The sequence below is a fragment of the Pygocentrus nattereri genome, chromosome 12 (genome assembly GCF_015220715.1).
Source record: "Pygocentrus nattereri isolate fPygNat1 chromosome 12, fPygNat1.pri, whole genome shotgun sequence".
In the NCBI taxonomy this organism is placed as follows: domain Eukaryota; kingdom Metazoa; phylum Chordata; class Actinopteri; order Characiformes; family Serrasalmidae; genus Pygocentrus; species Pygocentrus nattereri.
In genome coordinates this window covers 23,207,694-23,492,693 of record NC_051222.1, presented here as the reverse complement: position 1 = coordinate 23,492,693, position 285,000 = coordinate 23,207,694, and the positions used below count along the sequence as shown (strand labels likewise).

General features: G+C 39.8%; 8 protein-coding genes and 1 long non-coding RNA gene across 23 annotated transcripts in view; 3 read left to right on the top strand and 6 right to left on the bottom strand.

Moving 5' to 3' along the window:
- The window catches only part of grin2bb (glutamate receptor, ionotropic, N-methyl D-aspartate 2B, genome duplicate b), a 143,004-nt gene extending 63,860 nt beyond the window's left edge, over window positions 1-79,144 (bottom strand). For 3 of the 4 annotated variants that reach the window (XM_037543379.1, XM_037543380.1, XM_017699105.2), the window contains exons 1-3: window positions 78,346-79,144; window positions 74,144-74,761; window positions 51,172-51,732 (exon numbers count right to left, since the gene is read on the bottom strand). In XM_037543379.1, coding sequence (XP_037399276.1) covers window positions 51,172-51,732; window positions 74,144-74,170 — 588 coding nt within the window. In that variant the 5' untranslated portion in view covers window positions 74,171-74,761; window positions 78,346-79,144. Of the gene's footprint in view, window positions 1-51,171; window positions 51,733-74,143; window positions 74,762-76,121; window positions 77,148-78,345 lie in introns of those variants that run through there. The other variant, XM_017699103.2, reaches the window with a different exon arrangement.
- A 15,301-nt stretch (window positions 79,145-94,445) lies between these two features.
- LOC108428237 (activating transcription factor 7 interacting protein) lies at window positions 94,446-146,602 on the bottom strand. 9 transcript variants are annotated; one of them, XM_017699100.2, is made up of 16 exons: window positions 146,313-146,602; window positions 128,398-128,481; window positions 104,810-104,872; window positions 103,472-103,857; window positions 102,920-103,277; window positions 102,246-102,430; window positions 101,728-101,874; window positions 100,431-100,505; window positions 99,494-99,546; window positions 99,186-99,247; window positions 98,367-99,038; window positions 97,708-97,751; window positions 96,780-96,837; window positions 96,544-96,636; window positions 96,182-96,213; window positions 94,446-95,580 (listed from the first exon to the last, which is right to left on the bottom strand). In XM_017699100.2, exons 4-16 carry the CDS (start codon window positions 103,838-103,840, stop codon window positions 95,107-95,109), a joined length of 2,622 nt encoding a protein of 873 aa, XP_017554589.1. In that variant the 5' UTR covers window positions 103,841-103,857; window positions 104,810-104,872; window positions 128,398-128,481; window positions 146,313-146,602; the 3' UTR covers window positions 94,446-95,106. The 9 variants fall into 9 exon arrangements, with proteins under 9 accessions (XP_017554589.1, XP_017554582.1, XP_017554590.1 ...); XM_017699093.2 differs by having other exon boundaries at window positions 96,182-96,216; window positions 146,313-146,601; XM_017699101.2 differs by lacking the exon at window positions 96,544-96,636 and having other exon boundaries at window positions 96,182-96,216.
- A 3,045-nt stretch (window positions 146,603-149,647) lies between these two features.
- Window positions 149,648-166,521, bottom strand: sept3 (septin 3). Of its 3 annotated transcripts, none has more exons than XM_017699091.2 (10): window positions 166,423-166,521; window positions 163,095-163,331; window positions 162,010-162,138; window positions 158,866-158,947; window positions 158,545-158,682; window positions 157,717-157,834; window positions 155,363-155,458; window positions 154,966-155,062; window positions 152,670-152,721; window positions 149,648-151,021 (listed from the first exon to the last, which is right to left on the bottom strand). In XM_017699091.2, exons 1-10 carry the CDS (start codon window positions 166,499-166,501, stop codon window positions 150,889-150,891), a joined length of 1,161 nt encoding a protein of 386 aa, XP_017554580.1. In that variant the 5' UTR covers window positions 166,502-166,521; the 3' UTR covers window positions 149,648-150,888. The 3 variants fall into 3 exon arrangements, with proteins under 3 accessions (XP_017554580.1, XP_017554581.1, XP_037399520.1); XM_017699092.2 differs by lacking the exon at window positions 166,423-166,521 and adding an exon at window positions 164,649-164,871; XM_037543623.1 differs by lacking the exon at window positions 166,423-166,521 and adding an exon at window positions 164,490-164,508.
- Window positions 166,522-176,184: 9,663 nt separating this feature from the next.
- On the bottom strand, window positions 176,185-179,618 carry LOC108428187. The gene is made up of 2 exons (XR_001857908.2): window positions 179,408-179,618; window positions 176,185-178,690 (listed from the first exon to the last, which is right to left on the bottom strand). It is a non-coding gene; the product is annotated as an uncharacterized LOC108428187 (long non-coding RNA).
- Window positions 179,619-183,558: 3,940 nt separating this feature from the next.
- LOC108428186 (serine hydrolase-like protein) lies at window positions 183,559-197,263 on the bottom strand. Its single transcript, XM_017698985.2, has 13 exons — window positions 197,211-197,263; window positions 196,321-196,378; window positions 194,661-194,804; window positions 194,237-194,350; window positions 193,719-193,760; window positions 193,087-193,106; window positions 192,915-192,989; window positions 192,141-192,250; window positions 191,946-192,025; window positions 190,493-190,527; window positions 189,067-189,143; window positions 184,894-184,972; window positions 183,559-183,966 (listed from the first exon to the last, which is right to left on the bottom strand). Exons 2-13 carry the CDS (start codon window positions 196,376-196,378, stop codon window positions 183,838-183,840), a joined length of 963 nt encoding a protein of 320 aa, XP_017554474.1. The 5' UTR covers window positions 197,211-197,263; the 3' UTR covers window positions 183,559-183,837.
- A 5,587-nt stretch (window positions 197,264-202,850) lies between these two features.
- serhl (serine hydrolase like) lies at window positions 202,851-215,406 on the bottom strand. Its single transcript, XM_017699088.2, has 12 exons — window positions 214,273-215,406; window positions 212,613-212,756; window positions 211,972-212,085; window positions 211,617-211,658; window positions 210,931-210,950; window positions 210,752-210,826; window positions 209,585-209,694; window positions 209,408-209,487; window positions 206,698-206,732; window positions 206,248-206,324; window positions 204,546-204,624; window positions 202,851-203,392 (listed from the first exon to the last, which is right to left on the bottom strand). The coding sequence occupies exons 1-12, from the start codon at window positions 214,328-214,330 to the stop codon at window positions 203,261-203,263; spliced, it is 966 nt and encodes a 321-aa protein (XP_017554577.1). The 5' UTR covers window positions 214,331-215,406; the 3' UTR covers window positions 202,851-203,260.
- Window positions 214,976-218,279, top strand: trappc5 (trafficking protein particle complex 5). Its single transcript, XM_017699090.2, has 3 exons — window positions 214,976-215,062; window positions 215,537-215,808; window positions 216,346-218,279. Exons 2-3 carry the CDS (start codon window positions 215,539-215,541, stop codon window positions 216,640-216,642), a joined length of 567 nt encoding a protein of 188 aa, XP_017554579.1. The 5' UTR covers window positions 214,976-215,062; window positions 215,537-215,538; the 3' UTR covers window positions 216,643-218,279.
- Window positions 218,280-220,965: 2,686 nt separating this feature from the next.
- mcoln1a (mucolipin 1a) lies at window positions 220,966-251,942 on the top strand. Its single transcript, XM_017699087.2, has 15 exons — window positions 220,966-221,208; window positions 232,543-232,784; window positions 233,622-233,786; window positions 238,274-238,430; window positions 239,307-239,388; window positions 239,497-239,593; window positions 241,902-242,001; window positions 242,730-242,836; window positions 243,053-243,202; window positions 244,071-244,172; window positions 244,546-244,668; window positions 244,854-244,970; window positions 247,033-247,122; window positions 247,765-247,895; window positions 249,546-251,942. Exons 1-15 carry the CDS (start codon window positions 221,166-221,168, stop codon window positions 249,580-249,582), a joined length of 1,743 nt encoding a protein of 580 aa, XP_017554576.1. The 5' UTR covers window positions 220,966-221,165; the 3' UTR covers window positions 249,583-251,942.
- Window positions 251,943-259,014: 7,072 nt separating this feature from the next.
- Window positions 259,015-285,000, top strand: part of si:ch211-214c7.4 (mucin-17) — a 29,407-nt gene continuing 3,421 nt past the window's right edge. Inside the window, exons 1-5 of one of the 2 annotated variants that reach the window (XM_017699085.2) lie at window positions 259,015-259,100; window positions 273,807-274,518; window positions 275,212-275,293; window positions 280,374-280,543; window positions 280,753-283,377. In XM_017699085.2, coding sequence (XP_017554574.1) covers window positions 273,915-274,518; window positions 275,212-275,293; window positions 280,374-280,543; window positions 280,753-283,377 — 3,481 coding nt within the window. In that variant the 5' untranslated portion in view covers window positions 259,015-259,100; window positions 273,807-273,914. Of the gene's footprint in view, window positions 259,101-259,359; window positions 259,654-273,806; window positions 274,519-275,211; window positions 275,294-280,373; window positions 280,544-280,752; window positions 283,378-285,000 lie in introns of those variants that run through there. The other variant, XM_017699084.2, reaches the window with a different exon arrangement.

Genomic DNA, 285,000 nt, shown 5'->3' with positions numbered 1-285,000 from the left:
AGGACTATTTTCACATTGAAATTGTCTACAGTACATCCTTTACAATTTCTCCACATTTCTTTAATTTCTTGCTATTGAAACAAACAGAACAATATCAGAAGTCTTCAAAGCGATCACTGCAAAATGAAACTTGAGAGCCAGTATAATAAATTGCATCATTTATTACATAAAACAATGTAACTGTGGAGAAGTAAAGTTAATAATTGATTGAAATATTGTTTTGAGGATTGCTCCAAATGACTTTTTTCAGGTTCTATTGTGATGACCAGCGTGATCTATTTGGGACTGTTTCACCTCTCTCAGGCCTCTATCTTCACTCCTTTAAAAACTGATAGCTCTAACTGTATATTATTTTTCACTTATCTGGTCATCCCCGTCTGACCATCTCTCAATTTTGTTCCCTCATAGCTACTGCTTATTACCACATGCAGTGCATTATGTAATCTTTTCATCGTTTCTCACACTGTCACTCATTTATTTCTGTTCTTTTATCATTTTAAAATTAATTTATTTCCTCCTTTCTTTCGCCACATTTTTCACCCTTTTTGTCTCACCACTTCATTAATCGTTTATGATAACATTACACAGGCCTACGCTCTCAACCTGTTCCTCTTTTGTATCTTCTTTTTTTTATCTCATTTTCTCACCCTCTTCTAATCCTCCTCTCAGAACTAATTCTTTTCACTTCTTCCCTATCAGTCAGCTCATCCTGCTTCATCATCTTGGCCTACCTTTCTTTAAGAACCCCCATCAGTCTCTAATCAAACGCACGCCGAATTAATTACACGTCACATGCGAAGCATAATTAACGCCAACGACCTTCATTCCCATCAGATTACCCCCTCCCCTCCATTCTCTTTTAAATCTAATTTTTAAAAAAGCCCATCTTTGATTGAAACATGAAGCTATTTCCGTCCAGCGGAGATAATTCATTTATTTTTCCCTCTCTGCCTTCCATCTTCTCTCTTTCTAGTCTTTTGTAGAAGCGCCAGAGGGATAAACGAGGACACTCGAGGCCAAAATGACGTCTTCTCACCTGTTTTTCTCTGTGTGCATTTACAGTATATCTATGTTGTCCATACCCATTTGCTCACTTCAACTTTTTGAGAAGACTTAATGGGAAAGCCTGGATGATTCAAATCACTTAGATGTAGTCATTCGGAGTTGAAGTGGTTCACTGACATACTGGGCGATTCCTTTTTAGTGTTGGGCCAACAGTTTTAGGCCAAGCCTTCATCTCAAAACTATTGTAAAACAGTGTCTCAGACACCAGGCAGTGTATTCATAACCATGTTGCGTAATATCTTTCTGTGAGGCATTAAATGCTTTGGAAGTCTGGTACTTATAACTACCACAGTGAATAAGTTTCTCCAGAAATGTGCATTTCATATCCAACCACTCTCTTAACCACTTAATTACACTGTAATTTTTAAACATTGCCGGAATTCCCCTTTAAGACTAGCCACAAAGGTTCTCTGGAATAAAAGAGCCACTTTTGGTTCTCTAAAAGTCATTCAATGGATGGTTCTTCTTTGAAAAAATATTTTACAATTTTAAAGAACTTCTACATAATATAAAGTCTACACCAATTTAATTATTTTCCTAGAAGTATTTCACCCAAGAATCATTTTGGAACCTTTATTTTTAAGTGTGTGTGAATGTTTCAATGAATTTGTGGATATCATGTTTGAGGTTGTTGTAGCAGACAGAAATGTTTCTTTTTTAATTAATGGCATTATAATTAAAAATATTTTATTCATAAACCAAAGCATTTTAAAGACAAAAACATCTTTGTTAACTTTTCAGAACAAATGCATTCTTTTTCTTCTTTATGAATTTCTTTTATTTTTATAAAACTGCATTAATGATTTTGAACTCATCGTGGAACCCATGACCCCCAGCTTCATTAACGTATGGCCCTTCTTTGCGCTTATGTGTCCTGATAAAACATCGGTAAATTGTTTGTACTTCGTTGCCCTACTGCAATAATTGATTCTGTCTTGTTCTCGTTAAACAAAGCCCACAAGAGTAAAAGATATGAAGCCCCCATTCTTCTATAGCAGTGGAGCCAACCTCGATAGTGACAGCACATCCCAGAGGAAAAAATTCTTTCTTAAGTTTGTCTCAGAGAAATAAAGCAGATCTCAATATTATATTAATGAAGGATCACTGATTTCTGAATTGCTTCTCCTAAACCCCCCTTAGGAAAAAAGAGGAGATTATCATCAGCATTTCTTTTTAGACGTCCTAGTGATGAATCAGAATAACATGAGTTCTCCATTTGCACTGACAGATGACGATACACTTTTCTTATGGAAATATTATTTGGCTCAGACTGGACTGAGACGAGTCAGACACAAAAGAGTTAATATATGTGACAATATTCTGATCAAAGTGAGAAAATCTAAGTTTTATTTCTCAGTGGCCAAATTTCAGTCTCACTCTGAGTATTAAACTGGAATCAACAAGAGAGGTCCCTGAGATTAAGAGGAGATCTCCTTTACAACAGTTCTTTGTTAGCTAACATTCTTAGGTAATATTAGCTTACTGAATATGTTCCACAGACACTTAACACAAATAACTTTTATGAGCGCTATTATATTAAATGTTGGAGACTTTTCACACCAGTACAGTACACCTAAATTTAGCCCCCTAGCGCTCTGCCCAAGCTGCAATTTGAAACAGCATATAAAGTCCAGCTATTCGAAAACCATGAGCATTAATATGTAATTCCCCTCCACCATGCATACCAAGTTCATGCTTCAGACTGTCATAATGATTTGTTATACCAGAAAACACATTTCCACTGCCCCTGGCTCTGGAGGCCCATTCTATCACAAATTTTAGTATTTTCCTTGCTTTAACAAACCAACTTCAACTCAGTAAAGGATTGTTAATGAGCTGATTGGTTGGAGCAGGTGTGTTGGGAGCAGGGAAAACACTAATATTTTCACAATAACAGCACTTACAGTTAACTGGGGCAGATGTAACAGGACAGAAAGTTCAACAGACCTGTGGCAAAGGTGGCATCCTACAACAGTGCCACGTTTAAAGTCACTGAGCTTTTCAGTATGACTCATTCTGTCTATATTTGTCTATCAAGACTGCATGGTTATGTGCTTTAAATTTAAACATCTGTTAGCAATGGAAACAGCAACTGAAACACCAGAACTCAATAATTAGGAGCAATATCCACACATTTTTGGAAATAATAGTGTAGCACAAACTCCTACTGCACCTGCACCAAAAGATACAATAAGAGAGATACTCATATGAGAAAGAAAACTGGGAAGTACACAAAAGTATGTGGACACCCCTCCTAACTATTGAGTTCAGTTATTTCAGCCACCCCCATTGCTAACAGTTGGATAAAATTAAGCACATAGCCATATAGTCTCCATAAACAGGGTCATACTGAAGAGCTCAGTGACTTTGAACAAGCTACTGTCATAAGATGCCACCTTTGCCACTCATCAGTTTGTGAAATTTCTGTACTGCTAGATCTGCCCCAGTCAACTGTAAGTACTGATATTGTGAAATGGAAGTGTCTAAGAGGAACAACAGCTCAGCCATGAAGCAGTAGCAGGCCACAGAGCTCTGAAGTGCCTAGCGCCTATCCTCTATTAAATCACTCAATACAGAGTACCAAAGTGCCTCTGAAAGCAACATCAGCAAAACTGTCAGAAGCTTCAAGAAATGGGTTTCTATGGCTAACAGCTACACACATGCCTAAGATCAAAATGCACAATGCTAAGCGTGTAAGGTGGGGGGTGGGGGTTGAGTGGTTTAAACTCGCCAGCTACTGGGCTCTGGAGCAGTGGAGGCCTTCTCATGGGATGTATAAACCCCAAGGTTTTGGAATAGGATGTCCAGCAAGCGCATATGGGTGCCCCACATATGTATATGTGTATGTGTATATGTGTATGTACAAACAGATTTGTCAATTTTCATTCTAATAAGGATTACAATGTTTAAAAAATAAGTTTAATGTCTTTCAAAAGCACATATTTTCCAGCTGACAACATCTTACTATTTCTAATTTTTGGAGATCTGGAAACCCAAACTGAAATTTGCTCAAATGAGCCAGCTAGTAATCATGTTAGTTCTAAGCAAGGCTCCTGAGGTGTTTCTAAAAATAGACCACCCTAATGTGTTATGGCGGCTGTATAAGTGGCAGCTCTTTGTCTGCGAATGTAAAGAATAGTCTCTGTAGCTGAGGCCTGTCAGCAAAGAAGTATAATGCCTGGAAAACAAAAGCAGGACACCTTTGCACCTTATCTTTGATGTGGAGGCAGCCAACGGAGTGAGTTGAAGTGTGAAGTGAAATTTGAGTGCTCCCCCCATTTCATGTGGGGTGATGGCAGCCATCACTGCCTTGAAAACAACAAGCAAACAGCTGCGTAGGCCTGTGTGTCTCCGCTGCGAACTAATAAGATTTAATAGAGCCACCATGTTTTCTGCTTATCTAAATGAAGTAGGGTAGCTTCTCCACACTAGCCGTGGGCGATGACCTCAGTCATTTTCTGTCACAATGACCTCTTTTTCTCTCTTTTTGAGTTTTTACAGCCTTAAGGTTCCTCGGAGGGAAATGAGACCCGAGGCCCTCGACCCCCTCCTCTGCTCTCCTCTCTGATCCCTCCTCCTCTACTCGCTGGGAAAATGAGATCTGCTCATTAATTGTTGAAAGTGTCTCTCCCATTATGATTCTGTTATACGATGGTTCTTTTCTTCTTGCTGCCACCTTTCTCTCTTCTGTCCGTCATCCCCTTCTTCCCACCTTGCCTTCCCTCTCTCTCCTTCTGTCGTTCATTACCGAGCCTTCGTCCTCCTGCCTTTTATCTTAACTTCTTTACTTTTCAGTTACAGGTCAACATCCCTACTTGGTATGACATCGCTTCCAAGTTCAATGCCAAGTTTAATCTCTCTCTCTCTCTCACTCACACACACACACACACACACACACACACACTCACTTATCTCTCTCTCTCTCTCTGCACCTTTGTCTTCTTCTTCCTCCTCTCCCCACGCTAAACTGTTCCATGTTATCTTTGGTGCATTAACCACATTAGCTGAGAGCCAAACACTGTAGGTTCTGTTGGGAAAACTCTTAAGTGTTTTCCTTCCCCCCTCTGCGGATGGGGAAAAGGTTTGGAACTGGCTCCAGTGGAACGATATAATCACGGTCAGGTATGTCTCTCAGCCAAGATCTGATGTACTAAAAACATTTACACATGTACAGATTTGTTTTTGTTCTTTGTCAGGCTGCAGGCTCATACATTTATCCCACGTTATGCATATCGTTGTTGTCGGAAGAAAACCTTGTATCTCCAAAATAGTAACTTCACAGGAGATGGAAAAAACATACTTTACTTTTAATGTAAGTCAATGGAACCAGAATATTTTCCAAGTCATTTTTCTTTTGGTCCATTCATCATGAAATTTACACACAATGTAAAGGCCAACAGGCTTTTTCAAATTATGCCAAAAACTGAAAAACGACAAAAATGGAGATACAAGGTTTTCTTCCGACAGCAACTATATGTAAGTATCTGTATGTTATAGTTGGGCCGATGTTAATTTCCGATAATTTACATGTTAACATTGGCCGATGCCAGTATGCGATAGGGTTTTTTAGGCAAATGCTAATGGTAGTTACCTCAGCTAATTTTAATATCTTAGGCTTTTTCAGTTTGTATCTTCTTGCTTGAAAAACAGCCAGTTTGTGAAGAGGAAGTGAAGTTATACCATGTGTCACAGATGATGCTGTACACTTTATTTAGTTCAATTTATACAAGCAGAGCATGAAAATTAATTTGAAATAAGATTTCATTGGCTTTCCTGGTGCCTCAGTTGTCAGGTTGCTTCCTTGCTCCCCAGTGTTACAACATCATTTGACCAGGGGTATTCAAATATTTGCATACAACTGTAAAATGCATATAAGACATATTACATATCTTATTGCTTATTGCTCTTGGCTAAGGTTGTGAAGGTTACTTGAAAATAAGTTAACACTTCCTCCAACATACATTTTAATTACATTTCATTATACATTTTTCAATAAAATATAATTTGACTAAGGGTCAAATTACTACTACTATATTTGACTTTGTCAAATTACAAACCTACTATACAATAGGTAGTTACAATAGAAAACTCAAAATAACATGACAATAATACAAATAAACACAAGATACAGCAAAAGTAACAATTTCCTGTTTTTAAAACAGTATTTCAGAAGTGGTGAGCTTCAGAACAAAAGTCAGAAGAACACAGGTTTGGTTCACTACTTCTCCACTGTATGGATTTGTTAAATTAATTAAGCACATTATTGATGAACTAAACAAGGTATTGGACTGAATTAATACTGGGCTGTCACAAGGAGAGGTTTGAAAATTAACTGAACAGACTGAAATGCCTGAATAGACACATTTGAATAAAATCACTACTTATTATATTAGTCAATTGTATTTATTCCATCATCAGCAGTTTATTAGCAAATAAACATCTACTGCCTGGTTCAATTTTTAAATGCAATTTTAAATGTAATGTGCCTAAACCGTTTGTATCCAAACCTACAAGAAATGATGTTTCATTTCCTTTTGTAAAAAGTACACTCTTAGACTTACAGGTTCTTTAATAAAGGCAATGGTTCTATGAAGAGAATGTTATACACGGTTTTATATAGAACCTTTTTGAAAATGTTTCTTTATAGCACTAAAAAGGATTCTTCTATTGTTGCAAGCTTGACATTATAACAATAGCAAAAAGGTTCTATAAAGAGCCATACACAACAATTCTCAAACTATCTGAAGAGCTATTTCACCATGCAACAGGCAAATCATTTGTTGAGTGTTCATGGCTCTATACAGAACTATTGTATTTACTAAAGAATCTTTTCAAAAGTGTATTTCACAATGAAAGGAACACATTGTTGGTCCTGTAGGTTAACCTACTTTCTCCTCTGGGTTTAAAAACAAAGTCAGGGCATTCTTGGCTACAGACAGCTTGTATGGCTGGTGTTTTTCTGATAAGCACCAAGCAGATATAGCTGTATTTGTCTATCCTGATTCAACAGATTTATGCACAAATCGTGCATAAAGCACACAAAGCATAATAGGAGTTATGAGTCACTGTGAACAGCATAGTGGGGTTCGGAACCGGTGACACAGTTGCAGAGAAGGCGGCGATGAAGGCAGTGGCGGAAAAGGTGATAATGATGAAGATAATATAGAAAAGAATGATGATGATGATTATAGCTGGTGGTGATCATGCTGTGGGTAACATCAGAGTCAAAGGTGGCAGGCATATCATCAAGGTGAAGAAAACTTGTAGTGATCATGGGTGTCAACTTGGTTTAAACATGGGGTGGGGAGGGGATTTTGATGGATGTTTAATGTGGGGTAAAGACATCGAAGTAAGAGCAGATATCATGAGCAAATACATGTGAAATAATTCATTTCGTTATCATTAAAAAAGATAAAAGCAGATAATGTGATCACTTTGCACTGCTGTCATCAAGTAATACTATGAGCAGATCACAAACCAGGAAACTGCTGCTCTGCTCATAATGTTAACAGAATTATTATTTAGTGAAAATTTAGTGTGTACTGACAGCAATGTGGAATGACTTGGTTTTCTTTTTGGTGCTCATGTTAACAAATCTTTGACACTGGCAGCATGATATTTAGAGAACAGACCAGGACAATACAGCAAAACAGAGGGAAATAAGGGAAATAAAAATAAACTGAAAATCAAGCAAAACTTTAAAACAACTTGCATTTTCCTTTTTTTCTAAACATTCCATACAGAAACAGATTTCTTGGTTGTTCACCCAGTTTGAAACTCACAATCACATGTCAGAATGTAGTTGAGGGTAAATAAATATACAGCGCACTTTTACAAATCATATTTTTCTTGAGCAAAGTAACTGATCTGACATGTGGTATCCATATCTGTAGATCTTTCTTGCTGAAGTCCAGCACATGTGAACTGTCGCTCTTTTGCTACTTCTCTTATTCCACATGAATATGTGTCCTTGGCTTGCCAGTTATTCAACACTAAGGTCAAAATACATTCATGACACGATTCGTTTTCATTTTCAAACCTTTTTCGCGGCCACAGCACATTTACAAAAGTCCAAACTAAAGCACCCCAATACTATATAATTTACACTTACACTACACTTTCAAGCCTTTTCATATTTTTTCGGACATCAGCAAATCTGGCAACCCTGCAAGTCGAAAAGGGAATCCATGAGTGAAACACACACATGTGTTTCTGGCTACCATAGCAACCTTGCATGCTTAAAACCCCTACTGTTGTTGCAGTTTCACTAGAGCAGCTGTTATAAGACCACTACTGTGGCTTTTCTCAAGATTTAATTTAAGCGAATGCCCTGATGCCCCCTGTGGTTTGCGCCTGGTAGTGATGACAGTCATAAAACGTAAAAATGAAAACTACAGAGCTGGCTGATATATTGTCTATACTAGTATTGCTATTACCCAACCACATAAAATTTTACTTGTAGTAACACTAATACATGAAAAGGTTAAATGTCATATGTCATGAGCCATTAAATGGATAAATAAAAGCTTCTTTACTGTACATCCGGCTCATGTCTAGGTAACAAAATAAAACAGTCCAATTAAAACACACTATAAAAAAGTGAAAGTGAAACTACAGACAGTCAACATTTCACCCACCATTTAGATTTGTTTACTGTATTTGTACAGTTTTGTCCCACATTCCTGTTTGGACATTGTACAGCTCATATGTGCTCTAATGTGTCTGCCTGGCTATCTAAGGGCTCTCTGTTTTGATACGTTACAGTTAAAACTTTAAGCATACTGTAGCATAGTTACAAGAAGAATAGTGCTGCTAACAGTTACATGCACTTATGCCAGTCGTTAAGACTTCAAAGATGACAGTAATCAAATATCTATTCATTAGATTAGATTAAATAGATTAAATTCAACTTTGTCATTGTGCAGAGCACAGATACAAAGCCAATGAAAGTGCAGTAATAGACTGTGCAAATACAAATAGTGCAATAATACTAGGACATTATAACATTTCTTGATGAACTAATTTACTAAAACACAAAACAACCTCATTGCTGGAATATTTGTGCCAGAAAAAGATTAATATGCTAAAACAAGCAATTTTTCAACTGTATGATGAAAAACTATAAAAATTAAAGACCCACTCAAATTTCCCAGTATACTTTGCAAATAACAGCAACTGTAAAATCCCACATTTTAACACAGCTTATTTTACAAGAAGCGTGACCTGTATCTCCCAGAATGCACCACTTCCTGCATCAATCTGCTGTATTTAAGGAATACAGTATATTACTGTAGGATTTCTGCTGTAAATTTACATCAGTTCTTTGTAGTGCCAGCTAGGTCATGTTTTAAACTCGTTTAAATATGTTCACAGAGGACTTATAGCACATGTACATCTACATTAGCCAGAGTGCAACACATCAGCATCAGAACTTCTAGGTGTGCTACTATATTTTCTATTACCGAATAAATGATGCACGAGGCTTCCTTTGTTGCTGGATTCACTGTGATTTATTCAGTGTGTGCGCCCAAGCTCATTTATTGTGCAGGTTAAATTGACAAGAGTTTATTACTGTTTTGTTTAATCAAAGAAATGATTAAAAAAGGGCTGATGTGTGACTCATTCATGTGTTTTCTTATTCAAAAAAGTAATGAGAGAAACTGAATGAAAATCTAGGAGTTTTTGGCTTTGTTGTTAGATCACATCACAGAATGCACATCACATTCAACAGCAGTTCATGAGACATCAAGGGATTAATGGAGAAGAGCAGATTAAACGGCACATTTTTGCGCAGGCCTTCAGGTCAGCAACAACTCTTAAATATCCTCTAATACTATGATTCCGTGATATATTTGGTAAATATTATACCTTTGAGTTTTATCACTACTGCAAAGCAACATTTTTTTTGTAAGTTTCGTCTGACTGCATTTTAGAAGCTTCCCACCCGGCTCTCCACTCTAGAGTAGGTAAAGTCGCAGCCCTATTTGCAGCAGACCAAGAGGAGCCACCCCTGCCCAATTTAATGAGACTTCCTGCATCTCACGAAGAGGTCGCAGTTACGCTTCTCTTGGCTCTCTAACTAGGCTTTGGCATCGAGTGAAAAAGAGAATCCGCCTTCCTTTCATTAAAACAAGAAACCTCTCTCTTTAATCCTCACTCCCAATGGCCAAATTTCAACTGTTTAATCTTTTACTCTACATGTGTGATCATATTACTGCATATTACTTTATTTTCGATATTAAAATCCAAGCCTTGGTCAGAGTAATTTGGCTATGTTAATGACTGAAACGCTAATGACATCTCCCTGTTTGGGGTGGCTAGTGTACTAATACGCAAACATTTTTTACGGCCCACAAATTCACCATTACTTTGCTGTGTGTAAAAGCAAATGGAGTATGAATAATAGAAAGCCAAATCCCCCATTCACAGTAGCATAATGACAACTCCCTAATGCTCTTTTCAACTATGACCCCAAGAGGTTTTCATTCATTCTTATTTTACAAATTGAATAGATAGAAAAGGAAAATGAAACTAGGCCTGGGTAATGTAACGGCGTATCAAATTTGAAGCGTAACAAATAGCGCATTGTCATAATGTGATTACATTAAAGTAGATCTATTCCTGGTCATTGATGGTGTCTTACATCATACTGGCCCAAAGTGCATGACTGTACTGCTTAGGTCTTATGTATGTTGGCCCACAAAGGTGTCAGAATTGACCATGACTTGTCAATTTTCACTACTGAGTATGATATTGAGTATGTAATCAAACAATTTTGGTGACTAATCAAAAAATATTTTGAAACGTCCATAGCCTACTTTTTTCTTGTATTTTACTTTTTTCCCTCGAGGTCCGCTTATAACATTTGTGTGGTTTTATGTATGAAAGATGTTCATAATTTATTTTTACATGATCCTCTCTGTATCCTTTACAATTAAGCAGGGTGTTAACAACTGTGTAACAAACTGTGCATTCAAGACTGATATGTAAATTTTCTGTTCTGAGTTCTGTTCTGATTGGCTGTTCTGAATTTTTTCTCATTCAAAAAGCAGGCAGAGCTGAAAAACTATTAAGAACCTCTATGTGAATAGGCGGGACTAAACTGCTGTGGGCTGAATAGGCCGGATATATGTAAATGGATTGGTTCTCATGACCACAGAAACAATGAACTTTAACTCTGAACTTCATTTACACATTACTTCAAACTCCTTTATCCAAAAAGTGAGAGAAATTTGGTTTTACATGATATGGGTACCTGAAAGAATGAAGAAAGGAAAAATACTACACTGCAAATGAAAATTAACCTGATAATGTCTGGAATGCTGTGTTTCCTCTGGTCCTCATATTTTCTGCAAGAAATTTTTCAAACTGATCAAACCAAACGTTCTATCATTTTTTCCTTATTATCATATTAAATGCAATCTTTTGGTCATATAGATACAGATGTTTAACAAAGCAATAGAACATCCAAATTTGAATTTGACTGAAAATAAACAGTTCCATGGCCTTTTTTCCCATCAAACTAAATTTAGTTGATAGACTACATGGATTAAAGTAAAAACACATGCAGCCAAATGTAAACCATATAAATGTGAATTATAAAAGGTGAATTTCAGTCAATTCATTTTAAACTGAGCAGTTAAGCACAATTAAGTATTCCATTTTATTCCATCAGTGTTGAACTCACAGATAAACCCATCCAACTCACAGCCTGTAGCTTCTAACCATGCTAAAGTGACTGTCCAAAGGGGTGATTTGTTTATATTATCTTGATAAAAGCCCACATTTATTATACTGTGTCCTGTGCGGTGGGTTTATAAAATCCAATGAAGACATATCCAGGCAGCAGAATAGTAGAAGTAGGCTTTGATGACTAGCATGTATACACAGGAACAGGAGAGCTCAGTATCTCTGCAATATGTCCACAGCAGAAGCATGCAAGAATAGCCTTTGGGCTAAAGTGACTCTCTGACCCTTCCTTTAGAGTACATAAGTATGCAGTCACGCAAATTACCATGGCTACCCAGGCTCCCCTGCAAAAGCTCACGGGCGACGTGTGTCTCAATCACAGTGTGCAGCAGCGCATCTGCATAATGCAAATAGGGCGATGGGAACATGATATGTCTACACAGAGAGAAAACGAGGAAGAGGAATTATGGTTGATATGGCATGACGCACGCCTGGCAGCTAAACACACATGGTAATAGTACATGTATTACTGTATAGGCAATTCATATACAAACAGAATTACACTAGCTTACATACACACACATACATACATACATACATACATACATGTTCTCTTAACCCTCTTAAGTCTTCCATGGTTTATACAACATCAGTAGGGATCGGAAGGCATGAAAATTTCTTATTAACATATTAGCTTGTCCGTAATGTGTTCAGCTACGACTCTATAAAGCATTTGGTAAAATACACTGAAAAACAAACACACATTGTAATCATTTCATCACAGATGTGGCATTTTTTTTTTTATTAAGTAGGCACTACTACTGTATATTGTTCACTGTAAATGGGTTGCCTTGTTGTGTATTTTGCAGGGAGAGTGCAGTAGTGTACTATTTACTTCCGCTACCAATTTCACAATGTTACTTTTCGAAATATTGGAAAATGTATGTTTTATTGCTTAATTTGCAGTATACTTAAAATCACTGAGTTTTCTTCCACAATAAACTCAGTACTTAAAGCTTTCATCTTTGAGAGAGATTTTTTCAGTAAGGGCTTCTTGTCAGCTACACATCCTTTCAGACTCATAGTGTTGAGTTGTCTTCTCACAGTGGAAGGACGGACAGAAACACCTGTGAATCTTTTGAGATCTGAAGCAAGAGTGGAGCTTGATTTTCTACCTTCTTATCTTTTCTTATCTGATGGTCATAGTTTTTGGCAGTCTACCAGGCCTTGCATGGTTATTAGGAGTCAGTTTTTTCTTTAATAATTTCATATTTTTTTAAAACTCTTTTTTGCCCCACTTATTTTCCATTTACTTCATTATGCAAGTATTATATCTAATCTCCTCAAAAACTTGTAAAAATTAATAACTTAATGGCTGTTTTGAAAGGAAATAAAATAAAACAAGGGTGGTACCTGACTTTTTTCTAGAGTACTGTATATCACTGTTGCATCCACTGCAAAATAAATGTGCAACAATACAATGCATCTTGTAGTATTGTAATGTATTGTACTACATTGCATTGTATTACTGTATTGTGGCTCTGATTTTACCTCATGGCTACTGTGATAGCTTGTGGCATATATGCACTATATTGCCAAAAGTATTCACTCGTCTGCCTTCACACGCATATGAACTTGAGTGACATCCTCTTCTTAATCCATAGGATTTAATATGATGTCGGCCCACCCTTTGCAGCTATAACAGGCTTTCAACAAGGTTTATAAAAGTGTTTATGGGAATTTTGACCATTCTTCCAGAAGCATATTTTTGAGGTCAGGCACTGATGTTGACTGATTTGTCACTCCATAGAACACGTCTCCTCTGCAGGCCAGTGGCAGCACTTTACACCACTGCATTCGACGCTTTGCATTGCGCTTGGTGATATAAGGCCTGGATGCAGCTGCTCGGCCACGGAAACCCATTCCATGAAGCTCTCTACGTACAGCTCTTGAACTAATCTGAAGACCACATGAAGTTTGGAGGTCTGTAGTGATTGACTCTGCAGAAAGTTGGTGACCTCTGCGCACTATGCACCCTGCATCCGCTGACCCCGCTGTCATTCTATGTGGCCTACCACTTCGTGGCTGAGTTGCTGTCATTCCCAGTCGCTTCCACTTTGTTATAATACCACTGACAGTTGACTGTGGATTATTTAGTAGTGAGGACATTTCCCTACTGGACTTGCTGCATAGGTGGCGTCCTATCACGGTACAACACTGGAATTCACTAAACTCCTAAGAGTGACCCATTCTTTCAACAATGTTTGTAGAATACTTTTGGCAATATAGTGTATTTGCTCATAGCTAACGTGTTTGTTCAGGGCACTATAAAGTGAATGGATTGTACAAAACTCCATTATGCCATACTGAAGTCACAAATATTCGGAGAAGGACGATAAAAACCGACATGATGTACTGCTTGAGAAAAATACCACACACCTGCTTCTAGCACAGAGGCATACGTGCTTACACACATACACGTGTAGATGTGGTTTCTTGCTGTGACATAGATACATGAGCTTCAGCCAGACTGAAATAGGTTGTAATAACATGAGAACTAAAAACACTTCATCTTCTGAAGACACAGACAAACACACACACACACACACACACACACACACACACCGAAGAAATACACTTCATCTTTCAAAGCAACAGCTACCGCCGCTTAGCATCTGAGCACTACAGATTACCAAAACCTACATCAAACACACACACACACGCGTACGACAAAACACACCGTACAGCACACAGGCTTCATCAAACAGGCATGTGTGCACACACACATGCACAGGCCTGTGCGCACACACACACTACTGTGCAAAAGTCAGAGACCACCCTTCAGGTTTTTTCTGAAGTATGAATGCAAGCTTTGGTTGACTGTGTAAATGGCTTGATATGCATAGTTCAGTGCAGTGTATTTTCTCTTGTTAGCTGTAAAAAGCCAACTAAGCAAGATGGTTAATCAGTCACTTTAGCTACTTTGAACAAGTACATTATTAGTTGCATTGCATTAAAAAAACAGAATTAAATTGTTAATTGCAATTACAATTTTTATAACAATCATCATTTAAAATGTCATGATTGAGAGAGGCTTCCTTCTTTCAAACGCAAGATCAGCATTGATTAAAAGTTTGTAATTGAACTTTAAAGTTTAGCTTAATGGGTCTAGAGTATAAAACCAGTAAAAGGTCTACCATTAAAAGTCTTCCTACATATTTATTCAAAAGTCACATCTGCATCCGCCATTCTGAATCCTAAAACGTAGTGATTGTAGCTTTACAATGAACCTATAATTTACCTCATCTTTACTGTACACTACATGTAGTCACTGTAGGCATGAGTTTCACTTGTAACTGTGTAGTGTAACGTCATCTCAGTGTCGATACACTGAGATGAAAAGCCTCAGCACAGGGTTTAAAAAACCTCTCTATTTCACTTTCTCTTTGTGCCTTTTCAGCCATTGTAGGTCTATCAAATGCTCTCCTTCTCTCCCATCGTCTCTCTGCTTCCCCCATCACCACCACCACCCCACTCTTGAAAGAAGCTGTGAAGAAGCTTCTTTCATCCCTCCTTTATCCTCCGATGAATTCGTAATCAAAAGAGATCAATCTTTGGGGCCTAAAATTAGCCTCAACGCCACGTTCTAATCACAAAGAGCCCTCCTCACATCATCTCCTGCTTTCTCCTCGTCCTCTCCACTCCACTTTTTCTCCCCTCCTGCTGTGACAGATGCAGAAGGGGAAAGAATGTAAAAAATGCATGGATGGGTTGCAATGCATAAATATGAAGGTGGTGATTAGATCTCCAAAATGCTAACTTTACAGAAAAGGAAACCTGATCTTAAACTACAATTGAAATCATATAAAGAGACTTTTACACAGATAATACTGCATATTTTCTATTGGTCCACTCATCAGTACGGAGCCCTGCTGGTGACATCCCATAAAAAATAAAAATAATGTGTGGCCATAACTTGTGTAAGACAACCAATTTGTGGCCATGACTTAATAAGGCGTGCAAACAAGATCCTAATATGTAGCCACAACTTAAGGCATCGGAATTACATAATTAAGCCTAATTAATTATGCAAGATGTCACCAGAAGGGCTCCGTACATCAGGAAATTTCCACACAATGTATAGATTGTCTGTGTATACCGGTGTGTATTGTCTATATTTCTCAGTTCACATTATAGTAACACAGTCATAATAAATACAGTGCAGTTGTATGCAAAGATTTGTACATCACTGGTCAAATGACATGTCTTGTTAAAATAAGTTCTCATTTTACAGAGAAAATATAAAATAAGGCACTTTTCTGCTAATTTTAGAGCACAATTTCTGTTTAACTGGTGTTTAACATATTGAAAAAAATAAAACATAACATCCCATAACTTGTGCACAGCGCACGTTTTAATGCTGTATTTTTTTTTCACCAATATGTTGAATTGAGCAAAACAACAGTAACTAATGTGTTGAGAAATGTGTTCATATATTTTTAATTTAAAAAGTCAACAAAAAATGTAATTTTACCAGGGGAGCACAAACCTTCAGGCCCAATAGGCCTAAAAGTGGTTGGTGTGGTGTAGTGGTTAACACATCTGCCTTCTACGCTGTAGACCAGCGTTCAATCCCCCACCTGGGTAAGCCCTCTTCACTATACCAATAAGAGTCCTTGGGCAAGATTCCTAACACTACCTTTGCCTACTTGTGTAAAATGATCAAATTGTAAGTCGCTCTTGATAAGAGCGTCAGCCAAATGCCATAAAAAAAAAATTCCAGTTCACCCTTCGTCCCTACCACTTGGCCCTTAGCCCTCTGTTTCGCATATTCACATCAGGGTGTCCCAATCTTTGTTGAGATAGAGGGGTAGGGCGAAGTGTTAGGGCTACAAGGCCCTGCAAATGGAGGTCTTTCAGAGACACACTCCAAATAAAGTGCTATGGAGAAAAAAAGAAAAACCAGCAAGACGGCTGCACGAGCGACCAAAGAGACACATGAATGTTAGAATTTTCTCTGTTAAAAAAAATACAATAATCATTGTATTGTCTTAACGTCGTTTCAATGTATTATGGTCGTTTCTTAGTAACACGTACAAAAAAATCGCTAATAGCATGCTAATGTTTCAGTAGCTAGCTAGCTAACTTTCCCATTCCACCTTAAATAGTCCAGCAGTAACTACAGACCCCTGAAGTGCCAGAATGTAACTGCTGCACTAATTAAGGTGGAACAGGAAAATTCGAATGAAAAGCTGGCGATAACTGACTTCAGCTTCATATCACCAAAGCATTAGCGGTGGACAGTAATAAATAACTGTCTTATTCCCTCTTTGAAAGCATATCATGCCCTAAAAAAGCCCAGCAGCGAGGAGCTGAACTTGTCTCACTGCAGACGGGCAGAGTCGCCGACAGAGCAGCGCTAGTAGCCTGTTAATTAAGCTATTTATTTATTTAATTTGAGGGTTGTTCTATTTCGTAGGGCCAGATTTTAACCACTACCCCTTGTAACTCAGTTCCTATGGGTTAGGCTGACACTCGAAAAGAAGGAGTAGGGGTAAAAAGAAGAAATGGGAATGGGCTTTAGAGTCTTTGGTGCTCAATTCCTCACCAAAGATTGAGGACAGAAAGAATAGAGATACATCCAGTTTTCTTCCTTAGCTTTACATTATTCAGCATTTAACCTTTTATATTATATGACATTTCTGTTATGCTGTAAGCAGTTTCTTCATGTCATACTGTACATGTTACAATTTCTATGGGTGTAAAAATGCTTCAGTGCGTCCTGCTGCACTGACCTGAAGGCGGCCATTCAACTGAAATGATTCTGAAATGTTACACCTGATTGTAATTGATTCTAACAACTGCACATTTTTTTGGACAAAATACAATTCTAGTGTTATTTTTGCATTTAAAAATGCCCCTAAAAGTTGCTCAGTGCATTCTTTTTGTTGTTTTTACCGTGAGTGTATTTTTCAATATAATTCTGAATCAGGCCAAAATAACAAAATTGAGTCATGATGAAATGTGAGATTTTAGGATGCTCAGGATTGATTCGTAAATAATCATAGCAGAATCGAATCATTGAGGTCAGAGACCTACACCCTGAGGGAAACAGGGGCCGTCTTACTGGAACGTATGCCATTCACATCAGTGCCAATATGTCAGGCATGTCAGTCAAAGAGTCAGTGTTTGAGAGAGGCCAACATGAGGCAAGGCGGGGGAGGGGCTGACAATAATAGGAAACAAAAGAAATACTCTGTGAGCAAGAGCAAGGGAAAAAAATGAGGAGAGAGAGAGAGAGAGAGAGAGAGAGAGAGAGAGAGAGAGAGAGAGAGAGAGAGAGAGTGAGAGAGAGAGACTGCAGTTGAAAAACATTGGAAAGGGACAGTAAGAAGGTGGAATCAATATGTTTCAATGACCTTCGACCCTGCTGCTTAATTAAATTCTTGCTGCTTTGGAGTCCATTAGGCTTGTTAGCAAAAGAAGGGACAAAGGCAATTAATCACTTGCTGACATGCGCGAGTCACAGTGGAGGACCAACACACACACATTCACGCAGTCCTATGCAAAAGTCTGGGTGCTCCTGGTCCATTTACACATTCTGTTGACTTTCTAAGTGAAAGTAAGTTAAACATCCTCAACAGAGGACACACTTCTGCACATTCTATTGCACTGTACATGTTATTATGTAAAGTCAAGCTCTTTGTCGTTCACATAGAGAAAGTGAATTTCTCTGTACAATGAATTTCTCAATATTATATGTACTACCTAATGTACTATACAGGAGACATCACATTCTAGGGCATGTTGGACAGCAGTGTCAGGGCAACATTTGGCAAAAAAGATTTAATGATATTTAACTATATCGCCACTGTCAGAACAGCAGCTCATATTTCCAGAAGAAATATAACTGGAAAATATTATAACCTTCCAAATGTTTTCCATACAAAAAAGAAAAAAAAAGAGTAAATGTAAATTAATAAAATTATGTAATGGCATAATTGATATTCATATAGCTACTTGCTACTATACAGTTTATAAAATTACTCTACACTGGTTGCTGTTGCTGTACACTGGCTGTATCAGTGGTTTTATTTTAAGCACGCATCCACCAAACAGAATTTAATGGTACACTTCTGTAAAATGTACTGCACAATTTCAACTTTAAACCTCAGTTTAACATATTGAAAAATAAATAACCATAAAATATAAAATGTGCCATAACTTTTGCACAGGCCTCATTTTTATGACAAAGTCAGCAAATTAAGAGTAATCGTGCATTACAATGTGCAGAAATGTGTTCTTTGTGAAGGATGTGTTAACTTATTTTCATTTAGAAAATCAACAAAACGTCATTTGACGAGGGTTAACCAAACATTTCGTACATAACTATCATGATAACTATGGCTGCACAATGATATCAAAATCATATCAATATCAGTAGATAACTGCTCAAAACAAAATAACACCATCAGTCAGATGGTTCAGTGTGACCAATATCTGAAATTGATATTTGATGTTGTATTTATTGTACTGCAGAAAAGCAGAAGGTTGTGCGACGCTGGGTTAAGGTGCTAAAACATCTGCATTTTTTCATTTTACAGGATTTGTAACACTACAGAAATAAATGTTATGTTTCTCTGTAGTACTGACAGATTCAGTCCCAATTTCTACATTTTATATATATTTATGCACTGGCATCAGCAGATATGTACAAGAAAAATATCAGACATTGGCATCGGCCCGCAATTCTCTATATCGATGCCTTCCTAATGATAAAAATAACATATTGCCACAGTGTCCACCCCTGCTACAAAGAGGGAGAAAAGGAAAGAGAGAAGCAGGAGGAATGGAAGCAATAGAGAGCATAATAATGGTTGAATGGTTTGGCAATAAGAACAGTAATAGTGGAGAACTGCACAAAGAGAGAAATAAAGGAAAGAGAGAGCTGGAGAAAGCGAGAAAGGGAAAATTGAGAGGGGGGTGGAAAAGAAAATGAAAGCGGCAGGGAGAGAGAATAACAGGCAAGATGGGGAGAGATACGTGCATGTATGTGAGTACAACTGCAGTAAGGTCGATGAGCATGAGCTGAACACTGTTTAGAGCTCATTCTGAGGTGCAGGAATCAGTGTGTGAGAGTCAAGACGGCGCACACACACACACACACACACACACACACACTCAGAGAGCGAAGTGGTGATGCAGCAGCTAAGGGCTTGTTCTGTTGCAATGTTTACTGTTTAGTTCTGAAAGGGACAGATCCATTAAGTTTCATTAGCTTAATGAATTAGAGCTATTTACAAGGCTGTGAAACCAAGCAGCGCACTGAATATGCAAAAATGGCCCCTTTTATGAACAACTGCGTGTATGTGTGTGTGCGCTCTCACAAACCTTCATTCACCCTCTGCCCTCTAACATACGTGTGTGTAATAAGTGTGTCTCTTGTGTGTCTCTAAACTCTTTCATCTTAAATGCACTCACTTCTAATCAAACTCATACCCTATAAACACTCTCTCTCTCTCTCTCTCTCTCTCTCTCTCTCTACCAGGAGACATGGCAAAAAACACAGCTGGAGATGCAATAGGTGCAAATTTTAGCAAATTTCCATCACTAGTCAATGATTAACCGTTAACCCCTCAAGCTGAAAGAGGTCATCTGTGTTCAGTTCATTACTCACTATATAACTTACTAATTTCATTGAGATTACTAAATGATAAATGTGTTTGTATGTGTGTGTGTGTGTGTGTGTGTGTGTGTGTGTGTGTGTGTGTGTGTGTGTATACATGTGTGTGTACACGTGTGTGTACTAGATATGTTTGGCATCTGAATTTGACTTCTTTAGTTTAGCCCTGGAGCTAAAAAGTCAATTTAGGAATTAATAACTAAAAGTCAAGTCACCCAAATCTATTCTGTAAATACAAAAAGAAAACCCACTCAAACCACATCCAGGTCTTCATTAAGGTTGACAAGTTTGCACCGTGTGATGTTAGACACAGTATGTCTTACTGCAAACTACAAAAATGAACAAAACTTCACCGTGTAGCTGAATGTAGAGAGCAGCCATTTTAGTGGTGTGCTGAATTCCTCCACAGAATCAGGCACTCCTTCATGATGATGCGCGCCATGCAGACATACAGATGCTAGACTACCTGATTTTTGTAGTTATTATTTACAAACATGTATCATCAGTTTGAAAATTCACACTCATAAACCTTAGGGGTTATTTATAAAGAGAAATGACAGAAAATGCAAATATGCGCACATGCATACGAAAGGGAGTCAGAATCGGCTCAACATCTGTTGTTTAAAATGACTGGCCCCAGTTTTCAGTTACTCTGACATTTTGGAAGTGTGGAAGTGCAGTGCCCGGACAATCTGTGATGCGCATATAACAAAAACACAACTGGATGAGTGAGAAATACGACTGACACCCTCTGCCTTATAAAGCTAGGTTAGGTCAGGAGTTGACAGTCCAAATGTTAAGAAGAGCCATTTTGTCCTTTCAACAAAAATCAAAGCACCTTGGGAGCCACAACATTTTATGTCCAGTATGCCTCAGTATGTGCTGATGTCCTAGTATGGGCTAAAAATATAAACAAAATTGCAGACTTACTTTTCTCTGCTTTAAGCTTTAGCTATAGCTGATTGGCATTTCCAATAGGAATAGAACAGTTTCAAGTAAAATGTCTCTCAATGTTTGTCTGTTTTACAAGGCTGAAGCGCTTCTCGTTCTTCAGCTTCTTGTTCGAATTTTCCCATTCAATCTTAGATTCTGCCTGACCTGCCAAGATGTAAATGCAGCATCATTTAAGGTGGAACAAGAAAATTTGAATGAGAAGCTGACTTCATCTTCACAGCCTTTTAGTGTTTGACAGTCTCATCTTAAATCTCTCTCTTTGCCTTTTTGTTAGCTACCAGCTAGGCAAGACAACATTGCTATGTGACCTGCAGTCTGCACGCCGGTTCTCAGTTGTTGAGAACCAGCGCTTTCGTGCTATGTTGCACACATTGGAGCCGAGATACGGCGTCCCGTCTCGAAGATATATGACTGACACAGCGATTCCTCCCACTCTCCACAATGAGACCAAAACCAAAGTTACAAAACCAAAAAAATCTAAAAGAAAACAGTAGAACTGCTGTAGCATGTGCTGTGTGGACTTCGATTACCACTGGATCTTATGTCACCATAACTGCACATTTTAATACAGATGAGTAGCAGCCAGTGCCCCAAACAAGAGCAGTGAATGAGAGCTTTCCAGTTCACTTACCACATCTCTTCCATTTGTTTTATTAATAAAAAATATTGGAAGTAAATTCATTATGGATCATTACAAATGCTTTGCTTTAAAAGTACCAAGTCCTCACACAGTGAGAAAAAAATCCTGTATATAAAAAAAAAGATGCATCAAGATGCATCAATAATCGTTTTATAATCAGATCGCAGCCTTTGAATTGTAATTGAATACAAGCGTGAGGTGCCTAGAGATTCCCACCCCTATTGTGCCATCATTTATTGGCCACGACAATGCTCAGAAAAGCATACTGTGACATCATTTATCACCACAGCAATGCTCAGTGAAGCATACTGTGACATCATTTATCACTACAACAATGCTCAGAAAAGCATACTGTGACATCATTTATCACCACAACAATGCTCAGTGAAGCATACTGTGACATCATTTATCACTACAACAATGCTCAGAAAAGCATACTGTGACATCATTTATCACTACAACAATGCTCAGGAAGCATACTGTGACATCATTTATCACTACAACAATGCTCAGAAAAGCATACTGTGACATCATTTATCACTACAACAATGCTCAGTGAAGCATACTGTGACATCATTTATCACTACAACAATGCTCAGAAAAGCATACTGTGACATCATTTATCACCACAACAATGCTCAGAAAAGCATACTGTGACATCATTTATCACCACAACAATGCTCAGTGAAGCATACTGTGACATCATTTATCACCACAACAATGCTCAGAAAAGCATACTGTGACATCATTTATCACCACAACAATGCTCAGAAAAGCATACTGTGACATCATTTATCACTACAACAATGCTCAGAAAAGCATACTGTGACATCATTTATCACCACAACAATGCTCAGTGAAGCATACTGTGACATCATTTATCACTACAACAATGCTCAGAAAAGCATACTGTGACATCATTTATCACCACAACAATGCTCAGTGAAGCATACTGTGACATCATTTATCACTACAACAATGCTCAGAAAAGCATACTGTGACATCATTTATCACTACAACAATGCTCAGGAAGCATACTGTGACATCATTTATCACTACAACAATGCTCAGAAAAGCATACTGTGACATCATTTATCACTACAACAATGCTCAGTGAAGCATACTGTGACATCATTTATCACTACAACAATGCTCAGAAAAGCATACTGTGACATCATTTATCACCACAACAATGCTCAGAAAAGCATACTGTGACATCATTTATCACCACAACAATGCTCAGTGAAGCATACTGTGACATCATTTATCACCACAACAATGCTCAGAAAAGCATACTGTGACATCATTTATCACCACAACAATGCTCAGAAAAGCATACTGTGACATCATTTATCACCACAACAATGCTCAGTGAAGCATACTGTGACATCATTTATCACCACAACAATGCTCAGAAAAGCATACTGTGACATCATTTATCACCACAACAATGCTCAGAAAAGCATACTGTGACATCATTTATCACTACAACAATGCTCAGAAAAGCATACTGTGACATCATTTATCACCACAACAATGCTCAGTGAAGCATACTGTGACATCATTTATCACCACAACAATGCTCAGAAAAGCATACTGTGACATCATTTATCACCACAACAATGCTCAGAAAAGCATACTGTGACATCATTTATCACCACAACAATGCTCAGAAAAGCATACTGTGACATCATTTATCACTACAACAATGCTCAGAAAAGCATACTGTGACATCATTTATCACCACAACAATGCTATCAAGTGATATCATTTATTGTCACAATGATGCTCAGAAAACCATAATTTATGGCTATGACAGTGCTCAGTAAAGCATAATGTGACATCATTCATTGCCAACTACGATGCTCAGAAAAGCATATTGTGACATCATTTATTGCCATGACGATGCTCAGAAAAGCATATTGTGACATCATTCATTGCCATGACGATGCTCAGTAAAGCATAATGGGACATCATTTATTGCCAACTACGACGCTCAGAAAAGCATATTGTGGCAATTTATTGCTACAGCAATGCTTAGAAAACCATGCCGTGACAATTAATTGCCATGACGACAACATTTCGTCACATTGTCTGCCCCTACTCCATCCCTTGCTCTCTCTCAGAATGTTTCCCCCCAAAAAACCCTCCACTGCATCTCTCTTCCTCTGCTTTATCTGTCTTTTCTTCATTCAAGCGTTCTACTCTTTCGTCCTCAATCCTCTATTGCCCAGGTTTTCCCACTATGAGTCTCACTGTGTCTTTTATGTACACACACACAGACACACACAGTCACTAACCCTCTTCTTACATCTGTTATCCCCTGCTTCCCTCCTTATCTCTCCACTTCAGTTTTGCCACGCTTCGCCCCCCCCCCCCCCCCCCTTCTTTCTTCTTTCTATTTAAGGAAATAATTATTTTGCTAAGTTTTTCAGTGAAGGAAGTCCACGTCTCTGTAATTGTAAATGAAGATACCCTAAGCCCCTTCACCTTCTCTTTCTCTCTCTGTTTGTCTCTCCTTGTCTCTCTCTTTTCCCAGTTTGAATTTGAATATCTTTCTGCTCCAGCACTTTTCTGACTAGGGACAGCTGCACTGTCAAAAAACAGAGAGAAAAAGGAAAAAGACTGAAAGACGGAGACTGCTGTTCAGGCTGTGCTTTTGGCAGAATGGGAAGAGTTAGTATTGTGAAATTGATAAAATTCATAAATTCACAAACAGCCCATGGGTCAGCAAGTGACACTACTGACACAGTTCATATGCACAATTGCATTTATAGCTACAGTATCCCTACCCTACTGTATGACGAGAGACAGAGAGAGAGAGAGAGAGAGAGAGAGAGAGAGAGAGAGCAAGCAGGAGAGAGAATGTGCTAGAGAGAGAAGGAGAGAGCGCAATAGGAGAGAGTGGGAGAGAGATTTCTAATTCAAAGAGACATGCAGCGTTTCCGTGGCAACGTGGTTTCCATCGTAACGGTCTTGCTAAAGATGCCATTAGAGTGAAAAAATACCCACTTGCACTCCCATGCACTGTACACACACGTACACACACATACGCATAGACGTGCACACATGTAAAAACAAAATGGCACACAGCCGCAAACATATTCTACATTCCAAACAACACATAAGTAATAGCAGCACTGAAAAGCCCCACCACACACAAAATTGAACCACACACAAATTCACATATACAATAACATATATGGGTTTTTTCCATGTAAAAATAAGCAGCTTCATACATTTAATTCAACACAAATGAGATATGCACATGTCAGGACTGCTGCACAATTTTTACAACCAAATTCAATGATTTGTAGTACACTTTTGAAAGGAAATTCAGCATTTCTACATATTAGTCATTAAGATGTGAGTCATTTAGAGTGATTCAATGTAAAGACCTGCCATGTATACAGAAACCTACCAATTCCTATACGTTTTCTTTCTAAAATATAATTAAGGAATGACTCAGGCATCAGGCAGCAAAGCACACTTGTAGTCTTTTCATAGAATTTCTGTGATGTAGCTTCAGGATGAATTAAACACCTTAGATGCCTGGTTCTTATCACCATCACTGTGAATAATTTTGACTCATTTCTAGAATGGGGAATTTCAAAGCTTAAACCACTTTGAACTACTTGGTTTATGTCTGAACCACTTAATTATGCAGAAAAAAGGTGGAAAAATAAGAATAATAAAAATACAGTATATTTCAAATAATATATTTAAAAAATAAACATATTACAATTCCCATGATGCATAATCTCAATTATGGTGTGTACTTATGTCTATTTTACTCAAACAGTGGTCATGTTCGGCCAACAGCATTAACAATGTCAACTGGACATTTTGTTTGGTGAATTAATCAGGTGTGTGTGTGTGTGTGTGTGTGTGTGTGTGTGTGTGTGTGTGTGTGTGTGTGTGTGTGTGTGTGTGTGTGTGTGTTTTCCGTTGTTTTCCTCCAGGGAAAAGAGTGATTGGGCCACACACATACACACAAAAACCCATAGTTTCCAAAGTGCTGAGCAAACTACATACATATTCCATAGTGCTGAATGGGGTGTATAAATATTTCATAGTTTACCAGCCATTAACACACTGCAGCATTTGCTTGGGTTTACTGGGTTGGCATGTTCTAAACTCTTGAGAAGGCAACAGACCTCAGCTAACCACATGACTGATCTTTGAAGAAGACTAGGAGCAGTGTGTAATGTAACTGCAAAATCAGGGAGACCAAGGGGGCAAGTTCACCCCACTTTTTCAGCACTATGCAAAATATAATAATAGCCAGTCATCAGATGGCTACCAAAAATAGTACATAGCTTATTTTTCATAACATAGTTTTGAAAGGGATATTTCCATAAAATGTCCGACATCAGTTAAATCACATTGTCATTGAAAGCTTTTGCAGAAAAAAAAAAAAAGACTGGCAGTGTAAACCGGTGCTCAGTAATGCAACAAGCCTAACCTCACTACTTTTAATTTGAACCAACATTACAAGATTATGCCTGTTTACACTAAAAAGTGTCCACTTCCATCATCTTTATGTTTAAAAGGGGACTCCACCAATTATTCCACATTTCTGCATAATTCAATTGCTGACATGTAATATATGCAATACATGTAATCAAATATAACTTTTATTTACTATCCAAAACCACCAGTGAGCCTACACAGGTCTTCTGATTTTCATGTAATGTTGATAATGGTAAAATAGTGTTAAAATAAGTTTTTTTGGTTACTATATTTCTGCTTGGGATCTTCAAAAGGTATTAAGCTATTCAGACATCTAGTTTTCACCACTGCACAGAAATTATGAAGAATCAGTGGAACCCCCGATTTAAGGTGTATCTGACTTAACACTCTTACAGATCAATACTTACGCTATACAAAATTATCTTTTTACTCAAAATATACTATATTATATATCCCAATCATTGAATTTAGGTGTTTCAATCACTTCCATGGCCATAGGTGTATAAAACCACCTAGGCCTGCAGACTGCTTCTACAAACATTTGTGAAAAAATGGGTCGCTCTCAGGAGCTCAGAGAATTCCAGCGTGGTACCGTGATAGGATGCCACCTGTACAACAAGTTCAGTTGTGAAATTTTCTTGCTACTAAATAATCCACAGTGAACTGTCAGTGGTATTATAACAAAGTGGAAGTGATTGGGAACGACAGCAGCTCAGCCACAATGTGGTAGGCCACGTAGAGTCAATGACTAAACACCTCCAAACTTTATGTGGCCTTCAGATTAGCTCAAGAACAGCATAGAGAGCTTCATGAAATGGGTTTCCATGACCGAGCATCCAAGCCTTACATCACCAAGCGCAATGGAAAGCGTCAAATGCACTGGTGTAAAGCGCCGCCACTGGACTCTAGAACAGTGGAGATGTGTTCTCTGGACTGACCAATCACGCTTCTCCATCTGGCAATCCAATGGACGAGTCTAGACTTGGTTGCCAGGAGAACGGTACTTGTCTGACTGCATTGTGCCAAATGTAAAGTTTGGTGGAGGGGGTTCATGGTGTGGTGGTGTTTTTCAGGAGTTGGGCTCGGCCCCTTAGTTCCAGTGAAAGGAATTCTTAATGCTTTAGCAGACCAAGAGATTTTGGACAATTTCATGTTCCCAACTTTGTGGGAACAGTTTGGGGATGGCCCCTTCCTGTTCCAACATGACAGTGCACCAGTGCGCAAAGCAAGGTCCATAAAGACATGGATGACTGAGTTTGGTGTGGAAGAACTTGAGTGACCGGCACAGAGTCCTGACCTCAACCTGATAGAACACCTTTGGGATGAATTAGAGCGGAGACTGTGAGCCAGGCCTTCTCATCTAACATCAGTGTCTGACCTCACAAATGTTCTTCTGGAAGAACGGTCAAAAATTCCCATAAACCCACTCCTAAACCTTGTGGAAGACCTTTCCAGAAGAGTTGAAGCTGTTACAGCTGCAAAGGCTGGGGTTCGACATATTAAACCCTATGGATTAAGAATGGGATGTCACTCAAGTTCATATGTGTGTGAAGGCAGAAGAGAGAGTACTTTTGCAAATATAGTATATTTCTATATATAGCTTACATGTGGCTGTTCTTTTTAATGTGAGATCTAACATCTGCTGCTTGTGTTTTAACATTTTCTGCATTTTTTACAATGCAAATTCAGTCAAAAACCTCTTCTAAAGTAACATACACAATTTCTTTTATTTCAAACAACACAAGCGTTCAAATCAGATAAAGTTCAGATAACAAAATTCAAAATCAGTTGGAATGTCCATGTTTTCTAATAACTACACCCATCCTCATTGTGTGAGATTATTTAGGATTTAGTACTTACTGAATGATCATCTTTTGTGTGTTTGTCCGTTTACTTATTCCGTTACTTATTTATGTTACTTATTCCGTGTGCGCGTGTACATGAGTGACTCACTACAGACAGAGCAGAGTTCCTGCATGTCTCCTGTGTGCATGCGTACGGGTGTGCGTGTGATGATTCAGTATGGACAGAACAGAGCTCCTGTCAAAACAACAGCTGAGATATTGTTATGTCATCACGTCATGCCACTGTCCCTCCTCCAACGAGATGCCAAGTTCTAGTGTTCATTTGCATTTCTCCAACAAGTGCCCTTCGGCTGCTATATTTAAATGGCCACATTATGGCCGGACCTCGCAGAACGTTCCGGAGATGAAGGGCAAGATGGAAATACTCCTGTCTGACGGCAACATTCCATTATTCAAAAGGAGCCTACATGTTGAATAGAAAAATGTCTGAAGAGCATTGCTTTTTCTTCAGGGTTTGGTGACGGAACAATAAATTAGAATACCAAATATTACGCTGAACGCTATAAAATGTAGGACTGTTGGTCATATACTAAGTATACGTAAACAAAAAAAATTAAAATTATCTACTTTATATTGCACTGCTTTGTAGTGGTGGTCTGAAAACATGAACAATTTGCACTCTCACAATCCCACAATGCACCGCAATAAACAGATAATGTAGACTGAATTCTATAATTAACGTTAACATTACGTTAGTCTATGAAATCATTTATTTGAATCTGTTCCTACTATGATGCTCCTACACTAGTGTTCTATAGTGTTCCCTGTCTTTTAATATGGATGTACATAATACTCCCTATAATGGTATTCTATATAGTGCTTCCTATAATAACGTTCTACACACACACACACACACACACACACACACACACACAGACACATTCTTATTATCTTAGCCACTCATCCTCTCAGGTTGGGGGGTCCTGGAGCCTGTATGTTCTATAAAGTGCTCCACAAAATATTTTCCCATGTAATCTTCCTGTACCAGTATTACAGTGTTTCATATAGTAGTGTTCTTTATAGTGTTCTTTAAAATGGTGTTTATTTTCCCTATAGTAGTTTTCTCAATAGTGCTCCTTTAATAATGTTCCATAGAGCATGTCCTAAATTAGTGCTCCATACAATAGTGTTCTATATAGTGTATCCTATAATAGTGTTTTATATAGTGTATCCTATAATAGTGTTTTATATAGTGCATATTATAGTTTATAATAGTGCTCTATACAGTGCTCCGTAGGGATGTCAATAATGTGTGAGTTTAAGATTAACCTTTTTAAAATAAAAGAACATAACATCTGGGTACAGCAGTTCGGTAAAGCTGTAGTATACCATCATTTTTCTTTTTGTCATGAAACTATAACTAATCTAGCAATAAGAGGAATGTGAATGTCACACAAACTTTACTGTCTAATGCTATTTTGTCTGTGGCTGCTTAGCTTGATGTCTTTTGTCCTAGACCACTTCGCTTTAGGCCGCTTCACCTAAAATCCAATTGTCCTGAGACCTGAAGCCTGATGTCTGAAACTTAAAGCTGTGGTTTGAGAGTGCCCTTAAATGTACACCATAACACAGACAGCTTCTTGTACAGGCATGATAACTGCCTGCTACAATAGCACAGCATGCCCCACTCTCTGTGTGTGTTAAAGAAGCACGGTGTTTCTAAAACAAGCTCATCTACGTAACGTAGTAGGACATTCTGTTAATTATGCCATCTAATGCAGCTGCATTGTTTGAAAACCATGGTTACTGTCATCTTACTCTGAATTAAAGTTTTTTTTTTTCCAAAATATTGAATATTGAGAATACCAAATTATAAACAAGTCGAATTATGAATCAAACTGAACTGTTGGCTGTATTGTTAATCCTCTATACTTCATTAATCCTCTAGGTATAGTATAGTAGTGTAGAAGTACAATGTGGTAGGATTTCATCAGCCAATGTGTCTATAAGTACAGCTATGCTTGTGTTTGGGACTACCAGTGTCTGGCTATGATCTGGCATAAAATACATCAATAAGTGAACTTTTTTTTTTGTTGCTATTGCTAATTATAACCACAGTGGCCCTGGAGTGTAAGAGTTGGCCCTGGAGTATAAGGTGTGGGTGTGTGGGTGTGTGTGTGTGTAAAAGGTTAGAGTGTGTGTGCATTAAAGGTTAGAGTCAAGTTCAGTGCAGAGGGCTGGTAAAATCACCACCAATCACATGTGCAAAAGACCACCTCTCCACCTGTGCACTTCTCAAGGGCCTTAGCAATTTACAAATCCACTCTGAGGTGTGTCTGTGTGGGTTGGCAGAGGGTGACTGTAGATTCACAAAGAATCTGAGAGTGTGTGTGGCTGGTGGTGCTTTAACAGAGTAGATGTCTTGAGGGAGACTGACATGATGTGATGGCTGAGTTCCTTCATATATCAAACACACTGAGCTGATTCAACCTAGCCTGCAGATGTGGTGTGTGTGTGTGTGTGTGTGTGTGTGTGTGTGTGTGTGTGTGTGTGTGTGTGTGTGTGTGTGTTCTCCAGTTGTGTATCTGTGTCTTTTTTATTGTGTGTGTGTTTGAGAGAGAGAGAGAGAGAGAGAGAGAGAGAGAGAGAGAGAGAGAGAGAGAGAGAGAGAGAGAGAGAGAGAGAGAGAGAGAGAACAAAAGGTGTGTAGAAGTGCCAGTGAAATCTTATATTGGCTATATTCAGGGTTCAAATTGAGTGTGGGGTGGGGGGGTGGGGGGCGTTCAAGACCTTTATTTAAGAGTAAAGAGTGCCCCCATAAGTGCCCACATAATTCAAAAACAGAGGTTCCCTGTTTTTCCTTGAATGAAATGCAAATTTTATGACAAAATGAATGGCTAACATTAAGTGTCTTTTCCACATTTTAGACTACTTCCCCACAATAAACTGTAAACCCAGCCTGAATATACCATTTAACCATACAGTCCAGTGCACCAAGCCATGGTTTAAAACTCGGGTTTAAAATGAGAGAACTTTGACCACATCTCAAACTGCTGAGAAACTTCAGATAACGTGACTTTAAATCAGAAACATCCATAAAGAAAATGTATGCTGTAAGCAGCCAAGCCAAAAGACAACAAATATTAGGCTGTTTGAGAATATATGATGGAAAATGTTCAGACTAGGCTACATGTCTTTTTGTGTAACAACCAACATAAGACCAGAATTTTGTCCAGCAACCTCAACTGCAATTTAGATTTACCTCTGGTAGGACCCACCAAACCTGCATCCTGATAACTGAATTTATCTTTACTACCTTAGTAAAATATATTTTAGCTAACAACTGAGCTAAATAAACCAGGCTAGGTGGGCTAAAAGGCCTCTTTGCTGTCTCTTCCTATCAGCTTCTAAAAGACACCACACAAGACCACTGTGCAGTATCACATAGCAGATACAGAGCAAAGTGCAGCAATACCTCATAGCAAGTATCACAGTAAGACCATCAATAAAAACAAAGCTCACATTCATTTTTACACTCTTTTCATACATGTTTAATGGCATAAAATGATCATTATGAATTCAGGAAAATATTAACTATCAACTAACTATTCACAAATGGTCTTTTTTCAGGTTATAAGATATTAGGTAAAAAGAGTAGGCTATAGGGCTGATTGAGGTAACAGACTATTAGCATTTGTCGGTTTATGTACTTTGGGTCTTACTTGGGGTGAATTTCAAGCCACATGTCATCTACTATGGCTTTTTGTGGTCTCATTCTGGGTTTACTTTAAAGCAGCATTAAAGTCACCTTAAATCATCATTTTAAAGTATTACCGTTTTTTTATGTATTAACATCACACACAGGGGCTCAAACAAAAAAGAAAAGTCAGACTCAATGTTTAGGTCTTATATTCAACATCAACATTATACTGACGAAGATATGATGACAAATGACAATAGCAGAAAATTCACTTACTTCCTTGCTTGTGTTGTTTACCCAAATTATTGAAAGTTCTCTTTGAAAGTTATTTCATTTGCAATCATCAACTTCATCAGCACAGGAAGGGAGGCTGAATCACAACCAACATTGTAAAACATACGGTGCACAGTGCATGCAATTATCCATTCCAAATGTCCAAAATTTAGTACAGCTTTAATGCAGTCATAATAATGGATGCTGTCATGCAGGGATATGTAATAGTTTTCTCAACTGACTGGTTTTCTCAATCAGTACAAAATCTTGATCAGACGTCCATCCGTCCATCCATCCATCATCTTCCGCTTCTCTGGGGTTCGGGTCGCGGGGGCAGCATCCTAAGCAATGAGGCCCAGACCTCCCTTTCCCCAGCCATTTCCACTAGCTCCCTGGGGGGGATTCCGAGGCGCTCCCAGGCCAGCTGGGCGATATAGTCACGCCAGCGTGTCCTGGGTCTTCCCCGGGGTCTCCTCCTGGGTGGACTTGCCTGTGACACCTCCCAAGGGAGGCGTCCAGGAGGCATCCTATCAAGATGCCCGAACCACCTCAACTGGCTCCTCTCGACGTGGAGAAGCAGCGGCTCTACTCCGAGTCCCTCCCGGATGACCGAACTTCTCACCCTATCTCTAAGGGAGAGTCCAGCCACCCTGCGGAGGAAACTCATTTCGGCCGCTTGTATTCGCGATCTCGTTCTTTCGGTCATTACCCAAAGCTCATGACCATAGGTAAGGGTGGGAACGTAGATCGACCAGTAAATCGAGAGCCTTGCCTTATGGCTCAGCTCTTTCTTTACCAGAACAGACCAGTAAAGAGCCCGCATCACTGCTGACCCAGCACCAATCCGCCTGTCAATCTCCCACTCCCTTGTACCATCACTCGTGAACAAGACCCCGAGATACTTAAACTCCTCCACTTGAGGCAAGAGCTTATCCCAGACCCAGAGAGGGCTCTCCACCCTTTCCCGCCTGAGAACCATGGCCTCGGATTTGGAGGTACTGATCCTCATCCCGGCCGCTTCAAACTAGGCTGCAAACCGATCCAGTGAAAGCTGAAGTTCACGGCCTGATGTCCCCAATAGAACCACATCAAGTGCAAACAACAGCAATGTGACCTTGAGGTCACCAAACCGGACACCCTCCATCCCCTGACTGCACCTAGAAATTCTATCCTTAAAAATTATGAATAGAATCGGTGACAAAGGGCAGCCCTGACGGAGTTTAACTCTCACTGGGAACGAGTCTGACTTACTGCCGGCCATGCAAACCAAACTCCTGCTTTGTTTGTACAGGGCCTAAATGGCTCATAGCAAAGAGCCATGTACCCCGTACTCCCGAAGCACCTCCCACAGAATACCCCGGGGAACACAGTCGAATGCCTTCTCTAAATCCACAAAGCACATGTGGACTGGTTGGGCAAACTCCCATGAACCCTCCAGAATCCTGGAGAGGGTAAAGAGTTGGTCCAGTGTTCCATGACCAGGACGGAACCCGCACTGCTCCTCCTGAATCCGAGGTTCGACTATAAGCCGGACTCTCTTCTCCAGTACTCCTGCAAAGACCTTACCAGGGAGGCTGAGGAGTGTGATTCCCCTGTAGTTGGAACACACCCTCCGGTCCCCCTTTTTAAAAAGAGGCACCACCACCCCAGTCTGCCAATCCAGTGGCACCGCCCCCAATGTCCACGCAATGTTGAAAAGGCATGTCAGCCAAGACAGCCCCACAACATCCAGAGCCCTGAGGAACTCAGGGCGGATCTCATCCACCCCTGGAGCCTTGCCACCAAGGAGCTTCTTAACTACCTTAGCCTCCTACCTTAACTACCTTCGGCCTCAGTAATGGACAAGCCTTTCCCGTGTCCCCAGACTCTGCCTCCTCACTGGAGAACGCGTTGGTGGGATTGAGTAGGTCCTCAAAGTATTCCTTCCACTGCCCAATGACGTCTTCAGTCGAAGTCAGCAGCACACCATCTCCACTATATACAGTGCTAGTGGCACACTGCTTTCCCCTTCTGAGTCGCCTGACGGTTTGCCAGAATCTTTTCGGAGCCAACTTAAAGTCACTTTCCAAGGAAAGTGACCGAACTCTTCCCACACCAAGGTTTTTGCCTTGGCAAGGACTGATGCCGCAGATTGCTTGGCCTGTCGATACCTGCCAGCTGCCTCTGGTGTTCCACAGGTCAACCATGCCCGATAGGACTCCTTCTTCAGGTTGACGGCATCTCTCACCTGGGGTGTCCACCACCGGGTTCAAGGATTACCGCCCCGACAGGCACCAACTACCTTGCAGCCACAGCTACAGTCAGCCGCTTCAACAATGGAGGAGCGGAACATGGCCCATTCTGAGTCAATGTCCCCCACCTCCCCCGATATCTGGTCAAAGTTCTGATCGAGGTGTGAGTTGAAGATCAATCTGACAGGTTCTTCTGCCAGATGTTCCCAGCAAACCCTCACTATACGTTTGGGTTTGCCTGGTCTGACCGGCATCTTCCCCCACCACCTGATCCAACTCACCACCAGGTGGTGATCAGTTGACAGCTCAGCTCCTCTCTTTACCCGAGTGTCCAAAACACATGGCCGCAAGTCCGATGACACGACTACAATGTCAATCATTGAACTGCGGCCTAGGGTGTCCTGGTGCCATGTGCACTAATGGACATCCTTGATCAGACGTATTCCTACAAATCTTGACCAGATTTATCATTTTTTCAGACCTATTTTCTGATTTTTCTTTACTGCTGTGTAGTGCGCTATTATTGTTGATTGAGTTATGTTTTTGTGGTGGTAGATAAAGAAGACTGATTGATGGAGAGGAGAGAACCCTTAAGAACTTGGACTGGGGTTCTGGGCGGCTTCTGCCTGTTGCTTTAAGGTCAGACGTCAAGAAGAACACAAGCCACAGCCACGTTGGAAGCACTGAAACTGGGCAGGGAGAGCACACGTGGCCAGGGAGCCGGCCAGGCGGACAGATCCTGTCAAGGCCAAACTAGCTGGGGCAGCAGGTATGATGAAAACGGATTATAGTTGGATGTTGGCTGGACTGAATCTGCAAACTGCAGGAGCAGGCAGATGACTGGGGGGAATTCAGGAGAGAAGAGACCGGGTCTGTGGCGGAGTAGCTGGTAGGTGCACAGGTGTCTCACGGATGATTGTGAGAACTTTGTCACGGGAGACGGAAGGTGGTGTGAATTTATAAAGCATTAGACTGGAAGGAGAAGGGGTTTCAGGCATGTTCCTCCTCCCAAACTTCAGTTATTCCATAACTATTTTAATATTGTCAGTGAACTAATTTCTGACTTCAGATAATAGCATTGTACATGCACTCACAAGGCCATTCACAGATGTGATGTATGCTGAAATGTTTATTCCCATGAAATTACTGGGAAAAATTAAGCTGTTAATGAAATAAAAACTATTAAGACTTCATTAATGATAATTAAGAAGTGGATTTCAGAAGTTAAGCTACTAACTCCATGTGGTTCACTTCTGCATTGTTGCGGCCCAGTATCAAAACATCTGAGGCCCGGTGGTTGGGAACCTCTGAGCTAGATTTCTGTTATAATACAAAGACAAAAACAGAGTAAAGTCTGTATTTTAATCACAGTGTATCATTTCTCACAACATCACAGTATCCAACAACTTCACGGTATTTTACGTGCATATTGTGCCACCCTAACACTGATGCAAATTTACTTCTAAGAAGTACGTATAAACCAGTATGCACTTACACCTCCAGCAACATAGAGTCTGCAGGTTTGTACTGCCGACTTCTGAACACACACACACACACACACACACCCACACACCAAGCCTTGTGATCTTCAGCATGCCTGGTGTCTTCACGACTTTCCTCTTTGATCTCTCACACACACTCATACTTAGACTCCTGTGATCTTTGAGGAGACACACACAGACACACACATACACACACACAGACACTGAGAGCACAAACTAGGAGTGTGCCACTCAGAAGCACCATCAAGAAGCAGCAAATGAAGAAAAACAGAGAAACAGAGTGTGTGAAAGAGAGATAATATAAAGTACAAGCAAAAGAGGAACAATAGAGCAGTGGAAGAAAGAGAGAGAGAGAGAGAGAGAGAGAGAGAGAGAGAGAGAGAGAGAGAGAGAGAGAGAGAGAGAGAGAAAGAAAGAAAGAAAGAAAGAAAGAAAGAAAGAAAGAAGGGAGCAGAAAGGGGGTGGGCAACGTGAATTTATGTTCAGTGACTGTAACCATGCTGTGAGTCTAGAATATTCAGCTCCTTCAAAAATAAAAAAATAAAATGAACATAACTAAACGTAACATAAATAAAATGTAACACTAAAAAAAAAAAACACCACAAAACAGCAGCAGCAAAAAATGTACACATATGTGCTTCTAATATGAAGCTAGCACTTCACAACTTCATAGGTTTCAAATAATTTGCAGGAAAGTTGTAGAAGAATGAAAACATTTTTCAGATTTTTGTGTCCAGAATGAAGAAATGAAGTTACACTAAATAGTACAGAGAAATTTGATTTAAAATCAAATAGCAGGGTAAAATACCTGTAAACACAGAAGCCAGTTATGCTGTTTATCATTTAATATCTTCATGTTCCTCCAGTGGGAGGACGTAGAATGTAAATTTATATGACTGGTCGAGAAAAAATTTTTATTTCATTTCTTTTGGTTCATTCTTCATGAAGCGTTATACAGTGTAAAAGGGCAGCTGATATTTTCAAATTATCTTTATTATGGAGCTTTATAAGTCTTCAATATGAATATGAAAGCAACTATATGTTTTACCAGCAAATGTTTTTTTTTACTCTATGACAGCAATACAGGCTGAACTGGTAAATCTAAACATGTGGTACACGGTTGTAATAACATATAAAATGTATCTTAACCTAACCTTTAACCAGACAATCACATATTATGACACAAAACATATGATGACACATAACTTTCTATGAAGAGAACCCATGAAAAACTCAAAGAAAACCCAAAGGAAAATGAGAGGTCACAGAAACCAAAAAGCATTCTGTGAAGCTCTGGCACTGTCGCAACCCTAATTCTGTAATAAGTATGTTTCATGTTTGACAATCCACGTGACAGTTACCAATCATCAGTAAAGCACAATCTAACTGAAACTAGTTGAATATAACTATAAATAAATAGAAATCAAATAAAATCAACCAAATATTTATTTTTGCCCCTTATAATCATCAAAACACTACTGTATTGGTCAAAATGTTCATGACATTTGAGCTCTGTTAACTATAAGCAGACGTGATGCTCACACACACACACACACACACACACACACACACACACACACACACGCACCTCTACACCTCTGGGATAAAGCAGACCCCAGCATGGCTATTCTACAGATCACCAGCAGGAGAATGACAAGTGGAGAGGGTGGAGAGGAGAAGAGAGGAGTGAAGAGAGGACAAACGCAACAACAGAAAGGATGGAGAAGAGAAAAAAGACAGGAGAGGTCAAGACAGCAAGAAAGAAATGGAGAGAGAGAAAGCGTGGGCTGTTTTTGCATTTAAACAAGTCACAGAATCACTTAACACTGAAGCACACAAACAAAACATGATCATCTCTCTCTCTCTCTCTTTCTCTCTACAGCGTCTTCATTTCTTATGTAGGTTACATGCCTCCTTAGGATAATGAAGTCAAGCAACAAGAATGGGGCAAGAAATAAGGGGATAAAATAGAAAATGCACAGCTGCGTGGGCAAAACGTGAGATAGAGGGAGAGAGAAAGAAAAAGAGGTAAAGAAAGAAAGAGAAAGAGAGAGAGAGAGAGAGAGAGAGAGAGAGAGAGAGAGAGAGAGAGAGAGAGAGAGAGAGAGATTGAGAGAGATTGGCAGGATATGCAGTGAGTTTAGTTAAGAAGCCAATCCTCTGGGACTCATCCTCGCTGTAACACAGGTTTTCCTGCACCGAATCCAACTATTATCTCATAACACTGAAATGTGTAACATAATAGAGACTCTGCCCAGCCTGGAAACTATTCATGTCTTCATGTGTGATACACGCATACATACACACATACACCTTTAACTTTATATCTATGTATTTATTTGATGGGCATTTTAGCCATTTTTGCTATTTGAATATCTTTATTTTGAAAAGAATTAAAACACCCAACAAGAAAATATTTTCTATTGTTTTAATGATGAATATTTATTCACAACACTTGTATTAAAGATATTTCCATTTATAGCTCCATTTTCCACTTTGCTTAATGTAAGCCACAATATCAACTGTTTTTGTAGTTCTACACTGCATGCTGAGTAAAAACATACAAACTTACTGTTCTTTTTTATATATAAAATTATACATGCCTTATTTTAATAACTGATCAAGTAAACAAACACATTTTGAATGTCCATATGTTTAAACAACCACAAGTATTCCTAATATATCAACGTCATCATATTCATATTCAATTTCATCATATTCGTCCATGTTACATGCAATTACACATTTCCACCAGAGAGGCCTCCAAATTTCCAAATTTTACATCGTATAGCTTTAAATTTTCATTAAAGTAAATGAGAAAAGCTGGACTGGCCCACAGTTTGTTTTAGAGGCACATAAATATACACTAACTGGCCAAATTATTAAGTATTTATAAGAATATTAAGTATGAAGTATTTATAAGTTTAAGTATAAACATTATTTGTCCATTTTGCTACATAGATTGTGTTGGTCATCCTGTAGTTTGTCATCAGTGGTCACAAGACACTGCCCACAGGATGCTGTTGGCCAGATGTCTTTGATTGGTGGACGACTCTCAGTCCAGCAGTAACAATGAGGTTAAAAAACTTCAGTGGAGAACACCACACTACTGTGTCTGATCCGCTCATACCAGCACAACACATACATATAGTGAGAAGTGTAGTTTCTCAATGAAGAGACCAGGCCAATGTATATAGGTTTCACATACACATATATATATATATATACACACACACATATATACACACATTAATATATGTATAAACTAGTGCCATCAAAGGTAATGCAGCTCACACAGTGTATGTTGCCAAGTTGTGTAGTTCAATCATCAAAGCACAAGTATGACGTATCATTTACAAGCAAAACACACTGCTGATGCCATCAGTACCAGTGATTCAGGAGACTGCGCTGCACAGTGCTCATTGAAGTACATATCATCCAATGAGCAATTTTATAAATATTTATATATTTTCTGCAAATGTCTACAAAATTTCTATTTATTTTCTGATTTGAATGTAGAAAGTGAGTGTATTACAAAATATGCTGTTTTTTAAATGGAAAAAATCTCACTTTAAGGTCACATTTGAGCAAATGAGACCAATATGACTGTGATTAACTACACAGATGAAGTAATTGTGATTAATTATTTTAATAGACTGTCCTAATGTAGACATACATCTATGCATTAATGTAATTGAATGTTCTACGTGAAGGCCAACTGTATAAACCTTTCTACACATTTATATTTATCTGTACATCATCTTTACACTGAGCACTTCTTTACTTCTTTAGAGAAGGGGAGAGAGAGAGAGAGAGAGAGAGAGAGAGAGAGAGAGAGAGAGAGAGAGAGAGAGAGAGAGAGAGAGAGAGAGAGAGAGAGAGAGAGAGAGAGAGAGAGAGAGAGAGAGAAAGACAGTGCATTCGTTCTTCCATGCCCATGTGTGTATGTGTGTGCATGTCTTTGGAACTCATACAAGCCTAACACTGCCAGCCCATCCCAGGATTACACCACAGCTCCCTAGCAACCACTTGGAGCTGCATGGCGACGGCTGGCCCCAGGACAGCCAGCCCATATTGTGGAATGGAAGCATAATTCTTCCAGATTGGCTTCACCTCTTGCCAGTGGCCACTGCATTGTCTTCCACTGGCCCAGCTTCCAGACAATAACTATGATTTAATACAAAGAGGATTATTATAGTCACTTTCTAATCAATGGCGTAATCAGAGAGAACAATGGCGCTGTCATTATCTCTACGATACAGACTCAAACAACATGCACGTTACTTACTGAGCCATTCAATATGGGGAAACTCTAGTGGTTATGATGGAACCATAACATGAGCGTGTGTCATGAGGCTTTTACACTCACGTTTGGCATTGTGTGGAGAAGACAACAATGCCAGTTTAAAAACACAAGCCTGCCTATAGCTACACTGTTACAGTTACATTGATATCAATGCATCCCAAGACTAGGAATGCTGATTTAGCCTGCAATGATATGAATCGTGGGGGTGGCACAGTGGCGTGGTGGGTAGCGATGTCGCTTCACAGCGAGGAGGGCCTGGGTTCGATTCCCCGGCTGGGTGATCAGGGTCCTCTCTGTGTGGAGTTTGCATGTTCTCCCTGTGTCTGCGTCGGTTTCCTCCCACAGTCCGATGGACTGGTGACCTGTCCAAGGTGTATCCTGCCTTCCGCCCGCCGAAGACTGCTGGGATAGGCTCCAGCACCTAACCACCCCCCACCCCCACCCCCCACGACTGCGAAAATGGATGGATGGATGGATGGATGATATGAATCGGCCAAATACAAAATGAGTTATCAGTTTTGCATTTCACAATCATAATCTGTTCATTACCCTCATAAACACTTTATAAACATACTTTATCATAGCTATGTTGCATGTTAGTCTACAGTATATGCTGCATACCTGTAACATTTCATCTCAAGAAGTTATCGTATTGTCTTGTACTTCAGGCAGTACAGTGAATGTCTAAACCAGCTGTTCTGAGGTCAGCTGGGAACCAGTCACTGCTGACTGAATAGTTTTGGCTCCAAATTGAATCTCCAAATTGAGTCTCATAAACACCGAACCTTGGTGACCTCATGCTAGTTAAGAAAATGAAGGGTGCTGACAACAAACCGAAGGCTTGAAGCAACAGCACTCACAGAAAACAAATCAAAAGCCACTAACTTAAAAAATGAGGCTTAATAAATATTTTTCCCCATTTGGAGTCGGCCTGTGAGAGCTAGGCCTCAGAGTAGGCTTCTGCATTATCGGAGCGCTACTGTTTTCACATTAAATCTCACGAACAGAGGTACGTGAGAAAACCCTTCTGAAACTACCAAGGTCCAGCCCTCGCTGCCCTCGTAGCCATTTACAGTCATGTTGGAATGGTGTTTTTAAAATAAATGCCACTTGGGTTGACATTGCTTCCTAACACTATGAACTAATACATTTTTAGGTATTGCATCAATATCCAGATACCTTTTGGGCCCACTGTGTATTTATAGAATAACCAGCAACATCTCGCAAGTCAGTCTGTGTGTTTTTCTCGGTCATTTTGTTTCATGTGTTAAATCTCACACTTTCTCTTCTTTCTCTCCTCCTCTTATCTCTCCTCATGTGAACTCTGCGTGTACATGCATGTGTCTCTGTTAACCTGACCATCCTGTCTGATGTTACCTCTGCCTCTCCAACATCAGTGCCTGAAGCTTCTTCCAAAAAACTCCCAAAAAAAGGAAAAACTTCTGAAAATAGACTCTCTCTCTCTCTCTCTCTCTCTCTCTTTCTCTCCTTCTCCCTCTCTCTCTCTCTCTCTCTCCCTCTCTCTCTCTCACTCTATATTTCCTCTTAGTATCTATCGCTGCTTGTTTTTCCTCCATTCTCTCTCTCTCTCCCCCTCTCTCTCTCTCTCTCTCTCTCTCACTTTCCCTCCCTCCCCCCGAACCCCGGCATCCTTTTACACATATATATATATATATATATATATATATATATATATATATATATATATATATATATATAGGAATGTATGTGCCAGTGGTTGCCATGCCAACCAATTCAGCCCACGGAGACAGAGAGACAGAGAGAGAGAGAGAGAGAGAGAGAGAGGGAGGTAATTATTAAGAAGAAAAAGACAGGGTAGAAAACACTCCTCAATCCCCTCTATTTAACCACCTCCTCCTGTGGCATGTCACACATCTCCTTCCTCCCTCCCTCTCTCTTCCTTTTATCTCCCTCTCCCTCCTTCTTTCTTACTCTATCTATCTCTCCCTCACTTTTTCTCCCCATCTCTTTCATCTCCTCTCTCCAACCCCTTATTTTTATTGCCCTCTCCATCTACTTCTCTCACTCCCTTTTCTTTTTCTCCCTTTTTCCCCTTTGCACTCTTTCATTCTCTCTTTACCTTTCTCTCTTCCTCACTGACTTTCTCTCTTTTCCTTTTTATTGCCCTCTCCCTCTACTTTTCTCACCAACCCCCAACCCCACCACCCCCACTTTGTCTCACCTCTCAACTCTTTTCCGCTCTTTATCTTTCTCTTTATCAATCTATCAGTCCCTTTCTCTTGCTCTCTTTTTGTTTACATGTTTTTTAGCCCTCCATCTGCATCTGAACCACATTCTCTCTCTTGTTCTCCCTCTCTCGCACATTTTCTCACATTCTCCCTTCCTTTATATCCTTTCCTTTTGCCTTCTTTCAGCACCTCTCTTCCTCTGCCTCTTTCCATTCACTTCCTTTAGGTTCTGTTTAATTTTGGGTTATCTGTTTTATGAATTCCTCTTTTTTTGAAAACTTAACCGTGTTGTAATTGTATGTTGAAAAGCCTCCATTATTTCACACCCCCACACTTTGTTTTATAACATCCCCCTCTCTTCCTTCTCTTTCTTTCTCTTCCAACTCTCTTTCTCTCTATTCTCAGTCTTCAGTGTGGTTCTATTCTACCCATCTCCCGTCTCCAGCTGGCATATTTCTCCTTCCTCTCTCCTTCTCCTCTTCCGCTTTTTTTTAATACGCTCGTTCAGCAGTGGTTACATTGAGGTGATCTGGCCTTTACAAGCACATTCAAAAAAGACGTACCAGTAAAAAAAACAGCCAGAATAAAGACTTCTTCCTTTTCAAAGCAGGAAGGCAAATAAAAACACCAATAAACATCAATACAATGCTCTATCTGTAGAGTAAAGCATCCATTGAAAGTAAATACCCAATGTAGATTCTTGCTTGTTTAAAACTGTGCATTTATGCATTTCATATTCTGCATCTGTAATGAAGAAAAATGATCACACACACACACACACACACATTTGTGTGTGTAATTTATTTTTTTTTAAATCCATTAAACTCATTTAAACTAATAAAATATGTTGCGTATATGACCACTCGAAGGACCTGATAACTGCCACAATCAGATAATGATCATATTATTACTGCATATATAAAAAAAACAAATGTGTGCATAGCAGTGAAATATCACTGATATTCTGTTGATTGCATAAGTGTCTTGCCTGTGTAAAATCTGTGGTGTAACAAATCTGTTGAGAGAAAATGAATATGTATTAGCTCACTGCAGCCTAGAATTAAAATCAACTAAACACTATGAGAGCTTTCTACGACAAGTGGGAAAGCGAAGGAGTAACTGCTTGACTCAATCTTAACAATCTTGAATCATTACACTACACATCTAACACGTGTGTGTGTGTGTGTGTGTGCATGTGTTTCAGTTTCCATTAAGCATGAACACAGATATGTTACCTCACCTGGTAAGCATTTTTACATTACCACACACTTGCGAGCTGTAGATGATTTTGAAATGACTGAGAAAGCTGTAAAACATCGAGAATGAAGTTCCTGTGAATCCTTGGAAATTTTAATAAAACATACAAGATACTTTCAGTGTGTAGTTTAGAAGATTTAAATCGACACTGTATATGTTTTCATAGTATGTAACATGAATTATTAAAATAACAAGAGATGACAAACACTTGAGCAATAATGTATATGAGTAACACCTGTGTATCATTTGGCAACCTCTAAAAACACTAGGTGAAAATGCTCATGGCAAACCTCACCTCTATCACATTAAAACCAATTGGAAGAAGCAAATTGGCTACTTGTAGCATCTTGACAGTAGCTAGGGTAGCTCACTTGACTTGGATCAAAGAAGAGATTTCTCAGAGGAAGATGGCTGCTAAATGAGAACGCTTTCTCACTGGAAAGGAAACTGAAAATGTACTGTCACCACAGAAATCTGACTAAACCTAAAAGAAATGACCATTTGAAATCTGATCAATCCTATATTGCTGACTGTTGCTATCTGACAAAAGTCATTTGATTTGTGCTGTGAAGCCTGTTGAATTATGTGTGCTAGTACGTCTAAAACTGCGTCAAAATTTGTTAATATTGTTAAAACATCCATCCAACGGCACATGCAGTACTGACACATTATTACTTAAAGAGGATTTGTTCCTTTCTCAAACCTCAAACAAGCTGTAGGTCAAACTGTGGTATCATCCCTAATTGAATATTTCATTCAATATTTCTTGAACTTGTATGTGGAATGAAATGTCATTCTTCAGGCCCCATGGTGCTACACACAAACATACAAAAGATGCACGACATATTTCTAACATCTCCAAGGACAGCTCCAAGTCAAGTTGACTTTAGTTTACTTGACATTCATTTGTTTAACTAGTGTTAGATTTGGATAACAGTTGCGGCTCCAATTTGTAGTACCAAAACACAAAATAAAAGCTTAAGAATGTTAGTCTATACTGTATCTGCTTGCTCTGTTGAGCTAATGTTATGAGTTATCAGTTGTTAACAACTAAAAAATAATAATAATAATAATAATAATAATAATAATAATAAAGGTAAATGCTAGCTAGCTAGAAGTTGCCTTCATATCCATCTTTCTTAAAAGCCTTTTGTTGTGGAAGTATCACATCTGGTCAATGCTTCAAAAACTCATGCCAAGAAAATGACGTTTCTACTTAGCAAAACAGATAGAAACATGTGGCATTCTGGTTTGACATGAGAAGTAAGCCAGTCCCATCATATAACTAAAATGACCGTGTCAGTTTCTCTACTGCAAAGGTTACATGTAGTGTTATAGCTTATAAAGGTAATGAGGTGTCTTGAGTAGGATGGCAATTGAGTTTTACAGCTTCTCTCCCCACAGTTGAACAGGCACAAGTCCAAAATGTTTACAAATGGTCAATTAATCCTTAACATTTTACAGCGGTCATCTCTGACACCAGCCCAATTTGTCATGGTGCGGTGGGTGGCGTCCATTCTATGACCCATTCAATATGCTGATGACTGTGTGTAGACACAGGTGTGTCTGTGTGCGTGTGTAATGAAGTGGACAAGATGTCCAGTGTGAAGATATCCTGCACTAATTCTATTAGACCTTTACAGAATTCTTTCCTTGCTTCCTCAATGGCTTCAGAGGAATAAATGATATTTTAATGACTGTGTGGCCTACCCATGATAATGCTGGCAACATTCCCTAGTCCCATAATACCTTGCATGAGTTATGGGACAAATGTCGGGTCAAGGGTAATTAATCACTAAGTTAACCACTGATATGCATTTATGTCCAAAATGTGTAGACACAAAAACACAAAAAAACAAGTATGAGTTGACAATCATCTCCATTAACTCTCTTAGGATGTAAGCAGGATGGGGGAAAAACAGAAGACCATACTGCTTTTTTGGTTACTTAATAGTATTTAGCATAAGCCAGGGGTGTCCAGTCTTATCCACAGATGGCCAGTGTAGCTGCAAGTTTTCTGATGACATGTTTAAAGACTTAGACCAACTGATTAAACAAGTAGAATCAGGTGTGCTTCAGTTTGTTTGGAGTGAAAACCTGCAGCCACACTGGCCCTGAGATTGGACACCTCTGATTTAAGCCATGGAGAGGCTACCCCAAGTCTGGGGTGTTTTTAATGTAGTGAATGAACAAGTGAATTAATTAAAAAAGGAATCTAGCCTAAGGGATACACACCACCACTCCTGGGTAGTGACCGAATCAGAGTCAGTTCCAACAGCAGATGTTGTAGGTACAGCAGCAGCTACATGAAAGCTCAGTAGACAAATACAGAAAAAAATGGAAACTTTAAAACTTGTAATATGGAATACATTTTGCTCAGTGAGACATTGTTTTTAAACTAAAACCACAATCTAACCATGAGTCTAATTTTGAGCAGGATAGCAGACACAAACTGTGGAAGCTAAATGTCTAACCCCAGCATAAAGCATGATTATTATTAACAGCATGCTTGACAGTGTTCACTAGCCAACCACTGTGCCTGTTTTCTGATACAGGGCTCACTATAATCAATTGCTACTATCCAGCAGAACTTTGAAAGCATTCCTATTCACTGTTTCTAAAACAATTTAGACAACAGAGACAACATGAGTCCAGCACCATGTAAGAAATGAAAACTCACAGCTTGCATTTTATCTGAAGCATTAAATGAGCCATTGCGTGTAGCATTGAGATTGTTAAAATGGGTAAGGATCACATGTTTTGTAAAGATGCTACAGCAATAAAACATGTTTTTGTAATTTACATTTTTACAGGTTTCTGGAGGCCTTAATCTCGATCCAAACTTGACAAATGTCAGTTAGTCTTACTGTTGTGTATATGGTCCTGGTTTGTGGAAAGAAAAGCCATCCTTTATATTTTTGCAACATTTCTGTCACTGCCTGACACTGGAACAAACAGCAAAGTCAGAAGTGCAGTCTTGAACCTGTCAAGTGCAGAATGTAAATCAAATGTTTATATTAGTTCATTATGCCACTCAATACTGAATTAAATATGTACTTACATAATTACATTTGAATAGAACAAACTATCTAAAAACTAAAGTAATAACTCTCAACTTCTAAGGGTTATTAGCAATAACACTCATGTGTTTCTCTGTGGGGTGAATAGGTGATATGCAACTGTCTCTCTCACACAAAAAAAAAATAAAAACATCATATCAAGCATTTATGTATGGAGTCATTGTGCTACACACAGTGTAGAGAAAGTTTAGCTCCCTATTAAGCAGCCTTGAAGCATTACCACTAGGAAACAATACAATACGAGTCACAGTGCAATTTTACCAGAACTCCCAAGAGCAACTGAGTGAAAGCTCTACACCAAGTGTGTATGATTTTCAAAACAGTATCAAAAGACTGAAAAAAATGTAAACAATGTATGTAAATTTAAAAGTATATTGTTGATACACGTCTCTGCCTCTTCTGATGTTCTCTCATTTGAGTTGAAATTACTGTCAATAAAACAAAGCATCTGTGTACAGCCTCTCAGAGTACAGAGGGCAGGAAGGAAGGGAAGGCCTTACTCTATGCATGCACCCAGGCTCAAAAGTTTGGGCTTTCTTTCTGTTGCGTATAAAGTCTAGAGCAGTGGTATTCAACTCGGGAAGGTACAGTTCCATCAAATGTCTTGCTTACAAAGATCCAGATAAACAAACTAAAGAAGGTGAATGGCAAAAATGGTTGCCATTAATGGCTGAACCATTAAAGCAGTTCCGGTCCTAGCTTTCCCACAGCCATAAGCAAAATCTAACAACTAAACTTCTTCATTCTCTGCCAAACTGTTGTACACACCCCTACATTCCCATTATAATCATCTGCTGTTAATCCAGTAGCTCTTCCATTGTTCCACTGTTGAAAACATTTACCTTTAAAATTTGCAAAGATCTTTATAATCTATTGACAGCAGCAGCATGCTCAAATTTTACCTTCATTCTGTGGTTAGGGTCACCATCAGTGAGCTCATTAGAACGACCCACTGGGAACAACAGAACACAGCCATGTAGTGGTAGGCCACGTAAAAGTGACAGAGCAGGGTCAGCGGATGCTGAGGCACATAGTGTGCAGAGGTCACCAACTTTCTGCAGAGTCAATCACTACAGACCTCCAAACTTCATGTGGTCTTCAGATTAGCTCAAGAACAGCGTAGTGAGCTTCATGGAATATGTTTCCATGACTCAGCAGCTGCATCCAAGCCTTACATCACCAAGCTCAATGCAAAGCGTCGAATGCAGTGGTGTAAAACGCCGCCACCAGACTCTAGAGCAGTCGAGATGTGTTCTCTGGAGTGATGAATCATGCCTCTCTGTCTGGCAATCCAATGGATGACTCTGGGTTTGGCAGTTGCCAGAAGAACTGTACTTGTCTGACTGCATTGTGCCCAGTGTAAAGTTTGGTGGAGGGGGGATTATGGTGTGGGGTTGTATTTCAGGAGTTGGGCTCGGTCACTTAGTTCCAGTGAAAAGAACTCCTAATGCTTCTGCAGACCAAGAGATTTTGAGCAATTTCATGCTCCCAACTTTGTGGGAACAGTTTGGGGATGACTGTGCACCACTGCACAAAGCAAGATCCATATAGACATGGATGAGTGAGTTTGGTGTGGAAGAAATTCACTGGCCTGACCTAAACCTCATCTAACATCTTTGGGATGAGCTAGAACAGAGATTGTGATCCTGACCTTCTCGTTCACCATCAGTATCAGACCTCACAAATCCTCTTCTGGATGAATGGAAAACACCACAGAAACACTCAAAAATCTTGTAGAAGGCTTCCCAGAGGAGTGGAAGCTGTTATAGGTGCAAAGGGGGGGACCAACTCCATATTAATGCCTATGGACTTAGAAAATGGTGTGTCATAAAAGCTCCTGTAGGTGTAGTGTAGGTGTCCCAATAATTTTGTCTATATAGTGCATATATAGCTGACACACAGCCATTTTTTACATATGTTAATAGGCTTTACTGTAGAAATGCTTGGTTTGGTCAACTAAAATTTCTAACTGGGTCTCCAAATGGGCCACAGGCTGCCTGTTGATGACCCCTTTTCTAAAGGTTTGGATTATTTTGTCAGAACTCTGGTTTTTATTTATCCAAGCTATATTCTGTTTGATATCTAATGCATTCAAGTTTTTTTATGTCAAACTAATCTGCGTGGTATATAATCACAGTCTATGATCACACACAATGTATTTATAACAAAAATATCAAAAATCAAACCAAATTTTATTCAACCTGAAATTATATGAATTGTTATACCAACTGATAACAAATGACTGAACATGAGCAGACTGATAAAAGAACAAAGTCAATATCAAGTTAACATTAGTGGTCATAAATTTTACATCTTAAGAGAAAGAATCAGAAGAGGAGATGATGGAAGTGTACTGAAATGATGATGTTTCCTGATGATGCCTAAGTGAGCATTATTATAATCACTGTAAAGTTCATCTGTGGTTAGGTAACTCAGTGTTTTTTAACATTTCAAAATGCACTCATGTTGATCCACAGCTGTGATTTGTTTTTTCCATTTTTTCTACCTTGTTCTACCTTTTTTTTTCAAAATGACAAAATAAGTGTGTTCGACTCCCACTCTTTTAGTCAGTGGCATTTGCTAAAAGTCCTGGTGACATTTCTTTTCTTCTCTCTCTCTCTCTCTCTCTCTCTCTCTCTCTCTCTCTCTCTCTCTCTCTCTCTCCATGGTCGCTCCTATTCATTCCCCTGCTTTCTATAGAGTAAAACCAACACAGACTCTTTTAGTCTGGCTCTCCATTTTCTCTCTGGCCTCCCCCTGCCTGTTTATCCCTCGCTCTTTGATTTTTCCCCCCTCCTTCATTCTCTCTCTCAGTCGTTCATCACATTCTTTCAGTGCAAAAAAGCAGTAGAGTATTGGTAATAGCAGAAGTGACAGTAATACTAATATGAGCCTATGAGCCCCATTGCGTCTCTGACCAGCACCACACATCTTCACACTTTCACTTCAAAGCACTTTGCTCGGTTCCCTCTGTGCAGCGTTAGCTGCGATCATCAGGCCAGATAAAACAGCCTTGGACACAAACGCTTTACCACAGCACGAGCACTGACTTCTGTGACAATGCGATGACCTTGGAGATTGATCCAAATAAAAGACACAAAAATATATTTAACACAGACAGAGAGAGAGAGAGAGAGAGAGAGAGAGAGAGAGAGAGAGAGAGAGAGAGAGAGAGAGAGAGAGAGAGAGAGATAGACAGAGAGAGAGAGAGAGAGAGAGAGAGAGATAGACAGATAGAGATAGAGAGAGAGAGAGAGAGAGAGAGAGAGAGAGAGAGAGAGAGAGAGAGAGAGAGAGAGAGAGATAGACAGAGAGAGAGAGAGAGAGGACTAAAGAGAAGCCAGAGACCAGAAAGTAAAAAGTGAGATGAAGAGAGACAGCAAGAGACCAAAGCATAGAGAACAGTGAAGAATGTAAGATAGATAGATAGAGAAATGCTGTGGCAGGAGGCCAAACAAAAGAGAGAAGAAAAATGAATAGAGAAAGAGACACTGTAGAAGCAGGAGACCAAAAGAAGGGGAGGCAGAAAGAAAACAGAAACAGTACTAGATAGAGACCAAAAGACAAAAGAAGACAGACACAGAATGAAAGCAAATGAAAGAGGAAAAAAGGAGAAAGACAAAGCAATAGAGATAGCAAGAGAGAAAGTGAATAAAGACAGAGAGAACAAATGAGAAAGCAAGAGCAGAGAGAGAGAGCAAAATATTGTGAGTAAGAAAGTTAATGAGTTAGGGGGTAAGACAAAGGGAGAGAAACAAAAGAAAGCAAGAAAGAAAGAAAGAAAGAAAACTAAAGAGAAACTGACTTTAAAAGAAGAGACTAAAAGAGAGGGAGAGAGAAGCTGGAGACAAGAAATAAAGAGAGAATGGTAAATAGAGGAAAAAAGAGAAATGGATAAAAATGCAAACCAAGACCATGGGACAGATAGAGCAGAAGAGGGAAAGATACAAAGACACAATCAGAGAGAGAAAGAGCCAGACAGAGCATGAGAGAGTCCAAAAGAGAGAGCAAGAAAGAAAGAGTGCAAGAGAGAGAGAGAGAGAGATAGACAGAGATAGACAGAGAGACAGAGAGACAGACAGAGAGATAAACAGAGAGAGAGACAGACAGACAGACAGAGAGATAAACAGAGAGAGAGAGAGAGAGAGAGAGAGAGAGAGAGAGAGAGAGAGAGAGAGAGAGAGAGAGAGAGAGAGACAGACACCCAGCAAGCAAGAGCAAACAGAAAAAATTGACCAAGCAAAAGATGGACGAAGCTCAATGAAGACTGAGCACAACAAAGAAAGCCATTCGATAGCTGTACCTTGGCAGCCATGATCATGGAGGAACCCCCGCGGATGCCCAGGATGGGGATGTGCGTCTGGGCCGAGATGAAGTCCAGGATCTGGGCGATGGCCTCCTGGTCAGTGTCATCTCCAAACACTACGCCCTGCAGCCAGTTGCGGGACATGAGGGCGCAGATGCGGTTGATGATGCTCTTGGGGTCAGTCTCGTTCATGGTGACCAGGTCCACCTTAGGTGGCAGCGGCACATGCAGGAAGTCCTCCTTCTCCAGGCCCTCCGCCAGCGTCACCTCACTGGAGTTTCCCACCAGGATGACAGCAATGCTAAGGCCCTGAGCGAACTTGGGCGGCAGTGGTGCCGCCACCGGGTTGACTGCTGCCGGCGGGTAGTGTGGTGGCCCGATGATGGAGTGGCCACGGGTGCTGCTGCTCACGCCCCCAGCCCCAACTCCACCGGCGGTGGAACCGCCTCCTCCACCCCGCCGTGACTCGCAGGCCGGGAGGAAGAGAAGGAGCGAAGGAAGGACGAGGAGAGAGAGGCGAAGGCTGACAAGCATGGCCGACGATTGAAGACGCAGTCCCTGGAAGAAGAGAGGGAAGACAGCGAGTTTAAAAATTAGATGTGTGCTCTTTTTCATGGTCACATCACCACCCATTACCAACGCGTTGAAAGAGATTTCTTGGAAAATCCTTTAGAGAAATCAAGATGCTTTAGAGAATTCACATATACACACTGAGTGCATGTACATGCACCTAATAATAAACTGAAGAAAACTGACACTGATCAACGTGTTTACATGCACTTGAGTAATCAGATAATGGGAAATTCCGAAATTCTAAATGAGTCAGACAGTAATCCGATTTCTGCTTTGCAACTGGCCAGTAAACCTACAGAAGATGTGATGTAAACATAAATGTAGAACTCAAACTTCATGCTGTGGCATTGCGCCACTTTACCTGAGACTATGAACACATACGATCTAGATGATAAAGAATATTTAAATGCTTCATGTGTCTCACAGCAACACAGCTTGCTTATTTTCCTGTATAGCAGTCTGTTCCGTACATGTGCAGACTGAGAAATCAGAAAGAAATAAGAGTAAGAGTTTACATGCACTGGGAAATCTGATTACTGAGCTAAAACCCATTTCTCTTAATCACACTTCTTAATCGGATATATAGATCAGTGTATGGTGTTTACATGACCATTTAAATAATCAGTACTGCAGAAATCCTATTTTTTTTGTCAAGTAATTTTTTGAACATTTGTATTGGTCCGTTCATCATGGAAGTACAAAAGTTTTGCAGAATAGCAACAAAGACACACACACACACGCGCACACGCACACACACACACACACACACACACACACACACACACACACACACACATTCATTCTATGTTTTGCATTCATTTACTAGGTAAGTGAATCAAAGCAGTAGTTAAGGTCCACAACTGCTTCAGTATGCTGAAACGGTATATAGGCTGAGTTAAACGCCACTCAAATGAATACAGGTAAATATTTTACCATAAACTACTGGAGTAAAATCTATTTCAACTTCATTTTAGCTTGGAGACACAGGTGTGAGTAAAATTTTTTTAGTGCAGTTTATATTTATATTTCATTGGAACGAAATATACTTTCATTCAATTTCTTCTATTTTATGTAAACCAGTTACTTGGAGAAATCATAATTCATTTATTTAATGTCCATTCAGCTTTCCAAAAGCCAACGCACATAAGGCAATTGTTTTCTAAGCCACCTGAGTAAAATTAAATAAAAAGAGTAGATGCAATCTTTTCCACAAACCATCTGATTAAAAGGCTATTCAAATGAGTAAACAGAATCATTTCCATAAGCCGTTTGAGTAAAATGCAATGAGAAAATTAAATGAGAAAAGGAAACTGGTTTTATAAGCCATGTGTGTAATTTGAGTTAAATGCAACTCAAATGAATAAATTAATTATTTTTTTCCAAATCCATTTGACTAAAAGGTTTCTCAAATGAATAAGGGCAATCATAATTCCACAAGCCAGTTCCATAAACTGCAACTTAAATGAGTCAGGGCAATTATTTCCCATAAGCCATTTCAGTGAAATGCAAGTGTAATGAATTGAGGCTACTGCAGTGCATTAACTGCCATGAAGTCACTGGTGAAGTTTTATGGTTTGATGCATTTATTCCTAAGGTGAGGCGTGCCCTAGATGTGCATTTGTTACTGGCTTTTATAGTTTTGTAATGCATAAATCATTTGTGTGAACTCGACCTTGAGTTTCAGAGTGTGTGTGACTGTCTTGTAAAGCAACAGTGAAACACGCTCAGCATGAGAGCTTTTAAAGACATTGATTATGAAGCACAATGAGAAGTTTGTTTTTTTTTCCAAAGGACAGTGAGAATAGCCGTGAAATAGAGTGAGAGACGGATGATGAAAAATAGCGACAGACAGACAGAACGAGTGATGATAAGAGGCAGAGAGAGTGCGTATGTATGCGTGTCACCCACAGAAAGTGTTTAGACAGAATGACACACCAGTTGATTGATTGGCTGACAGAATGGCTCACACACATTAAAACACAGATCGCAAATTTGTTTTAATGTAATGTTAGAACATGTTTTATATGCGTCACATATGTATTTTTTACTATATATCTATATATACACAAATCCCTGTTGTCAGAAAACAAAACCTCATATCTCTATTTTTGGGGTTTTGGCCTAATTTGGTAATCTCTGTTGTCCTTTACCTGGTTTATAAGGTAAGGTTTTGTTCCCATGGCAGAAGCTATATATATATGTAAGGGAAGCAATACCATTAATATATATATATATATATATATATATATATATATATATATATATATATATATATATAACCTCCCACTTCTTCAACCTCTGCAGCAATGCTGGCAGCACTCATGCATATATTTTTTGAAGCCAACCTCGGATATGATGTTTGGCCTGTTTGGAGTGGAACCTGTCCTGGAAAACCACTGTATGACCTTGGCCAATGTGCTATAGCTCAATTTCAGGGTGTTATCAATCTTCTTATAGCCTAGGCCATCCTTGTAGAGAGCAACAATTATATTTCTGCCATGTTGCCATGTTGAATATCCAGTGGCCAGTATGAGTGAATTGTACCCAAAACAAATTTAACAGCCCTGGAACCTTGTAACTCTAACGAGTCACATGACACCAGGGAGGGACAACGACCCAATTGGGCACAATTTGGACATATTTCACTGTGACGTGTACTCACTTGTGTTGCCAGCTATTTAGACATTAATGGCTATGTGTTCAGTTATTTTCAGAGGACAGTAAATCTACACTGCTATACAAGATGTACACTGACTACTTTAAGTTACATCCAAGTTTCATTTCTATAGTGTTGGCCCATGAAAAAATATAATAAAATATTAGCAGAAATGTGAGGGGTGTACTCACTTTTGTGAGATACTATATAGCATATATGTATACACACACACACACACATCGCTGCTGTCAGAACAAAATCTCCAATTTTCAGTTTTTGACATAATTTGAAAATGTCTATTGCTCTTTACATTGTGTGTAAATTTCACAAAGAATGGACCAAAAGGAATGGTCCAAAATGACTTGGAAAAACATCTGGTTCTATTGACTTACATTAAAAGTAAAGTAGGTTATTTCCTTCTCCTGTAAAGTTACCATTTTAGAGAAACAAGGTTTTATTCAAACAACAACAATATACATTAATATAATATGAGTCATGTAAAAGTGCTTGTGCTGTATTTTGAATGCAGCTGTAACACCTTTACCAAAAAGTCACAGCATCCTTATACACAATTCACTGCACTAAATAGTGAGTTTCCTTTTACTTTTGATGCAGAACCTTTTTGATTCATAAATTTAATACACCAGTTTGAAACATTTAAGAATATAATGTTATTTACACTGGCTAACAGAAAGTACTGGAAACTAGTACTAGTGTGCTTCACACGTTCATTTGGCCCACACTGTGTGAACTAAAGGTAAAAAAAAGCTAGCAAAAATCGTCCAAAAGCCAATTTGGTTGTGCAGAAATCATAATCCAAATTAGAAAGGCATGACTATTTCACATATGTGTGTATGCACACACAACCAAACACACCCACATACACATACATATAGTGACTGACTGATAGTAAATGTCTCTCATATACATCTATTAACCCACTCTCTTAAAAATCCACCTGTCTCTCTCTCAGACTCTCTCTCTCTCTACCCATTCTCATTCTCTCTACTCATCCCCCTCTTTTTCCCCTCCCTCTTAGCCTTCTCTCCATCTTTGTTCATTCCTTTTGAAGTGCCTGAAGAGATCTCGTTATTGTTTACTGCCGTTCTCATTAGCAGCAATGCAGGGAAAGACAACCACTTAGTCACTACCAAATGTGTAGTGTGTGTGTGTGTGTGTGTGTGTGTGTGTGTGTGTGTGTGTGTGTGTGTGTGTGTGTGTGTGTGTGTGTCTTTGAAGCTCATAAATCAAAATCAGTCACAAAACTAAAAGAGCTTTTTGTAAGAGGTGTGTGTGTATATGTATGTTTGTTTTTGATTTATCTCAGAACAAAAAATGTCCTGTCTTTGTTGGAAAAAACTTGAAAAAAATGATTTTTTAAAAGTGTTAACAAATGGTGTCCTGTCTTTGTGAAGTGCTTTTTACAAAAGCTACATTTGGGATGTTTAATTGCTAAATTCAGATGTTTATTTTGGTTACATTGCCACAGGTGTTTAAAAGCATGTGGCCAAGCAGAATGCCTTTACAAACACTTGTGAAAGAATGGGTTGCTCTAAAGAGCTCACTGAATCATTTCAACAAGTCAGTTCGTAAAATTCTTCCCCCCTAGTTACTCCACAATCGACTGTGAGTTGTATGATTGAAAAGTGAAAGTGCTCAGGAATCACAGAAACTCAGACCATGTAAAGTTACAGAGGGGGTAGCCAAGTGCTGAGGCGCATGCTGCATAAAAGTCCCCAACACTCTGCTGACTCAATAACTTCAGAGTTCCAAACCTCCTCTGGCATTAACATCAACAAAAAAAAAACTGTGCTTCATGGCATGGTTAATAACAGAACAAGCAGCTGCATGCAAGCCTTACATCACACAATGTCAAGCGTTGGATGGAGTGGTGTAAAGCACACTGCCACGGACTCTAGAGCAGTAGAAACACATTCTGTGGAGTGACGAATCACACTTCTCTATTTGGCAGTCTGATGGATGCATCTGGGTTTGGTGAATGCCAGGAGAACGTTACCCACCTGACTGCACTGTGCCAAGTGTAAAGTTTGGTGGAGGAGGGATATTGCTATGGGGTTGTTTTTCAGGGGTTGGCCTAGACCCCTTACTTCTAGTGAAGGTAAATCTTAATGCTTCATCATACCAAGACATTTTGGACATTTGGACATCGTATGCTTCCAACTTTGTGGGAACACTTTGGGGAAGACCATTTTCTGTTCCAGCATGACTGAGCCCCAGCGCACAAAGCAATGTCCAAAAAGGTACGGCTGGATGAGTTTAGTGTAAAAGAACTTGACTGGCCCTCACAAAGCCCTGACCTCAACCCCATCAAACACCTTTAGAATGAACTAGAATGGAGACTGCAAGCCAGACTGTCTTGTCCAACATCAGTGTCTGACCTCACAAATGCTGTTCTGATTGAATGAACAAAAATGACCATACAATGACCCCGAAATCTTGTAGAAAGCTTCCCAGAAGAGTGGAAATTGTTATAGCTGCAAAGGGACCAACACCATATTATTGCCTATGGATTTTGAATGTGATGTTATAAAAACTCCTCTAGGTGATACCTTTAAATCAAGGCCAAAAAGAGATGACAGAAATAAAATAACTCCCAGGACCATGAAAGCACTTGTATTTAATGCCACAGTGTCAGCCCCTTAAGAGAAACACTATCAGTAGGAAAGATACTGTCAACACACACACACACACACACACACACACACACACACACACACCGCACTGAGTATTGTGTGTATTTACATTTATCTTCTAGGAAGATTATTTATTTGTGTTAGAGTAATTACACTTTCACCAGATTCTGTGGTCTTGTTCTACCAATTTTAACTCTATCAAATCTAACATCTAGTCAGCGATGAGCCTTAGTTTTGTCCCCCTTAAATCATTAAAATGTTTCATTAAAAAGTCGTATGAACATGCATGTCCACGTTGGACAAATTAAAGGTCAGGATTTGCAATTAGTGCTTTCTGGGGACTCCTACTGTTTTGTGACAGTTTCTGAGTGAGTGCCCACAGATCTGATCACTGAGAGCTTATTACTGATTTGGGTCATCAGAGTAATAAAAGGTGCCTGCAGTGCAAAAGTTATTCCTATTCATGTTTCTCCTTGCTCAAAATGGCGGTTTGTGACAAATAAAATCTATGTATTTTGGTTTTGTAACGTCATGTTCTTCAGTTATTCAGTTCAATATCAATATTGCATTGGGAAATGTGTGTGCAGTTACAGCCCTTGTGTGTGTGTGTGTGTGTGTGTGTGTGTGTGCGTGTTGACAGTATCTTTCCTACTGATAGTGTTTCTCTTAAGGGGCTGACACTGTGGCATTAAGGGGAAGAACATGAGCCCAGCACTACCAAAAACATGACGAGCACTCTGGGGAGGATGAGAGGCGAGGGAAGGAGAGGAGAAAGGGGAAAAAAAGAAAGAAGAAGATGAAGAAGAAGCGGAGGGATTACTCCGAAAGAAAGGCGGCTCTTACAGGGCTAATTATTGGAGGTTTGTCAGCGCTAATTGCAGGTACACATGCTAATTGTGAATGCGCTCACTTGTGTTGAGACGGAACGACTGGAGCGAAGGAGGAGGAGAATGAGTGGGAGGAAAAGAGCGAAGGGAGGGAGAGGGAGAGGCAGAGCGGGGGGGGGGGTCTAGGAAAGAATGAAACAAGCACATACGGAACATAAAAAAACAAAAAAAAAAAAAAAGAAGGAAAGACACCAAAATGTGAGGAAACTGGGAACAAGGGTACAGTAATAGGTTTAAAAAAAAAAAGAGGGCAAAAAATATAGGAAAGACTAAAAAGGAGGGCGGGTGTAACAGTAAGAGTCATTTAAAAGAACTGAAATAATCAGATGAATGAAGGTACAATAAATAAAACAATGCTAAATGAAAGAAAAAAAATGACAGTTGCAGCAGATGGAAGGTGACAAAACGAAGGAAAAGAGAAAGAGAGAAAGTGCTAGAGGATGACAGAAGAAAGAGAAAAGAGGCAGAAGAGATGTGCCATTCGGTTTTGCCGTTCAGTTTAGCAGCGCTTGGTATCCATAGCAACTATTCAAATGAGCCATCCTCCACACACACACACACACACACACACACACACACACACACACAGCACTATACTGGTACAGTTTCAATTTTAACAGCCTTAAATTTCTTAATAACAAATACTTTCACCTTTCTACTTAAATAGAGACACTAGTAATATTCTCAGATTACGGTGTTTCACACACTGATGATGGGGAAGATTTCAGGATCTCTGAATAACACTCTCTCTCTCTCTCACACACACACACACACGCAGCACTCCTACACATTTTCTTATGAAAAGCTGTAAGCCCCATGTTGTCGCATGTTGCACGACTTCCTGCTGATATGATGACGAAACTCAGCATCTTGTCGGCTTCCAAGTGTTCACATTCACAGGCAAAGCACATGCACACATATACACACCAATTTATATTTCCATTCATAACAGCCATTAACTACATATTTTAGGGATGGCAAAAAAAGGAGCAGATATTTTTTCAGCATTTAATTTGTACCCTTCTCTTTCTTAAAGCCTCTAATATTGCTTTCAGTTTCTCAAAGAAATCTAAAGGGACATTTTTCCACACCTCAGTCTTAGAAGTTGGTAATATTTCCTGCTTCCCACAATCCAAGTAAGGGCTTCTTGACAGCTAAACATACTTTTAGACTCATAGTATTGACTTGTCTTCTCACAGTGGAAGGATGGACACAAACCTGTGGATTTTTTCAGATCAAGAGTGGAGCTTGATTTTCTCCTCTTTATCAAAGATGAAAGCTTTAAGCACTGTCGTTAATCCGATGGGGACAGTTTTGGTGGTCTAACAGGTCTTGCATGGTCGTTAGGAGTCTTAAATTAATCTCAAATTTATTTCATTATACATATTTCTTAAGAAGCCTGAGAAAGAGTATTTTTCTTACCCCATCTTGAGTCAGTATATTGTCATTGTCATAAAAACTATGAGATAAAAAACAGTCATTTTATAGGAGAAGGAAAAAAGTCCTTAAATCAGTTAACACTTTAAACTCTATGAGACCGGCACATCAGCCCACACTTCAAATCCTAACTCTGGTAACCATAGAAATTATACCTGTACATATTAATAACTGAATAATAAACTTAGACTTGAAGGGGTTAATGTAACTTGTGTGCTGGACCATTTTTCACAACTGATGCAATATAAACCAAAAAAGCAAAAAATAAAAACCCTCAATGATTTTTTAATGCTACTGATTTTCGACTATGGAAGACAATATATCAGTAAAATTTCAAATAGGTTGCTTAAAAGAAATATGCTTCTTCTTGTTACTGAGCTTTTGTTAGTTGCTTGTATAACTGTATATGAATTTGAAATGTCTAACATACAGAATATCCTGCCACTTCCTTTACACCTGGAACAGGGAAGTGGCGAGTTCACATCATTTATAGCATGTTCTAAAATCACAGTGTACTGCGCTGTATTTACACATGAAAGCGTATTCTGGTACACACGTCGCATTGTCTGATGTACATGCTTTTAGATGAAGTCTTAAATCAGAGGAATATTTCTCATAGGTGACCACAGAGCATACGCTTCTTATAGACTCCAGTCCGACACAGAGGAGATAACGCATGCTTTCATCTCATACAGCCTCACTGAAATGGCCAATTAGCATCTCATCAGTCATTTTATCTCCTTCAAGCAGTTTCATCAGACTATTAAAATGAGCATTTCTGTATACAAGTCAACCATTCTGCTGGGCACAGCTGTCAAATATTGTGGACAGTTGCAGTTAGATGCGTTTATATTAGGATGTATCCTTTACATATTTCTCCGACATTTCAGTTTTTAGGTTAAACAGCGGCCTTTGAAATTAAATACAGTTTTACAGGAATAGTCCAGCTCTTCTGAACTTAAGCTGTAATTAAGGTGTAATTAATCCTAAGGTACGTGTACTTAAAAGTAAATAATTTATAATGGACAGCCTATTGTGTGAAACATGATGGAGCTGACAAAGAAGGAAAAAGTAGTACCTAAAAGCATTTACAACAATAAAAATGCAGCGCTGTTACCTGAGCCACAAGGGTTCAAACTAAGCTTGAAACAAAAAAAAAATGTATTTGAAACCATCAGCAATGCACAATTAGCCCACTACAAATTACATCATTTATACAGACTGTGGTGTCATTATTCATGGTAGCCATGGTAAATTTTAGTTTGTCTTAATTAATTGTCCAGTACATTAGCTAGCAAGATATGCCTCCCCCCCCCAAAAAATTGTGTTTAGAGCCCTTAAGAGTCGGCCCTGACCATACTTTATAGAGAATGGTCATGAAAGCTGAAAGACTTCAAAGGAAAGATGCTGAGGCACTGTGGGAAATGTACTGTTCTGTAGTGTTCACAATGTTTGTGTTGTACACTACCAAAATTCAAAGTGAAAACTGGAAACTATAACTTGCGCCTTGACTTTTTATCCCCTCTTGATTATAGTGGAGCATGGCAACATAATACAGGTGAACATACCCCAGGTCCACTGACACCCATGATACTTAGTAAAAACAGAAAACCTGTTCATTTGAAACACATTTATGATAGAAGCCAATGAGCAGTAGCTTCAGAAAGCCACTGGATTATTCCTTCAGATTAGTTTTTGGATAAATACCAAATGTAGTTTTCTAAATGTTATTTAATAACCTTATGAAAGTCTCATACTCATGCCTTGACTGAAAAAGAAGTTAGCATTTCCTATAATAATTTAAACAAATGTACAGAAGATTTAGACATCAACCCGAAAGTTCTTTCAGAGTTATGCATAACTGTAGCCACACTTCAGTGTGCCATTACTTCCAGTTTTCAGCTTTTTTGTGACAGTTCTACATGTGATCAGGTAAACATTAGACAAAAATTCCAACTGACATTGGCAAGTTAATCAGCAATATATCACTGTTGTCATATCAAAACCTCAAACTTCATTTATTTCATTTACACTATTTGAAACAGTCTGCTGCCTTTACACTGTATGAACATGTGACCCAATACAATTAGTCCAAAATGTCCCGCAGTAAAAGCTGTTTACATTAAGACTGCTTTTTCCTTCTCCTACAAAGCTACCATTTCGAAGATATGAGGTTGTTACAATATTTATGATCATAATTTGTGATGTACTAGTACATGATCTCACAATACTTTAGAACTAGTTTGAGACATGAAGAAACTGCACTGGTGTTAAGCTGGGAGTTTCTGGAAGCCTATTTTAGATGAAAGCAAGCTGGTCCTTTCATGCTCCATTGGAGTATATGGGCGATATCTCTGTGCTCCATGAAATGCAGCTAAAATCTTTGCGGACCACCACAACAAAGTACAAACTAGTTGAAAAGCGAGCTATTTTGTTAAAATTAGTTTAGCCTTGAAGTCATGGTAGCACAGCATGCATCTATCTGTTCTCAAGCTCACCGACATGCTAACTGGACACCTGCTGGGAGACCTTCAATGTTTAAGTGTAAAAGGCAGGCTAGACAATAACTTTCAACCATTATACATGTTCTCACCCACATGCACTCCCTCGTGGTGATGTCTTGTATCAGTGTCCCTTCATGTTCCAGTTGATGACACTCTCTTGATCATCTCGGACACATTTGAGTGGGGCCCGAGGCCTAATTTCTGCTGATTGGCTGCAGATGAGAGACTCGTTCCAGCACTGAGACCTAATTGGCTGCAGATGAGAGAATGGCCTGGGTCCTGAGGCATCATTGGCTAGAATCCTGAAAGATGGCCCAAGGGGCCTGGTCATGTCCACTAGAGCCGGCCAAGATGACATTTACAAACAGTATCGATCTGAAGACCAGTCGGACCAGCAGACTACCAGACCACGCAGGCACATAAACACATACACAAACAGGCACAATCAGGCCAGGCCAGTGCTGACGGAATTAACTAGATCGCGGCCATATGCCAATGTGTCTCCCTAAGTAATCAAACATTTGAGCTGTGTAATCTGATGAGCTGTGTGTGGATGGAGAGTCAGGACAAGTGTCCATGAACAGACTTAAAAACAATGGTTCTTCTAGGGTTCTTAAGTAAAGAAAATGGCTCTGTATAGAACCAGGAACACTCAAAGAACACTTTGCATGAATAAGTGGTTCTTTGCATCTTTCAGATTGTTGGAGAATATATTGTATATCATTCTATATAGCATCAAAAAGGGTTCTTCTATTACAAGCTTGACATCATAACAATAGAGGAACACTTTTTGGTGCAATATACAACCCTTGCCTGAAAGTGCCTGCCAGCTTATGTTTTACATTCCTTATCATCAGTCTAAAAGAAATGTCATGAGGTGCATGGCATTTGACTGCTTCTTATCAAACAAACTGTACGGATAGGGATGTTTATGGTCTTTGCTATGAATCTATAACATTTTCCATTCACGTATCATGTAATAATGTTGTCCATAAAAGGAAGCTTTAGGAAGCTCCTTCACTTTCCTCATGATCTTGTCAGTGTCATTTAGAATGTCAATAGATGCAACTTGCACATTTTTGTTTTTGGAGCATTAATATGTAAAAATAGGTTTTTTAAACTTTATATTAAAATATACATAATGTAATGTCTGAATATTTTTATCTTTAACAAGTTAGTTCTTTAAACATATGTTCATTCATGCTTACAAATGCATCATTTTTTGAAAGTATATTGAATAACCTAAAGTCTTACTATTTCTAGAAATTGCCCTCACTGTAAATCTTTGGCTTATCAATGACCAGTTGGTATATTAGTCAGGTACGCCATATCTGTATGTGTGATTGGAGAAGTATTCATAAAACTGTGTCTGTGTGTGTGTCTGCTTATACACAGTATATCTCTGTTTCTTTCATTACATTTACAACACGGATAAGCACACTTTTCTCACAATCCTTGAGCTCAGTTCTTCCTGGCAAGGCAATAAATTATGCATTAAACAAAATGTTTGTACAAAAACCCATTGCAGGTTTTATCCCATCCCCAAATTAGCTCTGTTTCGGCTTGGGAGGAAACCCTCTGATAACAACCCGAAACACCATTAACATTTATTGATGTATTTATACAAAATGAATTCGCAAGTGCTGATTCAATTCAGGAGCAAAAATAAAAACCACAAACAGAAAAAAAATAACTGGATTATCAGTGCTAAGTGATGAGTGAGGTTTGTAACATTTTGTAGGACAGAAAATACACGGAGGGAGGCGTACACATGCTTATGCGCACACACAAACACAAATTCACACTCACACATCCTTACACACAGCGTTTTGAAGTGGTGCATTGCGCGAGTGGGATTGCGCTTGTCTGGTAATCCAGTTTGACACTATGGAGGTATGCCGCCTGCCTCTCTCAATCACCAAATAATTCCCTCTGCTGAACACACACACACACACACACACACACACACACTAATACGCATCCAAACACAGCAAGACTGTCAGAGCTGGAGAGGAAGATTTAAGTGGTATATTCCTTTGCTCATAAAATAAGCTCAATTACACAGATACACAAATACAAGCGTACATGCAAAGACAAATATACAAAATTGTAGAAATGAGTCCAGTTATGTGCAGACATGCACACATAAATTTAAAAATTCTTGGCCAAAACCGAAATTCAGGGGGCACTTGGCTGAAAAAATGACAAACAGAAAACAATTCATATAAAATAAATGTACTAAAATTATTTCAGTACATAACCTACAGTATATGTCATGTAATCCACCATCCTCACCGTCAGAGAACTGTTGGTCAGACAAGGCAATGAAGTCCATACTTTTTTCGGTTAGCCTTGCACTTTGGCTCTGGCTGTGTGAATTTTTTCATCATTTCAAAACTGTGGCTACAGATCAGTGTCTGCATGCTAGCAGTGACTTTATTTTCTGCTCCTGTTGTTTTACTGTATTACTCAGCGGGATCTTGTTTCCTGTTGTCCAAGTATCAAACGTGTAATGAAGAAGCTCTTAAGTGTTTGAACATGAACAGAGCAGAGTAAAAAACAGCATTTTAATCCTATTTCTCATTTACTCACATTCATATTTCTTTTAGTAATAAACATAAATATGTATTAATATAAACATTAGATTTTGACACATGTGCAGTAAGCCTGTTTGATCTCTGTTTTGTGCTTAACCATTAAAATATCCATTAAAATATTTCTCCTGCGGTGCAGCCCTATTAACCAGCATTGCTTTTTTTTTTTTTTTTTTTTTACACACAGCTCTATGAGCTGAATGAAGTTGTGTGTGGGCCTCAGGTGTTGGCCTTTCACTCAGAGCCTTTATGAGGGGTAATGGAGCTGTGCCAGACAGTGCAGTTTCACAGAGAAGATTCTGCTAAATAAAAGGGAGAACAAAAGGAAACAAAAGGGAAGAAAACACCACCTGAAAGAGTCAAGTAGGAAAATCGCAAAGCAAAAAAACTATGAAAGTGTCACAAATACACATATTTTCAAATACAGTGTCATTTTTCATTCTGATGTGAAGACAACACCTGATTTTCAATAGTGAATCTCAAAACTCACAACCCCAAACAAAATCTATGAGTAAGTTCAGAACAAAAGCCCAGTCATTTGAGCATGAATGCAAGCACAGAATAAGCAAACTTCAATTTTGTTGATTTTTCGTTGTACTATAATTGTTATACTCAAAACAGCCAAAAAAAAACTTGTTTTGTATGCTGTGCTCGTGAAAAATGCTTAGCTAACAAGCTTCTAAACAGTTATATGTAGATATATGTCTGTATCATAAATTCTTCTCATAGGTCTTCAGAAAGAGGCCTGACATGAAGGCAGATTTAAATCATTCTACAAAAAGGACTTCATTCTACAGCTGTTTTTCAAACACGTCTGTGTGATCAGTTAAGAACAACATATTTTGTGTGCCTTCTAGTACTACCAGCTATCTGACTTAACACAGGAAGCATGCTCACATTTTTAATACGAGCATATGGTTTGATTACATAGTCCAGTATCAGAAATATGCTATATTCTTGTGGTTATATTCTGACAACTTAATGTGTTAAAACAGCCAAAAAACATTACTCAAAGCCTCATTTAGTGACAGGGGAGGGGCTGTCCATGCAGTTTCTTTATAAATAATATAATAAACACACAAATCTAGTTAGTTATGTGTGTGTGTGTGTGTGTGTGTGTGTGTGTGTGTGTGTGTGTGTGTGTGTGTGTGTGTGTGTGTGTGTGTGTTGGGAGGCTTGTTTGTGCTGTTAGTACATTTCAGTTTCAGACTTTCTTTCAATATCCTGCCTTCCGCCCGAAGACTGCTGGGATAGGCTCCAGCATCCCCCCGCGACCCTGACGGAGAAGCGGCTTAGAAAATGGATGGATGGATGGATGGACTTTCAATGATGCACAAGTGGTGCTTAAATCTCAACACGGCCACTTCAACACAAACACGTTCAAACGTGAACCTGAGAAGATCTGGACTTCTGAAACAGAAAAGTTCTTTGCATCATGAAAGAGTTCTTCAGAATGTCCTGTAGATGGTTCTATATAGACCTTTTTAGAAAAGGGTTCTATACAGCACCCAAAAGGGCTCTTCTACGTAGAACCATCTAAAGCACATTGTCCATCTATCTGAAGAACCTTCTCAAGAGGCAAAGAATCATTTAATCATAAAAAAAGGGTTCTTTGAGGCTTCCTGGTTCTTTATAGAACCATTTTCTTTACTAAAAACATTTAAACCACCTTTTCAAGAGTGTACAGTAGTCTGAGACTCAGATTCAGTGATGAAACAGTGCAAATAAGGATGTATTCAAATGGGAGCTGTGGGTCGAAGCAGATATCTGACGCTTTTTAATCAGCATATCTGCCAGTGTCAATACTAATGCCCACACATACAAAGTGGGCAATGTGATGGCATTTTATCATTATTGTGATAATTTATGTTACAATATGCATTTCTGAGATTAACCACATTTCATTAGAAAGTGAGCAAAATTTGTCCTATTTTATTTGGATTTAATGCAGCACATTTTAAAAAACACTGAAAAAGAAACACTGTACTTATAAATGCATTATTATTTTTATAGCCTTTTTAGCATATGGCATTACAGGTTCTATTTTGTCTGAGACAACTTATTAAATCTCAGAAAAACAAAATATGACTATGCATATTGAATATTGTGAAAATGTCTTTAATATAATCTTTTTGCCATATCATCCACCCCTACACACAGACACAAACAAATTCTAACTTATTCATGTATGTGCGCAGACAAGCAGCCAAGTTACCTTTTGCTGTGTTTTCGGGTCAGTTTTGCACTCAGAATCAAATTTTTGGCTTTAGCTTTATTAAAAGATGATTACAATGAAACGGTATCACTGCCATCTCTCACTGTCAGTTAGTACAGAGCTCAGTTTTTATCTGCCATCTTTTTTGGTGATTATGATTTAGATATGTTTCTGAGGCTCGCGGCTCCTGCAGGTCACACTACAACCTCTCAGGTCTTATTCAAAAGCCTCAGCCATTTTCATGAGCTCTGACAGGGAGAAAAACAGTGAAATGAAGTGTGTTATCACTGAAAAAGAAACTCTGAACTCTGGCTGGTTTTGAAAAAGAAACTCTGAAGTCTGGCTGGTTTTGTGATTATATACATTTCCGTGCAAAAAAATGCCCAAAATGACAAATCTTGCAGACAACCTTTTATAGAAAGAAGGGTCAATATTGTTCAAACAGACTTCAAAGAGGTGAGAAACATGGCCAAGCTGGTTTGTGTTTAATTTGAGACCAAATGTTCTTAATATAGTTTAAAACTGTAAAAAACATGATTTTGGGCTTGGCTCATTTTTTTGCATGGGTCTGTCTGCAACTACCACAGTATACAAAACCCTGATTATTACCAAAATCAATTAACAATAAACATGTTGAAAAACGAACATATGCTAGACTCATAAATTTTCTTTTACTCAGTTTATGTGCTGGAAATGACCCAAACACACTTGCTTAATATATACTCACTTCTTCTGACTGTATTTCAGTAAGGCTTTAGCCAGTCCAGTGTCTACAAAATGAGAGAGCAAGTGCTCTACTCACACAAGCACAGTACATAATAAGCTGTTCACTCATGTGTACATGGTGTTCATTACAATCAAACCAACAGAACGAATAAAGTCCAACAATAAGCAGAGCTGAAGATTTGACCTAACCAGTTCTTTCTCCTGGTTTATGGTTAGGGTGCAATTTTGGCCAATACCAATGCCACTATGATTACAATATCACTGCACGTTCCTAGACGCAAATGCAAATGATTTAACCGGATGTCTTAAATATTTTTAAAACATGAAAAACTCTACCTAGTAGGTATGTAACTACGCACATATTTTTAGGTTTAGTCTCAAGATTTAATATGCTCTTCAATATTCTGTGTGTTACGTACTGATCTAAATACTAAATACTACACAGATTGGTTTTGCTCACAAAAAGAATTTTATTTCAAAACAAAAGAGTTAAAAGTAGCATGCTCTTGTGCAAAAAGATAATCTTACAGAACAGATATAACTGTGTAAACAGAACGGATGCAATCTCGCACTGGCAGTGGTTTCCATGGTAAATGACAGAGAGACAGAAGAAACCACTGGACTACTTTAGGGAAAAGAAAGTTATCAGGAATAGGATTCTTGTTATCTATCAAGAGCACTAGAATTAAAATTATTATTACAGTGTGACACCAATACCGCGATAGACAAAGGGACATCTAGTAGTGTTCTCACCCTAGTGAAAAGTAGTGTGCAAGTAGTGTGTGAGTGGGTGATTGGGGACAAGCCTGTTGTCTCATGGTATCCATGTGCTGATCTTCATTTGGCCTTAACGAGGAACAGCTTGCTAATTAATTACCCATGACCAATGGGCAGGGGGGTGATCCCATGCTCGAACGTGATTGGTTGAGGTGGAAGCAGGCCATCACTAAGCCCTGAAGGGATGAAAAGATCCTTTACCCAAAAACCTGCTCCTCAAGCCTGAGATACAACAATCAGTGCATATGTGTGTGTGTGTGTGTGTGTGTGTGTGTGTGTGTGTGTGTGGATACATTATGTTCATGTAGCGTATGCAAACAGCATGTTCTGACAGTGTGCATACTAGTGGCAAAGCAGATTAGATGCTTGGTCCCATTTTTCATATCCCCTCACCAGTCTACCTTTTGTGTACTGATGAAGGGTGGAATGATACAGTATTAGAAAATGTATTTATTAATGACATTAACTAAGAATATAATAAATCAGATTAACTTTTCTGGAAACTTAAATATCATCAAATACTCTAATAATTTGAAATATTTGGAGAATATCACAATATTGGGGTTTAACAATACTGCTCAGCACTATCTCAGGGGTATTAAAGGAAGTGAATGAGTGATTCTAACATTGGGCCTCACTCACCAACTGGGTTCTTAAAACCCACTAACACAGTTTTTACACAAGATTCTGACATTCACCACTATGCTCTTATGTGCAATTTGTTCTTTAAGGCCACAGAGGTGTGAACAACTCTATGGTTTAAGAACACGCCATGAATTTGATGCGCACCTTTTCTTAAGACCATCATTTGGAACAGTTTAAATCACTGCTAATTAAAAAACTACATAATGTACGCATAGGTTATCAATATTAACAGCAACTACTGAGACGTTTAAACTATAAAGAAATATATACTAAACTAGCGCTTTAATATGTGAGCATGTGTCAAGATATATGAGCCATGTCTAGAAGAACAGTGTCAAAACTCTTGAGGACTGGTGCCAAACAAGGAAAAACTGCCTCAGGATGGAGGAACCAAGGTAGCAAGTTGAAGCTCCCTGACAGGGATAGATGGACATTTGTAACAGGACAATTACTGGAAAACAATGAAGAATAAGCAATAAAATAACTGTAGAAACCAGTTCCCACTATTTTAAAAGAATATTCTACTGTTTTTCAGCCTAATGTCTAACTGTCCCATCTGCAGCATATGGATGATTACCATGGACAATAATTGTAACTGCAATAACTTCCCTACACTTGCAAAAAAATAACTCATTCACTCAAATTACACTTGTGGTAGAGGCTATATGAACAGTTTCTTCACCTGCTTAGTAGCTGCTATTATTTCTGTGTTTATAACGCAGATGGAGAATATGTGGAAAAACAGCAGTCAATGGATGATATATTGGCATTTTTACATGACTCAAAACTAGGGCTGTTTGGTAAGGGCCAAATATAATATCATGTTAAATATTACAAACAAGATATGGCCTGAAAACATGATATGATAAAACACATATTTCCATGTGTTGCAGAAGGGGCTGTATAATCTTACCCAAAAGAAAATGGCATAAACTTGACAGACTGCATTAACGTCCGCGATTTATCAGAATCCCTGCAGAATATTTTGTAGCACTATTTGCATAGCGAAGCATTCTGCAGGATTACTTCAAATTACACTAGGATTTTAAAGAAGTTAAAAAATAATATGCAAGAACATTTTGTCTTTTACTCCTTTTTATCCAAATCTCAATAGTTTTTTTTTTGTGAAAAAAATGAGGCTTACAATTTACAATATTTGCATTTGTAACATGCTATCCAAGATGTTGGGCCTGTCATCCTTAAAGAACAGTCCAATACCCAACTAAAAACTGCCAGCATTATTGGCAAAACCCTCCATAACACATAGCTTAATAAGCCACTATAATTATCAATTGTCAAAGACATTGTGTGTGAGCTAGTCATAGTCCCTTCAGCAGAAGGAACAGAGCCAGGTTTTCCTCTAATTGTTATGGAGGTGCAAACAGGTGCACATTAATAAACTGATAAACCATCACCACAGGTGATGCAGACACACACAAACACACACTCACACACACGCTAACCTAAATCCCCCCTAATTGGTTGGTCAATGTTGTTAAAGCCGCATGGATGAGCCCAGTTCAGGATAATGACCTTCATGTCCATCAGTCCATCTCTCCCGCTGACACGAGAACACACACCATCGATCAGAAAGAACAGCTCATCTCTAGCTCACACACACACTAACAAATATACAGGCGCTTTGTGTGCACAGTCATGAGGAACATGAGGAAAACATCAGCACGGCAGCCGCAGCTCGTTCAGCATTGTAAAGAAACTGTGCTCTTTCTTGTGTCCCCCCCCCCCAAAAAAAAAGGAACGGCTGCAGAAAATGTCTGCTTTGGTGTTGCTTCGCTTGTAACTTTGCAGAGGATGGATACGGTGCACCGTGCAAAACTTCTCATAATCGCAGTATTTGAAATGGTCCCCCTGAGGGAGCACTTTATAGAACATTATTAGAAGGAGCACTACAAAGAACACTATTACAGGGAGCACTATACAGAGCTCTATCATACGAGGCACTATATAGAGCACTACTATAGGAAGCAATATATACAACACTATTATACCGAGCACTATACAGAACACTGTATAGCTCTCACTATTATCTATAACACCATTACGGGGTAAGACTAGGGTGCACTGTATAAAACAATCATAGGAAACACTGTATACCCAACAGTATTAGTGAAAATTCTACACAGAACACCACTACACATTTAAAACACACTGATAGAGGAATCACTACATGGAAGACATTACTATTGGGAGCACTGCATAGAAAGCTATTACAGGAAATACAATATAGAATACAATTATTGAGAGCACCATGTAGAACACACTACTTTAGGAATCACTACATAGAGAACATTCTACAGAACCCTAATAGAGGAAACACTTAGAGAACACTTATCAGATAACATTCTACATAGGACAAATCAGGGTCACTTCACAACAGCAAAGAAATGACTTCTGGGTGGATAACAGAGGTAGTGCTGCACTGATACAACAGGATTTAGTTCGAATCCTGAGACAAATTTAACCAAGACAGAAAAACAGAAAGCTTTTCTAAACTGACTTTCCCAGGTCAAAAACGTATTAATACTGATAATGTAACTATTAAGGTGCACCAGTCACAGACTTCCATTCTAGTGTAACAATTTAATGGTCTTTCTGATCATTTCATGTCTCTTAAACGCATCCCATTTGACTAAATGGCTAACCTTCTAGTTAGTTAGCTTACTTTATTGGCTGACATGAAACATCGCACTACACCGCACACGCACTCACATTCAATTTACACAGAACCACATGTAGAATCAAATAAAGCTTCATTTTTATTTGCCTGTTGAATCCTCTAGAATTCACAAAGTAAGATTTCTAAAAATAGCAATCAACACATCAAGATACCATCCTGGACTACATTCTGATGCGCATGTCATGATCTTCATCACGCAGTAGTGCTTAGCAACATCATTTTCATCTGATGGAAGCTTAATTGCAGTTGGCTTTAGCAACAGGTGTTACAAACACAGAGGGTAGCAGCTGTACTTGCTTTTGAAAGCTGCAAAATGGGAAAAATGTAAGTAAAATGCTTTACATACTTTGGTGCATTTGCCATTACAGCCTCAAGCACAAGATTTTACCACTATTGATGATGTTTTGTCCACGTTTCATTTATTAAATTTATTGTAAAATTATGACATTAACTGAGCTTTGTCCACTCTGTCCACTCTGGTACATTTGTCGTTTATCAGGGTAAAATCTATGGAAATGTGCCCTCAAAGGTACAACAGTGGTTTTAAGGTCAAAATGTGTACCTTAAATAAGTTTTTTTTTCCCTAGATGGAAAGTACACCTATTGCACCTAATGTTCTAAAACAGAACAGAATTATAAAAAGCCTGGAGACGAGACGGGGTGCGTGGAGACAATACAACCCTTATACCCTGTCTAAAGATAGTGAGATGTATCCTTGAGGGGTTCCACCCCAGTGAGAAGTGTGGTACTGCCCCAGTGGCAGTTTACTACGTTTACTTCTGAGAGCATATAGACAACCTTTATGTGCACAAACACTCTGATTTGATCTACAAACACACTTTGTAATTTCTTTTTTAAAACGCTATGAAATGTACATATAGATCAACCATAATGCACTGAAAAATCAGGCACTGAATACAAGTGTCCGTAATGTAAATAAAGTGAAAGATAAAAATATACTGGTTTAGTATGTTTAAATTTATTTAAATGTGTATGATACATTCAAAAACTAGCTATATATTACATCAAGATAACTGTGTCTCTCAGTTTACTTTTGGCAGAAACGGTGCTGATGCAATGTATTTTAAAGATGGGAAAATGATACCCACACAGTACGAATCAAACATTTTTTTAAAATGTTGAAGCAAATTCAACGTACATTGTTTTTTAAACGAAGTACAGGTAGGAGCGCACTGGATGTTCTCCACGGTTTTGAGACACCACTACAAAATGGAACACTTCTGAAATAGCGCACTAATGGCGTGGACAGGGCGCAGTTTGGCTGTTGCCACAAACAAGAGGCAACAGTTTAGAACACTAACAGTTATGTCACAAAAGGGCTCCGGCATTGCCCCTGTGTTCCGTTGCCACGCCAACCCAACTTCGCGTTGCCACGCCAACAGAACCTCGAAGTGATGCTGGGGAAGATTTGAAAGACGTTCTCGCTCTCTCTTCCTTAATCCCTCTGGTGCCTGTCAATCAAAGGCGAGCGTGACTGGCAGCAGTGCCGACCCCACTGAGCAAGGGTAAAGCAAATCTGTCACCTTACATTAATAAGCAAAGGGAAGTCAGAAGGCAGGGACACATCATCAAAGATTTCAGGCTAGCTGACGAGTCCTACCCCCTCACACACACAGACACACACACACACACACACACACACACACACCGCCTCCGTCCCTCAGAATGAGTTCATTAGTTCTGTGGAACACAGCTTTGAGAAACAGAACAAGGGATGAGAGGGCAGTGCATCCTCCCTCTCTCTCTCTCTCTCTCTCTCTCTCTCTCTCTCTCTCTCCCCCTTTGTTTCTAGTTAACCCACTTAGTTGCGATGTCTGGACAAGACTATGGGCACATTACTCAAGCTTGAAAGAAGGCAGCACGACCAAGAGCAATTTGGGAGAACGCCTGCAGAAGAAGACAGTTAGGCTCTGAATATCACACACACACACACACACACACACACACACACTCGTGGCCACATATTCACCAATTCATTCAACAAATAATTCGAGTTCCAAAAGAACGGAAGATGGCACTGTGTTAAAGAGACAGATGGAGGGGTAGAAAGAGAAAGTAAGAGAGGCATAGACAGAGAGAAAGCAAGACGAAGAGACATAAAGAGAACAAGAGAGGGAGAGATAGAAGTGGGATACAGATAAATAAAGGGGGAGGACAGATGAAGAGAGCACTAGAGAGAGAGAGAGAGAGAGAGAGAGAGAGAGAGAGAGAGAGAGAGAGAGAGAGAGAGAGAGAGAGAGAGAGAGAGAGAGAGAGAGAAAGCAAGCTAGAGAAAATAGATAAACAGAAGAGGAGTGAGTGGGGGGGCAGAGTGAGAGGTGAGAGTAACAGAGGGATAGACAGAGTGAGTGGGTGAGTGAGAGACAGCAAGAGAGGGATTATGGTGCGCATGTGTGAGACAGACAAAGAAAGAGAGAAAGAGAGAAAGAAAAACTTTTGGACAGAGCTAAAGAGATGGACAGAGAGATACAGAGAGAGAGGGGAGTTAGAGAAAGTGGCTCAAGGAGTGAAGAAAAGTGAGTGTGTAAATGGACAAGAGGAAAAGGACCAAGGAAAAAAGGAAAGAAGGGCTCATTTCTTACCTTGAACATTGCCAGCCCGACTATCATCCTCTCTCCTCAACTCTGGCATGATGATGTGAGCTGGGTCTCCTCTCTTCCTCTCATAGCCTCGGATGGAGGGATGACTGACTGATGAAGCAGCGCGAGGGGGTCCGCAGAGGGAAGGAGGACAAGGTTTGGTGTGAACGGGTGCTGGATTCAGACTGCAGCAGTTTGGCCTTACTGTAGATCCAGATGGAGGTTTGAAAGTAACAGATGAACTGAGTCAAGAAATTAATTAAGAAAAAAAAGTCCAAAATATATGAGTCACCACGTCATGAATTAGACCAAAAAAAACACAACTAAGAGCACGAAGCGGGAGGTCTCAGCTCTTTCAGTCACTACATAAATAAAAACACACTGACTGTCACACCTGAGGTCTACATCTCTGTAGACATGTCCTTCATAAAAAACCCCAACAAAAGACACACAACTGGCCTCCTAAACACACTTCTGTCCGTTAGCTTCTTTCTGCAGTGATGGAGTAAAAAGGTTCGTTTTAAGGAAAATCGGAGGTTTCTTCAGCTCCTGGGTTTGTGAGGTTCTTCAGCTGTCAGTAGTTTTGTGATTTCCACCTGCGTCGGTCTCCTGATGGCGTCACTGGAAAAAAGGCGGGAAAAAAAGAAACCCGTCAAATAAGCACGCGAGCAGAGCTGGAAGGAACACGGGGTTCGCTGTGCTGAGCTGAGCTGAGCTGAGCTGAGCGGCTTGGTTCTGGTCGGTTTTACGTTCTTTTCTCACCATGTCCTGTGATTCCTCAAGCAAAACGCAGCACCTGTTGGTTATTTGAGGGCATATTGGGGTAATTAATGGATATCAGTGAAAAAGATAAACTCTGGTTTGTTCCAGTTCAGTCCATTCCATTCATGTCCGCAGTCGAACGGTTACATTTCAGCTTGTTTGAGCTCAAACATGAAGAATGGCTGAAAGGTGAGTTTTATGACTTATTTTATCATATTAAACTCATTCTTTTTGTCATTTCACCAAAACGGCAGAACAGAATCCAGGCTTAACTGTAAATAAAAGTATAAACTATAAAATAATAAGAATAGGTACTATTAGAGGAGCACCCAAGGTATAGCTTTACAAAACTTCACACCAATCTGAGCAAGTTCTCAACAAGTTCCTTATCATACTAAATATATATATATATATATATATATATATATATATATGTGTGTGTGTGTGTGTGTGTGTGTGTGTGTGTGTGTGTGTACATATATATATATATATATATATATATATATATATATATATATACATACACACACACACACACTTTTTTTTTGCTGTGGTTGGAACAAAACCTTGCATCTGTTGCCTGTTACTCTTTACATTATGTCTAAATTTCATGATGAATGCACCAAAGGAAATGGTACAAAATGACTTGGACAAAAAGTCTGGTTCCATTGACTTTGTATTGAAGTAAAGTAGGTTTTTCCCTTCTCCTGTAAAGGTAGATATAAGGTTGTTGTTTTTTTTTTCTACAACAGCGAAATGTACATTGTAGGCATATTACCATATAACACTCATATGATGTGTCATGACATCTGAATCCACCTAAATGTGATGTAAAACCCCGCAGTAAAACTATTAGCTGTCAGTCCAAATACAATCTGGTTGAATTTACATATTATGGGAGATCAGTTAACAGGAAACATTTTAGGAAACTCAGTTTAAGTAAATGTTCGCTGTATTCTTTCTAAAAGAGCTCTAGAAAATATTGCACAGGCTCATTACTTTCAGTGGGAAAATTGAATGAAATAACAGCTTTATGGTTTAGTGCCTGTAAGCTGAACATCTCATTACTTGAGTCCACCCTGTTTAGTCTGTGGCCTGGATGTTCAGAGTAGAGTCCAGTGATTGACTGTTGTGTTTGCTTTCCGAACCCACAGAGAACACACACAAACATGCACACATACAATAAATGGGTGTTAGCATGTCTTCTTGTGTTACTTACCATTCCAACCATTTCTGCAGTGTCTCAATAATGTCTGGGTGATGTTGGGAAAGACTGGACAAACAGCACAGAGAAAATACAAGAAATGCAAGAGAGTCTCCCCTGACATGTCCGTCTAGTCGAATCACAGGCTTTCAAAAGACGTGAAAAGTCCTTGAAATTCAAGAAAAATTGTAAGTAGGAACGTGGAACTGAAATAGTAGCTATATAAACCTGATAAACCCAACTGGCATGTCACTTGAATGGAATGAAACCAAAAAAAGACAGAAACTAAATGGTAACCAGCAAACCATAACAGGCAAAAAACAGAATTAGAGAAAGAGGAAAGTGACGGTTTGAGCAAGAAATAGATAGATGAAATGGAGAGGTACTCCTAGTTCTGTGTGATACTGCTAAAATTCAGTATCACAGTGTTTTCCACATACATTACAGTATCAGATATTGTTTAATTTTGCTTTAATAATGAGAAAAGTGTTTCTGAAGTTAATACGTCCACGTTTCCTGAATACTGAGACACGGATAATGTAAAATAATGTCTTGCAAACTTAACATAGCTTGTTTTGATTGAGCTGTTAAAATAATAGCAAAGGGAGCTTATAATTTGCACCACATTTTAAATGCTAACCACACTGAAAACATACTTCCAGAACAGAAACTCTCTGTTTATTTAGTGTGTATGTATTCAAGACTTTGCTTTCAGAGCAATCTGAAGCACCCAGTAAATTACATTACTAGATACCATAAGTGAACAAAACAGAATAAAAAATGTAAAAGCTACAGAGACAGTACTTCTAATCGAGTAGAATGTTATCATGGATATAATATTATCCAACAATACCTCTAAAACCCAAAATCAATATCACACTGTGACGCCAAAACCACTGCACTGTTATTAATTGCATCTGTATATTACCCAGCACTAATCCTCACGTTTACCATATTTAGTCTATTTTTACCAGGTATAGGGACATTAAACATGCATACAAAAGTGCAAGATGTTAAATGGAGATACTAGATGCATTTCTAAATAACAAAATAAACTGAAATATTTATGAATGAATTAGTGAATGGATGGAAAAAACTTTGTTGTTGTTTTTTTTTTTCAATTCTTGAAATGTTTTTTGTTCCCCTGCCATCTGGGACACAGAGGCTTTGCACGTCAGCTGATCGGGGGACCCGCGAGAGATGGAGCGAGGAGGGAGGGGGAGGAGGAGAGGAAAGGAGAGGGGGATGATGATGAGGAGGCCAGAAAAAGTGTAAGCTCGCCTCCCAGGTGGTAGACGGGGCGGAGGAGGTGAGGGTGTGGGGGGGTAAATATGAAGGACTGACACATGAAAATTAAACACCCAATCAAAAGGGATCTATAGCAGTAGAGAGGCCAAAGCCAGCTGTGAATGATGAGGGGAGTATGAGGAAAAAAAACGAAAGAAAAACACAGTTCAGCACGCTGTCTGATGAGTAGATACTGAGAAGAACTTCACACCATTTCAGACATTTGTTCCAGAAGGATAATGATACTGAAAACTAGGGTCAGAAATTGAGTATGAACGTTGATGAGGTTAGTGTCTTTCATTAACTTGAAGCAAATGGTTAACAGTTTTGTAAAACAGGCTCCATAAATACATAAAACAAGCTATTTTTGGTGTCTCAGGCTGAAAGCCTACCTAAATGAAGGCAATCTCTGTTGAGTGAATGCCTACATAACATCTTGAGCAAATGAAAGCACGGCTTCGTGTCTGCTTCTGGAGGCCTGTTGAATTAAACGACAAACTGCTTCACACTGCAGTAACAGCAAATGCCTTTACTTCAGTGGGTGTGGTGATGCCTACATTTAGGCCCAAAACAGAGACTAAAGATGGACTAATGGACAGGACAGAATGAACATGTGGCTATTTATATTTATGTGGTGACTATATGCATATGTAGCTTCAGGCCAACTCTGTGCATGTGTTTCAGGAGAAACAGAATGGCCCTGGACTGGAGACCTCTTCACTTAAAGGACTACATAGAGAAAATGGAGGGACCTTTGTGGGGATGGACAGTGAACAGCAGTTGGAAAGATGACAAAGTTTGTTTGTTTGTCCATTTGTTTCACGCGTGCAAGGCGTGTGCCAAGGTGTGCTCTGAGTACACAAAGAAAAAAGGGACGCACAGGTACACACACACACCCACGCACACAGACAAAACAGGTCGGACAGACACTAAACAAGTCGTTGGAACCTACCTAGAGGAACTTTAAAGCGTCCAGCAAAAAAAGTGAGGTGGAAAAAAAGGGGGGCAGGCAGTGGAGGAGCAAGAGAGGGAAAAATAAAAGGAAAAGGGGAGGAAAAGAAAGGGATGAGACAACTTAAAGGAGGAATATGCTCTTTTGTTTTTGTGTCCAACTTTTCATTCAGTGAGCGGCGGAGCGTTTTCAGAGGAGACGGTTACGGAGAGAAAGAGAAGGGGGGCGATGGTCCGAGGAGAGATGATGGAAAGGAGGGCCGGGTGATGGAGGGGAGAAGTCGGAGCAATAAAAGAACCAAAGAAACGAGAGAAGCCCCTCTCTTCCCCTTCCTTCCTCTCTCCAGAGCGGGTCATAGGTAGGCGAAATTGTACACCAGGTAGATGGAGAAATAGATGAGCAGGCAGATGACGGAAAGAGCGAACAGGTGGAAAGACGAGGCGCCTGCCAGCACCACGATGAGGAAGAAGAAAAAAATGAAACGAAAGAAAAAAACGAATACTCCAGCGCCTTCCGTCTTCTCTCTCGTTCCTTGCTCACTCTCTTCTCCTTTAGGGGGGATCGCAGGTGATTGAGGCTTTTTCTCTCTCAGTTCACATTCCTGTTCTTCTCATCGTTTGCATTCCTCTCTTGTTTTCCTTCTTTTTTTTTCCTCCCCTGTATTTTTTTTCTCCCACCCTCTTTTGGCTTGTCATAAAAGAGTCCTCCGTTTTAGAGTAGGAAAAATAGCCCTTTTCCATGAACAGTGAGTGAGGCAGGGGAAAACTGGAGGAAGAGGTGCTAGCGGTTGTGCTGTCTGCCTATGAATGCCACAGCAAGAGTCTCTCTCTCTCTCTCTCTCTCTCTCTCACCCTCCCCTCACCAGTAAAAAAGCGAGGGAGTAGCAGAGAAAGTGAGAGGTTGAAGGAGAGAGTGAGGGGTCCCTCTGCAGGTTTAGAGGGAGATTGAGAAAAGGGGTAGTGTTAGAAGAAAAGGTTCATAACATGCAGTGCAGAGTAAAAGTGTGAATTGGGTTTAGAGTCTGATATACAAGACATTTAGCTCCCTCCACTGGTCAGGAATGAGCTTTTTTGCTGCAAGTTTCCAGATGCTGCAGAATTCAAATGTAGTTTTCACTAACTTGATGGTTGTATCTGAATCTCCCATTTTGGGTATGAATGGATTATTAATCTCTAGCTGTTAATTTAAAGGCTTATTACTTAGCAGCTACTAAAAACAAGGTGACATTCACCATTTCAGTATCTTTCAAAAAAATCAAACCTCCTGCCACTGATTTAAATAAGAACAATTCTACATTGACAGACAACAGGCACAGAGGCGTGGCAGTGCATGACAAATGGAAAACGTTCAACAAACGTTCAACTTTTGAAAGAATATGCAACCATGCGGTAACCAGTAGAAGACAGTTTAGTGCAGGGCTTTAGTTAGTCATGTCAAAATTGAGCAAGATGGAGGAGAAACAGTCACTGCTGCCAGCTCCAGAGCTGTTTTATGTGTGCTATATTTTCTTTTGGTCTTGTGCTGTGCTGCTTGATAGTAGTTTTGAGACGTCATGAGAGGACATCTTTGGGTAGGAGCATGTTGCTTACTAGCTTCTTTCCTCTGATTGTACTAGGGTTGCCAAGCCAGCCTGTAACGCCGGGGGGAGCGAGGAGGCGGAGGCATATGCGGAGATAAGCGAGTTTTATTATGGGCAAATCCAAAATCAGGGTCAAGACGGTCCAGGTTTAGGTAACCAACACAAAGAGCATGAGGGACAGACATGACAAGGAACACAGAAGTCCTAACACTTAACAAAAACTCTTCAAATAATACATATACTACACACACAAGCCTTACATCAAACAGCACATACAAACATCAAACAGTACAAAGACCTGTGAAAACAAAGGGCAAACACGGGGCTTATAAAACACAGGGATAACGAGGGACAGGCGGAAAACAGGTGACGACAATCAGGGGCGGATTCACAAAACAAGGGGCCGGACTAGGAAACCAAAACAAAGAGCACTAGACCCAAACAAACACACATGGATTGGACTGGGAGGGGCCAATCGTGACACAGCCCTGTAAAATTTCTAGACAGTCGATCAGTGTTTTGGTGCTGTACTAAACTCAAAGAGCAGACAGATGTCTGTTTAGCTATTAAAATTAATCCTCTCAGGTATCGCATTGCAATGCTGCCTAAACATTTCACCAAAACTGCACATTTTTAGAATAAATGTCCCTACATTGAGGATAATCTGAACATGACAGACCCATTCTTGTATCCATTCAGATAAAAAGATACAGTTTAAACTTCATAAGAAACGTCTGTAGCAATAACATACAATTTATTCTTAATGAGCTTGGTCACATCCACCTGAGCCTCACATTGAGATGCTACTGAAGGCTTGATGAATCAAATCAGGTGTGTTAAATGACATTTATAAATAATTAAAAGTTGATCAGGGTCTGTTATCAACAAAACAGGAGTGTGGAACTCCAGTCCTAGAAGGCCAGTGTCCTGCACAGTTTAGTGAATTTTGTGCTCTAACACTCTTAGGCCTTACAAATGAATTTAATAATGGTACAAATTCATTTAATAATGTATATGTTGCTTTGGCTTTCCTTCACACTGAAACCACTGAAAATGCTCCCAGAAAACCGCATTTATACAATGTAGCATGAATAGAGGAAACCAGAGACTTGTAAAAAGTAGCTGATCTCTATGGACCTAAGATTGACTCCTGACTGGAGGACAAGTTTGTTCAAATGTTGTTGTGAGCGTTATTTGTTTTGACCATTCTTTTAGAATTGAGCATAGCTGTGTACAATATTTCCTGCATATAAGAAAAAGCACTTTGTGTTCATTACCTTACGACACACCTTTGCAAGCTCTATGACTTGATTTTATCACTCAGCTTAGCCACCTTTGCTGGCATGTGCCACAACAAACCACTTGTTGGAAACTGGGAACTTTGTGACTTCAACAGTATATGCATGCTTAATAAAGCTGTTTATGGCCTCTGTGTTTCAGCATAGATGGATTTTTTTAAAACAACCTAAAAATGCTTATTTGAATCAGAGTTGTTTTTTCAAATCACAAAACATGATTTCAGCACTCACCTGATTTGAGATTGACTGAGCAGACTGTACTGACATGCCACAGTTTACTAATGTAAGCAATGTGACACATTTAAATCTCATGTTTAAAGCTATAAAATATAACATTTCATTGTATCTTATTGCAAGATCGAACACTGCTTATTAATAACATCACCATTTTTTTCAAATAGTTTTCACTGTGTGTAAAGGATTATGGACGATTGATGGTCTAGAAAGATATATCATTGGGTTACCCAGAAACAAAGAGTTAATTTCTTGGCCACATTGAAGAAATTCTACTTAAGGAGCCAGCCTTCAGTAACGGCCAAGAATTGTACATTTCTGCAGCTACATCCTTGGCTTTTATAAAGAGGCGAATTGCTTATTGAAGCTAGTGATTAAATGCTGAGTTCAATCAGGTGTCCTTGAGCAGGTAAATCACTGAACTGTTCTGGACACTAGACTTCCAGGACTGAAATTCAATGCCCCTGAGAAAGACCATTAAGGCTTTTACCACATAAAATGTCAGAGTGAAAGCACATTGCAAAACAATCAAAAAATGTCTTCTTTAAATATTTTTAAATTTAAAAAAATCACTGCTTGCTTCCTAGCGTATGTCTTACTCTGTTTTCTTATGTGTTCTGTTCTTTTTTGCCTAGTTTCATTTGTTCTCTTTCTCAGGAACTCTCTCTGATCCTGGCCTGATCTCATCCTCATCCTCTTTTGATCCTTCCTTTTTTTTGGCACCTGTCGTCCTCTCTTGTCTCAGCTCAGACAGTCCGCCTCTTCCACTCATTCGCTTGTCCTCTCAGAAAAGAAAATGACAGGAGGTGGGGTTGATAAGAGATGAAGGGATAAAGGACTCTGTCTTCAAGCCTAAAGTTTTTCTGTTTCTGGTCTGGTATGTGGGTTTGGTCTGTGTGTAAGGTGGACTATATATATCACACATCACTGCCTTAATTTGATGGGTCTTATTCAGTTTGAGCCTTTACTTTGTTGTACAATTCTAATGGTTACAATAAAAGCAAGCACTGTTAAGCTCTTAAAACCATCATTCCAAGAGATCAGTGCCAAATAGACATGAACATTTAGATTTTTTTATCCTGCATACCATCAGCTACATATTGTTCTGACCAAAAAAAGTTTTCCTGCCTCAGTAACCATTTTTATATTTATGTGCAAAATAACAAAGCAAAAGTGAAGAATTATTACAATTAATTTCAGATATATGCTTTTATGTTAAATTAATAAATGTTAATATGAAAACAGATATACTTTTGACCTATATGGACCTGTAAAAGGCCTAACGTCTTAAAAATAGTTTTGTTTTCCGCAAAAAGAAACATTATTTTAATGATGAACTTCATTCATATATTTAACCTCTTATGCTTCAGGGTATAATTTGGTTTGTCCATCTGAATTCACATGACCACATCTTAAGGCAACTTATTCAGTAACTGCATGAAATAAATGCAAATTTTTGTTTTATTTATTTATTTATTGTAAAAGCTCCCCTCAAATTAACAGAATGTGTTTTATGCTCATACATATTGCTATATGCTTGCAATTTACTGTTGAAAGCCAAAAATCTCAGATGTTTGTATTATTTTATAAAAATAATTTTTACACAGCAGATCAGTGAAGAGACGCCATCTGTTTATAGTTTATATCCCAGATTTTTTTGAGTTCCTTTTCTTTTATTATAAGGGTTTAAAATTACATTACACACCTTTTTGACAGGGACAACCATATGACACCCACCTTTTGAATGTAGCTTATGAAATATCAAAGTTGTGAAGAAAATGATGAAGTGTATTTTGGAACCACCAGTGGTTCAACTGAAAAAAGTATTATTGACTAGTATGATGAAGCATTCCCTTTGTTATGATAAATTATGCCACAATTCACCTTTCTTGACCGTATCGTGGTTCTCATCAGTTCTTCTAGAATGCTGAAAAACTTTATATATCATTAAAAAGCATTCAGATCAAATATAAAGAGCCTGCAAACAACCTGTGTATAACAACTGCACAAAACTGCACAGTAACAAGTAGCTGCCTCATGTTTCTTATTAAATTCTTTATTTTACAGTAAGAGCAGAGTGCAAACTAATGTTGGAAAAACTTTTCCTCAGGCTTCAGGAAAACTTAATAACAAGAAACTATATCATGAAAATGTCTGAAATTATAATGAAGTTCCACCCACTCTTACTCCTGGCCAGTTCAAATCCCAGTTGTAATCGGGTAAAGGAGCGTAGATGTGAACACATGACATCCTACTGACACCTAGTGGTGAAAGCTGAATATAGTAGAATTCTATTAAAAAGACCACTTGGTTCTTCTGCAGACACATAGTGTCGGGCAGTGTGGTGGAATATGGAGCAGACAGACACAAAGGGGAGGTAAAAGGTCAACATGTTACTGCGAAAACGTGTTTTTGAGCAAGGAAAACAAACTGTAGCTCTCTTAGACAGTTCTGTCATATCTGTCTAAACATAAACCGTTCACAAAATTAATCAAGTGAAACTGTTTATTTCATGTGTAGTACATGTATACTGTACTACATGTAGGGTGTAGCATGGTGGTCACCAATTACGGACCTGGAGATCTGCTTTCCTGTGGTGTTTAGTTCAAAGTCTGCCACACCTGCGCCAGCTAATTAGATGGAGGATATAACAAAATCCTACAGGAAGAATCTCCAGGAGGGTGGAAGGGGACCTCTTGCGTAGGTATTAGTAGTCAACCAATATACAGTTTTATAAGAGTTGTTGAAGCCAGTTTATAATTATATGATGTATGCTTTTGTACAATGTATTTATTTTTTAAGTAATACTTCCTTTTCAATCAAATTCCAGTAATTTGTATCCCTCATCAAAACAAGGAGGCACTTTACTAAGAAACCTTAAGAAGTTTGGAAGTGTGTGTATAGATTAAATATTTTCATTTATACACCAACTTTCAAACTTTTCAGTGTCACTTACACAAGGAGTGTTTGTTATCGAAACTCCCGTCCGTGCTCTAGACAAGTAAAAATCTTTTGCAGCAGTTAATTCTGACTCCAATTACAATCTCAAAAAAATGAGAACTATTCACATTGTTTTCTGAATTTTGAGCTTTGTCATTTTAATTAAAAGTGCATTTATACTTCTGTTCAAGATGTTTTGCGTACCTGCATCATTTTTAATTGAAGTAACAATACTTTAGTCATGGATCCGTTTTATTTTCTTTTGTAATGAAACAGATGTTTAACTCACAGTGAATTCTCCTCACTGGTAGATATTCAAAATAGAATTTTGTTATATACAATTAAATTAAAATAAAGCATAATCATATGTATTGCAGAATACATTAGCTATTTATCAATATCTGCTTAAGTTTTATATTTTATACAACATATGTTCTTATATGTAATATATATGTATATCACTGTTGTCAAAAGAAAACCTTGTATTTCCAAAATACTAACTACAGAAAAAGGAAAAAACCTATTTTTCTTTTAAAGTAAGTCAGCGGAACCGGACTTTTTTCCAAGTAATTTTAGGCCGTTTCTTTTGGTCCAGTCTTCATGAAATTTACGCACAATGTAAAGGGCAACAGACATTTTCAAATTATGTCAAAAACTGAAAAAACAAAAATGGCGATACGAGGTTTTCTTCCAACAGCAGCGATATACATGTATTACATTCAATATGTATATAAATATGAAACTGTTGGTCACAAAGGTGTAAAAAGTACAAAGAAACTGTACTTACGTGAAAGTATGGTTACTGTTATCTCAAGTACAATTCTTAATAACAAGTGCAGGTATGGAGCCAAATACTTGCAGAAGTCAAAAAGTAACTACAGTGGTACAAGCTGATCAACCCCGACTACTAAGTTTCAACTAACCCTTTTTCAACAAATTTTAAATTCTTATAAAATTGAAATACACTGAAACACTAGGGTAAATATGATATGGTAACATATTGTGACAGGCATAACCACTGCATAGCATAGCATTAGAGGAAAATGCTCATTTACTGAAAAGCTAACAGTCAACACCACTCAGTGAAGGCACCCATGTAAAATTTGGACCAGTCACTATCGGGAGAGGTCTCAGAACAAATGATGTAGTGATTAGGAGTTCAGGGGAGCGGCTGGATCCTGAATACACTTAGTACAATCATAATCACAAGGACATAGGACATTATTTCTGCCAAGCCTCTGCCATTACTGGCTGCTCCCATGATTGCCAAAACATTTTGGATTAGTAAAATTTAGGACCATATCAGTGCAGTCCTGGCAGGATGAGATGACATAATATACATTATGTCTCGACAGAATGACTTTAAGAGAACATTCAGATTTGCAGTCCTAAAGTACATCATGGTACCATTATTTCCCCAAGTACCTGTCTGTCCATTTGATGTAGAAGAAAATAGGACTTACTGGGCCAGGCAACTTTCTTCCACTGCTCCAAAGTCTGGATGGGGTTACCAAGGGCACTCTGACCTGCTAGACAACCTCATACTCAGCCGTGTGTATTGCCCTGTGTGTTGTGACACATTCCTCCTGCAACCATCATTAAAAATTTCTATGACTTGTGCCACAGTAGCCCTTCTGTCAGTTCAGACCAGACAGGATAGCCTTTGCTGCTCTCGCACATTGATGAGCCTTGGGTGCCTGAAACCCTTATGTACTCACCACTGCTGACCGGGAGCACCCCACAAGCCTAGCTGTTTCAAAGATGCCATGACCCAGTCATCTGGCCACAAAACATTTTCTTTTACATCATGTTGATGGCCAGGTACACATGCTCCAGGGTGCACTCTGGGAGGAGGAAAAGCTTGTGAAGGAAGCGTAATGCTCTGGGCAATGTTCTGCTGGGAATACCTGGATCTGGGCAATTATCATTACCAAAACATCATTGCAGACAAGGTAAATTCCTTCATGGCAATAGTATTCCCCAGTGGTAGTGACCTCTTTCAACAGGATAAAGCGTTCTGCCACTCTGCACACATTGTTTGGCAATGGTGTAAGGAACAAGAGGAAGAGTTTGAGGTGTTGAACTACCCTCTAAATGCATCTAAACTCTCAGATCTCAATTCAATTGAGCATCTGTGGGAACTGCTGGAACAACAGGTCCAATCTACAGCGGCTCCACAGGGCTAACAGGGCTTAAAGGATCTGCTGCCAACATCTTGGTGCCAGATACCACAGGGCACTATCATAGGTCTTGTAGAGTCCATTTGTCAGATTTATCTCATTTGCGAACACTGCATCTAAGATTTGTCCCATTCAGTGTTCTGGAACGCTGTCGGTCATTGAGGGAAAAAGAGCTGACGTGCAACTATCCCTTTAAGGTTTAGCCAAGTGTTATGCCAAAGCTGTTTGAGGATGCCATGTTTTGCTTTTTGAATGATACTGTGTTAAGAACATTGACCGTAAGACAGCCATTGTTAATAGCAGCTTTTTGAATCTATTCCATTTAGCTATGGATAAACATAGCAACATAAGAACTCAAACCACAGCATCATCCCAGTCATCCCACAATTTTAAAAGTGAACTGTATTTGAAGGATTATCAGCAATATAGGTGTCCTGAGCCTGATGAAATTCAAAGAGATAAGAGCTTGAGAACGGATCCTTAAAACTTCAAGGTTACTAATGGTCTAAAGGTCACTTTAAGGTCACTAACGGCTAAGTGCTTTATGACCCTCTTGAAGGGGAACTCCTCTGATTTAAAGAAATTTACTCCTCGTACAGCCAACCTGAATGGCCACGTCTCACATGCTCCCATGGCAGAGTAAGTAGAGGGATGCTACAGTACATTTTAAACCAAAACTTTAATTGCAAAACAATGTGTCAGCTATCAGGCAGTGTATTTATAATCATTTCATGTAATAACTTTCTGCGAGGGAGCTTTTAGAGATGGATGTCTGGTTCCTATCACCACCACTATGAACAATTCTGATTTTTTTAAGGTTCTCTAGAGCATTTTACACTAAACGACTCAGAATGACTTTGTTTACAAATCAACCATTTAATTATGGCAAACTGTTGAAAAATCAGTGGAGTTCCCCTTCAACCATACACACATACATATATATATATATATATATATGTATGTGTATATTATATATACACACCCTTTACGTTGTGTGCAAATTTCATGAAGGTTCCATTGACTTACATTAAATCTAAGTTGTTTTTTTCTTCTCCTGTAAAGTTATCATTAGGTGAACAGTACATTAGTTTTTCAGAACATTTACAGCACATTTAGGCTGACTAATTGATTAACTTAATTAATTCACAATAGCTTCACCAGCTTTTCTCCTCTATGAGTTTTGATGGTTTTTCAGATGATTTCAGTATAGTTTACAATAAGTGTGTGTTCTCTTTGTATTGTTGAAAGATCATAAATATTTCCTGGTTTTACCCTGCATGGACCACTATGACATGGTCTTAAATTTTACTACAGTCATTTCCACAGATAAGGCTGATGACGTGACACTGCAGCATCTGAGATGTTTTGAAAAATCACTAGAGCAGCCAATTATGACTAAGGCTCTGAGGATAAGATTGCCCTAGAGGGTTATGAGAATCCAACCACCTGGTCTTGTATGACTGGAAATAACTGCCCCAGGGAGTTGCCAAGGTGGCCACTGAGTGAACAGACATTCCTATAACTGACTGATCAGTCAAACATTCATAGAGTGCAGTCACCCCAGAAGTGTTCTCTCAGAACACATCCCTGACATCAAATGAGTATTTTGTTTTCCTCCATTTATATTCTGGTGGATATCACATTCTCCCACTCAAGCCCCAGAACTGGACAATGTATATTTTCATGATGTTACCATTCATAATCCAAAAAAGACACTCCACAGAAAATCCATAGCCTACATGACTATTTTAAAAAAGCTGCACATGCCTGTATTCATATAACAGTGAGTCTTGTGACTACCTTAGTGCTTTCCTTCCACCTCAGATTCCCATGTTTGTATTTAAAATGATGGTTTGTACCCTAATCTACTCATGTTGACTCTTTTTGTTTAACATGGGCACATAGTTAAGTGGCAAAGTTGTCGTTCACCTCAGTGCAAAAATGTCATTGCTCAAGACTGTAGATTGGGTAAATATTATTGTCAAAAAAGAACATGTCTTTGTGTCTTATTTGAGCCATCCAACGTGTGTCTCCTTGCAAGTTGAACTGCACAAGGGAGACTGTCTTCTGTTGTTTGATCCACAGGCCTGTCAATCACTTTATAGCTTCAAAATGAAAATTTATCCAAAGTAGTACAGAAAATTGTGTGAAAAAGCTGTGACTCCAAAGACCGTGCTGTAATATTTGAAGCAAAAGCTCTTGAATAATACAAAATACACAGCAGGTTAATAATAATACTAATAATACTACTTATAATAATGATGATAAGAACATTTAATTATTAATAATAAATTATGATAATTTACATTATTTACTTAGAATTATTTATAATTTGAGGCTGATTTCGCTCTGGTGCCTTTTTCGTGTTCTCATCTCTAATTACATTCTAAATATATTTCACAAAAACTAATGGTGGAGGATCTCTCCATGGATCACCACCTTATTGTGGTGGAGGGGTTTGCGTGCGTGAATGATCCTAGGAGCTATGCTGTCTTGAGCAAAAGCTCCTGGTAGGGTCTCCCAGGGCAAACTGGTCCTAGGTGACAGGTCAGACAAAGTATGATCCATAATTACCCTTATGAAAATAAAAATAAAACAGGACTTGTGTACCCTGCCTGGATCAGGGTTACCGGGGCCCCACCCTGGAGCCAGGCCTGGGGGAGGGGCTCGCCAGCGACTGTCTGGTGGCCAGGCATTTACTCATGGTGCTCGGCTGGGCCCAGCCCGAAGGAGCTACATGAGTCCCCCTTCCATCTACCCACCACTGATGAGAGGGGCAGTAGTAGGGGTTCAGTGCTTTGTGGATCGGGCAGTGTCCAAAGGTGTGGGCCTTGGCGTTCTGATCCTTGGTTGCTAAAACTGGCTTTTGGAACTTGGAATGTAACCCCACTGGTGGGGAAGGAGTCTGAGTTGGTGCGCGAGGTTGAGAGATACCGGCTAGATATAATCGGGCTCACCTCAACACACAGCTTGGGCTCTGGGTCCAATCTCCTTGAGAGGGGCTGGACTTTATTCTTTTCTGGAGATGCCCATGATGAGAGGCGGCAGGCAGGTGTGGGCTTTCTCATAGCCTCCCGACTCTGCGCCTGTATGTTGGGGTTATCTCTGGTGGACAAGAGGGTAAGCTTCTCTATGCCTTCGGGTTGGGGAACGAGTCCTGACTGTTGTCTGTGCTTATGCACTGAACAGCAGTTCAGAGTACCCAGTACTCTATACCTTAGAGTCCTTGGGAAGGGTGCTTGAAAGTGCTTCTCCTGGTGACTCTATTGTCCTACTGGGGGACTTCAATGCTCACGTGGGCAATGGCAATGAGACCTGGAGGGGTGTGATTGGGAGGAATGGCCTCTCTGATCTGAACCCGAGTGGTGTTCAGTTTTTGGACTTCTGTGCAAACCACAGTTTGTCCATAACGAACACCATGTTTGAACACAAGGATGTCCATAAGTGCACATGGCACCAGGACACCCTAGGCCGCAGTTCAATGATGGACTTTGTAGTTGTGTCATCGGACTTGCGGCCATGTGTTTTGGACACTCGAGTAAAGAGAGGAGCTGAGTTGTCAACTGATCACCAACTGGTGGTGAATTGGATCAGGTGGTGGGGGGAAGATGCCGGTTAGACAAGGCAAACCCAAACAAATAGTGAGGGTTTGCTGGGAAAGTCTGGCAGAAGAACCTGTCAGATTGATCTTCAACTCACACCTCCATGAGAACTTTGACCAGATATCGGGGGAGGTGAGGGACATTGACTCAGAATGTTCCGCTCCTCCATTGTTGAAGTGACTGTAGCTGTGGCTGCAAGGTAGTTGGTGCCTGTCAGGGCAGTAATCCTCGAACCCGGTGGTGGACACCCCAGGTGAGAGACCCGTCAAGCTGAAGAAGGAGTCCTACTGGGCATGGTTGGCCTGTGGGACACCAGAGGCAGCTGGCAGGTATCGACAGGCCAAGCAATCTGCGGCTTCAGTCGTCGCCAAGGCAAAAACCTGGGTGTGGGAGGAGTTTGGTGAGGCCTTGGGAAGTGACTAAGTCGGCTCCGAAAAGATTCTGGCAAACCGTCAGGCGACTCAGAAAGGGAAAGCAGTGTGCCACTAGCACTGTATATAGTGGAGATGGTGTGCTGCTGACTTCGACTGAAGACGTCATTGGGTGGTGGAAGGAAAAATTTGAGGACCTTCTCAATCCCACTGACACATTCTCCAGTGAGGAGGCAGAGTCTGGGGACATGGGAAAAGGCTTGTCCATTACTGAGGCCGAAGTTGCTAAGGTAGTTAAAAAGCTCCTTGGTGGCAAGGCTCCAGGGGTGGATGAGATCCGTCTGGAGTTCCTCAAAGCTCTGGATGTTGTGGGGCTGTCTTGGCTGACATGCCTTTTCAACATTGCATGGACATCAGAGCAGTGCCACTGGATTGGCAGACTGCGGTGGTGGTGCCTCTTTCTAAAAAAGGGGACCGGAGGGTGTGTTCCAACTACAGGGGAATCACACTCCTCAGCCTCCCTGGTAAGGTCTATGCAGGGATACTGGAGTAGAGAGTCCGGCTTATAGTCGAACCTCGGATTCAGGAGGAGCAGTATGGGTTCCACCCTGGTCGTGGAACACTGGACCAACTCTTCACCCTCTTCAGGATTCTGGAGGGTTCGTGGGAGTTTGCCCAACCAGTCCACATGTGCTTTGTTTATTTGGAGAAGGCATTCGACTGTGTTTCCCAGGGTATTCTGTGGGAGGTGCTTCGGGGGTACAGGGTACATGGCTCTTTGCTACGAGCCATTCAGGCCCTGTACAAACAAAGCAGGAGTTTGGTTCACATGGCCGGCAGTAAGTCAGACTTGTTCTCAGTGAGAGTTAGACTCCGTCAGGGCTGCCCTTTGTCACCAATTCTATTCATAATTTTTATGGATAGAATTTCTAGGTGCAGTCAGGGGATGGAGGGTGTCCGGTTTGGTGACCTCAAGGTCACATTGCTGCTGTTTGCAGATGATGTAGTCCTATTGGGGACATCAGGCTGTGGACTTCAGCTTTCGCTGGATCGATTTGCAGCCGAGTGTGAAGCGGCCAGGAAGAGAATCAGTACCTGCAAATCCGAGGCCATGGTTCTCGGGCGGAAACGGGTGGAGAGCCCTCTCTGGGTCGGGGATAAGCTCTTGCCTCAAGTGGAGGAGTTTAAGTATCTCAGGGTCTTGTTCACGAGTGATGGTAAAAGGGAGTGGGAGATTGACAGGCAGTGATGCAGGCTCAGCAGTGATGCAGGCTCTTTACTGGTTTGTTGTGGTAAAGAAAGAGCTGAGCCATAAGGCAAGGCTCTCGATTTACCGGTCGGTCGATCTACGTTCCCACCCTCACCTATGGTCATGAGCTTTGGGTAATGACAAAAAGAATGAGATGGTGAATACAAGCGGCCGAAATGAGTTTCCTCCGCAGGGTGTCTGGACTCTCCCTTAGAGATAGGGTGAGAAGTTCGGTCATCCGGGAGGGACTCAGAGTAGAGTCGCCGCTTCTCCATGTCGAGAGGAGCCAGCTGAGGTGGTTCGGGCATCTGTTTAGGATGCCTCTAGGACGCCTCCCTCAGGAGGTGTCACAGGCAAGTCCACCCAGGAGGAGACTCCGGGGAAGACCCAGGACACGCTGGCATGAGTATATTGCCCAGCTGGCCTAGGAGCGCCTCGGAATCCCCCCTGGGGAGCTAGTGGAAGTGGCTGGGGAGGTCAGGTCTCATTGCTTAGGATGCTGCCTCCGCGACCCAAACCCTGGAGAAGTGATGGATGGATGGATGGATGGATGGATGAGTAACCAGAATTCATTATGTGGTGAACTGTCATGTATGTGATGTGTTCCCTTCAACACATTTACAAAAATGTGCTGGGCAGATCTATTTGCACCACACTTTTTAGATTAGCTTTTGGCACCTGTGCAGTCTTGTGTGTTCCCGCTATCCATCACATAACAAGCTGATCAGTAAGTGACATGATTGACCTCAGCTGATCCACACCGAAAACAGCGGAACGACTAGATCCAGCTTATATATAATGTCAATGAACCAAACACTACAAACTAGGGCTGTTTGATTCTTGACACTTTAGAAGGTGGACAAACACACACAGCTAACTCACCCTCCTAGGACAAAATTCAAAAACAACTACATGCTATGAGAGACTTTGCAAGGCCACACCATATGGCAGCCAGTGGAGAACACCACACAGTCACAAAGAGTCACAAGAATGTTCACATCCTATGTTTTACATACACCCAAAAAGAACAAATATAATTCCATCTCCCTACCTTTTTCCGAGTGTACAGCCAGACACTGAAGGATGAGTGACTGCTACCCACTTCAGACCAGCTGCCCACGCCCCAGATACCGCCACCTTCCTTGGACTAGCTGCCCATCCTACAAGTTTTCATGGACTCCTAGCTATTACTACTACTACTACTACTACTACTACTACTATTAGTAGTATAATAACTTTGTAAATAGCTTGACCAGAGGAGGATAGTTTCCCCCTTGTGAGCCTTGATTTCTCCCAAGGTTTCTTCCTCAGCTCAGAGGGAGTTTTTCCTTGCCACTGTCACCCCGGGCTTGCCAACCTTGAGGTTTTTACATTCATGTTAAAACTTTGTCTTTACTGGAATTCTGTGAAGCTGCTTTGTGACATCAGTGAATTCCAGCATGGTACCATGGCTAGGGTGCCACCTGTGCAAGTCCAGTCATGAAATTTCCTCGCTACTAAATATTCCACAGTCAACTGTCAGTGCTATTATAACAAAGTGGAAACGATTTGGAACAGCAAAAACGTAGCCACAAAGTAGTAGGCCACATAAAATGACAATGTGGTCAGTGGATGCTGAGGTTGTCAACTTTCTGCAGAGTCAATTGCTATAGACTGCCAAATTTCATGTGGCGTTCAGATTAGCTCTAGGAGAGTGTGTAGAAAGCTTCATGGAATAGGTTTCCATGGCTGAGCAGCTGCATCCAAGCCTTACATCACCAAGTGCAATGTGAAGCGTTGAATCCAGTTGTATAAAGTGCCACCACTAGACTCAAGAGCAGTGGAAACGTTCTCTGGAGTGCCAAATCACGCTTCTCTGTCTGGCAATCCAATGGACGACTCTGGGTTTGGCAGTTGCCAGGAGAATAGCACATCTGACTGCATTGTACCAAGTATAAAGTTTGGTGGGTGGGGGGTGGGTTTTTCAGGAGTTGGGCTTGGCCCCTCAGTTCCAGTGAAAGGAACTCTTAATGCATCAACAGACCAAGAGATTTTGGACAATTTCATACTCCGAACTTCATGGGAACAGTTTGGGGATGGCCCCGTCCTGTTCAAACATGACTGCGCACCAGTCCACAAAGCAAGATCCATAAAGACATGGATGAGCAAGTTGTGTGGAAGAACTTGACTGACCTGCTGATGTTGCTTCCAAGGGCAATTAAAATTCTTCAGTGCGCAATTCAACAGAAGACAGGCACGGTGTACTTCAGCACTCACCAGTTCAGCTTTGAGTTTTTGCAAGGTCTTCCACTTTTTTGGATGAGCTGTTGTTGCTCCTAAATGCTTCCATTTCACAGTAATAGAACTTAATTGACTGGGAGAAAACAGGACAGAAATTTCACAAACTGACTTGTAGCAAAGATGGCATCCTATGGCAGTGCCATATTTAAAGTCACTGAGCTCATCAGTATGACCCATTCTACTTGCCAGTGTTGTCTACTGAGATTGCAAGGCTAGGTGCCTAAATTTTATCCACCTGATAGCAATGGGTGTGGCTGAAACACCTGAACGCAATAATTAGATGGTGTCCCAGTACTTTTGTCTATGTAGTGCATTTAGTTGAAGTGAACACAATTTATAAAATGTAATACATCAAGAGACAGAGGACTTTTGTTTTCAAGTCAATACCTTTATTTGAACGTTGTTCTCAGGGTGTCTGGTTACCAGACAGAACATTACAAAAGCATTAATGCCACCAACGTCTTTCTTTGTAGTTTGAAACCAGGCCATATTATGGAGCATACGTGCAATGTATTGAATGTCTTTTTATTAAAAAAAAAAATTATCCTTTAAAAAAAAAAAGAAAAAAGATTAACAGACCAAATACAACGTATAAATATCTGACCTAATGGTTCAACACTTAACTCTGTACAACCATTCTAAACATGGAAAATTCCTTTCAGGGGAGGATTCACACTGCCAACTCCAACGTTTCCTTAAAATAATGTCAAACTGAATAGTTTGCAAGTCTGTTTTAGTGTATGTGTGAGATATATATATATATATATATATATATATATATATATATATATATATATATATATATATATATATATATATATGTGTGTGTGTGTGGGCGTGCGTGTGTGTGTACACTGCATGTTTGAAATGTCCCATCCCCCACTTGCACCATTTCTAATACCAGAAAGGTCTTAACTAAACCAGCAGTCTGATGTACAGTTATCATTCAATTTTTTTCCAATGTTTGTGTATTTGTCCTTTACGCCAACTACACCAACTTCTTCTCCAGCCTTAGCTACTCATCCAGCTCAAGAGGAGCCCGAGGACGGCGGGTTGATGACGTCTGTACACTGCGGTTCACAGAATGGCCCAAAGCGTCCATACACATCTTTAGCCCTCACAGCGAAGTAGTAAGTAGAACCAGACACAAACTGAGTCAGAGTGCAGGCCATGGGCAGGGGGAGTGCCTTCACTTCGCCAATCTTTTTCCACAGTGACGGAGATGAGGCTGCACCACCAGCTGCTGCCCCCTGGTGGTCCTGATGGTAAGCGTATAGGTGGTAGCTATCCACTGCTGCGCAGTTGCGATCCGTTTCAGCTACACACCAGGACAGGACAATACCGTTCTGACTCTGGACACGGGCCAGCTTCAACTGCGGCTGCTGGGGTGGTGAGGTGTGGGCAGCCTCTGGAGGCAGCCTTGCAGGAGGAGTTGGGGCTAATGGCAACGGAGGAAGAGGAGCCGAGGAGGATGAGCCCGGACGGGATTTAGAAGGCAAGTCCTGGATGGACACAAATAGTGAATCATCAATCCAGTGTATGACTTTCCTGAGTTAATATGTTCACATTTGTGTGTGTAAGCAACCCATATTTATTAGTGTAAACAGACTTCCTGACTAAACAACCTATACACTCAAAGTCTACACCTGACCACAAGTATCCAATCTTATTCCCAAAGGTTGGTGTGGCTGCAGGTTTTAACAGCAAACATACACTGGAACATACTTGATTTCACTTGTTTAACAAATTGGTCTTCAACACTTTGTTGGGACGAAAACTCGCAGTCACATTGCAGACAGGCATCACATTGCAGACTTCTGATCATTCTTATTACAATCACATGACCATGCATCAGGTTTGGCTGGGACCACATGAAAGTGGCTTAAATCCATTTTCCAAAAATGTTTAGCTAAAGCACATGTACACATCACACATTTGTTCAACTTCAGCCATGTATAGTGAATATAGACAAGTAAGACAAGCTACAAAATGTTGCTTGTATTAATGATACATCTAATTGTAGGGGAAAAAAAGCATTATAATTCATAAGTTATTTTTCTCTGTCGAAAATTGCATTGCAGAATTGTAGTTGCATGTACTCACCACTGAGGGTCGATGCTGCACTGTGGAGCGACCTGCTGAAAATGAAAAAGAGTAAATGACAACCGATCTCAAATAGCAGCCATCTAGCTTCATTCAAATATGCACCTTTACGAAACGCTGTGCAATTCATATGTACATAAAATGAGAAATTATCACACAGATTTAACCAGGGTAAGAGAATAAAATAGAGTAAGAGGGTGAAAGATCGATGTGAGACAGGAGCAAAGAAAAAAAAAAAAATAATAATAATTTAAAAACATGACCGTCACTTACCAATAGGGATGTATAGGTCTACAACACAGAAACAAAAGAACACAGAAAAGAAGAAGGGAAAAAAAAAAAACCCAAAAAAAAAAACTCACCAACAGAGGTGGAGCTGACTAACGGGGGTGGCCCTGAGAGTCTCTGGGTAGAGGTGGTAATAGAGGAAGCAGTAGCCTTCTGCACACCTGTCACTATAACAACACAAACCCACACATAAAGCCAGCCGGACAATGAGGGAGTGAAGGAAAACGAAAATAACCACAACACAAGAGAAAAATGATAAAGGGTAATGGAAGGGGAAGCACAAAGGCAAACCAATGGTGTGGCCTTTTACCTTGCACATCATCATCATCCTCAGTCAGGTCTATGAATGAACTCTTGGGCCGAGCAGACTGGGGAAACAACAGAAAGCAATAAACAACAAGCAGAGTGATAAATACACACACGAAATTTACGAGGAATGAAAAATGTAGGAAGTTCAGAAACTAATCACTTGTGGTAAAGACTCCAGTAGCACTGTTACTAGGTAAATTATTAATTAATAAATTTAACATAAAATTTTGGTTCACACTGAGACAGGGGTAATACTGTGGAGTAATTTAGTTCACTACACAAATGCAAGTTAACCAAATTTTGTACTGTTTTCTAGGTATTCTTATTTGTCAAAAGATCTGTGTATACAAAATCTTTTGAGAGCCCACCCCTATTGCACATAAAGGCCATTCTAAAAACCAAATGTGTTCTAATGGCTCCATTACTTGCACAGTGCTTGGACCCCGGTGGTTGCCACTTATGATAGAGGTTCATTTAGCTCTCAGAGCAATTATGCCAGTCCACAGAAATGTATCATCAATTTTAGAAGCAGAACAAACAAAAGATGGTTGTCTTTGATGTCAGCAATGACCATGTACACATGAACCTTTGTCACTTAACATTTGCAAGCTACTAAAGAAATGAATCCAAAAATGAAACTGATATTTTTATTTACCAATCAGAACCATTTTTATTCATATGCACGTTGGCTGAATAATGACCAAGAATTGCTGTTGCGCTGCGTTTGCCAACAGAAATCTACGCGAGATCCCCTCAATGTGGCCCACTTTATCAAAACTATAAAATGATCAAATCTACACAATTCACGTGAATGGCATATTCATCATTCAAAGCAGTGCATTTTGCTGAAAGGCAATGAGTTTTATGTATGAATTGAAGAGTGGTAAAACAAATTTCCTAACAGTGAAGCTTGAGCATACTACACATACCTGAGAAGGCGATTTGGCTGGAGTAGAGTTAGAGGCTTGATTATCTGCAGGTGAAACGAGAATGACAAAGCAAGATCACACCATGCTCTCGTAAAGCATGTGGAACAATTACTCAGATAAAATCCATCAATAGTTTGAAACCTAAGGAATGCACATACAATTAAATGATTATTACAAACGACTTAAAAACTAAATGGAAAAAGAACCACTGGCAAACACAATCATAAATATAGTCAAAATGACATCTTTCTAGTACACCACATAAGTCAAATTCCATGTCTAGAAATCACAAAATTGGTCTCTGCGCATTAACAAGTGTCTGTAATATTTTGACCCATCTCAGACACGATGAGGTTTCAGAACAAAAAGCGCAGTTCTAAGCATAAAGTCAGCTTTTGTTTTCTTTGCACAACGGAGCTCTTTCAAAGATGCTTGCAACATATTTAAGGCTCAGCAGGTACTGAAGGAAACCACTTGATGCCAGCATGTGGCCAATTAAAAAGTGCTGATTTTTTAAAGGAATAAGCAAACAGACTAAAGATTTTACATGTACAATATGAACAATATTATCAACGATATTTAAAATGGACTTACTGGTAATCTTGAAAAATACCAAACAGTACTTTACACATTGTAGAGGTGCAAACATGCACACACACCTGTCTTAGAGGCCATTGCAGATGCAGAAGGTGGACAGGTCGCGGCTGCAGCCGAACCTGTTGCTGCAGGGCCTGTGGTTGCCGGGGACGACGAGGCTGTAGCCACTCCCACCACAGCCGCACACTGCGTTGGTGTGCGGGCAGTTGTCACGGAAACAGCGGCACTGGGTGAACTCACAGCCCCTGAACCGCCCTGATACATTGACCTTCCTGACGACATCTGCGGAGCTGTGGAGGATGACGATGGTGAGGAAGACGAGACGACATTACCCGCCGACTTCTGCAGGATGATGGTGGTTGTAGCTGTGGTGGTCTTGGCTTTGTTAAGATTGTTAACTGTGGCCAGTGAAGACACTGGGATCAGACCAACACCCCCCGCTAAAGTCCCTGCTTGTCCATTGGCCATGGCCAGCGGCAGCTGAATCAGCAAAGGCTGGATGGACATGGACTGGCCCCCTGATGTGGCCGTGTTTGTATTCATGACGCCTGTGTTAGGGCGGGTCTGCAGCAGCAGAGTGCCTGGCTGGGCCTGGCCGGTCAGAGAAGAGGTAGAGGAGGAAGGGGTGGAGCCTGTTGTTGTTGAGAGGATTTGAAGGATAGGGGCAGGAGCAGCCAAGGCAGAGGATGTTGGCGTAGTTGGAGTGGAGAGAGGTTTAAGCTGAGCTGGGGTAGCTAAAGGAGGACACAAAAAAGTGTTTTATCCAAGTTTCAAAATGTAAAACAATTTTGACACCAATTCAGAATTAAATATGATGCCAGAATCATGAATGCAAAAACATGCAAAACATTCCAGACCCTAAATTTAAGACCAAATCTCACCTGTAGTGCTGGTTGACCCTGGAGCATTGGGCTGCTTCGGATCTAGTGTGGTCCTTTCGATGCTAAAAATAAACATTAAAACAACATTAAATCAACTAAACAGCAAATGAAAAATAAGCCAAAAAAGGTGAAAGATCAAAACAAAAGTTTGGGACACTACATGTAAATGTAGAAGTATCTATTTTACCCAGTGAGGAGTCTCGCTACTAATTGTGCTTTGAAGAGGAGCAGTAAACCAAAGTGAACTTGAACCAACAGTTCTCTCTAAGGCAGTTAAATCAATTAGTCCCAATGGAGAAAGTGCTCACCGCTGAGTTGCTTGGATGGTGTTGGTTGTGGCAGTGGCCTTTGCAGCAGCAGCCTGCAAAATAAATAAAGACATTTAAAAAAGGTAAATTTAAAAAAAATTTAAAAATCCATTATTCCATTTTTGCTTACTCATGCATTTCCTCTCATACACAAATCACCAAAAAATTATAAATGAGCCGTTTTAAAACATGTTTATTTACATGGGCAAATCAGATCATTATATGAGCGCAAGCAAACTTCGCATGTGTTTCCAAAAGAATTGGTAGGAGTGGGAATAAATTTGAGCATAAACTTGACAACCAATAAATAAATGAATAAATAAAAAACCTACCACAAAGCTATTAACAGCATCATCTACAATATCAATTAGAAGAAAAAAAAAAAGACAGAAAAGAGCAATACTAATAATTTAGGCACACAGTAATCCAGTACAAAAGTCGACTTGCTGCAACTATTCCGTGTCATTTTATTACACTGCTTTTGCTTTATACTACTGATACTGCCAAAAAACACCACAAGCAAGTAAGTGCAGAAGCATTTCATATGCTGTACTAATACAGCATTTAAAATGTTATTTTACACAATCTCCCATTTTATCCTTTCCATTTCTCGTAATTTTAACACTTAAGCTTGGTCAGTAGGGGGAGTAGTGTGCTCAGTGTTCAACCTCAAACTCTGCTTACGAGAATAGCCACTGGCGAGATGGTAAATGCTGATTTTTTTAAAATTTTTTTATTACTGACTATCAAAACATCCACATGAATTAGGGCTTGCTTCTTGTAAAAGATGCATAAAATTGGTGCTGGCAGGGTGGTGCTTATTATAAAATGAAATGGATTCATCATTTGTGCTCAAAACCTTATTCTTTCATGAATACAGGCCAGCGTCAAAAGTGGGCTTCCACTGATTTGCTTTAGCTACAAGACACCAACTCACCTCTTGAACTTTTTTAGAATTTTCTGTTGCCTGATTAGCAGCTCCAAACTTCTTGGACAGTCGTGAAATCTTAGCCTGAAACCAAAGACAAGTGCAACAAGTGTGAGAACAGAAATCTAGCACAATAAGCTTGTTAAAATGATTTGAGGCACTCAGTAAAAAAAGCTAAAGCTGCTAAGACTTGGGTTAGAAAAGAATCTAACTAGAATGTGAGGACGTGGGGCTCCTCTAGTGCTTTAGCAATTTGTAAATGGACCGTCAAGTGTTTTCCCTAGGAGTGTGCATCCCACAATGATCAGATTCACGCTAGAGTGCCCAAACATGCAACGGCTAGGAATCTGCTGTCATCTCCGGCACTTGACATCACGATTGGACAGCGAACAAGAGTGGTGTTTATGAACGATGATCACAAAGGCAACAACTGGCAGAAGCAGTATAAGGGAGATCATGATATTTCAGCTTGTTTTTAGCTTCTAATGCACATGCAGTTCATCTCAAACTTGAACGACCCTTAATTTGTTGACCACAATGCAAGGAAGCAAGAGATTATTGTCCCAGGTTTGTGTTCCGTCATCAGGTAAGAAAAAGGTTGGTCTTTGTGAATGCACATAATGCTACATAGTCGAAGGAAAAAATAAATACATTTAAAAAACCACTGCAAACCAACAACAAAACCTCATTCGAACAGTGAAGCATGGTGGAGGCAGTTGAATTGTATGAAGGAACAGAGTGGTCTGCAATCATTGCAGAACCAATTAATCCCAAATTTTAACAGGAACTTTCACAGCAGAACGTCTCAACATTCTGAATATCAATTCCTGTCTGAAAACTTACAAAATGAGTGGTTCAAACAGAAATTCAGTCTGAATTCAGTCTTTGTTCATTGTTAGAATTGGCCAGGTCAGAATTCTGACCTGGAATGCTGTAGCAGGTCAAAACACCTCCAAAGCACTGCACAAGATTAGGCCAAGATTTGTGACAATAGTGCAAAATACTAAGTCACAGAGGCCCAGATACCTGATCATTTCTTTTACTACAGCTCAAAGGTAGGTCACATTCCAGTGATATGGAAATAAAGTTCAATTCAAATGGTTTACAAACTCTCTCACAATAACATACACCCTCTTACTCACTATAATTCTGATAAATATTCATTCTTGTGAATCATTTATATGCTAATGTATGCATCTTCATCCAAGTCTCAGGTTTGTTCACAGCAATCTATGCTGAGTTTTTCTTTCATATCATCAGGAGTAAAACTAGACAAACACACAGTAGGTCCTGGGTCAGCACTCACCTGCAGCGTGCTGATGTGTTGAAGAGCATTTTGCTGTTTGGTGACAGAGTCTATCTTTTCCACCCGGTCCTTGAGCTCTTTGAGATTGTGGTCAAACACGGTCAGCTGTAGCACCCGCAACCGATCCTCCACCAGCTGCTGCACCACCTGAGAGAATGGATTTGAACAAATGACTTAAAGAACTGAAAACACTAACAGATGCAAAAGATGCAAGTGGAGTCAAAACCGGCAACATCGTTTAAACAGCAAAAGTTGGATGTTAGTGATTTTATAACCTAACACCATTAATCATGATAATCACTGCAATACAAAGACTCAACTGGCTAATTGCTCAACTTGTTTGAGTTAAATTTTATTAATACAGAACTATTATATGCAGTTACGTGTGTTATAATGACATTGTTATGAACATTGGTTTAACTATCACACTTTAGAGCCCTAAATATCAGTTTTATAAATTGAAATCCAGTATGGGTCACATGGCCATACTAAAACACTCATATGATAAACAAGCAAACCTTTTCAAGTTTCAGGCGGCTGCCTGCTTTGGCTGTGATCTTCAGCTCCAGCTGGGCCTCAAGCTCCACTCCCTCCACCCTTGCTCTCTTCCCATCTCTCTCCTCTTTAATATCTACATCTTTTCGTCCATCTTTAACCCCTTCTGGCGAGAATGACCTCTTCTTAGCTGCGGGAGTGACATTACCTGTTTATGACGAAAGGAAATGCAGTGTATTTGCTTTAGAATGTACAACGAATATAAAATTTGGATCCTTGATTTGTTGACAAGAATGTAAGACGTGTATTATTCCAGGTCGGAAATAACAAAATGATTGTGAAAACATGATCATACTTTCAAAAATAACCATGTGGTTATATTAAAGACAGATACTGTTAGTGATTTAGATGGGTGTGTCCTAGCCAAGCCAAGATTAGATTACTTTCCAGCTCGTCTACAAGAATAGTGTCTATTGAACTTCAGGGGCGATTGTTACATAAAACGCAAAATTCAACTGTACACAACCGTTAGCACAGCATAGGTTTGTAACTCCACTGCAAGTTCGGACTGAATGCCTTGATTGTTTAATATACATGTGGTAGAATTATTTGAGCACTACCTGCTGGTTTTGAAACAGAAGTATTCACTCTTTGTTTCTTCACATTTTCTATTGCTTTTTGGAAGGGCTCTATTTACCTGTGCCATCTGCAGCTTTACATCCTTGCGCACCCTCTGTCTCCTTCTTCTCGTCTTTCACAGCATCCAGATCCATCTTGTCCTCGCTCTTCTCTTTCACTTCATCCCGCTCTCCCTGGCCCTCATCTTCCTCACTGAGAAACAGGAAGCCCTCTTTCACTTCCGGGTCACATTCCAGGCCAGCAGCGGGAGAACCAGAAGCAGAGGACGAGGAGCTTTTGATGCCTTTCTCCTCCTTTTCCTCTGCTGAACCGTTGTCAAGTGGGGCGCCATCTGTATCCATGGAGGCGGTCTCTCCATTGAACAGTTGGTCTGCAGGAGTCTTTTTCGGGTCACCATTCCTGTCAGATTTAGAGGTCTGAGAGGGAGAAAACGGACTTTAGTCACATAATCACATAAGGAGAGAAATGTGCAAATATGTATGGTAACACGTTCCTTGACTTCTATCTGTAATACGTGGCATGATTGGTTTGCGCTATTACGCAAACATGTAAACAAGCTGCAGAAGCGATTTCACATCAAACTTCTCGCAGTGCCAGACTGTGCACTCACTTCCATCTTGTCGGTGTCTGCTTCCTCAGTCTTCTTTTCGTCCTTCCTCTCTCCTTTTTTCTCCTCACTTTTGCCCTTCTCTGACCCTTTCTTCAAAGAAGGTGAGGGCGATCGAGAGTCGGAGAGAGAGGGAGACTGCCGTTGCAAGTCTTTTTCCTTCTCTTTCACCTTCTGTCCATCCTCCATGTGGGTTCCATTCACCAGCGGTGTTTGCGGCCGTGAGGAAGAGGAGGGGGAAGACGAAGAGTTGGAGGCCACATTGGACAAGGTGCTGTGGAGCGCTTCCAGCTGTTGACGGTCACTCATTTTCATAGTTTTCCGGGCACGGAAAATCTTCTTCTGAGGCTCTTCCGGCACAGCGACTTCCATTTTTTCACCTGCGTAAACTGGAGAGACAGACAAAGCGGTAAAGTTATTCACTTTTTTCCCTATTTACCGAAGTAAAAATAAAATAAAAATAGGCAGATTTTCCCAAATGTTGAATTTAGCCTAGTTACATTCAGTTCAGCAGCTATGTAAACCTCATTTGTCCAAGACCACCATCCTTGCTTCTAGGACACTATCTAGGAAGTACCACTAGGTGGCACCCAACAACCAGATCAGACTTTGCATTGTTCTACATACTTCTGCTGCCTTTTAACACAACAAACTACAGCTGCCATTGTCGCAATGCCACTCATCAGCAGTTACCCCGCCACAGGTCAAAGTTAAGCCCTGAAAAGGCATTTAAACCTGAGAGAAAAGCCTATTTAGCCTTTAACTACACCTGAATGTTTGCTTACAGCGTCATCTTCAGCAGATTGTCTCAGCAGATCAGACAGTATAAAGCTAAGTCAGTGGTGAAATTAAATAAGACATAAAACAATCCTGGTCCCCTATCAAATTGCCACAGTAACTAGTTAGCTCCTCAACAGTGGCAGAGCAAAATGCTTCTGATTGAAAAGCTGGGAGGGGGTGAAATCCCAGCATTTGTCTCCTCCCCCTTCAACCTCACTGGTCCAATGCTCACCCAATCAGGACAGCAGGTTACAGAGTCTGCTAGAGACAACAGAGGGTGCACATGTAATGCTGTGATCTTGTAACAAGTTCCAATTTCGGTATGAAGCTCGGATTCAAGAGTGTGTTTATATTTCTCTCTCACCCTAGTACAGCAGAAAGTACCAACACTAACCAGAATCATTTACTCAGGGCTGCGCGTGTCCACTGTGAAAACAGAGGATGGGTACAAATAATGAATGTAAACAAAATGTTTAAGAATATAATAAAAGCTTTTTTAAAAAGTCCCAAGATTTGATCCTCACAAAGCCACGTAAAGCCCGCAAACTCATTTTGTCTCACCTTACTGCTGTGTTCCTCAGTACCTCCCTGTTCATGGATTTGACCACAGGACTGGTCCAGAATCTGAGGGGGGGGGGATACATAAAGAAAAAAAAAAAAAGAAATTTGTAAAAAATGTATGCAATGCATAGTAGCACTCAAACCACAGTTCTACTAATCAATGCCTGAAGTATCACATAATAATGAACCCAGAGCAGAAAGTGCTAGCACGTTCCTCCCATTTAAACTGAACTAGGAACCAAATGTTAATCTAAACAAATTAAATCATGTTTATTTTTGTCAACAGCAAAACTACTGTCAGAATAAGAATAGTGCAAAAGGCCAGCAGTCGAGTGACTCAGCAATAATGGCTAAATGACAGAAATCCCTGCCAAATACTACAGCAGCTACTGCTTTTAGAGGTCAGTATTGCAACTATCAGTTCCACTGATGTCTACATGTCTTCCTAGCAGAATGTTGTATATATTTGCACAAGTTCAAATTGAGGACAGGTACTGCTAACAGTGTGTTTAACACAATCATATTTTTGTAGTAGTCAGACTACGCAGCCACCATAGCACTAGACAAAAAAACGTCTGTTGCATATGTTAAAAAAAAAAAAAGGTAACATACATAACCAGACAAAATTATACTCCGTAATCTCTAAATTAACTTCACATTTTTAATGTAGCTCCACTATGAACACTTGTTTGCATTTTTGCTCTCATATGGTGCCAGAAGATTAAAAATGCATGTCTTCCATGTGGCTAGAATGACTAATTTCATCAGAAGTTATTTATCTTTGTGCTTCTATTCCTTGCCAACATAGAACACCATAGGCAGAACACCAGAGTTGCACCCAGAATAACTTGAGCCTCTAGCCTGCATACAAATTAGTCTACACATAACTCATTCCATCTGTCAAATCTGCCCTATGTTGGTCATAGTTACCTCAATAGATGTTTATTTTCATCTCCCTAATAAAGACAAGAGGTGATCCCTGCATTAATATGCAAGAGCAGCCTTCTAATGTGTATAATTTATCTTTATGTTGATTCCCCTCATTTGTGCATCTCTGCCAGCACGTCACAACTACCAGTGAATATGACAGGCACTGCAAGCTTAATCCATGCCGCTTCCTTCGCATGTGAAACAGCCAACAAGTCGCTGCATTGCTGCTGCACTGCTGCACAGGCAAGCTGCACTTCTGCTAGTGCGCATGGCCTGGCCCCTAAATATAGCAACATCTGCTCCTGCACTGTTTGCACAGCGCCTCTCGCTTCCTGTCAGAACGTTTGCATTCCATCCCCAGTGTCTGGTGTCCATGGCAACCAGCTCAGAAATTTCATTTTTACTTATATCGTGTTGAAGGTCAAGGAACGAGACGGGCTAGCTTTTTTTTACTTAACGCTACTAACGACAATTCACTGAAGGGAGCTGAAGAAACCTGCATTTAGATCTTCCTGCGAAACAGCATTCGATACAAACCCTGAGATCAGCTCAAAAGGACTGTAAACTGCAAGGTCACTTGCAGGATTAGCCATTAGCCCACAAGCATAAGTGCATGGCTTGCAGGAAAGAAGAACTTCGTAACCTGAGCGACTGATCTTGGTGACCCACCACGCAATTCAGACTTGCCCAAAAAAGGTCTTCTACCTTTCTGGAACTTGCACAGCTATTCATACATTTAAGAGCTTACACAAGCATAAAAACGTCCTGTAGTAAAGAAGTAATGTAAAGCCACTAGATTTCTCCTTCCTTCCTCCATTTCCCCTCTCCTGGCTCCAGAGAAAGACTTTCCCAAAAAAAATGGCTGCTAGTCGCTAGCACCATCCCCTTTCCAATATTGTTGTTCATGGCACACATCCTCTGCGCTCCCCTCCCCCACAGCAAAGGCAGTGAGGAAACAAGCGTCTCTCGCTGCAGGGACTCGAGATGGCCGCCAGGGCTTAATTCTCTGCAGCTGCTGAAGCTGAATCAATCCTGACAACGGCAGGTCTCGAGCTTAGCATGCTGAGAGGATGCTAGCGTGGTGCTGAAGCTGCTTTTGCTACTATTTTAGTAAAAGAAAATTTTTGGTTTGTCTTAAGGCATGTATTATTTTCCATCCTCCACATTTTAATCCTCAGCTTTATCCCAAGAGGACGCTACAGGATTTCATTCCGTAATATATCTTCAAAGGAAGTTATTGTCGCTAGTACCTCGGTACCGCAATGTTCTAGTTCTTCATAGCCTTTTGAAGAGTGTGCTTTGATTTCAGCCTAGTCCGTCAACCATCAACCTTGGTCCTTTTACATCCTTTCGGAATCTGTGTAGCTAATGCAGTAGTTAAGACTCTTATACAGAGTGTGTGTATCCTGGAAGTCTAACAAATGAGATGATGTTCAAGCAAGAGCTATGGAAAATTTGCAAATTCAAATAAGTGACTGTTCACACAAGTGGTAAGCATTTATGCTCTTCAAATATCCTTTAGCAAATAACCCAAGTATTAGCTCCTGAAAGACTGAGTAGAAAGTTTATCGACTGATCATATTCATGTTTCAAATAAAGAAAATTGCAAAGAAAAAAGAAAGTTCTCAGTTCTGTTAAAACACCACAATCTCTGCAATTCCACCATCTTCCTGCCTTTACTTCCCGTTTCAGACAGAAATATAAACAATCAGTATTCACTAGCATAACTGCCAGAAGAGCCAGGCAAAAATTAATGCCCTTGTCTTACCTATATAATAATTATCATAAGAAATCATTAAATAGAAAGCTAGACTAAAAGAAAACTGCATGTTTGCCAATTCCTTTCCCAAAGAAACCAGTTTCCAAGAGTGTACATTCTCTGGTGAGGAGCTCTATATTCAGCAGCCCAAAACCATGGAGAAGCAAATCCGTCCAAATCCACACACCAATTGCCGTTTATCGCAGTAGTCTACAGCCTGCAAGAAACAAACACAATCTGGACCTTTACGACCAGACCACAACCCAAACTTCAGCAGACATTTCAGGGCCATGCATCAGTATTTGAGAAAGATAAAGTAACTGGAGACAACCATGAGAAATCTTGGGCTAAATGTGGGTCGTCAGCGACTCAGAGTGGAGACAAATTAAATATGAAATTCCTAAACCAATATAAAGTATCGTAAAGGCAGAGCTCAAAGTAGGGGGCGATAGTGAGCTCATCAACATTATCCGACAGACAAGCAAAGCCATTAGTACATGGCCGTAACAAGCATGGCTGAAATGTCAATCATATTTGTATCAACACATGATCCCTAGAAATAATTATTCATCAACATAACTTAGAAATCTAAAACTTGTAATGTAATTTTTTTTATTAAAACAACACCTCTCAAACTTGATGCAGTATCCACCCCCCAAAAAAAAAACCCACAAACATTTTAGTAGACCATGAGTTGTTTTTTGGGCTAAAAAATTTACTTACTGAGTCAGAGAGGCAAGGCCAAAGAGGGCAAAATCAGTTGAAGTAATATCCTCAATCAGGTCATACATATAAAGAACCCAAACCCTTCAGTAATTGATCTGGACCATGCAGAACTGCTGGCAAGTGGGAAACTTAAACGCCTTTATCGATGGTTTCTATAAGGCAGGCATTACTGGTGCTGGAACAAGCGAATGATGAAGAGCCTGAAGAAACACGCACACTCTATGCCTCAGAATCCATGCGATCACATTGAATACGTCATGCATGTCTAGGTAGTTTACTGCTTCCGAACACGTTTTGCATTTCGCCAAGCTTTCATCAAGCTTTCCATCTTTTTCATAAAACCGGAAAAGGTATCCACCCCTTGGCGTGCATTCCAAAAAATTAATATCAGGCTACCAGTAATGGTTAATAAAGATGTCATTGGATAACTGCACTAAAGAAAAGGCACTGAACAGTTATGTTTGGTGACTTTAGTCAAAATTAACACAGGGACTGTAGACCGACCTTAGGTGACCACACTGGTGTTGCACAAAAATTTAGAAGTACACAGAAGAATACTCAAGTTTTATTATTTCAAGACAACTACAGGAACCTGGCAGGTTTGCGTGTCAGATGAGGCCGTTTTAGATGAGCTAAAGAGTGAAGTTACCAGAGCTGAAGGGTACAAACACGAACGCTAATCGGCATCTTTTCTCTTCAGTGGACGATGTGCCAACACGTTTGTTCATCACAGAAATATATTCCCATTATTTCTGGACCTAGCTAACATCAACTAGGGCAGTTAGTTTAGACAGTGATAGAGCTACACTATCTCTGCCTTTACAGTTACATCCTTAAAAATAAAAACACATTAAGGCACAAGCGCAATAATTTTTTATTTTATACACACACTTAATTTGATCTGCTTTAGATTTTAATCTGCTTTCAATTCTTTGTTATAAAATGTTTTCTGCGTAAACAAATGCAGAATTAGACTTCCTTTGATTATTTTTAAACGAATGCTAAGAAATTATACATGACCCACTTTTAGAAACGGAAATAAACAGAACATCGCTAATCAGAGTCCATACAAGCAAGGCCAAGTGGAGCTTAGCTTTAGTTGGGAACTTCACCACAGAGAAAAATAGCCTCACCTGCTACTCTTAGTGAGGAAGCAGTGCATACATTATAGTTCACTGAAGTTCTTCTCTTACATGCAGCACATTTAAATGATTTTAAAATGATTGTTTTGTGATTTTTTTTTAAAAACTCAACTAACCTAGGTGACACTTTTGTTGGCTCAATCAATATAATAATTCACAATTTACGGAATAACCTTATTTAAACTCGCATCAAAATATCTTGGACAACATAAAACAAAAAGGTTTAACAAAATAGTACAAGTACAAAAACTAACCCCTCCCCCACTGCAGCATAGTGCTCACACTGCAACTGCAAACGTGGAAAGTTACAGGCATGGATCGTACCACTCTCACAGTGAAGAGGGGTGTGGAATAGCACAACTCAAATTTAGCACAAGAGGGAGCAAGAAAAAAAATTCCCATGATCCTTCACAGACTATAAACCTGTAGCCTGTAATTAATTAGGCGTAATTCTTTTTTTAAAAATCTCCAACAACATGACTTTCCTCCACACATGCACAGGAAATCGAGGCTCTCCTTTGTGAACATGAGAGCACCATGTTTAGCAATGCGGGTAAAAAGGCACAAAGCACAAGCTCCTCCTTGTACACAACCCCTGATCGAGTGATCTCACAGAGCAAGTGAATCATTCCAGCCTCTAGATTTTTCTACAGTAGATGACATGTTTTAATCCACTGAATTCCCCAGACAATGGAGCGTGTTAATCTCAACATTGTCACACATTTTACAAGATGCATCAAAATTCATCTTCTAATATTAGAAACAATCTGCACATAAGCCAGTTGGAGAAAACTGATTAGATTACACAACAATTAAAAAACAGATTAATAAATAATAAAAGATTACTAGTTAACCAGGAAAAGGCGCAAGAGTCAACATGCAAACAAGGTAGTAACCTAGCCTCTCCCAGACTAAAAAGCACACCGGTTGTAGGCTCAAGAGACAAAGAACTGGAGAAGAACCACTCAACTAGCAGTCATACTGTTGGGTAGAGCCCACTTCTCAGGTGTTGCTGGTAACGCCACAACAACATAACAACACTGGCACAGTAATAGTGCAAAGCACAACACTAAGAAGAAAAGGAAAAAGTAAACCAAGCACTGGTTCTGTCAACAGTAATCTCCTGATGACACATGTAAGAGGGCAACAAACAATCGGACACAACATAGAACGTTTTTATCTATAGCCAGAGACATGGCGTAAGGAAGACTAACCCCTCCCACACTGCTGCACAATGAGAGTGGAAAATTACAGCTAGCCATGGATCATACCATTCTGGCAAAGAAGAGGGGTGTGGAGCAGCGTATCTCAAACACAACAGTCGGAGCAAGACAAGTTCTCATAACTCTATTTAGGCTACAAACCCGTAATCTGTAATGAATTAGATCCCATTCATGTGCAAGGCTAAAAAACATGACCTACTACTATATAACTGCGTTATAGCTAGTGTTTGTGCAGATTCGGTAACGGCACGGCATAATCGCGGCTCTCCTTGCGGAGATATTTACACAATGTGTGTAAAACTTCTTTAACCAAAAGTTTCTTCTTACATAAAACCCCACCTCCAAGAGGGTTGTCTCCAACCACTAGCTTTTACCAGTGGTCAGTGGCGAGTTTCAACGCACTGATTTCCCCATTACTGGTCACCCAAAACAAGCTAACGTGTTAATCTTGTTCCACTCGTGCGAAAAGTGTGAAAGTCAAGATTTAAAATAAATACTAATTACTATTTAATATACATTTCCCTACCCGAAAACAAACAAAAAGTGATAGCAGTTTTCATTGTAAATGTTCCAAATCAACATTTTATATATATAATGTGTATGTGTGAGACGGGGATCTGAAGGGGGAGGGGGCCTTAACTTGTACCCTATGACATGCTTACAGGTGGAGCATCGGTTTTGAGGTGTTGCCGTTAACGCCACAACAGTGTATGACGACTGAAACAGTCATAAACAGAAATACAACACAAGGCACAACACAGACAAAAACAAGACCTGGTTCCACTTCTCATTACCAATCTTCAGAAAACATTTTCAAGAAAGCAAAACATACAAAACATATTTAAAACAAAAAATTACATTACAAACTGCAGAAATCTGTAGTCAGTAACAATGTTGTGTAAGCAAGAAGCCCAACCCCACCCCCACCCCTGCAGAGTGGAAAATTACAGCTAGCCACGGATTATACCATTCTCGCAAGGAGGGGGGTGTGGAACTGCACACCTCACACTCAACACAAGAGGGCGCAAGAGAGAATGCCATGTTTCTTTGCAGACTACAAACTCGTAGCCTGTAATTAATTGAGCCTAAAAATTTACACAAGCTCCAGGAACGTGACTTTGCTACTACATAAATGAGTAATCGCTACCGTTGATGCACAAATCCTATGACCTGTTAAATGGCGAAAAAGGGCACCATCTTGCAGGCACGTTTAAACAACATGCAAAAAAAAAATTGCGCTCATTTTATGATGTCAAAAGCAAGATACGAATATGAAAAAATATAAAACAATGAAATGATGGAAACGAGCAAGAAAATGTAAACATAAAAACTAACCTCTCTGAATTCTCACTTCCTAGTTAGCCATGATCAGTTGCGAGAGACAGCAAGTACTCAAGGTAGCAAGCTAGCTCCTCTCAGACTAAAGGCCACACGCTGTGCAGGCGCAAGACAGAGAGAACAGGAGGGGGAGGAGGCCTCAACTAGGACTCCACCACACGCTGCTGGGTGGAGCACACTGTTTTCAGGTGTTGCCATTAACACCACAACACAGTGTAAGAACACTGGCACAGTAACAGTGCAAACACACCACAAGGCACAACCACGAAAAAATGTCAATTAAGTCCTGGAGCTCATCAACAACAAGCAGCTTCACACTGAGGATTTCATGAGAACATAACACAGAAAACGTCTCTAAAATCAGCCTAAAACATCAATTATGACATTAAGTAGCTCCATCTGTGGCCAGACAACATGGCGTAAAGACACAGACTAACCCCTCCCCCGCTGCTGCACAGAGAGAGTGGAAAATTACAGCTAGCCATGGATCAGACCACTCTCACACAGGACAGGGGTGTTCAACTGCACAGCCCAAACTCAACACAAGATGGAGCAAGACTAGTTTTTGTTGCTTACATAAACTTGTAGCCTGTAATTAATTAAGCCAAAAGGTGTTAAAATCCTCCAAGAACACATCCTACTACTACTATATAACTGTGTAATAGATCATGTTTGTGTTGAGCCTGCTATGGCACAGCATATGGAGGCTCTCCCTGGTGTATGAGAGCACGGTCTTGCAGACACCTTTGAACAAATGTGCAAAAACTTTGTCCTTATACACAACCCATGTTTCAGTCATCTCAACAAGTACAGCTCCAAGCTCTAGAGTCCACTGAATTTCATCCAAGATAAGCTAACGCCTCATTGTTTTCATGCATTACTGTCAGAAGACAGTGTTGAAGAGGACAAGACAGCCTTTTCTCTAAATTACAATAAAAACACTGCACACTACAAATAAATCTGTAGTGAAGAACAACACTAAGGAAGCAGACTAACCCCTCCCCCACTGCTCCACAAAGAAGTGGAAAATTACAGCTAGCCATGGGCCATACCACTCTCACACAGGAGAGGGGAGTGGAACTGCGCAAGTCCAACTCAACAGAAGAGGGAGCAAGACATGTTTCCACCCAATTCCTTACAGACTATAACGCTGTAGTCTGTCATTTACTAGGCCTTAAAGCAACACAGGCAAAAAGACTTGAAGCCCAATCTCCTCCTTCACATACAATCCCTGATCTAGTGATTTCACAGTGAGAATAAAGGGTGTCACCCCAACTGCTAGCTTGTTTCCTATACAGCATGACTTACACTGAATTCTCATGACTGGCAGCCCAAGACGAGCTAAACAGGTCAATGCACCGAGTTTTATTACACGCTGAAGATGAGCCGTGTCCGAAGTCAATGCGTGCTCATAGATTTTAAAAAATAAAATTACATCGCAACGAATGATGTATGACACTGTCTCTATCAATAACCACAGAAAATCAAGGCGAGGAAAGGAACGAAAAAGATTAACCTCACTTACTAGTTAGCCATGATCAGTTGCAAGAGGAAGTATGCACTCAAGGTAGTAAGCTTGCCTCCCTCAGACTAAAGGGCACAGAATATGTAGGCGAGAAAGCCAGCCAGAACTGGAGAGTGAGAACTCAACTCTGACTCCAACATATGCTGTCAGGTGTTGCACACTAATCAGGTGTTGCTAAAGCACCGTGTAAAACACCGTCACACTGACTATGCTAATACAACAATGCTGCATTAAATTAAAATAAACCATGGAACATTAGGCCCTTGATCCAAGTCAGTATTAGGCTTCAGACTACATATTATTTAAGAGGGAAAACAAACTAAATCTGTACAAATGACTTTAAAAATATCACATGCACACAAGACGACAAAACATGCTGTAACACAGAAGACTAACCCCTCCCCCACTGCTGCACAAAGACAGTGGAAAATTACAGCTAGCCACGGATCGTACCACTCTCACACAGGAGAGGGGTGTGGAACTGCATGGCTTAAACTCAACACAAGAGGGAGCAAGATAAATCTGTCCATGGGAGTGTCAGTCGAATATCACTTAGAAAATGACCTTACTTCGCTGCCATGATCTATTTTCTACTTGGGTTAACATGCATTTAGCAATCTAAATACACAGCCCAGCAAACAGCAATATGCTCTCACAGCTGCACTCCTGCCCAGGCATACTGATATCAGCACACTTTGCTCCTGTGATCCAGCTGCACATCTGCCATATGCGGTTTTCATTTTCCTTATATACAAGTGATCTCAGAGAGAGTAAAGCGAATCACTCCAACCACTAGCTTTTCCCTATAGCGACTGACTCCAGTGAATTTCACCCAATAAAAGCTAACAAGTAAATCTCGCTGCCTTCATGCAAGAAGCAAGCGCATTATGTCCAAAAGCCCTGATGACAATTACATGTAAATAGCGAAACAAAATGTCTGAAATCACTACAAAAAAAATCGTATAGCCTACTTTTGTGCTGTATCTATAGTCAAAAAAGGATTGCTTTAAAGCAGAAGACTAACCCCTCCCCCACTGCTGCACAGAGAGAGTGGAAAATTACAGCTAGACACGGATCATACCATTCACACATAGGACAGGGGTGTGGAACTGAGTCAAATGAGCTTTCCCTCAATTCTTTACAAAAAATAAAAGCTGTAGCCTGTCATTTATTAGGCCTTAAAACAGGGACAAAAGGCATGAAGCAGAACCTCTACCTTTCACAATCCCTGATCCTGCGGTCTCACAGTGAGAGTAAAGTGGGTCACTCCAACTGCTACCTTTTCTATGGAGAATGACTTACACTTAAAATTTTCATGGGCAGCCAACCGAGACAAGCTAAATGTTAATTGCACTACTTCTGCTTTTACGCTAAAAGTGTGTCCAAGGTAAGGAGTTTTTTTTTTTTTTTTAATTCCCTTCACTTTTCATTCTGAACATTTTGATCACACAAAACCATTGAATTCTGTGTAATACAAATCAGGAACCATAGAAATCAGACAAGAAACTGCCCTCAAAAAATACAGATTAACCTTTCTTAATTCTCGCTCACTAGTTTGCCAAGACTACTTGCAAAAAAGTATGCGCTCAGACTAAAAGGCACATACAGGGAGAGACAGGGAGAACTCAACCTGGACTACGACTTCCGCTGCCGGGTGGAGCACAGTTTTCTGGTGTAGCTCTACAAACCACAACACACTTTAAGATCCACTCACCAACAACGTAACTACAACACATTGCATAACACTGCAGCAGAAAAAACAAAACCTTCATGAAGCAAAATCAAGCCCTGATTCAGACTGTATTCAGGAGCATAAAAGTACTGAATATAGCTAAAATATTGTACAAAAAAAAAGGCTCCATCTGTAGTTAAGAATGCTGTAAGGTCGAAGACTAAACCCTCCCCCGCTGCTGCACAAAGAGAGTGGAAAATTACAGCTAGCCATGGATCATACCATTCTCACACAGGAGAGGCGTGTGGAAATGCACACCTTAGACTCAACACAAGAGGGAGCAAGACCGAAATCTTTCTATGGGTGTGTCAGTCGTAAAATCTCTTAACCTTTCAAAGCCATGATCTGTTTTTCACTTAGTTTAGCATGTTCTTAGAAATCTAAACACATAGTGCAGCACATCATGTCTCTAAGAGCAGTGAGCGCAAAGGACAACTTCACTTCAAATAACCTTCAAGCAAGCTGATCATCTGGTGCGATAGTGAAGTACCATCAGAGGTCCAGTGCTTTACTGAAGTAGATCTCATAGCAGAACTCATGTCCAAGCTTACTGATATCAGCACGTTTTGCTTCAGTGATCCAGCTGTATGTCAGCCATATAGCGTTTTCACATGTAGGCTTGTAAATTCTTAGAAGCCTGCAAACCAGTTGTTCCTCTGCTGACGTCTGCATCCTCAACAATGGTTCTGTGTTCCCACCCTGGTCTCTCTAAGACAAAGTGATTCCACGTAGTAGCACGTAAAACCGCAATCAATACTTCTCGCCCACAGCCAAACCTTTCAACAAATGTCATTTTAATGCGCTTTTCCTAGGTTTCGCATTTTCCCATAAAGTAAATAAGGCCTCAGATCAATATTGGAGCTTTATTGTGACAGATTGCAATTGTTATATAACTTGCAATATATTATTACCACATAAGTGGTCACTTTTACATGGCCTGCATTATTTTTTACCAAAATGATTAAAATGTTCGTTGGATCATGCGGATGCTTCAAATCATCCAACCATCCACAAACTCTCACCTGGAGCATCTGACTGTCAAGATGCTTACAGTACACAATTTTCTAATGTTCAGTTAAAAATAAATAAATAAATCATTTGTATATTTCAGCAAACCCCACCCATAAATCACCAACCCAAAAATTTAGGTTGGAGGTTATATTTGCAACATAATATTGAGTTTTGCAGAATAGATTGAAGGGTTGATCGGATATGTATTGGTATCGTCCAGTTTTCAGTCCAAATATGCAATCGGTGACGGGCTGATCTTTCTTTGCCTTAGCCTGTGAGATGACCGATGACATGTCATAAAAGCCATATCTCATTGGAGGCGCCAGAATATGCCTGCTGCACCGTTTAAGGTAGAATGGTCGAACAAGAAGTTGGCAAATAGGAAGCCAACTTCAGCTTCATCGTTCCGGTTTCACTAATGGAAAACTTTTCTTGAAGTGTATTACATACTTGGCTCCAATTTCACTGTAATCTCACTGTGTGAACATATAGAGCTGTAATTAACGCAGTTTGCTGTCAAAATTTTAAGGATGTTTTTGTTAGCACATTAGCATCTGAGTGTTAATCTTAGCTTGGCTTACACTGCACTAGCTTCATAACCTACAGGCATTGGAAAGGAATTGCGATCGCATGCCAGTTCTTTACACTGCATAGTTAAAAATCCATCTGTGAAGCAGGTGGACTGGTTTGTCCATTAAGTTGCGCTGGTTATTGCAAAGGCTATGCTAGTATGAGGCGCCAAATTATACCTGCTGCACAATTTAAAGCTGTCGAAAAAGAAGTTGCCTTCAGCTGTTCATCGAGAGTCGAAAGGCATGATGAGGAGGCTACTCTGTGCATGACAGGTGGGCAACAATAACTAACTTTAGCCGTTTCATAGAGCCTTAGGTCAGTATTGTTTTGTCCCATTTGCTAATCTTTGATAGCTAATCCCAACTCGTTAGCTTCACAGCAACTTTTTTTGTTCATACAATGTTTGCAAAGGGTTTTATGACCATTAATATCTAAAAAAGCACTGAAGGGAGGGTTGTATTTGTTGAGTTCAAATAGCAACAATCGTATTCAGAATCACCAACAGCACCTCTGAATGTGGCATCCAGCCCACCCTCGATCAGTACCAACTATCAGCCGTTTGTCAGTTTTGACCACAAAAGCACTGCCCCTCAATCACCAATATCTTCCTATGTTTTTTCTGAAATTTGTTCTTAAAGATCGTAAAGTCAACATCAGATTTCGTTCTTTAACTACAGAATCGAGTGAGAGTAGATTCAATTCTTAACTAAGAACAAATCCCAATTAAGGGGGGGAGGGAAAAAAAAAAAAAAAAAAAAGCACCGATAGGCCACGGATGGTATTATATACCTTGTGTTTAGTCTTGCAACCTAGACTTCTATCTGTCCGTATTATTTACCACCTATATACTACGGTTGTGCATGTTTAAACATGTAGTATTCAAATATCCCAACAAGTAGAGATATACAATGCTATTGATAAAACAAAAGCACAGATGGGTTAGCATTTGTTTATTGCATGCAGCTAGCAGGAGAAATTATCCATACCCGATTGATTCGTTATTTGCAAGCAAGCACACTCAAAATCCATTTTCATAAATGAGCAACATGTGAAGAAACAACTCTTTATGAAACAATGACATCAAAAAGAAAACCCTTTAAAGACAGTATAGGCCTTTGTTACCATGCCGCTATGTAGCCGTCTGTACACTAAGTCCAAAAATAATAAATAATTCAGGATTTATTTACTGCTTGCAAACACACAAGCCAACAACCTCATTGCCAGCTCACTGTGCACTACTATATTTATGTTTAACTACAGATTCGTTTATTTCTCAAAACATCTTTTATATGGTTCTCTCGGTCCAAATTTTCACCCAACAGAAGTCAGGGTTAAAAGGGGAAAAAGAATTTCTGGGCTTAGAGGTTACCCTTTCCCAAGTTGGCCAGGGAGTCCAGCCGAGTGTCAGTATGTGCTACTCATTACCAGATTTCTGTGGCAACAGGCTCCCCAGTGAAAGCAACCCAAAACACCGAGAAAATCCATCCAGCAGAGCCCAAAATGTGAGAAAATTCATCCAGCAGAGACTGCAGACAAGTCCCCAAAGGTTGCATGAAAGGTTTCAAAGTCCAAGCACTGCAACTTCCATTTAAATTAGCTCCATTTTCAAATCTGTCTAGGCTATATTAACACAAATCAATAGAGTCTGCTGTCTGTAACCATCACAGTGTTCACTCAGTTGAGGTTTGTTCTGGTAATCTCATGGACAAAGCAGATTCAAACACCTCTTCTCAAGCTTTCATACCTTGACCTACTTGTACGAATGTACCTTAGGCCTTCCTGTCCTGAGGAGCGACACAAACAGCAACAATTTAATTTAAAAGCGCTAAACACATTGCGCGTTTAAGCTAGCGGCTTTCATGGTATCACTCAGGTCAAAGCTAAACACACTTCCGAATGCACAGACAAACACGCAAAACATATAGAACATTAATGACTTGACCCCATCCCCCAAAAAGTGAAAATTCCAAAAAGTGCAAAATTAAACCCTCCAAAAATTTTAAATCCCATCTACAAATGTAATTTTAAGGCGTCAAACCAAAAAAGGACAAAAAACCTTGAATAATCCTTGCTTAAACGTAGGCCTTCATTAGCTTTATAAGCAGGAACGTGAGCCAAGAGCGTGAGCCTACGGTCCCACTATGGTCCAAAGAGCCACAATATGTAGGCGGAAGCAAGAAAGCAGGAAGAGCAGGAAGAGAAGGAGCAAGAGAGAGAGAGAGAGAGAGAAAGAACAAGAAAGGGGAGGGGGAGCTAGGACTCTACCATGTGCTTTACAGTGTTGTTTAGTTACAGCAGAACATGGTGTAGCAACACCCGCACATGATAAACCAACACAACACCCTAATCCAGAAGCAAATCACACCACACAAAAAAAAAAAAAGAAAAAAAAAGGCCATGAAACCTTGGGTCAAACCATCTAAAACAAATTTCAATTCAAATTCTAGAGATTAATATTTGTCAACAAACTAGTTCTAGATCATCTTTACAAACATTAGACTCCAAATGTGGCTTTAACAGAGGGCGGAAAACAGGGAACTGGAATGTGGCGGACTAACCCCTCCCCCACTGCCACATGGCAAGCACAGCAAAGTGTAAAATTACAGCTAAGCACAGAGAGCATACCATTTTTCCCCAAGCAGGGGTGCACCCTTCATTCTCAGCATGAGGGGGCGCACCACTGAAATCAGATGCTTCACATGACTAGAATGGTACCCAATGCTAAATCTGAAGCAAATAACATAACCCAACCAACAACGATGAAAAACTGAGCCCAAAAGCTGAAACGGACACACAAGCTAAAATACCACTCAGACCAAAATCTCTGCAAAAAAACAAGACATTAAAATTTAGGTGACAAGATGAACAATTCCCACCATGTCCAATCATCTGTTCATGCTAGCAGCTCCGCGACTCCAACAAGAGACAGCATAACAGCAACATGACCAATTTAACTAAGTGACAAACGGACTACATTCGGTACACCTAAAACACTTCATGAAGCCAATAAATCACGCAAATAAATTAAAGACACATATCAAAGAAGAAATATATAAAGACCTGCTACACAAAAAAAAATAAGTTTGGCTGAAAAAAGAAGTGTTAAAAAAATAATCTAGAATGTTAACCTGTGCGAGCTTCAGAAGCAGGCCATGAACATTCGCAAGAGAAAGAGCGAGAGCGTTTCTAGCTGACGTAGCGTGCTCAATATATAGGCGAGAGGACAAGGGAGAGCGAGAGCGAGAGAGAGAGAGAGAACAGGAGAGGGAGGGAAGTTCAGCTAGGACTCTACCATGTGCACTGGGGGGGAGGAGGACATTGTTTGTTGTCTTGCCAGCAACACTACAGCGGTGCTGAAGCTCTCGCACAGCCACGATCCCAAAGCCGATACCAGTTGCGCGATTACTCAGTATGACACATTTTCTCTCTCATGTGACAGCTTTAGCAACCTGGGGTCAGAAAAAGGAATTTAACCTGCAAACTCAAATGGTCATTTGAATAACTCAAAAATGTATAAGGGGAAAATTGAGATTACTTTAAAAACAAAAAAACAGCTCATGTGCCACTAAAAAGAAAAATGAACAATACACAGTAAGAAGGGGATCACCATCCCCTCCCCCACTGCAGCAAACTGCACTGAGCAAACAGGATGGAAAATTACTGCCAGTAACAGAACATACCATTTTCGCAAAGCAGAGGGGGTGACAGGATGCACTACTCTGACCCAACACAAGAGGGAGCAAGACAAATCCATCTGTTTATTAAATAAAGGACCAAAAATCGTTAAATCAACCACTCTCATCATAAGCATTCAACTATACAGCAGTACACAAATGTGTTTTTTCCAGTTAGTTCTAACCTGCACCAACTCTACAGCAGCTGTGCCCAACTCTGGTCAGTGTTGGAGTACCCTGACCCTGCACATTTTGGTGATTTCTCTGCACAAACACACCTGATCCAAGTAATCGGGTAATTACCAAACTCCCCCTGAGTTGAAATGGGTGTGTAACAACAGGCAACACTGAAATGTGCAGGGTAGGGAAAATCCAGGACCAGGGTTGAGATGCACTGGTCTGCAGCATGTATGGTCTTTAAAAAAATAAATAAATAAATAAATAAAAGTGCTAAAAAGGGTTCTTTGGAGCAATGTCGTAGAAGAACCTCTTCTGGTTCCCTCAACTTTTCACTGGATGGAATCTTTTATGTAAACGAGATGCACAAATGCAAATAACCTTTTTAAGGTTTAGCTAAGCCAAGAATCGTTGAGGAACCTTTGTTTTTAACAGTGCGGGTCAGAATATCCCAAATACATGCTTGCTACTATAGACACTGTTTGTGCATTCCTCAAAAGAATTGTGGATTCCGCCGACAGTCAGGCTGCCCCTTTGCCGGAATTAGTAGCAAACCTACGCAATGTAGTTCAAGGTCATTTTTAGCATTTATTGCAGACGTAGACTTTGTCGCAATATTAGTACCATTACTAGCTAGTACGCTAGATTTAAGCAGAAGCATTGTGTCTTAGATTAGAGATTACCTATTTTAGATCCGTCTTCTTGGGTTACATTTTGTCTCATGTTTCCTTGGTTTTCAACTGTAGAGGAAATAATGAGAAGCCAGTGCTTGTTGCCAATGCAGCATGTCCTTGGGAGACAACAGCTTGTAGATGTTCTGATTATGAGAACGTGACCTTTCCCAGCTGCCGTTCCACTCACTTTCTTGCAATACTTAACCAAAATATCATTACGTTCTAATATTTCATGCAATAGTCAATTCTGACCACACAGTCTTACTGGTAGAAAAGTGTCCATCAGATACAACAGCATTTTCTTTTTTAATGACCTACATTACTGAGCTACAGTTGCTAAGTAACAACTCTAAGCGACCAGCCACTTAGAGTGGAATATGTTTTTGATGAAAAAATATAAAATATATTTGAAACCATATTAAGGGCTTCTGTACTTAATTCAGTTCTTTACTTTGCAAAACTGCTGCATAAAATGTTATTTCGTGTTATTTCAAAAAATTGTTGCAGGTAAGAATCTGCATCCCAGCTGTGATGGCATAAAATGACGTCCATCCCCTCACTAGATAATACCTGATGTACTGCTACATTTTGGGATACCGGAGACAACTTTCTATTTCACTTCTTTTCATGTCTGACCATTTATTTAAAATGACAATACATACAGACAACTACAGAAATACCACAGATAACAGTAACCTTGCATAATAACTATAAAATTAAATCATCTTTAAAGAAGCATTTACTGGACCTGCACAATTGTCCTCTGTCGTCTTCTTTCCTCCTTTTTGTGTAATTCAACAGTTCGGAAGTTACATTTCTGTCCTAGTTTTTTTTTTTCAGCAGACAAGAAAACTGGGTTTCATTTAAATATTTAAACCAATCGCCTAACATAATTAAAATTGCTAGTTTAAAAATGAACAACTTAGGAATGGTTTGGTTTAGCATTGCTGCGTTACTGACATTCCATACTACACTCATTAATTAGCCAAGTTGCAGCTGCCAAGTAGGAATAAACTTGGCCTCTCCGAACAGCAAGACAAGACAAGCCTACAGATGCACTAGATCAGCATTGATAGGGAATAGGTCTGCAGCCATTTAGGCCTAGCCCTCACACTTGACGAATGGATAAGATCTGTTCATTTTATACGGACATCTCCGTAGGTCGTCTAATTCCAGGTCAGCCTGCAGCTGGACTTGTTTACCTTGGCTTTCACTTAGCTTTTTCATTGCAGATCAGTAAAGGTTGATGTTGCACATATGGAAACAAACATCCAGAGAGTCTGCTTGTTCAACATTCACAGATTTTCAGCTTCAAGGGTATCAGCTCTGTAGCATAATTCTCACTCGCACATTAATAAAGATGAAGCACAAACATGAAGGCATCTGGTCCACGCCCGTTGCTCTGGTGATCTCTTGAAGATCACTACTGCCACACGGCTTAAGCATGTCAGCTATAAATAATAAACTGGAAACCGAGAGATAACTGGATAACAATTGCAAAGTATAAGCCATAAGATATAAATATTCATCCTGTGCAACTGATCATTTCATCTACTGGCATGAATTCTGAATAAATTATCTACCAAGTCTCCCAAGTTCAGGAAGCTTAAAGAAATGCTTGCACACGTTTGTGCTTAGCACAAGGATAAACCAAATCTTCAAAAATTCTCTGGATAGATTTTAATATTACTGTTCAAATTTAATTCAATTCCTTTTGTACATGTAGGAATTACTACAGGACTGTTCACCTGCTTCTTCAATAACAGTCTTTGTGGATACCTGCTACATAAGGTATTATCTTTGATGTTTGGTCATCTTCGGTCACCAAACAAAGGGTTAACCACCTTCGACTGAGAAAGGTAGCTGCTCTTTATGCTAACAGTCATTTTCGTATGAATTAAATAGTGCTTTTGGTCAAGCCCTTGTTTTCAGGCTCATAGTAAAGCAAAACAGCACGTGTAAAGAGCAAACATCTAAAGTACAGCTTTAACCTATTACCAAACAACTGACATTAGAAGTAGGCCACCAGGATGAAAACAAGGAGCCAGTCTCGGATCGGCTTTGATTTAACCACAGGAGCGTCGCAAAACAAGGGAAAACGGTGGGGGAAGGGCAGTCTGAAATCTGATGCCGGGGACATACCAAAGGTTCAGGGACAGGGGGTGGGTAGGGTGGGTGGGAAGTGTTTGTTTTGTTGAGGAACATGTTTTTTCCTCACACATGACTGAGAAGTCATATGTAATAATACTACAAGAAACAGTGCACTCGCACTGATTATGAAAGCCCTTTCTTAAAAAAAAAAAGCAAATCTATTATTTAATGACAAAATAATCTGAGCACCAACCTAATACGCATGAACAACATGCTATGTTAACAGTCAAGCTTCATCCTTTGCCATGAGGTTATCCTTTCTCCCTTTTCCTGACACACACAGAATGTTGCATACCAAGCAGCAGGCATGGACCATACCATTCTCAGTATTTTGTAGGGGGGATTACATGTTTGCAACACCAGAGGGAGTAAAGCAAAGCTACGAAAACAGGATATTAAAAATAAATGCACACACAACATCAGAGGTAAAAAGATTTGTTGGGTGCACAAAATTGCACAAGTGTTGTACTGCTGCAGTGCACTGACACGCAGCTGACATGCAGCATTAGACAGAATGACCTCACTGAAACAAAGTGAACCCAACAGTTGAGCCTGAGTGAAAGCTACATTCACATGTACAAGTCAAGTAATGTTGGCTATCAGTGGTGTCAAGATAAGCACCATTGGCCAATCAGACATGCAGCTGAAACCAGTTCAAACCAGATGAGACTAGTTCCTCTCAGAAATAAACCCCTCCCCTCGCACTGTAACAAACAGCCCTGCTTCTGTGATCCCTTTTTGTATGAGTACTCAGCATGCTGGTTAGGTTATAGCAAGGTATTCTGGTTTTCTTTAAGAAATAATCTTCTAAATAAACTTGTAATAAAATTATCTATAGATTGTTGAGACTTCAACTAGAAGTAGTTGACAGATATAGACATAATCTCCAGAACGGACTGACAGAAGTCAGTATTGTTCCAACAGTCCTTAGAACAATGTTGATACCTACAAAATGAAAAGCTTCCAACAGCAGAAAACAGGATCTGTAGACACAAGCTGGTAGCTTTGAGAGAAGATTCCTTCAAGAGCCCTTCCCTTTAAAGCTACCATTTCATGCAGGCAGCCTTTCAGTGCAGTGACACAAAATGGCCACAAGCTCAGCCATAGCTTACGCAGCTGCTCAGGGAATCTGAATCAACAGCTGACAGAACAAAATGCAGAAATCCCCAGCACTTTGATTTCATTTCTGATTCTCATCAACTTCCCATTAATGAGATATTTGGTCCAAGACAGTTCCTCTGAGTTCTTTCAAAAGTGTCGTTTTATCCTTGTCCATCTCACCTGTACTTTCACAACTCATGTTGTCTTGCTATTCTTTCTCTTGATGCATCCTCAGTGGTCACTACTCCAAAAATGGACCCAGCTGTCTTTGCTTAAGCAAGGTGCATTAGTTGGTTACATTAGTAGGTTTGCCATCCTTTTTCCCCTACAGTTGGCTTGTTTTTTCCTGTATATCCTCGGGACCATGTAAGGAAAGTTGCAAAGGATAATTGAGGCACCCAATGGCTTTGCAGTTCCTGTGTAATTCTGCACAAAAGGCTTCAGCGCTACAGGATGGGGGTTCTTAAGAGCCTGTAAAAATCTTGTGCAAGTGCTTCTCACAGAGGTGGGAAAATAGTACTGGTCCACATGATGTTGCAACAATGCTAATTCTGGCAATAGCCAATTTTCCCTACCTCTATACCTCTCCCTCTTATTTGGATGTTTACCTTTTTTGTGACTTTTTTCATGATATCCTAGCCATACTAGCTCTATTCGCTAAGAGTTGCACACCAGGGGGCAGTGAGCACACTTGCCCAGAGCAGTGGGCAGCCCTATCCACGGCACCTGGGGAGCAATTGGAGGTTTGGTGTCTTGCTCAAGGACACCTCAGCCATGTACTGTCGGCGCTGGGGATCAAACCAGCAACCTTCTGGTCACAGGGCCAGTTCCCTAACCTCCAGCCCACAACTGCCCCTTTTATGGATCATGTGAACATAAAAGAAGTTTCAAATACCAAGAGGAGTCTGAAATCATCTTGCATCCCTATGTAACATCTCAGTATCTTTGTTTGTACTGCCACTTTTGCCTCAATTTTAATCAAGTAATATATGTATTGATACTTAATGCTCATGAAAGGTCCATGTGTACGCAACTTTAACCTCACACATATTATAAACAAAGGCTGTTCTAAAAACTTTGCCCATCATTTGTGTCCCACTGGGTGAATAAAGCACACCGTGCCTGGTCCCCGATGATTGCCATTTGCAATGTAGTTGGTAGATAGCTGTTTAGCTCTCATTGCAGTTACAGTCCAAAGAAATAAACATGTTCTACGTATGTTTCAGACATAAACAAATATGCGAAAATAAAGCCAACTAACCTCCAATCACAAATTTTTTTAAGTTTCAGTAATTTTACCTTGGTTCTGAATGATTGCTATGAAAATGTAAATACTGTTTTTGTGAGTTTGTTGAATAATAACTGAGTGGCACATTCAGTCAATGTTACCAAAAAATACAAGTTTGCATGCATTGGTACGCTAGCTAGAAGTCCCTTGCAAAATAATGATACCACTCCCCTGCCAACACTAAATATATCTCCAAAAAACACTCTAAAAACACCTAGATTGAGTGTAAAATTTAGTGTTTCAATCCACATTTGCTATCAGTATGTGTTAGCATACATGTCCCTGTAGACAGTGTAGTAGAGGTATATCAGAATGATGTGACATTGTTTTAAAAGAGGGACAGATGAAACAAGGCAAAATATTTGACATCACAGTCTTCAAAAACAGGACATCAACCCATTTTGCACAGAAAGTATGCAAGCTTGATTAGTTCCACTCTGATCAAGAGCACAGAGGGAAGATGCAATTGAGGAAGGCCAGAAATGCATGATGCATTTTAAAAGGGGATCAATAACTTTATTTTAACTGATGCTGTTTAAATTAAACAGAAGCACTTAAATGTAACCTTTCAGTAGCACGTTTTCACTACGGACAAAGATTTAGTTTTTAGAGATTGTCAGGAAATGACAGCAACTGAATTATTTTACAGATGAAAAGAATCATGACAGGACCTTGTTCAAATTGGTAGTTACATCAAAAATTCTTTCTATTTCATACCTACTGACACTGACTATGATTTTTCATGGTCATTTCATTTGTGTTCAAGAGATTTTCTCGTTCAGATTATTTTAGATTTCCAGATAGCTGTACTTGAAACTAATTACCACAGATCAGATGTTGAAATAATCTGATGCTGAACTTTCAAAAAAATTGAATTTTTAAATGTCTGAAAAGCCCAGCAGTGCTATGCCATGTTACTTTTAATAGCAACTAATTCAATTATCAATAGAAAGTAAGACTGTAGCTGTCTGTTCTCTTCATTAATTCATCAAAATAATTTACAACCCAATTTCCCAAAAAGTTGGGGTGCTGTGCAAAATGTAAATAAAACAAAATGCAATTACGTGCAAATCATTTAAACCATATATTTCATTGAAAATTGTACAAAGACAACATATCAAATGCTGAAACTGAGAAATTCTATTGTTTTTTTAACAATAAATGCCCATTTTGAATTTGATGTCAATAACATGTTTCAAAAAAAGTTGGACAGGGGCACGTTTACCACTTTGTTTCATCACCTCTTCTTTTAACAACAGTCTGTAAGCATTTAGGAACTGAGGAGACACTGCTGTAGTTTTGAAAGTGATATATTTTCCTATTCTAAATAGTTCAGGGTCTCCTTTGTTTTTTTTCCATTTCATAATGCACCAAATGTTGTCAGTGTGTGACAGGTTTGGACTACGGGCAGTACTCTTAATACAGAGCAATTCTGTTGTAATACATGTAGAATGTGGTTTGGCATTGTTTTGCTAAAATAAGCAAGGCCTTCCCATGAAAAAGACGTTGTCCGAATGGCAGTATATGTTACTAAAACATGTACAGATCACTCATTCATGCTGCTTTCACATGTGTGCAGGTCAACTATGCCATGTGCACTAATGCACCCCTTATCATCATGAATACTGGCTTTTGAACTGTGCACTGAAAACAAGCTGAGGTGTCTTTAGCCCAGAGGACACAGTGTCCATGATTTCCCCCCAAAACATTTAAAATGTTGATTTGTCAGACCACATGACATTTCCACCTCCCCTCAGTCCATTTTAATAAACTCCGGCCCAGAGAAGGTGGCAGCATTTCTGGGTCCTGTTTATAGATGAGTTCTTCTTTGCATTTCAGACTTTTAATTTATGTTGATGTAGTGACGGACTGCACTTTCACAGACAGTGTTTTTCAGAAGTGTTTCCGGGGCCATGCAGTGATTTCCATTACAGAATCATGTCCGTTTTTAATGCAGCGCCATCTGAGGGCCCAAAGAACATGGCCAGCATGATTTTTTATGTATTTATTTATTTTTATTAAGTGTTCTTGGCATCAAATTCAAAATGGGTAAATATTTTTCAAAAAACAATAACACGTCATGCAATGATATGCTGTCTTTGTACTATTTTCAATGAAACATATGGTTTAAATGATTTGCACATCATTGCATTTTGTTTTTATTTAGATTTTTGCACAGCTTCCCAACCTTTTGGGAAATGGGGTTGTATATTTTAAAATAACAAAGGATTGAGCACAACAACAGCAACAAATTTTCCACATGCTTCCCTAACCCATCACTGCTTTATTTAGATGTCTAGACGGACAAGTGATTGGAAATGTCTTACCAGTCCAATCTGTAGAGGGTAAAGAGAGTAAACACACTGTTCTCCTCATGAGCTTATACTCCCTTACTTTTACCATGCTCTACTATTGTATGTGCGTAACACACACATATATACTCTGAGATACTGTTTGAATGTTGTATTTGTTGTTAGATATCATGTCGTTAGATTGCCAGAAAACAAAAGGAATAACACAACCTTTCCTATCCAAAGAAAAAAAAAATGGGAAAAACAACTTACCACAAGTCACTTCTATCAGTAGATTATTACTGCTTATCATGAAACGACAAATCACGTAGAATGTTGAACGCTGATGGGCAGAACCTAAGAGGAAAATACAGAGGTGTAAGTTTTAAGGAGTACAAAAAAAAAATTAAAAAATACACATATATTGTAACTCGTTCAAATCACTCTTTCTTCACAACCAGAATGCACTGTCGTAGCAAGAAACTGAGCAGTGAATTTCAAATCAAAACATTTATTGTCCTCTGTCGTTAACCAATCAGGATCCTTCCATAGCAACCCATTTAAAAATCTGTCTTCTGGTTCAGAACAGAAAACATTTCCTTTGAGAATGACTTATTTTTAGATTCAGTTGCAAAACAAAATAGACTCAGTTAACCTAAATCCCGAAATATCAAAATAATCAAACAGACAACTAGATTTTCATATGTAGTGAACAATATTAAATACAGGATTTGTCTGAGGCACTTGTCTATAACTTTCACAAATCTCAACATTAGTCAAAGTAGCATTGGTAAAACAAATGAGGGAGATTCTAATGCCTAGTGTAGTAGTAGTACAATCGTAAATTGGTAAGCTCCCCTCCCCCCAGTTAGCCATTTTATTCCAGCTCTTTCTTGCAGTAACCTAAAATGGCCACCAGATCAGCTGACAAGCTGTGAGGAGAACTGTTCCACTGAGCACTGCCTGCACCAGCACAGTAACACGCAAGAAAAAAAGAGGGGGAAAAAATCTAAACGCGTCTAGCCCCATGCCTTTAAATTGCTCCACAGAGCAGGTCAAACTAAAATATGGTGTTTATATTTGAGGTCCTTATTTCAGTATTCAGAGAACAGCCTGTTTCAAGCCTGTATGAATCTTAACAAGTCAATGTCCTATATCCCTGTCCTTTGCTGCGCAACGTATGTTCCCAGCAAGTCTTTCAAATATACAGCGCTCCCATTAACGTTATGCGCAAGTGCTTTACACAGTTTCTGTGGTCACCCAGATTCTGTGAATCCAAACTAAAGAATAAGAGGATACCTGACACAGTTATCCAGAAAGTCAAAGGAAAGGGCCTTGCCCAACACCTCCGGCAAACGGCCTGATCATCTGTCAAGCGCGCAAGCATTAGCAAAGAAACTGGCTCCACCAAAGAGTGCTAAGGTACAACGTCTTTTGCCTTTAAGAATGAATACATTAGTATAAACAACCCAGAACTGGGGAAAATCTTAACCATAAATTCTTGTTCACAAGTCTCCACGGTCATGTGTAATTGCTTAATCATTGTTTTATCACTGTAATTGCTACAATAAAAACATGTTCTTTGCTCCTTCTACTCCTGCAAAAACATGCAGACTACAGACCTCCCGCTGAAAAGCCCATTTCAAAAGTTAAAATTCAATAACACTTTCATTTTGTAAGCCACTACTGAATGTATTGCTTCAGGATCTATTAGTCATTATGTCGGCAACAAATTCAGGACAGTGTGAACTCAGTATGAATTGAACGAAAACTGTAAATTAAAAATTTGAGCAGCCAAAAGGTTTTCTGTTGCCTTGTTAGTTAGGCAGCTAACTAGCTAGCTAGGTCAGTGTAGCTCATTTTTAAACGAATTAGTACTTTCCATTTCATGTACTAACGGTAATGGAGCCGCTGCGATGTCTGTGCGATGTTTCCGAAAGATTTATGACATTCTTTTTACATTATTCAGCTTATTCTCACATCAGTTTAAAGTGGACAAAAACTCAACTACAACTGCAGAAGGGCTTTATTTTGCCTTGCTAATTATGCAGCTAATTACCCAGCTGGGTAGGTAGAAGCAGCTAATTTTAAAGGCTAAGATTTTATGTACTTTGCTTTGAATGAATGGCTACAATGTCTGTTAGGACTTCCAAAAGATTTATAACGGACCGTGAATTTCAGCGTAATCTCAAATCACTTTAAACTTTCCTCTGTTTAAATAACGGAGCGGCTTGTTAGATAGCTAGCTAGCTAGATAGGAATAGCTCATTTTAAAAGCAAAGATTTAATAGTACGTTCCACTGTATGTACCAGCGTTGAGTGAATGTCGGTGTTTGCAAAAGATTTTTGATGGTCCAAAAATTTGAGCTTATTCGCAAACCAGCTTAAAAGATCTCTGCTGTTCAGCTAACAATGCAGCTAATTAGCTAGCTAGCCAAGTAGCTGAAATCAAGTACAACGCATATTTTTAAACTGCTAATCAAATTTGAGTGCCAGTATATCACTTAGAACAAATCCAGCAAAAAGCTATTATCGTGCGTTTGGCCAACAGTGTTATGCAGCAAATGACTGCAGCAAAATTAGAAGATAGGAATAAGTTAACTTAGCCTGTGAATGGCTGTGGCAAAAGTTTGCAGAACTTACATATTTAGTATGTTTTTAGCTGTAGAAAAAAATCTTCACAGTAAAACAGTTTACAAGAAAAGAGAGACACGTGTAACCTTTCAGGGGTGCTCAAATAAAAACGACCCTCAAAAGATTTCTGTCAATTGATTTGCAAAGTACAGGGCTGACTAGCTTCTCTACGATCTGGACAGCAGTGAAAGGAAAAGGAGGGAAGGTGGAGGTGGTGGTGGTGGTGGTGGAGGGAGGATGTCAGAAAGTACCATGTACTAAGTGCTGGGGTGTTCCACATACATGCACAGAAAACAGCCTCTCACCCAGTCCAACAGCAAAACTGACCTTTAGCAACAACAACAACAAAAAAAAGACAAATTCCAGCTGGACGTTGTCTGTATAGCCACACCCGAAACAGATGACAAAATGAGAAAATAGCCAACAAAAAATTAACAATACAAGGGGAAATTTTCTTTGTATCCAACTGTTACTCTACAAAAGGCTACACACTTAAATTGGCATTATACATCTGGAGCAGACCCAAACAGAGCCGGCTGAGTGGAAAAGTACAGACCTGCATGGACCATACCACTTCACAAGGCACACAGGGGAGTCAACACGACAGGAAGCCAGGAAGAGCCACTAAATTTAGACATAGGACCTGTTTAAAATTGTTTAAAAAATGGATCAAAAAATGATTTGTGGCTGTATTTGAAAGTGTTTTTTAGACAACTTTCCAGCATTCACTCTCTGAACATGGTTTACGTTTCCTTAATGAACAGTGGGGTTTTCCTCATGCTGAATGCAAATGCGAATAAAGCTCGACTGTTTCTTACTCAGCGGTGAGCCAAGAGGTATTCCTGAGTAATCATAATTTTAAGTTGAGGAGTGTTTGCAGTTTAGCTGATATTCCGACACAGCAAGAGAAAATAAAGCGGGTGGGGGAGGGGCAGCTGAGGTTGGACTGTACCAATTGCTTTCCAAGGTGCCAGGTGACAGCAACAATCACTGAGCAACGGTAAGCTACTATTTATTATTGATATCAGTCATGAAAGTCTCAGTGGTTTCTAGTATACAGCAAATTACTGGTGTAAGCACATACAAAGCACAGGAAAACACCTTTTCTGTAACAAGGGGAGCAGTCTGAATGCTAAACAGCTCTACCGAAGACAACAACCACATCAGCAACATAGAGCCCAACAGGATTTAGTACAAATGTGAAACTCTGAACACTTGGACTGCCTCACTTTGGCACAAAGCGCCCCTCCCCCACCTTAAACAAAGACCGCCAGGAAAACATCACAAGATTTGTAGGCATTACCATTTTTGACCACCAGGTTGAAGATGATTATGTTATCATAAGTGAACGAAACTCAAATAAAGTATTTCAACACAGATGATTATCAGTCTGGATGGTATTGGTTGTCTCACAATTTCTTGTGTTTACCATCGTGTCTTGGCAGCCTTGGGTTCAGTGAGTGCAGAGAGCTGTAACATATTTTGGTTTGGCTCTGGCTAGCTGCAGACACTAAGGCCCAATCCCATTTCATCCTTCATCCCTACCACTTGGCCCTTAGCCCTCTGTTTTGCATGTTCACGTCTAGGTTCAGGGTGTCCCAATTTTTGGCAAGATGGCTGCGCAAGTGACCAAAGAAACACATAAATGTGAGAATTTTCTGTTAAAAATGACAATAACGTAGATTATTAGATTGTATTATCTTAGTTTAATGTCGTTTCAATGTATTACGGTTGTTTTCTTCATAACAAGCTTAAAAAAATCGCTAACAGCATGCTAATGCTTCAGTAGCTAGCTAGCTAACTTTCTCGTTCCACCTTAAATAGTCCATCTGTGTTGACCCCTGAAGTACCAGAATGTAACTGCTACACCATTTAAGGTGGAACGGGAAAATTCGAACAAGAAGCTGGTGACTAGCTGACTTCAGCTTCATATCACCAAAGAATTAGCGGTAGGTCGCCTACAGAGCACCACTAGTACCCTGTTAATGAAAACAAACACAAAAACAATTAATGAAGTAATGTTTTTTGTTTTTTTGTTGAAGGTTGTCCCATTTCGTAGGGCAAGATTTCAACCACTACCCTAGTAACACTATTCCATGGGGTTAGGGTGACACTCGAAAACAAGAGGCAGGGGTAAAAAGAAGAAATGGGGTTGGGCCTAAGCTGTTCTGTATTGTTCCCACAGGAGAACATCTCAACTTTACTTTGTTATTACGAAGAAGCCAACAAATCCCACTATTTGTGTAGCCAAGCTACACAGCACTTTCTTTCTTATTATAATAATCGCTAGCTAATCATCACATGGTCACACAAAAAATTATCGTTAGCAATATCACACCACATTTATGCTGTGATATGCTTTATGAAAGTGGCAAACGTTGAGTGAGCGTGGTGCTGGCGAAAGTGGGTTTTATTATTAGATTATTAGAGGAGTGCTTTATCAGTGTAGATTGTTTATTTAAGGTGGAAACATGAGGATGCTGCACTCTATTACTGTTGTATAATACTGGGTTCATGTGGAATTCAGTAACAACACATTTGGTGTCCGCAGATCTCAAAAATTATACATCCGGTTTATTCCACTGCTTCAGTCAACAGTACAAGTTTGGAAAATTGAACTCTTGATGGATCGTTTCATTCAGCGCTGCGGACCATTGCTGCTTGCAGTGGCAGAATTTTCCATTACAGCTCCACCAAAAATAATGGAACATCTGTTTCGCCGTCGTCCATGTACCGCAAACATGCGAAAGCAGCATATGTTCCAACTTCACTATGTGGTGAACTGAGAGGCTAATGTAAGCCAGAAGTGCTAATATCACTAGATAATGGCACTCCGAACAAATCTCCCCATGTAAATAGGCAATGACAAAGCACTAAAAAAAAATTACGGCAACAACTTTTTTTAGCAAGCATGTTGAGATGGTTTGGACATTGTGTTGAGGAGGAATAGTGGATATATTGGTCAAAGAATGGCAGAAGGAGAAGAGGTAGACCTCAGAGAAGGTTTATGGATGTAGTGAAGGTGGACATGGAGATGGTTGGTGTGAAAGTAGAGGAGGCAGTGGATAGGGCAAGATGGAGGCAGAGAATCCGCTGTGGCGACCGCTAAAGGGAGCAGCCGAAAGAAGAAGAAGAAGTTGAAAGAAGTAAAGAACAAACAACGCAAACAAGCAGCAATGACAAAACCAGAAAGTTCCCAATATAATCAACAAAGCTGTTCACACCAAACACAAGTTTAAGAGCTACGTCTTTAACGGATGTCCCGTTTCTAATTTTGACATCTTGCATCGTGCTGATGTGCCAGGTTAAATAGGCCAAAACACGGTTAAACTAGCCAAACACAGATGAGGAGAAACAGCACCATGAGGTGGGGAAGAGTGAGCTGACCCTTTCTCTAATTTTTATAAGGTTTCAGTGAATAATACCATGTTTTCTATCTGCTATGAGCTACTGGTATTGCTTTTTAACGTGTTACACCCATCTGTGCCAGATCGGAGATATTTTTCTTTGCAGAATAAGCAAATAAACCTTCTTGCTAATTCTTTTTGTGTCATAATTGTACCAAAATCGAATAATAAACTGTGATGTAACTGGTGGTGTGATGACAATAATACAATTAAGATCACTCTATGCCATGAAATATTGGAAAAACATCAAGGTAGTACTCCCTCTTGTGTATTACTTCATGATTTAATCCATGAATAATAATACAGAATAACACAGCTGTGTCAGCAGTTGACCAGACTAGTCATAGAGGATCACAGTATGCTTCTAAAAGCAGCGCTTTCTCACAATTAAAATTTTTTTTTACATTATCAGTAGCTACCGTTTTCATTCAAATGTTGGTATCACTAATACCGAATATGCAACAGCTCAGTATAAGTCTGCGTTCCTCTACCTCTCCAGAGTGTAATCCAGGAGGGTTAAGTGAGAAGCAGTGGTGGGGCACAGAAGTACAGAGTTTAGTATTTAGACTTCTCCAACCTGCCACGATCACTGATGAATGATACTGTAATTAGCTGACTTCCAGGGGAACTCCGCAGCGAGCGTCCAAGACTGACATCGCTGGTTTAATCATAAAATGCAGTGATGAATTAATCACTCATTAACAATCTGATAGAGACTAATTGCTGTTTTTGCTTTTGATTAATGCCATATCTGGGATGTAATGAGAAACAAAAAACTTTGAGGTAATTAAGCGAATAACAGCTAGCAAAGCCTTGTAGTGGAAAAAATATCTTTGTTCAGCTGTTGGCCAATCAGGAAGTGCTGCTGCTGTGACCGGTTGAAACCAGCTCAGGCCGGAATTTTCCTCACTGAGAGAACAGGAAGCTCACTTTACACCGCTCTACTGAATTCTCTTTCACACTAAAGGCAGACGATTTTGTTGACGATCCTGTGAATTTGTGTCCAGTGTCTCATTTTTATGCATTTCTCACATTTCCAAGACAAACTACATCACATTTTGATGGCTCTACAACACCTCTGAATCAGCCTCAAGGCTGCTTTCACAGCAGGAGCTGTTGAAGCTTGATCAATCGCTCGATCTATCTATCTATCTAGCTCTTCTTGTACTGTACTAAAAGCTTTCTGTACTGGTTAAATAAGCAGCTTCTGTGCGCACTGGAATGTGCATAACCATCCCCCACGTTTATTCCAGACTTTCATGCAATAACACAAAACGGCCACTAACGTAGCTGGCATGCTGAATGATCAGTGGCTCTGCACAGAAAACTGTAAGGACCACATCAGTATTGTAACAATTCAGAATGATTTTCAGTAGCTGGGCAAGAATATTTTTCTAGACTAGACCAAACGCAATACTTGCTTTTTGACACAGAATAGACCACCAGTGAAATTTACTTCACATTATCAGACTTCAAAAATGATGTGATATCTTTAATCTGTGTCCAGGAAACACTGCTCTAATAACTCTACTCAAGAAGGTGTAGGTCTCAGACAGCCACCACTCTGGCTTTCTGCTCTGGCACCATGTTCAGGAGTCTATGCATTGTATTCATCTTTTTTTTTCTTCTCCCAGCAGCATTTTGGCCATTTCTCTGGGTATTTAAGCTGCGTTAACAGTTCAGTGTTACAGTGGCAGACTATCCCACCCAGACATCTGAGCTCAGTCCATCAGAGGTTATATAAAATAGGTTCCACAACTCCCTTGTGGAAGGTTAACTCTCCTCTAGAAATATGTAAAATCAATGCTACTGCTCTAACCCAGCGCTTTGTAATTAGCTAGGGTTAACATGTTACTTCACATTCTGTTATTTATTTAACTAAAGATTTTTTTTCACTTTATTTCTTTGCTCCTCAATGTGAATCACACTGCTAGATGTAAAAAACAAAATATTCTGCTGAAACTTTTCTGTCTAAAGGACATTTTTAGCGAAAAGTATATAAGTTACTACCCTCAAGGGAGCATTATCAAGTAGCAGTAAGAAGCATAAATACTGTAAAATAGATTTTATGTCTTTTTAAATAATAATTTAAGTCTTTTTTAATGCACCACACATTCAGAACATCTACATGTGCATCTGCCATTACACATAATTAGCACTAATGAAGAGTAATTCATTTTTAAATGAAATTAAAATGAAATGGCACACGTAGAATACTGATCCTTCTCAATCACAAATAACAAACAGACGGATTGATATAGCAACACAATTCTGAAGGACTGATCTTTGACCATAAAGATGGGCCTTGCTCTAATTCGATCTATGATGTAGTTGGACAGAGAGAGAAAACGCATGATTAAGTGTGATGACGCAGGCTGTCTGCGAGGTGCAACGCGAGGCATGAGTGAAAAATAATATGTGGGAGGGGTACTAAACTAGGCTCGACTGCTCAATGTGTTAAACTCACTAAGGCCTCATTGAAACATGCTTCAAAATCTGAGTAAAGAAGGTACATCAAGCTACATGCATCTGGGGCAAGGCTGAAGGAAGTCAAGTTCTAGCCAGATGCTGTTTGTTAACAATTTACCAACCCACCAAATCAAGGTATTTTTCTCACCACCATCTCTGACACATGGTCATAGTATGCATTAAAATAATACTAATAATACAAGGCAATCTAAGCATGTTAAAATAATGACATAAGTGGAAACTCCACATTACAGGCTAACATGGACCTGAAACCACGCACAGGAAAATGCAGGATGCAGGAGCACAGCCAAACTGTGCAACAAGGACATGCACAGTTATGCCCCTCCCCTATGTGAGCACAGTGAACGCAGAAGAGCAAGTGGAAAATTACTGGCAGACGGACTGTACCATTTCAGAGGACACGGTGGGTGTACCAAATCTACCAAGATTAACTGTGAATATAAACACTCCTCAATATCGTCTACTACACAATGTGCTCTAAAGCAAATGCAAGTGGATGAAAATCAAAACATATTTCCATACAAAAACACCATGTTAAAAAATTTACGGCATAACGCCTTCAGAAAAAATATAAGCTGTTTTTGGATCAGAAATACTCTAGTAGCAACAATGAAACTAAATTTGGAAAGAGAAAAAGAGAGAAGGAACGAGAGAGAGAGAGAGAGAGAGAGAGAGAGAGAGAGAGAGAGAGAGAATATAAACACCCAAATCCATGTGTTACTAGAATAGACTAGCAGTATCCTTTATAGGAGGCAGAATAGCTGAAGTAGGGGTGCACTGAGGCACTGAGGTACCAAGCCAATACAGCACAAACACTCATAAATTACACTTTATCAACTAACCAAACTTAAGGTCTGGGCTATATAACAAAAACAATTTATATGTACACACACACACCGGCCATTTTATTAGGTACACCTTGCTTGTAAAAAATTGGACCCCCTTTTGCCTTCAGAACTGCCTTAATTCTTCGTGGCATACCTTCAACAAGGTGTTGGGAACATTCCTCAGAGATTTTGTTTATTTATTTGAGTTACTGTTGCCTTTCTATCATCTCGAACCAGTCTGTCCATTCTCCTCTGACCTCTCACATCAACAAGGCATTTTCGTCCACACAACTGCCGCTCACTGGATATTTTCTCTTTTTCAGACCGTTCTCTGTAAACCCTAGAGATGGTTGTGTGTGAAAATCCCAGTAGATCAGCAGTTTCTGAATTAGTCAGACCAGCCCGTCTGGCACCAACAACCACGCCACGTTCAAAGTCACTTAAATCCCCTTTCTTCCCCATTGTGACGCTTGGTTTGCACTTCAGCAAGTTGTCTTGACCACCTCTATATGCCTAAATGCTTTGAGTTGTGGCCATGTGATTGGCTGATTAGCTATTTATGTTAACAAGCAACTGAACAGGTGTACCTAATAAAGTGGCTGGTGAGTATGTATATACACACTATATTGCCAAAACTTTTCACTCACCCATCCATATCATTGAATTCAGGTGTTCCAATCACTCCATGACCACAGTTGTAAACCAAGCACCTAGGCCTGCAGACTGCTTCTACAAACACTGGTGAAAGAGTGGGTCGCTCTCAGGAGCTCAGTGAATTCCAGCGTGGTACTGTGATAGGATGCCACTTGTACAACAAGTCCAGTCGTGAAATTTACTCACTACTAAACATTCCACAGTCAACTGTCAGTGGTATTATAACAAAGTAGATGCGATTGGGAACGACAGCAACTCAGCCACAAAATGGTAGGCCATGAAAAATGACAGGGGTCAAGGGATGCTGAGGCTGCGCAGAGGTCGCAACCTTTCTGCAGAGTCAATCGCTACAGACCTCCAAACTTCATGTGGCCTTCAGATTAGCTCAAGAACAGCGTAGAGAGCTTCATGGAAGGGATTTCCATGGCCGAGCAGCTGGATCCAAGCCTTACAATCACCAAGCGCAATGCAAAGCGTCAAAGAGCAGTGGAGACTCTAGAGTAGTGGAGACTCTAGAGCAGTGGAGACTCTAGAGCAGTGGAGACATGTTCTCTGGAGTGACGAATCTGGGTTTGGTAGTTACCAGGAGAACGGTACCTGTGCCAAGCGTAAAGTTTGGTGCAGGGGGAATTATGGTGTGGGGTTTTTCAGGAGTTGGGCTTGGCCCCTTAGTTCCAGTGAAAGGAACTCTTAATGCTTCAGCAGACAAAGAGATTTTGGACAATTTTATGCTCCCAACTTTGTGGGAACAGTTTGGAGACGGCCCCTTCCTGTTCTAACATGACTGCACACCAGTGCTCAAAGCAAGGTCCATAAAGACACGAATGAGCGAGTTTGGTGTGGAAGAACTTGATTTGCCTGCACAGAGTCCTGACCTCAACCCGATAGAACACCTTTGGTTGTACATCAGCATCTGACCTCACAAATGCGCTTCTGGAAGAACGGTCAAAAATTCCCATAAACGCACTCCTAAACCTTGTGGAAAGTGGTCCCATATATATTTATCGATAATGTCCATGAAATCAATATGTAGAACTTATCACTTTTTCCTTCAATTTTGTATGCATGAGCATTCTTCGCTAGAGCCCATAAATCAGCGCACCGATATTACCAGTCGATATAACGCAGTTGCAGAGAAATTGGTACCGGCATTTATAACAACCGATAAATGACGAAAAGCAGATCCTTCAACTCTGAGTGTTGTTGTGTGTTTGTCCATCAGAGGGGCGCTGTGCAACTTCCCTATTGGTAACATACACATTTGTATTGCCATAAATCACAACAATCAGCAGAGTCGAATATTCTGCGACAGAGATTGTCTGTGTTCATGGTAAGCTGATAAATGCCCCATGAATTATGTTAATAATAATGATATTATAAAAATAAAAAAACCCTATCACTTCTTAGCCTAAATAACCCTGGCAACATTCATGACAGCCATGCCTGCTTTTGCTGCAGTAATGCTAAGCTACTGAAAAAGTTGACAGTAGGTTATTTACGAAACAGTAAACAAACAGCAATCTCATCATTTCTCCCTAGCTCATCACTTCTAAAAATTCTCTGGCAACATGGTTTACAGCAGCTTACACCACTGTTCATAGCTAAATTAGGTTACCAACAAAGCTAACTAATGCTTTATCTCCTGTGGCTCTACATCTACAAAATCAGTGCAGATTGAGTTACTGATATCTGAGCTTTTGGGAAAGATTTAGCTATGAAATGCAGGGGAGAAAGTGTGCATTCTCCTTTCACTTTCCCAAATCCTGCACACTTTCACAGTTTGCCCATTAAAATTAAAGAACTCTTTCAGATATTCTGCCCATAGTTTTTGTGTTGTTTCTTCTTGTCACATTGTGTCACTTCTTGTCACTGTATTATGTCATGTAATCTTCATCTTAAATAACTACATATAACAAATGTTGGGGAAATACTTTATGTATTTCTGAAGAAAAAAAAAAAGAATATCAGCCAATATATTGCATTTTTAAATCCTAAAATATCGCAATCAGTATCGATTTTAAAAATCCTATATCAGTCTGGCTCAATCCATCATCCAAAACTCCAGTCTTGGCTTTACTTCATTTAAATACACAACAGTCAGCTGTGGGAATATCATTACCAGAAGTAGTACTTGTCATTCTGAATTATAGTCTAATCTTTAATTGTCATGAGGTCCGTGGATTGTTTTGGATTTAAGGCACTGAAACTAAATAAAAGCAGTGAATAAATTTTAGCCAGTGTGACTTCAAGACGCAGACACTGGGCAGACACTGGGTAACAGCCCACTTTTAAAAGGTAGTAAGTCAGATATCCTTGTCTGTTTGCCAGCACACACAAGTGCAAGTGTGTTTTTGCTGCAGCCTCATGGCTAACTTTGTGGTCCTACATGATGTATTATTTGAGGCAACTGCAAGGGTGACAGCGACGGCAATGGCCAAGATCAGAATCAGGTGGTTGTGGCATGTGCCCGTCCACCCAGGCCCCGACCCTGACGGCCATGAGAGACAGCGGTGACGAACCTCGGCGAGGATGGCAGGGAGAGAGCCGCAAGTGTGGAGGGGCGGAGTACAAATCCCGAGTTCCCCCAACGGATGCGAGTCACGAGAGTGATGGTGGGAGGAGGAGGACGAGGATGCTGGTGCCGGCCATGAGAGGCACCAGAGCAAGTCCCGAGCTCCACCGGGTGGCCGAGCTGCCAGCTGGGGGTGGTAATGAGGAGGCAGAGCGGCAAGCGCTCATTCCCTCTCAGCTCGGATGCTCACACAAGGCAACTCACGAGAGGCAGCTGATGCTGATCTGGCTGGCAGTGCGAGCACCTTTTAAAAACAGCTGAAAGTGAAGACAGAGAGGGACAAGCAGCACCAAAAAGAGACTTAAGAAGAGCTTGAGTAAAGTCTAGTAAGTTAAAAGCCACTGAAAAGTGGCCAGTGTAGCATAGAGTTGGTTTTGGTTCTGTTAGCTTTGTTCATCCGATGCGTGATTAAAGAAAATGAAGGCTGCTGCAGCACTGCACTGCCTCCAGCATCCTCCTTGAGCCCAGGGTAGTACATGCGGTGCTACTGTGGTGCTGATGGAAGAATGTTGAAGATAAATGTAGTCATTTTCTTGCACCATAATCTGGCATGAAGCACATGTAAACATATCACACAGTCTGCCACAGAATTAGACCAAGATTTTAATGGCATCATCTCATTGTGCATCTAATAAAGTTGTGAGACAACTGGCTTAAGAATGTTCTTCTTATCTCTGGAAACCCAGCAATACCACAGACATTTGTGCCCAAGAATCCACAACTGCTCAATTTGCGAGTGCACTGATTGTGATTCATAGATGTCTGTTACGTCACATACACAAAGCTGGGTAGCTATCACCCTCCACAAAGCCTGTTAAGGTGCCCTGAGTGGCAGACATAATTGGCTTACAAAGAATCACACCAACCTTTTGTTACATGCCTTTTTTACCAAAAGGCACATGGTTTACACTTAGTTAGTCTTCACCCTAATCGAGTGTAGGCCTTATTATGAAGAGGAAGCTGCAGGAGCTTAACCTTGATTTGACGAATCTGAAGTTTCTTTGCTCTAGCAACTCTCAGTAACTCTCTTCCAAATCGTACTCCTATAAAGAACCTTTTAGAGCAGCAGGTATACTGTCACTCAACAGTCTCCGGGACAAATCTCACTTTGAGGCATTCTTATTTCCACTTGCTGCTGAAAAACTGGACAATGAACAAAATGTGGATGTAAGTTACCACTTGACCTGGCTGTAGTAGCTCAGAATGGCTTACTTGGTAAAATAATTGTGACTTCGAAATGCATCCTGGTGCTCCAGCAATATACTCAGATCCTTGAAAGTAATCTTATCAACTGTACCCACTTCTGGTACCTGATTACTGCCATCATACAGTCACCTCAAGCGATCACAAAAATTACAGATGACAAAAGTTTGAGAACCATGAGAAATACAGGCAGGAATTACATGTTGTCAGCTGAAATCTAAAAAGGTCTGCTGGTTGGCCGATGGTTGTGAAGACTTGTGGTGTTACCACTGATTGTTCCAGTTGGTCTGTTGCAGATTCTGCATGTTGTTTTGTTCAAATTCAGGGCATCACCCCTTTCATCAGGTTTAGATCCAAGGACTTTGCAAAACAAGGGCACTGAGCAATTTTCTTTTGAACAACATCCATCACTTTCTTCATAAGCTTGCTATGGCACAATGGATGGGGTCATATCATGTGTGCATCAAATGTTAGAAACACAACACTCAGAGGCCAGGTGACTGGGCACTGCAACAATGCAAGATCCTTTGAAGATCCTTCGCTAAAATATGGAAACATGTGAATTTGCCATCTATAATAATCTAAGAACCTAACACACATACTTGGCCATTTACATACCCACTAAGCTAACAAAAGACAAGTCTTGTTCCAGTCTACTCCAAGAAAATCACGTTAATCACTTTCTAGGGCATTCTCTAAGCTCTTTTTTCAGGCAACTATACTGGTTGAAGATTTATCACCTTAAAATTGTACCATCCAAACAAATCAAGCCTTTAATGTGGAACTTCAGAAAAGGGTATCTTGTTGTCCACACAATGTCTATGGAAAATTAGTTGTCCATGTGAAGACTGAACATCTGCACTGTAACCAAATGCTTTAGCTTTAAAAGCAAGTACACAGATCTAGCCAGACCTATAAAATGTGTGAGGCAGTCTCAGAAGCTTTGGTTTTCACTTTAAAAATTACATCTGAGTTACCCTCACCATTCTTTATCCCTTCTCCCCATCAACCTTGACAAATGTCAAACGCTGATCCATAGCACGGCTGGGTCTAGAGCAGAAGCAAAAGGTTTTGCTGGCCTTTAAGCAATTACAGAGTTAATACCAACTTATACCCTGCTACACAAATATAGTTACAATTATATGGCATATACCATGAACCATGACAATGGAGGGAAAGGACTGGGACAATTTACCTCACATAATCTTGCTAACAAAACACGTTCAAGCTCCTTTCACATATGTACTTTTACGTGGGAATTCAATAGTAATAAAACAGTGTTAAAGGCGTTAACGTGAACGCAAGAGTCAAAATCCTGGGACAAGCCCATGTGTGAACAGAAGCCAATATGACACAGCAAACGTCAAGTATTATGTATGGTTCTAGTGTATTACTGCTTGAGAGAAGTGACAAAAAACTGCTCTGTTGTTTTCCTGCTAATACTCCAGAACGATGCAGCATCGCCAACAAATGGAAACACTTATGTAACCTTTCACAAAAGATAAAAACGTGAGAGTGTGTTTTGTACATGATTCAGAAATTAAGAAGCTGTTGGCCCTTCATGTTGAGGATGTTCTGCTTTATGGGAATTTCACACAAACGTCAACGTGTGCACCCCAGTAAAACAACACTTAAGCCCTGCAAATTAGGGCTGTCCAGAATACTGTTTTTGGGGCGCCATAGATTCGGGAGTAATCAGCAGCATATATTGGAAGCTTCAGGGATCCACGCCCGATGCCTGTGTTGAAAGAACATCCGCAGTTTCATCCGCTGTAAAATTCAAATTTCCAGGTTACCTGCTTTCCTTGCAGAATGCTGTAGCTCTTGCGGTGCGGCTTCACTTCGTCTACTAGGCCAGCTAGCCTCTCTTAGCAGCAGGACAGGGGTGTAACAGCACAGTGCATGCAATAGTTAACGAGGGGCATACATTGTGGCCCTAGTAAAGGTCCAGTACGGCAGGGCACTGTTTGCAGTTGCCCTGAGAATATATGCTGTCCAGCACCACGTTGGGGTTTTTAACAGTGGAATTACAAGTAAAAAACCGTGCAAGAATGTGTTGACAAAACATGCTGTGGTGTTGCCATGCCGTGTTGTAAGTAGTTGAGTGTTTTTAAAGAGAATAAATGTTTACGTTGAGCTGTTTAGGGTTTACTCATACAAGGATTTTATGTTGAAGAGCCTGAACACAGGTGGATGATGGGTTTTCAAGAGTGGAGCTTTTAAAATGTTTTTAAAATGTTAGCACTGGAAAGGCTGAGTTTCTTCTCTCCATGTTTGGTGTTGTTTTCAGTAAATTAAATATAAAGCTGTGTTACAGAAAGTAAAACAGAGTCATCTAAGTTTCTCTCGAGAACCCAGAATGTTACAACATTTGCAGTTCGTCTTCACTGAGAGACAAAAAGAACATCTGAAGAACATCCAAAATTAAAAACCGAATACCTACCCACCAATAAACGAATATCCGAACAGTTAAATATTTGAGTCCAGCCCTACTGCAAGTGTGAATGACGCAAAGCCTGAACATTAGCTATAAAGGCATGTAATCTACTGAGTTCTGAGTGTGAAAGGAGCTTTAGTCATATGCTGCCAACCACCCACAGACAGTAGATGTCACTAGAGCAAGGACAGAAGCGATCAGTAGGGCTGGCAATCAGTCCTGAAATTCGTGGCTCGATTCCAAGGATTCTGGAACCGAGAGTCGACTCCAATGCTTTGTAATCTATTTTAAACAATGAGTTTCAACTTTGCCCACAACCACGTAAACACAGAATATGGGGTAGCATGCTCTCAGTCTAAATCAACTGTCAGTCATCACATACACACAAAACATCCACATTTTACTATAAACAAAGTGGAAATCAAAGCAAAACGTTAAACTTGTAATGAAAAATTGCTTTGCAATCAAACGATTCCAGACCCAAAACACCCACTCAGCTAAAGGAGGTGAGAGAGAAGAACAAAGTATAGTTTAGCCAGTCACTGTTAGTCAGCTAAGTTCATTTATCTAGCATTAGCTCTCAAAAGGTCCTCACTACGGTCAAATATAATTAACATCGTGCTGTTTATTTTTGCCAGATGTTCGTCTCTATGTATCTTTGTTTTTTTGGATTGAGATGTTGAGTGGAATCGAGTCTTGGAATCGAATTCATTGATTCACACCACTTCGAATTATTATCAGAGTTGACTCCTGAATTTCAGACCTTAGCAATTATGCTCAAATTTTGGTTCTAATTCTTTGTTGCACTAATGACTGATTACTTAATTGCACGTACTATACATTTTGGACAATTAGCAATTAAACCAATGGCGATCATGGTACAAGTCACTCCTTATGAAGAGCACTATTTTAAATGTCTGCTGTTTTTGCAGAATTAATTTACAGAATTACACAATCTGTCGTTATACGTGTTCGTGTAAGCTAATTGGGTTGCTAAGTTAAAAAAGCACAGTTCTTGCGTTTGAATGACTTGAAAGGCTAGTTTTCGATATACTCCAGGGGACGATAATGTTTCAGTGTTAAACAGCTTTAAAGCAGTTTCAGCTTAAGCAAGAACATAGACGTTCTATGACTTTCCCCAGGTTTTATAGTTCCAAGATAATAATAATAATAATAATAATAATAAATATTTAATGAGGACATAGTGCCCGTGTAGTGAGCACAGCCATCCTGTTTACTTTCCTGTCATAAACTGCACATGCTTTGACATCTAGTCCCAAATAATTTGGATTTTTTGACATCTTTCTATGCTCCATATTTAGAAAGTGCTCTGAAAAAAACCTGAAATTTCTACCTCGAGATACTAATTTTATGCTTGGGCTAATTTGAATCGGAATGCTCAGAATACTCAAAAACACTCTTAAAAACGTTTAAATCTTCGAATGTTAACGTAACTGGATGAGGTAAAAAAATAAATCTTAACTTTTAATGCATGTTAACGTAATGACAGTCATTTCCACGCACTTCTACTGGTCCATTCATCAAATTTTCACTCAATGTAAAGTGCAGCTAGCGTTTTTAAAATTCTGCAAAATAATTTAAAAACAAAAACAAATTCGTTTTTGTTCCATATTTGTTTACTGCGACTCGCTTTGGACTGAAAATTAATATTCAAGAACGAAGCTGAAGTAAATCTACAGCAGGCAGCTACTATACGGGCAGTACCAGCTACTTCTGACCCACTCGGGTCTTAAAACGGGTTCTCCTCAGACCTAAACCAGCACCAGAGGACAGCCAAGTCGTCCAAACGTAAGCGGCTCACTGGCTGAACTGCAGCCAAGAGCAGCAGGTTGACAGCGAGTAAGTGGAGCGTTTTAAAATGTAAACATGAACGAATTCAAACGCGAACATGAATGAACCGAAGAAGCCGAAGCAGGTCAGCCAAGTGTAAATAAAGGACTCACCCAGTGCTTTGACCGGCCGGTCGAGCGCGTGTTCTCACCAGCGCTCGGGGAAATGTGACCGTAAAGCGGAGTCAGCGCAGCGTCGCTGTTTGTTTACATTCGGCGATTCGATTCGTTTTCGGAGTTGGCGAACGCGCGCGGAGCTTTCAGCGTGAGTCGTCAACGCGTGGTGGTGGTGACGGAATCAGAGACAGGCGGTCACACGAGCGCACAGTTAGACTGACTGTACACACAGTGCGGCTGTGTCTGAGTCTGAGTGAGTGAGTGAGTGAAACGGTGTAGGAGCCGGGGCGCTGTGAGGCTGTTCAAAGGCGGAGGGGGAGGGAGGGAGGGAGGGAGGGAGAGAGGGGGAGGGAGGGAGAGCGCGATTTCGCGGGAGAGAGATGAAAAAAAAGAGGCTGAGGGAAAGGAAGGACCTCCTACCACGCCGACGGCGTCAGCAGAAAACGGTGTCGACATGAAACGCGATCTACCGGCTCATTAAGCCGTTACAGCAGCGCCGCCTCGTTAGCCGCGCTTTCATATCCACGGCGAATCTGAATTCAGCTCCTCGTCCACCAGCTTTGCTCGAACTTCCCGGTCCACCTTAAATGGTGCAGCAGGTCTACAGCCTGCCCGAGGCGCCACCATTTAAGGTGGACCGAGAAGTTCGAAGAATAAGCGATCAGTAAAGCGGCTTCAGCCTCTCGTAGCTGGACGGACAATTTCTGCGGGAAACTTCGTTCGCAAAGCTGCTCTCCTTTAGCATTAGCACGCCCGCTAGCCTAGCCTCTGTCCCCGATTAGCCGATAAAACTGATTAATAATAATAATTAATTATTAATTATTAATCCTGGCAGGTTTTATTATGCCGAGAAAGACGCTAGTAGTGTTAATGGGCAGTTAACGTTTTAGCATACGCTCTTAAAAGATGGTTCTTTAGTCAAAGTAACCGTTCCATTTAGAACCACGAGTTCCTTATGGAACCCTTTCATGCTTATAGAGTTCTTTGCATAAGCCTGTATGTTCTATGTGTTGCATGTTCTGTGGTTCTATAAAGAACTTGCACCACTGGGGGTCCTTCTGTTGTTAAGGCACGACGTTCTGCATTTCACCATGCAGAGAACCATTTAGAACATATGGTTCTGAACAGAACCTTTGGTGAAGAACCCTTGAAGAGCCACCTTTTTCAGTGTGTGTTTGTTTTTTCTCCTTAACATTTCATGTGTAATCGTTTCTCTGAAGCTTTGCTGAGCGCTTTTTATTGTGATCGTCCTGAGGAGACACCCCCCCCACCACCGCCCCCGGCCCCCCCGCCCCCGCCCCCCTGCTCAGTGCCCCTCCTCCTCCTCCTCCTCTCTCTGGCTCTGGGCGCCTGGCTGCTCTTCAGCGGCTCCGTCGACCCCCCGAGCTGACCACTCAGGAAACAGGCAACGCCGTCGAACCTCAGAAACACCGAGCTAATGAAGTGGATTCTGGGGAAACGCGGGATCCAGTGGATCATAAGAAAGATTAAAAGATTAAAAAGAGAGAATGTCTCAGAGGAGGAGGAGGGCATGAAGACGGGCGGGGGAGGGGGCGGGGAGGGGAAGGGGGCGGGGCCTATCCAGGCACATTGCTTTTGCAGCAGCTCTTTGTCTAAATTAAAAACTTTCCTGGACTTTTTTCAGTTTCGCAGGGGCACGTATTCCCGAGGAACAGCTGACAGAGGATCTGTGTTCATAACAGAACTGACCAAACAGACATTCTGTAAAAACGCTCTCAGTTCCCCGCCTCAGCGTTCACACCAGGCCAGCATCACGCCGGTTTATTCCTGCTGCTGCACTGCTGTAGTTTAAAGGTGTGAAAGTGTGTGCGGTGTGGCTGGTCCCAGATTGGCCGCAGTCTGTAGGGTATAAATTCTCCTTTTCTCCTTTTCTCCTTTTCTCTCCTGAACAGATCGAAGGTCAATCTGTGTTAGTCTAAATCAGCAATAGTGGGGGGCCAAACACTTCCAGCAGAAAATGAATTAATATAGTCCTATAAAAAGGTGTGAGAGAAAGTGGTCCCTAACGGCTCACGCAGAACTGTTCACCCTTGACTTCGCACTTTTGATCACAGCTCTTATGAGTCAGTCAGCCATTTTGTCTCTGTGCCACATGCTTGATGTTGCTTCTCTGTCCAAAATGTCCACTGTGTCTCCTGCAGTTCCTCCAGCAGCCTCTAGGGGATTTCACACATGGACGGTGGAAAAGTTATTAAGGTTTATTGAAGATACACCAGCCATCTACAAGGGTCAGCTCCACTGTGAGAGAGGTATCTGACCTCTGTTACAAGTCCAAGGCCCTGCTTTCAAGTGGTGTGTGTGGGGGGGGGTGTTGGATGGGTGGGTGTGGATGGAGAATCAAGACACCAGGGATGTACCATCAGGCTAAGTGAGGTCAGTCTGCCTCAGCACTGAGCGGTCAGTTCATTAACTGGCCGTTCACTTTGACAGTGTCTCAGAAATCCAGGGCCACGCGTGAAGTGTGAAGCTCCTGGCTGGACCAGGAGAACCTCAGAGTGCAAAGCGCCGCAGAGGCTCAGAGACATGAAAAAGGAGCAGAGGAGAGGTCGAGAAGAAAACCACAATAAAAGAAAGAAGAGTGAGCGAGAAAGCGACTGAAAGCCGACGGCAGGCTGGGTCGCTGGTCTGTGAAACGGTGAGCATTCACACTCTTCTCCATTTGTTCTGTCGCACGCACAGGCCCCGCCCCCTTTCCTCTGAGCGGAGGAGGCGCTGAAGCGCAGCACATGCGGCGTGACTGATAAGATCAAGAGAAAAAAACGCGAAAAGACACGTGTAGACCGAAAACCGTTACAGAGGACGGTTTTGATTGATCAGTCACAGTCACAGAATCCAGGTGTAGGAGAGCCCACAGGAAAACTGCCCAGACCCGGCGATGGTCAGTAAAGCGCCTCCATTCAGCTCTCCTGTCCACTCGAGCTTTAGAGGACGCTCATTAGTGCTCACGCAAGCATAGAGAACACGTGGACCTCAGAAAGCTTATGGACATGGTCACATATGGACATTAATATTTATTATAGTCCCATTAAAATCGTCGCTGTCCAAAGTCCTCAACGACCAACATCGAACATCGTATGAACCCCAGCCGTTATTTTACACGTGGTGCTCAGTCGGACATCTTGACTTAAAATTTAGATGTGCAGCGCCCTCCTGTGGACGCGGCGAACAACTGCACCCTTTTACATGTTGTGGTATGTCTCCCCCTGCTGGGCACACTCATTCAGAACAGAACTGACTGCTGGGCATCCTCAGAGGTGCAGCCTTAGTTTATTTTATCTGAAGAAAGTCGAACGAGGTCAGAAACTGATGGAAAACACGTTTATTAAATAAAATGTAATAAATAATACATAAAAACAATACTTTGCAATAATACTAAAATGTATTTTAATATTACACAAGAAGCATTAATGAGAAAAAAAAAAAGTGAATAAGGAGCATTTGCATCCAAAAGGTTATGGGTTAAGAGAGATCAATGAACTGGTTTGAGATGAGATACAGCTAGTAATATAGTGAACCTTGGGTGGTGAAATGCTGTCGAGTGTGTAAAATGAGTGAAGCAGGCCTGATCTGTGCTTTGACTGTAATATCAAGTACTTAACACCTTTGTAAACGCAAACAATTTGCAATACCTTCGCATCAGCTATTTACATGCATACTGATAAAATCATTGGCACACATGAAGTAAAAAAAAAAAAAACTGGATATGTAGATGTGAAAGATGGAAAGGCACATTCGCTCTCAAACACACTCATATGCACACACACTCGGGACACACGACAAAAAACGTCTATACAAAATGCACTGGGGGCGTAAACCTTCAAAAGACACTTGATTTTGTGTTCATAGGAATTTTCTACTTAGTGCATGGTGTGCTACTCTAGTACAAGATAAAGTGAGATTCCTGAAATAGAGTCAAAAAATCAGTTCATCGAGAAAGACTGTAAAAGTGTGGATTCAAGACAGATGTGCACTTGGAACTCCAAGCCATGCATTTTTCCCTGTTTGTTTAGCGACAGGAATGGTCAAATCGTCAGTAGATCGTTGTTGAGGCTTGTAAACGTGCACTTTCTGAGTTCCTGACTTGGTTTGGCAGGTATGGAATAAAGGCTGTTAGGAAAAGATGAAAAGACCTAAGTTTTTTGGACCCCTACATAATCTGCAATTGAATGGCAGTGTAGTCACCCATCCATACGGTGAATCACTGAATTGCAGGAGTAACTGCTTTAGGTGGGGGCATTAGATATGGCAAAGAAGAGGGAAAAGACAACGCCATAGCAAACCCAAATTCAGAAATAGTTCAGGGAGGATTATCTACCTCCATCTTGGGTTAAAGACTCACTGTGTGCTGTCATAAAGTACAGGGAGTTTTAGAAAGGAAGCCTTGTGTGAGGAGAGGCAAAGACAAATGTGCTTGGACAGTTAAAAACGAGCGTTAAGACAAGAACTCCACAGCAATGAAATCCTCAGAGCATGCGTTGATGTATTTATCCACAAAAGATTAGACGTTTTCATCTTTCATCTCATATCTCTACACTCTCACGCTTTCTCTCATTCACAGATTGCTTTCCTGCGTGTCACTGCTGGAGGAGATGGGGTGGAGACCTCCGTTGTCGTTAAGCCGCTTGGCACGGTATGTCTCGTAGTGGATGTTGTGAGTGACCTCCTTCAGGTCCTGTAGGTGAGACCTAATAATAAAGACAGAATCAATAATCACTAGCACTTGAAGTTTTTACAGCAAAAATCCGATTGCAGTGTATTTTTCCATATCATTCAATACTGATTTTTATTAGATGCACATACATATTGTTAGTGTTGCCTGTTTTGCCAACATCACTGCTCTGTGTTACATGTGTTTTAAAGAAATGGAACCAGTTACACTGTGCAGAAATGTGTAGACTTTTTGGACACACACCTTTCTTCTCAAAGCCATAGCTGTTTAAAGTGACAGTCAAACCTCTCTCTAATGAGTAAAAGGTGATTGTTACCACTAGGGAGGAGTCAGAAAGTCTGAATAATCGAACAGTCATAAAAAACTAAATAGTAAATTTAGGTTTTTTGATACACTAATGAGCTTGTTTAAACATTCTCCTAAAACCCATCAGTTGTCTGAACTCTGCAGCACCAGAGGGTAGAACTTACATCTTGTGTTTGGTTCAGAGTTTCTTATCTGTTTACTCCAAAGAAGGAAGCACAGAAAGACTACTACAGCTGGCTAAACCCTACTATACACCAGACAAGTAGAGGGTCTCTGGTACTGGATAGTAAGCGTTGCAAAAAAGCACCAAAAAACCTCAAGCTCAAGCTCATTTTACACCCTACTTGTATAGATTTAATTAAATAAATCTTTGAACATCCATCCATCATCGTTGACCGCTAGTCCAGACAGGGTCGCGGTTCTTTGAACATCATGTAGTGAATTTGTCAGGCTTAGTGGCAGCTAACTTACTCTTCATAAACTTCAAATACTGGAGTAATGTATGTATATCACCCCCCAGCCAACTGGCTCAAGATTATTAGTTTTTAATTTAGTCAGTGTCCTGAGTCTGTGTCAGTTTCTCAAATCGAACTTACTGTAACCAGTTATGTTAACTAGCCTGCTATCGCTTTGAGCTGTTTAAATGGCTGCTTGTGCCACCATTTACTCTTCGTTAGCCTGCTATTAATGTGGTGTACATAGCTATATTCATTTTCTCCTCTACTGATGCCCTCTACTTTTACACAGAGCTCAGACTCATTTGGGATTCAAAAGAAGGAAATTATCACAGAAGAGGACATAGAGATTCAATCTGCTGTGAACTTGTGCTTCTAGGACAGCATGAGACAGACATCAAGTAGGCTAATACCGTCATACCTACCTAACCATTCATTTCAAAGGCTTCACATATAAACAACAAATATAAAACACATCAAATATAGAGTAAAGAACCTGAAATAGATAGCTGACGGATATATAGATGATGAAAAAACAAACAGCAATGACAGCTGTAAAAAGTATTCAAAGACGCAAATTATACCTCACAGATAACTTTACAGCAACACAGTATGAGTGTATCAAAAAATACAATTTGGCTACTAATTTGGCTATCTAGTGGAGTAACTGAATGTGTTGTGTGTAACTGAATTGCTCTGTGTAACTAAAGTTTCAGGGGAATTATTTTGCAGGCAACTCGTGCAATTAGTTGCATGTAATTAGCTGTGCAATTAGTTGCATGAAAGTTTCACCTGCCAGCTTTAGGATAGATTGGGAGCAGTTTTCCGGTCATGTAATCAAGCTAATGTTAACATGGTGGTTTTGTTTCCATTCTCCCCCCAAAAAAATCATATATATTTTACCTGATCAAGAAGTCCCGCAGTAGAGAGAATTCGCAGTGATTTGGGTTCTCAACTGGTGGGAGGAAAAGTACAAGACAAACTGTCAATCATCTCATTCATATTAAGAAGTTAAAATAAGCTGCAAAGGTAAAACTGTTTTTTTAAACCAGTATCAGTGTTAAACGGCCCTGGAAAATCATCGGGCTTAATAACGAGCAGGAGGTGTTTGGATGACGACAGGCATCAAAGATGCCCTCAAAATGTCTCACAGCAGTGAAATGTCAAAGAGGAGAAGTAACTAGCCATCTCTGTCTCCCCTCTCTCTCTCTCTCTCTCTCACTCTCTCTCTCTCTCTCTCTCTCTCTCACACACACACACACACACACACACTCTGTCTCAATCTGCTTTGCTGCAGGCGAAAGGAACTCATTGGAGCGGAAGCCTCCCATCTCCCTGTTAGATGTAGCATGGCAGTGTAGCACACACAGTCTCCATGAGGCACAGCACATGCCCTCAGGATGCACACATAAATGCATCCCCCACCGCATACATTACACCAAGGGGCTGCCACAACTTTACTAGGCACGCCTCTCAGCTCATCACAGCAGTCCCTAAACATTCCTTCGTCAGGCGACAGAAGGACTCCTCAAAACAAGCCTACAGTGAGAACAGCTCTGGCAGTAAGTTAGAATTTTTAGACTAAGAAATAGTGGAAGGGTGGTGCTGAGGGACGTTTATTGCCTGACACACTTTATCCTGCTCTCTTTTTTATTCTTGAAGCTGAAAAAAATGAAACGCTATGGAAGAGCTCATTCACAGCTCCTTGAGAAAACTATTTATAGACTTATGCTGGCACCAAGTTGAGCTAAACAGTGTGGTTACTGTATTTGCCAAAAATCATTTTAAAGGCTCTTAAGAGCCGTCTATGCTTTGATCCTATAATCAGAACGTTGCAAGTTTGATCACCAGTGCAGCCACAGCCATCTGTGTCCAGGAGCCCACCGCATAGAAGTCATAATTGGCCTTACTTTCTCTGGGTGGGTGCAATGATCCTCGCCTCCCCCCACAATGATCCCCCCCATCATTAAAGTGTAGTGATGACAAAACAGTTGAGTGAGTGAGCTGTTCAATGAAGTTATGCCAGCAAAAGTTTGATAAGATGCTGTGGCGCTTCATGTCTTGGAGCAAAGACATACTAGCCCTTGACATCTCAGCTTGGTACCACTGTGCAATGGGGAGACCTAGTTAGCAGGTGGATTTGGCCACAACTAAAACCTGTGTGAAAACTGGTTAACAAGACCCCTACCACACATACACATACGAAAAAAGAGCTTTATTGTGCTGTCTAATAATAAATAATGTTACAAAAAAATGTTAAGTGCAGCTAGCTAACTAGTTTGCTTCTCTTATCTTATAAAAAGTAGATAAAGTCATGTAGAGAGTAAAAGTCATGGGGCTCCCGAGTGGCACAACCGTCTAAGCATTGGCCGTCTCATCAGGAGATTTCGAGCGAGTTCGATCCCTGGTGATGCTACAGCCATCTGTAGCCAGGAGTCCAAGAAAGCACAATTGGCCTCGCTCTCTCTGGGTGGGTTGATTGCCCCCCCCTTCTCCTCCCATCACTCAACACAATGCTAGTCAGCACAGGCATCTGTTAGCTGATGTAACAGATCTGGCAGTTGGTGCTTTCCTCCGAGTGCGTTCGGCTGTCCCGTGATGTTGCGTTAGCGGCAGCCTGTGCTAGCCTTCACCCTCCTAGCATTGGTAGTATCATGTAATTGGGGGAGTCTTAAGCAGTAGCGGATGGAATTGGAGACGACTAATTTGGGGAGAAAATCGGGTAGTGCTCACATTTCTCATTAAACCGTGTGTAAAAATATTAATTTTGGAAGAGTCACTGAAGTTTAAAAAGTTAAATAATAAATATGTATTTTCTATTTGCAAATAAGTGCAAAGAGTGCCCAGAGAAAGGAGGAGATCACTGGTGACACAGAAAGTAAGAAGACTGAATAGTCCCTGCAAATGTGCTCTTTAATGTTTTATACTGGCTTAAACAGGACACAGGTGAATCTTATCAGCTACTCAGCCTGCTGGTTTGGCCTGACTGGCTCTCCATCTTGCATGTGATGCTCGACCACGCCCCCTCCTCCACAATCATATTAATTCTAAATATCTCAGGGGTGTTATACGTTATATAACGGCCTTTTTGGGTCAGAACAGAGATGTGCCCTATTATGACTGAATGTAGACAGTTCTCTTAGGGCATATGTGATATGATCTAGATGGCAAGCCAGAGTATGACACAGCAAACACACACCTTCTACTATACCCCAGGCGGTCTTCCTCCCCAGAACTCGTTTGCCATTGACTTGGTACTCTTTGTCACTTCCCACAACTGCGAAGGGCATGGCCTCCTGCACACACACACACACATAGATTTAATGAGGCATACAATGCAGACGTATGAGCTTGCATATGAGGGAAAACAGTTATGTGTCACAGAAAGAGACAAAGAAAGCACAGTACAAAGAAAGACAAAGACAGATCAAGAGCAACAAACAGCAAAACAGCAGACCAAAGGACAGGAAGCACAAAAACAGTGTGATGAAGAAAGATGCTGTTGGACTAGAATAGAATCTTAGTTTAATGAGCCACAGCAACACAAAGGGAACTGTGAATTTCTATAAAAAAGTCGTCTGGCACTGAGATTTTACCCGGATCTTATCGTTATCACTCTTGTCTTCCATGTCCTCATCGAACTCCTTCTGTGGATAAAACTCAATCCCACACACCTCCAGCTCCTTCCTCACCTGCAAAAGAATGGAAAATATAGCATGTAATTAGCTTGTATATGGATAGACTGGTGTTTTGGGGGCTGATACAGATCACCTTTCAGCACAATCAGGCCAACAGCTCCTTCAGAAGCTCTCACGTTAGCTAGGTTGTGAGTTTGCAAGCTGTCACTACAACTGCTACTGCAAAGCTAACCGCAAACATTAGCAAATGAGACAGAACAGTACTGACCTACTGATTCTGTGAAACTGTTAACATTATGCACTTGTGAAGTAGAAACAGAGCAACTGTTCCCTTTTAATTCCCTTTTAATCAGCTTCTTTTTCACCAACCTCTTGGTTTAATTTTCCCTTTTCACCTCAAATGGTAATATTCTGGTGCCTAACACTAGCGTAACCATTGATACAACCAGAGCCTACACAACTGACACAGCTAATAGGACATTACACTCACAGATGGGTTTTAAATGTACTGAAGGTTAAAAGGGCTGACATATGATCACTTTTTAAGTTCTGTGATTTATTTTAATTTTCAGTCCTATTCACCAGCTTCTTGTTGGAAATTTTTCAAACTTTACATTCTTGCACCTCAGGTGAAATATGGCCCATATGTTTTATATCACTAATCAGCTCTCAGGATCGGCTAAGTTAGAGAAATATCAGCTGATCGCCGATCACATATTTGGGCTGACAGTCGTCCAATGTCGAAATATAGCTGATCGATCCATCTCTATAATTACTAGGGGTGGGAATCTCTTGGCACCTTACGATTCCATTCAATTCCGATTCAGTTGTGGGAAGTGACAAAGAGTAACAAAGACACATTCTGTTGTAAAGCTGCACTATGTACAATCTTTTTTGGTTAATATCTAAAGAATTAAAATGACTCAGTCAGAAGAAAAAACACACAATAAAACACTGCACTGCTGCAAGTCACCCTGTAAAACCTGAAATAATCATTTAAAAACTCACAGGTGTCTGATCAGATATCACAGGAGTTTTTCATATGGCTTTATGCATTAACATCACACGCACAGGTATGATATATATTAGACAATATGACAATAGTAGATAATACACTTAAATCCTTGGAAGACATGTCATTCACCAAGTTTGACCAAGTTCTCTTTGAATACTCTTTCAACACACTCGTTCATCAGATTCACTTGCTGGGTCAAAGGGTCAGAAGCACAACCAACATTACAAAATTTTCTTCTGCATATTGTGCACAATTACTCATTACCCAGGTCTCCAAATTCCCAAAACTTACAAAGTGCTGCTTTAAAGGCAAGTGGCCTTGAAGCAATTTATTTAACAACTTTATATGGTTTGATCATGTGCAAAATACTCCCTGATTAGTGCTACATCTCTAGTTAAGAACCCCAAAGAGAGAAGCTTACCGATTGTGGATGCAGCAACTTGACAATGATCTTCGTTAAATTTGTATTTTTTTTTTCAGGGACCCCCCCCCCCACCCAGAATTGAGATTTTTAGAGATTCAGGGGGTATTTCACACCTTGTGTTTGAGGAAAATGTGTGACTTAGGTATGTAGTTTGCATAAAGTTAAACCAGTTATAAGCTTCCATTACTTGTTAGCTACATTAGCGTCATAGCATCAATGCAAAACTAACTTGAGGTACCAAACACGTCTTATCTTATTGTGGATAACAGTATAATTGTTTAAAATGGCTTTATGCCAAATTAACTTTAATTTACAATTAAATCATTCCTTTAACCCTTTAAGGCCAATGCAAACACGTGGCTATTTCTGCCAATTAATCTGCTCGTCTCCATTAATCACATGATTTCTTAATCCTGCTGGTGCATTGATTTGATGTGTGTAGAAAATGATCTAACCACGCCAAAAATTCATAGATTTGTGTTTAGATTGTCTCAGAAACTACATTTTTAAAAAGTAAACACATGAATGGGAATATAAGTCACATATCAGCTGTGTTTTACTGTTTAAAATCTCTGATTAAAAAAATCAACGATAAATGCTTACTGGTCTGAACTGTGCTCTGAATGACAGCATAAAACAATGAAAGAAGACTCATGCATCTCTTATACAGTGATAGGAAACATTTCATTACATTACATACATTACATTTCACTCCGGTCAGCACGTACATGCAGGCTCTATAACACAGATGTAAATAATTTTGGCAGATTTAAATAATTTTAAAACAAAGTTTTAAAACTACTGATTATCTACCCATCCAGCTGTTTATGCATCCAGTCATCTGGCTGCATGGACATGCTTTCTCTCTCTTACCCTCTGTTTGAACTCAGTCTTCTCTTCAGGAGTGAGTGTATCCGCCTTGGCGATGACAGGGATGATGTTGACCGCTCGACCCAAGTGCTTCATGAACTCTACATCCAACTGTCGCAACCTAAGACAGAGAAAGAGTCGAAGTAGGAGACAGGCAGAGAGTCAGGGAGTGGTCCAGAGAGAGTAGAGACAGGAAAAGAGAGAGCAGGATAGACATGGGGGGTTAACAGATTGAAGTAGTGGAGAGCTTTTTTCAGGAGCTGTAGTAAGCCTGAGCTTGCTGTAAGCCTGCTTTGATTACTGTGCCCCACTCAGTCATTTAGACACATGGGTTTAACTGGCTGTGGAAAGAGTAACCAAGCACTTCTGTCTTAAATTAACATCTCCACTGTCAGCATCAATGGGTACCTCTCTGCTAATTAGTGTCAGGAGACGAATCCAAACATCTGTACTAATTCACGCCTGTAAACAGCTGTAGGAATAACATTTTGACCCAGATGTTTTGTTAGCATATGTATTTGTGCAACTTATTCAGGTTATCCTTCATTTAACCCTTATGAATCACCATTACTGCCAATCATAACAAAAGCATGGCAAAAAAATATATTATTTCTATTTTTGTCATGTTTTGGTAAGTTTGTTGATACTGAAACAACCAGAAAAAAATCAGAAATGCAGTAACTATTTAGTTAAACATGTAACAATGTTATTACATTTAATTAGTATCTCCCAACATCTTAGGGTTAATTTTACCACAGCACTGTTCCATGTTGTGGAATAAGAAGGTCCCTGATTCTCAGTATGTTCTGGTTGTTAAATGTGGGTACTCACGAGTGTCCGGTTGGAGATATGAAGTACAGGCAGCAGTGCACTCGTGTGTCTGGGATGCGTTTCTTACGGGCAATGTTCACTTCCTCCTTTAGAAACTTCTCATACTGCTCGTTGATATACTTGGAGATGGGCTCCCAGCTTTAAACACAAGAGGTGAGCTTTAGTTACTGAGGAATAACTGAGCTCATTTTAAAGACTCATTTCAAGGACTGGATGGGTTATATTTTGAGGAGATTAGAAAAAGAAAGTGTGAAGGTTTATTTCTTAATCTAAGAGAATGAAAGAAATGTTTCATATACATATACAAACACATATTCTTACCAGTTTTCATTGTTGATCTGATCACCGAATCCCGGAGTGTCAATCACGGTCAGTTTCATCTTCACACCACCTTCTTCAATCACTGTAAGATGAACAATTAGTAAATTACCCTTAGTAAATTACAAATAACCCTTTAAAGATGGGTAGAAACTAGAAACTAGAAATTTGCAAAGTAATGTAAATGTTGATGGATTTGTACTTTCCTAAGTATTTTAATGATAATATATTTCCTCTACTCGAATATATGTGAAAAAGGGGGTCTACTTTTTACTCAGTTACCTCCACATTTTTACTCAGTACATTAACATTTAGACCTGTTAACCTCTAAGGTTCATAATTTATTATCATTATTTATTTATCATTATTTATGCAAAATGATCCAAAAACAAAAGAACAGATCTGAAAAACAGTTCCTAAGCTGACAGATACAGGATGTAGTAAAAACTTCCACTGCAGTTCTAAAAGTTAAAAGTACATGCTTTTGGACTATCACTTCTAATAAATCTATTAAGGTTTTTGGAAATGTACTTTTACTTTTACCTCCACTTCTGCCCTTTTATCTGAGGCAAACTGTCTGTTTCACTAGAGACAGGACATGTGACAAACAGCCCCAGAAATTCATAGATTCATAGAATTGTTTTGTGTCAGGTGCCACCATTTTGTCCAAAAATGCATAAATCACACTTCAGTCACCTCCGATGAAAGTCAATAATAAGCCTTTGATCTGAATTATTTTCTGATTATTCTGATTATGCTTCTTTTATATAATGATGGGAAACAGTAGCACACAGAAAACACCAGTTTTCCTATTTTTACTATGTTTACCATGGATGTTTACATGTTCTTTCCACACCAGTGTCAGATTTTAATGAGTTAAATGGTAAAGTCTCTGAATGTATCACCAACAATATTAAATAAATATGAAATGATTGAAAACCAAATTTCCCGTGATTTTTCTAAAAGGAGCTTAATGTGTAAACTTTGTCAAAGTTTCAGGACATACAATTCACTACCCAATTCATGTGGTACATAAAACCACAAACATGTTATAATGGAACATCAAGGGATCTGAGAAAAACGTAGCATATGGGCCCTTTAAAGTAGTTCTAATCACTGAAACTGCATTGATACTGACAACAGTTATACTACAGAAGCAAAAGGAGTAGTGTGCAAAAATAAACACAAGTTTGAACAGGTAGGACAGAAAAATGCATTGTTCTCTAAAAGGGTCGCCTTTTGTATTAACTTTATTTATAAAACAGCATCAGCAGTTAGCGCTCATACACTATATTGCCAAAAGTATTCACTCAGCGTGGTACTGTGATAGGATGCCAGCTGTGCAACAAGTCCAGTCATGAAACTTCCTTACTAATAAATATTCCACAGTCAACTGTCAGTGGTATAACAAAGTGGAAGTGATTGGGAACAACAGCAACTCAGCCACGAAGTGGTAGGCCACCTAAAATAACAGAGCAGATTCAGCGGATGCTGAAGCGCATAGTGCGCAGAGGTCGCCAACTTTCTGTAGAGTCAATGACTAAAGACCTCCAAACTTCCTGTGGCCTTCAGATTAGCTCAGGAACAGTGTGTAGAGAGCTTCATGGAATGGGTTTCCATGGCCGTGTAGCTGCATCCAAGCCTTACAATCCAAGCGCAGTGCAAAGTGTCAAATGCACTGGTGTAAAGCGCTGCCACTGGACTCTAGAGCAGTGGAGATGTGTTCTCTGGAGTGATAAATCACGCTTCTCCATCTGGCAATCTGATGGAGGAGTCTGGGTTTGGTGGTTGCCAGGAGACGGTACTGGACTGATTGCATTGTGCCAAGTGTAAAGTTTGGTGCAGGGGGGATTATGGTGTGGGGTTGTTTTTTAGGAGTTGGGCTCGGACCCTTAGTTCCAGTGAAAAGAACTCTTAATGCTTCAGCAGGCCAAGAGATTTTTCATGCTCCCAACTTTGTGGGAACAGTTTGGGGATGGCCCCTTCCTGTTCTAACATGACTGCACACCAGTGCACAAAGCAGGTCCATAAAGACATGGATGAGAAAGTTTGGTGTGGAAGAACTTGACTGGCCTGCACAGAGTCCTGACCTTAACCCAATAGAACACCTTTGGTTGTTAGAATTAGAGCTGAGACTGTGAGCCAGACCTTCTCATCCAACATCAGTATCTGACCTCACAAATGCACTTCTGGAATAATGGTCAAAAATTCCCATAAAAACACTCCTAAACCTTGTGGAAAGCCTTCTCAGAAGAGTTGAAGCTGTTATAGCTGCAAAGGGTGGGCCAATATGATATTAAACCCTATGGATTAAGAATGTGATGTCACTCAAGTTCATGTGTGTGAAGGCAGACGAGCGAATATTTTTGGAAATATAGTATTTTAAAGACCAGATAATATTTAAAGACCAGAAAACTGTCTTGTCTCAGGTTCATCAGGGCATTTAGAAAATGTACAAGATTCACTGCATCAGATCTACTGCCTTCTTTAAATCTCAGAGATATTTTTGGCCTAACACAATGCAGCGACAAGGTCAACACAAAAAGCTTTTCATGGACTACGAACCCCAAAAGATTCACAGCTGACAACTGCAAATGAACAGAGACACATGAAAAATTCTTTCCAAAATACAAAGGGGGCTTTTTGTCCTATGTAAAAATGTTAAGCACCAGTGTAATCCTCTCCTCCAGGCCTGGATCCAATCACCCAATGATATAGTACAACTGCCTACACATTCAACAAATATGAAACATATAGCCCACACAGCAGTGAACTCCTGCAGATTCAGACTCTGTGCTGAATGCCATTGGCTGCAGTTTGCCAGCTGTGCACAAACGCTGGCACCTAAAGGGCATTCAGCATTAGGCCACTGTCACTGCCCAGGGCGGAACACATGCCAGACTGACTCTGAGTCTGTCTACGCTCTTATAGACAATTGGCCCTTGTCTCTATGATGAAGAGTTCATGGCAAAGAGAACATTAGGACTTTATAAGTCACTGCAACATAGTGAACAGTGTTGTGACCTCAGTAAAGTTATTTTTAAACATGTTACTTCCTGGACGTAGTGCTTCAGAATTTTTTTCTCATAATAATAAATGTTCCTAATTACTGAATCCTTTAAAGAACAAAGGTTCTTGTTCTCTTACCGTGTGACACAGATTTGATCTCCACAGTTTTGGGGATTTTGTCATCTCGGCTCCAGCCGGAGCTTCGCCTGCTCACCTGAGACTTAAATAGAGTGTTCACCAAAGTGGACTTCCCCAAGCCACTCTGACCTGAGAGAGAGAGAGAGAGAGAGTCAAAGTGAGAGAGAGAAAATGATGGAATGATGGAACTATGGTGCAATCAGCAACAAGAAAAAGGTATAAATATCTTGTCTTTCCTGGTTATTCAGAGACAGATGCACCTTTATTAGACTCTATTTTGACTTTTGTGACAGCAACAGTGCTAAATAAAACAATACATTTACACAGTTTACCCTTTCCTCCAAATGTAGTTGATCAGCCAAGATGTTTGGTGTCTTAAGTTGTTCTTTAGTTTTGTACCAGGGCTATGGTGCTAATGTAGCTGATGGAAGCTTAACCATGACCAATTTACATTTTGCCATTGTCAGGACAAAACCTTGAACCTCCAAAACAGTAACCTTTCAGGAGAATTCAAATTTTTATATATAAGTTTTATATATATATATATATATATATATATATATATATGTAAAAATGATTTATTCTAAATCATTTTGGACGATTTTTGTTTGGCCATCATTACATTTTCACAGAATATAAAGCTGGAGCAGCTGGAGTGTTGTTTTTGTCAAAAAAATAAACATTATGTTTGATCTGACCTGTGATTTGCTGTTATCTTTAAAGAATAGACAAAAGTATGTCGCATAGCTAAAACCTGTAGTAGTGGTCATCTTGAAGCCTTCTTTGCTTTTGTTTATAGGCAACAGTATCAGAAACCACATAAGCGAGTCTACTTACCTGGCATGATTGAGGTATTCAGTTTGCATGAAGCTAACTGGTGACATATGAGCTTCTACTACTTGTTACCTACATTATCCTTGTATCTCTAAAGCTAAAGAAGCAAACTTTTCATACCAAACATGTCTTGTCTGACTGGCTACATCTGGGATAAGGGAAAAACTGTAAATCTGATTTCTGCCTTAAGCTCTCCAAACCCTCAGCACTACTCCAAAAACAGACTGCAGAGCTGTGAGGTTTTCACATACCAACAACCATGATATTGAAGTCAAAGCCTGTCTTCATGGTCTTCTTCCTCATTTGCTCAATGATGGTGTCTATTCCGACGTATCCTAGCAACGTGGAGCCCCCTCCTGACCCTTGACTTCCAGCCCCTGGGCCATGGGGGGGCATATGGGGGACGCTAGCAGGCGGTGCCACATGGGAGGGCTTGGCAGGGACAGCTGGCTTGGGTCTGACTTCTGGGGGCACAATTTCTGACATGTCTGTGACAAGACAGAGTAAGAAAGACAGAGATCAGGGATTCAGAAGCCCTTAACAAAGCACGCGAAGGCAAAATGGTTCCACATTCAGAAAGGAAATGCAGTTAAAGCACCTGCAGAGTGTTCAGCTACAACATAAATAAACCAGAATGCTTCGTTTAAAGGAACAGTTCACCAAAAAAAAAAGGATTTGATGCAATCTTCCCCGCGTCCCAAACGACATGTCTGATGTTCAAAGTTTGCTTCTTTAGTTTTGCAGTGGAGCTACACTGGAGATTGTGGGTAACAAACTACTATTACTTATTTTTACTTGTGGCTACATTAGACTTACACTCCCAGTAAAAATAAAAAACAGAGGCGAACTTCACACAGCAAACATGTCTTGGCCAACCGACTACGTTTAAAGTTAGAGGAAAATTGCGCAAATCTGATTTTTGGGTGAACCATTCCTTTATCATCTAGGCCAAGATGATACTCAGAGGAATACCCAAAGATCCGTTTTGGGCACACAGTTCCCTGAGGAATAAAAACATATACTCCACAGTACATTTCCCATTTTCCCATTTTCGAGAATTAATCCCTATTAATAAAAAGGCGATTTCTCCCTCTTTTTAAACAAACACATGCAGTGCAAACAGGATTAAGCGTTTGTCCACTAACTGCTCCATCCCAGTGGACACATGCCCTATATTCACGCCATATGCCACCTACCCTAAATTAGCAGAAAAGAATGATTCCTTCTAAAGACCCCCTTTAATCGGATTATTCTCACGATGTTCAGTGTTTTACACCGCCCATTAGGACGGTCCGACTCAGCCGCAAAACATACATTCTGTCACGTATTTGACGTTAATCCAGTTCAACGTTTCAAGCAGAGCTAGCATGCTAGCAGAGCTCATCATGACGGCCACAGGCATGAAGGGGTGTACGAGGTTGTAGCTATTCAGCTTCTTATTCACCAGCTTCTTGTTCGAGTTATCCAGTTCCACCTTAAATATTTAAGGTGGAACGGGAAAATTCGAACAAGAAGCTTGCCCACCAGCTTCTTGTTCGAGTTACCCAGGTCCACCTTAAATATTTAAGGTGGAACGGGAAAATTCGAACAAGAAGCTGGTGGACAAGAAGCTGTTTAGTTGCAGCCTTTAAATATTTAAGGTTTACCGGGAGAATTCAATGAAGAAGCCAACTTCAGCCTCGTAACGGTAAGTGATGCAGAAGAAGACACCGTAACTAAAACTAGCGGCCCTGGATGGCCATCAGTCGGTCACTCACACTCGCTGTTGGTGCTGAAGGAAGGACGGTGGCTGGACGCTGACTTACCGACTGTTGCGAGTAACGTTACCGTTACCGTTACTGATACTCCGGAATTTTTCAAAGAAAAACGCGGCCTTGTTTTCAGCCTAGAGCTCCTTCGCTGTTAATGAACGAAACCAAGACCAGGTATAAAGCCGTTTTTTTCCAGACAGATTTGTATTTCGTCCCCTCCTATTCTTCCTTTCTCTCGCGGCTCACACTCCCTCTTCACTCCCCCTTTCCTTTTTCCCGTTACTAAGGAGACAAGAGGTGGAGACGGGGTGATGCAGCGCGCATGCGCAGATCAGCCCACCGGCTCAGAAACTGACTGAGCAGATTTTGGAGGTGTTTGGTCTGTTTTATTCAGACTAATAATGATGTTATATGGTTGTATAGGTTATATTCATTCTATCTTATTTATTTATTTTATCTAATTTCGTCTGCGCTCTATATCCGTTAAGTATGTAAAGTTAGTTGGAAGCCTAATTTTTATTTTTAGCGTTAAAAAAGCAGTTAACCAGAGTGTTATGTAATCAACATAATATGTCTTAACAATTTAATTAAAATTGTTAAGGTTTAAATGTGCAGCCTGTGGACGAAGTGTGCAATTTTGGCGATAATGCATCATATACACTGGCATATAATGTAAATGCCTTTGAGGTATGAGGAGATATATGTACATTTTCCTCTATATAAGTACTTTATATACTGAATCTTAGGATTAGAAATGAAACAGTATCACTGTGAGGTTTATGTGCAGGATATCAGCTTTAAATTGAGGGTATTTGCACTATATTGCCAAAAGTATTCAGTCACCCATCCAAATCATTGAATTCAGGTGTTCCAATCACTTCCATGGCCACAGGCGTATAAATCCAAGCATCTAGGCACGCAGACTGCTTCTACACACATTGGTGAAAGAATGGGTCGCTCTCAGGAGCTCAGTGAGTTCCAGCGTGGTACCGTAATAGGATGCCATTCTTTACAACAAGTCTAGTCATGAAATTTTCTCTCTACTAATTATTCCACAGTTAGTGGTATTATAACAAAGTGATTGGAAACGACAGCAACTCAGCCACGAAGTGGTAGAGCCACATAAAATGACAGAGCAGGGTCAGTGGATGCTGAGGCGCATAGTGCAAACAGCATACAAAGCTTCATGGAATGGGTTTCCATGACCGAGTTTATGTTGGGGTCAGATGAGATGAATATTAACCTGAAATGGAATGATGCAAGGAAAGTGTGAATGGAAGAGGATCTATGCATTGACCTACCACCCGATGGGCCTGTATGGCTGCAAGAGGAATTAGCTCCCTTGATCTTTTCATTGATCAGCAGGGAAAAATTTGAATTGTACAGAAGTATCTGCTCAGCACCAAAATTTACTAGACAATGCTTTCATTTTGCAGCAGGACAGTGACCCCAGACATATTGCTGCAAAGGCTATGGATTTTTTCAGGGTTTAAAATGCAGTGTTCTTTGGTACAAAGCCAAAAACAACAAAAATGTGACGTTCTGTAAATATTTTTGGACTAAACAGTGCAAATGATCAAGGAAAATTAGAGATCCTTAAATAAAATATTAGAATACTAAAAAACCAACGCATGCATTCATTTATTGGTCCTTGTTTGATTCATTAAAATATTGTTCAATAAAAGTATTAAGCTAATCATGCTAGGCTACATCTTAGCATTGCTTTTCTGAAGCCTGCGGTTGTGCAGTACAATTGCCAAGAGGTCAACACGTACAGAACCACATATAGCAACACACACCCAGACTATTCCAGCTCCCGCCTACTCACATTTTACAGCTTTGTTGTCCCAAGCCGCGCACTGCTTGTGTGTGTGCGACCTGCATAGCTCACTAGTACTCGGTTGCATGTCCGTGTACTGTACATGTTGGGGTACAATATGTCTGTGAGAGGTTAGCACTTGCCTCACAGTCGGCTTATCTTCCTGACCGAGGGCATGTGTGTATGCGGCCTGATAAGACAGCCTGCCACTCTTTTTCACGTTTCCCCAGACTTATCATGGAGTCGGTGCACAATCTAGTAGCAACTACATGACGTATATTAGAGATCACACCAATCTGACCCTGAGTTACAGGCCAAAACCAGCAGGAAATGATGAATCACATTTTTGAGACAAAAAAGAACCAATATCTCATTCTGTAACAAATGTAGACAGAAATATAACAAAATTGCTTGCAGCGCAACTAAACTTCAAGCGAAATAAAGACATTCACAACAGGAGCAACACTTAGCATAGCAGTAGTGTAAGTGACTAGTTGTTGGGGTTGAATTACATTTTTTAAAAACAGTATAACTCTGGACACCTTTGCATTACAAAGTGCTATTCGGACAGGAATAGTTTACTGTGGGAAGCTGGGGTGATATCAGTTTACCTCAGAATGTCTGTCTTGTTTATGACCAATGTACATGGAACAGAAATCTCAATATAAATGACAGAGATGGGAGTGGCTACTTGATTTACGCCTGACTTTCCAGAAAAGAGTAGAAAACGTCAGATTTCATTTAGCCGTTTTTCCATCTACTCTGACCATCTGTCTTGCTGTCTTAAGTGAATCATTGTCATCAGCTTGGAAATTCACAGCTAACATCACTGCATAAAAATCTAACTATTCTCCTGCAATTTTTAGATGTTACTTTGTGTCATGTCTTCTGAGTTGTACATGTGGTATAGGACAGTACAAATTGGCTTGAGTATTTGCTTTATTGATATTAAGCCACAGAGAACACGAGTTTGCATTTCTTTGAGTGCTTCCATGCTTAAGAAACTCCTTTTCTACAGAATATGATAGCATTTTATCAACATGTTGATTTGCATGGGATTTGCATAACATGGGCTTCTGTTGCTCATTTTGTAGATAAAAGATGGCAGAATCATGATTTTAGTTAATTGTATTCTATTTACATTTACATATTTGACACTTTCCTATCCAGAGTGACCTATCCTATTCCTATCTAGAGTGATTATCATGTTGCAGAGGAGGGTGTATGTAGCGCTAAGACTCTTACCCAAGAATTCATTGATGTACTTGCCTGGGCAGAGCATCAAACCCCAGTCTCAACAGCAAATATTACATTTCTGTGTTAGTGATTTGGCAGACTTTTTATGTTGATACTAACAGCTTTTCTATAGGATAATAAGACCATAGTCTGTCCTCAATATAGTGAGTTGGGTATTTAGATAAGCTAACAGATTTAAGTAATAAGTTTAAAGTTTAAATCTTTCGTGACGGAGTCAACATTCAAATTGTGACATCCAAAGTAAAGGATATATTATACTTGATTATATACTTTTACAAAGGCTAATTATTCAGTAACTACAGGGACTTAAGTGCAAATTGGCTGAGCTGTTCTTAGGTTATAGAAGTGAGACAGCCAATGAGAGTTGTGGTCATTAGCATGCAAAATCAACACACAGAAACATTACTTGTTCTTTACATATTCTGACTTCACTATTTTGTGATGTCATGAAAACCAATGCATTCACATATATCCACCTCTTTAGCCTACATTAGTTTAGCCCTGCCCATTCATGCTGAAGTTATAAGAGTGTTTCGGTGTCAGCTGCTTTTTGAACAAGGCACATTAATAGACAGAAAATGAGAACAAAGGTTATTTACATATATTGGCCTGTAGGGCACAATGAGAAAAACGGCCTGTTCAACTCTAAGAGGTAAAGAGATGTTGGTAAAATCACACATCCACATATACTTCAAAGGACAAAACAAAATGGAATATCAGAATGGTATCAGTATCAGTCAACACTCAAGGTTACAGTATTGGTACTGTAAAATAAAGAAATAGTAATATTACTCTACCGTTATTGTGTCTAACTGGGAAACTTCACATGCAATTACATCATTAAAATATAGTCCCCTCTCAGTTACTTTGATCCTATTAAATAGTCAAGCATTACAATAACTTGAATCTAATGATCTTGTTTCTTGTTTAATTTTTGCAATTCTTGTACTCACCTGCAGATACATAAATACCAGGATGTGGCATTTTCTCACTCTCAAGTTCACTTTCCATCTCCTCAGAATCAGACATCTTCCACAATATGGAGTCCTGCTGTTGATGTAACAGACTGAATTTCATTTCTTCAAATTTCAAGCCATCGTTGGTTTTCTCTTCTTTAAATGACTGTTCAGATACTTTATCAACTCTGGGCAGAGGGTCAAACTGTTGCTGAGTGTCTAAAGGGAACAGCTGTTGGGCCATCCATTCATGCATGGAACATTCTGGTATGTTTCTGTGGGCATGCTGGTCAGTGTGTTTGTATGGGTTGTGAGGGGAGAAGGGGGTTTGGGGCAGGTCAGTGGAGTCCAGCTGAATCTTCTGGTCCCTGGTTGTTTGCATGCTGATGGACTGTGTGCTGCTGCGTTTCCTCACAACCCGTGAACTTTTGTGCCTTCTCAAGTGCGAATCATCCTCTTGAGAGCTTGTTCTACTTGAATTTGATTTGGAGGAATCTGTATCTGAACTAGTGTGGCTCTTTTGTGATGACTTGGAAGCATCCCTCAGTTGAGCTACTTTGCTCCGTGCTTGGTCGGAGAAGGAAGCTTTCTTCCATGCTTGGGGAGATGTCAGGTATTTGGGCTCACAGTCAGATAAACTACCTGCTTCTTTGATCACACGTCTACAGGTCCTGTTCTTCAAAGGAGAGGGCACAGTCTGGTTGAGTTGAGTGGGTGTGTATGAATACTTTGATGTTGTGGTAGTGTTGGTGCCAGGTTCAGGAGTACAGATTTTAACCAACTGGTCAGCTTCTGTAGACAATCCATGGTTCTTTGAAGGGATTCGGATGCAGTCCTTCTGAATGGATTGATCAAGGACTGTTTCCATACCTCTATGAGCCTCTGAAGCTGTGCTGTGATGTGCAGGTTCATTTCTTTCACTCTCACTTGTCTTTGAACCAAACAGAGGAGGGTTGATCTTCTCTCCAAGATCCTTAAAGCCTTGCTGTGAAACCTCTGTATGGTTTATATGGGTGTGGATCTCTCGACTGCTTAGATCTTTGACTGAAGATGATCGACCCACTATTCTGGTTGGTTTTGGAGAATGTCTGCTGTCCGCTTTTTTAAAAGTAGGGACTTCAAACACCTTCTCGTCTTCAGAACCAGTTATACATACTGGTTTGAGCTGACTTGTGGGTTGATTCCTAACAGATCCTTCTTTAAATCTTTGAGATTTTGGACTCTTCTGAAGACTGTTGTTGAGCACTGATGTCTGATTTCCCTCCTCAGATGCTGAAATCAGTTGCTTGGATTGAGGCACTGTTGTTACACCAATAAGATCTTTGCCTTTCTGTACCTTTAAGTGTCCTTGGTTTATGATTGACTTTGCTTTGTCGCCAAAAACCCTTGAGCTGGAGTTTGCAATCCTGCCAGTTTTGTTCAAACCTAAGCGGGCTTGAAGTAACACAGGATCCTGGGTTAGATGTCTCCTTCTGTAGGATGCAAGATTTTGTGATCCTCTTATGTGTTTCAGATTTCCAGGACTTATACTTTCCTTCTTACATCCAGGAGATTTGTTCCCTAAATTGATATCTGGGCACTGATGCCTAGGCAAATGCTCCTGTCTTTGCTTCATTTGGGTCTGTAGAATCCTTGTGTTGGAAATGGGGATTGATTTAGCTCGTCTCTCACTGGATGGGATGGCTGTCAGTTTAGACCTTTCAATGTCTGTTGCCCATTTCTCATCTTGCTTAACAGGAGAGTGGGACGGCCTGCAATTGTGAATGGGTAACTTTGAGAGATGATCGCTCTTGGCTGTCTCACATTGCCCATAGTCCTTGTTTGATGATGATTCTTTTAAAGTCAAAGATGGATCCATCGAAGTGGAGTACACAGAGGGGTCCTTCCTGTGGAAAGAAGGAATTATATCACTCAACAAATGTTCAGTTACTCACTGGAAAAACTGGGCCTCAATCACCAATTGTCCTAAATATTTTTTCTTAAATTTATTCTTAAGGAAAGTCCATAGAAAAAGTCTACATCAGGTCCATGACATGTTCTCAAACTGCAGAATTGTTAACATCTTTGTGCCTAAGAACAAATATACACTCACCGGCCACTTTATTAGGTACAGTAGAAGGTTTGACCCCCTTTTGCCTTCAGAACTGCCTTGTTGGAAACATTCATCAGATTTTGGTTGGTTGTTTGAGTTACTGTTGCCTTTCTATCATCTCAAACCAGTCTGCCCATTCTCCTCTGACCTCTCACATCAACAAGGCATTTTCGTCCACACAACTGCCGCTCACTGGATATTTTCTCTTTTTCAGACCATTCTCTGTAAACCCTAGAGATGGTTGTGTGTGAAAATCCCAGTAGATCAGCAGTTTCTGAAATACTCAGACCAGCCTGTCTGGCACCAACATCCACGTCATGTTCAAAGTCACTTAAATCCCCTTTCTTCCCCATTCTGACACTCGGTTTGCACTTCAGCAAGTTGTCTTAACCACCTCTACATGCCTAAATGCATTGAGTTGCAGCCATGCGATTGGCTGATTAGCTATTTGTGTTAACAAGCAATTGAACATACCTAATAAAGTGGCTGGTGAGTGTATATTATATAAATATATATTTTATTATATATATTTCTCTATTTTATTATCTGTATTTAAAGCAAAACAATATAAGATTTTATTGTTAAAATTGAAAGAAGTGGCATACCTGAATCAGGAGGAAAGAAATATACATTTATTTATAATATATGTTGTGTGTGCACTACTGTGAGTCTCACCTTAAAGCCTGAACAAATAATTTAAAAATTACAGTTGTGTTTCATGGGAGTTTTACAGACCATGTCATCTGTCTTTACATGTTGCTGTCACATGCACAGGTTCAAAAAGATCCAGCTAGATTTTTAGGTATCAAAATCAACATTACACTGATGAAGATATGATGACAATAGTATCCTCAGAAGATACTCCTTCTCCAAGGTTTGACTGAGTTCTCTTTGAATGCTCTTTCAATGTGCTTACAATCATCAGATTCATCTGCTCAGGGAAGGGGTCCAAAGTACAGCCGATGTTACAAAATGTTCTTCTGAACGTAATTGTAATTACATATTTCCAGCAGAGAGGTCTCCAAATCCCCAAAATTCAAAGAGTGTAGCTTTAATGTTTGGATAGTTTATTTTATAGTGACTGAGTGGTTAATTATCTGTATTTTATGTTGTCACCTTATCTGCTTGTCTGCTGCTGTTTTGCTACTCTGACCCAACAAAAACAAATATTGTGCTGGGGTGGCATATATATGTTTGTATCATTCACACTGATTAGGATGTCGTCCACATTTTACACTGTTGTATAATGTTTTCCACCATTCACACACTTTTCTTGAATATTCTCCCCATTCACATTTTTCTAGAATGTTCTCTCACACAATTCTAGAACATTTTCCATTATTTATGTCACAGTTGCAAAGTCCACTTATGATAAGCGACTTTGATTGTATTTTCACTTAAAAGTATTGGTAGTCATGGGTTGCAGATTTTTTGGCTCATTTCTAAAATACAATTGCTTATTGAGGCTTGATACTTGGTCTGGTCTTTCTCCACTATATTGGTCTAAAAGGGAAACTGCTAGTTTGTCCTGTAGCTTGATCAGTCCACAACCCCCTTACCTCCACCCCTTCCCCATACAAATGAAAACAAAATGGTGCCATTGATGGCCCATCAGTGATGGACTGTGGGTGAAAACGTCACTTGTAATTTTACAGCATTTACAGTAGCTTCGTGTGTTTTTTTAGAGCCATCTTGTTTTTTTGGCTTATTTCCATAGACCTGGTTGCTTATGTCTCTGACAAGGTCTGTTTACACTGATTCACACAGTTCTAGAATGTTTTACACCAATCACACTTTTCTAGAATGTTCTCTCCATTCAGTGTTTTAGAATCCGCTCTATCCACACTGGTTCATTTGGCTTTTCAGTTCTAATTACTCCAGCATTATAAAATCAACTGCCAACATTGTGTTGCTGGAGAATGTTGGGTCAGTGTATCAAGGCATTTTACAAACACAGTCATCTGGGTGGCGTGCCATACTCGTATTAGACATGATTAGATATTACCTTGGAGACCCCAGAATGTTCTCTCTCCATTCAATGCTGTTCATTTGGCTTGTCAGTTCTTTTTCAGGACTTTCTAATGATGCTATTGTTTGTCTAGTAAGTGTACAGTGGTCTAAAAGAACTATGTTTCATTCCTCAAAAGATGCGTGCAATAGGAATTAAATATGTTGAATTTTTCAAACAATTATTTTGGCCCCATTTTCTCCCCAGTTTAGTCGTGTCAAATTCCCACCTGCAAGACAGGCCTCCGTTGAGGGTAGGTTGTAGGAGAGTGATGCTTGGTACATACTTCTAAGACACATCAAGCCAACCACTGGATGTTTTCAACACACTTGGAGGAGAACTAACTGCCAATTTTGTTGTGCCAGCTAACAGACGCCCATGTTTGATAGCAGTGTGGTGGCTGATGAGAGAGAATCCTACCCACTTGGAGAATGAGACCAATTATGCTCTCTTGGACTCCTTGTCACAACTGGGAGGATCAAATTTGCTATCTCCTAACAATAGAGCCAACACTTACATGGTTGACTTAACTGTATTTGACTTGACTTGAGACGTACCTGCATGAAATTGCATGGTCTGTAGCATCCAAGGGACTGAATGAGGAGACGTGGATGGGCCTTTTCAGAATGACTGGAGATGAGAGCGGCGTAGAACACGGAGAGAATCTTGTAGGGGTATGAGAGGTGAGCAGTTGAGAACATGGAGAAAGCCTGTTAGGGGACGATGAATGGAAGAGTGGAGGACAAGGGGAAAGACGTATTACAGGAGAAGAGGAGGACATAGGAGATGGACAAGGGGATACACCCATAGAAGAGGACGATGATGACAGAAGCTGGAGAGATAAAGAGATTTCTGTGGGTGAAGATGAAATGACAGGAACTGGACTTGGTGAGAGACGAGCAGGAGAGACAGAAGAAGGAGAGGAAGAAGGGTGTTGGAGGAATGGAGAGAGATGAGTAGGGGATGTGGATGATGGACGCTGGAGACATGGAGAAAGTCTTGTAGGGGAATGGGTGGAGACATACTGGAGACACTGGGAGAGATTTGTTGGAGAGGAAGGAGCTGAATGTAATGAGGATTCAGTGGGGTCGATCTCGCTTGGGTTCATCATACAGTTGTGAACAAACAGCAGAGCTTAATCAAACGTTCAGAGCACAAAAGAAGAAACTGGTTAAGATGTGTTTTTAGTGCAGGCCACAGGAGAACTAAGATTAAACAGGACAGCTGCTGAAAGAGTGGATAAGAAAGAGCATGTCAAGGTAGTCAAATATAGACTGTCTATCTACACTAACTCAAGGCAGTAATGTTTTTTTGCAACTTACTAAATGTATATTAAAACAGTGAGCATTAAAGTTCTTAACTGCAGGGGCTGTTTGGTTATGAGTCTTTGCTTGAAGGTACAGTTACAAGAAAAGCCTTTACTTGGTATAGAACCTTGACTTTATTTGGAAGTACCTCAAACTTTAAAAAGGTTCTTCACACTCATACATTTCATTTACAAAAACCGCTGTTCCAAGAACCATCAATTGAAAGGAACCAATCTTCTGTGCCATCACATCAAACACTTTTTCTCACCCTTTTTAGGCGTGGACATGGCATGTGCCAATCTATTCATCACCATTTCATGTAAACATTATCTGTGAGGTAACTTTTAAAGGCACTTTTTTTCAGACATCTGGTTCCCGTCACCACCACAGTGCACATTTCAGACAGGTTCAATTTCTCTAGAAATACACATTTCACATCAAACTACTCTGAATGACTTTGTTTACGTCTTAATGCTGTTATTATACAGAAATGTAGAGAATTTAGTGGAACAAACTCACCTGCTTGCTTCCATCTGCACCTTTCTGCTGACTGGGAGAGAGGGATTGACAAAACAAGACAGGGAGAGAGCGAGAGCAGCAACAGGAAGTAGTGGGTACCAGATTCACATTCTCTCCATTCTTTTCATCTAAAGCCTCGCTGTCTCATTCACCCACTCCCATCACTCCGTGCTTGAGAAACGGTCGAGGGTGTGTGAAACTCTCAAATGTTTATGAAGAAAGAGAAGAGCAGCAAAGCCATGAAAAAGTCTTTTAGCTGTTGAGCATTTCAAACAAATCTTTCCTTTCTTCTCCTTTTCATTTTTAACTTAACAGGCTCATATTGCTGTTTTCCACAAAAAGGAAAGAGGTTTTAATGTTGTACTAAACATTATTAAAGTTTTGAATGTACCATTGACTCTCCAGTCTTTTACAGTCCATACTGGCAAACTGAGCTAAAAAACCAGATAGTTAAAAAAAAATCATGGTTGTGATGTCACAACCAAACACATATTTGCCTATATTGTATGCATTCAGTCTACAGCTTTACACTGCTCATTTATACTGAAGTGATAATGATGTTTACATTTGGCAAATATATTGCTGTTGCAACAAAACCTCATATCTCCATTTTTGTTGTTTTTCAGGTTTTGACATGATTTGAAAGCCTGTTGCCCTTTACATTGGGTGTTACTTGCATGATGAATGGGCTAAAAGAAATGCCATGGATTTTTACCAGACTGTTAGCTACATTAATCAGTGTCAACGTGTGCTACAGTATCCCCAGAAATGTTCATATATTGCCCATAAAGGAAGTTAGTTGTTTGAAAACCAGTTAGCTAAGTTAGCCAATATGAATTAACAGTGGTTAATTAGCCTCCCTGACAAATATTCAATATTTCTTCTTAAAGGAGTAGAATGCTTTATAAAACATAGTAGATGTACAGGAGTAAATCCTGAAATATCTTTTATTTGAAATGATGAAGACTGTACCTCATGTAATGTGTTCCACTGAGGGTGGAGTTACCCAGAATTCTTTGAGGTTTTAGTTTCATTTAATGATGTTTTATGTCCAGATTCACCGGTACAGCTTGTAGAGTGGTAACTTTAAGCGTAGTAGTTACTATCTAGTTACTTTTTAGGGCTTTGCTCTATTGGCAGGGTATCACATGTTTGAGTCCTGGCGATGCTAATCCTAAAAGGTTACCAATTATTAGGACATCATTAACATTGTTTTCATTGATACAGCTAAATCTGTTGGCTGTCAGTATGGCTGATATATTAGTCGGGTCCTAACAGACAATACAGAGGATTTTTCTCCTCTGAGTTGAACAAAGCATACGTGACCTTATTACGGTTAAAACTGTAAAATTATGGGATGTTCTATATATATATATGAATGTGTACTGTAATTTAACTGAATTGTCTGTTAACTTTACAGAAAAAAGTACTTGTAACTTATTTGCCAGTACATTTTCCATTTTTATAGGATTTTTTTTGCAGTGTACAGCTTAGCCTTTTTACATCTTAGCGCCACCCATTTATGCTGAAGCTATAAGGAGTGTTTCAGCCCAGACTGCTTGTTGAATGAGACGTAATACAGGGTGGCCATTAGAACAGAGCTCATTTACAAATGTCAGTCTTAAACTCACAGTGATAAAAAGGCTGTTTAATTCAAAGTGATCAATGCAAAAACAGGTTGGAAAATGACCGCTTAAAAACGAATCATGAACATTTTTGGTGCAACAAAGCAGCATGTCTAAAATATGACACATTTATTCACATAGTGCATTTATTTTGTGAGAACATTCAAATCATAAATTAACCATCTATAAAAAAGTGCTTTCCACCACAATTCACCAAACAAGTATCTCACTTAGGAGAAACAGAATGAACAACTGAATGTGGAAAAAAAAATCAACTGTTGTAACATCCAGAATCAAAATGTAACATATTTACAGGCATATTTGGCACAATTTGGGCAAGAGTAGCAAAAAGACATTGTATTTTCACAGTTCACAGGATTACTGTCACTGAAAAAATGCCAACATATTCAGACACATACAAGACTGACATCTAAAATAAAGGAGAAACACATCTAAGTCTCTGTCCAGACAGCAAGCTGTGACACTCAGATCAGATTTCCTCTTCACTTAATTGGATTCAGTAAGATTGGTTTATGACTCTGAACTCAACTGAAAAAAAGCATCTGGTTTTAATTCATGAAGTAGATATAAAACAGTGCCATGAAAAATTTGGCCCCTCCTTATTTTCTCTATTACTGCAGATAAAAGACAAACATTTATCTAAATAAAATGTAATATTAGACAAAGATTACCATATTATACAGTACTGGACAGTTAGAACCATATTGATCATAAACCTACATATCTTTACATGTCTAATATTACATTTTAGAGAAAAGTAGGTTCATGGCAAATGTTGGCACTTCACTAGCTGTGTAGCAAAGGTGTAAAGTTTGGTCACTAGTGGAATTTACCTTAAACCTACACTGCCAATTAAAAGTTCAAATCACTTTTCATAGAAATAATTTTTGCTCTGTTATGCACAATAACAACTTCTATAATCCATTCAGCCTGCAACTGTTGGTTATTTAGTTTTTTTGTTTGCTTTTTTGTTGTTTTCTTGGCTTTTATTATTGTTGTTGTTATTATTATATTGATTTAATTGATTTCACTTATTTTAATTTCTAATCTGATTTTTACTGATTTGTGTCTGAAGTTTAACTTGTTTTGATTTGTTAATCTTTGTCTTAAAGTGTCCTAATTATTTATGTATTGTTTTAAAAAGGATTTTTGGTCTTGTTTTATTTTCTTTGTTGAATCTTTACTATCATAAATTTATAATTTCTCTTTTGAATTGCTTGTTTTTTTTTGAAAATATACAGTGACAGAGTACTCTGAGTTTAAATATAGGTTGATTGACAATGCAGGTTTAAATGTCAAAATTAGACAACAAATTTCTCAACTAGACATCAAATTTTATTTTTTGATGATGGGCTCATTATTGCATGTATTCTGTCAATAACAAATGGCAACATTGTTCAAGGATAGTAATCTGCTTTGAAACGTGGTTGCAGTGTGAGTGCAGGTATTAGAAATTATGTTATAAAATTATATAATAAAATTATATAATAAAATTATAATTTAATTATATGCAGACATTTGAGACTGATCTACAGTTTTGTGCATCACCTTGGGGCACATCTCTTCTTTATTTATTCATGAATTATGTGCTATTATATAAACTTGTGAACATAGCTAGTATATAAGAATCCCATAACTAGTGTAATAGGATTGTTTTATACATTGCCACCATACTCTTATATTATTGGAAACACTGATTCCAGACTTCTGAATGATAGTGTAGATCATCAGTAGAGCAAGTGCCAGACTAAACTAACTGGTGCAAACCTTCGTGATTAAAAGACAAACACATACTACCACAAATCCAGCCATTCCTGACATGGTGTTTTATCTTCCAGGTGTTTTACTGTCTGTCCATAAACACATCCTGCTAATTAATACTTGAAAGGACACTGCTTCCACATCATTAGGCCAGTCCACTTTATTGGTCCTCAGCGGTCACCACATGTTGCCATGTTGCCACATCCTGCCAGTTGGCAAATTTTCTGTCAGAAGTCAAATTTCTGAAAATAGCCCTACTTCGAGAGCACAAACTCCAATGAAACTGGTAGCTTGAGCAAACTAGCATAATAACTAACTGCCTACTCTACTGAGATTCTCCTCAACAGATGCTCTTTCTCAGCTTCTTAATCAACTGAAACTCAGCCTGTCAAAAAGCTCTCGATAGAATAGAACATGTACACAATTTTGGTGGAATTCGAGTGTTTACAAATCCAAAAGTGTTGGCTGCTTGTTGATGTAAGGCCAACATGAGGAGGCCACTTCTTGTGCACCTCCATGCATCCTGTCATATAAGTGCGCTGCTGTCGTCATCTCGGTGGGCTTGCAGTGTTGGTGCCAGGGGTTGCCGCTTTATGGACTTGTTGCTCCATTTGTGAGCGTCCTGAAGGCCGGGCTCCAGGAAATATAGACAGGCCCCAAAGCCGGCCAGCACCAGGACTGAAACCAGCAGATAGACGGGAACGAACCAGTCCACAAACATCCAGGGCATGCTGTATATGATGGACAGAGAGAGAGAGAGAGAGAGAGAGAGAGAGAGAGAGAGAGAGAGAGAGAGAGAGAGGGATAGTTGTAATAGAAGCCAGTGGGCAGGTGCTTCAGTTTCAGCATCTGTCCATTGACTTTGACAGAAAGTATTTTGAAAGTCAAATCTATTCTTTTCTAAGTATAAGGAAATACAGATGTCATTCCTCACTCACAGAATTTACATATTAATTTCACAATAACTACTGTATAATTTACAGCAATACATTATACTGTAGTTTTAAGATTAATAACTGAATAATAAGTCTGTTGTTTAAGGGGTTCAGTTATCATGCATTAGCCATCCTTACTACAGCACACATTATCCATACATGACTTACACCATACATAAGCTACACAAGCTACACTGTATATTACCTATACATCATTTGCACGGTGACATACATTTATCCTGCATAACTTACAGCACAAATTAACCATGCATATTATACATTAACTATATATGACTTCCAGCATACATTTACCCTGCATAACTTACACCACACATTAACCCTACATAATATACACCATACATTTACTATGCTTGACTTACACTATACATTAGCCCTCCATGAATTACAGCATACTGTAACCATATATGTGATTTATATACACTACATATGCTACACCATACATTACTGCATGCTCACACACTGCATGTAGGCTGCTGTTGCATCTGCACATACCTGTAGATGCTCTTGTATTCCTTGGCTTGTTGTGTGACTTTAGGGTGCAGCACACGTCCAAATGATGTGAAAACTCTGGTGCTGCAGTGTGATCAGGCTGTGAAGGTGAATGGAAAGATACAGCCTTTTTGCTGATGCACACGAGGGTCCGCAAGCTCACACGGTCTCTCCGCACACACACCCTCACCCTTCTAGTCAATGCTGTGCCAACCCTGTTTCAGAAAGGGGGGGGTGGGTAACTATAGTAACAGCTCGGGTTGTGACGAAAGCGGGGCGAGCGAGTGTAAGAGTCTTATGTAAGGGATTTTTTAAGGATTTTTGACCTCTTTTCATTACGTCCTTCTCTGCAGTAGTTGAAGGAGAGTGATGTACTGCAGATCAGTCAGTCTCTAAGAAGCGTTAAAGTGATGGTTCAGCCAAAATCTGATTTAATTTTAAAATCTAAAAAAACACATCTTTCATTTACTCAAAATATCATTCAGTCAGGATGTATTTGCTTTTTTAGATTTACACAGGAGCTAATGTAGCTAATGTATCTCATGTAGCTAACCTCACCAAGCAGCACTGTGCCAACTGCACATCTAAATCATTACAAACTGTATTAAAAATAACACAAAAATACTGTGGCACTCCACTGGACTTCAGGTATAGGCCAAATGGGAGAGCGGAAAGGAGTATGTAGAGTATGTAGACCTCCAGAGTACAGCCTGTTTTTAGTTATATTTGATGTGCTAGATGATGTTATTTATTAGTTGTAATATATGTGACGACATAGTTGTGCTTTATCGAGGCCTTTTTATGTTCAACTAGGAGCTGGAAATGTCTACCTTCATCTGCCATTTCCCCCCGTATGCTAGTTCCCTTTCCTGTCTGTTCCAATAAAGGGCATTTTCCTGACAGAAATGGCAGACTCTGAGTTTTCTTCTGCACTGACGCTACACTGGTATAGAAGTGGGTAGTGGGGCAGAGTTGGAAGAAATCAAGCAGCACATCTATGAACTCAAAGGCAGACAACGAAGTAGACTTAGCCTGGAGAAAGAGGGTACCGAGTGTTATGCCTGCCTTCTCCTTGACAGGAGGGACAGCAGAGGCCAGTGAGAAGGAGATGGTGCACATTCACACTTCACCAGTGAGGACACCTGAGAGCCATACGCCACACAGCTGCAGTTGGTCGTTGGGCATCATGGCTGGATGCCGGCCGTCACTGCAACGCAGCTATGTCTGGCACTAGAGGGGAAAGCACTACAGATGCTTGTGGATCTGCTGCTAGAACAGTATGATGACCTAGTGGCGTTGACCTTGGCCCTCCAGCAAACAATTTGGGCAAGTATCGGTGGTGCCGTCGTTCAGGCAGCTATTCCTGGAGAGTCAGAGGCTAAATGACAGTAGATAAGTGTGTATGTGTGCTGGTGGCGGATGAAAGCTGCACAGGAAGAGTTGATGCTGGAAAACGATCTGAACATGCTGCTTCCAGAGGAGCTGAGAGGGTATGTGCAGCTCAAGACTTCCTGCTGAGCATGCCCCAAGCAAGTGGGGGTGGAGCAACTGGTGTGCAGGAAGAGGGGACACCCCACCAGTCAATGCCGTGAGCTTGAGCTGGTGGAGAAAACAGCTCTCAATGTAGACGCCATAGCCAAGGTGATCAGATGCCGTCATGGACTTTGGGTTGAGACAGTGGATGGCAGAGAAAGTGGAAGACAAAGAAAGAGGGGGCTGCTGGACTCTATTCTATGAGCTGTGAAGTGTTCCGCCGTGCCCAAGAGGGTGCGCTGAGCACTCTTGGGCATGTGGATGGTTCCACACAGGACAGGAACCGTGCTAAGCAGGTGTGATGCTACAAAGGCCCACTGCTAAGGTGTTTTGTGCCAGTTGAGACAGCCTCTGGATGCACGGCTAGAAGCTGTACTGCGTGCAGGAGAAGCCAGTGGTTTAATGTGCTAAATATTGGTGCTTATTAGCTGTACTATCTATTATAATGTGGCTGTGGCTTTATCATGCCATTTTTGTGTTTAACTAGGTGTTGAAAGTGTCTTTCCTTGTCAGGCTGTGTTTTACTGTTGGTGGCTTTCCACCAAAGAGTTCTCCTTTCCTGTCTCTTCCAATAAAAAGCATTATCCTGACAGAAAATGGTAGATTCCAGTTTTTTCTGCCAATGCTTTAATACATTGCAATGCTAAAACAGGTTTAGAACTGTTTTTTTACATAACTGAATATCACACTATCACGCTATCACACTATCAATCTCAGAAACCACATCAGCAAATCTGTTACACTTTACTGAAGAGTAGAATTTAGGACTAAATCACACCTAGCATTTCATGATAATGGAATATAAACAAACATAGACATTCATTATTGCTGTCATGCAGATAGCTTTCGTCTAATTTTATGCCATTTCAACTCAGAAAGAGTTATCATGAAAAAAAAGCTGGAGGTTTGCAGCCTTATGAATGTTGTGGCTGCCCTTCAGTAGTATTACCCAAGTCTATTTGGCTTTACTTAACAACTCAACACAATTTAAGATGTATGTGGTGATTTAGGCTTGCAGTGTACGCAAAGCTAATAACTGGGGTATAAGCTTTTTTACTTGTCAGCGACATTAGGCTCCTAGAGCCTGTTTAGGAGGTGCCTGGCCACTTGCTATTTCTCTTATTATATAAAAAAAGACTAAAAAATGCTAGAGGGTGCCCACAATCAAGTCTTCAATGAATAGGGGTGAGTGGAGCTAAATGCCTAAAACATTTACACTACTTTCTAGCCATTTAAAGGAAGGTAGAGTGATGTATTCCATTAAAAAAATAAAATACATATATACCAATATACTTCTGCATTTCTACAACAAGCAGGTTTTTGGTAGTAGGACTGGTGCTAATTGGTTAGTAAGCCCATTGCACAAGTACAGTGGTTCATGCTCACTGATGTCATAAATGTGCGCATGGCACTCATAGAAAGTCTAATAACTGGTGTTTAAAAGCACCAAAAAAATATAACAGCAGTGCTGAAATATTTTATGCTTTTCTGTGTTCAGAAAAGTGCATTTTTCTCTATAAAAATGATTAAGCATGGCCAAACTACAAATTTACACAAAAATCCAATAGGAACCTGTTCATTGAACTCTCTCATGAGCACCATCTAGCGTCTGTCAAACCTGGAAAATATTACTGAGTGGTCATTTTCATCACTGGAAAACAAATTTTTGGTCAAACTAACTAACACATTTGTTATGTGGGGTACAGTGATGCACTTATCACGTGCACCCACGCAGTCTGCATACAAACACTCCAAAAAATAGTCTTTTTCCTCTCTGCTGCACCGTGACACATAAATGACACGTTCAAACTCTCATGCACACACATATTCCAACCATTCCAAAATAATGTACTCACACAGACAAACAAACTTCCTCAATTCTCCACCCTCCGGGTAAGCCTACATACACTGCATGATCAGTAAAACACACAGTAGGTTTTACACTGTTACATTACATTTCCTCTAAGAGTTGGTCATGCTTGTGATCAGGGTGAGCAGTATGTGGAGTGTTTATAAAAAAAAAAAAAAACTTTTGCTTTGGCCTTCATATCAACAAATGTGAATGGTTTAGTGAACAAACATAAGGACACATCAAGGATGGCCTAGACCTCTCGGTATTCTGACCATTAGAAAAATACTCCACTATAACTAAAGTTGATTGTTTATAGCAATAGTAAACTCTCCACTTCTTCAGAGGATACTATCACCATAGCAATGTTAACGCAGCTGCATGAAAACTGCAAATACAGGTAATGATAGTGAGAACAGAGCAATGTCTAGTTCCAATAGGCCATTTACATAGTTAGCAAATAACAGTAGCTGAACATGATAAGAAACAAAGTTCAGCACAAGTGACATGAACATTGCAATCCTCAACCATTCCCTCTAAACCTTATATATGCCTACTGTTGTAGGCTTTTTGTTGATTAGCCTTTACTCACTGTGGTATGTGAGACTGAGTTTTGGCTAATTTCTTAAAAGCTTAGCTACAATAAAGTTCACTAAAACAAAGTCTCTAATGCTTGCTAGCTGGCCCTAGCCCTGCAACCCCACTCCGAAAAGAAGCCCTGGCTACGCTGCTGTAACACATAAGGACATTAAGAAAGACACATACAGACAGATACTTAGTGTATATGTATTTTCAATTGATAGCACCCTTGTACTACAGAATCAGACTAAGGCATAGTGTACGTAGTGTATAACACATTTTAACACGCTTAGCTATACAGGGGAAGCACTGACTCCAACACAGACACAGAATATAGTTTACCCTGAATGGTGGGGGGGGGGGGGTCAGTTGCTGATCAAAGTGATCTAAGTGGGACAAACATGCAAAAGAATAAGAAATCAGGAAGGGGCAAACACTTTTTCACAGCACTGTATGTGTGGAGGAGGTTTCATTATTTGGCAGCTTGATTGGCAGCGTCCTCAGCCGTCACAGACTGCAGGAAGTCAGTGATGATCGGTGCCACAACTGCTGGGTCGTTTAAGTGGATGTGATGGTTTCCTTCAACCGTCACAATAGTGCTCTGAGATCAACAGAGACAGAGTAACAGAGAAAACACTGAAGAAACTGAAATGTCTCAATTTGATAATGCCGTTTCCTACAAATCATCAAGGTCTACTCAGACTTGCGTTTGCCAGTGAATTTTTCGCAAGCATAATCTTCTTCATTTCAGTGTAATTTGATGTGATGAGCATGTCTAGGGTGATTAAACACTGTATGCCTTGAGTTAAACTTTGGTACCAATAGCGCTGCTGCTTTGGCCGCCCTTCATATGAACCTCCAAAACAAAGGACATGCTAATTTAACCAGTGTCTAATCACAAACCTTTTTACCATTCTTTCTAAATGGCTATAAATAAACACATAAATAAGAAACTACATGATACTCAGTCTGGCAGGAAAATGTGTTATTATATTTTCTTATAGAGTTTTTTATTTTTTGTTTCAGAGGAGTTAGGAAGCATGCTAATTGTGATGTTAGCTCCATAGCTAGCTGCAGAAGCAAACAAGTCACCCCACAGTGCCAACCATAGCACTTACACTGTCAAGCTACAGATCACTATGTAACCCTGATATGGTAATTACACAGTTATCTGACATAATTATGTTCACTTATTTGTTTTTACTGTTTATAGTAGGTGAGTTAGCCAGCTTGCAAACTGTGGTGTCACCAGCCTCCTGGACCAGCCGCGGTCATGCCCATTTCACAAAGTGACACAAATATCTAGTGTGACTTCTGCTTTAGTGTTCAATTTGAGAAAGGTGCATAGTTTTAGAAGCGGCTCTCAAACCGGTCCATGGGGACCCTCAGACAGCCCACATTTTGAAGCTTCTGCCCAAGTTTCAACACACAGGGAGAGAACAAAAAACTGAACTGTTGGGGGTCCTGCTGTCTGTCCTGTTGTCTGTGTGTATGAGTGGAATGCAAGGAAACTGAGGTAGGCACTCACTTTGTCTTTCCAGCCCTTCTGTATGGGTTCAAATAAGTCCTCAGGTTGGGGAAAGATCTTTATCAAGCCCTGATTTGCTCTGAAATAAACATAAATAGCATTTAATTGAGTTGCTATAAGGTGACTTAATTTAATCTATCACAGGCTACAGTGTCATATTTCTTCGAATAAGCTTTTCTACTTAAAGCAGTGCTATTTGGAGCCCTCTGTGATGGAAATATATGACTAGAACCAACTGGCAGAAGAATATTTTTGTAATGTCAGTTGTTCTGTGTATTCCTCCCCTAACTATTTAATCTGAGCAACTAAGGAAGCTGTTTTGACAAACTGAGCACACTAACCGTTCTACAAGAATTTTATTGGCAAGATAAAAAAGCCTTATAAAAATGTCATTCCTTCTTCCCATCTCTTTTGGATCAATGCCTGTGGACATATGCATAAGCATGCATATATATATATATCACTGTTGTCGGAAGAAAACATTGTATCTCCATTTTTGAGGTTTTTCAATTTTTTGACATAATTCAAAAATACCTGTTACCCTTTACATTGTGTGGAAAGAATGGACCAAGAGAAAGCATCCAAAATGAGTTGGAAATCATTCTGGTTCCATTGACTTACATGAAAAATAAAATGTTTTTTCTTTCTCCTTTAAAGTTACCATTTTGGAGATACAGGGTTTTCTTCCAACAACAGCGATATATAGATATACATATACATATACATATATATATATATATATATATATATGTGGACGTGAACTATTCTGAATCGATTCACAAATTTTCAAAATTTTAATGTATAACAATGTTGACGGAATCAAAAGGGCAGAACTTAGAAGTGGGTAAGTGCAGCGCTCAGACAATCTGTGGCGGCATATAACAAAAACAGAGAAACTGACCAGGTCCCTCTGCATTAAAGCCAGGTTAGATCAGAAGTCACAACCCAAATGTTAAGAAGAGCCACTTTGTCCCTTCAACAAAAGTCAAACCACCTTGGGAGCCACAGCATTTAATACTGTTTTACAGTCACTCATTGCAGGTTTAATGTTCCAGGAAACCAACTAAGGTGCTTATAAATGTGAACAAGTCTCCAAATGTTTGTCTTGGCTAAATCTCTCTCTGCCTTTTCGTAGTTATAAACTCACTAAAGAAAATGGGCAGAATGGTTGTACCATGTGCTGCGTGGACATCCATTATCACAGGATCTTATTTCACCGTAACAGCGCATTTTATCGGAGATGAGTGGCAGCAGCGTCTCACGAGCTCCAAACAAAAGCAGTGAATCAGAGTCTTCCAGTTCACTCCCCACATCACTTCCATTTGTTTTATTAACAAAAGAAGTAAATTCATTATCAATCATTACAAATGCTTTGCTTTAAAAGTCGTCACACATTGAGAAAAAAGAAATCCTGTATATAAAAAAAGATGCACCGATAATCTTTTTATAATCGCATCGCAGCCCTCTAAATCGTAATCGAATCTAATCGTGAGGTGCCAAGAGATTCCCACCCCTAACATATATATAGTAAAGGGTGCACATTAAACATACCCTACATAAGAACCCAGGGTCTGACAACTATGCTTATAATTATATGACCAAAAACAAAAAATTAAGATCATGATAAAATGACAATTTTTTTAGCCCAAGTTAAAAGAAACATCAAAATGCCATAACAAGAGCTAATTTTAAGTTGGTATACTGCAGAAGTGCTATCATTTTTCAGTCCCACGTTTGATATCCTGTGATTTCCTCACACTGTTATGATTCACACTTTCTCTCAGAGAACGATGAAATGGCTGTCTGTCCTATCTGCTGAGGATGACTGCTTTCGATATGGTACATTAGTGTAGTTGTGCAATTATAAAGTGTCAGCGTCAAGATTTCATGGTTAACCATGATGTAACTTTTCTTTATTTTTCAAAATACAGATGAAAATGTATTTACATCCATATATCTATGTATATCTACAAGTTACTGTTCCTTTATATAGTGTAGTATATATTTTTCTTTCTCTGGGTGTTTTCACATTTTTTTGTTTGCAATTGCAGTGAATTTAAAGTCAACGTGGTTCTAAAATTTTTTTAGTTCTTTAATTTAATTCTTTTTTAGTACAGGCCACTTGTGGTTCACTTCACAACTTACTTAGCAGAGGTGGACGAAGTACACAAATCATGTACTTGAGTTAAAGTAGAGACACCCAAGGTAAAATATTACTCCAGTAAAAGTAAAGTCCTTACTCTAGACCTCAACTTGAGTAAAAGTACAAAAGTATTTGCCTTCAAATGTACTTATGCATCAAAAGTAAAAGTACTAAACGATTAATTATGGCTCTGATGCCCTGTTATCATTTTTATAACAAGATTCGCTTCATGAACTCATTTTAGGTGAAAGTCCTCCAGCGTCTCTCTTGGTAAACCAGTCTTTTAATAGAACGTCATTAATTAGTGACACTGATGTCTATTAAAATGATCATAAGCACAAAAAACTGAAGGTAAACAGTTTCCATCAGGGAGAACCGAGTGGCTCTGAAATCACTTTTACAAACGTAACTTAGTTACAAGTTGAATAAAAACTGTCTTTAAACTCAGGATCACAAATAAGTTTTCCTTTACTGTATTGATCTGTAGGTCTCTGTTCATAAACATAAACTAACTGAAACTAATTTACTATCAAATGAAAGGGTTTGTATGAATTCAGAAAAAAGGAAACATGCCAGTCACGACTGCATACGTGGACATATTTCTATATTGTGGTCTATTTACACAAAGTTAGGTTAGTTCGTCATTTAGGTCGACGTATGTGTTCCAAAAATTTTATGCTGCTGCACTGATGTTGAACCACGTGCTGCACTGGGTTGGTATGATGCTTTGCGCTTCTTTTGTTTTGACATGTTACTTTTTTATTCACACAAAAACCAAAAGGAATGACAGATTTCTCAAAATCTAGTGGAGTAAAAAGTGAGATATTTGACTTTGAAATGTAGTGGAGTGAAAGTAAAAATTTAAGTAGAGTACAGATACATGAAAAAACTACTTAAGTACAGTAACTAATTACATTGATTTAGTTACTGTCCACCACTGTTACTTAGTACTCAGACCCCACCTAGGAAACGTTAAATTTTGGGTAGTGTTTTTCAAGTTCTTATGCATGTTTAACGCCATGGTGAAATACTGTAATATTTTGTAAGCGTCAAGCGTCAATCGATTTGAATAATAAAAAAAAACTTTCAGTATGTGAATGATAGTTCAGAAGTGCATCATTTCCGTGTTTGGCTGTCTTAACAGAACTCTGTAGCCAAGCTGAGCTGTCTACTGTTGTGCTGATTTTATTCCACTTTTATCAAATACCTACAACCACAGTATTCATCATGATGCTAAAACCTAAAACTAAAACTGAAACTAAACAAAAACTAAACTAAAACTATCACTTTTCAGAAAAAAACTAAACTAAAACTACCAATGCACCATTAAAACTAATACTAAAAAAGGTATCAAAAACCAAAATGAAAAACTAAATAAAATGATATTTTACTGAAAAGGAATTCTCAAAAAAATGTTATCAAATAAGCTGTATGCATTTTTCAGCAATTCCTCAAAGTTAACCTGATGAGAACCACAACCTTAAACAACAGAAATACATTAGAAAAACACTAAGCACTGTTGGTTTTCCTTCATTTCATGCAAAGAGACAAACAAAAGTATTTTCCACTTGAACCACTGTTTCCATTATATTCCATTATAAAAACCACCAAATTTTTTGCATGGTTGTAATACAGTGAAAATGTCTGTGACACCCTCACAGTGCTGCCAGCTTTAACAACCAGGGAACTCAGTTGGTGAAATCAGGTGCTGTGAAACATAGGAGAAGTACATTGATAAGTCAAAAGTTTTGACCACTCATAGAGGAAGCAAATAACAGAGATTATCTCATAACAATGGCGTCAAAATGGTCAGAATAGTCATAATGTGGTCAAAATATTTTGACTCATTGGTGTATGTGCTGAGAGGAAATCCCTGAACTACAAATTGTTTAACAATATAGTATTAATGACACAATACTTTTAAGATGCTGTAGTTTAAAAACAGCTACATGACTACATGACAATGCGGCCTAGTAGACTGTAATGTTTACTTCAAGTTGCTGTACAAAAGATTTGTAATCAGTACTCACTGGATTAAAAGCAGTTTAGCTTTTATCTGCGCCTGCAAGTCTAGACACTGTTCCAAGTCCATTCTTGCAATGTTAGTCTGAAATAAACCAAAAATTATTGCGCATTCACAATCAGCAGCACAGATCACAATAACATGTAACAGGATAAGATCATTACCTGATAATGAAAACATTGCATACATTATATACATATATACACACACACACACAGTGCCTCCAAGTAGTAGTCAAGTATTCAGTATTTTGCAGGTTTACACATTTGGAGTTAACTTAGAATTGTGAAATTTGGACTGTAGATGAGCCTGGACATGTGAAATGTACTGCAGCAAAAAAGAATGTTATTCCTCTGTTCATTAATTTTTAAAATTAAATTAATTTCAAAGTTTATCAGAGCATAAATTAGTATTCAACCCCTCAAACCAACCCCTTTTTCCTGCCTTTTCTTCCTGACTATAAACCAATCAAGTGAACAGCACTCATACATGGTCAACATGGGAAAGACTAAGGAGCATTCCAATGCCATCAGAGGCAAAATCGTGGAGGGTCACAGGGCTGGCAAGAGGTACAAAATCCTTTCCAAGGAGTTGGGCCTACTTGTCTCCACCACTGGGAGCATCATCCAGTATTGGAAGGCTTATGGAACTACTGTTAACCTTCCACAGCCTAAACAGCAAGTTTCAAAGCAGCTTTACAGAACAATCAGTATGACAGAAAGAAAAGGAAAAGAAGAAAATCCGAATCCAAGCCCCCATAAGAAAAGCCAGTGGTGACAGTGGCAAGGAAAAACTCCATAAGGGCAAGAGGAAACCTTAAGAGGAACCAAGACTCAGAAGGGGAACCCATCCTCCCCTTTGGTCGACACCAGATAGCAAACACTGTTAGTATAAAGTATTATAGAACAAAGCGGGAAAAACAGGTGGGGCCATGGTTAATTAGATTAGTTTATGATTATGCAGTGGCAGCAACAACATCTGAGGGTGAGGATTACACAGCGTTTTACAGCAAGATGCTCAGCATCGGTCAAGCCGGTCCAGAAGGCTGGCAAAGGCTGGAGTGGGCACCCGATCAAGGCAGAAGAGGCAGCAGAACCAGATGCACAGGATGGGCATCTATTCAACTTGGCAAAGAAAGGAAAGAAAAACACACAGGTCTAGATCTGACAGGGAAGACTAATTACCAAAGGCTTGACTATACAAGTAAGTTTTTAGCCTAGACCTAAAAACTGAGGCTGTGCCTGAGTCCTGAACATTAACAGGAAGATTATTGGGAGGCTTTGTATGAGAAGGCTATCCCCTCTACTCTTATTCAAAGTTTGAAGGCTCTAAAACTCTGCAGGGGGTTGAATACTACTTGGAGGCACTGTATGTATATATATTATGTATATATATATATTTGAAAATAGACCAAATGCAGTTACTGAACCTACTAAATTGATTCTGATGTCCCTGCTGAACACCACTCCTACAAGAGAAAAAATGGCAATTATAATTTCTTTTTCTTAATTTGACACAGATCTGATGTTTTAGCATCAGCGTGAACACAAACATCTGAGCTCTTCAAATCAGATCTGAGCAACTTTCATATGTAGTCTAAGATGGGATATGTCTTTGAATTGTAGCCATGCGTCCTTAACAAAAATGAAATATGTTTTTTTTGCATATGTGCTTATTACAGTCTTTATCCAGTGTTCAGTTTCTGCCTGTAAACGCAGCAGAAGCATTACTGTTTTTGCTTGTTGTTCACCTTATAATAGCTAAGAGCTATTAATATCTAATGTTCGTGTGAGCACATATCTTTTCTTCTCAATATTTCAGTTCTAACCAGTCAGGAATCTATACCAATTTAGTACCAGTTCTTAATACCCACCTCTAATACTGCATGACTGAGTGAACACAGACCTGTATCATTACTGACAACCAGTGTTGATATGAAGGTGAAAATGAGTACAGTGTCAAGACAAGAGATTTTTGGACACTAAAATCGACTTTAAGAACTTGATGGCACCCTGCTGTGTGAATAAAGCCATTATGGTCAAACAGCCACATATCAGGCTACATTCACATTACAAGTCTCATTGCTCAAATCCAATCTCTCTGTCATGATAGTTCACACTCGTTTAGTTAAGTGATTCAAATCTGTTACTAATGTGAATGAACCGATGTCCTGAAATGACCCACATGCACACATTCTACTCAGTAACGTCACGTAAATGAATTATGTGCATCACATGCAGCATCAGCTAACAAACTAATGAGCAGAACGAGCCTGTGAAGGTAATTAACTCTGATCAGCTCTCAACTGCTCATTATTAGAGTGACGAAAGTGAAAAAGGCGTGTTGCTGGTGTCTCCACCATTTACAGGCTTTAACCTCTATGTGCTGCTGCCATGGTAACTCTGATTGACGGCGCTTGTGCAGTGACGAAAAAAAAACACTGGAATTCTGATCTGAGCGTTTACATTAAGGTCGCATGGCCATGAATCATATCCGATCTAGGACCACATATGAAAGTGGCTCAGGTCGGATTTGATCCACACAGCTCTGAAAACATCAGATCTGAGTCACACTTGGGCAAAAAATCGGATTTGTGCCACATCAAACTGGTAATGTAAATGTAGCCTCAGATATGTATCCAGTTTCAAAACGTACATGACAGTGATTCAAGTCTGATTTGAAAAGATTTTTGTTCCCACAGCTGTGAAAAAATCAGATGTGACACAATCTGGTTTGTGTCACAATCATTTGTGCCACAATCTTGTAACGGGAACAAGTAAAAATGAGTGCATATTATGTTGGAATTACAGAAGATGGTTAAAAAAAAAAACATCATAAAATATCACACACAAACAGGCCAAGACTGGCAAATGAAGACTATCTAACCTCCGTCCACCTGCTTAACTCCTCGTTCCAGCAAGGTCTGAGCAGACTGATCTGAAAGAAATGGATTTGTTGCCTTTAGCCTGGAGGAGAATGAAAGAAGAACATCCTCTGAATCAAATTAACTGATTTTTCAGTTTGACTGCATGAAAGAGTTGTCAATTCATGTTTTGAGATGGATGGTGTAAAAAAAATTGCCTTTCTTCGGCTGCCTCAAATGTGTAGATCTTTTCTTTCCTGCCACCCATCTTTTTTTCATATTCAATCATTTCATCCATTCCTTTCCTTATGATGTTGTTGATCTCTTTCTGTGAGCAAAAAAGCATAATGTATGAGTGCAATGATTATGTTTGCCTTAACCACTGCAATCTAAATACGGCAAACTATTGTAAATTTACAGTAAAAAATAAATAAACACATTGAGTTATATGACTTTAAATAAAAGCATAATACTATAAAGGTGCCACATCCAACATTTTTTTCCCTGAGCTCCTTTTATGATGACTTTGTGCACTAGAAACAATTTCTTTCCACATTTGTCATATTCTCTCCATCATTTAAAATGTATTAGTTTTTATCACTGTGCCTTTAAAATTGATTTATGTAAATGACCTTGGTGCTGACTGGCTATATTGGCCTTAATCAAAAAGCACTCCAGTAAGGAAAACCAGTAAAATCAAACAGGCTGTTTTTACAGCTTACTTTACATATATGGAATGTATGGACTGGGAAGTGAATGTTTTGAAACTTTAACAATATTTATATAGTACATCAAATACAATAAGCAAAAAAATGATGTAGGCCATTTTACTTAAATAAAAAGAAAAAAATACCCATCTCTTATGTAGTTACCACTTTGGAGATATAGTTTTGTTATGATAGTGACCATGCAGGAATGAATACAGAAGTACTTTACATTATAGGTACTATATTTATATATTTTTTTTTTTATTTAATGTGTTACAGTTGTACCTTGTGTGCTGGAAGAAGCCCAAAAGAGTCCAGGAGCACTATAGCCTCCACCATCTCTGGATACAATGCACTGAACTGCCAACAAAACAGCCATAAACAATACAAACTGCATTTGCAAATCTCTATTCATCCCATACACTGCACAACCACAACAAACACGATAAGGTCTTACCATTGCAGCTATGCTTCCACCTGTAATGTAAAAAAGACAGAACCCAATATTCAAGTGAATAAGACACTGAGGTTCTGTTTAGCTTCGGGTCAATAAAGACATGTATAATACAAGTAAACATTCACATAGAAAGAACATTGGCCAGTCACTCAAATCAGCTACTCATTATTTTATGGTAAGAGCAGCTGTGGTGTCAAAGTCAGCAATGACCTGTTACCTAAATACCTCTGGTCTTATTACCCTCACACCGTTAGTAGCTGCATTTCAATGAGTGACTACAGAAAGCACATAAAATACTGCAAAAAAGGCCATGCGATTTGGAATAAAGTGAAATCAAAAACAAACAAAGCATATTTTATCACACACATGCTAAAAATCAAGTGATATTTACTGCAGCGTTTTAAAGTAACTGCCACTCTAGCGTGTCTTACCTAAGTTAAACTTGTTTCAATAAGTTTAATGCACTTGAAGTGGGCAATGTACACCTGTATTATTGAAAAAGTACTGGGCCAGACTGGATTGGCTTGGAAAAATAAAAGACTATGAATGTGTGTTGACAATACTGCATCAGAGATCTCAGGTAAAACATTTTGGGACATCTTTAGTGAGGAAAAATATAATAATAAGCTTACCCATACTGTGTCCTATTGCGGAGAAGCACTTCCACTGAACAGCTGCACACAGAAATATAACATCTATTAGTAGCATGGGGCCACTGGTATCAAACACAGGTGAATGCAAGAGCATAAACAACTTTAAATATAGGCTGTTACGATGCAAGAAAAACTCATTTATTAGCAGTAGCATAATGTTCCTTCGTTCGTATTCTGGATCATATTAAGTATAACTCATTACACTATATAATCAACAGACAAAATTCTTGCAGCAGGCAGGAACAAAACACTATATTAATCAGTCATGCTTCATCTTCCCCTTCTTCCACCCCCACCTATTACTGAGCAAAAAACATTCACGTCAGCTCAGAGACCCTCTCTGACACTGTGTTTTTCTTGGAAGTACATCACAGTACAGAAAGACAATGCATTCTAGTTTCTGTTGACTTTAAAGAATGTTTACTTTAAGTTCTTCATTTGCAGTGTGTTCACATTAGAGGCTCTGATGCGCTTTTCAAAGCAAGATGGACTCAAACCTTCTAGGACTCGTCTCATGTCTGCAACATAGTAAGGAAAGCCATAGAAAACACCTGCAGGTCTATGAGAGGAGAAGCCATGACCAGGCAAATCTATGGCCAGACATCTCCAATCTGAGAGAAACACAGAGAGAAAAAAGGAAAAGCACAGATAAACAGAGAGACAGACAAATAGATAAATACATGCATGCGTACCATTTGGAAAACATTGTATAATTCATTGTATTCTCCAGTGTATTAATAGGAGTTACTGATATCTTAACATACAATACTTCTATGTAAGAAGTAGTGTAAATGCATGTTGTAAGGTGTACAACATATGAATGCTTTAGACAGTCGTCTAAAATAATCCAGTAAATTAAAAATGACTCATTCCAGGTCACATTTATAATTGTTGCTGTGTAATTCTACACAGATACTTTACCGCTGGGCAGCAGTGAAATCAGGTTGTTGAAAGAGCCACTGTTGTCTGACCAGCCATGAATACACAGCACTGGACGCCCATTATCTGGACCCCAAATCCTGCCCCTTATCTCTCCCCATGGAACAGGCACATGAAACTCTGACACTGTCAAAGCAAACAGATTGACTCAGTTATGATTTACGATGAGTCATGAACCAAAGCAGTTGTAGAAGCTCTAATGACCAGTACAGCGACCCCTACCCTAACAAAAAGATCTGTAGCAGTCGCTGCCCAAATTGGGGTTGTGGCTCAAAATAGGCCTGTGATTGCAAGAAAGTTACTTTAAGTTCACCCGTTCATAAATCAGAAAAAATATATTTTTGATACTATTCATCACTGTCTTCATTGTTATCTAACATTTAAAGGAAAATATGGCATGATGTTATAAAATAATAATTCTGAAAACTCAACTTGAACTCTACCTACCTTCTTTATTACTTTATTGCATTTTTGGCCTTCAACCCATCACAAACACTACACTTTGGCCTCCCAAGACAAAAAAATGTAACTAATCTATAGTAATATTAGAACAAACTATGAGGTTTGTATAGCTCTGCATGTACATCAATAATAATGTTTAGCATTGTTTTCTTTGGATATTATTCATGTAGTAGTGACTTATAGTTATTTATACTACTAGGTTGTCCCCATGGTCAAACAAAGTCTTGGGACTCTTTCCTCTGCCTCCCACTTGAGTTTGTGTAATTTAGGGGTTATATTTAATCAATCCTTGTCGTTTTATAATCCATGTTGAGCAGCTTACCAGGTCTTGCTTTTTTCACTTAAGAAATATTAGTAAACAGATCGGTAGTTTCAAATGCGGAGTTAGAAATGCTTATACATGCCTTTATTTCATCTCGTTTAGACTACTGTAATGCTCTTGGTCATTTGCAAGCTATTCAGAACGCTGCTGCAAGACTACTTACAAGGTCAAATAGAAGGTCCCACATAATCCCCGTACTAAAATCTCTTCATTGGCTTCCTGTTGCATATAGGATCCAGTTTAAAATTCTTACTCTTGCTTACAGAGCAATGCATGGGCAAGCTCCTGCATATGTGGCTGATTTACTTACACCCACATTTATGAGCTCAAATCTAAGATTATTGTCTGTGCCACATACTCACTTAAAGACTCGTGGCGATTGAGCATTTGAGGTTATAGCACCTAGATTACGGAATGCTCTGCCCGCTCTTTTAAGGTCTGTCGATTCTGTTGATTCTTTTAAAAAACAGCTGAAGACTTCTCTTTTTAAACAGGCATTTGGGTCATTGGTCTGTATTAGGTTTCTGTCCTATGCATATTTGTTTTATGCCTGTCTTTTGTTTAACGTTATGTTTTTTGTTTTCGTAAAGCACTTTGTGACCTATGTCTGTGAAAAGTGCTGTATAAATAAGTTTTACTTACTTAACTTAATTATGTTCCTTAGTAATAATCTGAATTTACTATAAGAGTCTGTATATTGTAGAAATTCCTGTAGTACCACCACAGATCTTTTTCACAAGGGTGATTACCACCAAATATATGCATATACTTTTACATAATACAGCTATATTAGAAAGTACAGTGCCAGTTAATTGTACATAATCAACAACAAATGTAAAAAGAAGTTATTTCACTCACCTCTATGGTTCATAGCTCTTGTTGCCAAGTGTCTCACACTTTTCAGGGTCTGAATCATCTTATAAACATGACAACATCACAATTTTTCATGTGAGATTTGGACGACGACGACGACAACATCAGTACATCAAACTCCAAATCAAACCAGGTAGTCAATCAAAACTATACTCTTCGTAGACATACACGAATAAGTATGCTACAGATATATAATGGACCTTTTCCTAACTTGTATTTTGATTCGTGAGATTTGGTGTTCAGTTACCTTACATTTATTTTAATACAATATATCAACGATATATGAATACACCTATATTAAGAAGTAAATGTAATTCTACGTTTTGTTCCTAAACATGAGTGGATTAACTCTATCGTAGTCTGAGTAAAAGTTCATGTAAATATGGGTGAAGAAAATAGCAGGTGTCAAAATAACAGTTAAATTGTATTAATACTGCCCCCCTGTTGAACCTAGAGTAAAATGCATTTTAGAGCACAGTCTACAGACAAAGCCATGCCACCAAAATAAATCTGAAGTGAACCTGACATTGCTCTCCTGGTGTCATGGGGGCAGTATAGTTTTGACAGGGGTCAAACCAGTACTGCCAGAATTCTACTCCCCCCAGATAAAAAAGAGAAATGGAAGTCAAGTTGTGCAACAATTACGAGGAAAAATGTAGTACTGCAGCGTCATGTGGTCAGGTGAGGTGTTCACCAGGTGAACTTTGTTACAGCAAGTAAGTTATTGCTCCAGACCTGAGCATTAAAACTGAGTTTAAAGTGTTCCAGTAATACTTACCATACTGTCTGAAAACCATTTAATCCCCCCAAGCACTGTGGGAACAACCAAAGTCTTTGGTGCTTTACATTTAAGTAATTCCATTTAATACACTTACACCTCTGAGACTCCTTGTTTGGCTTCAGGTCCTGCTGTGCTGTTTGCTGTGAGGGATCATTAAAGATTAGAAGTTAAATATAGATGTAATACATATATATACGTATATTCCGAAACCCCACCCATAGCATCTGTATGCCTGTGTGACGCGCATGCACGCGAAGGGGAGCCGGATTGTGCCAGTTATCCCCTTGAGCACAAGACCTTTGAGCCATCCTGCTTTGCACACGATGTCATTCTTTGCCTGGATTTGGGCTACAATCACAACAGCTGCCAGAGCTGGGCAACATATAGGCTCAGTCACAAATAGCTGCCTATGCCCCATTGGTGTACAACGTACACAGATCATGTACTTGAGTTAAAGTAGAGATACCAAAGGTAAAATATTACTCCAGTTAAAGTAGAAGTCCTTACTCTAGACCTCAACTTGAGTAAAGGTATAAAAGTATTTGCCTTCAAATGTACTTAAGTATAAAAAGTAAAAGTACTAAAAGATTAATTATGACTAAATGTCCTGTTATCATTTTTATAACAAGACTCGCTTCATGAACTCATTTCAGGTGAAAATCCTCCAGTGTCTCTATTGGTAAACTAGTCTTTTAATAAAACGTCATTAATTAGTGACACTGACGTCTATTAAAATGATCATAAGCACAAAACACTGAAGGTAAACAGTTTCCATCAGGGAGAATCGAGTGGCTCTGAAATCACTTTTTACACACAAGCAAAGTTTCAGTTTAAGATTATTTTGTAAATTAGTTACAAGTTGAATAAAAACTGGCTTTAAACTCAGGATAATAAATAAGTTTTCCTTTACTGTATTGATCTGTAGGTCTCTGTTCATAAACATAAACCAGCCCAAACTAATTTACTATAAAATGAAAGTGTTTGTATGAATTCAGAAAAAAAGAAACCTGCCAGTCACGACTGCATATGTGTACATATTTCTATATTGTGGTCTATTTACACAAAGTTAGGTTAGTTCATCATTTAGGTGACGTATGAGCTCCCAAATTTTTATGCTGCTGCACTGATGTTGAACTGGGTCGGTATGACCAACAAGTCAAAACAAGCTCAGAACAAAGTGACCGCTGTGCCCTGATTGGTGTTTTTGCTTTGCGCTTCTTTTGTTTTGACATGTTACAAAAACCAAAATTTACAACAGATTTCTCAAAGTGTAGTGGAGTAAAAAGTCAGATATTTGACTTTGAAATGTAGTGGAGTGAAAATAAAAAGTTGCCCAAACTGGAAAAACTTAAGTACAGATACACAAAAAAACTACTTAAGTACAGTAATGAATTACATTTAACTTAGTTACTGTCCACCACTGCACAGCACATATTCCTAACTCCTTCATTAGTTTATCTCCATCATTAGTCTCTCTGAGTCTGTTACAATGGGAAACTGCGCGGCATATCGCGTTTGTGAACCCTCCCTTTGTTTTACCATCATTCGCTAAAAGAGAAGCTGTGAATAAGAGGCTGCAAATAAGGAGCCAAAAGAATCAGGAGCTGCACATAAGTAATGAACTTCAACCTCGGACGCCTGCAGCTGAATCTCAAATGGCACCTTACTCCCTACATAGTGCTCTGCATAGATCATGAATTCAGGGATTCTACACCACAGCAGGGCACTAGGTGTTGTGCAGCCTTGGTTGAATACAAATAGTTTTCATTTGGACATATAATGCACTGTTTGTGTGCAGAAGCTGTTACACAATGATCCAATAGTGCACACTACATAGGGAATAGCAGTGGTGGACAGTAACTAAGTAAATGTAATTAGTTTCAGTACTTAAGTAGTTTTTTGTGTATCTGTACTTTACTTAAGTTTTTCCATTTTGGGCGACTTTTTACTTTCACTCCACTACATTTCAAAGTCTAATATCTCACTTCTTACTCCACTACACTTTGAGAAATCTGTCGTTCCTTTTGGTTTTTGTGTGTATAAAAATGTAACATGTCAAAACGAAAGAAAAACACCAATCAGGGCACAGCGGCCACTTTGTTCTGAGCTTGTTTTGACCTGTTGGTCATACCGACCCAGTTCACACGGTTCAACGTCAGCGCAGCAGCGTAAAATTTTGGGAACACATACGTCACCTAAATGATGAACTAACCTAACTTTGTGTAAATAGACCAGAATATAGAAATATGTCCACGTATGCAGTCGTGACTGGCACGTTTCTTTTTTTCTGAATTCATACAAACACTTTCATTTTATAGTAAATTAGTTTTGGTTAGTTTATCTTTATGAACAGAGACCTACAGATCAATACAGTAAAGGAAAACTTATTTATGATCCTGAGTTTAAAGCCAGTTTTTATTCAACTTGTAACTAATTTACAAAATAATCTGAAACTGAAACTTTGCTTGTGTGTAAAAGTGATTTCAGAGCCACTCGGTTCTCCCTGATGGAAACTGTTTGCCTTCAGTGTTTTGTGCTTATGATCATTTTAATAGACGTCAGCGTCACTAATTAATGACATTCTATTAAAAGACTGGTTTACCAAGAGAGACACTGGAGGATCTTCACCTGAAATGAGTTCATGAAGCGAGTCTTGTTATAAAAATGATAACAGGACATCAGAGCCATAATTAATATTTTAGTACTTTTACTTCTGATACTTAAGTACATTTGAAGGCAAATACTTCTGTTCTTTTACTCAAGTTGAGGTCTAGAGTAAGGACTTCTACTTTTACTGGAATAATATTTTACCTTGGGTGTCTCTACTTTAGCTCAAGTACATGATTTGTGTACGTCGTCCACCTCTGGTGCTGTGTTTGCCTTACCATTGTGAACATGAAGATTATGACCATAAAGGAATAAAATATTTAATTCTGTACATATACGACGTTCCTTCAACACATTTCCAATGTTTTTTTTTTCATTGCAAGTTTAAAGTATGAGACTGGAGAAAAAATGAGGGTGAGTTTATGAATTAGATTTAAAGCTAATCTAAATTTAATGTGATTAAACTGAAGTTGTTCCCCATTGCACATACATGGCAATATGGCACGAGTAAATGTTGTAAAGGGAAATATTCAAGAAACAAGAGATTTCAGAGGGGTGTATTTGCATGGAATAAAACCAATAACAGATTCCAAACACAGAAAAAACAGTGTCTCTAAGGAAAACCTGGTTTTAGCCTGGCCCAAACTGATCTAATACATTAAGAATGGCTGGAAACGTGGCTCACAGCGCAGTAATGCACACAGTGAAATGATTAGGAAGCGTCTTCAGCTTTCTGTTCATTTCACTGCGAGCATTGCTGCATAATGTGCGATGCTGCCAGTCATTTTTAATGTATTAAATCAGTTTGGGCCAGGCTAAAACCAGGTTTTCCTTACAGGGGGGGTTGGTTCTCTATCTTACACATGTAATTATCGTGGCCTGATGTGAATAAGGCCTCTGTTAGTTTCTAATGACCTGCCAATGACTTTCCAATTTTAGAAAGTAGGATGTGTTTCACAGCTCGAGTTTAAAAGCTCTTAAAACACAACAAGCGTTAAAATGCTTTATGGCATTTCATATTCAGAACACGAGCCTATTCTTTCACATTAAAAACGTTTAAGCATTTCTAAACTGATTTTGCTGAAAAGCTCCATCTCAACCCGCTCATTTCGGACTCGCTCAGGAGCGCCCTCTAGCGTCTCAGAGACATCACAGCGTGCCCTGCGTGTTCATACCGCAGACTGTACGGTAGATGAGTCTGTATACAGTCGCTAGTCGGTCAAACGTTTCACACAAATGTAGCCGTGTTTTTCTCCTCGTAGCGGTTAATGCTCTATTGTTTTAATGTGGCATGACTTAAATTCGCCACCACGGCCACAGTGGACAAAAACAGTGATTCTGATATAAGACCTTTGTGAAAGACAGAGACACACAGACACAGACGCGGTGTCTATATGTTTGTTTTTTAATGAACAGCACCAGTATAATACAGAATCAGACTACAGCACAGCACAAAACATTATAGACTGAGTTATAAATATAAAACACACTCATGAGTTTATTTGATCAGGCAACGAGCTCATAAAATTACTACATAATCGGGCAGCGGAGCCGCGCGCTACGTTTAGCGGTTAGCTCCGCTGTCACGTTTAGCGGTTAGCTCCGCTGTCACGTTTAGCGGTTAGCTCCGCTGTCAGTAGCTGCAGCGACTGCACATTTTTGTGCGGCTATAGCGAAATTTTCGCTACCATTTCGCTACAAACGTCAGTCAATCCGTGCAAAATGAACCACAGCCCGCGGTCGTTCACTGGATCGGTGGTCTCGTTCTAGCAGGCTTGACTCAGGGGGTCCGACCGAAACGCTCAGAAGAGCCGTTTGATCCTCTCAACCAAAATCAGGCCACAACACTTAACGTCCGTTTCCCCCTCTTGGCTGTAGGGGTATCTCAGTTTGAGCTGGTGCTGTAATACAGGCCAGTAAAATGTCTTTAACGTCCCGCTTCACCCTAAATGGATCGCTGGGCTATTTAAGGTGGAACGGGAAGATTGCAGGTTAAGCGGACGAGGAAACCATCTGAGGGATTATAACTGCAAATAAGTCCGTTCGTCTCGAATCTCGCCCTGTGCCGTTTCGTCGTCTGCCCGACGGCCTTCAGCGTTAAAGGCTGGTGAATTAGCAGCGATGCGTTAACTCCAGCGTTTAAGGCCGTTTATTGAGTTAGAACTGCGTCCACAGACCGATTTTACAGCGAAGGATTGTTGTTATTTTTTTCCTAAAAATCTAGTTCTGCTGCGGAGCCGCCCCAGTAACAGAGGAGAGACTATTCAGGCCTGATTCTCACCCCAAAACAGACCCACCGTCACTGATGAGAAGGCTAAAGTTTGAGGTTAAAGTGCTGCTGAAGTTTAATAAAGACTCTACACACCGATCAGACATAACATTACGACCACCTCCTTGTTTCTACGCTCACTGTCCATTTTATCAGTTCCTCTTACTCTATAGCTGCACTTTGTAGTTCTACAGTTACAGACTGTAGTCCATCTGTTTCTCTGAGACTTTGTCAGCCCCCTTTTACTGTTCTGCAGGGGTCAGGACCCACATGGACCCTCAGAGAACGTACTATTTGGGTGGTGGATCATTATCAGCACTGCAGTAACACTGATGTGGTGGTGTGTTAGTGTGTGTTGTGCTGGTCTGAGTGGATCAGACACAGCAGTGCTGTTGGAGTATTTAAACACTGTGTCCACTCACTGTCCACTCTATTAGACACTCCTACCTTGTCAGTCCACCTTGTAGATGTAAAGTCAGAGACGGTAGCTCATCTGCTGCCGCAGTTTGTTAGTTATCTTCTAGTCCTTCATCACTGGTCACAGGAGGCTGCCCACAGGAAACCGCTGGCTTCCACCTTCCTTTGGTTGGTGGACGATTCTCAGTGCAGCAGTGACAGTGAGGTGTTTAAAAGCTCCAGCAGCACTGCTGTGTCTGATCCACTCAGACCAGCGCAACACACACTAATACACCACATCAGTGTTACTGCAGTGTTGAGAATGATCCACCACCCAAATAGTACCTGCTCTGTGAGGGTCCATGGGGGTCCTGACCACTGAAGAACAGGGTAACAAAGTATCAGAGAAACAGATGGACTACAGTCTGTAACTGTAGAACTACAAGCTGCACTTATACAGTAAGTGGAGCTGATAAAATGGACAGTGAGTGTAGAAACAAGGAGGTGGTCATGATGTTATGATCAGTGTATTTTGCTGAAATGTTTCATTTGCAGTTCAGCATTTATATCGTGCCGCTCCAAAACTGGACACTGGTTTACAGCACACATTTTTAAATGAAAATACCCATCACAACATTATCTTACTATATGACTTTGTTCATTTGCATAAACATGTATGGACATTAATGACCTGGAAAAAAAAAAATCTATATTACTTGTGAGAGTACTGAAACCAGCTGGGTTTCCCAAAAGCATCTTAGCTAAAGATAATTCTTTAAAAGGTACAGCGTGCATCACACTGAACACTGTCTACCAGTTGAGATGATCTTAACTCTAAGATGCTTCTGGGAAACTGGGCCCTGATTATGAATTCATAATTTGGCAGCTTGGTTGATAGTGTGTTGAGGCGTCACAGACTGCAGGAAGTCAGTGATGATTGGTGCCACAACTGACGCGTTGTTCAAGTGGATGTGATGGTCTCCTTCGACTTTCACAATAGTGTTCTGAGATAAAACAGAGACAGAACAACAGAAAAATACTGAGGCAATTGTACTGACTCAATCTGCCTATACAGTGTACTTGCCACCTCTAGTGAAAGTAGGATACTCACTGAGAAATGCAAAAGGACGCAGTGTATCTGAACAATGCACTAGAACCGACAAAAACGAAGTGTGGACGAAGTGTGCCTGCAGGCTTGCAGAAACAGAGGAGCCAACAGAGGTTGGCCCAACAGAGCCTTGAAAAAAACCTGCCAACTGTTTGTTTGATGGCTATTAATAATATGTATTAATGTTAGGAACCATGTGGTAATTTGGATAACTCAACTGGGTGCAAACCATTAAGCTTCAGTCCCAATTGAATTTGCCAGCAAACATTTGCAAGTGATTTCACAATGCAGACTTCCAGGAGGATTCATTTTCTTCTACAATACTTCTCATCAAGTTCACCTTTGGTAAGGGGTGGTCCTTTGTAGCACTGAACCTCTAAAATGAAGAAAACGATCATTTCTTCCCCACTGGCTGTAAAGAACCATATGGAATATAGACGGCATGACACGCAGTTAGACAGGAAACTGCATTTTTATCTTTACTTTTATGGGTTTTTTTACAGCTTGCTAACTGTGATACTGGCTAACCACAGCTGCACACCCTCCAAGTCACACCACTGCCAACCATGGTATCTGCATTTTTTTGCACAACTCACTGTGCAACACTATATTACCACAGATAGATAGACAGTTATCCGATATAAATATGTTCACTTCTGCGTCATCAATGTTTGTGGTTAGCGAGTTAGCTAGCTTGCTAAGTGCATCAAAAAAAAGAGGATTTTTTTTGTTGCCAGATCTCAAATCAGCCTCAGTCACACCCATGTCACATGGCATCACAAACTGCAAATCCCTAGTATAAATGTGGCTTTAGTGTTTAAAGAGAAAAGTGCATGGTTTTAGCAGTGGTTCTTAAACCAGTCCTCTGGGACCCCTGGACAGTCCACATTTTGGCACTCTGTCACAACTGTCAACACACAGGGATGGAACAAACCTAAACTACTAGGGTTTGAGAACCACTGGTACAAGAACACAGTGCCAAATAGAGAAAGGACAGGGAATGTGTCTGTGTGTATACGCGTAACACATAAACTGAGGCAGGAACTCACTCTGGTTTCCAAGGCCTTTTGTAAGCCTTCAAATAAGTCTTCAGGTTGGGGAAAGATCTTTAGCAAACCCTGACTGGCCCTGAAATAAACATAAAAAGCATTTAATTGCAAGTTGCTATAGGGCCCAAAAGCAGCACTACACAAGTTTGGGGATTTGGCGCCCGCTGTGGTGGAAATACAGAACTTCAAGCAACTGGCAGAAGAACATTTTTCCATGAATTTGTGCTGCATATACCCTTAACTGATTAATCTGGGCAACTAGTGCAGCCGTTTTGTATGTTATTTCAAGCAACATACAATGACAAGCCAAAGCAGCACTTAAATTTTATTACGCAAATTACTAAAGAATTCAGCAAGGATGGGTGGACAGTGTTGTGCAGGTGAATGCAGTCCCCTGGACAAAAAAAAGCCTTTTGGATGAATGTGTTTATGGTTTATGTGATATCACTTGTTTTAAAAATGCACATTTCATTATAGGAGATGATCTATATGCATTCAGGTTAATCCAAGGGGCTGACCAATATAATTTGTTGGTATGACCAAAAACAAACAAGTTTTGGTGAAAAATGAGTTAAAAAAAAAAAAATACAATGGGCCTCGTACACCAAAATCTTCCTAAGGTTTTCCTCAATTTATTCTTGTGAAAGGTCCTATGAAAGGTCCTGTGTCAGATTCATTTCTAGGCCCAACGATTAGTCGCTGAAAGGTCTATATTCCAAAGTTCTAGTTATATTTACCACTCATTACTAGTCACTTAGAGACTGTTATGCAACTTCAATCGCACAGAAACTTTGGACCTCGTTCACCAACCATGCTTCTTAAAACCCACTTATACAGTTTTCATAAAGATTATGACAGTCACTTATGTTTTCTCACTGTTCTTGGGTAAGAACTGAATGTAAACACATGCAAGAGCACAAAGGTGTAAGCAGTTCTGTGGTTTAAGAACACGTCATGAATCTGACGCAAGCTTCTTCTTAGGACCTTTCTTAAGAACAAATTTAAGACACAGCTTAGGAAGATACTGGTGAATGAGGGCCTTTGTTTCAGCTTATAAAACAACTGGATATCATTAGAAAGAGATTTCATATAGAAAAGTCTTTTCCAAAAGTTATCAAATTAGCTGTACACATTTTTTCAGGATCCATCTGTGATTGTATAAAGGTTACCCTCCTGAGAACCACTGCCTTAAACAACAATAGTCTAGAAATATCTCAAGAAAATATGAAATTATTGAGGCTACTCTTTATGGTAACAATCTAAATGTAACAATTCAAATCTTCCTTTAGGATTTTCTTCATTTCACATGGATGTAAAAAGGTCTGTCCTAAGTTAGTGCTAACTCAGACTTTTGAATGAATATTTTAGGCTTTGCAGGGTGACTCACGACAAGGATATCATGTTTTAGCATATTTTTCTCTCTACTAACTGATTCATGCAACTCCTATAATCTTTAACAAAAATAATTGTGTAGGGCAGCTTCATCAACCAGTGGAGCCAAATGAATGAAATCAGGTGCTGGGATACGCAGTTGAACTATAAGCTGAGAGGAAAGTACAAAGCGCTTAACTATACAGCACTAACACAACAGTACTTTCACATTGCTGTGGTTTAAGAAAAAACAACTAACTGATAATGCAGCCAAGTAGACTGTAATGTTTTATTCAAGTTGCTGTACATAAGGTTTGTAATCAGTACTCACCACAGTACTAGTACTTTAGCTTTTATCTGTGCCAGCAAACACAGACTCTGGTCCAAGTCAATTCGTGCAATGTTAGTCTGAAATAAACCACACATTATTAAGTGATCACAATCAACAGCACTGATCACAGTAACATTCAACAGTATAATAAAAACATAGCATACAATGTATTTTATCACACAATTCTATAACATACGAATAGCTCCATCAGTTTGTACAGGAGTCCCTGTAGTTACTGAATAATAGGCCTTTGTATGAAATAAAGCTGGAATGTTAAAGGGTTAAAGTGAAGCATTTTACCACAGTCAAAGTATTAAATCAAAGTTGAAAAAACAAAGAAAAGAAATGAACAGATATTAAACAAATAACGACAGGACTGCTGGACATTATTTAGGAAAAGAGAGTGAAATTTAACACAACGAACCAACCAAATGAAGTTACTAAACTCACAAAGTTGATTCTCATGTCCCTGCTGAACACCACGCCTAGAAGAGAAGAGACACTCAAATGTAAGACACAATAAGACAGCAATATGATTTTCCTCCATTCATTCCTACCTGTCAGCATGGTCTGGACTGAGGATTATGCTCAAAACTCATCGATTCAGTCATTCACTTATGGCCAAATGATGTGTGTGTGTGTGGCCTCTTCCATTTTTTTTAACTCAAAGACTGAATGCTTCCCCATTCCTGCTTGTCCTGGAGTACCTCTGCATGATCCTGTTTAGGGATTTCCTTGCATCAACACACCTGACTCAGCCTATCATGTCTTTAACAAGACCTCTCCAGCTCTAAGGCTGTGCAAACCTTTTCACTGTTTCTGTCTGAATGCAAACACACTTTCTCCCTTAGGGTCGCGGGGGGGATGCTGGATCCTATCCCAGTGGTCGTTGGGCAGAAGGCAGGATACACCCCGGACAGGTCGTCAGCCCATCACAGAGCAGACAGACAGACGGACAGACATATAAAATCTCTCTCTCTCACACACACACACACACACACACACACACACACACACACACACACACACACACACACAGGGGCAATGTAACATGTCCAATTGGCCTGACTGCATGTCTTTGGACTGTGGGAGGAAACCAGGGTGGAAACCCACACAGACACAGGGAGAACATGCAAACTCCACACAGAGAGGACCGTGGTCGCCCGCCAGTTAATCAAACCCAGGCCCCCCTTGCTGTGAGGCGACAGTGCTATCCACCGCACCACCGTGCCGCCTGAATGCAAACATCTGGGCTTTATTTGTCAAACATGCTAAACTTATTGTTAAGATAAGGTCTCAACGTGTGTGTGAATGATTAAAAAAGGAGCATACATTCGAATATGTGCACGCAACTTAGAACTGCAACTTAATTTTTATAAATCACACACGCAAAATGACCATAACTGAATGAGCTTTCCAGCTCCGCCGATTTGCATAAGCATGTTTCCAGCAATAAATGCTCGACATGTTCGCTGTCGGTTTCTGCCAGTAAACACTGTAAGAATATTAACCTATTTGCCTGTTGTTCATCTTCTAGCGGCTAAAAACTGTTCATGAATATGGCTAAAGATCTTAGTGATGAAGGCTTGTCCTGCTAGTGTGATGCCTTTCTCCAGCTCTCTCGTTCCTAACACTCCATTCACTGATTCTCTCCTGAACTCCAACTCCCAGATGACCATGTGACACTTACCTCAATGCCTTCCTCCAATCACAGATCATTCTCATCACTCCAATATTAATCTCTTACACTTGTATTTAGCTCTATGAAAGACTGTTTGTAACCACTTTGTCTTTGCAAAGTACTGCCACAGTTTCACCTGAGCATACAAAACACTTCTTTTCATGTTGTTTTCTTTTTGACTTGGCTTTTACCCCCTGACTCTTTTTTTGGCTTTACCCCATTTTGCCTTTGGTTGCTGTTTTTTGTGATCGCCCTTGACTAATTTTGTAATGTCCCTGTTGGGTGGTCATCGTTTTGATCTGGTTTTGACCTTTGTCTGTTTTTTCACTGCGCGTATAGATTGGTCTCTTTCAATTAAAGCCTTAAATCTTTTTCTTTTTTTTGTTTTTAACATGAGCATCTGATTCATTCTATCATGTTACAGCTAGACTGGTCAATTTCTATTGGTGTTATTCATAATCCACGTGGATTATTCATGTGACTTGTGATCTGATTAAGATGGGTGCACGTGGATCATTTCATGGCACAGATTTGTTCAAACTAAAGAAAAATGTGGGTCACTTATAAGAACGTGAACCATCAAGACGAAAAGATCAGATCCGAGGAAAAAAATAAGAATTGTACAAGAAGACTTGTAATGCAAATTATAATGCCCATTGTTTTTAATGCAACGTTAGGCTATATTAATTCTATCTATATATCTAATCTCTATTAGATCTTTCTTTCCAGATACAATCTTTTTTTCTTTACAATGCTCTTAGCTGAAAGTGATTGATATCAAACATTAGTGTAAGCACTTCTGTCCTGAAATAATCCACACATGCAATTTTTCAAAATAACATTTGCAAGAGCCACAGGCATCTTTTCAAGACAATCCACTCTCACAGCACCATTACAAAATAGACAACCTAGCAGCAGTTGCTCAGCTCTTCATGATTATGGCAAGAAGGCCAAAAAAGGCCAAATGCAGAGCTTTTGCAACTTTGCAGCAACAGTGGATGATGATGACAGTGTTATGTGCATGTACAATAAAGTGTGAAACACAAATTTCATTAGTTCTGTTTAGACAAGCAGCTCAAATCTGGTTATTGTCTGTAGTCTGGACAATAAAAAAGACACATGAAATATGACATATGTAAGCAAATACAACTACGGCCTGAACATAAAAATCTGATTTCTTTTCACAGTGTGCACCCTTAATCTTAAAATGGATTCAAGAAACTGATCGTTTGCTGCTGATGCACCTGTCTGAAAGTGGCTCAAATCTGATTTAGAAAAAAAAAAAAAAATCAGAATTTTGGTTTCTCACAGACATGAAAAAAAATCTGATTTTTGCCACGATCACACTCTAACCAGAGTGCCTGTTAAATTAGAGTTGGGGAATGGCTTGAAAAACCACACGTTTCACTGTATAACATCATCACACGCAAACAGGGCAAGACCAGCCCCCTGGGAGTGGAAAGCAAATGAATATCTAACCTCCGTCCACCTGCTTAACTCCTCGTTCTAGAAGGATCTGAACAGACTGATCTGAAAGAGATGGATTTGCCTCCTTCAGCCTGGAAGAGAAAGAACAACAGAAGAAAGAAGAACATTTTCTGAATCAGATAACTGATCTTTTAGTTTGACTGCATGAAAGAGTTAATAAAAAATTACCTTTCTTTGGCTGCCTCGTATGTGTAGATCTTTTCTTTCCATTCAGTCATCTTTTTTTCATATTCAATCATTTCATCCATGCCTTTCCTAAGGTTTCTGTTTATTTTTTCCTGTGAACAGAGATGTATCATCTGTCTACTTGATATTTAAAGAATAACGTTTGCTATGTAAAAATTATTGTTCTGTAAAAATGATTATAACGCCCCTGTCGTATAACAATGTCATAACTCTGTCCTTCATGGTCCTTCACAGTAGAAATGTTACAAAATGATGTTAATTAGATCATTACCAGCTCCATATCCTGCATTTTCTTGTATTTTATTTTTTCTTTTAGATTTTTTTATGCTGTTTTGATGGTTTTATTCCCAAATAATTTATATATTATAATCTTATAACCGCTCTCTGTGTTTCAGAATTAAACAGACTGTTTTTGTTACTGTAACTTTAACACTGACATATGTAAATGAGTTCTGTTCTGATAGACTGACTGGTATTGACTGGTATCATTTAAAAAGCTGTCTGGGCTAAAACACTCCCTATAACTTCATATGAATAGGTGGAGCTAAACTGCTGTAGTCTGGATAGGTGGACACACACTACCTGGCCACTTCAGTAAGTACACCTTGTTGTATCTATACTAAATGTCCATTTTAACAGGTCCACTTACTGCATATGTGCACTCTGTAGTTCTACAATTACAGGCAGTAGTTCATCTGTTTCTCTGCACTTTGTTAGCCCCCTTTTCCCCTGTTTTTCAATAGTCATGACCCCCTCAGGACAACCACCGAGCAGGAATTTACTTGGGCACTGCAGTGCTGAGAATGATCCATCAACCAAATAATGCTTACTCTGAGAGGGTCCTGTGGGGGTCCTGACCACTGAAGAACAGGGGAAAAGTAAAAGGGGGCTAACAAAGTATGCAGAGGAACAGACGGACTACAAAGTGCACCGTTATGGTAAGCGCACCTAATAAAATGGACAATGAGTGCAGAAACAAGGAGATGTATTTAATGAAATGGCTGGTCGAGTATGTATGAGTTTTTGTGACATCATAAAAATCACATCATAAAAGCAAAACTGAATGGTATGATTTGAAACTTTAATAAATGTTCACATACTTAATAGATATCATTTCTATTTGTTTAATCCATTGTGTTATGTTTGTACCTTGTGTGCTGGGAGAAACCCATAAGAGTCCAGGAGCACTAGGGCCTCCACCATCTCCGGATACAATGCGCTGAACTGCCAACAAAACAGCCATAAACAAAACAAGCTATATTGATCTGAAGAAAACAATCTATACCAAACCTGTATACTGCACAACTTTAACAATGATAAGGTCCTACCATTCCAGCTACGTTTCCACCTGTAATGTAAACAAATAATTAACCACAATGTAAGAGTCAAAAAGACACTGAGGTTCTTTAAGCTACAGAACAATAAACAGATATCCTGATTAAAGATACAACATACAACAGGAGTGAAAGTTCACAGAGTAAACTGAGGCCATTCAATCAGTTAATCACTGAAGGATAAGAGCAGCCGAGGTGTTAAAGTCAGCAACAATCTCTCACCTAAACACCTCGGACCTCACTGCCCTCACTAGACACATTTTAATGAGTATCTACAGAAAGTAGAAAAATCACGTGAAAGGGGAGTGTTAGGTGGAACAATGAAAATAGTCACTCCCACAAAGCGCTTCAAAAAACAGACGCATCAGAATAGATTGTGATGTATGACACGCATAATAAATATAAAGTGAATTTAACCGTAGCATTTTAAAGTAACTGCTAGTTGACCACATCTTACCCAAGATGGACTGGTTTTAATCATTTTAAAGTACCTGAACTGGGCACTGTGCACCTGACGTATCTATAAAAACAAAAACTGGACTAAATGATATGAAAAATATATTGGTGTTGGGACATAGAATCAAACTGGAAAACAATCTTGGACAAAAAACTTTAGGACATCATTTGTGGAGGAAATCAGGAAATCAGTGCAGCTTGAAAAAGCATGATAATAAGCTTACCCATACTGTGTCCTATTATGGAGAAGCGGTTCCACTGAAGAGCTGCACACAGAAACAGATTGTCCATTATCAAACACAGGTGAATGCAAATACATAAACACAACTTCAGATGCTTTTAGATTATTCCGATACAACATAAAACACATTTTAGCAGTAGAATACAAAGCAAATATCATCCTGAGTTATCCTGATATCAAAATGTATTCTTTTAGACTTGACCATAGTCATATTAAGCACAATTCATCATATTATATATAATTTAACAGATAATATTCTTGTATTTTAAGAACCTCATCTGCAGCGTGTTTATGTTCTCAAGCTCTGATGCATTTATAAAAGCATGATGGACTCAAACCTTCTACGACTCGTCTCATGTCTGCAACATAGTAAGGAAAGCCATAGAAAACACCTGCAGGTCTATGAGAGGAGAAGCCATGACCAGGCAAATCAATGGCCAAACATCTCCAATCTGAGAGAAACACAGAGAGAAAAAAGAAAAGGCATTTATAGACAGATAAACTGTAATATAAAATGACTGTATCTAATAAATACTGGCAATGAATTTGAAATACAATTTTTCTTAGATCAAATTAAGCTCAAATAATAGAAAATAATAACAAAATAATAGAAAATTTTAAATGTTAAACAGAATATAATATGTACCCCTATTTGTATCATGTATATGAGTCTTCAGGGTCACACAGACAAATGAATTCACACACACACACACACACACACACACACACACACACACACACAAATTTATTTTATATATATATATATATATATATATATATATATATATATATATATATATATATATATATATATATATATATATAAACTGTCAAATATATATCTGTCCATATATTAATAACTGACATGCAACATATGAATGCTTTAGACAGTCGTCTAAAATAATCCAGTAAATTAAAAATGACTCATTCCAGGTCACATTTATAATTGTTGCTGTGTAATTCTACACAGATACTTTACCGCTGGGCAGCAGTGGAATCAGGTTGTTGAAAGAGCCACTGTTGTCTGACCAGCCATGAATACACAGCACTGGACGCCCATTATCTGGACCCCAAATCCTGCCCCTTATCTCTCCCCATGGAACAGGCACATGAAACTCTGACACTGTCAAAGCAAACAGATTGACTCAGTTATGATTAACTTTGCACAACAGATGTGAAGGATCTACTTAAGTGGATCATATTGTGATATACATTGCATGGTGAAGTAATGACAATGGCCAGTCCACTGCCTACTGACTATACTACTCTACAGATAAAAGTATGTGAACCCTTTGGAATGACCTGGTTTTCTGCATTAATTGATTTAGGTCATTTGTACAGACAATCACAAAGTGCTAAAGCTAATAACACAAACTATTATACTATTATAATAAACATATACTGTCTTTATTGTGCACACCAGTTTAACATTCCCAGTGCTGGAGGAAAAAGCAAATGAACTCTTGTATTTATGAACTGACTGAACCTCATTTAGCAGCAACAGCCTCAAACAAGGGCTTCCGGTAGCTGCAGATCCAACCTGCATAACGTTTAATAGGAACAGCCAACTATTCCTCCTCACAGAACTGCTTCAGCTCAGCCAGATTAGATTAAATTAGACTGAGTGAGCCTTATTAGTCCCACAACAGGGAAATTCCACCTCTGCATTTAACCCATCCATGAAGTGAAACACCACATACACACTAGCGAAGACACATACTAAGGGGCAGTGAGCACACCTGCCCGGAGCGGTGGGCAACCCTATCCGCAGCACCCGGGGAGCAGTTAGGGGCTAGGTGCCTTGCTCAAGGACACCTCAGTCACATACTGTCGGCTCTAGGGATGAAACCAGCGACCTTCCGGTCGCAGGGCCAGTTCCCTAAACTCCAGCCCATATTCTTTAGATGTCTGGTGTGAACGGCTAAAAAAGCGGACTTTATTTTATTTTAAAATGATTCTGTAGTAGACTTACATGCAGTGATGTTTTCTTGTGGACACCATGCCTGTTGCATTTTTTTCGTATGGTAGACTCACGAACAGAGATGTCAACCAGTTTAAGGTCATTTCTCAAGTTGAAACTACCTTCCTTCTTCATTGGTTTATTGTCTTTTTGGCCCCCAACCCCCATAAACATTGCAATTTAGACCACAAACAGTTGGAGCACCGTAAACTATAGTAATATTAGAATAAACTATAAGGTTTCTATTGGGCTGTACTGCACATACTATGGGGCTGCATTAAACATACAACCATCACCCGTTAAACCATTAGGACCCTTTACATTGTAAGAGACACATTAAAAAAGCAAGGAAATGATTGTAGTGGTTTAACAGGTGTTCTGGGACCAGACACATTTGATGATTTCTTAAGATGTCCTACAGGAAAACTAGTGTTTTCTAATGATAAGCATTAGGCCAATTCCCATTAGATGGCAAAGACAGATTTTAATCCTAATGGTTCTATTTGTCTTTTTTCAGCAAGATGATCTTGTAGAAATCCCTGTGGTACCACTAGCCCATTGATCTGGTTCACAAGGGTGATCCCAAACAAATATATGCCTATACTGTTAAGAGCACGCAGCGCCAGTTAACTGTACATAAACAACACAAACTCCTGCAAAAAGAAGCGATTCCTCTCACCTCTGTGTTTCATAGCTGCTGTGGCCAAGTGTCTCACACCTCTCAGGGTCTGAATCATCCTATTCACAGGACGACGCCGTAACGCTTGACAGGGCGACAAGCGATTCCTAACGCGAGAATTTGATTGAAACTAAACCAGTGCCACTAAGTTTATGTGAGCTGCCTAGCTAGCATTGAAAACTGGGATCGTGGTTCACGCAGAGACATGCAGCAACAAGACAGACGCGCTACAGAGATATTACAAACAGGGCAGTGATGAAAGTCACGCTTGATAACTTTTTAAACGCGGCCTGCAAAACCACGCCACCAAAACAGCGGGTTAAGGCGGGGGTGGAGTCAGACAGACCACGCTGTTCACGGCGGCCTTTCAAAACGCGAAACTGAAGTCTCCGCACAAGCTTTTACTTGCTTGAAATGTGGGGGGTGGGAAAACATTACCCGCTCTAGCTAGAACACAAATACACATTTTTGGACTGCAGGCGTAAAATAACCCTAGACATGTTGATGACTATGGTGATGGATGTAGAAGTGCCGAAGTGCATTTATTTCTTTTAAAATGAAATAATGAAATTCATAGCTTTTCATATCATTATATATAGTTTTTCTTAACATTGTGTTCTCATAAGTCATTCAAGGACTGACATTAACCTGAGCTCTGTAAAAAGGGAAGGACTGGGTCACTGGATTTTAGGCATTTATTTTGCTACGCGACTTTTATTTTGAAATGTGTGTCCGCCAATGACAGAGTGTTGAAATTGCGGCTTCACGGCATTCAGACCTAAAACATCAGGTAAGCGCAGGAAATATATGGCAGTTTTATACGTCGTGTAAAAACAATATGATATTTGAGTAAACAGTGCTGGCTTATGTCGTCTTAATGCCTGTATTGTACACTGAAATCCAAGCTTAGCGTTACTTAGCGTCCAGCTAAAATTATCCACCCCGTTTAGCGACGGTGCTAAACCAGCTTCTTGCTCGAATGTTTCCGTTCCACCTTAAATGGTGCAGCAGTTACATTCTCTTCATTTAAGGTGGAACGGGGCAAATGAAAACAAGGAACAGGCAAATAGTAAGCCAACTTCAGCCTCGTGTTTTAGCATTAGTACCGTTCTGGCTTTAGTGTTGGAGTGCTAGTAAATGAACTGTTAAGCCTAAAACCAGCCTGACGTCGTTAAACTAGCCAGCTGCCTAAACAAGGTTTCAGAATGCACGTAGTAGCCAGTTCCGCTCTGTTTTTGACCAAACTGTCCGACTCGCTCCTCAGACATGGAGACCCGCTTCACTAGAGGTAAGTCCTCCATCCTGGAGCGCTCTCTGACCAGGCCTAAGACGGAGGTGAGTGTCAGCGCCTTCGCCCTGCTCTTCTCGGAGATGGTGCAGTACTGCCAGAGCCGTGTGTACTCCGTGTCCGAGCTGCAGGGCCGCCTGGCCGACATGGGCCAAGGTGTCGGTGCCAGCCTGCTGGATGTTCTGGTGATGAGAGAGAAAAACGGCAAACGAGAGACCAAAGTGCTCAACATACTGCTCTTTATCAAGGTAAGCGATGGGACTAAAATGAGGCTTCAAAAGGTAGCTATACAGCAGCGGTCACCAGCCTTCTTCTTGGAGATCTGCATTCTGGCATAGTTTAGTTCCAACCTGCATCTTACATGCTGCCCCAGCTGGCCAACTCTAATGCGTCTCATCCAGCCAGCCAAGTTAAACAGGATTGAGATTAATTGGCTGGAGAAGATGAGGCAGATTATTGTGCCTATAATTTCTTGAATAAGATCATTTTACCGTAAGTTGGTGAGTAGACACATGTAGGCATAGATTAGTTAAAGCTAAAGTCTCGCAAAAACAGTATTATGTAAATGAAGAGTACAGATTACAATAGAGTTAATTAACAATAATTGAAATAAGGACACATGAAAACAAATTACAGTACATAATGCACAAACTTCATAACACACACGTCATAATTTGACCTCAGGAGAGAAAAACAAGGAAAACAAAATAGGATGTGGGTCATTCAACTTCAGTAACTTACACTAACAACTGTTTATTCTCTCTCTGTGCCGTTCTCCTTCCAAGGTGAACGTATGGAAAGCCCTGTTTGGCAAGGAAGCCGATAAACTGGAGCAGGCCAACGATGACGACAAGACTTACTACATCATAGAGAAGGAGCCGCTGATTAACGCATACATATCAGTCCCTAAAGAGAACAGCACTCTGAACTGCGCAGCCTTCACTGGAGGCATCGTAGAGGCCATTTTGACTCACAGTGGATTCCCAGCTAAAGTAACTGTGCACTGGCATAAAGGAACCACACTCATGATTAAGTTTGACGAGGCAGTTATTGCTCGAGATAAGGCACTGGATGGCAGATAAGAGACCCTGCTTATGTTCTGAGGAAATTGCCTTGTTCCCTGATTGATATTGAATTTCCAGTAGTCCAGTTTTTAAAAGGATACTGATTGGGGCAGTAAGGTCAGCAATGTCAGTGAGGGACTAAGGGCATGATGCTGTTTGAGAGAGTGCTGATAGTGGACCACTTCTTTGGTCAGTTCTTTGACCACTTTACATATTCCATGTTTGAATTGGCAAAAGTTCAACAAAAGGTCAAACATCCCTTGACAGCACAAGCTACAGTGTTGAGTTAGTAGTGATGTGAGAGCATGATTGATTAGAGAGAAGAATTCATTTGGACATTATCTATTTTTTATTAAATGGCCTAAATCATGGAAAACCAGATTTATCTCATTTTTTTTAATGAGGTGTTTGATGAAGTATATAAATGTTGTTAGTGTCACCAGTTCATATGGGCATGCATGAAAGCTTAACTGTAAAAACAGCCTGTTTTGAATTTGTTGTTTTTGTGATTTTGCATTTCCATACATCCACCTTTTCACCCCACAGCAGGTTGGCCCTGCCCATTCATGTTGAAGTTATAAAGGATAAATAGAAGAACCCTTGGGTCAAATTATATTTTGTTGACCTTCTAAGATAAAATATGTTACAGAACCTCTACAGAGAACACACGTCTGCACATTTTAAGGCACAATTACTCTTTATTGCTGTTGTTGATTAGAATATATTGGGAAATAAACATAAAATGTTGTCTGTGCATAAATGTTTATAAATATATACTTAACAAATCAACAGAACGTCATTTGACCCGGGTTGTTCATATTGTTCTTAAATGCATGGCAATGTAAACAGCCTGTTTATTTGTAAGAAGGAGGTTAGATAATGGTCATGTAAAAATGAGTAATGACAGTTTTGGTACATAAATTCAGACATCATACATGAAACGCACTGCAAATCATATTCAAGCCTAAGTCAGAGGCCACTGTAAATGACAAATGCACTGTAGTTTAAATGCATTCATCTTAAAGGTGCGATATATATGTTCGCATTTTGCTTGTAAGTTGTGTATTTAATGCCTGTTTGCTGGTCACATGGTGCTGGAGGATGAATCAACCTGCTGAGACAGCCATTGTAGAAACACAGGCATTTCCCCAACGTCTGTATTGGAAAGAGCTTGCACTTATTTTCACCATGTTATTTTCCAAACTGCTGCACTATAATGCTTTTTCATAAGGTTCTGCAGATTTTATTGGGAAATATTGTATTTTAACTTATGCTAACAAATGTGATGCTCAACTTTAAAACAGACAACACATTATCCACTCTTCTATGAATGAGCTTCACCCACTACACAAACAATGCCATCAATAGACTGGATGTGTTGATATATTAAAGATATTTCATAAGGACTCAAGAGGAGTCATCTGTTTGGCTGACTCTGTGTCTAATGTTTTCCTTAGTGAGTTCCTCTTAAACACTTTTTAGTGTACAGTTTAAATTCTTCAGAGGGCTTAGTTATGTGATAATGGACTTTCCAGTGTGAACAATGTTGCATTGCTGTGGAAAATTGTTATTTGCAGTGCAGAGCTTTAAAGGTAAATGTCTTTGGGTCCATGTAATAAAATATCTGAACACCAATAAAAGGCTTGTGAACTGTTTCCCACCATTTAAAATGTTGAAATCAAAGTCTCTGTCTAAGAAGCAGAGGGGGTACATAAACCCAGGTCATTTTGTACTTTCAAAATTAATTCAGTTAGTGACATTATATTTAACCCTGTTGGTCACGTTTCTGACTTCTGAGTTAATTGTATTATTTAGAACAAAAATGCATAAAAAACAGAACAAACCAGTTCATAAGCTGATAGATGCAGAATGTTTGGGGTCGTCCCAAAGGCACTGAAACAGACTTTGCCCCATACCCCATTCTGATATTATGTGTTCAGTAAATAATATGTGAAATTTTATGGACTGCTTTCAGATAGAGTCCCTTACTAGACCACACTGTGGTTGCACATTTCAGTCGACAAAGATTTATCCAGTTATAGGCAAGGTTTTAAAAAGTTTTACTCACAAATGAATTTCAGTGTCACAATATTACAAGAACTGCAAAGGATTAACTAGCCCTTAAGAGCCAGAGTGTGTTTTAAAATGCATACAAGAATAAATTATATATTATATAGCCACTTGAGGGTGATTTGGTGACTACATGGTCCAAACCATGGTACTAGAGATCTGAGAGAATATATAATCCGTGTAAATAAGTGAGGGAATATAACCCAAACACCCTGGGAATATATGGTGTTCCAATATTCAACTGCAGTAGAATTTAGAACACACTATATTTCCAAAAGTATTCACTCGTCTGCCTTCACATGCATATGAACTTGAGCGAGATCCCATTTTTAATCCATAGGGTTTAATCTTCTGGGAAGGTCTTCCACAATGTTTAGGAGTGTGTTCATGGGAATTTTTGACCGTTCTTCCAAAAGCGCATTTGAGAGGTCAGACACTGATGTTGGACGAGAAGGCCTGGCTCACAGTCTCTGCTCTACTTCATCCTAAAATGGTTCTATCAGGTTGAAGTCAGGACTCTGTGCAGGCCAGTCAAGTTCTTCCACATCAAACTTGCTCATCCATGTCTTTATGGACCTTGCTTTGTGCACTGGTGTGCAGTCATGTTGGAACAGGAAAGGGTCATCCCTAAACTGTTCCCACAAAGTTCCTTTCACTGGAACTAAGTGGCCGAGCCCAACTCCTGAAAAGCAACACCACACCATAATCCCCCCTCCACCAAACTTTACACTTGGCACAATGTAGCCAGACAAGTACTGTTTTCCTGGCAAACGCCAAACCCAGACTCATCCATCGGATTGCCAGATGGAGAAGCGCGATTCGTCACTCCAGAGAATACGTCTCCACTGCTCCAGAGTCCGGTGTAAGGCTTGGATGCAGCTGCTCGGCCATGGAAACCCATTCCATTAAGCTCTCTACGCTGTTCTTGAGCTAATCTGAAGGCCACATGAAATTAGGAGGTCTGTAGCAATTGACTCTGCAGAAAGTTGGTGACCTCTGCGCACTATGCGCCTCAACATCCGCTGACCCCGCGCTGTCATTTTACGTGGCCTACCACTTCGTGGCTGAGTTGCCGTAGTTCCAAATCGCTTCCACTTCGCTATAATACCACTGACAGTTGACTGTGGAATATTTAGTAGCAAGAAAATTTCACAACTAAACTTGTTGTACAGGTGGCATCCTATCACAGTACCACGCTGGAATTCACTGAGCTCCTGAGAGCGACCCATTCTTTCACAAATGTGTGTAGAAGCAGTCTGCATGCCTATGACCATGGAAGTGATTGGAACATTTGAATTCAATGACATGGATGGGTGACTGAATACTTTTGGCAATATAATGTGTGTGTGTGTGTGTGTGTGTGTGTGTATATATATATATATATATAGACACACACACACATACAGTATAGTAAAGTTTGGTGGAGGGGGGATTATGGTGTGGTGTTGCTTTTCAGGAGTTGGGCTCGGCCACTTAGTTCCAGTGAAAGGAACTTTGTGGGAACAGTTTAGGGATGACCCCTTCCTGTTCCAACATGACTGCGCACCAGTGCACAAAGCAAACTCCATAAAAACATGGATGAGTGAGTTTGATGTAGAAGAACTTGACTGGCCTGCATATATATTGCCAAAAGTATTCACTCACCCATCCAAGTCATTGAATTCAAGTGTTCCATCATTCTTTTGGTCCATTCATCGTGAAATTTAAATACAATGTAAAGGACAACATGTGTTTTCAAATTATGTCAAAAACTGAAAATCGACAAAAATGGAAATTTTGTTCCGACAGCAGCGATATAGATATGTTACAGACACACACATCGTTGCACGGTGAAATGGTTCTTCAGACTGAAGCAGAACCCTTTTTGGTGGAATATATAGAACCATATTCAAAAAGGTTCGATATAGAACTCACTGTTCTAAATAGAACCATTACCTTTACTAAAGAAACCTTGAACAGCCATCATTTTTAGAGAGCGTACCCAGTTCTGTTATTAACCGTTTATTCTTATGGCGCTCCTCATAAACTCCTCGGGCCACTTGTGTTGTTATAACGGATTTTCCGGTTTGAACGATGTTCCGTTGTCATGGAAACGTGCAAGAATTTGTCCGTTTCAAGCCAAAGTTTAAGGCGTCTGAAAAGTCCACGTAACGAAACGTTTGAACGCCAACAAGAGCCTGGGGAGTATTTTACACTTTAAAGAGTGAAACCAGCGTTTCGAAGAAGTGAAACAGTAAAAGCTAGAGAGAGTCATCATGTGGTTCGGTCACATGACCGCTTTTAGGAAGCGAGTATATCGCACTCGAGCTCGACCGGAGTGTTGGTTAGGCGCGCAGGGGAGGCTCTGACAAACTTCCCACTCGGATACCACCGCGTCTTTCTCCTTAAATCGGTCTATGTTCTGCTATTTTAATGCGTCCTGACTTAAACTCGCTTTTTATGAAGGATACTTCCCTCACGGCGTCGTCAACATGGCCGCGGTTGACAAAAATAATGTCATTCACGGCTCCTCCGGTAAGTCAGCAGCAGTTTCCCTCAACAGCGCTGTGGCGTTGTGACTCGTACTGAGGTCTGCGGGTACTTGACCAGGTCAAAGCAGAGCAGCGAAAGCGAGGTGGGGGACTCTTAGTGAGCAAGCTAGCTGTTTATTTTACTGCAGTCAGAGCAGCAGATAAATAGCTGCGAGTGTTTGGGGTTTAGCTACATTACTGGCAGTATTTGGAGGTGCTGATAACACAGTGCAGATTAATGTTGCTCTATAGACTAAGACTCAACGTCTTCTGCTACTTGGCACAGCTTTCGTGTTTGTTCAGTGAAGGCAAGCGGGTACAAGAAGTTAGCTAACGTTTTTAGGTGACTTACGGTAGGCGCACAACAAAACGATATTTGTAAACATGTTCACGATACACGATATGCAGCGCGATATTGAATTTTTCTGAGATTTTAAAAGTTGGAACCGTCAAAATGCAATTTTTCAGACGCAGAATTATAAGGAAGCGCAGTCACATTGTTATCAGCAGATATTTCCTCACCTCTGCTCTCACTGCTCCCAGTGTACAACGAACAGTGTCTGTATTGGCTCGTAGTTTTCATATCAAGGCATCCCTACAGAAACGCATATTGTAATCGTGATGACAGTTACTGTTTTGATTCATTAAGCTTTTGACGCTTTTGATGAAGAAGTGACAGCTGATATTCATCCTGAATTAAGGCCAACTTTGTGTCCATGTTAGATCCTCAAGGGCTTGATTATGTGACTGCTGTTATGCCTCTAACACTAATATACACATTAGGATCAAGAACATACACAGGTTTAGCTGTAAGGTCATCAGGCCACCGCTGATTGATCGGTGTTCATTTTTACACCTAAGATTTTCGTCTTATTGATGCTGCATGTTTCAAGGCAGGATGACAGACTGAGAGTGAGGCACAATCATTCTGCATTTGAAGCTCAGAGGGTCAGCATGTCCTGTGGGCTTGCAAAATGTCTGAGCCATGCGGAGAAATGGTTTGGCTCCCAGACATCTTGACACACAAACTTTTCTTACCTAAAAACAAGTGACTCAGTAGTGTTTTGTGTTACGTTGCAGAGTCATCTAATGGCATGGTCCAGCCGCGCCATCCTGGCCAGTGGTCAGTCTTAGTCTCAAGTGTTATGGTAATCACGGGTTTTTGGCCTGTGAGCTGAATACAGCTAAATATAACCCATTTTGAGACTGTTGGAAAATGCCTGTCATTGCATTTGCAGCTAACACAGTTTACTGGTCTTAAGCTGTCTGGCTTGTGCTACATAATACTCCAAACCCAGTGAATGATTCTTTTGTTTTTTTGCCTAGCTGAAAACCGGATTACTTATTGACCTCATCGGTCAAATCAAAGAAATGGGGACACTGTACAGCACAACCAGTGGCTTCCATCAGACTTGTTGCTACTTTTTTGAAGAGATACTTATAAATGTTGCATTTTGCTGATACGAGTGATTTTACTGCTTCGTTAGTGGTGTCTAACTGTGGGAATATGATATTTACATTTACGGCATTTGGCTGACGCTCTTGTCCAGAGCGACTTACAATTTTGATCATTTTTACATAGGTGGCCAAAGTAAAGTAGGTTGTTTCCTTCTCCTGTAAAGTTACCATTGTGGAGATACAAGGTTTTCCTCCGACAACAGCGAAAAGTATTAATATGATTCTGATATCATTGTACATACCTAATTTTCTGGGCACACAGTATGTAAGGCAAGTTTTAGTTTCTAAAATTAGTGGGCCAACAGAGCGGTAGTGCCATGTGAAACATAATGGGTGCTATGATTTTTATTAATTCATTTTTACAGATAATGTATTTATTAAAGCGTGTGAGGAAAAATCAAGCATTTTGTAAAAATGATTTGAAAAATAATACGACTGACATCCAATCAACTACTTGTTACTTTTACTATTATACTGGCTTTGTTATTTAATCTGTCTTTTATGATGAATGCAGTGGTCCAGTGTTGTAGAAGTACTGATGATGCCTATGATGTACTCAGAAAAGCATAAATAGTGATAATTACACATTGCCTGCCCTTACTGGCATCATGTTCTCACTGTTCAAAGCTGTTTGGACCCTTATTTATGTTCCTGTTCACCAAAGCCTCTTTTTAGAGTAAAGGTCAAGCAACAGGACCGATTTACTGCCTTTTGGGCCTGGTTTCTGGATGTTAAGCTCATTGCTAAAAAGGATTTTCAACAGAAAAATCCCACTGGTGGTGGAACAGAGTCCCAGACAGTATGTGTGTTTCTGGAACTAGATGGATATTGGGTAAGATGGGTAATTAGGTTTAAAATGAGCTCATTCTAGATTAGCCGTAGATCCAGAGTGCTGCTCAATGGTCTGTTGTCGTTACCTTTTTTTGCATAACAGTTCTATTGTTATTTCTTATAATATGATTAGCTCCGTGTAGCTCATACAGTGATTTATGTCATACGCATGTTTTATGTGACGCACAGGCCAAAGGTACCTTGGTTTTGATACACTTTCCTTTTGGTTTCTGCTTTCTGTTGACCCTTTTATTAAGTTGCACATGCGTGTGTGTGGAAACCGTTTTGTATTTGTATGAATCCAAACATGTTTACACTGCACTCTTTAGTCTCATTTGCTGTACTTGTCAACTGGAAACTCGTCATTTTCCAGCTTCCTACTTCCCTTCTCAAAGCATCTGTGCAACTTCAGCTGTTTGAGGTTGGACATTGGCTGTTCATAGTTAGTTAGTGCTTATTTGGCTGCTGTGTGAGTATAAATAGCTTTTGCATTGGTTTGACAAGTGAATTCTTGCTCAGAGTGATTTAACCTGTGTTTAGTAATCTAAAGCATGTCATACATAAATAAAAACTTGAATTTCTGCTTAAAAAGCTTAAAATCTTCACTACTATTTCCAGTGCTCCAGTAAGTAGTTGTCTTTTTGGTCCAAGATCAGTCATTTTGAGTTTTTGTTCCCAGTTTATCCTTGTTTAAATGGGGTTTAAATAATGGAAAATGCTTATATTAAAAACAGGACTTTTGGCCAGAGTGACTAGGTAACTCTGTGGGTAAATTTCTGATCGCAGTGTCCAGACACAGCCAATGTACTGTACACGTAAGCCTAGTCTTGGTGCAGAGAGAAAGTGTGTTTCTGCTTGTGACATTAATCAGGCCAGAAGTTCAAATCCTGATAAAATTTTGTCTGAACCTGACCCAAACCACATCATCAAGATGCAAGTACAGTATAATTCTGTCTAAAACTGACCCAGGCTAGCCCGTTCTCACCCAAGGTGCTGAATTAAACCTGGTAGTTCAATGCCAGGTAAACTACAGTATAACGACAATAAGAGCGGTCATTAGATCACATACAAGTAGAGATGGGACCATACCACTATTTCTTTTGATACCAATACTGAAATCTTGAGTATCGACCAGTACTAATACTGATTAGATGAACTACTAAGCTTTAAAATTAGCTGTTCTTAATTGGAGCACTTAAGATAGACACCTAAAAGTAGGCTACTATGCTCAGACTACTCAAAGAGCTTGTTTACACATTCCATCAACATGTAGCCTATTTCACGCCTGGATCGTATCTGGATATCAGGGTTCATACGGTCATGAAAGTCATGGAATACAGAAATTTGGTTTTCCAGGCTTGGAAAAATCATGGAATTTCTTGGACTTTTTTTCACCCATGCTGTTTGTCATTTCATCACATTTGAATCGCTGAAGGGTCTCAGTTCTTTTTGCAATCTAGACTCAAGACTAATGTATTTCATGTAGCTTTACAAACATGTTGTTAATATGAATCTCGGCTGGCTGAGGTGTGTAATTCAGGACGTGTGTGTTGTGGAAGATGTTTGACATTTTAACACTGGAGAAGACGACTTGCGAAGCCCAAAGTAAGAAGAATAACACACCGTTGCTACTTCTCGAATCAATATCTGCGTGAATCAGCTCCTTCACTGTGAGTATACTGTATACTTCAAGTGTTGTAAGTGGCGCAGTGGTGAATGCACCAGAAATGACTCAATCGCAGTGTGTTGTCATGCAATCCAAAATTTTGAAATTTTTTGCCATTTTGTTCAATATGAATGAATTTGAAGGGAGATTTGCATAGCAGGTTCGCCTCTAGATGATTGTGTGATACCTCTGTCATACCATGTCACAGAGAAAACTGCAGAGACAGAAGCGCTACGGTAAATGCTAATGTGTTCGCTTCAGGTTTGCACACCATCTGCAATCTTGAGCGACACTCTGCCGCCAAAGTAACTCACAGTAACTTCACAGCACTTGGTCTGCGCAGCGGCAGTTAAAACATCACACGCTGCAGCTACTTTAAGAAATGATGGCCTACCTACCGAGGTACTCTCACTGATTTGATTGTATACAGGCTTTGTTGTATTCAACATCTCTCACTACATCCCTCTTCTAAATACGTGTCAAAAATCACCGACATTGTGGATTTGAATGGGACTTAAATCACAGAGAAAGTTCAGAAGCCTAATAAATACATTACCTCCCCTCACCATGTAAAACTAACTCTTCCACTTTGAACTTCAGTTAGAAGTAACTCATTTCACAGGCTAAATAAATATGTCGTTATTGTTAATTTGATGAACGTTGTTCACCTAATCATGATGTGTGTGCATGCACAACGTGTTGTGTAATGACAAGACACTAAACCACGAGTTACTAACAAAACCTATGGATACGCTTGCATATTAGAATATAAGATGACGGAGGAGTCAAAACAAAATATGTAGGGTCTGAAATTATGAATGTATTGAGCAAAATGATCTGTTCTCTGAGGTCAGAGTGTTAAACCTGGTGCAGATATCCATGCAAGGGTCAAATTTTAACTAAAAATTGTAACTGCTGGCTGTATGTTAAATTAGTGCTGGATACTTACTGATAAAGTTGAATATTGTGGTATTCATTTCACAGTATCATCCTCACGCTCATCAAGTGCAATTAAAGTTTAACATTAATAAAGTTAATGAGCTCATGTTTCGTGAGTTTTTATGGATTTTAAGCAAATGACACTGTAAATCATCAAGGTCAGCATACAATGAATAAAGTGCAGAAAGTTAAATGGTCCTTGTCCAGCAAATATATCGCTAAAAATATCTGATGTATCTTACCCAGGTAAAAAACATGTCAGTACAGGCACTGCTCTTGTTTTGTTTACTTTTTTTTATCCATTGTGATATGAGTCAACAAGCTTGGACACTTTCATTCACCCAAAGCGCAAGATGGCTCTTCGGGATGACTCCAGCCTAGCGTTCCTCCATCTTTTGTTTTCTTGTTTATCCTCTCACCTGATGACCTAGTCAGCACTAATTTCCACTCATGTAATTGTAAACAGATATTGAGAACATATTTTGTTAACACTTGTGTTAAATGTGGTCAAGATCCATCTCTGACCATCTCCAAATGTGATTTGAGTCATTCACTCATGAATCCACACATGGTCTAGTCATGGAAAACACATGTTGATGCAAGGTGTTCCGAGGTCCAGACTCCATGTAAGAAAAAATACACAACTAACAATATGTGAGAGTGTATTTTTCAGGATCAAATTAATACATATTTGAGTTTAATTCTTATTTCGGTTCTTGTTATTTTAAAACATTTTTCCCCTTACCTTCTCATATCTGCATTTTCCACATTTTCTGCTGTATTGGCCTAATACTGATACGTGGTATCAGATCAGTACCATCACTATGTACAAATAAAATAAAAAAAATAAATAAATCAAGCAGTTCTTTTGAACAGTATGCCAAACTCCTGTAGTCTGGATAAATGTTTCGTAATGCATTGTAGTATTCCATAATATTTATTGTGCAACCATTTTCTCAGGAGCATGGGTCTTATAGACCTCAAATTCCTAAACTGAAAAAGTGACCAAATGGGAAAGTAAAAATGGGAAGCTGTGAGAACATCGATATGAAACTCGAACCTGGGCCAAGCCTGACACATTTTTGGGGAAATGACCTCTATATGCAAGTGCACCCAAACCCAGCATGAACAGGCAGGGCCCACTGCATTGGGACATGTATTTCAAACTCTGTTTCTGCTTTGTGTGATGGACAGGATAGAGAGAACAAGTGTTTTAAAGCAATTGGTTGATGGAAAATTAGTTTTCAGTAATCAATTAAGTGTGCTTATGTGGTTTCTGACACTGTATGACACTGTTATGTATAAAAATGTACAAGTGTATATCATATTGCTAAAAGTAGTAGTAGCAACCACTGGAGCTGGATTTGGACCTTTTGTATTTTTTTAAAGCAGCGGTATGTAAGATTTTTTTTGTTAAATGCATTACTGAGTCAGGAGGTGAAAAACATGCTAAAATGGTGTGCACACTCTGCTTTGAATCTTCCTGTAAACCCTGTAATTTAAAAAGTGACTAGCGTCAGTTAGTTAGTTGTTATTTGTGTTAGACTTTTGGTTCCAGTGCAGAAGTAGAGAAGCAGTCCTCAGATTTTTAGGGTAAAATGTGTGTAAATTAGTTTTTTGTTTTTTGTTTTTTTTAACCTTTCCTGTAAACCAGTAGTGTATAGTAAGCTAAAATATTATGTTTCATGTGTGTCGGTGTTGTTGTGTCGGCATGTGTGTATTGTGTACTGTGTTGTTTCAGTGATGTGTGTGTGCACTATTTGTTTGGGCAGTGTGGCTATGGGTGGCCCGGTTTGGAGTGACAGATTCAGATGATACTTTGGATAAGACTGATGGTTACACTTCTGTATCTCTCTTTGACAGCTGGAGCGTGTGTGGTAGTGTCCGAAGACGTACCTCACTGCTCGCAAAGCTGGACGGATGAGATTTTTTCACTCATTTAACCCCCGTTTGATTGACTCTATCGCTCCGTTTTAGACATGGTGGCTCAGCGCAGCCTAAATACACCCGTGTCGTCTATGATTTTCTTCAAGATCAGTATCACTCAGTCAGCATTTGTCCATGTTTATGAGAATTTTGTCCTGTTGACACGACATATTTCAAGACAAGATGCCAGTGAGTCATACAAGAAGCACATACGCAAGCCCCGTCACTGAAGCAGTTGACTTCATGATACTTCTGATTACAAAAAGTGGGTGTGAGTTGACATCCTGTTTGAAAACAGAAGTCTTGTTCTTTCAGTGTTTTCAACAGTGTTGATCCTCTTAGTTTTTACATTGTTTAGTCATTGGGGAGTCTACTGGCATGCTACGGAGGGGCTGAACATGATGTTGACACAGACAGTAGCATTGCCAGGGGGCATACTTCATTGTTAGCTTAGTTATTCTATTTCCCACCCATTACCGTATTAGCCTCAAAGTACAATTGCTTACTTGTATTTAAATGCCCAGCATTAGTTACTATAATAGCTTACAGAATACCAGAGTAGGTAGAGACTAATTAACCAAATCATACCTTTTACGGCACTGGGAGCAGATGTCTGAATGGTGAATGATTGAACACTGTGATGTTCTTGTCCTTTTTGACAGTATTATTTGTTTACTTTTTTTTTTCTCACCACTCAGAAATCTGAGGGGCCTCAGATGTCTACCTCAGAAATCCCACCTTCCCCCAGTGGCTACGCCCTGAGACGTTAAAGGTGTTAGAATACTCACATTAAAATGTAATACTTTTATTGTGCTGACCAAACTGCTTCAGTTCTACTGTAAAATTTCTATGTCATCAGTCAGTCTCATCACCATCCTTGAGCCATTTAGCATGCTGCTACCAAAATCTAGACTGATAATTGACTAATGGAATATCGTTCCATATGCATATTCACATCAGTGCTTCTTGATTAGCCTGTAATCCACTGTGGTTTTCCCCCACTTCACACTCATGTCTGGTTTAAGCCAAACCCACTTTTTGTTTGCAGTTTAAAAGACGGTATCAGGAAAAAGTGTTATTCAGGAATTCAGCCCTACAAATGACTTTTTAGCAAATTTTTTAGCAGTACAAGTTTGGAACTGTGAACACGTTTAGGTTTTCCACTTTAAAATATCTGGGATATCAGATATTCTGACACGAATTGGAGTGATTTCACTGTTCTGTTAAAAACAGAGTCGAATGAAAGTAGGAAAAGAAACCTCCTGCCCCCGGAAACCGTTCACACTTTTGATGTATTTAAATGTATTTGTCATCTAAAGAAATGACCCAAAAAGTGCAAAATGAATAGTTTTTCTTTCTGTATTGAAAGCGTATTGCACCGTGTTGCAAACATGTCACTATATATTATAATGAAATTGGTGTATCATAACCTGGGTAGATATACAGGTTTGAAAATGACTCTAGTCAGCTTTGCTGACTTAAGTGGACTTGTGATCTACATACGGTCACTGCGAACTGCTTCAGCACACCAACACCGTAAAAGCACTTTATAGGCACATTCCCTTCTGTGGTCTTTTCTGTCGACTTTTAATCTTGTTTGCTTTGCTGACCGATTTATTTTATATTCGTCTCTGTTTCTTTTTCTCTTTCACTTGCATTTTTCTTCTTGACTGGAGCGGCTGCTGTCAGCTCGGGTAGTGATTTATTTAGCCGTTAATGAGCCATGCTGAGTGCTCTTCCTCTATCACTCCATCCACTGACCGTGTGCACATGCGGGTGTTCGCTGCTCACTTTAGTAATGTATCGTGATTTATTTCACCTCGAAATTGAATTCCGAACACATTTTAGCTGACGTTTTTCACCTGACGGTGCTACTGTAGACTGCAGGTTCTTTTTTCTTCAGTGTTAGTGTTATTTCTTCAACACTTACGTGTATGCGAGCGTTTGCCATTTACTATTGTGATGTGTCATGATGTAATTTGCGCCACATCAAATTCCTGCGTTTTTTTCTACTTATTTTTGAGCTGGAATGCCCTTGTGTGCCAGATAGTAGACGTAAGATGGTGTGCTCTGCCAATCTTAGTGTCGTGGCACAGGTTTACGGATTCTCCTAATTTGAAATTCCCTAGGAGTAACTGTAAATAACTGTTAGTGAACTTTTACGTTTTTGTTTGTTTTTTTTGTTTGTTTTTTAGAACATCGTACATAGAGAGGATTGTATTATACTGTATATAAATTAGTCTATAGTAGGTGTGGACTGTGTATCTATATGGTATTAACATTTAATATAATTTATTTCCCAATTACAGTCAAATGCAAACGTTTGGGAATCCTACATGTTCTTCAAATTGCATTTCTTGATTTTCTAAATGAAAATATGTTAACACGTCCTCTACGTAGAACACACTTCTATACATTTTTAAACCAATACTATTCATTTGCTGAAATTAACTTATTTGGAATTGTGGCCTGTGTAAAGACTTATTTTACATTTTATTTTTCCATATATTTTTCCAATGTGAAACAGATACATAGAAAATATGCACTAGAACTGAAAAGAAAAATGTTTAAAATATTTAAATGTGTTGACTTATTTTCACATAGAAAATCAACAAAAATTTAATTTGACCAGGAGTGTTTAAACTTCTAAAACCTAAAACAAGCTCACACAAAAAGAAAACAAACATATGACCGATCAGTTCCAGATGATTGAATTTGGTCAAAATAATGCAGGCTAATTTTTAACCATGTCAAATACTTGGTTCACCAGACATATCACAATCACAGAGATGTAGCAGTGTAATCACAGTAACAGTATTATATTAATATCTCTATTTTACGGTGAAGTCACGTGCTAAGTGTTCTCCTCCAAGCACACTGAGGCAAAGAGTAATGTTTGTGGCAAAGTAAATCCACAAATGTGCTGGCATCTGGATTTCTAGAGCAGCCAGTGATGTTTTGATAATTTGGTGTGATGTATTACTTTAGCAATTGGTTGTAACTAAACATTAGTTATAATTGAAAATCAGAGAGTACCAAAAAATCTGACTTTGTCCTACATCTCAAACTGATTAAAGTCACCTTGGACTGCCTTGAGCAACGGATAAGAGCTTTGACAGATATTACAGCTATTTCAGACTTCCTGCGTCACCATGGTGCCTCATGGCCAGAACATGTTTTTGTTCTAGAGAACAGCTACAGAATGTTACAGTGCAATACGGGTGGAAATATTCGACCTCAGGATGAATTTCTTTAGGAGACTATTCAGTGTAGGAGTAATATGGCAGAAGTATCACAGTACCTGAAGATAGTTTTACAACGTTTAGTTTTACTGTGGTTTGATGTTGGAACATGCAAAAAAAAACAGTAGGGCAACATTTAAAAAAATCTAATTATTTTTATTCAACATTTCACACTAAGTTCAATTTAACATGACCGGTTATGCTCTCTTTTTCAGCTTGCAGTTGTCAGTGTTCTTTAAGAGCTAACAAAATCCACAAATATTCTCAAAAAAAGCAAAGTGAGGTAATATTTAATGAAAAAAAAAATGTATATGTCAAATCTCAGATTTCGCCATAAACTGATTTGAATATTTTGGGTCAATTCAGATTAAATTTTAAAATTTATTTATTTAAATGCGCTATATTCACCTGTTAGTGGCCAAACCGTTTAAACAGCAGTGGAATATAGTTAATAAAAACTGTTTATGTTTGAAAATCAGCCAACAGTTGGCATACTAGATATTTCTGTATCGCTATATTACTATAACACTAATGTATATGTAAAATATAGTATAGACAAAACCCAGCCCACTTTGGTATCTCTGCTGTGCCGTCGTTTAAGGATCCCTATAGTACAGTATATGATGTTTTCTTGATTATTCCGGTGAATAAATGGTACTGTTTTTCACAGGTACATTGCCAGTCTTTTTTCCTGCTTTGTTTTTTTATTTTATTTTTACTTGCTGTTGATCTTCACACAAGAACAGACAGAAGTAACCAGATGGAGGGCTCCTTCGTTCAAACATACTCAGTTGCTCTCAAATGAGCTGTAAATGCATTAGTAGGGTGGGTGAGGCAGAATGATGTGAATTCATGCCTGCTTCACGCCTCTAAGGGTTTATTTACTTACAGTACTATGACTGACCTCTGCATCTTTAAGTCTACTGAACTGGATGCTGAGGTATTAAAGGAATACTTCACCCTAAAATAATGTGGCTCATTGTTTATGAAAACTGTTACAATGAGCTTGTTGGAACAATAAACAGGTTTCTGCTAAAGTTAATTAATTATTACCAATATTAGCATAATTGGATGAAAGTTAAATCACCAATGCCTCGACAATATCTCTTTCGTGCTGCAGGTTAAAGATTGTGGCTTCTGATATGGTTGTTGTGGCATGTTGAAGGAGATTAGATCACCACTCGGCTGATTCTTATCCGTTCTTTTTTTGTGCTGATGACCTGTCTTTCTTGAATTCTTATTTTGCACATTCTCTGCTCTCTCTGTTTCTTTCTAGAAGGGGATAGGTTGCTGTCTCCAGTGACTCGCTATGGTTCCCACGAATGCAACAATGACCACAGCAACCGAAGGTTGTCCCCTACGACAGGAACCTGGGTGACTGTGGACCAAGAGGAGGAAGCCTTGCGCAGGAAGCTGAAATATTTCTTTATGAGCCCTTGTGATAAGTTCCATGCCAAAGGCCGGAAGCCATATAAACTGGCCCTGCAGCTCATAAAGATCATCATTGTCACAATACAGGTACAAGACTGATCAGCAATTTGAAACAGTTTTTCTTTCTTAAGTCTTAAACAGAGGTGTAAATATTTTAATACAGTATTGAGAAATAAAAAAAAAATTCAAACAGAAGTTTCGTTTTAAATAAATTTCAAACCATATTACTCATGTGCTTCCGAGTCTCTTCTGAGAGTTTCTCATTGGCCATTTTTCACGGAAACTGCTGCCAGTGTTCAAAAATAGCCATCTGGGTGCATCCTATAAGAGTAAAACAAGAAGTGGACGCTATACCAAACCCGATGCTCAAATGACTGAAAAAAATTTTTGTTAGAGCACTGGAGCAGCCAAACCAAATTATGCCTAACCAATCTATTTATTATTATGCTATTATAGCAGTTTGAATCCTAACGATGCTGCAACTGTCTGTAATTACTAGATCTTTAGCTGTGATATTTTTGCCTGTACAGGTACCAGCACAGATGCTCAGTGGCGTGTCATCATATATGGATTGAAAGATAATATCTTTCAGCCTCTAATACATATTATTCACACAATAAATCTCCTAGTGTCCAGTGACCACCTGAACATAAGCTGCTGGGAGTTAAACTTGGTGATGTGTCAGCCTTGACATAATGATTGGATGAAGACCCTCTAAACGAACTGAGACTGTGCTAATATGAGCTTGAGTCTGAAGCATAGTTTTAGACTAATGCTATTTTACTTTCGCTTAAGATGACATCTGCAAGTTTGGCCTGACATTGAAACCATGAACAATGTTACATAATATGCGATGTACGTGCTGTGTTTCATTTTAATGCTTTCTTCAGAAATAACTGAATGCTTCTCCTTCTCTCTCTCTAGCTGGTGATGTTTGGTCTAAGTAACCAGATGGTTGTGACATTTAAAGAAGAGAACACAGCTTCATTTAAACATCTGTTCCTCAAAGGCTATGATGGCGCGAGTGATGCACTGGCAGTGTACACACAGAGTGATGTCTATGACTGCATCTACTATGCAATAAAGCAGGTAAATACCCCTAACATTTACATATTCAGCAGGCCATGGGTTCAGTGTATCAATACTATTATTAATACTATATTAATACCATCGCACATAGTCATAGAGGGCATGCGTGTGATGTCACTGTTGGCAGTAGTCAACACAGTTACACCCATTCAGAGGCAGAAAAACGAATTGTCTGTGTAATTGGCAGTGAAGTACATGGCGTGTCATCGCACATCTTCTTTCTGGACATAACTGCAAACATCAACGCTGCTGCATACGAACATGTCTCTCTAAGTCCTGCCATACAAGTATAATTGTCCCTGTCTTGTCTGCAGTTGTCCAAGGTTTCAGTGAAGGCTCACTGGTTCTCTGTTTTTTCCCGGCACATATATACACTATATTTCCAAAAGTATTCACTCACCCATCCTGATCATTGAATTCAGGTGTTCCAATCACTTCCATGGCCAAAGATGTATAAAACCAAGTACCTAGGCATGCAGAGTGCTTCTGCAAGAATGGGTCACTCTCAGGAGCTCAGTGAACTCCTGGACTCCACCTATGCATCCAGGCTAGTTGTGAAGTTTTCTCTTTACTAAATATTCCACAGTCAACTGTCAGTGGTATTATAACAAAGTGGAAGCGATTGAGAACAACAGCAACTCAGCCATGAAGTGGTAGGCCACATAAAATGACAGAGCGGGGTCAGCGGATGCTGAGGCGCATAGTTGTAGAGGTCACCAACTTTCTGCAAAGTCAATCACTACAGACCTCCAAACTTCATGTGGCCTTCAGATTAGCTCAAGAAGAGTGTAGAGAGCTTCAAGGAATGGGTTTCCATGACCGAGCAGCTGCATCCAAGCCTTACATCACCAAGTGCAATGCAAAGCATCAAATGCAGTGATGTAAAGCGCTGCCACTGGACTCTAGAGCAGTGGAGACGTGTTCTCTGGAGTGATGAATCGCGCTTCTCCGTCTGACAATCCGATGGACAAGTCTGGGCTTGGTTGCCAGGAGAACAGTACTTCTTTGACTGCTTTGTGCCAAGTGTAAAGCTTAGTGGAGGGGGGATTATGGTGTGGGGTTGTTTTTCAGGAGTTGGGTTGGGCCCCTTAGCTCCAGCCCCTTAGTTACAGTTAAAGGAACTCTTAATGCTTCAGCAAACCATGAGACTGTGGACAGTTTCATACTCCCAACTTTGTGGAAACAGTTTGGGGACGACCCCTTCCTGTTCCAAGATGACTGCGCACAAAAGAACTTGAAAGTGAAAATGTGGAAGAACTTGATGTCCTGCACAGAGTCCTGACCTCAGCCTGATAGAACACCTTTGGGATGAATTAGAGTGGAGACTGCAAGCCAGGCCTTCTCGTCCAGCATCAGTGTCTGACTTCACAAATGCGCTTCTGGAAGAATGGTCAAAAATTCCCATAAACACACTAATAAACTGGAAAGCCTTCCCAGAAGAGTTGAAGCTGTTATAGCTGTAAAGGGTTGGCTGACGTCATATTAAACCATATGGATTAAGAATGGGGTGTCACTCGAGTTCGTATGCGAGTGAAGGCAGATGAGCGAATACTTTTGGCAGTATGTCATGTATATGTAATGTTACTGCGTGGCACAACTATGAACAAACTAGGTCTAGCCACCCTATGGTTTTCGAATTAAAAGTTACAATAAAATGCAAATATTTGTACAAACCTGTCTGTATACAACCAGAATATACATTGGTGTCTTCATTACTTTAATTTCACCAACAAATCGCTGTCAACTCCAATTTACATTAATTTAAGCAGATAATCACTTTCATTCTCAAGCAGCTTTTGCCAGAGAGTTTGCTGTTCTTCTTATTTACCCTACAGGGGAATTTCACATATATTTTTTCATTATAAAATCATTGAGAGTCATTCATTGAGTGTCATGAAAGTCATTCAGAGTGTTTTGATGTAAAATGATACATTGTGGAGAAACTTTCCAGCTGAGATTTACTTAGAGTGGTAGTGATGGGAACCAGGGCTTGCAATGTCAACAGTGCAAATAGGAACAAATAGGCCTGGTTGATATCTGGTTCCTTTCACTACTATTGTGAGATTCCCTAGGATGGTGCATGTTACCAGTGTGAATGACTTTGTTTAGATCTTAAAGAAGAAGTTTGGAAAAATGGTGAAATCCCTCTTTAAATGTTTCCTTGTGCAAAAGCACTGCAACGATTTCTGACAGCTTCTTAGACAGTAGACTTAACTCATCAGCTATTTTTATTGTTTTTATTTTTATTATTTATTGTTTTTGAGCTTGTAAAGTAGTTGTTGAGCATAGTGTTAGGGTTAGTGCAGTATAATGCGGTGCTGATTAAGATAATGGCTTAAATCTTATTATGGATGGACTGGTGTGTTAACAGAGTTTTAGGGAGGGAGGTTGTTGATCTTCATGACTTGGCCATCTGTAATCTGCCTTACTGGTTAAGTGGTCTGTGAGATCTGCTACGTAATAAAGAGACTGCTATTGCCATAGTGTGAGTCATGTGACGTACTACATGATGTGGAAAACATTATATGTTAGGACTTTGGTGCTGAAGTGTCTGTATGTATGATTATGATGGTTATGTAACTAAAGGAAAACAGGGGAATTGCTTATTCATACAATAGCTAGCTCCCTTTTCTCCCTGCTACCTGTCATCAGTGCTGGATAAGTATGGACAGTTCAAGCTATAATTTGGCAGTGATGAGTCAGAATGGACTTAACACTTAAGTCTATTAAAATCTTTCTGTTTGAAGCAGATGAGATCTTAAATTGCCTCACTGCAAACTTACCAACAGTTTCTGTGATGTATATACTTTTCATGCTCTGGGATATTTGAGTCATCTGAAGAAAGAGGGCTGTATCGCTTTTCTGTTTACAATGAGCCATCCACCTATTTTTAATGTGTATTTTGACATGTTGAACAAAAGAAAACTTTGTTGCAAAGATTATGTAATGCTTTAAATTAGGATAGAAATGCTTTTTGTTAAATAAATGTCAACTCATCATATGTTTCTGGTATAATCAGTTTTTAGCAACAAATCACAGAAGGTGGCAGCTACCATCGTCCATCAAAGTAGAGTGATTTTTACACCACCTCCTGAAATGTTTTTGAAATGTTTTGAACAAGTAGGTAATATATGATCTCCCTCCAACTGCGCTCACCAATCTTCAAGCGAATCATAAAATTGGACATGCAGAACATCACTTCTAGAATGTGTTGCCGATGGTCCTTTAATTGATTAAGAAATCCAGAGTCAAACTCTGTCAAATAAAGTATTCCTTGTGTTATATTACTCTATTATTATTATTGCCATTGCTGCTATTATGATGCATTGCGCGCGCGACTCTTGTGATTAATCGTATGAGATTATATCATGTTAGACAATTCAAGATTGTGTAGTGCTGAATATCGTGAATATCTGTGAGTGGAACATCAAAATTCATAGTGTCAGTTTTTACTTGCCCTGTGAAACTACAGATTTTTATTTATATGGTACAGCTTTAATGACTATTTTATCTGACATACTGTTATTTCCTAACCTAACCTGTTGCAGTAAGAAGCGATGTGTTGAGTGTTGTCACCGATGGTGACCATGAATACACACTGTGATGCGTCAAAACTACAGTTTTATTTATGCTTTTGAATTAATGCACTAATGTTTACAATGTGAATATTGATATTTTGGGAAAAAGACCTAGAGGCTTAATGTCATTTTAAACAGCTTGATAAATAATGTGAATATTAAAAATTGTAAAATTAAAATTGAATTAAAATTGAATCACAGAGCTTTGAAGCTATACTGACAAAAAAAATTCTCATTTTAAAGAATGTGTGTGTTACCATTGTGCAAGTTGCTTTAGTGTTCATCATTTGAAGAGATGAAAAAGCCATAAATCTCAGCAGGTCTAACAAACATGAGAGTTTGCAGTACCAGCTTTGAATGAATGGTGATAAAGTTTATTTGCCAGTATTATTAGCCATATACCAATATATTCAGTTATTCAGTATTACTGATGTTAAGGCCATATAGCTGCAGCAGACTGTGCTTGAGTTTCACTGTTGATCTCCTGCTGTTGAAATGTATCACAGATACATGGCAGGTGCAGGAGAGTAAAGAAAACAAGCAGCACTTTCAGTCATTATTTCATGTTTTTATTTCTATTCAGTTTGTTTATGTATTAATTTTTGATACGTCATCGTATGTCTGTTTGATGTGGTTCTTCTATAGCATAACTTCAAAGAACCGTTCTGGCACCTTTTTTTAAGAGGCTCATCAGGAGACACAGGGTTGATTATTGTCTCTGGGCAGTTTCCGAAAGATGTTTTGCTTGTCATCATAATTTGCCCCATAGGGGCAAAAACAACCAGCCTCATCTAAACCTGATCTAAAACTCTGGGGATTATCAGATAGTTCACACTTTGTACTTTTGCACTTTTCTTTTGTACTTATTTTTTCTCCCACTCCCCCATTTCTCTTCTTTCCTTCCGTCAGTACCTGGCCTTGCCGGACACCACCGTGGGCCGCTATGCGTACGTTTATGGAGTGGGAGTCAATGGCAGCGCTCTGTCTCTTTGCCAGCAGTATTATAAAAAGGGCTGGATAGACCCTGCCAACGACACCTTCTTTATAGACCCCCATATTGTGACAGGTAAAACCTTTTTAAACTCCTCTTACTGACCTTCATGACTGTTCATTAATACCACCTGATGGACTTTTTCCTCATACCACTTGGTGGAATGTACACTAGTTTGATTTGACATTTGATCACCTCTTTTCAAATATGAGGCTTTCTGCATATTAATTTTATTGTAACTTCATATACAGGTCTCCTATCTGGTTATATGTTAAGGCATTAAACTAGTAATCTAGTTTCATTGGCACTGTGTTTTGCAAGCCCAGCATTTTTGTACAAATTTGAGAAACTTTGCTTATCTTTACTGTCGTGAAGTAAACCCTAACTGCAGCTGTAATTTGTGTTTAACTTAACCTATTAACCTGTTAAAACCTCTTTGATAACCTACATTTATAAATTTCAGCCTTTGGTTAATTCTCCACAGCTTCATGTTCCATTTTTGTGGATCTAATGAGTTTAGTGCATAATTCTAGCTGCATATGACAGATATTTGTGATGGCTTTTTTTTTTTTTTTTGGCCAAAAGAAATTTCTGTGTTTAAAAAAAGAACAAGCTTGTATTGTTTTTAAAGCTACTACTGTGTAAGTAGTTGCTCCTGTCTCTTTTGTGTATTTTTAAAAATAATTCTGATTCACACCTGTTTCATACTGCGTTCAAAGCACAGCCATAAATATACTGTAGGTGAGAATTACTTCTTCATAGAAGTATAGAAAAAGTTCCACTTCCTACTGTGCACTTAAAAACAAATGGTTGTAAAATGAGTCCTACAGTGACCAGCTGTGATCAGAGAAAAATCTGAGGTTTGTCTCTCCTTCTCACCCTCTCTCCATCTTCCTCCCACCCTTCCCCCTTCTCATTTCTCTCTTTTTCTCCTTCTCTCTCTCTCTGTAGACTGTGTAGGGGTCACCCCACTTGCCACACCTCCAGAAGCTTTAGGAAATGACTACAAAAACTTTACCCTCAAATTTCACAAGTAAGTTTGATTCTGTTCCTCTAGATGTCCACACTGTGAAAAGTCTTTGAGAGTGTTTCTTGCGTAATTTGTTTTTCTTCATCTGTTTTTCAATCCTGACTTTCTCAGGCTCATCAATGTGACGATACAGTTTCAGCTTAAGGCTATAAATCTTCAGACAATCATAAACAATGAGATACCGGACTGCTACACTTTTGTAATCACGGTGAGTAGTGGTCACCCCCACAATGTATATCCCAACTTTTTGAATAGTCATGAAAATGTCAGTGACTTATTTATTTTTTTTGTTCAGTTTAGTTTTTTGGGGGTGATCTCACCAGGCATTAACTAAGTTTTGCACCAGATTACTCCATGAACAGCCTGTTCCAAGAAAATTTCTTTTTAACCTGGAGCTCTTATGCTTTGGATGTTCCTTTAAAGCAATAGTTTTGCAAAAATCTAATTGACCCAATCTTCCACTTGCCACAGATGTGGTAAACCAGACAAGACATGTTAGGTGTCTAAAATTTGCTTCATTGCAGTGGGGAAATACAAGACATACACTATATTGCCAAAAGTATTCAGTCACCCGTCCAAATCATCGAATTCAGGTGTTCCATTCACTTCCATAGCCACAGGTGTATAAAACCAAGCACTTAGGCATGGAGTGCTTGAGGTTAGGGAACCAGCTCTGTGGTTGCCGGTTCAATCCTCTTGGCTGACTGTCCATGACTGAAGTGCCCTTGAGCACGGCACCTAACCCCCAATTGCTCCCCGGGTGCCTTGGATAGTGTGCTCACTTCCCCCTAGTGTGTGTGTTTACTAGTGTGCATGTATGTGGGTTAACTGCGGAGGGCTAATTCCTCTGTTCCGAATTCAAGAATTCAGTACAAACATTGGTGAAAGAATGGGTCACTCTCAGGAGCTCAGTGAATTCCAGTGTGGTACCGTGATGGGATGCCACCTGTGCAACAAGTCCAATTGTGAAATTTCCTTGCTACTAAATATTCCACAGTCAACCGTCAGTTATAACAAAGTTAAATTGATTGGGAATGACAGCAACTCAGATGCTGAGGCGCATAGTGCGCAGAGGTCTCCAACTTTCTGCAGAGTCAGTTCCTACAGACCTCGAAACTTCATGTGGCCTTCAGATTAGCTCAGGAACAGTGTGTAGAGAGCTTCATGGAATGGGTTTACATGACCAAGCAGCTGCATCCAAGCCTTACATCACCAAGCGCAATGCAAAGCGCCAAGTGCAGTGGTGTAAAGTGCCGCCACTGGACTCTGGAGCAGTGGAGACGTGTTTTCTGGAGTGTCGAATCACGCTTCTCCGTCTGGCATTCCAATGGACGAGTGTGGGTTTGGCAGTTGCCAGGAGAACAGTACTCTGACTGCATTGTGCCAAGTGTAAAGTTTGGTGGAGGGGGGATTATGGTGTGGAGTTGTTTTTCAGGAGTTGGGCTCAACACCAGGAGTTGGCCCCAACACCAGTGTCTGACCTCATAAATGCGCTTCTGGAAGAACGGTCAAACATTCCCATAAACACACTCCTAAACCTTGTGGAAAGCCTTCCCAGAAAACTTGAAGCTGTAAAGGGTGGGCCGACATCATATTAACCCCTATGGATTAAGAATGGGATGTCACTCAAGTTCATATGCGTGTGAAGGCAGATGAGTGAATACTTTTGGAAATCTAATGTATGTGGTAAATGAATAATGGATGCTTATGTCCTACCAGTTGATGTCATGCAACCTGCAAACCTAAATAATCACATGCTTGCCATAAAGTGTGTTGTGTTGTTAAGTAATCTCAAATATAGTTGCTTATGTGCTTCCTGACACTATTTGATGAACTGTTATGTATAAAAAATCATGCTTCCAAATCCTCACTACATGTTCTCTGCTATAAGCTGCCATTACTTGCTAGCTACATTAGCCTCCTAGCTCTACCACAAAACTGAAAAAGCATACTTTTGGTGAAAAACATTTCTTGGCTTGTCACCTAAATTTAGGGTAAGGAGAGAATTTTAATTTTTTTCCCCCTCCTTCTTTTTCTTTGGCCATACTGTCTCTGTAAAATACAGTTCTGTAATATGATATAAAAAACATAAAGGCCAGAGCACAACTACCAAACCAATACCAATGAACCCAAATGCAAATGTTTAGTATGTATAAACTCAGCAAAATGTTCTCTCCCATTCACACTGGTCTAGAATTGCCTGCCCCATTTACATTGCTCTTGGATGTTCTCCATCTTTTGCCCTGTTCTGGAATGTTCTTTTCCATTCACAAAGTTCTAGGATTTTCTCACCCATTGCACAGTGCCCATTCTCCATTCTCACTCTTTTGCCCCATTCAGACTGTTCTAGAATGCTCTGCCCTCTTCACATGGTTCTAGAATGTACACTCTCCATTAATGTACTCCACTAGAATGTACTCCCTCCCTCTGTTGGCTCTGAGTCTTGTGTTCTGACACGTGAGTAGAGAACTAAATGAGTACATGTGATCAATATTGTTTCCTGGCTGTCTGAGCAGATAGTGCTGGACAACAAGGCTCACAGCGGCAAAGTAAAGGTCAGTCTGGATAATGAGGTCACTATCAAGGAATGCCGAGACCACAGCGTGTCTGGCCATGGTGAGATTACAATTGAATTAATTTGTTACATTTAGTTTAATCCAATTTATGGGCACGTTTTGAAATTGTGTTTTCAACTGTTGCATGATTGTTATATAATGTCACCTATTGCACTACATGCTCCCTGAATTGCCTGGATTCAGTTAATTACAGGGGGTAATGCGGTTAAACATATATGGCCATTTTCATAGACCTAGATTAAATCTAAGACTGGACAGAAAGGATTTTCAAAATTGATCCACCATTTTAGTCCAAGGCTAGACTTAATGGCCAGAGTCCAGATTTGAACCTTATAGCTTATAGTTGGTCTCACGTTAAACACTTATCTTGTGTAACTTGGCCATGTTTTTCAACTGTTTTCAGTGTAACAATGGTGACTCTTTTTTCTTTAAAAGACTGTAAGTTTACCCACAACTCCAACATTTAAAAAAAAATCAAAGGAAAAGCCACCCCATACTAATTTATCAATTTTTTAAATGATTTGTTGTTAAGGCCAGTCAAAGGTTAATGTTTCACCATGTTGTGCTTGACACATTTTGCAGTGGAATTTATGTGGGAAGCCGACTGCCAGTGAATTCTGTTTTCATTCTCCCCTTTTTCTATCTTGTTCAGTCATATGATTTGTCCATTGTACCCCAAATCCCTAAAACTATCATGTGATATATTTCCACAAGACCTTCCTGTGATCCTTCTGGTGTGACCACTTTTTTTTTTCCCTTTTTCTTTAGCGGAGAACTATACTCGGGTGGCGTTTGATGTGATGGTAGCAGTGGTATGTGCACTGTCTCTGCTGCTGTGTAGCCGCTCCATCGTCAGAGGAATCCTCCTTCAGCTTGTAAGAGAGATTCATGCTCTTCAACAAAGCAGTACTACTACAGTTAAACTCTTTTACTACTACATAAACTTTTTATGACACACAGTTGTTTACTGTCATAGAACTAGTGATAATACTCATGATATACTTGGAAAAGTGTATCGTAACTCCAATAACAATGACATATCAGCATACTGACCACCCCAGTACAACATCAATGCTTCCCCTTTGCTGCAGGAGTTTGTGCACTTCTTTAAGGACACCCTGAATCGTAGAGTGTCTTGGGGAGACCGAATGGAGTTCATTAATGGCTGGTACATCCTCCTAATCATCAGTGACCTGCTTACCATCACTGGCTCATTCATCAAGATCGGCATCGAGTCAAAGGTTTGTCAAACAACACTGACCTCACTGTTAAGGGTACATATTAAGGAAAACAACAAGAGCCTTTTCACCCACATCTTCATGATGGGATGTCTGCCAGTAGCACTATTAGAGCAGCATTAGTTAAGTAATGTAATTTGCTGGAGGTTTAACAGGCCAAGTCATACCGGACAAATCTTTTTTGTTTTTTATCCAAATAACCACTTATAGCCCAGGTTGAAATGTAATAACCCTGAAGTACATGTCCTCAGTACATGATGGTTGTGAAATTTAAAAACAGTTACCTTTTTGCTGAAAGTGTTTTAGTGTGCAGAAGGCCTGTAGTGAGGACAGTAGAACTGTGTCAAGTCATGCTGTTTTAGCAGTACTCTTCCTGTACAGATATATTCATGCTGGGCTAAAATCACACATCTCTTTGGCAAACTTTTTAAAGTAGTTCCCAAGGTTCAATCCGATCTAGTATGAATAGTGCTAATGTACCTCTGAAAGCCATCTGAATGCCATTTGCTTGTTAGTCAGTAAACTGGCAAAATGACTGTGTCATTGTCATCAGATAAGGTGACCTTCGATGTCAACTGACTGTCATAGTAGTTGGATATTTATTTCCATTTCACAGGCTACTTTTAGTCCTCTGTTTTAATTCATTTTTTCTAGTCATAGTTGAAGTTTTGTATCATAGTTTTTGAGGTAATATCTATGCAAATTTGCTGTTTGATGTTTGGTATTGTGGTGGGTCTGAAACTTCTTTTTCAGTTCTTTTAAATAGCCGAAAATAATTTATTCAGGAAATTGGAGTATGTTTTTTTGAAAGTGTTTTGTTGACATTGTCTCAGCTCTAATTCTGTTTTTCTGTCTGTGGCACTCCCCGCAGAATATCGCATCTTATGACATATGTGGGATTCTTTTGGGAACCTCAACACTTTTGGTCTGGGTGGGGGTCATTCGCTACCTCAGCTTTTTTCAGAAGTACAATGTAAGTAAAAATTTTGTGTGTGTATGTGTGTACGTGTGTACGTGTGTATGTACATACATAAGAGTCACAAAATCAACTTTCCTATTCTGAGGCCACAGGTAGTCATTGTAGGTTTATGTTTTGAAATACAATGATGGAGCTCTGAAATGTAGAAACGCATATCTAGATATTAACCCTAGATTAAGCATCTAGTAAAGGTCCAGTAGCCCAAATGTTCATTAATTTTTTACCAAATCCAAATAAAAACACTCACTATTATCTAGAATCATGACTTTCTTTCAGTCTTTGTTTTTCCATTTAAATTCTAAACTTTTTTGATTTTTTGATTTGGTTTTTGATTGCTGAAGAGTGGAGATTTGCTTTCATGTTCCAGATTCTGATCGTGACGTTGCGGGCTGCATTTCCAAACGTGATCCGATTCTGCTGCTGTGTGGCAGTCATTTACCTGGGCTACTGCTTCTGCGGATGGATTGTTTTGGGGCCCTATCATGTCAAGGTATGGAGTAAAAGCCCTCATGTGATTGGAGGGCAGCTGGGTGTGGACAAGGACTGAGTCTGAAAACACTTCATTCAGATTATTTGAAATTTAGGACATTATAGGAAAAAGAAGTTGAGGTTATTGTAGTCCAGTTATTTTATGTTGTTTCTTTTTTATTTTGTTATTTTTCTTTTTCCTGTCAGTTCCGATCTTTGTCCATGGTGTCGGAGTGCCTGTTCTCTCTGATAAATGGAGATGACATGTTTGTCACCTTTAGTGGCATGCAGGAGAGCAGCACACTGGTGTGGGTCTTCAGCCAGGTATGTTTATATTCTGATCACACACACACACACACACACACACACACACACACATACATGCAAGAACAAAGTACAAGAAAGCAACACAGGTCTATAGTTAAACCTATAAGTTAAGTGATACTTTTTTAATCACACAAACGGGGAAATTCCACCTCTGCATTTAACCCATCTGTGAAGTGAAACACCACATACACACTAGTGAATACACACACACTACGGGGCAGTGAGCACACTTGCCCAGAGCGGTGGGCAGCCCTATGCACGGCGCCCAGGGAGCAATTGAGGGTTAGGTGTCTTGCTCAAGGACACCTCAGTCATGGACTGTCAACTCTGGGGATCGAACTAGCAACCTTCCGGTTACAGGGCCAGTTCCCTAACCTCCAGCCCACGACTGCCCCCAATAAATATACAAATATAGCACAACACAAATGTAGGCATTATATACATCATTATTATTACACGTCCACAATTTCACTTTCAGTGTGGTCAGTCTTGCCGTTGCTGAGAGGCAGTCAGAGCACATCTATGACTGACTGACTAAAAGTTTAGGATTATACATGAGGAAGTATTTGTAACTGCACTTTCAGCGAGTTGCAAATTAGACCCATACACTGTGCTCTGGTGGTTTTAGAAAGGAGAAGAGAGAATAGCTAGATATGTAGAAAAAAAGTGTACATCAGATTTAAACGTGAAGTAACTACTCACTTTGACAGACTGCACAAGAGGAACAAGCATTCTTTCAGTGATTCAGCACATTCAGTTCATTTTGAAGGGCTGATGTCATGGAAACCTGAATTTCTTCTCTTTTTTTTTTGGAAGGTTTGATGTATGTAAAAACATGTCATACATACTATTTTGTCCATTTTCATGGCAAGCTCTGAAGCAAAATTTAAAACTGAAGGTAGAGAGTAGTGATGGTTCTGGCTCTTTTCACGGAGTCAGATCAATTAGCTCAGCTCACCATTAAGAGCCAGCTCTCGGCCCGAAACAGTTCTTCATTTGGTAGCATTGTTTTTGTTTTTTTTTTTTCCCTCAAAATGAGCTAAAATTAGCAATATTATCTGTCATGTAGGTTTCAAACCTTAGCGTACATTTTAACAAATTGACACAAATTGTTTTTTTTTCTTTTTCTTTAAAGCAGCAGAATCAAAAGATCTACACATTTGATTTGTCTTAATTAAAAAAAAAAAAAATCATCTCCTAAATACAAACCAGCCCACGAAGTTCATCTATTACATTCAGCTGAAGAATTCCAAACCCTCTTGATCCAGGAGACTTAATCTGTTGTCTGGACAAGTGAAGTTTATTTGTTGCGCAGATCTCAGACGTCCAGCTAGCCTGTAAGACATTGGGCTAACACAATTATATAGCTGGACTGATGCCACGATTAGATCCAGCATATACAGGACAAGTAACAGATGCAACAAACATTCTATGTAGGGGTAAACACAAAAATAGGCAGCCTAAAAGACAACTTCAGCACATGCACACGGATACAGAATGCAGAATGTATAACACCGATGTAATACAATTCCTTCACAGCTCAAAGAATGCCACATTTCTAGTAAAGCGGGGTGACAGTGGCACTCTTTTTATTCTTTGAATCCATAATAGTTTAACATTTAAAATGAAAATATCTGGTTTTATATAGAACTGCTGACAGGGAAGACTTGAAGGGGGGACCTTTGCATAAAGTTTACATGGTTCAATTGGGAAGGCAAAATTTAAACCATGCAGAGATCTAAGATCACTTGCTAAGGTAGCTAGTTTGGTAGTGACCTTGATTGAGCTAACTATCTTTTATCGATGACTGATACGTTCTGGAAAGTATAAAACCATAAGAAGCAGAAATCTGAATTTTGCTCTCATTGCAAGCTTGTATGTTACTTGTAAACAACTCAAATATGTTCAGTTATGGTTACTTTTCCATAGCAACAACTACATAGAAATATGTAGTCACCAGCAGTGAGCACAGGGATCCACTCTGGTAGAATGTGGCAAGAAAAGGTGCAAGTGGACATGTACCTTGAGTTTTTATGTTTGGTGTTTGTTTTTTCCATAGGTGTACCTTTATACCTTCATCTCTCTGTTCATCTACATGGTGCTCTCGCTCTTCATTGCCCTCATCACTGGCGCTTATGAGACCATTAAGGTAAGATGGAAGGACAGAAGAGGTGAGAAAAGAAGAAGGAGGGTGTGGAGGGAGGAATAGATTGAGAAGAGTTGAAAAACTGAAAAAATGGCTTGAGTGGAGAAAAAAGAGTGGAGAGAAAACTCATGGTTGTTTTTTTTTTTTTTTAACATTGTTTTTACAGTGTGTATATATATATATATATATATATATATATATATATATATATATATATATATATATATATATATATCACTGCTATCAGAAGAAAAACTTGTATCTCCATTTTTCAGTTTTTGACAGTTTCAGACATAATTTAAAATTCCTGTTGTTTACATTGTTTGTAAATTTCATGATCAATGGACCAAAAGAAACGGCCCAAAAATTACTTACTAAAAAAGTCTGGTTCCATTGACGTACATTGAAACCTTGTCCTGTAAAGTTACCATTTTGGAGATGGGAGGTTTTCTTCTGACTGTAGTGATGTGTGTGCATGTATATAGATAGCTGTTTATTTTTACTTATTTATTTATTTTTAAGAATGAAATGGAAGTGTAGTGAATAGAATGTACATTTATAAATATGCTACAGTGTTCGTGCTGTTATTTTACTCTCCTGCGCCTGTGCATCTCTCATATATGTTTGTTTATTTATTTTTAATAGCACCAAACTCAGGAGCCCATGCACATCACGGATCTACACGCGTTCATTGCTGAGTGCAAAGACACGCCCAACTCTGGAAAATTCCGTGGCCTGGAAACCTCGCCATGCTCTTTCTTCTGCTGCTGTGACAGGTCTGACTACGTGCAGAAGTGGACTATGAATTATCCTTTTATTTTTATTTAGATTAGAACTTAGTTGAGGAGCTTAGCTGGATTTGTTAAAAGATGCTAACATTGAATGAAAGCTAAATTCATAAGCCAATAGAGATTAGCATGATCTTACTTGCATAATGGTGACTAGCTGCCTTTCGTTGGAACAGGAACTTTTAGCCTATAACAAAGCATTCATTTAAATTGTAGATTCGGCTTGATCTGGTCAGGTTTTTCAGTCCAAGGAAAGGCAGCAAGCAAAACCTTAACTCCTCTCTAATACAAAGTGAACAAAAACATTGTGGCATTTTTAAAATGGACACAAAAGAATCATAAAACTCACATAAAACCCTAGAACTGCTACCCTGTTATCAAAATAAAAGTCAAGTGCATTTAATAGGCTACATATGTATCATACCTGATAGATAACATACTGTAAAAATAGTATAGGAGTGAAATAAAAATGTCCATTTGGACAAGTTTTTTTTTTTTATTATAAAATACTGTTTTTACTTTCATACAGTTGTAGGCAAAAGTTTGGAAAGGTTTTGTTTTGTTGGTTTTTCTGTATGACAGTAAGTTAACACATCTGTATGTTTCTATATTAACACTGTTTCTATAGTAACACTGTCTATATTTCTATACATTTTAAAGTAAAATTACTTTTTACTTCCTGAATTTAACATATTGGGGTGGAAAAAACATAAAATGCGGCTGTAGCATGGTATGTGCTACCCGAGGCTCAAGGAGGACGCTGGAGGAAGGATTCAGGGTTGCAGCAACCATATCTTTTTATTCACCCAAACAATCACACAATAGTAAAGACAACCAAACCTATGCTGTTGCTTGCTGCTGCTGCTGCTTCTCTCTTTCTCTCTGTCTGTTCCCTCTCAGCTCTTTCTAAAAGGCACTCATGCTGCCAGCCAGTTCAGCATCAGCTGGCTCTCATTAAGGGCAGCATGAGCACCGGAGCCAAGAGGGAACGAGGGCTCGTCACTCCGCCTCCTCATTACTGGCAGCTCGGCCACTCGGGGCTCGCTCATTACTGGCACAGTTGTCGTCCATCTCCTCTTACTGCCATCACTCGTGTCCGTCGGGGAGCTCGGGCTTCGCACTTCGCCCCCTCCACACTCTCGGCTCTCTCCGTGGCATCCTCGCCAAGATTCGTCGCTGCTGGGTGTTCGGGCCCTACTTTCCTGCTGGCTCTCGCAGCCGTCATTGACGGGGGCCCAGGGGGCGGGCGCATGCCACAACGGCCTTTGCAAAACTTATGCCACATTTTATATATTTTTTTCCCCCATAACTTTAAACTCAGCAAATAAATTTAAATTATGCACTAAAGTCTGCAGAAAAGGTCATGTTTAGATTTGTTCACTAAAGGGGATGTGTTAACTTTTTACTTTAATAAACTTTAAGAAAATCAACAAAACGTAAATTGAGCGGAGGTGTTCAAACTTTTGCATGTAAATGTATATTCACTCTCACTGTCCACACTTTCTTATGAATTCATCCTAACTGCTAGTCCTAGAAGCTGTCCACCCAAGGTGATAGCCAGTAACCATACTGCTGTCAATGTGTACTCAAAAAGTTTGTTCATGCTAATGTATACATGTGTCTAACTGTACCTTACAGGACCACCACCTATGAAGACGTGTTACTGGTGAACTAGTCTCAGAACTTCACTCTGCTGCCCTCTGATGGCGACACCGGAACTGCACCTGCATTTATTGTTATCAGCGGCCTTGCACTCCAACAAACACTCACTCCGACAGACATACAGCTGCACATTCTCTCTCTTCACATGCTGAAGATACAAAGGACACAAGACATTTTTCTGCTCAGTGTGACTGAAGAAAAGTGAATCCCACTTTGTTTACTAGGCTTCCCAGAATCTTTCCATGGTTTTCACAGAGCAAGCTCTTTGGTTTTAACAGTGGTTTTAACAACAGAGGGTGGAAAATGACCATTTTTGGGGCAAAAGAAAAGAAGGCTTGTAGGCATCCTCCCATATCTAACCAGTCTCTAACCATGCTGGGCTCTCGGTGAAAAAGATTTCTTAAAGTAAGTGGTTTTTGATGTGTAGCTGTCATTGGTTTTATTGTATATCATGATTTTAGTGTTCCATGGTACATGTTTATGTTCTGCTAATGGTCTTTTAACATTATGTTTTAAATTTAATGAGTAATAACTGCCTCAGTGTTTTGAAGAAAAAAAGAGAACTGATCCTTGCCTACCCCACAATGACATGGCACTTATCAGGCTGCAGTGTCAACAACATTGTTCCCTAGAAGACAAAGCAAACCACTTTTCACCCCAGACATAGTGTTCGGTGTCTTGTCTGTTTGAGCGATGCACTTACCACATGCTATGCTTACCATTTTCAATTGATAGTCACCACTGAAAGCAGTTTAGTCCAGGACTAGGCTTAATCTATGTCAAGCAGACATCACTGCTGAGTATGTATACAAACTCAGTAGTGAAAAGCAGAAGGTCTGACATTTTTGAGCTAAGTGTGAATTGACTGCATCCCAATTGGTTCCACAAAACTTGCTCAGAACCTGGCTGAGCTTTAATAGAGACCAGCATATGAAGACTATAAATGTTTCACTGGACCACTAGAGATGGTTCTTTTACATGCTTTGGGACACTGAACTAAAGCGATGACACAGTGCATATTGAGGTCAGACGATTCCAGTTGTTCTGGAATGTTCTCAAGCTCCAGTCATCACATCCTGGATAATTGAGCAGTGATCTCTTCAGTCATGGTGCTCTTTGATGTAAACTGGCTCATTAGGCTGCAGTGCTGCAATTCTGTAGGATCCAGAACAATAGAATTCCTTAATCATGTGTGACAGCGGTTGACCTACATCAGGAGCAGCTCTGGATGGTAAACACATTTGCCTTGTTTTGGAGTTTTGAGAAGTTTCCTCAGCCTCTTGGACCACTGACACTGGCATTGACTTTATTTGATGGACCCCAGAACTGATGCATTTGAGTGCCATTAAAAACCCAAGCCTCATTGAGGAAAGCTAAACAATCACAGATCGATGTAATGGAATCAGACAGACTTAAGCAGTTGTTGAAATAGAACACTTTTTGACTTTTTTGTCCAAGTCAATCACAATGTACAGAAGTTTAATTTATTGTTGTCTGTTTCGTAATATTTTTGTGTCTGTACTGAATTTAAAGCGCACAATAAGTAAACCTTCTTTCAAGTTAATTTTTTCACAGTTTTTGAGAGAGCTTACATTCACCTTGAGTGCTGACATAGAAGCAGTTTTCTTTTTTAAAAATTCTGAGCCCTAATCGTTGCAGGAGGAAGAGGAAACTATTCATGGATCAGTGATCAAAGGCTAGAATGAAAGCTTGCCATTCACCACACAGATGTAAAGGAATGGCTCACTGAAAAATCTGATTTACTCAATGCCTCCCCCAGTCCCTAACGTAATCAATGGGCCAAGACATGTTTGCTTTTTCACTTTTGCACTGGAGTATAAAGTCATTGTAGCTAATAAGTAATGGAAGTCTGTGTCTACTCAAAACTTTTGGGTGACTTTGACTTCTGTTACATTAGCCATGTAGCTCAGCTATAAAACTAAAGAAGAAAACTTAAGACACCAAGCATGTCTTGGCAGATCAGCTAGAATTGGGTTATGGGGAAATTCTGTAAACTTGATCTTTCAGTGATCTCTTCCTTTAAAAACGCATGGCCAGGTCACATCCAATGGATGTACTTGAATGAAACGTAACCTATGTAACCTATTTATGGTGTATGTAACATTTATATGTTAAATTCTAAAATGTTCATTATATCACTGTGGCATGGTTTTCTGACCAAGGTGTAGTCCTGTCACTAGTGTGTGGTGAACAGGCGAACAGACATGTTTACTGGAAGAGGATTTTTAAAAACAGATTTTAAAGCAGACCATTTTTTGTTACAGGGTATCATTCACAGTTTTGCCTCTGTTTTGTTACTGTAGATTTGTCCATGTTGGTACATGTTCAATACAGATTTTCTGAAGTCTTTAAGTGTAGACTGTCTTTAATTCTTTAATGTAGTGCCATGATAGTCAGTGAATGTTTCTTGAGATGTCATTTTGAAAATGTCATTTTAACACCAAAATAAAATAATTTCTTATTTTTTTGTAAAAAATGATCTAAGGAATGTGGAAACTAGTGAGAGAGAAAGCTGCCATCTTCTGCATGTAAATGGAACAACACATTCCAAGGTGAGGGACTTTATTTGGAAACCTGAACAAATTCAAGAATGGATTAACTTTAAACAATTAATGAATATGTACAGAGCGCTGATGATGACGTATAGTTAAAAATATGATGTATAAATAAAAATTATTTTTATTCATACAGGATTTCACCAGCGGGGCTCCATAAAATGTCCTACTGATGAAAACTTGGTTAGTGGAAAATAGGTGTTGTGGTAATACCCCAACTGTCCACTAGGTGGCGAACTAAGAACATAATTTCATAAATCTGAAAACACAGTTTTGTTTTATTGGGAAAGACATTACAGAGCAAGCAAATGGAGGAAAACCTCAGACTTATAACACCCTTTCAAAGCGCTATAACTCCTATTTTAACATCTTATAAATTTCAACATAGTGCTGGAGTAGGGCTGCCTGGCTCAGGTCCTGATAAGCCAGAGTTAAGCACAGTTTGGTGATTTTCCTACTCAAACCAACCAAACTTGGTGTTTAAAGCGATAGTTTGGCCAAAAATCTAATTTATCCAGTTTTCCCCCTTACCCTAAAAGTAACTGATCAGCTGAGACATGCACTGGTGAATAACTAAAGACCAACATTGTGTTTTAGATGCTGATATGACCATGCTGGGTGACCAGCACTAAGCCAGCATAGACCAGAATGGAATTTATGCAGGCTGTTTTTTCATCAAGGAGGCTACTGTAGCTATCAGGTAATAGTAGCTGGGCTGGAGGTTAGGGAACCAGCCCTGTGACCGGAAGGTTACCGGTTCGATTCCCTCGGCTGACAGTCCATGACTCCAAGTACCCTTGAGCAAGGCACCTAACACCCAATTGCTCCCCGGGTGCCGTGGATAGGGCTGCCCACTGCTCTGGGCAAGTGTGCTCACTGCCCCCTAGTGTGTGTGTTCACTAGTGTGCATGTATGTGGGTGTTTCACTGCACAGATGGGTTAAATGCAGAGGTCTAATTTCACAGCATGCAAACAGTGACAAATGGTTGTAAATTCTTCTTTCTTCTATGAAATATGCTTTAAACAATCCATCTCAAAATTAGGAGTGTTAGATACGTCGACTAGATTTATTTACTTGACAAGGTTTTTTTTTTGTAGTGCAGCAGCCATCTTAAAGCCTGAAGTCTGTATTTTTCTTCATTGAAGATCAGTGGTCAGTTAAGAGCAACCTGTTACTGTTTTGTTGTATAGGTTGGCTTTTTAAATGCATGTTATGTGATTTCATTATCTAAAATCAATCAACCATTTGGTGTGCAAGCATTGTGATCTGGACCCCACCCTTCTGTTCAAATACACAGGCTGAAACCAGTTGGTTCAGCATCACCAACAGTGATCATATTAAATCTGTTTATTAAATCTGCAGACACACATTGTGACCTGGAATTCTCTCATCACTTTGATACGTGATTCTATGAGCTCACATCTAGAGCCAAATTGGTTATAGAAAGCTTTAATGCAGGCTTTTGATCAGCAGCAGATTAGACTCAGTCTGACGTAAGAGGCTTAGTAAATGCTATGGCCTCTTGAGAGTTTTACTCAGTAATAGGGCCTCTCTAATAGATATGCATTTCAAATTCAGATGCATTAAAGGTCGGGAGAATGACTGGGCAGATTCTAAGCACACTCACAGTAAGACATCCACGCAAGAAATACTACAAACATGAATGACTATTTGAAATGTGCAGCTTTAGTTAGGGGAAGGGCAGATCAATACTGACGTATTGGTACTTTCGTCCCTGTCATTAAAAAATCAATACCAAGTTTTATCTTAACCAGTAATGTTAATATTTGAACAACATTGAAATCAAAATGTAGCACACAAGCGCATGCTCAAGTTATGCAGACCTAATATTTGGTTATTTAAGTCATTTTAGCATCCTTCATATCTTAAGAAGCATGTTTATACAGTAATAGCACAATGCGTAAGCACACACAGACATAGACTGGGCAAGTAGTTAAAGGGGATTTCCAACCTTTTTTCAAAATTTGTGAACAAAGTAATTCACAGAGTGGACCGATATGACCTGGTTAACTGTAGTGAGACTTACCGACTCAGGAACCAGGGGGAAGCAATGTCTACAACACAAATATAGCCATTTTTTACTATCCAAAACAACCAGTAAACCTACATGTATCTGCGTTTTTAGTGCATTGTAATATTGACATCAGTAAAACAGTAGTAAATCTGGAAAATAAAACACTTTTTGGTGCTATTTCACCTTACTTTAGATCTGCATGTACCACACTGCCACTGAATTTTATTTACAACCCCAATTCCAATGAAGTTGGGATGTTGTGTAAAACATAAATAAAAACAGAATACGATGATTTGCAAATCCTTTTCAACCTATATTCAATTGAATACACTACAAATACAAGATATTCAATGTTCAAACAGATAAACTTTATTGTTTTTTGCAAATATTCACTCATTTTGAATTTGATGCCTGCAACACATTCCAAAGAAGTTGGGACAGGGGCAACAATAGACTGGGAAAGTTGAGGAATGCTCAAAAAACACCTATTTGGAACATTCCACAGGTGAACAGGTTAATTGGAAACAGGTGAGTGTCATGATTGGGTATAAAGGGAGCATCCCTGAAAGGCTCAATCGTTCACAAGCAAGGATGAGGCGAGGTTCACCACTCTGTGAACAACTGCGTGAGCAAATAGTCCAACAGTTTAAGAACAACGTTTCTCAACGTGCAATTGCAAGGAATTTAGGGATTCCATCATCTACAGTCCATAATATCATCAGAAGATTCAGAGAATCTGGAGAAATCTCTGCAAGTGAGCGGCAAGGCAGAAAACCAACATTGAATGCCTGTGACCTTCGATCCCTCAGGCGGCACTGCATTAAAAACCGACATCATCCTGTAACGGATATTAACCACATGGGCTCAGGAACACTTCAGAAAACAACTGTCAGTGAACACAGTTCGTCGCTCCGTCTACAAGTGCAAGCTAAAACTCTGCCATGCAAAGCGAAAGCCAGATATCAACAACACCCAGAAACGCCGCCGGCTTCTCTGGGCCCGAGCTCATCTGAGATGGACTGACGCAAAGTGGAAAAGTGTCCTGTGGTCTGACGAGTCCACATTTCAGATTGTTTTTGGAAATCATGGACGTCGTGTCCTCCGGGCCAAAAAGGAAAAGGACTGGCTGGATTGTTTTCAGTGCAAAGTTCAAAAGCCCGCATCTCTGATGGTATGGGGGGGTGTTAGTGCCCATGGCATGGGTAACTTGCACATCTGTGAAGGCACCATTAATGCTGAAAGGTACATACAGGTTTTGGAGCAACATATGCTGCCATCTAAGCGATGTCTCTTTTTTCAGGGACGCCCTGCTTATTTCAGCAAGACAATGCCAAGCCACATTCTGCACATGTTAAAACAGCGTGGCGTCGTAGTAAAAGAGTGCGGGTACTAGACTGGCCTGCCTACAGTCCAGACCTGTCTCCCATTGAAAATGTGTGGCACATTATGAAGTGCAAAATATGACAATGGAGACCCCGGACTGTTGAGCAACTGAAGTTGTACATCAAGCAAGAATGGGAAAGAATTCCACCTACAAAGCTTCAATAATTAGTGTCCTCAGTTCCCAAACGCTTATTGAGTGTTGTTAAAAGGAGAGGTGATGTAACACAGTGGTAAACACGCCCCTGTCCCAACTTCTTTGGAACGTGTTGCAGGCATCAAATTCAAAATGAGTGAATATTTGCAAAAAACAATAAATGATTTGCAAATCATCGTATTCTGTTTTTATTTAGGTTTTACACAATGTCCCAACTTCATTGGAATTGGGGTTGTAAGTAAAATTTTAGGCCCAAAATCATATCTCCAACTATTGTAAAACAATGGCAGCATATTTCAAACCATTTACTGTAATAAAAAACATGGATGTTTTTGAGGCATTAACCTTTTTGGGCATCTGGTTCCAATCACCACCACTGTGAACAATTCTGATACAGTCAATAATGTCAATAATGAATTATTTCATATCTAACCACTCAGAATGAGTTTGTTCACATCTTAGCCACTTAAGTACACAAAGAACAAATAACAAAATATATGAAATTACACTTTAAGACTAATACAAAGACAAACTATTTTGGATGGATGTACTTACCACTTCTCTCAACGAAGATTTTTTAAGGTGGTGGTACAGTGCTGTGAAAAAGTGCCCTCTTCCCAATGTTTCTGTAATTTCATATTTGTCACACTTGAATCTTTCAGATGACATTTAAATTATGATTGAATTTATTAAAGGACGAATGTTGTTCAGCACTACCTGGCCCTGTGTGAAAAAGTAATTGTCCCCTTAGCTTCTAAATCAACTTGGTAATGAAATTCTATTGACTATTGGGTTCACCTTCACCAGCCACACCCAGACATGATCACTGCCAGACTTGCTGAATCTAAACATCACTTAAACAGAACCTGTCTTGCAATGCGATGCAGGCTAGGAGGTCTCAAAAAAGCAGCACATGATACCACATTCAAATACAGATGTGAAGCAAAGTCACTGAAACCTACCAGTCTGAAAAAGGTTACAAAGTCATTGCTAAAGCTCTGGGACTCTAACGAAACACAGTGAGACCTATTATCCACGAATGGAGCAAACTTGGAACAGTGGTGAACATTCCCAGGAATGGCAGGTCTACCAAAATATTACAGAGAGCGCATCAAACGAGCAAAAACGGCAACTGTGCGACGGCTGCAAGGCGCAAACCACTACTGACCAAAAAGAACTCATCTCACATTTTCCAAAAAACATTCAGATGACTCCCAAGACTTTTAGCATAATATTCTGTTGAATGATGAGCCAAAGGTGGAACCTTTTGGAAAACATAGGTCCTGTTACATCTGGGGTAAAGCTAACACCACATTTCCACTATTAGATCATCACACTAACAGTGAAACATGGTGGTGGTAGTGTGATGGTCTGGGGCTGCTTTGCTTTTGCAGCACTTGGATGACTTGTCATAGCTGATTGAACAGTGATGTAAAAGACTTACCACAGGTTATTGCAAACGTTTGATTGCACAAAGGGTGGCACCAGCAGTTTTAGGGAGGCAATTAATTTTTCACATGACTGACATCATCAGAAAATACAGTGATTATTTAAAATCTACATTTTGTGTTTAGTCTTCATCTTAGATTAGAATTATTGATTAAAATTAGCTGGTCTTAATCGTGTACAGGTAAATAACACAGGTGAAATCGGGTGATGGGCAAATGCTTTTTCACAGCACTGTATGTTTGCCTTTGTACTGGGTACGACTCAATATCAGATAAAACAGATAATCTGGGGTGTTGCCCAACCCATGCATTCAATAGCGAGGAATACAAGCAGCCCAGTGAAACACAGCTACTGCATGAACTGGCTTATCTCCTCTAAGGCACACTGTCCACACAGACAGGAGTATGTGCTCAGATAAGACCTGGAGAAGTAAATACAGACACACATAGGCAGGCAGACAGAAAACGTGAGTCATCTGTCGTCCTCTGCCAAGGAAGGGTTTGGAACACACATACACACACATACAAACTCAATTTTTCACGCGAACAGCGAAGACAGGCTACGTGACGTGAGCCTCTCAGCATAACCGATCATTTTCCCTGTGGCCTCTGCAGGAGTCTGTCTGTCATGACTTGCAGCTTGTTTGGCGGCCTTCTTTTTCCACTGAATAACCATTTTATCCCTCGCCTATTCCCTTATTCTTCTCTGGCTCGCAGTATCTGTCATTCAGCAAAGCTTTGCTGGCTTCATTCAGACTCTGTTCTTTTCCCTTTTCTTCTGCTCTCTCCTTTTTTTCAATGGCTGCAGCTGCAGATGTGACCAACAAAAGACACCTCTGTTGTCGTCGAGCTCTTGTTCAAGCACACTGAAACAGCCCAGTGGCGTTTGAGCCGAGTTATAAAGGCCTTTGCTTACTTTTCATTCGTCCGCGGTGATGGAATGAATTCATACTTGCACGGAGCTGAAGCCAAACAAAGACGCTTCCCTCAGTTTTCACGGGAAACTTCAGACTCGGTAGTGAGTCGTTTCAACGTCAGCGAGGTTTGACTCGTGAATGAATAGAATCGTGTGAACCGATTCTCTTTAGTAAACTGGCCAAAACCGTTCACAAGTCCACCTTAATCGAGTGAATGAATGACTTCTAATGTTTGAAAGATATTCTTCGACGGTCGAGCCTGGCAGATTCACCACATTAAAAACGCTGTAACATTAAGAACAAGCCCTTTCTGAATTTGCTTAGCCAACATTTTCTGTCAGCAGACTTCTGCTTTCCATTACACTGCATATTTTCTCTCTGAGGTTGAGAGCTAAGTGCACATTAAGAGACTGACCCCGTTAGCGGCAGAAGTGTAGAAGAAAACGTCTTTCCTATCTGCTTTCCAGGATTTTTTGCTGATCCCGTAACAATTCTTCATTATCCTAATTTTTTTTTAAATTCATTTTTTTGCTTAATTTCTACTCTTTTAAATCTATTTCTTATAATTATTATTTTTTTTATTTCTAGTCTCTTTTTTAAAGGATTTTCATTTGCGTGATATGATCGTTGTATGTTTTCCTTTCTTAAGCATTTTAAATGATAAATGATCACATATGCTATAAACTACACATGTCAATGCTATATAAATAAACTTGTCTTGCCTTTCCTGGCCTCGATCGACAGTCTATGGCTTCAGTAAATATACTGACAGACCTGACCATCAATCTGCACCGCTGCTAGATCAGACAAACTCGAGGAACGTGGACAGCAAAGAAAGTTTTAATAAGTGTACGAGTCAGTGAATCATTCATTCGGACGCTCGATTATTTTAAACGGACAGATCCAAAGCATCGGTTCCTTAAACAGAGTCGAGCCTCCCGTCGCTATCAGAGAGGCGACACCAGCTCCATCAGTGAACCGATGAAGACCACGGCAGACGGTTGCTGTATACAGAAGGTAAAAGAATAAAGTTAAAGCGTATAATCCGTGCCGCCGCCACACCGGAGAGGAAAATGAATCGCTGAATCTGACGTGTTTGAAAGAATCGGCTGAATCGAGTAATTATTTACATCCCTGTTAAACATTAGCCAGTTAGCAGAAAGAGGGCTGAAGAGGATCCGGGCTGGAGAGATTTTGGGGTCGGTGGGTGGGGCGGGGGGAAGGGGGAGAAGGGATAGGGAGGGGCGGGAGTTTATAAAACGTGACATCACTGATCTGGGAGAAATCACGGTTCAGCCTTCGCTTTGGCCCGAGCGCGACCGGGAGCAAAGAAAATGCGTTTTCTCTGATCTTCTGTGTTTCTCCTGCACTGACCGCGGCGCGAGCTCTCTCGGGATTTAACGGTCGCTAGAGCCAGCTGAGAGACCCCTCGGCGCGCGCGGCTCAGATCGGTCGGTTCAGCAGATTCAGAGGCGACTCAAAAACCCCGCGTCTGTCTCCAGCTCCACCGGCTGCTGGGAGGTTTGACTTGGTGGTCCACACACGCCGAGAGGAGCTCAGCTGACGGACGGTAGGAAACCGCTCGGCTCGATGAAGCGTCGTTTTCATCGTGCTAACATTTGTAAATACGACGCGCGGGGCGGCATCATTTAAAATCGCCGGGCGTTCGAAATGTGTTCGGCTTGGCTTCATAACCTAAGCTAACTACCACATGCTCGTTTCCTGACCAAGCTGAAGCCAGGGTCTTATTCCAGTTACTGTTACTGTTACTGCCGCACGGTTTAAGGTGGAACGGGGAAATTCGAACAGGAAGCCGGCGACTGTGGAGCCTGAGCCTCGTCGTTCAAAATGCTTTTGTGTGGATGGGATGAAAGGATGAAAGGGCTGGGCTGGGCTGGGAAGGCTGCTCGTCACAGCAGCTGCTGCATGGGTTGCACGCCCCGCGATGCTGTTCATGTTATTGTAGCGAGCCTCCATTTAAGCTTTAAACCAATTGTTTTTGTGGACAGACGTCCAGGTTTTATTCCCGGGGCGAAATGGCCACAGCTCAAACCTAACAACCGGCGTCACGTCCCACCTTTGTTAGAGCCGCTCCTGAACCAAACGGGTCCAGCCATTGTGTGGCCCTACAAACCAGCACTGAGCGCATCAGGTTACCAAATAAGGAGCTGGCTCGGGGAATATCTCGAACATCGCGCGTTAGTTGCTCCAGTGGCTAAAACAAATTAAAACAGTTCTGAGGTGCCCTGTTATGGTTGGTCGCACATGTTGGGTTTGGACCGTTGTCGTGTTGAATGGACTGTATTTCCTTTGCCCATAAGATCAAATGTAACCCCGTGGTCGATATTTATGCTGATGGACGAGCAGTGCTGTATCCGTCGCCTAAAGCACTTGCACCTCGATAGATGCTGGCGCTAAGTAAGTGGAAGCTGCTGCTCAGTCAGTTAGGAGCTGGACAAACTGTCGGTCATTCCGTTTCCCGGAGACGTTTACCAGACGTGCTCAGAAAATCAATATCATGTAATGGAGCACAGTAGATCCTAATCGCCTGCAGGAGGTGTGGTGTAAACAGCCATGCTAGGCCTCAAGCGGGGTTTCTTCTTTTCAGAAGCTCTGGATAATTTAAGCCAAAGGTGAAAAGACATGTCCCTCAGCTTCATCTCCCATTGGACAGACCTGACTTTGGACTTTAGCTGACCAGCTATACTGAAAGCTCCCTCTTTGTGAAATGTCTTCCTGACGAGGCCTCTCTGTGTTTGCTTGCCCTTATTGCCTCTTAAGGGCTAGACTGCTTTAGTTCAGCTGGAGTCAGATGTTAATGGGTGCCTACAGGTCTAAAGATGAACTTGAATTAGTTTATCGGGTTCATCAAAACTGTTTACACAGCAGAGGTTTAAGTTCATGGCTGTTTCGTCTGCACTGGAAATGACCCTGATCTTCGCACCCAGTAAGTCAAAGAGACCGGAGGCAGCAGTCCAATTAGGGATGAACCTTATGTCCTACATACCAAAACAATTGGAGTGCAACCTACCGGTGCATACAGTTGAAGTTAAATGCAGTTCTCAAATATGTCAAAATCTAAATTGATTTCTGGTATTTGATGTGTTAAACGTCTTGGTTCTATGGAGCTTGAGTTATGCACTACAATATCTTGTATTACGATAAGTGTTTTCTTGAAAGATTGCAGATTAAGGACGGTTGGAAAGGACTGAGGGTTGTGATGGTGATGGTTTAGACAGTCTTTTGAAAACTAGTTTCTTTTGAGTGTTTTTGTTTTTTCAAATTTTTAAAAAATATATTGTTTTAAATACAATTCTCCTGTAAAGCAGGCACTACAGGAAGTAGGTTTTCACTAAACCATTTGGTGTCCAGTGGCAGCTGACATGCTGCTGATCCTATTTGCATTTCCTGGGCTACTTTGCAAGATGTCATATTAACAAATGGGAGATTTAAAAGTGACAACTGCTGCAGCCCACTTGTGAACGTCACAAGTGTTATTTATGACCTGGTGTGCCCTGATTGTCGTGGGGGGTGGGGGGGTCCCACTATGGACCTCTCCACTATGGATTTAAACTTTGGGGGTTATTTTGTTGAACACATTTGCAAATGTAGCTGGCCAACTTTAGCCAGTAGATTAGACAGAAAAAATAGCTTTGCTGTTAGACATTGGTTTAATTCATTCAGCATTTTATGGAATTGGCATAAAGCTTGATCATGCCTGATTGAAACAGCTCAGATATGTTCTTGATGAATTGGCAAAGGTTAGTTGGTAGTTTGTGTGAAATTGCATATTTTAAATTCTCCTTCTGGTCTCTTACTCTACTGAGCCTGATGGACATACTCCTTTTTATTGATTTAAAAAAAAAATTGCTATGTTTTAAGGCCTTACAGTCTTTGAAAGGCTAGAGATGTTTAGTTTGGTAATGTCAATTTCTACGCTGTGGCCTTTCTTAAACCTGATTCATTAAATAATCAAAGCAATTGGTAGGTTACTCTTTTACTTGCTTAGTTAATGGTATACTAATATAATCAGTGCTAAATTTTCCATTATTGTAATAAAATCCTTGAACACAGTTGACTTGATTCCAGAATTGCTCAGTCTAGCTACATCAAAAGCTGCAGAACTTTGATCATGGTGGCTTCTTGTCTTACTGTTTATACCACTTGATGTTTTGACAGTGTGGCCAACCTTGGGCCACTCACTGTGGGCCAGAAAAGCAGTTGCTTTGGGTTATTTTAGACATTCTATTAATGAAAAGCCTTTTGGTCATAATTGCCATTATGCAGTTTGAGTTAACACCACTGTTTCTGGAAGTATTTGCTTCATGGTGCAGTATTCCCGGAGGTTTAAATGAATAATGTCTGTGATTCTGCATTAGCTTGTGTGGGTCTGGCCCTTGAGGCTGCAGTGGTTACATTTGGTGGTGGCCATCGCCGTTGCATGCAGTGAGCTAACGATTTCATCATTCCTTGAGTCACCAGTTTAATGTTTTCCACAGTCTCAGGCTCCTCTGTGGTGTGGGGGTGTGTGCTGGTCTAGATGATCGAACAAATGCTAGTTTTTGTCACTGTTTTGGCTCCGTGGCCCTTTCCCTGTTCTATTGCGGACTCAAGTTGAGTGTCCATCTCGCTTGTGTGGAATTTGGATGTGGCAACATCGCTGTGTCCAAGCAGAAGTTTCACAGAGTTGGAGTCTTGATTGCATCTCCATTTTAGACAAACTTTTGGACTAGTTTTCCCAATCTAAACTGAAAGAAATGTGAGATGTGTTTAACTGCGTAGCCTTTGCCGTGTAGTGATCTGAGTAACAAATGACCAGAACATTTATTGTATGATTCAGACACTAGAAAATGATTAACACACTATATAAAGCACTGCTTCTTCAAGAGTGATTTTTGCTAGAAAAACATAACTGATCTTTCACTTCTTTGTTTTGCTTGCATTTAAAGAAGCACTGTACCCTGTACCTTGTGTTTGAATCCCTTTACAAAATCAGATTGACATTTTTACTATTTAGAGTATATGTAATGTAGGTGCTGTTTATACTGTATTGCTATACTATGTGAAGTGCTGTGCCTCATGTTTAAGGTATTTTATAAAATCAGTTACTTCAACATTCAGGGACACTGCGCAATTAACCAGTCAGGTTCCATCACAGCTTTCGGTGTTGGCTGTAATGTAAAATGTAGGGATTCACTAATATGGGAATTGTGGACAGATGTCAGTATTCAGTATTTATCATGCACATATTTGCAAGTCCTGGCATTGGTGAATAAACACTTCTGAAATGTAGACATTAGCTTTAAATCCACCTGAATTAGAGTTACAGAGAAATGTTTATGTAAAGTTGCAAATGTGGTAAAATGAATTAAATGCCGATCTTTTGGAACAGTAACCCAGTGTCCCCTACTCGTTCTGCTTTTCCAGAGTGCAATAAATGCACCATTAAATATTGTTTTAAATATTGATACTGATCATGTTTAATCCACTATCTAACAACGCCAGTGCATTTATGCTTCCCTAAACATGAATAATTGAACAAAGTGAAAGTTATTCTTTAGTATTTGTAGTCCCTGTTTTGCAGATTTTCTCTGTTGGATCTTATTGCTTGGTATTTACTCTTTGCTCAACCAAACATTTCAACAGCAGCCACTTTACAACTGGTACAAAAGTTTCTTAAGTGAACTGGAGAGGTTTCGGAACCGTAGTGGTAGTTTTTATAGGTGATGTGAAAAGCCAGCATTGGCTTTGAGATAATGATGTCGGCTTTTAGTTGTCAGGAGAGGCCTGGCAGCTGAGCGGCTCAGATCCTGATATGCAAACACGCACACATTGGTGGTGTTTGGCATGTAAGCAGACTCCTCTGCCCTGTTTTAATCCACTTGGGCACGGTCCCTATCTATTACAAACCCTACTGTGTGCTGTACGCAGACCACACTGTGCCAAGTGACTCAACCAGTCACGCCATCCATCATGCACCATCTGCATCTCTCTCTGACTGTGTGTGTGTAACTGATCACTACAGAAAATTGAAGTTTGCAGTATTGGCTTTCTTTGTGTGTGCAATAAAGGGCTGCATCTGCTGCCTGACAACTGAGGCCTGGCTGTCTTTCTGTTTTGCTTTTTTCCATTCGCTTTCTCTGCCTTCTCTTGTCCTGTGTTGCTTTTCCCTGGCTTATTTTTCTCTTTGCCTCTTTTTGCCTTTTTATGTGCTTTAATATCCCTTTTTATTATTTTTATATCCCTCACTACTCTTTTCCATCTCCCATTTTTCTGTCTTTTTTTCCCTCTTTTGTATATAATTTTTCTTCTCCCTCTTTTTCCTTGCACTCTTTCTCTTTGTTGGTATAGATTTCTCTCTGTATCTTGGATCTACTTCTTTTCTCCCTCTCTCTGTTTCAGTGAATTGTCCTTTTGTTTCTTAGTCTCATTCTTTTCTTTCATTTTCTCTTCCCTTTTCTTTTTCTAGTTCTTTCTATTTTTCCTCTCATTCTCTTGTGTGTTTTCTCTCTCTCTCTCTCTCTCTCTCTCTCTCTCTCTCTCTCTCTCTCTCTCTCTCTCTCTCTCTCTCTCTCTCTCTCTCTCTCTCTCTCTCTCTCTCTCTCTCTCTCTCTCTCTCTCTCTCTCTCTCTCTCTCTCTCTCTCTCTCTCTCTCTCCCTCCCCCACCAGCTTGGCACAGTAGAGAAGACAATAGAGTGCGTTTCTCTCTTAATCCTTACAATACACAGACCCCATATCTAACCCTGCAGGGTCATTATGCCCCATTCACACCCCGACCAGCACTAGACACTCTCATACGCACACATGCATGTCTGGTGCTAATCCGACTGGATGGTAGAGACGCTGTCTGCTTCAGCAGGGCTTTCCTGTTTATCTGAGCCTGCGTGAGCAGTTAAAGCTCCCTGTATTCAGCCATCTTCAGCCCCCTTTCACAATTTACACCTTGAATCTTCTTAGTTTATCCACTGTGGTTTAACCTACACAAGCTTAAAGGGCAAATGTCATGGAAAGCTGCATTTTCTTTGCTTGTTTGGAAAAAAACTGTAGTATTCACACATCAGTAGGCTGAAAACATACTGTCCGCTCCATACGTTCGATGTCTGGAAATTAAGCTTTTAGCAGTTTCGCCCTGCCCATTTACATTGAAGTTATAAAATTGTTTCTGTCTGGACTGCTTTTTGAACAAGGCACACTACGAAGCAGCCTGTCAGAATGAGAGTTCATTTACATATGTCCATTTTAAAGGCATTGGGGGGGGGGGTATCTTGAAATTATCTTTGGGGGGGGGGGTTAAATTAGACAAATTTTTCTACAGGTTTTAGTGGGAACGTGTCAGTGAAATCGTAGTAACCAACTCTTTGCTTGAGTTCAGAAACAAGTGATCAGTGATTTGGGCGACGAGGCAGAAAGTCACTGCTGGTGTGAAGACGTGGTTATTCTCCACTGCCCTTTGGCAGTGTTATAGCAACAAATCTGCTTTTTAAATTTACATTTGCTCCAACCCAATAGATGAAAATGCACCCAATTTACACCCAAGTTGCAAGTAAATAACTGAGGTCTGCTAAAATAATCACATGGTTGTTTAATAATCGTGACAGACCTACAGTACAGTGTGTGACCTTTGACTGTACGAGAATGTAATTCTTAACATGCTTGAAATACCTGCTTTATCAACAGATGGCCTCATAATGGAAATGTCAGGCTTTCACTTCCATATATTTAGCATTACAGAACTGAATCTGGACTGGTGGTGTTCTTTCTTTGAACATTTGTGGTTGTAAATGGCAGGTGCTTTATTGAGTGACACTTCTGTCCAAACCCAAGAAGATCCAGGTGCATTTTGTTGGGTGTTTTTAATGAATTAAGACTTTGACCTATATCCACGATCAAATTAATTCTACTGAATCAGTACGCTGGCAACAGTTGCTACTAAAAAATGCATTTGTGGATTTGGAAGGTGACATCCATTCACATGATCCAATTAACTTGACTAATATTGATAAAAAATAATGCAAGTTGATCGTTGACAATGTTGTGTCCAAATCACAGCATTGAATTTTGTCTGTTGTTCATACAGATACTCCTTAATGATTTTCAATTAAAATATCTGTTGCACTGAAATTTTACACCCTCACATGTTCCTAAAATGTTGGCCACTCGTGATTCATTTGTTTTCCTCTGGTTACTGAATACCCACAGAGCTGTAGCTGTAGAAGTTTAGTGTTGCAGAGCAGCCACAGAGGAGCCACAAAATGCCAAACAGTGGCCTCATCCCACACTGCCATGCTGAAGTAGTTCAGACACGCTGTAAGAAGTCCTCCACACCAGGGCTCCATGCCAGCGCTCTGTTCGTCAGGACAGTGATGAATGGCTGGTCATAATGAGAGGGAGAGGGAGGGAGAAGGAGGGGGAATGGAGAGCATGAAAGGTATTAAGGAGGAAAAAGATTTCATCAGGAGGTTGGATCTGTGTGCATGTCCACCAATGTCTGTCTGGGGGCATGGTGAGATTGCAGCCTTTTATGGTTATATGGTGTGAGATGTGTGCACATACACAGCCGCTCTTCCCTTCTCAGATGACTTCTCCATTGCTTGCATTCCTAGTACAAAAGGCTAATATGTAACAGCTAATTTGGTTGCATTTTTGTGCCATAAACATCAATTAGGAATGTCCCGATCGGTTCTGAAATAGCATAGCAACCACCAGAGATGCCATAGTAATCAGTCTCTTGGGATCTTTAGCAACTACCTGGAATACTATAGTAACACCCTAACATCCCCATGAAACACTATTTTTTATTTATATATATTGTACTTGCATGGCAACACCTTAGCAACCATCTGTAAAATTCCTTAAGAAGTACAGTCACTGTTTAATTTTTTTTTTCAGGTAATGCACCATTCTAGTTTTGCTATTTTTTTCCCTATATATGCACTCTTTCCGTATGTATCTTTTAAAAGAAAACAGCCACTTTGTTATTTGTAATGCTGGTGTCAAACTAGCTGATTTTTATTATAGGTGTAATTTGAGTGTGCAGTTATTATATACTTCTCTTTACAATATCAGTGTGAGGAACAGCAGATCAAAGTATTTGTCATGTTATTTTACTGTAGCCCTATAAAGTAATCAGCAGTCCAGCATATCCACCAATGGGGGGGGGGTGTTGGTTGTACTAACTTATTTTCAGTGTGCACTGTATTATCTCCAAAAATCACATTGGATTGGGTATCTACTTGCACTTGGCTCTGTACTGATGTCAAACTTTCCTCAACTTAATATTGAATTGATTAACCAGTTGACAAATCTGTTCATTTATTAAAAAATCATTTATCTTTTAATAAATATACTCTGGTTAACATGAAGCAGCAGCCCTTTCTCTGATCTTTCACTCAGAGCTGTGAATTCCTGTATCTTATGCAGTGAAATTCTCCTTTTCCTTTGCTTAAAATGGAGGGACAGAGGGAAGATGGATTGGTTTGTAGAGCTGGCTCTTATGTCAAGAATGCAGGATGTGGCCAGTGTGCAGCTGCTCAGGAACACCACACACACACAGTACGCAGTCGGATTGTAACTGCTGTTAGTGTAATAGTCATAGGAGATTCAGAACTGGAATGTGAGTGTTTTCACTCAGGACCCGGTAATTGCGTAACTTCGTTTTACATTCCCTTCAGCTTTGCTGTTAAATTTAGCTATTTTTTTCTGTGTTTTTCCACCCACATACCAGCACCACTGCCACTCCTTGTACTCTTAATATTGCTGCTGCTTATGTGTGAATGCATAGAGTCCTTGTCTGTCTTGCCCTACATGTGATATGAAGCTTCTGTTTTCATAAAATATTAATGGTGATCTGTGATACAGGTACACCCAGTAGGAGGGGTCACAGCACACCTCATGTTTGAGGCATATAACTTATAACTTATTACATATAACTTTGACTTATTGATTGTGATTAAAACAATCTTTTGGTGCCTCTGGGCTTTGGGTGCCCAAGGGCTGTCACCCAATATCTTAGCGCTCCATGCAATTTAGAGACGGGAGATTTTTCTTGGACTTGGTCAGAAAGTTGTGGGTCGTCACGCCAGTACTTTAAAAAGTGCTTTATCAAGTGCCTGCTTGCCCTGTGGTTCCAGCTGCCCTGTCCAGTAGGCTGATGAGTTACATTAGGTGTCTGTTTTCATGCAAAAGAATAGGTAGGCTAATAATTTCATATCAATAATAGGTTTCATGTGCAGGATATGACTTGCATGCAGTAATTGACTAGAGAAAGTTCTTAAACCCTTATTTCAGATACTGCTGTCTTCCCATATGCAGCCACCACAATCCCATCCTTCCAATCATACCATTTAGTGGGGGTGCAGTGATTTCACAATATATTTATTGTGGTTGATTTTTGATGCAGATGTAAATGCAACACATTCATTTTGTTAGGGATGCACCAATGTCGATCATCTTCATGTACACATCTGTTGATGATAATACATAAGCATTTGTAAAATGTAGAAATTGGGACTTTAGGATTAGACAAATGTAACATGTAACATTTTTAATTTAATAAATATTCCATTCTTCTGGAGTGCAGTAAATACAATCATGCAAAAGTATGGGTACCCCAGGTGACATTTACATGTCTTGTTGAATTTCTAAGTTAAAAGAAGTACATGATGTGGCCTGTGTAAAAGGTGTCACATTTTTGTTGTATATGGCCCCCCCCCCCCCCCCCCCCCCCCCCCCCCCAAATAAACCCAGAAAATAAGTAAGTTGTGCACTGCAATTTGCAGAAACATGGTATATTTTTGTCCCCCCTTTTTAACTCCTCTACCCTCTGGTATACCTGCATCTATAGCAAATCATGCTTGCCCTCTGTACGCTCCCCCCTCTCACCGGATCACGTGAGATACCTTATACTTCATTTCTGATGTCATCCCACATCCTACACTCTCCAGTAATTATCCTCATTGCATTAATTCTAAAGCACACACACTGTGTGCTTGCACAGTTTAACGGGCATTAAATGTGACCTACTTAGAGACAGATGTTCAGACAGGGAGCAAGAGACTGAAAAAAGGGAAAAGAGATGAAAAACTAGCAGTGAAGATGAGGGATGTAAAAAATGCATCAATAAATTGTGACCCATCAAATTGATTCAGCTGCATTATTAATGTTATTTGATTACTGAAATGATAGAAACACTTATTTTTTTTCTAAAAATACCAACAAAACCTTTTTTCTTTTTTTTTTAATTGTCTGTATTGCACTACACTCTGTTACATTTCTGTGTTAGTAGTTTTTAAGAAGTAATTCTGAATCTGACCAAAATCTCTTTTGAATGGTGGTGAAATGTGAGATTCACTGAATCATTTCCTAAAGACTTGTTATTGAGTTCAATCAGCAAATTCAGAGGTTTACACACCTAGTGAAAGTATCGAGGAGAGTCGGTGTTGAGTAGAGAATGGTCAGGATGATGAATGGAGTACAGAGTGAGAGATGGATGGAAAAGGTGTTCTCTGGTCTAGACATCATTCTGAGCTGGTCTCCTCAGAGACTGAACAGTTTTATGAGGTTGTCAGATCTCTGACCTGCCAAGGAATATTTTTAGGGCTGTTTGGGTTTGAAATGATGAAACCACTCTGTATAAAACTGTGTGTGTGTGTGTGTGTGTGTGTGTACTTCAGAGAGAGTTTCTGTTGTTTCTCTCAGCCCAAACACTCTGCTTTATTCAGTCCAACCAGGTCATAATGTTATAATCCTCCAGCTTGGTAGATCTGTCTGTCAGTCATATCAGACAATAAAATTTATGATTTATGTTTGAGTAGAAGTCCTAGAATTGGTATTATTGGTTAACAGAATACTTAATATGGTGTTAATATCTGCGATTTGTATATTTATTGGACTTTTATTAAAAATGTAAATGTCTGTTTCGGCTAATTCACAGATAGTAGTAGTTCTGGCTGTTCTGGCTCTTAAGTTTCAGCCTTAGATAGCTGATACTACCTTGTTTTGCAATTGGCATGAAAATGAGAAGCAGGCTGTTATTTGTGAAACAGGAGATTTTTGTGTGTGTGTGTGTGTGTGTGTGTGTGTGTGTGTGTGTTTTGAGAGAGATGCAGTAACATTTCTGTCCAAACCAATCAGTCCTGTTGGTCAGGATTCCCTCTTTGATAATCTCCAGTTTTGGTTGGGGCGCTGCCCTGTGACAGCCTTATCTTGGCACTTTCAGCCAGTTATCTAAAGCACAAACCTGCGAACATTGTTCGATGGTCTGTGTGTTTTGGATTGGCATTCTGGAAAACATTCATTTAAAAACTCCAACCCTTACAATACAACCCAAGCAAAAATTTGCTTCTTCGGCATCGGAAATTTCCAGTTAGAATTTGTGTTTGTGAATTACAGGTATTCCAATCATGACACAAATGCAGTGTACAGTGATCTCTATGAGCTGCCCCTATTGATTTATTTTAAATTAAGCCATCCTTCATTGACTCAAGTTATCAAAGCTTAAAAAAAACTGCACAGTAGTCATTTATATTAGCTTGATCATTTTCCAGCCTCTCTTCATCCCTCAGAATTAAATGGTGTTTTTTGACAAACTGTTCTGATTAACTGCCCTATATTGTGCCTCGTTCCATGCACAGTCCAGACTAAGAGTCAGTGGGAGGACGCCTCTAAATGTTTTTTTTTTTTTGTTTTTTTTTCCAAGGTCACCAAAACCATTTGTAAATGGGCTGTTATTGCAGCTTAGTTTATCCTTTCTTGCGTAACGCCCCTACATTAATCAGTATAGTGTTTCCCTGCACAAAAAGCGTGGGCGTGTGCCAGGTACATAAAGCAATACGAAAGCATTAAAACAGTTTTGCCGGCTAAGCCATGAAGTGTTTGCACAGATTTTTGCTTAACAAGTATTTACATTTTTACTCTTTTACTCTGAGGGGCGAAAAAAAAAACAGATTTAACGTAACTGTTGAGCACCATGAAGAAAAATGTAAAGCCCATCCAGCAGGTGGGGAGTAAACTTCATGTGATGAATAACTTATCAAGTCTGGAATAGCCATCTGCCTTTGTTAGATACAGCAAACTGTGAAATATTGTTTTACACTCCAACAAAAAGTTCCAAAATGGAATTGAGGATGGGTGAAACAACTGAAGACTTCTTCCATACAAGCAAATTGAAGATACTGGAGCATGCATGTTAGTATTTACACAGTAAAGAATACTTTTCAGTTGCAAACTTTCAGCAACTACTATGTATGTATGTATGTATGTATGTATGTATGTATGTATGTATGTATGTATGTATGTATGTATGTATGTATGTATGTATGTATGTATGTATGTATGTATGTATGTATGTATGTATGTATGTATGTATGTATGTATGTATGTATGTATGTATGTATGTATTTATTTAGCTTTTAAGGGCCTATAAAACTTATTTAAAAAAAAGCAATAATAATGACACTGCCAATGAGTATTAGTAATAATGACTTTAATTATTGTGGCATCATTATTACTATTGTTAGTTATAAATGAGCAGTAGAAGCAGGTACAGTCTAGGGATGTCATGGGTACTTGGTTAACCATTTCAGGTGATGGTATTCATTCAATACTGAAATTCCTGTTGAGGTAGTTATCACAAAGTCAAGGAAAATACATAACTGCATGCACATCGCTGATGCTGTCCACATTTATTTATTTAAATAAAAAATATGATGTGCTGGGTGTCGGCACTCTTTCACAGTGAACCTCTTTGGAGGCCTCCTCCCTGTCCTGCATATCACCATAGATGCATCAGCATGAAGTGGCTTTTTTTTTTCAGTGCTGTGCAGAGTGATGACCTCACCCGTCATTAACTCTTGCTCTCCTCCCCCCTTTCTTTTAATGTTCCTTCATTTTCTTCCTGCTTCTGCCTGTTCTTCATTCTACCCTCTGTAATGTTGTCTAAAAGAAATTGAATTTCTCCACTTCATTTTCTTTCTCTCTCTCACACACAGGTACACATTGTTCATTCTCTGGCTTGCTGGTCCAGGCCGGTTTTTGAGTCTACACAATAGCGGTGCTGCCCAGGCCATCTGTGTAGCTGTTGATGGGGAGTAGATCTCATAGGGAGGATCGGGGGAGGAAGACAGAAGAAAAAGTAGAAAAGAGAGGAGGGGGGGGGGTCCATGAGGGCAGTGTGGCTAAAGAATGGGAGACTTTTAAAAGGAGAGAGGTCAGTGAGTGCACTGCCCTTGTTTTTTGGAAGCAGGTCCTTCTGTCCTTTTTGTGTTTCTTATTCTCTCAATTTTGTTCACAAGATGTATAGATTGAATGCACTAAGAGTTAAAGTAGTGACGAGCTAAATATTTTTGCCAAAAATTATATTGGACAAAATTAATTGCAATTAAGTGTCGGTGGCGATTAAAGCTATGTACGTTTTAGATTTGGAGACCTCTCTGGTGGAAGTGTGAGTGCATGCAACATGTGGAACAACATTGTGTAACATCAGTTGTTTCAGCCCCCTTCCCCCAAGCACATGAACCTAAAGTTTGCATGCGCTTTGAGAGTATTTGAAGAGAACTTCTTTTTAAGGCGCCGTGTGTGTGTGTGTGTGTGTGTGTGTGTGAGAGAGTGAGAACACAGACGATAATGTTGTCCAAAAATCTGACCCAGCGCCTTTGACTTTTTGAATTATTACTTTAAGCTTTACAGGATGCCTTGCAGCAGCGCACACACCATATTTTAGTGTGTGCATGTGGGAAGATCCACCCCCCCTTAATTTTCCCTCTGCTGACTCAGCAATGCTGCCCATTTGAGTGTTAACAAAAAGTCTTGCGCAGTGGCAGTTTTAAGTTTTCTTCAACAAGAAGTCTACAAACACTCTGCAAATGTATTGTGTTGGTCATGGGGATGCAGAAATGCACTATATGAATATTACATTTTTGATACAGAAGAAATGAGACGGCAGTGCCTGTTGAGCACGTCATTTTTATTTTATTTTTAGTAGCCATCTTTTATTGTGGGTTTGTTAAATATGAGTTGGTCATGCATTAAATGAAAGCGTTGATGTTGACTTTTAGAGTTTCCCAGTCACCTCTGCTTTGTTTATTCATATAGCCTACAAATTTAGAAAAACTTACTACAATACATTTCCTGTGACATTTTCTTATGTCTATGAATCTTATTGTGGCTTCTTCCCATTTTCCTGAGGTTTGAAGGAGTTTGTGAGTAAAATGAGCCTGTAATTAGATTTTTTACACATGATCTTCCCTCAGCTTTTAGGATTATGTGAATTGTTTGACCTGGATTTGACCTTTTTGTTTATTTTGGGCATTGTTTTTCCTTTCCTATTTTGTTGGCCAATACAATCCATTAGGTGTTGCCATGTTCGAAATGTTATTTCCCTTTTCTCTTGTACTACTTTAAATTAAATTTATGAGGCACGAGAGATCATGAAGTACAGGTGGCTTTTGTTATGAGAAATATTCCTTGTGAAGAAGAAAAACATGTTTTTGCCTTCATCCTTTTGATCACAGGCCAAATGACCATAGTGCCTGGTGAAAGCATAATTAATACAAGCAAGTAATGATTCACATGACAAAAAATGAATATTAATCAATCCAAATTTTTTTTCCAAACCAATTTTATTTTTCCCCCCAGATGTTAGTTTAATCCATGGAGACTTGGGTATTAACTGTCTTCTGTGTTTGTGTTTTTTTTTTTTTTTTTTTTTTTTTTTTTTTTTGTAGGGAAATTTAAGTTGGTGAGCCAACACCAAACCCTGGGACTAGTGCATACGGCATTGAATCCAGTGAGCACGTACTGGAGTTTCCAAAAACTCACCAGGCAACGCAGAGATGAAACCTGATGTTGCCACAGTGCCGGCAGAGCCAACAGAAACCCTGGAGGCGGCAGCTATAGCTGAGGAAGCTGCTAATGAGGAGCAACTCCAAGAAGAGAGTCCATCACCTCCACAGCATGAAGAGCCTAAAAAAGAGGGAGCAGATTCAACAGCGCCCCCTCCAGAAAAGAAAACTAACGGCAAGACATTACAGTCTACAGACAAGACCAAAGCCCCAGTAAAGAACAAGCCAAGTACAGCAGTGACTAAAACAACAAATGCAGCCTCTCGGTCTGCTCCAGCTCAAAATAGAGTGGCTAACGGTGTCACCAGGACTGCGGCAAATGGTGCAACCAAGAAAACTGCACCTGCAGCATCGGAAGCAAAGAAAAGTGTCCCTGTTGGAGCAGCTGCACAAGCCAAAAAAGGCCCTGTTGTTGCTGCTGTAGCACTGAGGACATCAACTAAGGCAGCAGAACGGAAGCCTGTTGGACCTACCAGACCAGCAGTGGCCTCCACAAACAGTGGTACCAAACCAGGAGCAGTCGCAAATACGACATCATTGGGCAAAAAGCCATCCACAGCAGCTAACAGTGCTGCAGTCAAGCCCAAGACCACAGGTGAGGTCTATTATAGCAACTGGAATCAGTTGTGTTGTGTAGCCTTCCTAAATTTAAGGATATACGCGAGTTATATTTAGCTTGTGTTTAGACAGCTGGTTCTTTTAATAGATAATTTTAAGTGCATGCTTAGACGATTTTATGACAAACGGAAAAATGAAAATTAGCCAGAAAAGCTAACATCCTCTGAATTGGTCTTAAAATGTCAGCCTTTGCCTTAAAATCTCCCACCACTGTAGCAGCTACCCATGGCTGGAAATAGTCATTTTTGTAAGAATCTGTTTTCTGACATTTTTCAGCAAATAGATGTGAAAAAAATTAAGTGGTGATACTTGTGCTTATGTTAAAGAAGCCACAGAAACATACCAGGCCACAATCTCTACCTAGCCTCAGAGAATGAATGGGGCCAGTAAAATGTTTCAAACTGGCAAAGTCTGCCAAGTGTTCCTCAAAGTATTGAAGGACAAGGAAACATGCTTGACATGCTTTCTTATCTTGAAATGATGGGTGCTACTTTGAGATTTTGGTTGCTCTGTTTTGTGTATCGCAGAGTTTGAGAGTGGTGATGTTTGTTATTTAGATATGAGCAAAACACAGTGTGAATGTGCAAAGCCACAGCTCACTATTGCACTCTTTACCCTAGTTCCTTTGCTCTTTCTTAATCCATGTCTCTCCTCCTTGTCTTTTCTGCAGCACCAAGACCATCAACTGCACTTGCTGCCAAACCCAGCATTTCCACCACCTCCAGAACCGTTCCTGGTACCAAGACAACAAGGTAAGCCCATCAGTGAGGTATTGCTAAAAGTACTGGGTGTGATTTGAAGCATTGGTTCATGGGTAAATCTTCACATGAATGCCGAGTGACATTTATGGACATGGAAGAGATGTGAAAAGTACTTACAGCAGCTTGACTAAAGAAAAAACTTCTGAAAACTTCTGAAATTGATCAAAAAACTTGAGTAGCATTCTTGGTGTTTTAACTTGAGTTAACCGACAAACATTCTAACTGACAGTCTAACAATTTCTCTTTCTTGCTAAAGAGAAATTGTTGGACTTCAGTGCTTGCAAGGTATGACAAAACTAGGCATAGTTCGCTATGAGGTTAAACTTTTGATATGAAAATTTCATCTAGTCTCATTAAAACTGATGCTGATATCAGCGCTTCATGATGTTTGCATATCCAGAATTAAATCTCTATGTAATCTTCATACTCTCCTGTTTGGTTACTGTGCCCAGAGGAATGATTTAAACAAAATGGAATTTTATTTATTTATTTTTACATTAAGCCATAAATCTGTGAGGGTTTTTTTTGTGCCTGTGTGTGGTTCTGTCTGAGTAAGTAATCTAGAGTAGTTTTTAATACTGCTTCAGCCAAGTCACTTAGGTTGAGCGCTGCCAAAACGAAAGCGGTTTGGTGGGGATTTTGCACTGAAGGCACACTCTTCAATTGTGGCATTTGACTGTGGGCTTTGGCAGGGAGTTGGCCTCCTTTGCATGTTTGATGGTTACTGCTTCATACTCTTGTCCTTGTCTGAGTCAAACATATATGGGGAATAAAGTCAGGCTTTGATTAAAGGAATACTCCAGTGTTTCTCATCACAATCTCCATCTGCCACATCTGTAGTATAGTGTTACCACAGACAGTTTTCAGTTATTCCTTTAACTGGAATTGTTCAAGTTTGATTTTTTTAGCTTCCCAGGAGGATGAGCTAGCTTACTTACTTACTTTTATTTAAATTCAATTTAATTCCCTAACAAGATGAATAATGGGACTTTGTTTGGTTTACTTCATGCACTTTTTCTTTTCTGCCTTATCTCTGTGATTGGCATGAATGCTTAGCTTTTATTGTATTTACATGAAATACTGATTGTCACTGTAGCAACTGCTGACTTCCTCCCTAATGCAGTGCATTATTGGATAAAGAGGACAGTAGCATAAATCCTACTATATGCACACACACATGGACCTCAAGAAAAATGTTTGTTCACACACAAAGCCCCTTTTATTTAATTTCGTTTTGAGAGCACTCTAGCGCCGTCCTCTGCAGCTGACAGTTCTGTTGAGGGCATTCTGAAGTGTTTTGTTGGCTCTCATCTGAACTAAAACTGGATGGAGTTCAGCCAGTTTTACAGATGGACGTTTATCAGCCTGTCATGATCTTAAGAAGCCTTTAAATTAGAACCATTTGTTGCTATGGCAAGTAAGTTTGTAATCTTTTCTGGACAGTGGTCCAGTGCACAATTTGCCCAAACTCAATTGTGTTTATACATTTTACTTGTAACAGGCATTGAGAGCACATGAAAAAACAAATTAATTCTTTCTCACATTGGCTGAACAATTGTGGCAAGTAATTTGTTGAACAAAATAATCAACGAAGATGCATTCCATCTAAAAAAAAAAAAAAAGAAGAAAAAAAAAAAAAAAAAGAAAAGAAAAAAAGTTTGGGTTCCCTCCCACATTTAGGCAAAATTTCTCATAGCTGTCACTAGACGTTCTCGTTACAATATTATGTTTGGCCCTACAAGCCTACTGTGTTCCTAGCCTTCTGTTGTAAATACAAGCTGTGAAAGTGTGCCATATGATGAGCCTGTCCATGGGTGTGGTCCGCCAAATTGGTGGTTAACAGACTTTGGGAGATGAAGGGGGGGGGGGGGGGGGGAGAGGGGGTTGTGATGGAACAAGAGAGAGACACAGGGGGAGGGGTACAGAAAAGGGCCCAGTGGGGAAAGAGAACTGCCAAATTAGAACAGAAAGTAATACTCTGGGGAAACTCCTGGACTTGTGTTCTGCTATGGCAGTGCAATGTATTGTTTATTTGCGAAGTTATTTTGTAATACTGATATAACAGAAGGCTTCAATATGCAAACAAGCCCCTGACCAGTTACAGTGCTGTGAGCACCCTGGTCAATCATGGTTCTAGATGTAGTCAAACACACAAGTACAGTCTTAAATCAATAATCTGATCTGGTTAACTAATGAATGTTTGTTTAATATGCTACTAAGGCATATTGCAACATGTAGCAGTATTATCGCAATTATCTTCCTCTTTAACTCCTCAGTATTGTAGTCAGCAGTGACCAGTATCTCACAGTTTAGTGTTATGGATACAGAGATGCATCCTGTGTAAAAATAAATAAGTAAATAAATAAAAATCCATGATTTTAAGGGTGGAGTTCAACTGCTAAGCTTTGTTTTAATAATAATCTGATGCTACAGGTGAGACACCAAATGCACACTCCATACTTGCGTTCAGACAAGCACAGCCCAAAGTCTGGGAGAGTAAATTTTTTTTTTTTTTTTTTTTTTTTTTAATTCAGACATTTTGAAAATTGTTCTAGAATTTTGCACTGTAGCCCCTCTCACCCCCGTTTGTCTCCCTCACCGTGGTATGTCTGACAGACTCCAGAAACCAAAGAGGAGGGGGGAGATTTATCCAGGTCTCTGCCAGGCTTTGGACTGCAGCTTAACAGAAACATCCCCTCTGTGTGACTGCTTCTAAGAGAGAAGCCTGCCTGTCTCTTTCTGAGTGTTAGTTCTTAGGCTTTTCTGTCTGTGACACAGCCTTTGATTTAAACCTAGCTTAAAGCTTGACTAATTTTTTGGTGTGTGTGTGGTGGAGGGGAGGTTTGGCTTGTCTTTCCCAGATCAAGCCTCTTGGATTTTTCTGCCTCGGTAAGCTGTGCAGCAAAGCTGGTTTTGGACAGCACACCGGCCAAGCAAACAGTGTGTTCCAGAGCTTTGTCAGGACAGGGTTGTAATTCGCTGTGGCAAAGAAATGCTTTTTGCTGGAGGAAAAGTCTGTTTGCAATTGAATTTGAGTCACTAATCTAAACGTGTTTTTAGAACTTAATACGGTGAAATGCATTAAAATGCTACGTAGACACAAACTTGCACAACAATGCAAATCAATGTAAGAAGGTCAGTGCAGCTTGGGTATACTATGCTGACTCCAATCATGCAAACATTTAGGCAAAAGAGCAAATTAATTCCTATAGAGTCAGAGTTGGTTGGTTTAATTCTATTCACATGGAAAAAGAACAAGACTTAGTTAATTTTTAGACACTTAAAACATCTCGTCTTTTGAGAACAGGCTAATGAGGGGCTGATATGCCTAAAGCTGGTTTGGCTGTAAATATTTTTACTTTCATGAAAGTCTGGATTTTCTTCTTAATTTAACTTGACTTACTGGAACTAAACCAAGGAATGCTGTCAGTCTAGGTGTAGAAAAATGTGGATGTGCTGGGGTTAGAAGTTCAGACCAAATTGGTAACAATTTAAATGGTGGTTAAACTCTTTGGTTTCTACTTCAGTGGTTCCATTTCAACCTTAACTGTTTTGCTTCCCCCCCTCCTCTTTGCCAATTACTTTTTTTTTTTCATCATCTTGAAACAGCATTAGGCTTTTCTTGTGCTTTTCCCCTTCTTTCATGATGTGTAACTGCATCATGAAGTCCACATTTTTGTCATTGGATTTGGTCAAGCATAGCCTGTTTATTTAAATGGTTCATGACATGGCCTGCTAGCATTTCTTAAATCCTAGATCTGACATGATTGACTCAATGATCTTGATGGGGATAGTGATTTAAATGTACATCTCCTTCCTCTTATCGGAAACATTTGTTTCTTTTCCATTACAGTTTGACTTAATTGAGTTCTTCGGTTACTTCGGATGTTGCAGTAATGCATAAACTGATCACACTGGTCTGCATTAGTGCTGTTTATCTCTATTAAATGTCAGTTAATTTCATTTAATCCATTTGTTGTCTTTTGTAGGCCTATAATTCCCCTCCCCATACATTTGTTTATTCGTTCATGCGCCTCCTTTTTACACACATCAGCCTACAAAGCTGTCAGTTTGTCTTGCTTCCTTTAGCCCAAGTTGAGTCCATCAGTCATCTTGATCCCTTTAGATCGATGGAATCTAACAAGGAATTCCGGATCTTTTGTTGTGGTTCCAGAACACTCGTTCTTTGTTGCAGACTGATTTGTGGGGGTGAAATTATGGTCCAGGCATGTGGGGCCCAGGCATCTAAACATGTCCTGCATTGTGTGCACATATAAGGAACACGTTCACTGCACATGTTGTCCACGTCATGGCTAAAATATGACCGTTTCCATGATGCTTCATTCTCCATATGCTGGCTTGTCTTTTGATGATTCTTTTGGTTTCTTGACTTCTGAAGTCCTGTCCTGATGTCTTGGTACTGGTTTAAACAGTTCTGCATGACACAACAAAAAATCTTTTCTTGCAGTAAAAAATCTCATCTACAAAATTGACAGCCTTTGATTTACTTTAATGTTATTTGGTGAATATGATTCTGGGTAAATTTTACATTCTGGGATCAGTGTTTGTTGGAACTCAGGTAGTTATGGTTCAGTTTGGTTTGCATGGAAGTAAACAGAAGAATGTCAATGGGAAAAAACAGGAAGTTTTGGAGATTGAGGTGCTGTGCTAATGTGCACATGTTCCACCACTACCATAATAAATGCCATGTCAGCTTTTAAACTCTTCCTCTCCCACGAGGACAATGAGGATAAGAGCATACAACTAAGCTGAAAAGTAGGCTGATAAATTGATTCAACTTTCTTTTCAGCACATTGAGCAGCACACCAAATTCCTTAGCCTATGCACTACATCCTTGAAACTGCTTATACAAAACTGGTACAAAAGTTTGTGATGAAAGATAACTTAAGCAAATGTGTCTGTGAAAGATGATTACTATGCTCATCTCAAAAGTTGAGTAAATGTATTTAAAAAAAAAGACAACCGGAATGTGAAGGCCATTTGAATCTGTGTGCTGATTATACTTGTCATTTTTGAAGGTTTTTATTGATCTTTTATTTCTTCACTCCAGGCCTACTACAGCACATGCCCCTCATTCTACCACTTCCTCAGCTTCAATAAGGCCAACTGCCACCACTACAAAACCTGCACCCTCAAGAACTGTCTCGGCCCCCTCTGCTGCCCGCTCTGCATCACTACACCCCTCTAAAGCATCAACTACAACTGCGGCAGCCAAGAAAGGTAGAGTTCTGTTTGTGTGGTAACAAAACATTTGAGGTTTTGTTTTCACTCTGAATTATTGAGTGGGCTGCTGAAAGATAGCCATGAATAATTTCTCAGGTCGTATTTGTGGCCTTGATGAGTAAAAGCTTCCATTACTTCTTTCCCCAGTCCAGCCTTTAGTGCTTAATGTTTCCAGTTAAATTTCAACTTGTTTCTCCATATTCTAGATGTTGGTAAACCTTCTACCAGTGCACCGGCCAGAAAAATGGTTGCTACCAAGACCAGCACCCAACATACAGCTACAAAAACCTCAAAACCTGAACCTCTCAGACCGGCTGCTGCTGCCAAACGACCACCTCCAGACACAAAAACGTCTCGACTAAAAGTGGATGAAAATAAGTCTGTACCAACACGGAAAGTCCCTCCAAGTCCGCGAAATACTGCTCCACGGCCTGCTTCAAGCAAGACAGCTACAGTGTCCCACAGCCAGAAGCAAGGAGGCAGTAGTACCCCAGTTGCTGTGAAACGACAAACATCCAAGCCGACACAGTCTGTTTCACCATTGGTGATCAAGGGAAAATCTACTGAAGAACAAGCAGTAGAGCCTGTGGAACCCTCATCAGCTTCTCTGGCCACTGTATCTGCAGCAGCTTTAGCAGCAGCAGAATCTGTTCCAGAAGTGGAAACTACTTCAGCAGTACAGTTAGAGAAACGGCCAGATGAACAGATCAGTGTCCCAGTGGAAGTTCAGGAAGATGAAGTGGTACAAATGACTGCCTTGGGGGCTTCAGACATTGAGATTGTTCCCACTGTTCAGCAAGATGACGTTGAGCCATTAGCTATACAGCCAGAGGCCGAAGTGCCTTCTCCTGAAGTGTCTAGTTCTGCATCTATTCCATTTGGAGTAGAATTACAAAATGATGATGACTATGTTTTAGTCAGTGTTCCAGCAGTGGAGGAAGTGACACAGCAAGAACTTGTAACGGCTCCACCATTTGGATTGTGTGTTGCTGCTCCAGTGCTCCCTAAAGGCGGGGAAGTGATTGAGAAGGTGGAACAGCTGATCCACAATGATGTAGATGAAGAAGAAGAGGAGAAGGAGGGCAGTCAGCAGGTATCTGTGTCTGACATGAGCGGTACACAGCCTACAGAGGAGTCCCGGCCTGGTTCAGCAGGTCTGACTGGATCGGTATGGCGGGCAGGAGGTCTGCTCTCTGAGCCTGACTCTGAGGATGTCAGTTGCAGTCAACAGGGGGCCTCAGAGCTTAGTGCTCCTGGTGTCCTTGAGGGCACTGAAAGTATGGATGATCTAGGTGAGGCTAGCCTGAAAGGTGCTGATGCTGAAGGTGCATCTGCTGGATCTCCAGATTTCGAAAAGGTTCCTGACATTCCTGCCAACGAAGATGATGACGATGACTATGATGATGAAGATCGTGTCTGTGATATGGAAGTGGGATCAGAAAGAGCAGAAGACCCACACAGGCAGTGCCATGATAATGAGGATGAGGAAGATGAAGATGTAGAAATGGCTAGTGAGGGTATTACTGAGAGTGGACTTGAAAGTTATGGAAATGCGGATGAAGATGACTTTGCAGAAGACTACAGATTAGACAACCTGAACCGTATGCAGCCTCCACCCATTGTTCCTTCTGCACCTCCTGCAGCTCAGTGGGACCGACCAAATCTTTTTGCTGATCCTTGGGCCCAGCCACTACAACCAGACCCCACTCTCTCAAGTCCTTCCTCTAGCCCCTGGCAAGCCAACATGGAAATCCCAATCCAAGCTCCTTATCAAGGCTGGCTGGATGTTGAAAATGCCAAAGGTGGCCCCTCATGTCAATCCCCAGCTCTTATAGAACCCATTCCGAGCTCACCTCAGCTTGCACCAGTGCCTTCTGCAGAGGATGCTAGCTTCAATCCAGGCTTGGCACCTTATCCCCAAGGCATGTCCTTGTCGAACACCTCAAGTGGCCCAGAACAAGCTGCCCACAGTTTCAGTGACACCAGCACACCTGAGGAGCTGAAAGACTACAATGTAAGCTCTGGATTGGAGAACCAGCAGCAGCAGCCTGCACCAGTCAGTCCCATTCCTGCCGCTCTGCCAGACATCATGCAAGATCTAGGCATCCAAATTGAACAAAGTGGTGAAGAGGAAGAACCGGAGACTCTGCCTGCTGATGTGTTGGGTGGTCCAGCAACTGCACCAATATCTCTGCCATCATCCCCTTCTTCAGCCACTGAAGATGAGGCTAGTGACACTGAAGGAGAGATGCAGATCAGTGAGTCCAATGTGGAACCTGTTGCCACTGGCAATGAATGCTCAGGTAGCACACAAGTGGCCCACAGCTTATCTACCTTAGAGGAACGTGAGGATGCCTGTGTTGAGACAGAAGGAGGTGGTGGTAGTGACACCCCTCAGTCTGCCACCTCAGCTGCCTCCTATGGGTTTGACTGCACCACCACATCTAACTCCAATGCCCAGTCTACCACTGAGAGTTGTGCCAAAAGCCCAGGTATTTTCTCCCTGGAGAATGAAGAGCAGCTTCCAGAGGAGGCAAAAGATCCATCGCTCATCAAGGAACTGAATCTTCAGCCTACCTGTGCTCCTGGAGATGCTGACCAGCTTCATCTTGAGCAACGAGGAGATCTACAGCCCAACTCAGAGCAACAGTACATGCTTTGTGGGAAGGCAAGTGAGGAGTTGCCAGAACCTTGTTCACAAGGTGGCATTGTGCCTGTTGAAGGCTTGGTTAATCCTTCCTCTCCACAGCACCAAGAAGAGGACTGGGACCTTGACGCTCAGCATCCGTACTACTCCACAATATGCGAAAAAAATGATAGCTCCTTGGCAGGTAATGTATAAACTGCAGTTTGTAAATGCAACTTTGTGTCCCTTGTCTCATTTCCAGGGTCTTTCCAGCTTTTGTTGTTTAAAAAAATAAATAAATTAAAAAAAAAAGGGAAAACATTTTACAAGTAGGGGAAAAGAGGCTGATCAGAATGAGTGACACCCACCCTGCAACATATATTACTAGTACAGTTACATTTATGGATACATGGCTTAAATTCCTGTATGTGCAATAGCTACTGCTATTTACAATTAGGGCAACAGTGTTTCTCTCCTTTTCAAAATACTCGTGGTGTTACCTTGAACTGGCATGAATTGTTGTGGAGTTCAGAGAATGGGGGAAAAAAACAATGAAGTATTGAAGCAAAAAGAACTGTGGAATGGACTTTTGAAAGGTGTGTGTGTGTGTGTGTGTGTGTGTGTGTGTGTGTGTGTGTGTGTGTGTGGGTGTGTGTGTATTTATCCAAGCCTTTTTACTGAAAATGAAAATAATTGGTTTTGTATTGTTTATTTACTCCTTTTGAGTTTGTCTTCTTTAACCTTAGTCCTCTCTCCCCCTTAATGCACATGCCCTGTTTATCTTCTGCACTTTAGGGTTTGCTTAACCCTTACCCTTAATGTTGTGATGTTTGTTTTTTGAGTACTTGCTGTCATAGCTTTAAATAAAGGTTAGACATTTAACACTTCTTCTTTTCCCAGTATATTTCTTCAGATTGCTGGATTTTCTGAAATGAAAATTAACTTTGTTTTGTCAATAGCGTGGAGAAGCATGGACTTAACAATCGTCAACTGCAGCACTTGCAATGGGTTAAATACACCGTCCATTCAATTTGTAGTTGGTGCATAGTAAAAACCATGCAGGGGGGGGGCGGTCAGGGTCAGGATCAGGATAGATTCAAGAGAAGCATGTTTTTATAGCAAACCACCCAAGATCACTTGGAGAATCTGTCTACTAATTTATCTTACCACAGGATACAGCCTATCCCTAAAATGCAGCCAATACAATGTGATGCATGCAAAACGTCCTGTACTAATCGATGTAGCCTTTTATGGAATAATGATTGGTTGGTGGGGCATTGCCCCACTAAATGACTGCCTAAAGCTGAGCCAGGCTAATCCACACTAAACATTTTGGAAGTTTATAGATTTGTTTGAATTTTAACAGATGGAATGATTAAACATCCAAATAAATGCCTACATATGTATGAACACTAACAAAATTGGAAAAACTCATTAGGCACCCTTTAGTTTAGTTTATTTAGCCTTATTGCTGAAGTGGTACCTTGTGTTTGGTCAGTAACTGCAGCATTATGAAAAGATTTATAACAAACCAACTGACTAGTTTGAACATAACCACACCACAAAAATAAGTTTTACAAATGAATGAAGAGAAACCTGAAGAACATGGAGAGCATTTCTGCTCTCCTGTCCCAGTGTACGTCCACTTCTGTTCTTGTATTCCCCAACCTCCACCTTTTTTTTTTTTTTTCTTTCTTTTTTTTCTCCTTTCTTTCCACTTTTTTTTTCTTTTTTTAAAAACCCCGTCTCCTCCTCGATTCCCACCATCCTGAGGAGGAAGGAGGAAATGCGAGATCTGGTCCTACGAAGCTTCTGGATCTCATTCTTT

Bases quoted from the DNA above. Each gene is read 5' to 3' on its own strand.
- LOC108428237 (XM_017699093.2), bottom strand. From the start codon at position 103,840: ATGGAAGTCGCTGTGCCGGAAGAGCCTCAGAAGAAGATTTTCCGTGCC. The intron at 101,875-102,245 runs GTTTGCTTGTTT...CCATTCTCTCAG, and splicing joins GCCGCCTGAAACTTGAAAAG to GTGGTGCAGCAGCTGGTGGA. The intron at 99,248-99,493 runs GTGAGCACTTTC...GTTTATTTTTAG, and splicing joins ACCATCCAAGCAACTCAGCG to CATCGAAAGGACCACACTAG.
- sept3 (XM_017699091.2), bottom strand. From the start codon at position 166,501: ATGCAACCGAGTACTAGTGAGCTATGCAGGTCGCACACACACAAGCAG. The intron at 163,332-166,422 runs GTGAGTAGGCGG...GTCTTGTCACAG, and splicing joins GGACAACAAAGCTGTAAAAT to ACATGTCAGAAATTGTGCCC. The intron at 151,022-152,669 runs GTAAAATATATA...CTTTATTATTAG, and splicing joins CTGCGGGACTTCTTGATCAG to GTCTCACCTACAGGACCTGA.
- LOC108428186 (XM_017698985.2), bottom strand. From the start codon at position 196,378: ATGATTCAGACCCTGAAAAGTGTGAGACACTTGGCAACAAGAGCTATG. The intron at 194,351-194,660 runs GTAAAGTATCTG...TGTTTCTCTCAG, and splicing joins GATTTCACTGCTGCCCAGCG to ATTGGAGATGTCTGGCCATA. The intron at 192,251-192,914 runs GTACAACTGTAA...TTTTGCTCACAG, and splicing joins GGCTTCTTCCAGCACACAAG to AAAGAGATCAACAACATCAT.
- serhl (XM_017699088.2), bottom strand. From the start codon at position 214,330: ATGATTCAGACCCTGAGAGGTGTGAGACACTTGGCCACAGCAGCTATG. The intron at 209,695-210,751 runs GTACAAACATAA...CTCTGTTCACAG, and splicing joins GGTTTCTCCCAGCACACAAG to GAAAAAATAAACAGAAACCT. The intron at 209,488-209,584 runs GTAATTTTTTAT...TTTCTCTTCCAG, and splicing joins TACGAGGCAGCCAAAGAAAG to GCTGAAGGAGGCAAATCCAT.
- trappc5 (XM_017699090.2), top strand. From the start codon at position 215,539: ATGGAGACCCGCTTCACTAGAGGTAAGTCCTCCATCCTGGAGCGCTCT. The intron at 215,809-216,345 runs GTAAGCGATGGG...TCTCCTTCCAAG, and splicing joins ACATACTGCTCTTTATCAAG to GTGAACGTATGGAAAGCCCT.
- mcoln1a (XM_017699087.2), top strand. From the start codon at position 221,166: ATGGCCGCGGTTGACAAAAATAATGTCATTCACGGCTCCTCCG. The intron at 233,787-238,273 runs GTAAATACCCCT...TCCTTCCGTCAG, and splicing joins TCTACTATGCAATAAAGCAG to TACCTGGCCTTGCCGGACAC. The intron at 244,173-244,545 runs GTAAGTAAAAAT...TTCATGTTCCAG, and splicing joins GCTTTTTTCAGAAGTACAAT to ATTCTGATCGTGACGTTGCG.